Source organism: Pelecanus crispus, chromosome 6 (assembly GCF_030463565.1).
Source record: "Pelecanus crispus isolate bPelCri1 chromosome 6, bPelCri1.pri, whole genome shotgun sequence".
NCBI lineage: Eukaryota > Metazoa > Chordata > Aves > Pelecaniformes > Pelecanidae > Pelecanus > Pelecanus crispus.
The window spans coordinates 73813663-74099414 of NC_134648.1; the positions used below are offsets into that span (position 1 = coordinate 73813663).

The 285752-nt window shown below is 46.7% G+C and overlaps 7 protein-coding genes and 1 non-coding gene across 18 annotated transcripts; 4 read left to right on the forward strand and 4 right to left on the reverse strand.

The window, feature by feature from the left end:
- Positions 1–24815: 24815 nt before the first annotated feature.
- On the forward strand, positions 24816–47910 carry MIS18BP1 (MIS18 binding protein 1). The gene is made up of 16 exons (XM_075713072.1): positions 24816–25335; positions 28368–28493; positions 29619–30127; positions 31877–31953; positions 33927–34057; positions 36537–36627; positions 37013–37176; positions 38375–38541; positions 39499–39607; positions 40550–41417; positions 42341–42534; positions 43802–43944; positions 46001–46149; positions 46819–46903; positions 47504–47561; positions 47745–47910. Exons 1-16 carry the CDS (start codon positions 24816–24818, stop codon positions 47837–47839), a joined length of 3486 nt encoding a protein of 1161 aa, XP_075569187.1. The 3' UTR covers positions 47840–47910.
- Positions 47911–49163: 1253 nt separating this feature from the next.
- FANCM (FA complementation group M) lies at positions 49164–129759 on the reverse strand. The gene is made up of 23 exons (XM_075712276.1): positions 129315–129759; positions 128093–128265; positions 126248–126325; positions 125408–125566; positions 101999–102130; positions 101080–101212; positions 99117–99245; positions 98489–98590; positions 94024–94217; positions 93182–93388; positions 89781–90015; positions 81897–82054; positions 81127–81279; positions 63859–65827; positions 61826–61905; positions 61654–61722; positions 60990–61127; positions 57586–57742; positions 56474–56580; positions 53624–54190; positions 52420–52804; positions 50567–50858; positions 49164–49431 (listed from the first exon to the last, which is right to left on the reverse strand). Exons 1-23 carry the CDS (start codon positions 129757–129759, stop codon positions 49275–49277), a joined length of 6219 nt encoding a protein of 2072 aa, XP_075568391.1. The 3' UTR covers positions 49164–49274.
- Positions 110145–119905, forward strand: LOC104024049 (heme-binding protein 2). The gene is made up of 5 exons (XM_075713185.1): positions 110145–110385; positions 116144–116235; positions 117551–117692; positions 119110–119293; positions 119734–119905. The coding sequence occupies exons 1-5, from the start codon at positions 110145–110147 to the stop codon at positions 119903–119905; spliced, it is 831 nt and encodes a 276-aa protein (XP_075569300.1).
- Positions 129760–130042: 283 nt separating the features above from the next.
- On the forward strand, positions 130043–135047 carry FKBP3 (FKBP prolyl isomerase 3). The gene is made up of 7 exons (XM_075711810.1): positions 130043–130156; positions 130255–130356; positions 130433–130540; positions 130912–131047; positions 132058–132125; positions 133756–133853; positions 134808–135047. Exons 1-7 carry the CDS (start codon positions 130043–130045, stop codon positions 134860–134862), a joined length of 681 nt encoding a protein of 226 aa, XP_075567925.1. The 3' UTR covers positions 134863–135047.
- Positions 135048–136357: 1310 nt separating this feature from the next.
- Positions 136358–151603, reverse strand: PRPF39 (pre-mRNA processing factor 39). Of its 5 annotated transcripts, none has more exons than XM_075711811.1 (14): positions 151567–151603; positions 148106–148469; positions 147708–147833; positions 146949–147067; positions 145996–146163; positions 145036–145201; positions 144274–144381; positions 142118–142282; positions 141674–141800; positions 141312–141580; positions 140520–140704; positions 138982–139056; positions 138264–138384; positions 136358–136410 (listed from the first exon to the last, which is right to left on the reverse strand). In XM_075711811.1, exons 2-14 carry the CDS (start codon positions 148433–148435, stop codon positions 136360–136362), a joined length of 2010 nt encoding a protein of 669 aa, XP_075567926.1. In that variant the 5' UTR covers positions 148436–148469; positions 151567–151603; the 3' UTR covers positions 136358–136359. The 5 variants fall into 5 exon arrangements, with proteins under 5 accessions (XP_075567926.1, XP_075567927.1, XP_075567929.1 ...); XM_075711812.1 differs by lacking the exon at positions 151567–151603 and adding an exon at positions 150411–150484; XM_075711814.1 differs by lacking the exons at positions 148106–148469; positions 151567–151603 and adding an exon at positions 147195–147529 and having other exon boundaries at positions 147708–147747.
- Positions 141141–141226, reverse strand: LOC142593869 (small nucleolar RNA SNORD127). The gene has a single exon (XR_012831167.1). It is a non-coding gene; the product is annotated as a small nucleolar RNA SNORD127 (small nucleolar RNA).
- Positions 151604–151801: 198 nt separating the features above from the next.
- On the reverse strand, positions 151802–200158 carry TOGARAM1 (TOG array regulator of axonemal microtubules 1). Its single transcript, XM_075712277.1, is given in 22 exon segments — positions 151802–152699; positions 154328–154414; positions 155195–155414; positions 156437–156626; positions 158107–158285; positions 158528–158654; positions 159587–159745; positions 163270–163505; positions 163910–164015; positions 164632–164785; positions 165510–165644; positions 165974–166142; positions 167491–167660; positions 168096–168194; positions 169940–170101; positions 174233–174333; positions 176411–176643; positions 179101–179360; positions 181294–181590; positions 183746–183880; positions 185314–185470; positions 198770–200158. Coding segments are annotated over 22 exon segments (5019 nt in total). The 3' UTR covers positions 151802–152445.
- Positions 200159–200611: 453 nt separating this feature from the next.
- Positions 200612–215554, forward strand: KLHL28 (kelch like family member 28). 7 transcript variants are annotated; one of them, XM_075712166.1, is made up of 5 exons: positions 200612–200641; positions 203565–204463; positions 206949–207392; positions 210703–210911; positions 211546–215554. In XM_075712166.1, exons 2-5 carry the CDS (start codon positions 203565–203567, stop codon positions 211707–211709), a joined length of 1716 nt encoding a protein of 571 aa, XP_075568281.1. In that variant the 5' UTR covers positions 200612–200641; the 3' UTR covers positions 211710–215554. The 7 variants fall into 7 exon arrangements, 4 of the variants coding, with proteins under 4 accessions (XP_075568281.1, XP_075568280.1, XP_075568282.1 ...); XR_012831121.1 differs by lacking the exons at positions 200612–200641; positions 211546–215554 and adding exons at positions 201080–201372; positions 209212–209699 and having other exon boundaries at positions 210319–210743; XR_012831123.1 differs by lacking the exons at positions 200612–200641; positions 211546–215554 and adding exons at positions 201080–201372; positions 209212–209513 and having other exon boundaries at positions 210703–210739.
- The last annotated feature ends 70198 nt before the right edge of the window (positions 215555–285752 follow it).

Consider the following 285752-nt stretch of genomic DNA (forward strand, 5'->3'; position numbering starts at 1 on the left):
GAGGTTGGCTGGGTGACATGAGCACACGGGCTAGCCAAGGGCTCGCTTTAGAAGAACAGAATCATCAAAGGGATCTGTGTTACCTAAGATACATGTTACATGTGGAAATCTAACATTATCCCCGAACCCATCCAAAGTTTTATTTTGTTGGTTCTGGAGAGTCCCAACTTCTGCCGGGGCTGTGTAAGGTTCTTGTAAGGATGCTCACTGCCTCAGAGGAAGGTCCCACCGCTTCCTAGGATCAGGCCCAAGCGTTGTAGCAAAGCCCACGGTCAAACCACCTTGTCTGGACTCTGCATTGACACCGTATTTGACACATTTGACACTGTGAAAATGGCACAGAACCAAAACCCACGTATGAGAAAATCACAGAGGTCCTTCTGACTGCGAAAGCAGCTTCAGAGCCCAACTCCTTCCTTCATTTGGGAAAGAAGATTCTCCCGGATAATGGGCCTGGAAACCAGGTTTCCCTCTTTAGAGGCAAATATTAATGTATTATTATTATTATTTAGGTACTATTAAACGTCTTTCCCAAAGAACTTCAACTCTGGGCAGTCCCTGTACAAGACATACTACTGAACGGAAGGTGGGAAGATCAAAGGAGCAAAATAACACGCACACACATCACGCCCGTGGGACTTTTTAAATAAAGCGACGCTGAACCCCTGACTGCAGTTCCCTGAGCAGGTGTGCAAAGGCCTTCCCTTTCTGACCACAGCCGTGCTCTGTCCTCCGAAAGACCGATGACTGATTCCTTCATCTAACTATATTAATCCATCTGTACAGTATTTAGGAGTTCTCTTTTTGACTGATGGCAAAACTGACTCGACCCATGCAACTGGACTGCGCAGAGTTTCTCCTAAGTTGCAAGGGAGTGAAATACAATCGGAAGCGAAAGATATTCCAGATGACTTTAAATTACGTTTTTAGAACAAAAAACAGATCTTGCTAGTAACAGCAGGGCCCAGATAGCACACTCAGTATGCATCTTCACCAAAGAATCACCTCAATAAAAATAGGCAATAATATTTCAGCCTTGGTCTTCATAAAGATAAAAGAGCACGTCAGAGAAAGGCTTCAGACAAGTGAAGAATCACTGGCTCCATTCTAACGAAAAGGTCTGCAAATATGGCTCTTGGTTTCACAAGTTTCTTATTAAAGGAGCAACTGGGGGGTTCGTATGCATCAGTGAGATGAAAGTCTTAAGATGCCAGAACTCTTAATCCAGCAAGCTGAATGTCGTGGTTCAGCCCCGGCAGCAGCTCAGCACCACGCAGCCATCGCTCACTGCCCCTGCCCCGAGGGGATGGGGGAGAGAATCGGAGGAGTGAGAGTGAGAAACACTCCTGGGCTGAGATAAGGACAGAATAATTGAAATAAAGTAAAATAGTAATGATAATAATAACAATATAATAACAATATCCAAAGCCAGTGCTGCCCAATGCAATTGCTCCCCACCTGCCGACCGATGCCCAGCCAGTTCCCAGCAGCGATCGCTGCTCCCCGGCCAACCCCCCCAGTTTCTATACTGCCCATGACGCCGTATGGTATGGAATGGCCCTTGGGGCAGTTGGGATCAACTGTTCTGGCTGTGCCCCCTCCCAGCTCCTTGTGCCCCTGGCAGAGCAGGGGAAGCTGAAAAGCCCTTGCCTGGTGTCAGCACTGCTCAGCACCAACTAAACCATCAGCGTGTGATCAGCATTGTTCCCATCCTAAATCCAAAGCACAGCACTGTGCCTGCTGCTGGGAAGAAAATTAACTCTATCCCAGCCCAAACCAGGACACTGAAAAAACAAGTAAGGCTATTTATATGAACCAGTCTCTTCAAAAAGGGTATTGGGAACACAGCATCTACAATTGCTACTTGGAAAATTGGTGGAAAACATGTGGACCACCTGACATCTTAGAGGGCTCATAGGGAAATACAGGGGAATGTCAGAACTGTCAAAAACGAAGCTGGTTAAGACCTTGCAGATGACAGAAAACCAGCAGCAAACACGAGACAAAACACGACACTAACCTGAGATGGGGAAATTCTCACGGCCAGCCTAACGTGTTGATGCCAGGCTCGATCTTTTAAACCGAACGCTTTAGCAGGATTTATCAGCTCTGAGAGCAGTGCCACCCTGCATCTGTCACCAGGCCAGCAAGAGCCCTGCTGGATGAGAGATTTCTGCACCACGCTCACAGCACGACCCAAGCAGACCCTCAACAAGCTTGGCTTATTTCAGTCAGAAAAAAAAATACCAAAAAAAAAAAAAGGCTATAAGAGGGCATTTTTCCTCAGCATATTCAGGGATACAAACATCAGGGAGGGAGAAGAGTTGTTAAAACTAAAAGGCAAAACATCCTGCACAATAGTAAATGATATAAAAGTCATAAATCCAGGCTGGAAATGCGAAGATTTCTAATCCTGATGGCAATGAAATTCCGAGACAGCCTCTCAGCAGCAGTGGTAAAGAGAAAAACCCCTCCGCCTTGCTTTAAGACGCAGTTTGCTCAGCCCGCAAGGATGATTACATGAGAGGGGCTGTGAAAGTGGTCGGCCAGGACGTGCAAACCAGAGCTATCTTACGTCAGTGCTAGTATCAGAGAGGTCCCCATTGGGATGTCAGGTCAACATGTGGTTACCTGTATGTTTACAGGCAGTCCCAGTGTAGCAAAACTGCTCATACAGTTAAAGTCAAGCGCCTGCTGAAGCCAGACTTATGCCACCGAGCATAACTCAACTGGTAATTCAAGCTTACTGTCAGGAGTTTGAGGCCAGGAGGTTGGCTGCTTTTTGGATCACCAAACAGCTCTCTGCACTTCTACTTCAGTTTTATGGTCTGAACGGAGTTATTGATTGGAAAGGTTTCTCCACTGCCTCCCACTTTCACGCCAAGCAACCCCAAACATTTATCACCAATTTTATTCTGGAAAAGCATGAAAGAAGTAAAATTCAGTAGAAAAGGAGTTACATGGAGAAAAGGGAATGAGGAGAGACACGGTGTAACGCCGGCCCTGCTGTCAGCCTGCCAGCTGACCCCGGGCAGGTCCCGCTGCTGCTGCTCCGTGCCTGCTGTGCCCGCTCAGACGGGCTCCTCGGGGAAGGGGCTGCACCCCAGGGCTCAATCCTGGGGCCAAGGCCGTTTACCATCTTCATGAATGACCTGGATGATGGCACAGAGCACAGCCTCAGCAAGCTTGCAGGCGATGCAGAATTGGGAAGGGTAGCTGACAGACCAGATGGGGCTGCTGCCATTCAGCAGGACCTGGGCAGGCTGGAGAAATGGGCTGAGAATCATAGAATCATCGAATGGTTTAGGTTGGAAAAGCCCTTTAAGATCATCCAGTCCAACCAGTAACCTACACTGCCAAGCCCACACTAAACCAATCAAGGGCAGACCAGACTGAACCATGTCCCCAAGTGCCACCTCTGCCCGTTTTTTGAACACCTCCAGGGATGGGGACTCCCCCACCTCTCTGGGCAGCCTGTTCCAATGCTTGACCACCCTTTCCGTAAAGAAATTCTTCCTAATATCCAATCTAAAGAACCTCATGGAGTTCAACAAAGGGAAAAGCAAAGTCCTGCGACTGGGGAGGAATAACCCCACGCACCAACAGGTGCTGGTGGCCGAGTGGCTGGAAAGCACTTGGCAGAGAAGGACCTGGGGGTCCTGGTGTACAACAACTTGAACGTGAGCCAGCAGCGTGGTAAGGACGGCCACCAGCCTCCTGCGCTGCACCAGGCAGAGGTTGCCAGCAGGTTGAGGGAGGGGGCTGACATGGAGACAGTCCAGCTCAGGGCCACAAACGACGATGAAAGGACTGGAGCACCTCTCATACAGGGAGAGGCTGGGAGAGCTGGGATTGCTCAGCCTGGAGAGGAGAAGGCTCGGGGGGGATCTCATCCACGTACACGAATACCTGGAGGGAGAGCGTAAAGGAGACGGAGCCAGGCTCTTCTCAGTGGCACCCAGGGAAAGGGCAAGAGACAACGGGCACAAATTGAAATACATGAAATGTCATCTAAACATAAGAAAAAGCTTTTTTAGCGCAAGGGATTGTTGTGACAGGACAAGGAATAATGGATTTAAACTAAAGAAGAATAGATTTAGAGTAGACATAAGAATGTTTCACACTGAGGGTGGTGAGGCACTGGCCCAGGTTGCCCAGAGAGGCGGTGGAGGCCCCATCCCTGGGAACATCCCAGGCCAGGCTGGACGGGGCTCTGAGCACCCTGGGCTGGTTAAAGCTGTCCCTGGCACTGCAGGGGCTGGGCTGGGTGGGCTCTGAAGGGCCCTTCCCACCCAAACCATTCTGTGATTCTATGATAAGGGTGATTGAACACTGGAACAGGTTGCCCAGACAGCTTTTGGAACGTCCACCCACAGGCACAGCGAAAACCCACCTGGACACAACCCAGAGCGACGTGCTCTCACTGACCCTGCTTTGAGCAGGCAGCATCTGCAGCACCCCTGCCACCTCAGCCACGCTGCGATTTATCCAGGGCACCACCCTAATGCCCACTAGAAACTGCACCAGGCTGGACTGCCCGAGCGAGGCACCCCAGAAACACATTGCAGTTGCTCAGAAAAGTTCAGCTTCCTGCATGGAGATGCTGTGCAGCTTTTTGCAGGAAACTGAAAAAAAAAAAAGGGAAATTCGGCAACGTGAGCGTGATTTGGACCTAAACTGCACTGCATGAGCTCTGAGACCTGAAAGACATTTTTTTCCCAGGCAGATGCCCGAGCAAGTCAGTGCATTTGGCAAACATCCAAGGGACTTGTAAAAGGATGTACTAAAAAAATGGCAATACCAATTTTAAATTGTTTTAAGTGCCCACCAATGAATAATCTGCAGGTAGACAACATCTACTTTGCTAATGGCTTTATAATTTGTGTTGTGTTAAGAACAAGCATTAGCATGGCTGAAGATTTCTGCATTTTGCTAGATCAGAATGTCTCCTAAGTGATGGAAATAAAAAGCAGCACTGAAGAATTTATTCCTCAGACAAAACAGGCATTGTTTTCCCTTTTCTAATACACAATGCATACGTATTTTAACATTTACAGGTAACATCCATAAATATCAATGTTATTGCAATTTGATATTACTTAAAAGCAGTTGCACATACTTTACAGGCGCTAGACTGCCCGAGCGCTTTGCCTTTATTTTTAAATTTGTTAAAATTGTTTTCAATTGTTTAGCACATGCCTTGGCAGACGTCCCTGGGGGTCAGCCCGGAACGGCGCCTGAGGGAGGGGAACTCCCCCAGCCTTCCTGCAGGGCAGGATCACCGAGACCCAGGGCTCTGGGAGCTCCTGCGAGCAGCAGGCAGCGGCAGAGGAGGGCACAGGAGGCGAATGGGATGAATTTACCCGCTGCAGGCTGTGCTAGGGTCACCGACGCGAAGCTGTTACTACTCCTCAGCTGAGAGGGATTCAGTTGCTGTTTATAGAAGAAGGGGATGCACACTCCAACCTGTCCAGCACTGAGGTGAAGCCTGCCTCGTGGAGTGCAGGAGGTCTGTTCTGCATCTTCTTTCCATGCCAACGTAAAGAAGCTTTCTCCGTGGCTAGCGCTCCCACCCCACGGCCTGAGCCCGCTGGCTCACTGCCCCACCAGCGGCACCACCAAGCCCGTTTATTCCAGCAACCAGCATCACATGCTGTTAATTCCCCAGACCTCATTAGTTTACGCACAATCATGCAGACATGCTCTTGGATTTCTCTTTTTCAGCAGTGCCTGTCAGGGCCACCCTGGGCTCTGGCTCCAAGGGGCGGTGCTGCCCCACACCTCCCAAACCGGGACGCTTCCTCTGCTCGCACCTTGGTCTCACCTACTTCCCTCTGTGTTCACCCTCAGCCCTTTCCCTAAACCTCACTGCCTCCCCTGGACCTACCGCTGCCCACAGAGAGATGCAGGTACAGAGAGATGAGGTGCCTGGTGCAGCTCTGAGGCAGCAGCAGATGCCATGCCACGTCCCACGGGGCTTTCCCAGTTGAAGGAAGAGGCTGATCCATCAGAGAGGGTTCATTAAAGCGCCAGGAGAACCATTAAAGAATTTAGAAGTGTGCCTTAGAGAAAGAGACTTCAGGGGTTGTTCTATTTAGCGTATCAAAGAAGATTAAGGAAAGACCTGATGACAGTCTATACAAATCAGCACTCGAACAAAACCTGCAGAGCAAACTCTGCCACGTAACAGGGTAGGGAAGGACCATCACCTGCGTTGGACGGACAATCAGATCACCTGACAGGAGCTGCCCCTTTTTGCCCTCACAATCCATGTAAAAATACAGCCCATTTTTTTATGCTCCTTAGGATTCCAAGCCTGAAAGCTGAAATTAGACAACTTCAGGACATAAGTAACAAGCAAATTTTACTGAAGGAGGAGTGGGGGGCAAGTAGTTGCGGGAGCAGCAGAACCATGGATGTGATGGAGTCGAGAACACGAGCGCTGTCCCGCAGGTTGGACCTTGGCCGCCCTCGTCCCCAGCTCTGCCCCGACAGCAGCACGGGGAGATGCTCTCCGCGGGGGCAGCGTCCGGGGCCGCTCTTGTTCTGTTGTCCATCCTCCCGCACCCCAGCGCCCACCTCCGCTGCGCCAGGGATGTCAGCAGCTTGGTCCTGGTGACTCCTCTTTGGACCCGTCTCTGTCAGGGGCGATTTTAAGTTGACTGGATGCATTTCTAAATAGATGAAGTTAGAGATAAATCTAAATAGATAACGGAAGAGAGAAATGGAGTTCATTACACAAGAGACTGGACTGTGTGATCACAGCCGCCCCACTCCGCCCTCAGCAGCAGTGAAAAACACAGCCTTGCGGTAAGCGCTCCTCCGTGACACCGCAAAGCCATTCCCCGCAGCTCCCGGGCAGAAGTGAACACGGCAATGTTGTTATACAGCTCACACACAAGATATTTCTCTGAAAGCACCTCACACTTAAAACCTTTTCTGGCTAGATATTTCTCGAGTGAAAAGAACAGATTTAAAACCGCATAAACCCACGCCATAACCATAATTTTCTCTCTGAGATTTCTGTACTCTAACTACTGCCCTGGCCTACACTGCTAATGAAAACAGAAATGCGCTTCAGGACTGGTTCTGGAGAGGCAAATTGGTTTGTGCCCTGAGAGCGTACCCAGGAAGCATCACCGCGTGCTCCCCTCGGCGCGTACACTTTTCCTGAGCATGCACCAGCAGCTACAGCCGGAGCGAGGGCACTGCCCTACGTGGACCCCTGCGCTGACCCACAGTCAGGCCACTGCACCCCTCTTAAAAAAAACTGCCCTAAGCCCTCCAGCTCTGTCACAGTCTCGGACCAGTCACTCAAACTGACCTGTAAGATGGGGTCAGGATGTTTCTTCTCTTCTTCCAAGGCTGGAAACCCTTTGGACCAAGAATTCACTTACTGATCTTCCTTCAGCATTTAGGACAAGTCACCTTTACTACAAAAGAATACAAGAATCAAAGGTTTGTGTAGCTCAGCACCCTGGCTCTGATGCTGGCCTAAGCAGATATCTTGGAAAAAAGACAAAACCAGGAAAAACGCAGAGGCCTCTGCCCAAAGCACTGTCCTAGTTTGCACCCTTTTAGGTCAGGGACTTCTTCAGACACTTAAGTTTTGATATATTTGCTTCTTCTGAGGTACTTTCTCTTCCATGAACGGAATTACTGCAATACAAATAACACTGCTAGGAAATTACTATCACAGCAAAATTCAGTTTCTGTAAGGCAGCCCAAATTATAAGCCACGAGAATTTTTAAACTCCTACGTTACTTCTGCAAAACTTCTTGCAAAATCTTGGGACAGGTTACGACACTGCGAAGCCATCTCACGTCTCAGGGAAATAATGTCAAACTCTGTAATCACAATGTGCTGTTTCCTAATAACAGGCCTCATAAATCTGTCTCTCCTGAATAAAAATCAGACGAGTTTCCTTGCAATCAATGGAGATTACTTGAAGTGATCACATATCTTTCACACACGAAAGATAGGGAGAGTTACAGACACAAGTAAAATAAACTCTTACGAATAAGGCAAAGGACAAGAAGGATGTTTTAAAAGAACAATAACAGGGGAAATTATTGTAATAGCTTACATCCATTACTGGATACAGTAACTATTAGTGTTAGAGAAAGCATTCAACAAATATTTATCTTTTGTCTGTAAAGATACTGAGTGGGGTATTCGCTTTTTACAGGAATAACAAAAACATTTTCTGTTCAACAATGACTGTTTAACTAAGCAGCTTATTAGCCAACCACAAGCAAAGCTCATCACAGGCAACGTTCAAGAAACTTTAAAGCCATTTTTGTGAGCAGTTTTTCAAAGCAGTTCCTTGGCTAATTACGTAAACCTTTACCAAACCTTGGCACCTGCAGGAAAGGACAGAGGAGTGGAGGCCTGGAGAAGCAGAGGGCGGTAATCATGGGAGTGAAAGGGGCAGGCTGGGTGCCCCTGAAAGCTCCAGAATGCAGACAGGACAGGCAGACCGGGCAGGCAAAACGAGGTGGGCTGACAGCGGTGGAGTTTGGATGGTAGCATTAATTACCAGGATGTTGCGAAATCGATTGGATTTTATAAAAACTAGATCCAAATAAGCAAACGCCTTACAGAAACATTTTATGCCAGAATTGCAATTATTAACCAAATTGGAAATTCTCATCTCAAGCATCTGGGAACACACAAAGACGCTCCCAGTAAGGACGTGAAATTCTTGCTGCTCCTGTACAAGCTAAGTGCTGATCTCATTGCAGAAGACTGAGTACAACTCTGATCATCTGCTTCAAAAACACAAACTCAGGCACAAACCGGTGTAGAAGCAGCAGCAAAGTGACATGGGTTAGTGCTTCCAGCTGAGGCAAACTGTGACCGCTCTCGAGAGATACACCAGGGAGAAAATAACACTGCAAGGAGAGAGTCTGGTAAGCTAAAGGGCAGGGCCAGCACAAGAACCAAGAGTTACAAATTAGCTATGAATACATTTACACTGCAAACAAGAAGGCAGCATCTAATCACTGGAGAAGAAATATTGAGGAATATACTCCAGGAGCAACAGTACGGCAACAGGGGGAAAAAGCAACTACTTAAAAAATGAGCTCAGCTCATGACAATAGCGGGACAGGACTGAAAGCAACAATTCAGGAGTCCTTTGTGGTACACGTTCCTAAGGAAAGGTTACGGCTGATCCCCAGGGAAGATGCCCAAGGGTTAGCTCAAGTGTCTAAGAGGTGAAGCTCGAATGTGCAGGCAGAACTGAGACTGGGCGGGGACCGGCAGTGCCAGAGTTTGCACCGCTGGAGACTGTCTTTTACGAAGGGGCTGGAGACTCAGGATTCAGTCTCCAAGCGGCCTCTGTAAAAGCAACAGGAAGATCTGAGCTCTGGAAAACCTGCCTTGCATGGGAAGATGATGGGAGAAGCTTTTCACACATCACTTAACAGAGCGAAAGGATGTCACCTCTTCACCACCTGCACGGGCTGGAAGTTTCTGGCCTCAGACTGCTCTTCATTCCAGCTGACAAAGGAAGCGTCTGGAAACTAAAGCGAAACGATTTCAGGTAGGAGGTAAAGTACACAGTTTCAACACTGAGGTGACAGTCATCGGAACAACTTAGTAAGGATCGTGGTTGGTTTCTTCATCAGGTCAAAAATCATTCCACAGAAGGTGCTGAGCTCTCCTACAAGCCAATGGGTCCAACTGAAACTAGCCACGACAGTAACTTCTACAGCCTGCATGACAGCAAAATTCAGACTGCATAGCCAAAACACTTCTCTCTTGCCTCGGGATCCGTGCGAGCCGGTGTAACCAGCAGCAGAGCAGAGCGTGGTGAGGAGGCACAGCTCTCAACATTCAATACAAGTTGAGCTGTGCACCACACAACACATTTTCCTGAACCCTTGCTCACGCTTGTGGTTCTAAGAATCACGGTGGGGGCATATTTAAATGCTAAACATTGTAAGCGTTATGAATAAGTGTTTTTAGCAGCAGCGTGTTTCGGGCAGAGCTGTGTGCTGCTCCAGAGCCAGCTGAAGCACGGCAGGCAGCTCCTGCCATCTCGTGGATGCGGGCCCTCCGCCGCGCCGGCATCACGCATGGAGCCAGCTTTGCCAAAATGCGGTGCCTTTCCTTCTCGCCTCTGCAAACGCCTGTCAGTCGAGCCTTTCCACCTGCATGCAGAAAAAATGCTCTCTCACATGAGGACCGCCCCCCCCCCCCCCAGTGTACATACCACGTATGGCATCAAGGAGAAATGCACGATCTGTTTACGGATTTTGTGAGACTTTGCACAGCCCAGTGAAGCTTGAAAGGAAATACTTGGCGTTTAGCGGCTGATCCCGAGAGCTTAGCTATTTTTGCCTCTACACCTAAGATAGCGGGACCGTTTACGACAAAATCCAGTCTGAAAGGTTTCATGGAGTAGATAATCTCTAAGCAACGAAATATTTTAAAGAGTTTTCTTATACCTTACTCATGCAAAATGTTACAGAGATCAGAGAAACTGTCTTTTTTTATACATTATCCAAATGTATCTTTGTCAGACAAATTATGAAGTAGCTCCTTTTTAGCGTTTAAAACAAGTATATTGATAACATTTGAATAACAGCACTGATTTGGTTTTAAACTTTTTTAAAATATGCTTAGCCAAGTTAGCACGTCAGCAGCTTAATACTGTAGCTGAAGACACTCAGATCATTAACAGGATCTCAACACACCAAACAAAACTGGATCAGAGTCTACGCTGGATACTTTCCTATCATAGCAATGAACAGGCCTTGGAAATTTTAATTGGCATACTTAACAAAAGCAATTTTAGGCTTTAAGTGATTTTGCTTTTTCTGTAAGAAGCTAGAAATTGCCACACTACCAAGTATCCCCCTCCTGAGTCTGCCACTAAAACCTAGAGCTCTCAGTGTAGCAGGTATTGAAGCACGGCACATACTTCTTCACAGGAAAGGAAACATCTCCTCGTTCCTGCTTTCTTCTCCTTTGTCTTCTCTGTCTGGTTCTCAATGTCACCTGAGCTAAAATCCACTCGTCCTCCAGGACCCCCCTGCTGTCTATGGCAGTCACCTGTTGGCACCCCACCAGTTCTGCCTCTGGTCCTCATTTACCTCTGCGCAACGTCGGTCTCATTCAGAAACCCAAATTCAGCCAACATTTCTGCGCTGATGGCTTGCAGATCAGGCAGTAGATGGGCATCTACCTAATACAAGGACAAATGGATCAGAGGTGGGTCCTTCCCCCCTATCCGATCACTATTTTTTTCCCTCCAAACTTGAGTTTCCTATTCTGCATCAGCCGTGACTGACACGAGCCGATGAAACCAAAAGTCTTGGCCAGGAGTACGGGGTGAGCGAGGGAAGGAACAGCAGCACGGCTGTAGAGACACAGCACACCAGCACATCCAGTTTCTTTATGAAACCAGCCAAAACCCTTTATATCTAGGCCATGGGGAAGCTGGCAGCACTGCTCACCACCCTGACCAACGCTGCCTCATTGCTTTCCTCGGTTCCATCCCGTCCACCTCCTACCTTCTATCTTATACAGGGCTCACATGCCTCTAGAACGCTTCCGTACAGCGCCTGGCATAAGCAGTCCTGACCTACGACTGTATGTGATAGCTGATGTTTAAAGAGAATTATAAAAATAAACCAAGTATGCTCCAGCATTCCTGAGGAGGCATTCTCTCCTAACCCTGGCTGGCTGAGTGCATGCCCTGAAACAAGAGTATTTACAGTTTTTATAGCTCTTTAGCTTATCTGTCACGTAATCGCAGCTACCCCGAGCACTCCTCTAGAGGTCACATTTGTTCCTCTATCAGTATTCCTGTGACGATTCCCCAGGGAAAACTAGTGAGCGATACACACCCCGCAAGTAACACCAAGAACACCAACCTGGTAAAAGCAATTTCAAGGCTAAGGCAGAAACATGTTTCTTACCTCAGTGTGACCCTGCCATCAAATCAAGTCTGTGCTATTGCTTGGCTCCGAGATTCATGAAATGGCATTGCTGTTGGAGCACACCAAGGCCAGTAACATGGCTCCAGCCAGGGCAGGCTCCCTGTTTGGGCACACGTCGAGAGGAATTCACTTCATCTAACTTCAGCCATCTGCAGCACAGACTTTTGCACCTGCATCGATCACCTCTACGTACCCAATGGAAAGAAAAAGGCATTCAGACATCCACTTTCACGTGGCTTCACAGGCTACTTTGATTGCCTCTCCTTAGACTACAGAGGAAACCTAGGGAAACAGGCTCAGTGGGTGTCACTGATAACTTCTACCCACGGGGACAGCCACAGCCTTAGAAAACTCATGTCCTTAGGAGACAAAAAATATGGGTGAACAAGCGAGGGGGAAGGGAAAAGGAAGAGGGAGGAACCCCCTTTAATATGAGCTGTGCAGGCTTGCACTGGCAGTGGGAAAGGGAGCAAAGGTTTGTAAAAGGAAGCGTTGATGGGAAATGGGTGAAAGGGTGAAACACTGAAGCAATCCAAACAGAAATTATCATATCAATCAACGAAGGAACACGCTACGGCCATCGTGCCAAACCCAGAAATATAATCCTGATACCACAGGGAAAACTGCTGTGTTAGAAGTTAGATCCCACTGGTGGGCAAAGCAGGGACGTACAGGCCGCTCCGTGCGCCACGAGTTCCCTCTGACCTCAAAAAATCAAAGCAAGAATTAGGAAGGGAAAAGGGTAACGACCATAGCTGAAAGGTACTGAGGAGAGGAGCGAGGTCTGTGTCGTTAGGGAACAGACAGGCACTGCTCTCTGGCCTCTGCTATGCACCACGGAGGGACCACCCATGGACACGGAGCTCCTCTTCCTCCTTCCCTTCTGCATGCCCCACTCCCACACCCCCCATCACCTTCCTCCTGCTCTCGCAGCTTTTCTCTTTGTCCTGAGACCAGCTGCACTATGCAGCATTAACACGGCAAGAGAGCACAACCAGCTCTGGTCAGCCTGGGATTTCTTGTCCTAGAGAAGCAGCTAACCACAGGAGCTAGGCATGTCCCAAATCAGGGAGATGAGGCAGTCTCAAGCACCGGCCGTCACAGCTGATCTGCAGGCCCGGAGCATTTGGCTCTGTTGCCCTGCTTCCTGACAGTATCATCAGAAAGCTGTAATTTTTTTTATCCTCTCTTTTTATTCCTTCGTGTTTGTTTCACCACAGCCCTGAAAGGCAGTTAGCACTGGGAACTTAGAATTAAACAGAACCAACCCCATCTTCCCTTTTAAGAGTTAGCTTAATAGATGAAATGGTTTCTACAAATATCCTTGTTCAGAGGAATGAGGAATAATTTGGTATATCTGAAGGCTGACTGCATCTCTGTTCCAATCTGTTTGCATGGTACTCCATCTGGTCCAGGCCTTTCTCTTTTCCCTATCTCAGCTGTATCCCAGCTCTTCTCCACTTTTTCAGGTCTTCTCTCTAGTGACAAAGGAGGACAGCATCTCATAATCCTGAGCCTGTGAGTCTGACGCATAACCTGTGCCTGGATGAGACAGTCAAAGCGCTCGGTGTGCCACCTGGCCGCTCCTCGGTGCCTCTGCTTTGCCTCTTTCCTTTCTGCTCAGCACTGTGGGTTTTGTTCCTGGCCAGCCCACTGACCCTGCACCACTCCTTCTGGCTCCTTGTCTTGGCCTTTATCTTAAATTAGAGGTTCTTCAGTCTCCTGGCATCCAACCCAGGGCCCTGATCATGCTCCTGCCTTTGATTCAACATGCCTCTGGCTCCTCCAGCTTCTTGCTCAGACCTAATTTTGTCCTTGGCTGTCTTTGGCCTCTGGTTTCAAACCTCTTCCTGCTCAGCCCCAAATCTTTAATCTCAACTGCCCACAGCTTGGCCAGGATTCCCTGTGAGGCCTCACAGTTCCTCCCCCGGGATGCAGGGCATCTCACTGGCTTTATGGAACCAGTAAGCCAACCTCAGCCTGTCCTCCATGACGTCTTCCAGGAAAGCATGGCTCTGTTCTGTGTCTAGTTTTCTTTTGAGTTTCCTGAAAAATGTAACGAATACACTGCCAAATGACAGGGAAACAGTAGAGGAACTTTAAAAAACAATGAACAGGGGCTATTAAGAAACTCTCATTAAAAAGCAGATCGCTCAGTGAAATATCAATGACAAGGATGTGAATGGTTACTAAGGGAGATGGACCTGGCACTGCAATAGGTGATATCGATAATGCCAAGCAGAAGAATAAACAGGAACAAAAATAAAAGCCCTAGAGAAAAGCACAAGGCATATGGCTCTGAGCACCGTTGCTAAATCAGCAGGAGAAGAATTCACAGAAATCCAATTATCAAGGCCAGAAGCAGGAAGAGCAGGCCAGAATGCCAATCAGCACATGAAACAGCCAGCGTGAAGATGGAATGTAATAAACACGTCCAACCGCAACGTGAAATACAGGCAAGCAAAACGAAAGCATGCGTGGTAGGGACAGAAATGGTCGGCTACTCCTCAAGAGGAAAAAATGCTCTGAAATGCTTAAAGCAAGGAATCAGCAGCAACAGCAACATGGGCATAGGAGTAAGCGAGCTGTACGAGGCACATACCACACCAACCCCCAGCCTAACCCATTCCAATTGCACAGACTTAAACAAAGGTCTTGGGATAACTGTAGCAGCAAACTAATTCCTGCGCAGTCCAAGAGCATTCCTCAGAGCTCCGGACAATTTCCCCTTGCCTGAAGGAACTTGACCCATTCCAGATCCTTCATCAATCCTGGCCTCTCTTCAGGCTCCCCATGGTAGATAATCCTATGCCATCCACACTCTCCTACGGGCTTCTCACATGCGCCAGAAGACCTAGATTTAATTCATGTATTGCTTAGCTAACCAATTGTGTTGCTTCCACACTTCTTTCCTCCAGAAGCCAATTCCAGTAGTCAAAGACAGGGATGCAAAATGACACCCACACCTCCTGGGCCAGATCCTCTCTTACAAGCGTGGTACAATCGTCAAAACAACAAATCTCTCCACAAGACTGAGTAACAGATCTTTGCTAATAGCACAGTGAGACTGATTCCCAGTGGGCGCTAATTAGTACCACCTTCTCAGCTCCTGTTGACATTCTTCCCAGCAGCTCCAGAACTGGACCAGTAGCTTTAAATCTGATTGTTGATTTTGAAAAAAGAGCAAAGAACCACTTCCATCAGCTAGCTCAACAGCTCCATCCATCTTTCCTGAAGGGTTTAGAACAGCAGCACATTTCTGAAAGTCTTATTTTATTTTTTTTTAAGTGTAAATCCAAATGGTCTGATGGTATGGTCAAAAGATCACAAACATTGCCATCTAGAAAGTCTTCTGAGAAGGCAATATAAAACCAGACCCACTTCTTTCTTCTCTTTTTTTCATTTCATCATGTGCACCTACTGCAGAATATTCTAAAGAACAACATGTTAGCACACTGGTTAACGCAGTCCGTGTCATTCAAGCTTTCAGTCTATTATTTGCCTGAATATCTCTTCAGTCACGAATAAAGCTTGAATAATGGGCAAATCTTTCACAGCAAAACAAATTAGTTTCACTAACACATTTGCATTCCAACCAAAATTACTAAATAAGCATGAACAAGATGAATGCAAATGCATTCACTGTTAATAAAATGACAGCAAAATTTATGCACCAAATAATGAATTCCATACATCCACTGCTGAACAGCACTGCCTGCAAAGTCCTCTTATGGTGCCTGCCTAGTGATTTACAGCTGTCAAATCTCACCTCAAGTTTCACTGATGGTAAGGTGACACGTGGCTCTTAAATGACTGCAACTGCTCGATTAAAATGGTGTTCATACCGTAATCTCGCTTGCTATCTTATATGAAACAGAAGAAAGGCTAAAATAGACATACGGCGACATGCTGCAGGAAGACAACGTACTGGTAACAGGCAGAACAGGGTTGGCTTCCAGCGTGGTCTCTACTTGTCAAAAGATTTTGTTTGACAAAAAGCCTGACAGGGATTCCAGCCGCGGAGGGGAGGCCTGAAGGCCCAACGCGAAAAGCGCTGGCGGAGGGTGTTAGAGTCCAATGGGAAACCGAACGGTGCCAACCCCTCGCCGTGTTACCAGCTCGGACGCAAAGCCATTACCCTTACGGCACCGGTCCATCCCAGATTGGACTTTAGAGAACAACATTTAAGCCTTATTTCAAAGCAAACCTGTCAATTAGAATGACATTTTCCAAAGAAATACATGGGCCAAAGAAAGTTTTTTCGAAAGATTCTCTTCCCACTGGCTCCTCTTCTCACTGTTTTAACTTTAGAGTTAGGTACGATTCGACACAGCCACACACGCCGCGTTTAACTGAAATCGTGAGTAGTCGCATTTAGGAGGAACGCTGTCATACAGCCTTGGCTTGGTATTCGTTACAGAGGCTGTGACATTATCGATGCGAGCTCGCAGTTCTAGATTCCTTTGCTTGGAAGCTGTTTTCAGGAGTCAGCATAGCACGGAGTGAAACCGCTGTACATGCAAATCTCATTTGCTATCCATAAAGTCCATCAGAAGAATGAACCACTGTGAAAATATAACAATGAGAAAGAAACAGTAAGAGTTAAGGGGTTACTGGAAACTCTGAATTTTAATGATAGAATATTTTTCAAGAGTGAGAAAAGAACTAGAGAAGCAGTAAACAGCTGAAGACCAGGACCGCAAAGGAAGATACGTAAAGTTTTGTTTAGGACAAAACCACAGGGAGGACTCAGAGCAAATATTAACAAATGGTATAGCTGAATGTTGGTGGCGGGGAGCGGACCAACCAAGAGGGACTGGAAAACTTCCAAATAAGAGAAGGTTCCTGCACAGAACATAAAGCTTAAGCCAAGACCTTTCCCGCGTGCACAGCTTTAACAGAGGCTTACTACGCTGAGTACACAGGTGCACACACGTTACTCCAGGGTAGGCACAACTGAATTTACACGCATGAGCTGCTCCACAGAACCGCCTCTGCATACCCCGACCCCGCTCCCTCGACGCAAAAGGAACTATCATTTTTCCACTGGATATGAACGTGGTTTTGGGAAGCAAAGTGTTCACAGTGATTTGATGAGCCAGTTTTTAAAAAAAAAATTAGCACCTGCTCATAAATCCAGTGCTTTTCCAAACAAACAACATCCAGATCTCTCAAACGTAACAAGCATTGTACTCCTGTCTAAGGAAAATCTCAAAGGATATTGGAAATCACTGTTCAATAAACCTCATTTATGCACAAACTATTTCTGCTTCGTGAAAATCACCCTGCTTATTTTGATAAGGATTATGCATTATGAACTTTGCAAACAAAATCATCCCTCAGTCACATATCAGAAGGAATAAGAGACCAGAGACAAAACTGGATCAAAAGTTTTATCCCGAATACCTAAGAGGCTTCTGAAAAATTCTTTACAAAAACCAGTTAAGGAACCACAGTTATCAAAGGCAGTAATCAGTCCTGCATTAAAAGGTAGGTCCAGATTCAAAACACATCAGTCAGTTTGCATGATGTCAGATGCTTGAAGAGTAACATTTCATTTATTCATTAATTTCATTTAATTAATTTTCTAATATCCCTAAACCACATCCTCCTCCTCCCCTCCCTCTTCCCTCCCCGAGCTGCTGGCTGAGAACATAAGCAATATTACACCACTCAGAAGAGGCAAAAGAATAAAATAAATAAAATCTGATGGCAGCAAGCCATTGTCACCTAGAGAAGAGTGTGGTGGTGTTTTGTCAGTGACGAGTAGTGCTTTCACTCAGAAGTGTTTGTACAGAAGATGCGGATTTGTTTACTGCTCAGGCTGGCAGACATACAGACTCACAAAAGACACTTCAGCTTTTTTTTATTTATAAACCACCTGCTGCTGTGAATAGCTTATTCAGTTACCATTTGTTTCCACGCCACCTTCATCGTGATGGAATATCAGCAAAACTTGCCAGAAAAATCAATACACATTTGAAAACTGGATAATTCCAAACTGTGCTAGATTAAACTTAAAAAAAAAAACAAAAACCTTATTAGACATTTTGCAAGCAGTTGCACTTAGAAGACAAATCAAACTGTTCCGATATCAAAATGTGGAATGGCTTCTTAATTCTGGTTCCTGTTTCTGGTAACAAGAAGCAAGCCCTCGCAGAAGCCCCATTTTAGCCGACCTGTGGAAGGAATGCCACTGGAACCCGCAGCATTACCAGGCGTTCGAAGCAGCAGTGTGCTCTTGTTTTTCTTTCTTATTTTCCTTCAAGGGAACAGCAGCGTTACACATCCCTCCAGATAAATTCACTGTGTTGAAGAGCATTTAGGAGATCACAAACTTGGATGACAGAGTGCCCTCAACAGCAGAGAGCCTACTCACACGTAAGGTTTAATTCTCTCGGTTTTGGAAGGTTCTTCAGAATGTGCCCAAGGACATCCTCTGAGTCTGACAGGTGGACAGCAATGACACGCTGATGAAGAAATGGTAGAGGAAATGCTGTCAGACAGCTATAACCTCACTACTTCGAGACTAGTATACAAAGCAGAAGCACTGGGACAGTGCTTGCACTGAAGAATGGGGAGGGGGAAAAAAAAAAAAAAAGAAACCCAGGTATTTACCAAAAGGCCCCACCTGTCCAACAGCACAAGTTCCACCAGAGTTCTCGGGTGATCGTGTTTACATCAGTATATTGCACTTAGAGCAAGGGCAAGTAAAGAAGCCCCTAGGCAAGTGCACTTCAATTAATCAACATCATTTAAGTGAAAATTCAAACCTGATCTAATTTAGTCAATTTATTGCAAGGCCTTTATCTAGGAAGTCTGACCAATATTCAAACTAAGTGACTGTCAGCACATGAGAGAGAGAGGATACAGGTATATAGCTAGTGGTTCAGGAACCAGAAATGTTCTTAAAATTATCTGTTAAATGAGACCTTTAAATCTGAACCAAGAGATAAATGCTAAAAGCACATCCTCAGAGAGCTCGCTCCAGTTGCAGGCTTTAGACTGGATCCAACCTGAGACACTTCACCGGTGTCCCACTCTCAACAGGAGAGGCTCACATCTTTCTGAAAACTAAAACCTGTAACGGTTCTCACATCCAAGGACAGGAACAACTAAAAATCATCTGATGCTTTTGCAAGTCTTGGACAACAATTACTCTGGTTGTCTAAAACATGTTCTGCAGCAGAGCTTCACGTGACTGTTTTGATGCCAGCGAAGTTTGACTGAGCGAGGCCTCAGCCTGCGAGTCACAGCCAATCTGTGAAAAGTTGCATAAAAGTTGCATTTAGCGTACGCCACAGATTTCCACCCTTCATTCTAATGTTATGAGTGGTTAAACTTATGCTCAACTACCCTGACTAGTCCCATTAATTTATTAATTCTGGCTGGTGTTGAGAAGAGCAGCTGGTCAATGAGTTTTGTGGCAAGTCAGCTCAGAACACAAAGCTCTTTTTATCTGGGAGAGAAGGAAGAGCACATTGCCCATCTTTGGAAAATGGAGTACAAAATACTGCAGAGATTTCCCCTAGCAGAGAGCACACACAGACGTGAGCATGCCTGACCAATACAAAGGCATTCAAGAACCGCAACAGTACATGGGGGGAAACGCAGAACTCCCTCCACTACGCTTCCTTCAGACAGAACATGTGTTTTCAAGTGGTGGTCCTGGAGGTCTGTGAGCATCTGAAATGCTTCAGGCAAACCCTCGGGCTGGAGGGAATCCTCAGTCGCAGTTAGCAGGCTGGGAAAAAACGTCACCATCTGTCTCCACTGATGAAGGCAGACTCCTGCGCTTACAGAAGCGATATCCTTTCTGAGCTTGGCACTGGCGGTGCTCAGCCGCTGCAGGACTCGGTGCTCTTTTGCCACAAAAAGCCATGTATTTTCCAAGACAGAGGGTGGCAAGGCATGAGCTTTTTCTACAGGAGGATGGAACCCAATTATCACCATCAAAACGTCTTCTGGTAACTGCAGCAAGTGATTGGCATAGGCTATTGCTTCTCTAATGTAATTAAAAACATACACATCTCAAAAATTTCCTTTAAGGTCACCAAAAAAAGCTGTAAGAAACCTCACCACCCCCACTTTGAGGAGAGAAGACCAAACTGCTGCGGCCAAGGCCCGAGCGGCGCAGGAGCAGAGGCAGAATGAGCAGCCAGCCTGAATGACAGCTTAGCCACGCTCCCCAGACTCCCTGTCCCCGCAGCTCAGCCATCTCTGTTGACTCCGGCAGGTCTCACAAGGATTTGGGACTTTTAATAATCAGGCTCTCAGAAAACTGAATATTTTCTGTAAAGAGTCTGCCCGTGAAAAATGTTGCTTTAGGACACTTGCTGAGCGCTGTCAGAAGCGGGCAGGAGACAGCACAAAGTTCTCAGAGGGAGAACTTGCCTGCCAAGCCGCAAGATCATTTTTGTCTTGAGGATGCCGTTAATCCACTGAACACCTTCCAACTCTTTGGAAACTGAAGCAAGTTTAGGCAGATTCCACAGCTGACACCTTTACCGCACCCGATTCATTCAACTGCCCCAAGATCATCCTACAAACAAAACAGGAAACTAAAACACAGGCTAGAGATCCGAGATGCAATAAAGTCCACCAGTAATTTGCAGCAGGAAAAAGTTTAATGAGGTTTAATGAAGATTATTCTGTATTTCTGGATTTTAAAGCCAGTAATAAACCATCCTGTATGTACCTATATGTATATATACATACCTATATGTCTATATATATATATGAAATATATGAGTATGTGCTTCTGCCTACCCCCCCCAAACAAAAGATGCAGTAGGGGGGGGTTTCAGCCATACAATTGATTTAAGATCCCAAAAATCTGAATAAAGGATAAACTGAATGATAAAAAAGTATGGAAAATTAAGAAAACAATCCATTTTCTCCCAGAAAAGGGAGTATGCCTTTCATAAAAAAAAAAAAGTGCAGTAAGGGTGGTGCCAGTAAGGTACACAACAGTTAGCCAGGCAGGCACATGGACACGGCCAACAGTTACCAGGTGTTGTGGTTTAAGCCGGCAGGCAGCGAAACACCACACAGCTCTTCCCTCACTCCTCCCCTCCCCACCCACAGTGGGATGGGGGAGAAAATTGGGGGGGGAAAAGTAAAATTCATGGGTTGAGATAAGACAGTTTAATAGGACAGAAGAGGAAGGGAAAATAATAATAATGATGATAGAAGAATATCCAAAGCAAGTGATGCACAATGCAGCTGCTCACCACCTGCTGACCAATGCCCAGCCTGTCCCCAAGCAGCAATCACTGCCCCCCAGCCGACCCCCCCGGTTTCTATACTGCACATGATGCCGTATGGTATGGAATGAAGCATATGGCATGAAGCTGTATGGTATGGAATGGCCCTTGGGGCAGTTTGGGTCAGCTGGCCTGGCTGTGCCCCCTCCCAGCTTCTTGCTGGCAGGGCATGGCAAGCTGAAAAGTCCTTGACTGGTGTACCAACAACTAAAACATCGGTGTGTTATCAACATTATTCTCATCCTAAATCCAAAACACAGCACTGTGCCAACTACTAGGAAGAAAATTAACTCTATCCCAGCCGAAACCAGGACACTAAGCTACCAGAAAATAGCTCCAGAAAGGAAAGGAGCAATAAAAGACTAAGCTTCTTCACAGAGCTGCACAATAACTACAGGAATACAGAATGGAAACCCTGAGGGCAAGAAGACATTTCTTTAATTATCAACAGCAATCTATCTTGGCTGAATAGGATAGAGTGAAAGATATTTAAACAAGCTCCCTCCCTTTGCTCTCTCTCTCTCCCATTGTAACCTTGTTTTGGGAACACAGAGCATTTGGCATTCTCTCAGGGGTGTCGCAGGTGACAAAAGGACTAACAGAATCTGTTTGTCCCCTTGGACTTTCATTCGTTAGGCATCTCTCCAGGACAAAAACATTACACAGAAGAGCGATTGCCACCAAAAAATCAAGCTGTTCCACTCATTCTTTTTACCTTAACAGCTTTCTGTACTTAGTCTGGATTATTCTTTCTTCTCTAGACATCAACCTGTTCTCTCCATTATGGAACAAAGAATCAGCAAACAAGCTTAAAAAGGATTCAAGAAATGCTATTTAGGAAGCTCCGCTGGCATCTGGTAGTATGTACACAAGGGACCCACTTTGCCCTGTTAACAAAGTTTATAATAAGTATGGGCATCTACAACTATCTAAACACCCCCCCTAAGTCTCACAAACCTATCTTTCACTAGAAAGGAGCAACTACCATTCACTCAACTTTCTGTTTTTTTTTTTTTTTCCTCCTGAAAGGAAGAAAAAGTATGATGGCTCTGCAAGTATAACTGAAGCAAACCAAATTTTCCCTGCTTTTGATTACTCAGGCAAAAGCTGATTTGGTAAGTATTTAAGATACTATGGTAGCACTAAGATATCATCAGAGATAAGGAATAAATTGTGGGTTGAACTTTTTTTTTTTTGGCTTTTTAAGAGGAGCTGAACCATTACAGTGCAATACACACCTTTAGAAGCTGCTAATATTACAGCGTATTAAACAGATTGCTCTACTACTTTCAGCTTACCAGCGCTGTGCTAGCCAGGCTGTTTGGACAGTCAGTTATACACAAACCACAATCAGACATGTCACAACTAATGTAAGATGTCAAAATAGCCTTTTCTTGCTGTTCCTGTTTTGACTTTTTCATGCTCTTTTCATTTTCCCCCGTTGCCTTCTCCATTTACCAGCCCCGTTACTTCCCTCAGAGAGCCCGGCTCCACAAACCGCTGCAGGACCGGTGCAGGGAGCCGAGGCCAGCGGCAGACACAAGAGCTACTCCAGCTTGCAGATACCCCTTTCCTGACTGAACGCCTTCTGAAACGCTTCCTCGTGTCCATACACCACTGTGTAACAGGCAGTGCTTGCCCAGCTCACTCACTCACAGATTTTGATCTGTAGCAGCTACTCTTTCTCTTCTTTAACCAGGGAGCAGCTCAGAAGCACGTGAAACCCTCACCAGGAGGCTTCAAGGCCACATAACCTACTCTCCCAAAACATGCTTCTCACTATTTTCTTTATAGCTCATGACCCTGCTCCTGAGGCACACCCACCTTTGATTCTTAACACTGACAACTGTTTTTTCCTCCTCTGCATATGAATTCTTAGAAATTTTGGGTAGCAGCAAGCACAGGATCATTGTCTGCTGTATAATCCGCGCCACTAATTATTGTATGCATTTCCTGTAAGAAGCCCAAAGACTTATAATTACCAAAAAAAAAAAATTATTAAGTTGGAAAATATCAAATAGAACCCCAAAACATCTACTGTATTATTATATATATACACCACATAACTACTTTTTTTTAATTTTAATGTAGCTGTTCTTTATTAATAGGCATTTGGTCAATTACAGTAACACTGGCGTCATTTCTTACCCCAAACGTGAATTTCGAAGCCCACCTACTTGGACTAACCTACACGGCGGGCACAGCTGCTGCACAAGCTGCGTGCTGTGCCTTCCCTTTAGCTGGGAGCGCCAGGCTGCTGGGTAAAGCCGTTCACTGCTGTCACATGTATCGTGCAAGTCACTTCTCTCCCATGTGAGGCATGAGCCCGCCACTGCATCTTTTGGCCGAGACAGACAATACCTTGCGTTTTCAGAGCTCTAATCACAACCTCTATTTAAGCGAGTGGTTACAGACTGGATTCAGTGTTGTCTTTTAGAAAAACCTACACGTAGTTACAGCTCGGGGCACTTTGCAGGCCAGGTCCTAGGAGTAAGCTCTGACACCGCTCGAATGCGCTAGCGAACTCTTCACGCCCATTTTTCTCCGCTTTTACTTCACCTGAACGCAGGAGCAAGGAGCAGGGAGGCCCCCCCGGCCGCGCTCTGCCTTCCGCCCCACCCTGCGGGCTCCGGCCCCGCTCCCCGCGGGGCTGCGGCAACCCCGTCGCGCTGCCAGCGCCCTTTTCCAGGGCGGGCAGAGCCGCGGGCCCGTCACCCCGCCCGGCGAGAGCCGCGGGCCCGTCACCCCGCCCGGCGAGAGCCGCGGGCCCGTCACCCCGCCCGGCGAGAGCCGCGGGCCCGTCACCCCGCCCGGGCGGGCTCGCCCGCCTGACCCTGCGGCTCTCGAACGCCCCCAGGCCGCTGCGGGCAGGCGGCCCGACCGGGCCGGGCCTAGGCCAGAGGCTCCGTGCGGCGCAGGCGCTGCCCGCCCTCCTCTCGCCGGCGGCTCAACCCGGCTGCTGCCTCCTCAACGCTGGGAAACCTCCGCCCGCCCCGCGGGGCCGCTCCCTGTCAGTCTGTCTATCTGTCCGTCCGTCTATCGCCTCAGCCGCCAACGGCCGCCCGCGCCTCAGCAGGCCGCGCCCCCAGGGCGGACCGGACCGCACCACCCCTGCACGGAGAGGGGCGGAGCAGGAGAGCCACGCTGCCACCTCCCTAAATGACGTTCCGCGACTTCCGGTCGGCACCATTTTCCCCCCCCCCTTTCCCCCCCGCTGCCGCCGATGGTTCTTGCTGCCCGGGCGGGCAGTGACGCCAGGTGCCCCCCCTGACCAATCCGGACGCAGCGGCCCGGCTCAAATCCTCTAACAGCTGCGGCGCGCGCGCGCGGGGCCGGGCGCCGCCTGTGCCTGAGGGGCGGGAGAGGGAGAGAGACGGGCACAGAGACAGACAGACAGACGGACGGACGGACAGACAGACCGACAGACAGACAGACCGACCGACCGACCGACCGACCGACCGCTGTGAGGGGCCGGAGGGAGAGAGGCGGCCGTGAGGGCCCGGAGGGAGAGGCCGCCCGGAGGGAGAGGCCGCCGTGAGGGCCCGGAGGGAGAGGCCGCCCTGAGGGCCCGGGGAGGGCCGCGGCGGCCCGATCGCGATGCCCGCCCGAAACCCGGCCGCCGCCCGCCGGCGGGGAGAGCTGCCGTTCCGGTCGGTGTCCCTCAACAGCATCCCCGCGGGCACGCTGACCCCGCTGAAGGAGCTCCTGAGGCGTCAGGGGTCCCCCGGGCTCGCTCCGGCCGCCGCGGAGCCGGCGGGCCGCGGGGAGAGCCGCGCCGGGAGGCCGGCGGCCGGCGAGGAGCTGCGGGATGTCAGAGAGACCCGGGCCGGCCCCGGCCCCGGCCCCGAGCGGCGGCTGAAGCGACGGGCGTGCGAGCCTGCCGCCCTCGAGTCCCCGGCCAAAATCTTCCAGCGGATGAAGGCCAGGGCCGTGCGGCAGAAGCAGGGCTGCGGGCTGCCCGCGGGGAAGGCGCCGCAGAGGAGCGGCGGCAGCGACCTGATCCTGACTCCCACCCCGAATCCCGCGGAGCAGGAGCGAAGGTGTAAGAAGCCTCTGATAGCAGAAGGTCGGCAGGGACCCGCCGAGGCGCCCGCTGGGTGCATCCAGCCGGAGCAAGGTTTGTTCCATTGCTTCTCCGAGAAAACTGTCCCATCTTTAACATTTAGCTCGGTGTGACGTGCGCTGTGTTTCGCTTAGCACTCTTCCAGGGTCTGGAAAAAGCAACCAATGTGTGTTCATAGGTGTAAAAAATATGGTACCAGTGCTGGTTTTCCCAGCTATTAGGGATTTTTTTTTTTTTTTTAATGTTTGCATAGAGGGTTTTTTTAATGCTAAAATGTGTCTGTACCATAGTTGATTTCTCTTACCCTTTTTTTACCTTAGAGGAATCCCTACGACAGTATTTTCTCCTTTTCTTGCTCAGTCTGGCTTTAACTGCTCCCTCTGTTCTGTTTGTGAATGGGACTGATCCTTTGCAACGTCTTGAAAAAGAGAGAATTACACTTTATAAGTTTAAAAAAAAAAATCAAAACAACCAATTACTTTAATTACTCCCTACAGCTCACACAGGAAGGAGAAAGGTTGGTGGAAGAATTGTTTGTGTTTTGAAATCCCAGGGCGCTCCCCTGGGCAGCCTGGCTGATGGCTTTTCCAGTGCATCTTCTGTTTCTGACTAGTTGGCGTAATGTGAACTGGCAAGCACTGTGCCCTCTCCTGTAAAGCTGCTGTAGCCGCTCTGGGCGAGTAGGAATGGCGTTGTGGGTTGTGTCCCAGAGCTGTGTATCTGTACAGGTAACAGATATTTTAAAGAGAGGGCTGTCCTGCAGTGTTATTCTCATGCTATGATCACCTGGAGTGGGAGACCCACTGAAATATTGGCTGGTTTATCAGAAGGGTTGTACTTCATTGCTACATGTGTTCCTGTTTGAAGTACGGTAGTTACAAATCTCCTGTACTAAACTTTTATCCAGTTTTGGGTGGGGGTTAAGACCTACCTGGTTTGTCTGTGTTCATTTTTAGACATAATTGCAGAAAACTAGGCTAACTGCTCAGCACGTCTTGTCTGGCCACTGGCATGGGCAGCTGTATGTTGTTTTCGCTGACGGGGTTATCGAGTTGCTCTCAAAGGAACTTGCAGTTGCGGAGGTGGCAGTGCCCTCATTTTGTGGTTAGATATGAAAAAGTCTTCCTAAATCTTCTTGCTGCAACATGAAACCACGTGTTACTCTTAGTATTTCTGTTGGATACAATAAAAATGAGATTAAAGCATTATTATGGTGACTGGAAAAAGGGAAACATTGCAGCCATTTTTAAAAAGGGTAGAAAGGAGGGCCCTGGGCACTACCGCCCTGTCAGCCTCACCTCTGTGCCTGGGCAGATCATGGAGTAGATTCTCCTAGAAGCTGTGCTAAGGCAAATGGAGGACAGGGAGGTGACTCGAGACAGCCAGCACGGCTTCACCAAGGGCAAGTCCTGCCTGACCAACCCAGTGGCTTTCTATGAAGGAGTGGCTGCATCAGCAGACAAGGGAAAAGCAACAGATGTCATCTATTTGGACTTCTCTAAGGCCTTCGACACAGTCCCCCACAACATCCTTCTCCCTAAATTGGGGAGATATGGGTTTGATGGGTGGACTGTTCGATGGAAAAGGAATTGGCTGGATGGTCGCATCCAGAGGGTCGTGGTCAATGGCTCGATGTCCACATGGAGACCGGTGACAAGTGGGGTCCCTCAGGGGTCTGTACTGGGACCGGTGCTATTTAACATCTTCATCAATGACACAGACAGTGGGATCGAGTGCACCCTCAGCAAGTTTGCAGATGACACCAAGCTGAGTGGTGCGGTTGACACGCCAGAAGGAGCAGATGTCACCCAGAGGGACCTGGGCAAGCTGGGGAGGTGGGGCTGTGTGACCCTCATGAGGTCCAACAAGGCCAAGGGCAAGGTCCTGCACCTGGGACGGGGCAGCCCCCGGTATCAGCACAGGCTGGGGATGGAGGGATGGAGAGCAGCCCTGCGGAGAAGGGCTTGGGGGTGCTGGGGGTGAAAAGCTGGACACGAGCCGGCAATGTGCGCTGGCAGCCCAGAAAGCCAACCCCATCCTGGGCTGCATCCCCACAGCGTGGGCAGCGGGGCGAGGGAGGGGATTCTGCCCCTCTGCCCCGCTCTGGGCAGACCCCCCTGCAGCCCTGCGCCCAGCTCGGGGGCCCTCAGCACAGGACACAGAGCTGCTGGAGCGGGGCCAGGGGAGGCCACAGAAATGCCCCGAGGGCCGGAGCCCCTCTGCTGCGGGGCCAGGCTGGGGGGGCTGGGGGTGCTCAGCCTGGAGAGGAGGGGGCTGCGGGGAGGCCTGAGTGCGGCCTGGCAGTGCTGAGAGGGGCTGCAGGAAGGGGGGGGGGCAAGCTTTAGCAAGGCCTGTTGGGACAGGACAAGGAGTGATGGATTTAAACTAAAGAAAATAGATTTAGACTGGGTATAAGGAAGAAATGTTTCACACTGAGGGCGGTGAGGCGCTGGCACAGGTTGCCCAGAGAGGCGGTGGAGGCCCCGTCCCTGGGAACATCCCAGGCCAGGCTGGACGGGGCTCTGAGCACCCTGGGCTGGTTAAAGCTGTCCCTGGCACTGCAGGGGCTGGGCTGGGTGGGCTCTGAAGGGCCCTGCCCACCCAAACCACTCTGTGATTTTTATAAAAAGTGGAAGCTCCTCAAGTTTTATTTCCTCTTTAACACCGGATTTCTGAAAGGTATATTTTTGGCTTTGCATCATGACATCATAAATTGATAATGATTTTTGATTGAATATCAAAAGGGTTTAGTATTGGTGCTGCTTGTTAGACCTTAATACTATGAGACGCCCCATTTGTACGCACCTCCCGACTCCCCTTGATTCCTGTGGGTTGGGTTACATCCAGACATGCATACACACACCTGAGGGTGTTTCTCACGCGCAGCTGAGGCAACATAACAGCTAACCCCCGATGAAAAGGGAAAGGTCGAATTGCCCATCCATCTTGGGAAAGAAAAGAAAGGTACTGTTGTATAGTGGAGTTTAGTATTGTACGAAGTATGTACTTTGCTTCCCCTGCCCGCCCCCCATGAAAATCTTTTTCTTCCGCAAATTCAAAGATTTTCCTGTATTATTATTTTCCAGAATTACATTGCACTCAGGTTCCTGAGAACCGAACCACAAAAGCACTAGCTGTAGAGCCTCTTGTACTGGAATCCCCTCAGAAGTTCTTCTTGCGTATGAAGCAGAAGTTGCAGAAGCAGCGAAAAGGTACTCGGTAGTGCTCTTAAAAACACTTCAAAAACTTCCTTGACTTGAGGGTTTCTGTTCTCATTTATAATCTCTCACGTGCTTTGGCAGAGTATCATCCTTCTTTCTTTGTAGCCTGCGCACAGTGGAAATTGGAGGAAGAAACCTGCAAATGTGCCTTTTCAGACCTGGAGATGGCGTTGGGCTTGGTTTAGCTATGGTTTAGGGCTGTGGGCTTCTGGCCTTGAAGCTTGACATCCTCAGTCCCTTTGAGTGCGCTGTCTCCTCTGACAACAAAAGCCATCTGCCTCCAGGCTCCTGATGTGGTTAAGAGTTCTTTAGAGAGTAGGTGTAACGCTTTGCCATTTGAATGTGAAACTTAGTGGAAAAATCCTAAGCCTCTTATTTGCTGGCTCTTTGTTTGGTTTGTGTTTTTTTTTTCTATTTCCCCCCCTCCCCCCTTTAGCTTTTAATACATAAAGAGAAAAGGTTTGGTCTGTGAGAACTTCTCGTTTTTTCTTTTTTTCCCATATTGCCATATTGTTACTTGATAGTAACCCTGTATATGCTTCTGTCCTGTAATTCAGTTTTGAAAATGCAGATGAAGAAAATGATGCATGCCAAAGTCTTAGTGGTATTCAACTTCAAGCTGAACTTAATTTATTTGAAAACTCAAACCCCAATGCTTGTAGCTCCCAGCATAGCAGCAGCGTGGCCAGAAGTCCAGATCTTGAAGTCTGGAAAGATGGAAGTATTTGAGATTTTGTTTTTTGTGAAAACAGATTTTTTTTTTTTTTCTGTTACTCTGCAAGGCCGATTCATTAAAGAAAAGATAGGAAGAATGGTAAAGACATACTATTAAAAGATATGGCGTGCAGTAGCTTGTTTTTTGGGGGAAAGTGGGATATCTGTAGGTCTTTAACAGAAGGGGTATTGATCTGGTGGTGAGGAAAAGCTAGTCCAAACAAATTCCAAGAGTGGCTTGCTGTTAACAACTGAAATAGGCAGTGCTTTCACAATTGCTGTAATGCTAATCAGTACAACCTCCTCTTATTAAAAATTGAGCTAACTTTATGAATGTATTTTTATCCGTTCTCAAATATCACTAATTTCTTTGTTATTCCTTTTTGTTTTTTTAATGGGCAGATCCAACACCTTCAAACCCAATCAAGCAGAACGATCCTCCTTCCACAACTACAGAAAAGCCAGTAGTCAAATCTACTTTTGCTGAGCAGCTCAGGAATGGTCCTACAGACTATGCGGCCACCGATAAGGATGATCAGGACAATTTCCTTATGGAATCAATGGATGCTGATGATGAAATGTCTCAAAATACAATGACTAGTTCTGTGAATTTAAACTCCGCTCCTTTTGAAAATGGGGATCAGTTAGAAGAAAGGTGGGGAAATGGAGAAGCAAAATGTACTGAACTTCATCAGGACAGAAGAGAGTTGCAGCCAAGTCATAAGCAAGCTGCTCGTGGAGTAGAAAAGATACTGGAGACTAATTCTGAAAAGCCCTCACAGTGCTTTTGTAGTATTATGCTCTCTTCTCCCAAAATCCACATTCCAAGGAAGCAAAAGCCAAAAGGCGGCTGTGAGGTCCCTTTGGATAAACCTCATACGGATCAAGTTGCTCGCAGAGCAGACAAAGAGGTGAGAGAACTTAATACTTTAGGGCAACTGATACATTCCTGTGGGCTGCTTGTAGCTCATAGTTGCGATTGATTTATTTATTTTCTTGTCAAAAGTAATGAGCATGTGGAAAAGAATAAACTATTATTTTATTAGATTGTACTGGTAAACGCTTTCCCATCAAAATGATTTCTTTTTACCCCGTGCTCCAAGATGACAGTGTTCAGGGTTCTTTGTTGTTGGGTTTTTTTGTATAAAAGGTGGCCTTTTGGTTTGGTATTCACAAGCCACAGTATGGGCTGAAAGAGTTCTCTACGTGAAGGAGCCTCCCACATCATCTCTTTAACACCTCAATTGCCACGTGTTGATACGATGGACGTGAACCAAATCGCTGGCCAATCCAGCTGTTGGCTGCCCACGCAGAGCCAAGGGGGAGGGCTCTTTCCTAGCTGTAGGCTAGGGATGGTTCTAAAGGTAGCTGAATCTGTACGGCTGACAGTGAGGTAAAAGTCTTGGCTTTCCTAAGAATATCCGGGCTTCTGCTGAATTAAGTGGGACAAGAATCTTTTCCTAGGAGACTAGTCTGCAGATCTTGTTTTCAGTTCAATACATGCTTGGCAGTGTTTACAACTTCCTGAATAAACCTTGAGGGAAGTGGTCTATTTTGAAGCGTACCACATCCCTCGGTGATTAGCCTGGGAAATGTAGAAGCATGCCTTCCCAAGGGTCGAGTTTCCTCTGTTCCCTGGAGAAATCTGTGGGATTGCAGTCCTCTTCAAGTTAAGCAAGTTAATGGTTTCGTTCTCCCTCACTGTTGTCGAGCATGTTTTATACGTTTTCCTGTATTTAAAAACAAGAGTTACCTTTATGATGAGCTTTGATTTAGATAAGGAACAGGTATCTGTTAATATTAAAGGTTTGTAGCTGAGCAGAAGATGCTGAAAGAGGTGTTGTTATTGGCCACTACATGTCTGAGCATCCAGTCGGCGCTGGCTGTCCGGGTCGGGTACCTTTCCTCAGCCAGGCTTAGGTCATTGCTGCGATCTCTAGTGAAGTCAAGGCTGATGGGCAAAAGGCAAACAGCATTAAAGAAAAGATCTGGAGTTTATTAACTGAAGTTGTGAGGAGAAATAGTGATAGTTTCAGATGTTAAAAAATCGTTTTCCAAGAAGTTTGTTTCTTTCTTTTTTTAAAACCAAGTAGTATGTTTCACACACAAGTTTTCCAAACTGCAACTCAAGTGCAACTGGCTTGCTGGCTCTTTAATGCAAAATGAAGGTACTGCAGCTGTATGTGTGTCAGTAGTTTGCCGTACCAGATATAGCCATTTTAATGCTGTCTAAATTTTAGCAATAAGGTAGCTAATAAATACAATTTTATTTTCTCACGGGTAACTCTTTTTCTGAATAGTGACAGAGGACAGATAAGGAAGTGTAAGAGGTATGGCATAGCGTTGGTATCTTTTGTGAGGAGCTTTTTGGATTTGCTAGAGGTCTTGGCCAATGGCTTTGTCTTCTGAAAGTCAACATTACATTACTCAAAAGTTTCTGTAATTTAAATTCCTGTCTTCACTTGTGCATTAGACTTCAGCTTGATCATGCTGAAGTGTATACATTTACGTGTATAACGGTTGCTTTCAGTTTTTCTGGTCTGGAGGATGGTGCTTAAATACCTTCTCAAGTCATACAGGAATTAATTTCTATTTTGCTAATGCCTTGGTGATGTTGCATAGCTTAGTCTAACTTAAAAATGCCTTTTTTTTTTTAACAGAAAAATATCTGCCTAACCAGCTGGAGAATTAAGGTGATGGATGGTAACACTGCAATATGTGTTGAAGGAAAACGGAAGTAAGACAAAGTTTTCTGATTTAAATGCAATGTGAAACATGTTGGTGGGCTTTCAGCATCTGAGCTAGAAAGGCTGTACCATCGTTGCCCGGCTGAGTAGCTGTAGCTTTGGGACTTGTATTCTTGGAATATCTTGGTAACTGTTGGAAGCAGTTCCACACACTTCTGCCGTTTTCCTCCACAGCCGCAGGGAACACGGCCCTTTGCTTGCATCCTGACCCTTGTGACAGTGCTTACAACTCTTACCATTTTTTTTAAACATAGTTCTCTGTCTTCTAAGCACGCGGGACCCATTTGCTGCAGAGCCTGCAGAGGGGCAGAGCTGGTGCACGGGGGGACGGGGGGCTGCACGGCTGGAGGCTGAGGAATGCTGGGGGACAAGGAACAGTGGCTGTCCTGGTCAGGTGGCCATGGGAGCTGCGCCTTCACGGAACTTACTCTTAGCCTTTGGTAAACAGACAGTGATGTTACAAACTTCTTTATCAAGGAGGAGGTGAATTCCTTCATCTGTGCAAGAGGTAGAGTGCCTACATACAGGAAGATGCTGGTTAAATAATTATTTCAAAGTCCAGTCCTGAGTTAATGAAGGAGCTTAAGAGGAGTAAAGACAAATGTGTTTGTCTAGTAGATCCCCCAAACTGGTGCTGACCAGGGGGTTATGGGCATCTACTTCATTTCACAAAAAATTCTATTTTGTGGCTGCCCTAAGTCAAACTTGCTGCAGGCTGCTGTCAGCCGTATGTTCCTGCCATATCCTTTGTGATGGCACTATGACCCCTGCAGCTATATGGTGAACCATGGCGGCAGCTGATCCACCTGCAAACTGACTCTGCGGGTTTTCTGGTTATGTTTTTGGTCAGATTTTATTCAAATAGCTGTAAGATCAGGAAACAAGTGTCAGAACAAAGTAGAGATTTAGCTTGCAATAAAGTTGTTTGAAGACATTGTGAGAACATACCCTTGGAGAAGGGTATTCTACTCTTTCTGTAGTTAGTAACTACCTAACGCATAGTTACTTACCTGCTGAAAACTCAGAACCCCACCCGACGGCAGTAGCACTGTGAAAGGAAGTAATTCAGTGTGCTTAGAGGTGTTGGGGGGAGGCTACATCTTCTGTAGTAGGAATTGACATTTGTTTCATGGCTGTATGAAAACAGCTGATCCTCTCACTTTGCACCCTTCACCACTAGCAATTCACTTGTCATTTGTGTTGGTGTGTATCTGATCATGTTGCTTACACATAATAGATTTCATTTGGTTTATGGACCCTCTGAATGGACTTCTGTTAATATTTTGTGACAAGTTATACAGCTGAATGTTTTCACTGTCGTCTTGGGTTTCAGTCCTTAATATTGTTCTGTAGTTCGATCTGTTGTAAGAGTATATTTAGAAAAAAAAAAAAACCAAACCCACAACACACACCCCCAAAATGAAAAAGTGGAGATTTTCTACTTTAATGCTTGGGTTTGTTTTTTATTTCTCATGGAGAAGTCCCTTAATAATTCCTTAACAACTCTAATTTTGGCACATACTAGGGCTCCTTCTTCAGTTGTTCTTGTCTTTCAATAGGAAGGTCAGAAATAAATATAATAATCCTGGGGAAAATACACATTTGACCTGTATAATAGTACTTTTGTAACTTGCGTAACGATATCACTGCAATAATGAACTGAATGGAGTCCTGTAGTCCATTTTGCTTCTGCAGCCTAATGTCAAGCTAATGTTCTGTGACTAACGTTTGCAGTAGCTGACACGTTCATTTTGTCTCCTGTCCAAATATTCGACAAGGCCAGAACTGTTTCTCTTCCAAGCTAAGGAAAGAAAACCTAGCACATCCTGCCGGTGTCTGCATCCCTCATAAAATACGTGACGCTGCCAGTCTCATATGGCATATCAATATTGTCGTTTTAAATTCCGTCTTCTGTGAAAACAATGCTTTATTTCTGTTCTTCATGTTATCTGTCTTTTCTTAGAGACATGAAAGATCTGTGTTGGCACAGTAATGCAATTATGGAACGCATAGCACGCAACCAAGTTAAAACAGCATCTGGCAGTATCTACTTGCTACAGGGAAATATAGATTCAGCTTCGATGAGAAAAGAAGGTGAGGTGATGATTCTTAATGTAACATTATAAGCGGAGGAGGGCTTTAGATTTATGACTGAACATGCTGCTGAAGCAAACATTTTGTCTTATGCTGCTAATTGGGCTTGGTGGGTATTCAGCACGTGCTGGAAAGTGACTCCATCAGATTTCCAGATGCTATCGAATGCTCGCTGTAGCTGGCATTTTGAGGGTGCTGCAGTTACAGAGAGGGCTTTCAGATCATGGGGTTGGCTAATGGTTATGTTCCTTTAAAGAAACTGTTTTTTGCTAAGACTGCCTTTATGCAATTTTGGTCAATGTTTTGGCACTTGAATAGTGCCAAGACATTCAAATGGGGACTGTTTATACACTACTGAAATTACTCCGGTGTTCGCATTCTATCTGTGACTTACTATTCAGTGATTCACCACCAGCTCTGCAACACTGCTTGGCATTTCTGGGGACAGATGAGTTATGGTGTCAGTGCTTTATAATTTAGTGTACTGAACCATCTTTAGCGTCCAAGTGCTACGTTATACCAAATCCAGCAACACTTCCTGCTTCAGATTGTTTTGAAGCATGTGGGATTTTAAAGGAGATTCAATTTTGCACACTAAGTTGAAGTTAGGCTAGGCTTTATTCTATTTTTCTTTCTTCACGTGCATCCTCTGTCATGTTCACTAGTAAATGAGCTGCCATGTTAGTGCTTATGGGCAGCTCTAGGAACCTAAAGATCATCTGTGGCATAGATGGAATAAATGCTTGCCTTAACACAGACGTGCGCGGTGCGCGTGATCACGCTCTTTTTAAAGGAGCATGGATGCACTTTGCTCTCTCAGGCCCAGCACAAGGCATCCAAAGATGTGTCCGTGGCTTTAATTTTTTCTTCTCCTTTGCAGTACTGGGGTGCATTCTGATAAATACCTGACTTGGCTGCTCTCTGACTTGATTTTTTTAATTAGTTCCTCTGCTAAATACTTATACTTGGTTTTATTTTAATATTCTGAGAAGGAAAAGTGACAGCAAGAGACTTATGAGCAGAGTGGCTCAAGTACTATAGGGGTTTCCTAAGCCTAAGAGTTAATGGACTGTGCTGGGTCAATTCCTCTGATCTTTGGATTGAGCACTTAGAGCAAAGCGTCCTTCCTCCTCAGCGTCCCCCTCGCCTCCCAACATCCCCCAACACACAAAAAAACTATCAGAGGGTTGGTGCGGAAAATACCCTGAACAGATTCAATATTGATATGTGAATCAAAAGAGAAGTTAACGACGAGCTAATGTAGGTGGAGGGGAGAAGAAAGGCCAGACCTAAAGTCTAACCTGAGGGCAAGGGAGCTGGGGAGGGGTCTGGAGCACAGGGCTGGTGGGGAGCGGCTGAGGGAGCTGGGGGTGTTCAGCCTGGAGAAGAGGAGGCTGAGGGGAGACCTCATCGCTCTCTACAGCTGCCTGACAGGAGGGGGCAGGGAGGGGGGGGGGGGGGGGTCGGTCTCTTCTCCCACGTAACAAGTGGTAGGATGAGAGGAAATGGGCTCAAGTTGTGCCAGGGGAGGTTTAGATTGGATATTAGGAAGAATTTCTTCATGGGAAGGGTGGTCAAGCGCTGGAACAGGCTGCCCAGGGAAGTGGTTGAGCTCCCATCCCTGGAGGTATTTAAAAGACGTGTAGATGTGGTGCTTAGGGACATGGTTTAGTGGTGGACTTGGCAGTGTGAGGTTTAGGGTTGGACTGGATGATCTTAAAGGTCTTTTCCAACCTAAATGATTCTGTGATTTCCCTAAACCAGTGGCACTGGCAGCCAGGAATGGCTGGGACTGTCAGCAGTGGCACCATCAGTTTGCGAACAACGCTGCACCAGCACAGAGCTACTTGCCTGTGGAAAATATTTGACTGATGTGTACCAATAGTCCAAGTGACAATTTCAGAGACAAAACTAGAGTCATTCTGTTGTATCTGTACTACCCGAAGGGCTTCCCAGGTTTATGATATTGTTGCTAGATACTTGACTGCACCTGATCCTGATGTGGTTGTTCTTTGTCTAAGCCCCATGAACAGTCCGTGTGCTCTTGACTGAACAGCTTCTGTGTCAAGGCAAAATAACGTTTTCTTCCAAGTGGAGTGTCCTCGATATGCTAAGTTCCAAACAGCTTAGACCTACCCGGAGCCTGAAAACCGCAGGCTCTCCGCGGGACTCCTGCACTGCAGAGAAGCCACGTGCCAGTCCGGCTGGATGAACGGGGAAAGCTTATGCTCCCGCTTCCCAGGAGACGAGCACGCTGTCTCTAGACACTGACGTCTGTAACTAACGACCCCTTGGTTGACTTTTCTATGAAGTACGCTGTTCTCTGAAACTGGGGAAACCTGTCTCTCCCTACCAGTGTTTAAAGATGTAGTGAGCTTCTGAGGTACTTACAGAACCGTGATTGTACAGATATTATTTCTACCCGTTCTGGTTAAAAGTATTGCTCAGCTGTTGTTAACTCTACTTTTGTTTCAAACAGGATTTCCCTACCGTTTCATCAAAAGATTTATGTATGGGTTTTCCAAAAAGTGGAAGGAGTACGTCAAGGAGTTTCTTGAGGAAAGGAGGAGGTAATTTCTTTGGAGAATCTGTTTCATTGCAATGTTCTATCAAGTATTTATTGAGATTTTGGTTTTTAAGAATACAATACTAGAGGAGTGTAGAAGATTGTAGGTGCGCGCATGAAGACCGTGTTCCAGGCAAAAGCTGGTCACGGCTTTGGAAGGATACCCCTTCACCTTTCTTCGTTGTACTGCTTTGGTTCTGTTCCGCTTGTTTACGTAGCCTTAAGGACAAGCAGAGGGCTTCGCTGAGGTCGTGGCTCGCACGGCGTCTTACGAGCACAGCTGCACTATGCTGTTGGGCTTTTGCCGAGATGAGGAGACTCCGAGATCACAGAAGTTAATGCCTTGTTAAAGGACAACTTTTTCAGGTGTTTAGTATCTCTTTTCTTAGGAAAGAACAAAAACAAAATACTCGTGAGGACGAAAATGAAGAGAGCGACTCAGCGGTGCGTACGGATGCGTTGAATAATGCAGAAGGCTCAGCAAGAGATGTAAAGAAACCTGCAACCGTAAACACCACCTACGAAGTATTACCGAAGAACGATGAAAACGCTTGTGAGTATTTAATAATCCCTCTCTTTGCAAAAAAGTTAGGGGTGTTTTGAGAGCTGTTTTCCCTGGCAAAAGATAGCTAATGTCTGTATCTTGCTAATTAGGCTGTATGAAGAAGTAACACACTAGGTGGGTGAAGTTTTCTGTTTGTGTTCACTCAGGCCGCAATGGTCAGGAGCCTCGACTTGTTTCTTTATTTCTGGCTGGCTGAGGTGCAGCCGCTACGAGCGCTGAGGTGCTGTCCTGAGGGTCAGCCCTGGGAAGGAAGCGGGGTCTGGTTTGCTCTGTAGCAGCTGAAGGCAGCGTTTATTTGAGCTGTTTATTCTGACAGCAAACTTGACTTGATATTTTTCCAGTTGCTGTTTGGCATAACGTACTCTCCTCTTAGTCTTTCTGGGACGCCCGTGGGCTTTAATACCTCTGTCCAGGCTCCGTCCTCGGGACCCCTCCCCTGCAGCGCCCACCCCCTTTTTTGGCTGGGTTAGTTTTAACTCCCGCCAAGCCCTTGAGCAGGTTTATGGTATGGCACCTTAATGGTTTTGCCACACTTGAGGCACAGAGCGTGATAACGATTGGGGGTGGGTGGAACGGTTGTGGAAACAATTCATTACCTTGGTTTGTTTCTAAAGGAAATGGTTGTAAAGCCGTAACCTATTGATCCACCTGATTTTTCTGTGCCTTGTAATGCAGTCCTAGCTTTGTTACAGACGCTAATACCTTTTGATTTTAACTTTGACTTCTTTTTAATATCTTGTCATAGGTTCCAATAGGGCTTTCGCCAGACTTCATTGTACTATTTAATACTGTAATCAGATTTTCTTGCTAACACTATAAAAGCTGTTTGGTTTTTTTTTTCCCTTCTCATTACAGTGAGGAATTATTCAGTGTGACTTTTCTTTATCATTCTGCTTCCCTATATGACTTTTTACAGTATTCATAACCTACACAAAGTAAAAAGTTCACAACAGTAAATTTTATAATTTGTGAGGATTATTACTTCCATCATGTTAAGGTATGCTTACCTAACCTGAACACTTCTAAAAGAACAATGTGACGTTGTAGTAAGTGTTCTATTTTCCATGTCATCAGTGCAAATGAGCTGGTTTAAATGCAGTATTGCTCCTACGCTTGTGAAGTCTGCAAAGCTGAATTTTCAATACAGTGTTTGGGACAAAACTGTATTTCTTGGCTTTTCTTGTAGATACAACGCCGAAGCACAGTTCCATACTGAATGACTCCAACAGAGTTTACACTCGTAGCGGCCGTCTCGTTAAACCGCCGTTAAACTACTGGTGTGGGCAACGTGAATTTGTTGACCAGAAACTAAATGTTACTATAGAAGAAGGTGGAACAGATTATTTGAGCATGGTAAGATTCTTTTGCACATTGTTACTTAAATGTATCTAAAACGTAATGAACAAACTTTGCTGGGTATCTAACAGAAAGGGTCCAGCTCTTAAAAGTACCTGAAGAGGCAGGAAATCTTGAGGACATGATAAAAACATTTTGAAAGAAACAATCTGTATTACCAGAGAATTGTTGTTGTCTGTCAAATGGGGATAGTGGGGAATTACTTCTAGAAAAATAAGTGGGTTTTTTGAAAGATAAATCTGTCAAACAGGAAGCTGCACCCAGCTACTGGTCTGGGTCACAGAGGTTCCCAAGTAAGGCGTTTTCTGTCACGCTGAGTCCCTGCCGCACCGCAGTGTTTAATCACGCCAGGGTGCCAGTGCTGTGGGTGAGCTTTGTGCTAACCCCTGCTGCTCTCGGCCCTCCCCTTCCGGGCAGGGCTGGGTGTTCATTAGGCCCAGGTGTTTCCTCATCTCTCGTCTCCTGATCCGTCCGGGCCACCCCAGGTTTGACTGAGGTGTGCCGTTCTTATTTACGATGGCACTTCAAGCAACGGATGCTGTTGTGATAACAAGCGAAGGAAAGCGCCGTTCTTTGCGGTAGTTGCGAGCTTTCTTTTCTTTCTCCAAGATTAGTTGGCCTTATGGAACGGGGGCCGCGCTAGCACTTGTCATCAGCTGCGCCACTTGGAGGTGTACGTCCAACGTACCGCCAGCTCAAGCAGTTCTAGGTCTTAGGATTTTAACTTGTGTTTTAGAATATTTAAATTTAAAGGGCGTCTGGCTAAGTTGCTTTGGTTGCATGAATGTGTATAAACGCCTGTGTTCATCAAATAGTATGTTGTAGGTACTGGTCAACGTAGGCGACTTTTAAATCTACCCATCCTGTAAACATTTGGCTTTTTCAGAGCTGGCGTCGGTAGGCTTGATATGTAATCTCTTGCAGAAGCTTAGATTAAATTGTTTTATTTTGAAGATGTTTAGTAATGAAAAATCCCAAAGAAAGACCAGTTCCATCTCTAAGAAGAGTAAAAGAACGGAAGTAATGAAGGCAACAGAAGAAACAGCAAAAAGCCAAAGTAAAGGTAAAAAAAATAATTTTTTTTTTTTTTTTTTTTTTTTAAAGTTATTGACTAGAATCAGTGGGATTGTGGGTTGGGTGCTGGAGCAGCATGGTGATGGCCTATTAATGCAAAGAAATGATCTAAATCTTTTAATGGTGGATTGCTGCTTCTGTGAAGAATTATCAGAGTAGCATTAATGCCCAGCTTCCTAGCTCTACAGCTCCGAATATAAACTACATTTGTAAATCACTTCTTTACGTAATGGGAACGTGCAGATTTCTTTCCGGAAATTGAAATGAAAATATTATGATTTTTTTTAAGTTTCTGCCCCTGTACTTTGGATCTCTCAACTCAGCTATCACATGTGACTTGAGGGAGCCTGAAGAGAAGCGGAGATCACCAGTCCCGTGAACTGGTGGTCTGGCTTTGCTTTTTAGGCTGGATGAATTAAAATAAATGACATGCCTACATAGGCAAAAAAAGCGTATTAACAGTTTTAAAACCTTTTTTTTTTTAAATAAAATTTGGGACATAATAGAACCCTGAAAACAATACAGAGTATAAAGCAGATAACACTAGGTGCTGTTTTTACTCAGTGTGTTTGGTAAAGTTATGGACATCCCTTAACAGAAATGAGTTTATAGTTGTCTGTCAGGTAAATTTTTGGAAATAGCGGATAACCTGTGCTATGGGTCTCTTAAACGGGGAAGGGGCGGGCAGTCCAGAGCGTGACAAAGTGTTTCCTGGCATCACCAATTTCTCTCTTCAACGACATTTTGCTGCGCTTTGGAGGGCAGCAGTTTTTGCTTTTTGTATCCCAGCGTGACCATTCCACAGAGCATCTCCTTGTCCTAAGACCTCCAGTGCTCTCTTTGCGTGGGGAGAGGCTTCTGCAGAGCACGGGGAGCACAGTAATGATTTCCTTTACAATGTGTGATATTATATTGCCATCCTCTCTTTCAGGGGAAAAAAACGAAAAAGGAGCAAGTTCCAAAAGAGAAACCAACCCCCCTGGAAGCAAGGAGGCCAGGCGCTGCATTTCGGATGACGGTGAAAGCACTCATGCAATCAATAGTACAAAAATTAAAACACGGCTTTCTGTTAAGCAGACTGCCTTAAATACTGAAGTACTAAACAAACATAACTACAACAGCACAACCCCAGGAATGACAAAGGAAAAGAGAGGAACAGAAAATGGAGAATTGACAATGTACCAGCAGGCTTACAAGTGCTCTTTAAGGTCAGCCAAACGCCTTCAAGGCAAGCATTTAAGAGAAGAATCGTCAAGCAAAGATGATGAGGAGGAATCCAGTGAAGATATCCCACTGTCTATCAAAAGGAAAAATCAACCTTTATTTAAAAAAGAGACTCAAAACTCTAAATCTGCCTCTAACTGTAAAAGCTCACAGGACGACGCAGACGCGGTGGTGCGTGAACAGCGGATGGCAAAACGCTCTGCCCCCGCCAACGCGCCGCTGAGGCAGAGTGCACCCGCGTCCGGGTCTGATTTACTGGAAGGAAAAACACCTTCTAGTGAGTCCAGTGCTTCCCATCTGCCCGATACGGCAACGAGGACAAGAAGCAGAATCAACCCTCCGCGGTATCTGCTTGAATCTGACACTGAGACAGAAAGCAGTGACGAGGAATTTCAAGTAAAAGAAAAGAATTCAAAAGCACCTGATAAAAACCCGAACTGTAAAGTTTCTAATACTGCCAAGTCTTCAGCAGCAAAAGCGAGAGAACCTGGGAGGGAAAAGGTGCAGAAATCTCTAGAACTTTTTCCGAGGGCAACTGATGGTTGGTCTGAAAAGGAATTACAGAAGCTCTACAGGCAAGTGGTTGCCCGGTCTTCCCAGGGCAAAGATTCCCTCGGACGTCGGGAGGCATAATATACCGAAGGGTTTGCATGGTCCGGATTTGGATTTTTCAGATTCAGTCTCCTTCCACATTATTTTAAAGGTTTCCTTTATGTTTTAATTCCCTCTTACAAAATACATTCTGTTAACAAATTAAATAGTGAAATGAAGGAGACAAATGAGTTAGAGTTATTTTTTTTAAAGTAACTGTAGATGCACGAGCCTACAGCAGCCCCTACCGCTGTCGTCAGCGTAAAGCGAGAGGAACACAGATATTAGCCCAAATTTTGTGAATCTACTCCTCTGTTTTTCAAAAACAGATACTTAATCTTGTTAAAAGTGATAAATGTTCCTATGAGTAAAATTGAAAAACACAAGTAAGTAGATAATATGGTAAAAGCATTCATATTTATGATTTAGACAGTAAATTAGGGGTAGCATATTGTCTCCCCCAATGGAGTAAAATGTTCAACATGACGTGCTTATGTATTTAAGTCTGGTAAAGGGGAGATCAGCTGCAAGAATGTTTAATTAATGCATTCTCCAATTATTTAAGCTACTGGGCAGTATTTAATATATACATTAAGTAATAAAATGACCGTGTTTGGTTTTGTTTCTTTTAGACTAGAAACCTGAACAGGTGTGAGCTCGTGTCTCGGGGGGTGGGGAGGACCTGCTTCAAGTAAGGAAGACATTCATCTTGTAACAGAGCCGTTGGCTGAAATTGTACAAATAAATTTTTGCATGTTTTAAAGCATCTGGACAAGAGACGAGATCCTCTACATCCAACGCGCAGCGTCCTTTCGAGGGAGAGCAGCTGCTCTCTGAGGGTTTTTACTCGGCTGCGTTGCGCGGGTTCTTCCGGGTGACGGAGGTTGTGGCTTTGTTCCCTTGGCAGGGCCATTGCTTCATTTCCGAAGCACAAGAACGGCTTCTGGGTGGAGGTAGCCATGGCGGTGGGGTCTCGCTCTGCTGAAGAATGCCAGCAGAAGTATGTAGAAGAACAACAGGCCAAAGGTTCCAAAACGCATGCCAAGAAGACTGCCACCTCGGGAAAACCAGAGCAGAAAGGTACCGACGTCTTGGTTCTGGGTACACGGCTGTTGTTAAATCATTGTAAATTCAGTATTTACTATGTAATGGGAGATGCAGACATAAACACCCATGGGAGGCCGACAGCGAAAAAGGCCATCTTCTGTAGTTCAAGGGTTTGTTGCAGAGCTTGGAGGATGTCATAAATGACTGAAGTCACGAGAAGAGAAGGGATATTTGTAGAGTTTTCTAGTTTTTGGCACGATGGGAAGACTTAAACTGGCTTTGCCGCCTAAGGGAAAATAGCTATTTCTATTTTAAGAGGCTCTTGAAGCCCAGTAGATAGTGAGCTACTTGCAGAGCTGTCGATCCAAAAAGGGTAACGGGGCGCGCGTAGGCACTAAGGGCCGCGTGGCGCACGAACAGGGAAGGTGCGTTCTCTGGGGTCTGGCACTGAGGTGCCTGTTGCTGTTTTCTGTCCAGCTCCGCAGTCAGTAACTCCTGTGTACGGATAGCAAGTACGCCCTGAAGGGAAAGGCACAAGTTGCTCAGTCCAGGTATTTCACACAGAGGAGGTTACGACGGCTTAGTAAGTGCTGAGGTACGGAAAGCTGTTTGATAGCAACTCCTCTAGCTGGCGGAGACGTGCCGTCGCTCAGCCGTGGAGGCTGAGGCTGTAAGCGTTACGCAGCTGTGGGCACAGATGACTCCGGTGCTGTTTCTCGGTGGTTAAAGCTCTGCGTCAGTCTCCAGTTATTGAAAGCATTAAAATCATTTTTTCGGTCCAAATGAGGCGATGCAGGTTCCTCACCTTTACCGGCCTTCACACGGGAACGCTTGGCTCCGGTTCTGCAGCCTCCGTAACGGAGAGCGGCCCAGATGACCTCAGCAGGTTTCCCTGCCCTTAAAGTCAGTGAACTGCAATGTTGTTCGGACCTGGAAAAGCACCAGACTGAGGGTTCAAGTCTGTGCAGCAGAGCCGAGCACTCTGCGCCTCTTGACACGGTGATAAACCTCAGTGTCTTTTGTCTCTAAAATGCAGACGCATGGATAATTCTGTTAAAATAACGACGAAATAGCTGATGGATGATTGACGCTCGCAATGGCTACGTAGGGCTCTAGAGTAAGCTTCCGATTAAGATGTAGTAGAGAAATTCTTTTTGAAAGCATAAATTGTATAAGAACTCAAAGGATCACAAAGAAGCTATAAGACATTTCCACAAAGGGGAGACTGAAGTGTATCACCAGCATTGATTGCAGTTAGCGAATTTTAAAACCATGCTATGTAACTAATGTCTTGGAACAATTAATATTTTGATTCACATAGATAAGAAAGAGCCGGTTACGATAACTGCCAAAGTGGGAACCTTCAAAAGAAAGCAGCAGATGAGAGATTTCCTAGACCATTTGCCGAAGGACAACCACGACGATATTTTCACCGCGACGCCCTTTCAGAACAGAAGAGTAAAGGTAAATCTGGGAAAACAGTGTACGTGTGCACGTGCTTCCCTGGTTGGTATTTCAGGGGCGCGTGACAAGTCTGCCGGTTCAGTTCCACCAATAAAACCTCGTGGATTTGGGGGGAAAGGCTGGTTTCCTGGGATTTGTTATTGCAACACTTGGATTGCCGGCAGCGAGAACGCGCGGAACGCGGCTCCTGCAGCGGAGGGTTGCCTGAAGGGCTGCGGAGGGCCAGCCTGCGGCAGGGCCGTCCTCTCCGCCTCGCGCGGGAGGCCCCTCCGGCGCCACGAAGTGTCGCTTGCGCCGCGATGCCGCTGGCCTGGGGCCGACCGCCGGATCCTCGTGCTGTGGGGCGGGGTGCTCTCGAAAGTCATGCAGATACTTCACAGGGTTTTTTTTTTTTTCCTTTCTCTCCTCTCGACACATCTCGTGTGTGAAACCCCGCGCCTCTCCGGACTGCCTGGGGGGTTCCCGTTGGGAGTTCTGTCACCCTCTCGCCCTGGCCCTTGCTGTTCACTCGCGCTCTGCCGTTCGTTGCCCTTGGGGCTGATGAGCTGCGCCGTCTCCCTGGCCAGGCTCGCTTTCGGCAACCAGCGCAGGAGGAGTGCCCTCCCTAAGACTCTGTTTTTAAAGAGAAAGCCACTCATTCATCAAAAAAATATTTTTTTTTTTTCCCCCCCGTAGAGAATTTTTGAAGTATATTTCATTATGCGTCTTTCTTTTTGCTGCTATCTGACCAAACTGGCTCTGCCTGGTAAAACTAGCGCCTCGGTTCCCGCGGCGACTCCAAACCGCACCTCTGCGTCTCTTGATAGGTTTGTTCTTTGGTGGGTTTTCATTGTAGCAACAGCGCAGGCCTTATTCTGGCGTGCATCCAGGAGTAGAGTAACGCCACGGCTCACTGGAAAGTCAAAATTTAAGCAGTGGTAACTTCCTGCTTTCTATAAACTGCAGTGTGCTGTGGAGAAATCCCCACGACTAGTACGAGCGCATTGGCTGTGAAAGAATCGGTGCGTCCGTGTCCAAGACACCCTGTTTTTGCAGAGGGGTGCTCCAGGAGACTCCTCTTTTGGTAGGATGCAATTTCAGCCAGTGAGTCAAAAGGGTTCTCCTTTTCTTTTTTTTTTGTCCTTTTTTTTTGTTTTTCTTTCCCCACCCCGCAAAATTCATTTTGCCTAGCCTGGGCTGTGCAACAGAAGCTAGCTCCCTTCTGTCGTGTCTGGCGAGAGGTGCGCCTGCGGAGAGAAACTGTATTTGGGAGTCACGAGTGGATGCCCCTTCCATGAATGAGTCCAGCCCCTCCTTGAACTCGTGCAGAATCTTCACAGCTGCAATTTCTTGTGCTGAGCTCCAGAGCTGGACTGTTTGCTGTGTGAAGAAGCACAATCTTTTATTTGTTCTGAACTTGCATCTGCTGACGAGGTCCTCCTCTTCTCATGGGGAAGAGGCAGTGAACAATCGTCCTGGTCCCCGTTCACCCCTGACGCCAGTTATAGCTCTCCCCCACCCAGGACCTGCTCTGCTTTTGGCCTCTCTGTTGTGTTGCTCCTCCCTGAACCTTGCCAGTTCTCCTCTCCCTCCAGAATGGAAGGACCAGAAGTTCACTGAGCAATCCTGAAATCCTCCTCCTCAGTAGTAACGGTCAGCTTTGAGCTTGTAATTTCAATCAGAAATTATTTTTCGCATGTGTAGTAGCAGCCAAAAAAGGCCAGTAAAACGCTGGGCATCAACAGGAGGAGTGTTAAGAGCAAGACTGAGGCGTCCCTTGGCTGCTGCGTCGAGTCCGTGCATACCGGCGCTCCACGTGCTGTGCGCATCGCTGGCTGCTGCGTCGCAGAGCGACAGCGTGGAGTCAAAAGCACAATGGAAGTGAGCACGGGAATGGAGTGACCGCCTCTTGAGGAGAGACCGGAGGGTCTGGGACGGCTCCCTGCGGGAAAGAGGGGCACAGCCGAGGCTCACGGGGTGGTGAAGAGGCCGTGTGCTGTTGCCACTCGGAGGCAGGCCTGCGAGAAGCCATTTCAGCAGACCTGTGTTCACTGATTCCTCTGATGTGGCTTTGTAGTTGCCAACGTTCTGGGGAAGCCATGATGATGATGACGATGACTTTGCGCTTACGGACAACCCGATCACACCCTCCTCGGCTGTCTTCCCTCTGGTGAAAACCCCTCAGTGTGAGCATATCAGCCCTGGTATGCTGGCACCCATCAACAGGTAGGAACTTGTACCGCTCTCCCTCTGCTAACCCCTTCCTTTCTCCTGTCTCCCGAGACTGGTTTTTGTCTTCTGAGGAAGATCCCTCTTGGAACTGGGAGAGCAGTTCGCTTCCAGGCTTAAGAGCACGCGTAGCGGCCCCTGCAGTCCTTGGGGGATTTGTTTAGGGAAAGCTCTTTCCTTTGAGAGCGCGCCCAGTTGGAGCTGCTCAGCTAAGCGTGGGCAAGGAGAATGCTGCCAGTTGCGTCTCCTCTCGCCCTTGGAGAAGGCAGTGATGGGGGCTTCAGCCTCAGCTGAGGTTTCTCTGCTCATTTTGAGTCTTCAACCCCATAACCCAGTTGCTTCAGGCTTTGCTGAAACTGGCATCATCCTGGAACTGGCAGAGTAACTGGTGCTTCACCTAAGGGACGAGAAGCGAGTGTCATCCGGGGAGACGATGAAGCTCTGTCGATGGGTGCGTTAGGGGTCCCAGCACGTGATCCAGTTAAACACCTCTGTGGTGGTACGCGCCCAGAGCGGCTGTTACGTTTAATTCACCAACAACCGTTTTCAATGGCCACGCCGATTTCCGTTCTGAGTTAGAGCTGTGCGTATCGTGCCATTAGCGGTATCCAGCAGGTTCCGTGGGCGGCACACTGGCGACGCTAACGAGCTTGATTACGTCTACAGGAACGATTACGACAGGCACGTGTTCAGGATGCAGAAGAACACGCAGGGCAGCAGAGGCACCTGGGACAATGTCAAGAAGAAGTCGGTAATGCTGGTTTCCTTGACCGTTGCCTAGTCCCCCCTTAACGATGCGAGGCTGTGCTAAGCAGCAGGCAAAAGAATCCCGGGATCGCAGACTGGCTGTGTGTGTTCAAGAAGGGAAAGGGGAACCCTCCCAAACTTCTGGGTTTTATATCTGCTTCCCTTGGAGAAAAAATCTGTTTGTTAGACAAGAGCTGTTTATTGTCAGGGTTAAATACGCTGCTTTTTTTCAGGAGTTGTAACTGCTTTTGAATGCTGTGACCTTCAGGTACATGAAGTTCCCATTACATTCTTCTGTACAGCGGGAAAGGAAACAGTAATTCTTACCTTGTATCAGAAAGTATCAGAAAGTCCCTGAATTTACCTATTTATTCCTTCAGTATCCTAGGTTTTGTAATTCTTCTGGCTTTCCCATGAAAGGCTGAGATCCCAGGAGCAGAAAAATGGCTTGTGCGTCCCGGTTAGCGAAAGCACTCGTGGCAGTCGAACAGTTTCAATGTTTAGTGAAAACGCAGCGTAGCGGTGGGGCAGCTTCGGGCTTGGGCCGTTCTGTGGTGGTGCTGTCGCAGGGGTCTGAGCGGAGCCTTTTTGTCCTTCCCCTCAGGCTGGAGCTGTGCTTGGTACGCCCGCGTCGCACCGAACCAAGTTCAGTTTTGACAGAAGTAAGTACTCGCCGATTCCGCTGCTTCGCTTCCTCTCACGTCGCTGGTGGGCGTCCGCAATCTTTGTGGATAATAATTTTTCCGCAGTCTGTTTCTCATAAGCGCCTTTGCTTTCGGGACGTTCTGTGCCCGCTTTGCGAGCTCGGGCACACACTGACACCGCCCCCATTTTTCTTGTTGCAGAAGCGGAGCAGACCGCTGTGGTAGGGAAGCTCTTCGTGGCTGAGACACCGGAGTCATCGGATGAAGAACAGGACGCTTGCTATTTTTCTGTGTAATGAACTTTACGGGTTTTATTCGTTCAACACTTGCGTGCCTGTCGTATGAAGCGAAGGAGTTTGGCCGCCCCTGAGGCGGTATTCCTGACGTTAGGAGTGCAGTTTGGAAGCTTCGGCCTGCCGTGTTTTTATATTTTAACACCGTTCTCATCTTGCTGCCTCTCCAGCAACGTTTGTCGTTTTCCATGTGTACCAAGTGGCACTTTCTTACCCCTTTCTGTCACCCTCTTTCTCCTGGGGGAGGGAGAAATGTACTTGGATACCAGTTACTGGCAGGTTTTTATTCATTTTAAGATACAATTTCTTTTTGAAGTATGGCTGTACAATGATTTTATAATGGTACAGTCTGTAAGTAATTAGAATTGCTTTTTAACTGCCTTTACTGAGAGTCTGATTTTTTTTTTTTTACATTTCCTTAATGTAATAAAAAAAAGGACGGGCTTATTTTACTCACGTATGAATCGGACTCTTGGTGGGGGGAAGCAGCAGTGTTCACAAGCTCCCCATCCGTCTTGTTTAATCCGTTATCTGGGCCTGCAGGGTTTTCATCCTCTCTTATTTTGAAAGAGGCAGGAACGGCTGACAGCAGCCTGTGTGTCCGACCCAGCAACTCGGGCGTCAGCTCTGTCCCATACCTGCCAGGAAGGGAGCAGAAGGAATAAAAAAAAAATAAAACCTGTTCCTTTGCCAGGCAGCCACAGCGGGGCAGCAGCGAGCTGCAGCCTGTCCCACTGCAGCCAGGCTCTGCCCAGAAAAGTGTCCCCTGGGGTCACCCCCATCCCCTGCAGCCAGAGCAGGGGGGAAGCGAAGCGGTGGCCGCAGGGCTGGGGCCAGGCGAGGAGAGCAGATGGCGGCCATGGGGCCACCTGAGGATGAGGGAAGGGGCTTGCTGCGCTGGGCCCGTCCCTCACTGCCTCAAACCTAAGGAACCGTCAGTGCTCTGGGCCGGAATAAGGAACCTTTGGCAAGTGCAAACCCCATCTTGCAGGAGGTGGCCAGTAACCGCAGGCGGGCTCCTTCCCCTCGCTCCCCGCCAGAAAGCTTTACTTTTTGGCAAAACACTTCAGCCATTATTCTCATTTTTAAAGGCCTTTTGGAACCATCACACCCAGCAGACAAAAACCCAGCCTTGCCCACAGAGCCACTTGCCTCACCCCAGGCATTGGCCCCGTGCCCACAGCCAACCGCCTGGGCGGCAGCAGCGCAGGCACCGGTCTGCGTGCCGCAGCGGGCAAGCGTGTGCCCCTGCTGGAGGCAACCAGTGGAGAGCCCCTGGGAGAGACGCAGCCTCACGTTCGGTGACAAACAGAAGCGGCGTCAGCAGGCCCAAAGCTCCAGATCTTTCTGCAAGGCTTTATTTACATATTTTACAGTGAATCAAAACTCAGTAAAGTGCAATTAAAAGAAAAGAGCCCAGGGCTCCCGAACCCAAGCTTCACTCCCCGCAGCTCTTGGCAGCTGCGCTGCTTCTCCCCTTAGCGCAGAGGGGCTCGGGCAGCATCCGTGCATCAAAGCCGTAGCGGAGGTAGCAGTAGATCTCCTCCGCCTTCTGCGGGCTGACCTGGGCGCCGGCGGCGATGTCCCGCGGGGAGCTGCGAGAGACAAAGGGGAAACTGCCAGGGTGCGGGAAGCGTCCAGCGTGAGGAGAGCCACCGGCGTGCCCCGGCTGCCAAGGGCTGTGAGCTCGCCAGGCGCTGCACGCCTGAGCGCGCTGCGGAGCAAACAGAACGGCAGGAAAGGGGAAAGGAGCAGGCAGGGCAGGCGAGGGCTGGTGGAAGCAGAGCTTGTGTCCTTGCCCTGGTCCGCTCAGCTCGAAGAGACCAAGAAATGCACCAAGAATCATGGAATTGTTTAGGTTACAAAAGCCCTTTAAGATCATCCAGCCCAACCATTAACCTACACTGCCAAGTCCACACCAAACCAATCAAGGGCAGACCAGACTGAACCATGTCCCCAAGTGCCACCTCTGCCCGTTTTTTGAACACTTCCAGGGATGGGGACTCCCCCACCTCTCTGGGCAGCCTCTTCCAATGCTTGACCACCCTTTCCGTGAAGAAATTTTTCCTAATTTCCAACCTAAACCTCCCCTGGCGCAGCTTGAGCCCATTTCCTCTCGTCCTATCGCTAACTCCATGGGAGAAGAGACCAACACCCCCTCCCTGCCCCCTCCTTTCAGGGAGCTGTAGAGAGCGATGAGGTCTCCCCTCAGCCTCCTCTTCTCCAGGCTGAACACCCCCAGCTCCCTCAGCCGCTCCCCACCAGCCCTGTGCTCCAGACCCTGCCCCAGCTCCGCTGCCCTTCTCTGGACACGCTCCAGCACCCCAATGTCCTTCTTGTGCTGAGGGGCCCAAAACTGGACACAGCATTCCAGGTGCGGCCTCCCCAGCGCCAAGCACAGGGGCACAATCACCTCCCTGCTCCTGCTGGCCACACTGTTCCTGACACAAGCCAGGATGCTGTTGGCCTTCTTGGCCACCTGGGCACACTGCTGGCTCATGTTCAGCCGCTGTCGACCAACACCCCCAGGTCCTTTTCAGCCAGGCAGCTTTCCAGCCACCCTTCCCCAAGCCTAGAGAACAGGAGGGATGCGGAGATGGGGAGCTCTGGCAGTACCAGAAAGGCGCAGAAAGGATCTCCGAGCAACTGCCCCAGCAGCAGGTGCCGGATGAGACGGGACTGAAAGGAGAGCCAGGCCCCAAAGCACTGGCCATGGGCCTTTGCTGTTACCTGTTGGCCATCTTCTTCACGGAGTCAAAGTAATGGCACATATTGAGAGCAGCCAGGTAGCTGAGATTGGGAATGCTCAAGTAGAAGTTGAGCATTTCCCGTTTGCGACCCTCCACCTCCGTTGGCACGCGAATGGCGGCGTTTTTTCTTTGCTCTGCCAAAGCCAGGTCTTTCAGCAAACCGGCAGTTTCCTCTTGGCAAGCGCTGAAAAGAATTCGGACCCCAGCCTGGACCAAGGCTGAGAGCACACCGTCGTAGTACTGCGTCCTCTGGAAGAATCGTGTCGTCTCTCCTGTGGAGTTAAAATACAGAAAATTCAGTGAGATTTACCTTTTTCACAGTAATTTAACGCTTAATATGAAGCACTTGCAAAGCAAAATGGCTCAAAGATCCCCTGCTTTGAGAGCTCACAACCAAGAACAAGATGAGGGAAAACATCTCAAGGAAAGGAGGCAGGAGGGGTCATGGGAGCAGGATTTACTCCATTATTTGAGAGGTAGAGTTTAGGAATTAACACTGAAATTGCAAATTTAATGTCATTAGGAGAGAGGATCGGGAAGAACGCATGATAAAAGTGATGAACAACAGGACAGACCAAATCAGAAGAGGTTTGGTAAAGCTACAAAAGTGAGAATGCACCTGAACGCTGTCAAACAAGAGGCCAGCAGCGCTCTGGAAGCAGTGTAATGAGAAAAACTGGACAGAACCGATGAAAACGAATGACACCAGCAGCGGGGCAAAAAGGCAGCTCAAACACAATCCACTTATCTACAGCCCCCGCTGAGAAGCTGCATCTTCAGTGACCAATTCTATCATTGTGCCCATATCTGAGCCATCAATAAATTAGATTTATGTCACAAAAACAAAGCTGCATCCACAACAATTTGATTTCAGTGGTGGAGTTTTATATCCCAGAACATCTGTAATTTAATTGGAGCTGTGGGCTCTAGTTCCATCTTCTGTGAAGCAGGCGCGAGAAGACCTCGCAATTATTTTCTAGATAGCACTGAGAATAGACAGCATTAGCAAAATCGTTCCATTGCAAAATTTGGATCTTAGGGTTACAACAAATGGCTTGTGCAAACTATATAAATTAAAGAAATAGTCTTGAATTTTCCACAAATGTATAATCAAGCCAGGAGGCGTCTTTGAGACTCCCCTGTTCTGTGCTTTGTGACAGGAGGCAATAGCTCAAAGACAGCCTTCCCAAAGTAACTCTTTGTAGGAGTCCTCTTTTTGGTCTTTTCTAAAATCTGATTTCATTCCACTGGTTCTCTTTGGCTTGTTCAAGCAGCAGCCATTACGTGGTTTGGTCTCTCCAGTTTGGAGGTAGGCTTAGTACGCGGGACGGTGTGCTCGGGCTGGCTGCGAAACCATCGGAATTTCCCTACACAGTTTGACAGATACCACTCCTTAGGTTACTGCTGGAAAAAATATTTTTCTGGAGTCCGCTATTATTTTAGTGCCAAGCCTAGATAAGGGTGTGCTTGTTCCTTTATTCTACTGTTCTCACCTGTGCTGAAATCTGTCTTGAAGTTGGGCTTTTTTTGCACGTATTGATACGGTCAGTTAATGTTTGAGGCAACTTGCTTTTCCCTGCCTCAGTAATTAGCAAGTGATGTATCCCTCTGGATCCAGTTGTGGATCTCTGCCTATATTAAATGGCCCTCAAAAGCAAAACAAATTTTAATGTTCAGCTGGTGACCTTATTAATGGAATACTCCTACAGAGACTAAAGTACAGGTTTCGGATCGACCTCTCGTCCCGTATGGCACACAAAGCCGGCGTGGCCAGTGCAAGCCTTGAGCAGAGCCCAGCGCATCCCCGTGGAGCCCCTGCCCGGGAACACCCACCTGTTTTAATCCTGTCCTTTTCCACAATCACGCATATTCTCTCAAACATGCTCTGCAGGCGCTGGATCCGCTGCGTGACTTTATTCCTGTTCACAGAGTTCAGTAATTCTGACAGAAACTTCCTTTCCACCGCCATGCAGTTGCTGACGATGTAATCGCTGCTGCTCAGCGAGCAAACCTGCACCTTCACCCCGTGAACTGCCTTCAAGGAAGAAATCACCTCTGCTCCGGAGGAGATCTCACGAGTGTCTACCAGAATACAGAGGGAAGGCTTTTTCTGCAGAGGGTCACGTGAAAACAGAGCTGCAGCTGAAGAGGGGTTTGTGGCAGCAGCAGGAGGTGGAACTGAAGTGCTCCTACAGGTGTTCTTCAAGGAACTTCCCACCTGTAAATGCTGAAAGTCACAGAGTATTTCCAAGAGATCACAGAAGCATAAGGCCAAAGAACAACATGCCGATACAAAAAAAAAAAAAAAAAACAACCCCAAAAAACCACACACCAGTTTTCAGATACTGGTGCTTAACAGATACACTTTGTTGCACCTTTTTTTTAAAAATCCAATTAATAAAATCTTAAAAAAATATATATTTTTCGATATTACAAAACATTAACACTTTCAGATGAACACATTAATCCCCTATGAACAATCTCCCAAATCAGTCGATCTAATTATTTATTAATAATTTATTTAGCAGCTTGAATGACAAAAGCGTGCAGCCTTCACCAACGAGTTCAACAAAAACTGAACACTGGAAACGATACAAGTCAGGCAGAAAAGTATGAGAGATCAGGAATCCAACCTCAGACTATGAAGGGTCTTAATTTAGGACAGTGAAAAGTATTTTATAACTACAAAACCCAAAGAATTAGTGGACACTCCCTGCTATTCGAAACAGCTCCACATTCCTCCATGACCGCCAGACTCAGGGTAGCACCTAACCCCCAATTTGTGTTTATTGGCTCCTAAGATACTCTCCAAGTTACCCCGCGAGGCAAAAGCTTCCTATGCAGAGGAAAGGGGGGCGATGCAAAGCAGTACAAGCAGAACGGACCTGCTCCTTTGGCACAGCAGCACACGCGCTCTCGCTGCTGTGTTGCTGCCAGCCCTCAAAACGACAGCGCAACCGGACAGGTTCCCACCGCGTGGGATCCCGAAGCAAAACGCGAGGCGAGAGGAAGGTCCTCGCTTTGAATCGACACCGACCTCAGCGGGAGCCTGGAGACCCTCCTTCCCCGAATGGGAACTAGTGCCGGCTGGTGGAAAGCGTGTGCTCCCGAGTTGATGGTCTGGGTGAAAATCCAGCGTTTCGGATACTGAAGCTTTCAAGCTGAGAAGCATCTCACTCCTACTCGCCACAGACTGATGAACGCTGGTTTCCCCAGCAGTTTTTTTGTGCTGCGCAGAAGAGGCTGAAGGCAATGACTTGGGTAACTTGGCATTTTCCTGCTCTGCCCAGAAACAGTCCGTTTCCCTGGGCTTCTCATTGCTGACACTTGTTTCTTCCCCGCTGGAATCACTGAGAACAATAATTCGGGATGGTTTCTTCTTTTCCATTGGGACAGAGGAGTTCTGTTCCATCCCGGCCTGGTTCAGTTTTTTTCTGCGGCGAGTGAGGTACTGTTTTCTTCCGCTAGTAAAACTCTCATTATTTAGGAGATCAAAATTAACGCACACTTCCTCCTCACTAGATTCACTTTTTTGGCAAGTTTCCTCTTCCTCCTCTCCAACACAGAAGCTGTCTTCTGCATAAGTCTGGTCTTGCTCAGGAATCTGCGGGGGGGGGGAAAAAACAAACCTGGTAAGTTTTGAAACACTGCAATGGCTTTGCTGCTCTCCATAAACACTTCGCCTATCCGTCCGTGCCACGCACGAGTACTGCGGGGCCCAGGGGCTCCCGCACCTCTCCAAACCTCCCCTGCCGAATACGCTGGCAGCGCCTGAGCCGCCCCCTGCAGGGCCCTGCACTTGTAGCCGTGTCTGCAGCGAGCGCACGCTCAGCTTTCCATCAGGCCCGTGATCGTCACCAGAAAGCTCTTAATGGGAATATTAATTGTGGTATCACAAGAGAAGCGGGAGTGGCTCGCTCATACTACTATCAACAGGTTGGAATTACAGACAGGAATATCTCCTCTGCGTGTCGCTGCACAGGGGAAGGGCTCCGCGCCGCCACGCTTGCGCGCTTGGGACGAGTGGTGGTTTTGCGTGAAGGAAGGCAGGTTCCGCGCCTTGCGCCACACGTGTACTGAGCGCCGCAGCACACGCGCAAGGCTTGCTGGCAAAAGCACTTCATGATGCCTTTGCAATGGCTAAAGCGAAACGGAAGTTCAAGCTTTGCATTTTCAGCAACAAAACTGGCGTAGTAAGCCAAGGCTGCTTGGAAATCGAGTCCCATGCATTCTTAATACCTGCCTGCAAATGACCAGTGAGCACAACCTGAATTTTTGTGTTAACAGCAAAAAAAAAAAAAAAAAAAGTGATTTATCCTTTTCATCAGATGTAGTTCTCCATTTTCTTATGCTGAAGGTGATAGAAAAAACAGGAACACAGGATACAGAAAAAAAAAGGGGGGGGTGGGGGCAGAATAAGGAACCATCCTGAGCATCTGTTTTTCCAATTCTGTTTAGCTACTTAATTTTCCAAGGGAAAAAATAAATAAAAATAAAAAATACTGTACAAGTGCTTTATGTCACGTGGTGTTTGAAGAGTTCAGAGTAAAACAGAACCCTGGAGACAGATGACACAGGAAGCGTCTCAGCTGAGCGCCGTGCAGCGTTCACAGGGAGGGGCACACAGCCAGGTGTGACAGAAACCGAACTGAGCCAGGAGCAGCCAGTGGAAGAAGTCAGCATTTCGAAAGAAGCTCCGTTACGACGATCCAGCGACGTTTCACTGGCACTGTTGCGAGCACTCAGAATTAGTGCGTAACAATACCGCAGGGCAAGCGCTTGGCTAAGGCTCTGCTCTGGGGAGTCGCTGGTGCTGCGCAGGCACGCCACGCGGCCGGGGCACAGCCGGCACCCGAGGAGCACGCGACGGGGCAGCGACACGGGCCCGCGAGAGGCACCCTGCCGGGGAGCGCTGAGGAGCAGCAACAACCGCTGTTAAGTGTGCTACTTGATTTTTTGATATGTTTCCATACTTACATTTTGGGAGCTAACCTGGTAATTGCTAGAGAAAATTCAGTCTCTTGGCACTGCTGCTTGTCCAGCACCAAGAGCGCAGGACAATCTGACATACAGCTGGACAGGAACACGCCCAAACCGCTCCACCTCTCTTTGGGGGTTGCTTGTTTCACCAAACTGGGAAGTTGGTTAAGAGACTGGAAACATGACGCGCTGGGCGAGAGGACTCTTCCTCAGAAGGTGTCAGTCAGCACCCTCTGTGACAGCGGAGGACAGCGGGGAGGGGGAGGTAAGCTCCTACATCGATCAACAGCGATCAGTGCTCGTAAGTGAAAAGGCCAGGGATCGGGATGCTTTCGCTTCAGGCTGCCTGACAGCCTCTCTCCGGCTGAAGAACGGGGTGCGTCTGCTTCTATCAAAGTGTACACATCTGCACACTTTAACTTCAAAATCAAAATCACAGACTCACAGAATGCTTTGGGTGGGCAGGGCCCTTCAGAGCCCACCCAGCCCAGCCCCTGCAGTGCCAGGGACAGCTTTAACCAGCCCAGGGTGCTCAGAGCCCCGTCCAGCCTGGCCTGGGATGTTCCCAGGGACGGGGCATCGACCACCTCTCTGGGCAACCTGTGCCAGTGCCTCACCACCCTCACTGTAAAACATTTCTTCCTTATACCCAGTCTAAATCTCCCCTCCTTTAGTTTAAATGCATCACCCCTTGTCCTGTCACAACAGGCCTTGCTAAAAAGATTCTCCCCATCCTTCCTGTAGGCCCCTTTCAGTACTGAAAGGCCGCAATAAGGTCTCCTCGCAGCCTTGTTAGAATTATTTATCAACAACAGGCTGCAAACCACACTTCAAAGTAGGATTAGAACCTAGATACGGTCACACGCAATTGGAATTTGACAAGGACAGCAGTCATTTCGTTTCGTACCTGTGAGAAAATTGCCATGTTGTTGAATTCACGATGAACCATTTTGTATCTACTGCCAAGAGCTGGACTACGCACAGATTTCAGGTAAACTCCTTGCATCTCAGAGTCTGAATTAAAACAAGAAGATAAAATGAGAATACAGTATTATTAAGGATATAATTTTTCATTCATTATTGTTACATCATGTTTTCCATATTAAGTAATTCCTTTATAGTCTCCCAAAAACCTGTATTTCACAAAACAAAAATTTGAAATTCTCCAGACACCTCTGAAGATCCCAAAGCCAAGGATTAGGTCTACCCAGCTCGCTGTTACGAGAGCTGCCACGTAGAAGGTTTTCTCAGCAGGCAGAGCTCTGCATGCCCACAGAAGGGAGAAGGGTGATGTTAACCACAGGAAACCCAAATCGCTCAGTTCTCCGTGTTGCAAGTCTCTCCCAAAACAGACACAAGAACTGATTTCAGAGACTGCATGACAAAGGGATGGGTTTCCTGAAGCCCACACAGGATCTTACAGGGAACAACTCACAATTCCAGTGGAGGAGGAGAATCCTCAGCAACATCTAGGAATCTTAAATGGTAATAAGATGATTCCATCATTCAAATATCCCAGGGAAAGACAAGGTTCATAAGCACAGGGGTAAGCAAACCATCCTGGCCAAAAAACAGCATTACCTTCTCAGCTCTGTCAGTGTCAGCACTGTAATTTTATCTTATTTCATACAATATTTTAGGTCTCCCTGTAACAGAAGACCTGAAAGGTTCAGAAACTTCTAAGTGAAATGGAAAAGTGTGTTTCTGTTCAGCCACAATGGTGTACGAGGGGGTGGCTGACTCAGCGAGAGGCGATCTCCTGCCCCCCGCAATCCTTGGAGAACTGACGTCGGCCTGCCCAAAGCCACTGCACGGTAAAGACTCCAGCCAGGAACTTACTACGTAAGAAACCCATGCCAATACAGACAGAAAAGGTACAAACAGATAATGGAAAGCACCTGATTTACTACAGCTGAGGAGGTTACCGCTTCTTAGCTGACCACATGGCTGTGCCTCTCATGCACCATTTGCTAAGAAACGCCCCTTATCTTAAAACCATAAACAACTCTCCCCACTCACCATTTAACACTTGTGTGACTTCTACATCATCGTTTAGGAATTGAGCAAGTGAAGAGTTCAGCTCGTTCTCTGCATCACCACTCTCATCAGATGAAACATCATCTGCATCTTTCTGGGACAGCTCAGCTTCTTCATCTAAAAACTGTCTTGCTGCATCCTAAAAACAAAACAAAAAAATCCAACCAAAATTTTAGTTAGAAGGTGGCTCCCAATTAACTAATGTTACATATGAGACCTCTGATTAAATCAGTTCTGACTTCAGGACATCAGCTGCTTGGATGGTCAGATATATCAGGCTCCTGGCTTTGAAAAGAGAATCCATCACAGGGAACAGCGATGTAGAGAACGCAACATGGCAGCGCACAAACGACTGTCCCACCAGCACGGAAGGGTGAAGCTGGAGGCCGTTTCAAAGCGCTGGCCAAAGGTAACCACAGCGCGTAGCACTGTTTGCACCTAGACTACTCAATAGGACAGGCAGAGTTTACTAACACATTGTAGCTAAGCTACCAAAAAATATTAGGTTATTTTATAACTTGTAAATCTAGTTTTACTCATTTTATTTGCTTTCAAAAATCTGTTTTGCTTTTGAAGTGCTGGATTACTCTCAACCCAAGTGCCCTAGAAACTTCAGATACAGACTTCACACTGGTTTGCCCTTTCCTGTTTAGGACTTAGGATGAATTGCTCCATGAACTCATCCCGCAATGCGACTCATTATTGAGAAAATGCTCGTCTTTCAGGGAAGATGAGGCACTTCACACGTGAACTGCAGTCCAGGAGACATGATACAAGCCTTGGTACTATGTTCCATCAAAAACAGACAATAAAAAAAAATTAATTCAGTGTTGTGGTTTAGCACCAGCCAGCAGCTCAGCACCACGCAGCCATCGCTCACTGCCCCTGCCCCGAGGGGATGGGGGAGAGAATCGGAGGAGTCAGAGTGAGAAACACTCCTGGGCTGAGATAAGAACAGGTTAATAAGTGAAATAAGGTAAAATAATGATGATGCTGATGATAATAATAATAATGATAATATAATGATAATAATAATAACAATATCCAAAGCAAGTGCTGCCCAATGCAATTGCTCCCCACCCGCCGACCAATGCCCAGCCAGTTCCCAGCAGCGATCGCTGCTCCCCGGCCAACCCCCCCAGTTTCTATACTGCCCATGACGCCGTATGGTATGGAATGGCCCTTGGGGCAGTTGGGATCAACTGTTCTGGCTGTGCCCCCTCCCAGCTCCTTGTGCCCCTGGCAGAGCAGGGGAAGCTGAAAAGCCCTTGCCTGGTGTCAGCACTGCTCAGCACCAACTAAACCATCAGCGTGTGATCAGCATTGTTCCCATCCTAAATCCAAACCACAGCACTGTGTCTGCTGCTGGGAAGAAAATTAACTCTATCCCAGCTGACACCAGGACATTCAGAAAGATGTTTTGTCAGAGATACTTTATATTAAGCTTTTTCTCTTATCATTTCAGCTATAAAGTACTGAAGTAAAACGTAAAAAAAACCTCAAAAAACATTATGTATCCCAATTACTCCAAAAGAATGATTTGTTTGCCTTCAGAATACTTTGAATAAAAAGCAAACAGCTGTAAATTTTAGTTTAGTGCATGGAAGACTAAGGCATCTTGTGCTACAATAAGCGACATCTCTGATTTTCAAATTTTCCTGTCTTTTAATTATTTGCTTACACCAGTTAGTAAGCCTAAATGACAGGCATTATTAATAATTCCTTTTCTAGAACAGTTTTGATTTTCTGAAACACACTGGAGGTCACCTGTTTACAGGAGAGAACTCTCAGTGCTATTGCCAATTAGTCTTAATCCTTCTTACTTGTGAAGGACTACAGAGAGGCCAAACCCTGCAGCGTGAAAAGCGCTGTGACACAGGAAACTAACAGTCAAGAGTCTGGTCACATTTGGGAAACAATAAGTTACCAGGTTCTTAAATTATTTATTGAAACTTGGAATTCAGTGCCAGTGGCTATTTTGGTCACCTTGGACTTCTCACAATCTCCGTTAATCTAATTGCAGATCTCTGCTGCACTTAACAACTGCGTTACCTGTACTTCTGACAGAACACCTTAACTGGTGGTGGGCTGATCAGAATGATTTTGGTGTCTTGGATCCTCTGTGGATCTAGAATTCTGACATGTTCATCACTACGAATCTTTAGGTAAGATGATATGTGAAGGCAGAGCAGAATTTCCTAAATATACAGGTAACACACTCTCTTTCCATGAGCCTTTTGATCTCACATAAAAAAAGGTTTAAATAAAATTGAAAACCAGATTTTTCATCTGCCTAATTCTTTGTATTCCAGAACACAAAATACTGATACTATAGGGAAGCCTCCATAACGAAGATTATTTTTAAAACATTAAAAATAATCCAACATAATGTGCCCCGGTGTCCTGATTACAGTAACTTCTGCTTAATGGAACCACATCCATGCGTATTCAAGAGCTTTTCAACTTACTATGAATATCTGATTCTGGCCCTGCATCCCCTCCTGCATCCATTCCTGATGCAGTGACAGGATAAAGTGTAAAATACTAAATTAAGATTTAAGCTTTGGGGTTGAGGGACCATTCCTGTCTTAAGATGTTCAAAGCTGAAACCACCAGAACAGCTGGTAAATTCATATGATCAAATATCCTAATAGTGTAAGTTCTGGACAAGTACCTGAGCTTCCCGAGTGTGACTAATCTTTGAGTATCTTCTAATGTAAATTGTTATTTTACTTCAGAACATTATTACTCAGGGCGCTGCAGATTCCTCCGAAAGTCAGGCAATGGATGTGAGGGTTAAGTTCATTATCCAGTGTTTCAAGATTTCATCTCAAATGTTTGCAACAAACTTGTGCGAAATAGCTATGAGCCTCAACCCTCCTAAACAATGTCTTAAGAACAAACAATTGCCCAACTGCATCCTACCATAATACAGTTGTATCATGAGATCCTACAAAGGCCATAAAATAGCAGAAGCTCCATGTTTTAGTCCATAAAATGCACGCAAGCTCCAAAATGAGTGACTCAATGACAGTAAGTTTTCTTAAGTATGTGAAACCAGCGCTCAACATCTCTGGCATTTTCTTTTTTTTTTTAGATTTAAATATAGACAAATTAGAAAATATTTGCAGTTCATTCTTGCAGTTTGAACAGAAAGTAGAATCTCACTAAGTCTCCTGTCTCTTTTTTTGTTTTTATTTGGTAACGTGCTGCTTACGGTCAAAGAAGCATTCTTCTGAACTAGGTTTTGCAATGTTGCAAATGTGCACTTACATACATACACACTCCTGTGACAAAGCACAGCCTTTATCTGCATTGCAACTTCAACGCAAACTGCTCCAAATACGACCTTCAACGTATTGAGAGAGGCATGTAATGTCACGTACCTTGTATGTAAAATTGCTCTTGACCTTTTGCCGTTTCGTGCTTCTTGGCTGTTTTTTGTTGCAGGCTGCCGAGCTGCCGTTTGTGGTCCTACTTGAGTTCTTGTGAAAATCCATGCTGTCATCACTGGACACGTCTGACTAAAGGAACATTTCACAAGCACTTCAATAAATAAGACTAAAGCAAGGAATACTTTAATGACACAGCCATCCTTCAACATGTTTTTTTTAAGCAACACCTGATTTTTTGTGATTGATTCGCTATGGCAAAATAATGCCGTAATGCTAATCATCAAATACAAAAGGAACAGAAAAACATGTTATTTGGAAGAAAAATCAGGTCAAATGTGACATAAACACTTTTTTCATTCAAAGCTTTGGGGAAGAATGGTTATTTTACCTCCTTTCACAAAGGGCGAGGCTCAGCTCTCCTGCCTATAACAAGAATTCTCTGCCAAACAGCAACTGCAAAGGCATCTTTGCAGACCTCAGGAAAGAACTGAAGGAAGGAAAGCGACTTCATCTAATATGCCTTAGGTCAGATGGCATAACGTATTTTTAATAAGAACACTTGCCTACTGACTGGAGAAAGAGTAAATGTTTAAATATATACTCCATAAATGAGTTTGCATTATTTTTCTTGTGTCCCACCAAAGCACTTACTAACCATGTTAAGTGGGTGTCGACGTTTTCTGATGGCACGAATCGGTGATTCAAAATCACTATTGTTCGTAACCTATGTAAACAGAAATAAGTATAATGGCAAAGAGTTTTGTTTTGGTGTTTGACTTCCTTGTCATTTTGCTTCTCTTGTCTTCCCCCCCGCCGCCCCAACTCACATCAGGAGACTTCAAAACATTCTTTTTTTTCCTATTTTTTCTCTGGAAAACGATCTCTTCTTCACTCTCACTGCTGGTTCCTACAGAAAAAAAAAACCAGTAAACACAGTAAACACCATTCACAAGAAAATGCACTGTTCACGCTACAATATTGCTATAACTGAGCAATCAAATCTGTCTCTCTGATAGAAGTACCTACAAAGGAGATTACTTATTGATCTATGTGGCAAATATTGTTCTCTTCAGACTTGTTAATCAAAATAAATAATCTCCAGCTGAGACGTACGATAAATCCTACTTCCCTGGAGAGCGTCTACGTGGAAGTGATTAACCCAGGCAGTCCAGGTACAGAAAAAGGGAGGTGAAAAATGAAACCAAGAGAAGCAGCCCTTAAAAGTCAAGTAAGAGTTACACTTCTGGAAACAGTTTGTAACACATATCCTTTAGGGTGCACTGAAACAAAACCAGAACTCACTAAAAGCTCCTCTTTCCAATTCCTTTTCAAACAAGTCCAGCCTTTTTTGGTTTTACAAAGGACTGCCTTTACGCAGCAGATGTTCCTGCAGGTTCTGCATGCAGAGCTCCAGTCCGCACAGACCCGGGCTCGGGGCAGGAGGCGTGCTGCCTGTCCTAGCAGCCTTCCCACCCCAAAGCAGGCGCGACATTAACTGCAGCTACGGCATTCTGGCTTATTTTTAAATCTGTTTACTTTGGGACTATGGCAGCATAGGCTGGGACGGAGAATTGGTTCTGACTAAATCACTCAAAGGTTTGAATTTCTTTAAGGAAAAGCACAAAATTCCCAAACATGCCACTTCTAAACAACATCTTTAAATATCAATAACTATCATTTCAACAACACGCTGTCCGGGGAGGTTTTCAAGACCTGACCGGACCAAGGCCTTAACAAGCTGATCCAGGTTCAGTATTAATCCTGCAACTCTAAACCAGCAATCTGTTTCCTTTTGTGGTTTTGGTTTTGGGGTGGGTTTTGTTTGTTTGTTTTATTAAATAGACTACGATTTTTGAATTCAGCAAACTAACATATCAGTTTGAAGGTGTGATGATTCAGGAAGAAAGGTGGCCTTCCACAATCAATCACCTTCAGAAAATATGACTGCCAGACAAACTCAAAAGAGAAGGAAAAAAAGATGCTTTAACCACCAAAGGGACTGTTTATGCTTCGTTTCAGTGTTTAAGGGCAGTAACAAAACCATTCAGAAAAACTCAACAGGCCCTATGAATCGGACAGAGTACTATTAAGCCTGAATTATTTTGAAAGTAATTCACGGTTATTCAGAGATAAACATGACAAAGGGTGTGAATATGACCTGTAAGTGACCTACGAGTGAAGAATGATGGTCATTTATATATTGGCAATATTCAAATATGAAATATTTTTTTTTATGGTATATTGGTCCTAAACCAGAGGACAGAAGGGGAGAGAGAAGGGAGGAAACAAAAAAATAGAATAGAGCCTACAAACAGGCGATATTTTTAAGTCAATCCAGGCTTGTGCTGAAGTTATAATCAGAAAATTTTAAATACAAGTCAGTCGTCATGCAACTAAACTGAAAGAAATCCATCAGTAGAGTTTCTATTCCTCAGGAACAAAGACAAGAAAATACAAAGGCATGGATTCAGGGATTGAAGTGCAACAGATCCAGATAATTATGAATCAGATACTGAGAGGATTAAGAAAGGGCTTTAAAGGTAGCTATAGCTCACACAGTTACGTCTCCCATGGTTGCACTGTTAGCACTTGTGAAGAGATACAAGAGGTTTAATTCCAAGTACTTCCTCCAATACGCATGTGTGCATTTCAGCCCCAAATGGCGAGCTGATATGCAGGGTTAAGATTCTGGAAAGTCTCCTCATTGAGCCAGCTTCTAGTAGTACAACCATTATTCCCTTTTCCTTTCATCCTTCCCACCTAAGTCATAAAACCAAATTGAGGATCCAAAAGATACTGGATTCTACATTATTTATTTAAACATGAAGGTATTAACTAACTGTACCACTGAAATCCCTACCTTCGGCAGGAAACACACGTGAACCGTGAAGGTTGACATCTTCCAGGTTTTCAGTTCTTCCTAAAGGGGAATCAAGCACATCCATGGCTGAACTCTCAAAGTTCTGCCTATGTGGGCTTGTATTTACTTTATCTGTAAGAGGTGCCTCTGGAATTTCCTCCCTGGCACTAGAGAAGACATTCATAGGAATTATTTTGACAGCTTTAATATTCGTAACTTTTCTACTTGTTGGGGTCGAGAGTGCAGAAGCCAAAGCTTCAGACGATCCGCTTCCCGTTCTTCTGTCTCCTGGCTCCAAGAAAGGCACCGCAGCAGTAGCGTCCTCAGTCCCTTCTCTATCCTTCATACTCCTACTCTGGAACGGCAATGGTGTGGAAATGTCTCTTCTCTCAAGACTTTTGCAATCCCATTTTGGCGATGTTTCAAGTCTGGAGCTATTTGGTGATTTTTTTTTCTCTTCGGTGGATTTACCATCTGCATGCCTGCCTGAGGCACAATTTAATTTTCTGGAATTATTAGTATTTGTAGCTTCTTCAAAGATTTCATTCTCCCACTCTTCAATGGAAAATCCCAGATCAAAGTTAACAGAAAACAGTTCTTGAGAACAGTCATAAAGATCATCGTTACCCAGGAACTGCTCGGTCACGCTAATACCACCAGACATGTCCAGGGTTGTGGTTTTGCCGCTTATTGGCTGCTCCCTGCAGGTCTGGCCAGTGCTCACGCAGCGCATCTCGGAGTCTCGCTCTGCAACCGGCCTGACAACACTCCCACCTGAATCCGACTTGACTAAACACTTGTTCGTAGAAAAACTTCCACTATTTGTGTCATTAATGTGGTCATCTTCAAATAATCGTATAATCTCTTCATCAAGAGTCACGTTTTTCTTGTTCATTTCAAGATCTTCTTCATCTTTTTGAACAAAATACTTATTTGAAGGCTTATTTGTCAGAGTGTGACTTATTGTTGGAGTTTTCTTTTGAATTTCAGTGAATTCTTCATTGTCAAACAGACCATCAAAGCTGTCAATCCAGTGAAGCTCCTCTCCGGCTGTAACAGCAGCAGTCTCAGAAGATGATGCAGGTTTTGAAAAACAGGTACTTTCAGAAGCACACAATTCACTGGTGACTTTCAGTTTGGGATTTTCAAAGAGCAGCAGTGAACAATCAACTTCTGAGGATGGAGGAAAGACTTTGTCCCACATTCTATCTGAATAACTACCAGAAACAGCTTTTTGAAGAGGACTTGTTTTTTCTTCATTTCTTATCATGTTTTCAAAATCATAGATTTTATTTGAAGAGGGAGGAGATTGTGATAAAAGCCTTTTCACACTGGAAAATACTTGTTTTAACCAAGAAGGCTCCTCAGACAGTCTCACATGTGCAAATGAATCCACGTATGATTCAGGAAGATAAAATGAGTCAGCAGACACAGGTGATTTCTCAACTGTGAAGCTACTATAACCTGAATCTGCGTGGTTTGTCCCCAGCGACCTACAAGCTTTATCTACAGTTTTGGATTCCTTTATTGCTGCACTTTCATGCATTACAGTACTTTCACTGTTGTCCCACAGGTCAATAAATTCATTTAAGTCAAACGTCACCTCTAGTTCCTCATCCTTTTGACTGCCCTGGTCAATATTGTCAACCAGAGCAAGCCTTCTCTCTGAGTGAGAAGCCGTAGTCTTACTCTCTGTAGGCAACACAGGCACTTCCAAATTTAGGCTGGAAGTTCTTCTGGGAGTCTTTGTTTTTGTTATTTTAAACATGGAAAAGAATTCACTCCCATTATCATTTGTATCGGGTAAAAATGACTTTACTTTTGATCTGTGTGCCATGTCTTTTCTAGATGAGCAGGCTTTCTGATCAAATGTGGAGCTGGTCATGGAAAGATGACTTTTATTCCTTTGAACATTAACGTCTTCCATACGTAAGTGAGGCTGAATCTCCAGTTCATAGCTGCAATCTCCCTGGTGACAAAGACAGTGTAATATTTACTATAAATGCATACAGGCTTACAAGGGCCTGTCATAAGGATATTTAAAACAAGTGACAAAGGTTTTCATACTCCTAAAGGTTATTAGAAAGGGAAAAAAAAACCAGGAAAGTGCTTTGCATTTAAGGTCAGAACTTTCAAACAAAAAGTTTGCTGGCAGCTTAACTGCAAATCCATGCTTGGGCAGTCAAACCTGAATGTTTTAGAAAGACCAAAAGACGCCATGCATAAATAAAGATGGCATTTAACAGAGCACCAATGCACAGTATTCCGCGCTGAGCATCTGTGTCGTGCAGTTAAGATGCAGTTCTCACAACATTAACAGCAAGCAACTTGACTTTGCTAATAAAAAGTGCAAGGTATTATGTCCTCAGACAGGCTAATGCTTACAGGCTGTAGTTCTGGGAAGACGAGCAAATTGAGGAAGGTGCTGTGAGCAGAAGAGACCCTTATTTGAGCACAAGTGAGCCTGGAGTTCTCTGTTCTCTTTGTACTATCATCTGTAATTTGGCTATTGCCATTGATGACACATTAGGAACTTCTCACTTATATACTCTGAATTTATTTTTTTTCGTGGATGCTTATTAATCTTCTGTTCAAAAAGGCATTGACCCAGGCAACCAGCTCTTTTAAAAATACACTTGAAAAAAGCACAATAGACTTTGACATCACTTCCAGTTAGGTAAACTGACTTTTACAAGAAGAGGTTACCTGCTTCCTATACAAGTAACACTCTCCAAATGTCCTTCCATATATAAGCGGGAAAAAAATAAGATCTTTATATCATAACCTGCTGAACCCTCCTCATTGTCCCAGAAGAATATTATTAGAGCAGTTCTACTTCAGCTTGTGCTAGCCATGCTGATATTCACTATTCGAACCCCAACAACATCTGTATCTTCCCGTAGCATCCCATCCTTCTCTAGCTCTTCACAGACTAGGCCCTTCGCTCCCTATCACAGGTACCCGAGCAACGTGCAGACTCTTCTCCCATGGGCAGAACCCCTGGTCTTCATTCACAGAGAACATGACTTCTCATTACTTCAACACCTGGTCTCTGTGGAATTGAGTTGCTAAGGAAGTTTCCAGAACTGTTCTAACCAATGGCACTGTGGCACCAACATCTTGATAAACCCCCGCGACCGCAGAGGTGTCCCTTCCAAAGAGATTGTGAAGAAATTAAGCAGTTGGAGTTTCACAGATGGTACACCTGGCGCTACTGCTAAACAACCTTTTACTGGTAGACTCCTTACGGGAGCCAGAGGAGATACTCATGGAAAACAAGGTTTGAAAAATACTCTGGAAAGTCATTCAACCCCATTACACAAGGCAGAAATAACCATACCCAAAATTACTGCCGCCTGGCTTCTCTAAATGTATTCCTGAAAACAGGATTCAAAGCCATCTTCCATGCATTTGAAAACTGATCACATCCTAACACAGTTTTGGATCCTCTCTGGTTGCAGTAGATAAAGCATCCTATCTGGTATTAACAGTATTTTTTTCAATAATAATAATAATAAAAAATATTTCGACTTTATCACTAACTTCATACACATGCCACAGAAAGGCTGAAATGCAGAACACATAAGGAAGAGTCTGTGTACAGGCTGGTTTGGAGTCAGGGGCACTGGTGGCTACAAATCCTGTCTCCAGCAATGGCACCCATGCCTCAGGAACAACGTACGCAACTTCTGTAAGGTCAGCACAGCGGAGTGGTAGAGCAGGGGGAGGAAGTTCATCTGCTAGAGATTCATCTCTAAAGGGCTGCGAAACACCTGCTCCATTTGTCAGTACAGAAGGTGTCACTCAGCTGCTACACACTTACTGCCTAGGCTTTGGCTATCCATTTACAAACATATCCAAAGAAATTAAAAGTTAGGATTTTTTAAAAAGAGAACTCCAAGGAGATCCCCAGACTATACAGGCTGACTTATAAGAAGTCTTAATACCAAAATAGTGAAGAAAACAATTACTGTGAAAGGGTTAGAGGATGATTTTGATATGTGAAGGTTCTAAATAATTAGTTTCCCTCAAGCTGAGTCAAAACACAGAATCAAGCTATGGAAGTCTTTGTATGAAATCAAAGAGCAGTGACAAATAACAACCAACACGATCTGGTCCAATTAACTTCACAGACATCATCTGAGGAGATTACACATTTGGTTGACAAGGTAATGGTATTGGTAATGATACGTTTAGATTTACGTAACTAAAGACTGCATGTTGCATAATATTTCAATTAAAGTATCCAAGCATTATAAGAACACAACATATATTAAGTGGATTAAAGATTGATTAGCTGCCAAACGACTAAACCTTACTGAAACAGAAGCAGGTGATGCTCTCGCCCACCCAATACACTTCTAAGAGGCACCAGTGCAGACCATTCTTGGCCTTACATTGTTCTGCACTTTTTAAGTAACCCAAAGTAAAGCAACCCAAAACTAATCAAACCTGCAGGAAAAGATGAGGGTTGTGAGCAGACAGAAGGATCATTCAAATCACAACTGGACCAGAGGCAGAGCAGATAAGGGCAAATGATTTATGTTTTCATATGGCCAAACACAAAGTTGTATGTTTAGGACGGTAAGAAGTAACAGAGCCGTATCATGTCATCCAAAGGACGTAAAGAAACTCAAGAATGAAGTCCCTGAATTGGCAATGGTGGTATGTAATCTCTTGCTCACATACCTCAGGAACTAGGAGGTGGCAAACGTGATGCGATTTTTAACGGTCAAGGAAGAAACTAATAGGTTGCTAACCTTCTAGCCATAATGTATAAATTAGTAGAAGCTGTAACAGGTAATACAATTACCAGATTAGTCTTCTTCCAAAGTGTCAATATTGCTTTTGAAAACAAAACAAAACAAAAAAATCAGACTTACAAACCCATTATATTTCTTTGAAGAGACCAACAAGCGAAAACATTGAGATGCACTCATGCATACCATCTTCCCAGCTTTCTCAAAGTCTTTCAAAAAGTCCCTGCCAAAATCTGTAAAGAAACTTAAACAGAGAGAGCAAAACGGGGAAGTTTCTTGCATGGGTAAGTAATTGGGCACAAGACAGGAGGAGTGAGGAGCTGTGACACTGAAGAACTTCACTAGGCCACTGCATATACCCATGATTATGTTCTAACCTGGAGCGGGGGGAAAGGTCTAGCAGAACTGCTGTGAGCCAGGACAACAGTGCAGAAGACAAAATTAGCATCTGGGACAAACTTCAGTAACCTAATTTCAGGCTTGCGCAGGGTTACATAACTGTTCCAGTTCAACTCAGCCATTCAAAATACTTTCTCTCAAACAAAATACTTTCGCCCAGTGAGTCTAGCTAATACTGGTGGAGTGAAAGGACAGCATTATAATTATCACATTTTAGCCTGAATGTGTACAACTTGTAGGATCTTAAATTACCTGATCAGCTCTTCTATAACCTAGTAAGCCCCAGTGTGTACCAGCTACTCAGTAAATAGGTCATGCAGGAGTAGGAAAACAGGCATCTCTCCTTTGTTATTGTACTAAATCAATGACCTTGCTTAGAATTACTGATTCCGTTTAAAAAGCAATAGGTTTCTTAATATAGAAAATAAAAAGTAAACTTAGATATTAAAATTTTCATTTCAAATATATAAATATATATGTATATACACACACACACTCTCACTCTGTTTTCTAGTATTTGAATTTAAGGCATCTAATACAAACATTAAAATTAACCTCATAAGCTGCTTTGGATGTACATTTTCTAACGAGATTCAGATGTCTGCCAAAACCCTGGTGATTTTGCTGTTTGAAAATGAAAAGATAAGTCTGTAAACAGATACAATGTAGATCTTAACAATTATAACTTCTTTAACCAAAACCTTGGTTTTAAAAGCAGCATGAACAACTGGCATTTAAGGGTTTTTTTGACACAAACCAGAACTGTTTTGTGGTTAGATCTAGGGAAGAAAGGCTTTTGGATTTTTAGCTTTCGTACTGAGTATTAAATCCCGTGAAGTCACGACTGCCAATATAGTTAGCCACATGGGTATATTTTCTGGTTAACTTATGTTTTAGCATGAATATTAACAAAAATTAAACAGTAAGGCTGGTGGTTTTCACACAGTATTTTGCATTAGTAGATAGAGCGGATATCAAAGCAGCACGCTCCGATCTATTGTAATGACAAGTGGTTACAATGTTTTCCTTGTAGGTGATCAGTTGATCCCTTAATGCTCAAGGGAAAGTCGTCGTCTTTGCCCTCACGCGATCTCAACAAGCGGAAGACGCCCTTTCCTGTATTCTGGAAAACAAAATGCTATGCCTCAAATGCTCTCAGCCATGACTGTTCTCGCCCACTCCCCACAAACACTGTTTAAGGTTTACAAATATCTCCTAGGCTATAATTATTGCTTTCAATATATCGGGTATGTTAACACACACTCACTGAGGAAGCTGAACTGCGCTTCAGCTGCAATGGAAGACTTCTGGAGGATAGAGAAATCAAAGCGTGCAATCCTCCGCCACCTCCTCTCATTCCTACTAGGAGAGCTTCTGCCTTTCAGGAATCCTGCTCACCTGCTTGAGAAACTGGGCTGTAGGCAGTAAAATATTATGCTCCTCTCTGAAATGGTTTAACACAGAGGTATGTACTATTCAGTATTTATTAGTGCCCAGTAGCAAGACTGAAGCACAAGAATGCAAGAGGACAAATACCCACAGCTGTCAGACAAAGGCTGCTTTAACCCAGTGTGTTCTATCTAACCAAGAATTGAGAAAAGTATAGAAATAAAGAAATTATAGAATGCTCCTGCCCCAAAACATGTCCATCTGCCTGCCTAAGCTACTTAATGTGAGCTTACACTGGCTAAAAATTACGTCTAAGCCAGTGACCTTAATGGCAGTGGATGAACTTCTGCTGTATACAAGATATGGGCACATGACATATTTTGACTACCACATCATTTTTTCTGATTTTATATTATTTTCCTACTGATTTCTGAAATTCGAATCCCTTTTTTCAGTAACAGTTGATTATTAAGCTAATGTTTACACAGAAGTATCCAAAACAACTCTTTCCTGGCTAAGGCAGCATTCTCCTTCATTCAACTTTGAACTTACTGGTATGGAATTTAATTCACCAACCTTTTAGATCTTGCTCACAGGCTAATTCTTTAGGAAATTTTGTAATCCTTTATGACCGTCTTTTACTTTTACCACCCCAAATAACTTTTTTACTGCTGTAAAAATTACCGCTTTTCCAAACCATTTGCAAATAGGTTAAAGAACTTCGATGCTTATGTGATTTCACTGCTAACCTCCCTGCCACCTGAGCACAGGCCAGGAACTGGATAATGAACAGAACATTCAACCCCTCCTATTCCACGATTGCTTAGTTTCCAGAAGAGACTTGAGGGGAAGAAACACAGTCAAAAACTTTTTTGGGAAGTTCAAGTATATTATATCAGGTGACCCTTAAAAATATATTTAGCTGATCCATGAAAGACACCTAAAGGACACAGAAAGTACAATTTCCCTCTACAAAAGCCGTGATATTTCTCCTCCTAACGATATCACATTATTGATGGATCTACTAATTCTACTGCCTTTTTGCTTTCAGGCAGCTTGCCTGGAATGAATCACAAACTCCCTCACCCGACACCCTTCTTCAAAACCCAAGTCGGCGTCTGACAGCTGCTGCTCCTGCGACACCCAGGCTGATCTAAGCGGCTGGGAATTCTTGGAGTTACCATCTGCTCCTGCTTAGCAGCAGTTGGCTGCCATTCATTTATCTGCTTGTACTTACGTTGCTGATACTCTAATTTGAGAGAGTATCTGGCTATACAGCAAGCACAGCCACACAATAAAAACACTCAAAAGTTCCCTAAAAAGGAAGATTTAAGCAAAATACGGGGTATGTAGCCTAGCAATTATGGGAACAGGCATCATTAAAGAGGCTACAGAGGCAAGAGTGAACGTTCAAGAACGTCTGAAGTGTCAGAAAATAAATTAATCTGTGGTTTAGTAACTGCTCATTTTACAAAACTTTCTGGACGGACGTGATAGCTCGTTAGTGTTAGAGGTGTCTGACCCGGTCACTGCAGACTGTTCGTTATCCGACATCAGAGAGAGGTTAACGCTGACATTTACTATTTGAGTTCCTTAGCCTGGGATGTCCCCGTGCTAAGGATTGTAGAAATACACAGGGGGAGGGGAGAAACCTGCCACATACAGGGAGATACACACCAGCGACCGGGATACCGATACTTAATTTCCATGAAGATGTGGATAGCAAAACACTCCCGAATCCCAGCAGCCATAATAATTAGCTAAGCTTACTTCATTTCCATGCCAATATTAAAAATACAAGCAGCAACAGGTATATCCAAGGAGATAGCACGACTGTTGCATCTAAAAGCAGTTTTTCAGCTGCAGTAGCAGTTCAGCGTTCTAAATAAATGTGATTGTATTGCACTAAACTTTGTCATCAGCGCATTATTATAATATTAAAAACAATGTTAAAATATTATCCCCTCTGAAAACATAAATAGTATCTTCAAAGACGTTTGGTGTGGAGCAGCTTCTGCAGGAGTTCCAGGTCTGTACGAATGGATTGCCAGCTTACACTTGGCACACTTACTGCAAAAGTTTTGCCAAATCAGTCTTCTGTAAGGGCTTAAAGAACAACCAACCAATTACTCAAGTACATAAAGGTTTTGACAATTTGTGACAAACAGCATACCACTGTTTTAAATCCAGAAACCTAAACGCCGAATTACTGCACCCCCCCACCGCCAAACAAATAAACCAATGGAACAAACCAACAAAAGTCACCAGCAGCCAGACTCCATACGCGCTCTACGACTCTACTGAGAGCAGGAGGGAGATCAGGAGCACGGACATTAGTGATAAAAACCCACAAAAGGCAGGCAGCTGTACCCGACGGTGTTATAGACACCACACCACAGAACACACAGGAAGTTTCTCGTCTGCAGATTTAAGTTGGCAACCCTGTATCACGTACGTGGTATTTTATTTGGTTTCCATAAGCTGTAATACTAAGGCCCGTTTTCCAGAAAACTGAGATCATTTCACTTTGGTGGAACGGATATTTTTGGCTGGTATGCCCGGACCTGTGGCACAAGGGCTGCGGGAGGCTTTCATGCAGCGCTGTACAGGAACACGGAGTCACCTGAAACACAGGGGATGCCATCTCAAATTAACAGAGCTCAGCCCTTCCAGGTGCCACACAACCCACCCAATCCCCCTGTCCCTTTCACAGGGCTCACACCCCAAAGTCTTTGCCTAATTGCTCTTACTGACAGGAGGTGTAGTGAGGGGGGTGTTGGTCTCTTCTCCCATGGAGTTAGCGATAGGACGAGAGGAAATGGGCTCAAGCTGCACCAGGGGAGGTTTAGGTTGGATATTAGGAAAAATTTCTTCATGGAAAGGGTGGTCAAGCATTGGAAGAGGCTGCCCAGAGAGGTGGGGGAGTCCCTGTCCCTGGAAGTGTTCAAAAAACGGGCAGAGGTGGCACTGGGGGACATGGTTCAGTCTGGTCTACCCTTGATTGGCTTAGTGTGGACTTGGTAGTGTAGGTTAATGGTTGGGCTGGATGATCTCAAAGGGCTTTTCCAACCTACACGATTCTATGATTCTATTCTATGATTCTATACTTCACCGTTCTCACTGTGAGCACAAAACCCCACAGGATCAGTAGAACAGAAAGCACCTGCAATTAAAAGCCTGAACATCTAAACCAGGTCTCAATTAGCGTTCAGACTCAATCAGTTGGCAACAAGATCAGAAGAATCACTATGGCACAAAGAAACTATTTTAATTGGAGAGCTGAGGTTTTTGGTCTTGCAGGTTCTCCCTGGCAGCCTTACCGTCTAAGAACAAAACAAACATCCTTCCACCTTCACGCGAGGACATGTGTTCCCGTTGGGTTTTTCTGGAATAAGGAACAAGCTGGGCCACCTCTGCACAGCTGGCTTTTGACAATCCCAAGACAGAGTATTTGCTTTGATTATACGTTTTCTTCTGTTTAAGCCAGACTCAGTGACCAGATGATAAATAGCGTCCACAGTTCCACAGATGCGTTGGTTCACCTCTCATAAAGACTGGAACTAAATGTCATTTGCTGTCTTAAATTATTTGTTGCTGCCTGGGGAAGAAGCTTGGCCACATCTCAGACCAGGATTTTAACCTGAGACATACTATTGGCAACGAGGGCCTAAAAAAATTTTCATTGTCCTTATTTGAACAATTTTTCAACTTTGCATTCAGTGTCTCCTGGAAAAAAGTCACAGCTGGCTGGAAACACTGCGTCTTCCCCCCAGAACATGTCTGCTTTAAAATTTCAAAACCATGGAAAGCTTTTCCAGGTTCTTTGGAATTTTAGGGTATCCTGGGAGCATTTTCCCCGCTGTCAGGCATTTCATCCCATGAATCCTTCAAGGCAACCTAAGATAAATACTGATTATTTTAGTAGCAGTTGTTCCGGGTTCATCTCCTAAACCCTGTCTCCCAAGGTGTTTGGTATCAGAGATTATTTGAGTGAAAGAGAGACAGTCCTTCTGATGGGAGTCTTTGGGTTTTCTTTCATCTTTCTAGGGAGAATAATTCCTCTGACTGTAACTTCACATTGCCAGCTTTGAAGTGGGAAACAGACACTCCCACATTTGGCAATTTTACAACTTTTTAAAAGTCATTAGGAATTGCCTACCTCCCAGAAAAAAAAAAATACACTCGCACTTCAATAATTCCTATTACTTATCCTCAGAAACTTGGATAAATATCATTTCAATAAGAATAAACACTTTGCCCTGACCTTGTTTCCAAACAGTGGTTTAATTTTCAAAAATGCTTAAAAGCGACCAAATTATTTTGCATAAGGACAACTTGATTTGTTACCATGTCGCGCAAAAAATCCCTGCTCCTAGCTAGCAGAAAATCCAATCCCATCTGCCCAGTTCTCGTTGCTGTAGTAATAAAGCCACACAGGCATTAAAGGCTTTTCTGCAGTGGATGTACCTGTCACAGGGTTCATATTTGGGATTTCTTTTTCTGTTTTATTTTCTTTCGGTTGTGCCAATTTCTTTAAGTCTTTTAAAGAGCATATAAACACAATATACATTTTTTCTTCCAAAAATTTTCACTTGACCTATTTAAAAATATCTAAGCCTTTTAATTGACTTTTTAAATCTATCATGCAAAACAGAACTGCATAGGAGGTTGCTTGGAATCATTGAAGTAGTACAAGGAAAGGAAAGTTACACATCAGGGAATTCCTGAGCTTTCTTCTGTTAGAGAAAAGAAAACACCCATAAAAAACACACAAATACCTCCTGAGCTGGCTTGTATTACATTATTACTAATCTCTGAATGAGATTCTTCCCAGGAAATAAATAGTTCCATCAGAAACTTCCAGATCATTTGGTTATTCATAGTAAAATAATGATTTTCCTGGTTTTATGTTTTATCCCTCAGTAAGAAAATAATCAACAGAACTATGGTTTGAAGTTCAATATCTCAGTTATTTAAGGAAATAGCTTCACCTTGTATTTGTCTTAAATCCCTCTGCTATTAAGAACTGTAAATTAACCTCAGACAGATTAGCAGTGGTATATTTGGCTATAGAATATTTATAGTAGGAACTTGGATGCACAGTACATAGACGCAAAACCTTTGAATCACTGCCAAAACAATTACTGTTTCCATCCACTCATTTTCATATCAGACTAACGTTTTAGGTGAATTTTTACAGGCTTAATTTCTGCTAAAGGGGAACTTCCCAGAGGCTGGAGTAATATCCCTTTATCCTATCACACTGTTTATTAATAGCGCTTCCTACAATTTCAAAACACAGCTAAACACTATGTGTCCTGGTTTGGGCTGGGATAGAGTTAGTTTTCTTCCCAGTACCAGGCACAGTGCTGTGGTTTGGATTTAGGATGGGAACAATGCTGATCACACGCTGATGGTTTAGTTGGTGCTGAGCAGTGCTGACACCAGGCAAGGGCTTTTCAGCTTCCCCTGCTCTGCCAGGGGCACAAGGAGCTGGGAGGGGGCACAGCCAGAACAGTTGATCCCAACTGCCCCAAGGGCCATTCCATACCATACGGCGTCATGGGCAGTATAGAAACTGGGGGGGTTGGCCGGGGAGCAGCGATCGCTGCTGGGAACTGGCTGGGCATCGGTCGGCGGGTGGGGAGCAATTGCATTGGGCAGCACTTGCTTTGGATATTGTTATTAGTATTATCATTATTATACCGTTACTATTAGCATTACTATTTTACTTTATTTCAATTATTAACCTGTTGTTATCTTAGCCCAGGAGTGTTTCTCACTCTCACTCCTCCGATTCTCTCCCCCATCCCCTCGGGGCAGGGGCAGTGAGCGATGGCTGCGTGGTGCTGAGCTGCTGCCGGGGCTGAACCGCGACACTATGGTAAAGCAAAACTTCTGGAAGTTTAAACTTGCACTAGAAACAATCTTCACCAAGAATGCCCAGGCCGAAGTAGCCTGTAAAACGCCACGCTTGAACCAAGGCTCTGCCAACCTGCGCGCTGTACGTTGAGAACACGCGAAGCCCGGGGGATGCGTTCACCCAGGCACGGCACGAGCGCTCTAAGCCAACGCAGGAGGCAGCAGCAGACGCGTCCCAGAACTGCCTGTGCTGCCCTGAGCAAGCACAACGCGTCTGCGGGGTCTCACCGTGAAGCAGAGCAGGACACTGAACAGGGTTAAATTCAAATTTGGCATAAAAACATGATTTTAAACCTCCACGGTTTTCCCAATTTTATGCTGAAGTGCTCGTGAAAATACAGTGGCAGAAAAAGACACAGGGCTGGTGTTGTACAGCCCCGCACTTGCAAACACAGGCAGTTCTTTCAGGCGGTGGAATTTTGCCCGCACAGCTCCTCATACCCACACAGCATCAGAGTCAGGAACACAGCCGAGACATACCCACCTCGACAAACATGCCTCAGCAGGTGTGCAGAAATTCAAAACATTGCCTACCAATATCTGTTTCTTTAATTTTGCTGTACTTTTGCATTTTTTAATTAATATTTTCTTCTGAGAACAAGCACTCTACAATACAAAAAAACCATCAGTGTAGTAGTTACTGTTAAAAGTAAACCATCTATGCCTCCCCATAGGTCTGGCTATGGGCAACGTGGAATAATCAGTTTTTGGCAAAGCTTGCTTCATTTTGGAAAGATGCTGATGTGAGCATCTTTATACACAATAGTGTTGGGAACACTATATCGTAAGGAAATCTAAATGTGTGAAATTAGAATGCTACATGAATGTTACATTTATTCCAATTTTAAGTTTAAAGTACAAACTTCAAACCAAACTAGTAAGAAAACATTTAAGCTTTCAAGAGAATATCCCAGCAAAGCATACAAAACGCGTAGCGATGAAGAATTCCAGACTGCCTTTTATGAAGATGTAACCACCTTTGTGGGCAAGAGAAGTGCAGTGGACGTTGCTTACCTTGACTTTGCCAAGGCTTCTGACACAATCTCATAGCTAAACTCGTGAGATATGGTTTGAGTAAGTGGAGAATAAGGGTGGGTGGAAAACTGGCTGGACCACCACGATGACAGCGTTTTGAGGACTGGTATGAAGTTCTGCCAGTGGCTAGCTGCTAGGAGAATTTCTCAAGAGGTTTTTAGTCTTTAACATTTTTATTACTGACCTTGTCTACAGCAGAGAGCGCACGTTCAGGAAGTTTGCAGATGATAGCAGGTGAGATGCTTGAGGGCAGGGCTGCTGTCCAGAGGGTCCTCAACAGGACGACAGAAACCTCATGACAGAAAAACGAGACAGCAGTGTGCCCTTGTGGCAACAAAGACGATCGCACCCAGGCTCCGTTACCGAGACAGTAGCCAGCAGGGCAAGGGAAGCAGTTGTTCTCCTCTGTTCATCCTCTGTGAGACCACAGCTGGAGCGCTTAGTCTAGTTTTGGGGCCCCAGTACAAGAAATGCCTCTGACTGGATCAAGTCCAGCAGAGGCGGCCAAAACTGTCACAGGGCTGGAGCACAAGGGTGTCCAAGGGAAGGCCAAGGGAACTCTGTTCAGTCTTAAGAGGGGGATCTTACTACTACCTCGATCTAATGTGAGAGCAGAGGGAAGACAGAGCCAGGCTTCCTGGAGGTACGCTGAGGCCAGAATTAATGGGCACAACATGTAACAAGGGGAATTGCAATTAGATATTAGGAGAAATTTTTTCACCATGAGGGTGATGAAACACTGAACCAGGGGCCCAGAAAAGCTGTGGGATTCCAACCCTGGAGATCCCGAAGGCTTGACTTGTCAAGGCCCTGAGCCACCTGGTCTGCCTGGGCCCTGGACTGGACCAGAGAGCTCCACAGGTCCAAACTGAACTGATCTATGGTAGTGGTGATGGCCCTGAAAGCAGGTGACATTCGCCAACAAATGGTTTAGAACAGACACATTTTTAAAAAAATATTTTATATTGGAAGGTTCTTTGGTCTGATTTACTGCATAAGTACACCCCTTTTTCTCTGTATGCATTTTCTGATTCACCAGAAATGAAGCTGTAGGAAGACTGAACAGGGACAAGATTGGTAGTAACAGGAAACCAGAACCGCTTCCCCCACACTCATACATGCTCTCCTGTTAGCGATATGGAAGATTGCTCTCTTCCCAGTTGCAGGGCAACAAATTTTTGCTGGTGTAATCTACCTGATTACCTGTGCTCCCACAGCACAGTGACTACTCCAAGGTGATTCCACTGCAAAGGTAACATACATCACTCATTTCCCTTCCCTTCGGTGAACGTCAGTGGGAATGTATCCTGTCTTGGGAGGACTATCCGGGCCTTTCAGAGCAGCCAAGGATGACTTAAGAAAATATTAATAAAACTTGCATACAAGAAATCACTGTCAGTGCTGACAAAATAGATTAAGACACATTGCATCTTTGCTTTTTGGGAAACAATTATGGTGAAGCTTTGATGTCCTCGAACCTTGACAATTTGGTTTAGATACAAGAAAGAGGCCAACCATCACCGAAGTTTTAAAACCGGGAGTCAGTGCCGATGGTAGCTTCTGCCTTGTCAGCCTCGTCAGACATGGCCAGCGTTACTGCTAGTGCTTTGTTTTTCCCTAGAAGAATTCAACAGGTGGAGTGATGTGTCATGTTGTAAACTCTCATATTCAGTGGAGTCATTAGAAGGTGTTTTCAGCATGCCAGTGACATCCCATTATAATTTCTCCTCTAACCGATGAGAAAGTTCAGCGTCTCCACCGGTGACTAGTGAAGACAGATCAGAGAAAGCTGGCTGGAAATCAATCCAGATAATGCCTGAAACTTTGAGCTGGGAGGCAGATGAATGGGATAACGGGCAGTCCCAGTCTTTTGAGTGAGAGAGCATTACCTACAATGTATCATGATTAAGCTGACATTTAGCTGTTAAATTAGAAATAGCGAAAGCCAACTGCCTACCACCTGTTATCAATTAATAGCTGCATCCTGGCCTTTCCGATGCAGCCCCTCCAGCGTTTTCCAAGACTCTGCAGACTCTCTGCAGCACAGCAATGTGCTGTACGCAGGCCTGCTCTGAAGTACTTGGGGAGGGAGCTCGTGTGCCACAGATGATTTCTGAGCAGAGCGCAACACAGAGAATGCAGGACACCACACCCTGCCTATGCTGGACGGCCATCATCAGAGCTAAGCAAGATGTACCGCAAGGACCACAAGAAGCCGTAGTTTTGGGTCCCGTCTGTTGAAGGGACACCCTCTCCGTTCACTACGGAGTGGAGAGCAGAGGCAGGTGAGCTGGGCTGTCTCATTCCCGTGAGGGACAGCAGGCAGACCTGTCTCTGCAAAAGCCCTGTAAAAGCTTGCTTTCACAAGCAAGCATTTGATACTCTGCTTTGCTTATCATTTTTGTCATCTACTTTGGCAGAGTTTGGGGGAGAACACTGAAGACTCGCTTGTCGACTCACAAATTTGCTCTGTAAATTATTTTAAGGGTGCCAGATGTTGGTTTAGCATTTACAACTTCCGAAGGCGCTTGGGAACCCAAACAGACTTCTGGTATCAGTACACTTCCACAAAAGGAACTTAAGTCACAAATATTTCAAGCGCCTGATTTGGTGGTGGGGAGGGAAGTCCTCAATTAGAAGAGCAACTCTAAATTTTTTAACCATTTCTTTGCCTCTTGACTTCCTTCAGGTCTCTATACCTGAACTCTCCCCAAAGTTCTCTCTCTCTGGCAGTATGTACTTGACCCTAGCTTGGGAACGCAAACTCTCAAAGAAGTCAAGCATGCCATTGTTCTGTGATGAAGTGGAGAAGCTTATCTTAGCCCTGAAAGTCTATTTACAACTTTCCATTAATACACTTCCCTGGCAAGGAGTACAACTACAATGTCTCTATTCTCTTCCTTGATCAGTCTAGTTATTCAGGAAACTCTGGCAGCTTAGCAACAGATTCTGATGACCTAGAAAACTTCAACACACCAAAAAGCATTATGTGTGGAACACAGAAGAGCTAAACTGGAGGCAAAAATAATGTGGTGAACAACTGAAGCCTTCAGGTACCGTCAACAGAGCTACCCCTACACGCAATTTCCTGTACGTGCCTTTCATCATAAAGGCCTATCTGCTACCCGTAACTGTTAGCAAGCAAAATTCTCATCTCCCAAATGGTTTTCACCCATGTTTGTTTGACTGCCCTCCTCTTGTCCTTTAATTCTTAGGAGGTTTTTAATTAAAGCTTTCACAGAAAACAAACCAAAAAGCCTCAAAACACAACCACCTTAAAACACGCAATACATTCCTGCATAATTTTCATGGGATGCATTTAATGTACATAGATGATAAAAAGTTATTTCCAATTCCTACCACACTCTGGGATAGTTAATATCACTCTTGGTGACTTTGCTCCAAGATATATATAGTTTTTGTATTTAATGTCTTTTTGTAAAAAAATTGATACTCGGATCTATTAAAACAAGAATGATTTATGGGTGGGGGTTTTTTCTGTTTAGGGAAACACTAACTGTTTATAAACAACTTCTGTGGAAAAGATTAAGAATTACAGAATACCAGTGGAAGACATTTTGAAACAAAATTAAATACACATTACCCATTTTGCAATGCCTAGCTTAGCTCCACGCAAACACTTCCCCACTTCTTGTTTCAGCTGACCAGACAGAACTAGGGCAGCACTCATTATTTTTTAAATAGTCAACTGTGCATTAAATACTTGCATATGTTTACAGCCAGCCAAACGTAAACACCTTACCTGTTCGTGTCTCATCAGTTCTATCATTTCCATAACACTGATAAAATGGTAGCAACGATCTGAGTGATCAACCATGAATGTCGGAAAAGCACGGTTCTGCCAAATTCTCCATTCAGACAAGGAAAGTTCATGAGTTGCCTTCTCTTCATGCTTCTGCAGTTTGAAATTAAGATTGGCAAGGAGATTTTAATCAAGAAATTGTTTAGCAAAACTAATGTCTACTTTTCTGTCAGGGACAATAAATACTCTGAATGTAGAAAAGTAACTAAACATTATCACAAAGGTTTAAGTCTGCTCTAAAATAAAAACAATACCACGCTTTGTGTTGCCACGACTTTTCATGGAAGACAGGTTGTTTTAAGTGGTGAAATGACACAAGAGCTGCTAATTTTTTCTCCGAATCAAAAAAGAGCTTGTAAAACTTGAGGTTTTCTTTCAGTTAACACTTTTATAGTTATATAAACAAGGAAATGAAAAAGTGTGGATACAATACCTACATGAATACAGCATCCTGCACAGAATCCTTAGAAACAGGAACAGAACTTATTGGATACTGAAAGACTTTTAAATGTATTTTTAATTTACAGACCTAACCTCAAAGACCCTTTTCAAGCACCTAATTCCTAAATTCTTAACCTCAAAAACCTACATATAATTCTCAAAATTGCATTTTTACTGTAGACCTCCTTCAGATTCGTAGTTGACTTTGTTACTTAGGGTATCCTTTAGGCCTCATGTCAAAGGAAACATTACATCTAGGTTAAACTCACCGATACTTCTTCGAGGTTTTCTAAGGTTTCAAATTGAATTTGAGGCAGTATCGGTTCCTTTACTCCATCATTTTCCTTAATCCTGTAAAGTCTGTCCCATATTTCAAATTCCTCAGGCGACAGAGACCAATTCTCATGACAGTGTATTTGCTTTTGGCCTACGGAGGGAAAAACAATAACAGGAAAATGTTACCGACTTTAAGAAAAAGGATACACAGAATAAAAAGAACTCTGTATGATACCAGTCAAAATAAAAAATACCTTCTCTGTGCCACAAGCAGAATCAGATACAGATAATCTGTTGTCAGAAACAAATATCAAAACAGTGTTGCATGTGTTAGAATTATGGATAAATCTATCTATTAAATGATGGTTTTGGTGGAAGGCATCATATAAACAAAGATAAAGATAGACAGACAGATATAAATAGAGAGATATACGTATATGAAATACCTAGAGGCCCTGAAGACAGTATAGCAAACAGGGAAAGCACATGGCTTGAATTTCTAAACGTGTGTCTGAGACCTTGGGGAACTAACTCCCAATAAGTAAAAGCTTCCCCCTCTGCCTTTTTTTTTGCCTTTTTTTTTTTTTTTTAAAGTTACTTTTTAAGTACTGGAAAGCAACATTAATTTGTCATGACAAAAATATTTGTTAGTCATTTTTTGAATCGATCTCCTCTATTAAGGACATGCAGATGAACAAGAGGACAGAAACAGAAGTACAAAAACCAAAAATTCCCCAGGAACGGGGAAAGAAAAAAGTGGCTTGTGAGTTTTCTTTAGACTCATAACTGCAAGTGGGAAGTACAGGGCGCCCGTGAGCACCACTGCTAGATAAAAACAAAATAAGCGCTTGTAGGGCAGCTTACTGAAGGCAAGGCCCTGGTGCTGCTTGGCTCTGGGCAAGTACACTCCAGTGACGAAGGGGTAATGGGAGTCATTTTTGGCAGTCTGACAGCAAGCTTTGATACAATACGACCGTTATCCAAAAAAATGCCAAATCCCTCAAAACAGCCATCAGTGCAGAAGCAAAGCAGCATCCAAAGAATCAGTGTTAGGAGCGTGTTAAGAATGCGATTGCTTTCAGCCTAGATGTATGAAGCTTGGAGAAAAATAATGACGTTCAATTGACAGTCAGTCTGCAGGCAGGGTTTGAGATGAATCTGCAGCCACCACCCCACTCTGAGTTAGTGCCATGTAAGAGGAGTCAGCCTGTACCTCTCAATCCTCTCAAGTACGGTTGCCAGAGACGGTCTCCGCAGGATGGTGGGACAACGTTTATTAGAGACTCAAAAACAGATCCCTGAGAGTTCAGAGTACTAGGTTCAAGTCCTGTTCAGAAAAAGTCTTTCACAGCTGGAAAAAACTGGCCAACATTGAATTTTTTAAGGCCACTGTTAAAAATATCCAGAACATCAATATTGCTACTAAAGTATTTTTGATTCAAGTCTAGGAGATGTTACACTCCTTTATAGCTAACACACAGTTCAAGGACCCAGTAGAGGAGGAAAAAAGAGAAACCTGAAGGAAAAATTAAGACCACTTACCAGAAAAGCGGACCTCACAGCCTTTCCTGTTGTTTATAAGAACAGTTAAGTGCTAGGTCTGCTCTAGCACCCGCACACCAAGACAGAAGATGTCAGTCTGGGATTAGTGTGCAGTTCTGGACAGTTGCCTGGACAAGGTAGAAAGGAAAGGCCAGAAAGAGTCCTCAGCTGTAACTAAAACCTAACGCCCTTGGCCAGTCCAGAGTGACTTCGACTGCCTCACTTAAGACGCATCTTCATAACCAAGATGCAAAAAGATGGCCTACCAAGGAGCCAAGAACGCACTTTCTAACAGCAAGTTGTTAGACAGCAAAAAGCGGGCACCAGCAAGAAACTTTGTAGACAAACAGATCTAGTTTGGGTTCCCTCTTGCTCGTGAGATGACCGTCCAGACAGCATACCGGAACTTTCCCTAACACCTCAGGTGATGAACCATTGCCATCCAGACACATCCAGAGAAACAGCAAGAACAACCGATGGCTGCAGTTGTCTGTGTTACAGCTCCAGAGGACGACTCCTTTGACAAAGACAGGAGGATCCTGCCATACCACCGGCCGAAGTAATACATGGTCCAACATTACACAGGCATGAAAGCCTCTAGCAGCTGGCAAAATGTGGTAACAGATACTTCCCGCAGCTCTTGGCTCAGTAACAGAGGTATTAAGCCTCTGTTTCTGAGCAGAACAAATATTTTGGGCTGTCAGGACAATGGGCTCTGTACACAAGAAAACACAACAGATCTCCCCGTGAGAGGGGAGTGGAAGGGAATGCCCTTGGCTGCTAAAGCAGAACAGCAATATGGTCCAGCAGGCAGCGAGTTAATGCCTAAATTACAGGGTTTTTAATTGATCTCCTCTATAAGGACATGCAGATGAGTAAGAGGACAGAAACAAAAGCACTGTGAAAATTCCCCAGGAGCAGGGAAAGAAAGAAGAGGCTCATGACTTTTATTTACTCAGAACTGCAAGTGGGAAGTGCGGGGCACCTGTGAGCACCAGTGGAGCGCTCAGCTGCTCCCCTCACCAGGAACAGTAATTCCTTACAACGCGGGGAAAGGTCTGACCCAAATACATGGGTATCTCCGGCTAAGGGAGGAAAGCAGGAACTGAAGTCTGCTTCCAAACTCTTTTTCAGCCATACAACCTAACTGCTGTTACACAGGGAGGGAAACTGAAGCAGATCTCACACCGAAGGAAAATTACCTTAAAGCAAACTATTCGGCAAGTTCTCACTTCTACTTTTTAACATTTTAACCCTCTCCGTCGTTGTTCTACTCATCTTAGATGAGGAAACACGCCATGAGCTCTGACGGGACTGATGTTTCACATCAAGTGAAACCTAACTAAAATGGAAAGAAACAGGGACACACAGAAATATGACTGCTGCCAGCATGTAAGTAAAATACAATTTCGGACTTAAGGGCTGGCAAGAACAAAATACCACCCACCCCACCCTTATATTTTCAGTGTTCACAAACTACAAATTCAAGACTCCATTCTTAACAGAAGGAAAAGGAGATGTCACAGAGTTCTACACAGCAGTCTGAAATAGCAGTTTGCTAAAATACAGGCAAGCTGCCCAGGGAAATAGGCATGCATTTGTACTAATCAGGAACCATTACAGCTGAACAGAATACTGTCGATTCTGCAAATTATGAAGTGCTTCATTTTTACACAAAGCCACAAGTCAGAGATTACTAAAACTCACTGTGTGGATGAAGACGAGTTCTCAAAACTAAAAGCAAACTTAAGAAAATGTTCCAAAGACATTTAAAAAAATACGTTGACTAGAAGGTCCCTTCCAACCCAAAGCATTCTATGATTCTATGATCTATGATTCTATGATGAACAGAAATATATAATGAATAACAACATATACACTAGTATAGTTCAATTTATAGCTTAGACCACTATAGGTAATAGAGCAAAGGTAGGAAGTTTACATTCTGGCAGACAGACTCACTTAGGGAATGTAAAATATCACCAGACACACACATCTCGTTCATATCCTACAGATAAGCTCTAGCTTTTTACAGTATTTTGTAGATACTGAGTAATTGCAAAGTACCAGGAGCTCTTCTTTAGCTCTTAAAGAAGAGAATTCCCATCCTAATTGCGAAGGATTAGGCTGTTTGGATACACAGTTGAGATTTACTAGGCCCTGTAGTGATAGGACAAGGGGTAATGGATTTAAACTAAAGAAGAATAGATTTACACTAGACATAAGGAAGAAATTTTTTATGCTGAGGGTGGTGAGGCACTGGCACAGGTTGCCCAGAGAGGCGGTGGAGGCCCCGTCCCTGGGAACATCCCAGGCCAGGCTGGACGGGGCTCTGAGCACCCTGGGCTGGTTAAAGCTGTCCCTGGCACTGCAGGGCTGGGCTGGGGGGGCTCTGAAGGGCCCTTCCCACCCAAAGCTTCCTGTGATTCTGTGATTACCACATCCTGTTGAATTTAGTAATTGGCAACAGCATCTCCCCTTCATGGGAAGTAGCACCTGCTCATTTTAAGGGTAATTATCTTTAAGAACATTTTATGAGTTATAAATGCAATGTACTACCAAAGACAAACATATCGCTAAAATCATTAATGTTATTTTCCATGTTTTTTTCCAGAACCAAAGTATTTTCCTTTCCCTTGAACTGGGAGGAAAGCAAAAACCAGCCTGGAGGGGAAGGAAGGAGGTGGATTTAGCCTGTAGCTAGCAGGGAATCTGTCAGTTCTCAGAGGAATAACCTCCGTCTAAGGGCAAGAAAGAAGGAACTGGAAGCACCATATCAACCCGGACAGTATAGCCAGCCGTGATACCTCGAATCCATTGTCATAAACTGTCCTTCGCACTACGAAGAAAGCTGCTGGTGCAAAAGAAACTTTCAACCGTCCAAAGGTTCTGCTGGTTTACCTAAGAAATTACGCACTACCGACGCAGAATAATGCTTCCTTTGCTAGAAGTGTGTGAATGTGGGAGAGGGAAACGGGCAGGGAAGAACAACAGGTAAAGCAACAAGCACAATATTGCTGCTGAGATCACTTTTGGCCAGATTAAAATTGATATTCATGCTCCCATACACAGCACAAGGAGCTTGCTTGGGGCAGGCATGACTGCAGAAGATGCAATTGGTATTGTGGAGAAGCCGTGTCACTGGCTGAAAAAAAATAATTCAGAATAGGTGTAGCTGAAATGAGTTTAAAAAGCCCCACCACCTTATCAGGAAGGTTTTGTGTAGCTGTCATCCTGCAAACAATGAAAGGTGTAACCCCAGAAAGGCAAAGGTAAAACACCCTTTAAAAAATAAAATAAAAAATAAATAAACACAAGGAAGCAGGCAGGCAACTCAATTTTCAGAAGCAAAAGGCCAGATGTTGTCTGAATCAGATGAAGACAGTTCTCTACGGAGAAAAACAGGACAAGACAAAGCTGGTACAAGGCAGACGCAGAGTGTTTTCCTCTCAGCGCAGCAACAAAGCACCGTGCCTTCCTACTGCATGGGTATATATATATATAAGTATATCTTAGAAAAAGACAGTAAAAGAAAATTGCATCATTAAGATAAAAACAGCAATTAAGAAATATGTGAAACTCTAGAATCAAACAAAAACACAGTTATAGACAACTCAAAATTGATACAGTCTGAAAAGGGGGGAGTAGAGTAACTGTGAGGAACCAGGAGAAGAATAATTAACAAAAAGAGATTTCATCTAGACAAACGCAAAAAAAAAAAAACCCAAAACAAATTACTGATAGCTTAAAATGACATTCAGCTACTAGGGTATGGGAAGAGCACATTTTACTGTGCGTTAGCTATTTTTTGCCATGCCTGTTGTGCTTTCATACCTCTCACAGAGCGGGGAGATTGGCAGAGATCTTGCAAAGACAATAATGTTAGAGATGATTATCCAGATCATTCAGTACTTTCACCTTTTCAATTATCTTGTGGAACAGTTACTTTCATTTTATAAAACAAAAAAAGATGAGCATAAAAAAAACCGAGCTGTCTCCAAAGATATCTGTTCAGAGATTTTTCCTCCAATGAGTCCAAGCCATTTTAAGCACAAAATATTCTTTCTTAAATGCTTTTTGATTTTACTGCACTTACTAATATGCTACTCAATTTTAGCAAACTCAAAAAAACCCACACACGCACACAAAACAAAACCGAGAGAGAGAAAAGAATCTCAAATTAGAAGAAACAGTATGACAAAGTGCTGAGTAATGGGATTTTTGCTCTTGTAGCTGTACTTTTTGAAGAAAAGCTCATACAACTGAAGAACACACTTGGTTAGTGATGGGGCAGGACAAGAATAATGTGTCCTTCTGATACTGACAAACAGATAAAATTTATGAAAGAGTTTTTGAAGTGGAAGGGTAGTGTAAAATTAATAGAAATTGAATCAAACTAAGAAGAAAAGGAAATGTTTAACTTTGCCTAGAAAAGAAGGAGAATGCTTGAAATTACTACGAGACTTCTGCCCATGATACTTCAATTTCTGTGCACGTGTATTATTCCGTGGACAAACCTGAAGATCAACTGAACCTCAAGACCAAAGGAAAAGCAAGAGGGCACAAATAAGAACATACACAGCTTATTCACTAGTGCTAGCTTTTTCAATTTTCTAGTGTGGAAGGGGGCACAAATATGGACAGGAGAAAATGCAAAAAATAAAGACCTTTCTCTTCTTTTTGAGATTTATCTTGAACATGGTTAAAATCAGAACTTGCTTCATACAGTAATGAAGGGGACTTCAACACAAAGCTGGCGCTCAATAATTTGCACTCATGTAACACTTGTTTGCGAGACGGGCAGTCAATCATGTTCATCTTCGGCAACGGACAGACCTCCGCACACACCCTGTTCTTCACTTGTGGCAGCTGCTAACCTATTTCACACAAAAGGAACCTGGTAATTGCAGCCTTTGAAGAGCTATTCCCTCAGCAGGAAATACGTTCAGCGCATTATCTTCTGTATGCACTTACTGCCTCTCCTTTCTATTTTCTAGGACAGACTTACGAACGTTCTGAAATGATTATTTTAATTCCATGTTTTGCTCTGCTTATTTTCTTGCAAGCTGTGCCTGTTTGTTCCATCCTCGGTTTTCCTCCCTGGCCGCCAGCTGGGCTGCGCACAGGACAGACAAGCGCGCCTCGCAGAAGGCTCCAGAGGCAGAGGGCAAGCATCGCGATCGGGAGCATCACCGCAGCTGCGTCTGCGGCACGCCACACTTACAGAGTCTGGGCTGAGGATGGCATGCTCAGATTGATTTATCCATGCTAATTCTTCTCCATTACATTTCTACCCTGCAAAATGGGAAAGAGCATGAACTGGTTTGGAGGCCAAAGGGGAAGCAGATTTTTTTCTGCATGATTTTGTAGCTTGCTCTCCCTTTCTATGTTCAGCCTTTTGTTTCCTTGGATGGCGTTTGGAAAGAGATCAGATGTAGATTTTGATAATAAGAATTTCTGTGATCAGAAGCATTAAAAAACCACTAACTCTGAAGTCTAACTTTAGTCTAACTAAATTTCAGTCTAACTACTGAAATATGAAGTCTTCCAAGGCTTTTAGGAGTTTCTTCTTTCAAGAAGTTGCTATTGGTCTTTACAGAAAGCACTTCACCAAAGAGATCGAGCATGACAATTTCCAAGTACTTACAAAATTTAGCGCTCTCTTCCTATCTTATAATTTGGTTCAGTTTCCTGAGCATTTCAGTGCCATGTACCTGCACCAGCTAAAGAGCCATTTCTCTTTTGATATTAATTTTCCTGTAAGGGTGTATGAAATTCATAAATATCCAACCCTTGATTTCTCCTTTTCCTCCCCTCGAAATCCTTCGGTTTTCAAGCACTTCTGCTTTATTGTCATTTACAAAGGTAGAAGACATACTTTTATTGTATTAATAACAACATTAAGCCTAACTGTTAAAGCTCAAAACCGGATTGGGTACAGAATTATCACTAAACATTTAAGTGACAATTGTGCCACCTGACACAGGTGTATCAGAGCTCTTCAGAAGACGTCATTAACTTTTGCCTCTTCTGTTTGTAGCTGGAGTTTCTGACCTTCAGTCATTGACTCCATAAGCTCTATGGAGAAGGATGAAACAAATGTCTGAAGTACGAATATTTAAGGACAGAACTGGGATTTGAGGATGTTAAAGGAAAAGGATGAGGAAGCAAAGCAGCAGTCAGCACAGCATCACAGTCGAAAGGCTACAGCTGACAGAAAGTACACTTTAGGTAGACCCGAAACTCAGGTGAGCACGCAGTTTTGATATGCTGTAATATAACAACACGAGATAGCAGCTTACGCAGTGCTTAGAAAAGAACCGTAATCCTCTTACCAGTGACACAGGAAAAGAGAGCAGATTTATGCTGGAGGGAACTAGTTCTTCTCTCTTTGGAAAGCATTCTTGAATTGCTTGGTTCATATTTTTCAGCAGTAATAAACATTTTATGCAGCTTTGGATTTATGCCTTGTGGAATCATACGTGGGCTACGCTGGTAAAAATGAAGCATTTTGTTTCCTGAAATAGCTTTGTGGATGCTCCTTTTGTTAGACTGGCTTTGATTGTAAGTCTGTAAAAGAGAGGATAAATCATATGTTGTTGGATCATTTTTTCACACAACTTGATCAAAAGTAAAACACCACCTGAGTGTCTGTGAGGTTTCTCATTATTTTGTGTTCCGTCATCAAGATGCTTTCTGTTTTTGTTTTTTTTTTTTCCCTTTTCTTCCCCAAACACAACTGAAACAAAATATGATGCACGGCTCTGAGAGCCAACCATATTCCCTCTTCCGTGAATATCGCCTGTTAGGTCAACATAACTGCTTGTGCAAGTTCTTCAACTGCAAGTTCAAAACTTCCAGTACGCCCCAAATTATGGTAACCAAAGCAGAGAGAACAGAGGAACGGAAGGGCATAGATGAAAACAACAAAGCAATAAGGTTGTATTGAAAATCTGATAATGAATACGTTAAAACATAGCTACTAAGGTGGGGTTTTCTTTTCTTTTTTTAAAGAGCTTCCATACTAAAATACCTAAGACAAATTAAATTTGAATTATCATCGTTTTGTGCCTAGGTAAAACATTCAAAGCAAATGTAGCAAAAAGCAAGTAAGTACCGAAGGACAGTGATTGTTCTTTAAGTTGCAACCAATACAAAATATAAAACAATATACAGCTTTTTACGCTCTGTAAATAGATCAGAAGTAGGCACAGCACTTGAGAGAAAAACAAACACAGCCCTTACCTGGGGGAATTTACAATCTGCAATAGATACAGGGATGATGTAAATTAGATTACATCAGAAACAAAGAAAGGAGGTCAAGCAAAAAAAAAGGCATAAGATTATTTGTTCATGTCACACGTGCTCCAAGCCCTTTTAATTACACTCCACTTTTATGGCGCAACAGAGAAACCAAGACAAAAATGGAGAAACTAAGGAAAGAAAGTGGTCCCCACTCTGAACATTTCTTGTCCCAACGCTCTTCTCCGAGTCCCTGTTGCAGGCCACCGATGGAGACAGCGTGCCCAGTCAGGCAGACTAAGTGCTCCGAGTATGACAGTACGGGAGCTATGTTCTTTTGACATGAGCTTTGGAAGCCAGGATTAGAGGAGACGGACACAAAAAGATGTTCTCTGAATAAAACTGGAGGATGTTAACGGCTAGCTCTATTATACCATCCCTCAGGCATTCCAGTAAATACCTTTTAATCCTAGAACAGGCAAAAAAGTCATTTTATGGAAAAAAAAAATTATATTACCAAATGCATTGCTTAACAGAATTGTTACTTTGCTGTTACTAAGTCAGTATGTTTCCTTGTCCTTTGTTTGGCCCGACAGGAGCCTGAGAGGCTGGGAGCTCCCCGTGCCCGTCTCTCTGTATCAGTTTAAATCCGCAGCCAACAGCCCCTTGCAGGCTGGCACATGTGCAGCTGAGCTGCCACAGGACGTTAAAAAACCCAAATCAAAACACAGCGCGTCTCGGCGCACGGCCGAACCAGAAAGGCAGCCGATCCATGAGCCGAACGCTCAGGGAACCCAGGGCGTTAGCAGGGTGCAGCCACGTGACGCGCGCTGCCCCGCCGAGACGCTTCCAGGCGGGACGGCGGCGCCGGGCGGGGAAACACGTGGGGAGGAGAGGACAGAACAGTCATAGACACTTCTGTAGCACAAGTTCCTGCCAAACGTCAAACTTCCAGACCGGCATTTTCCAATTTTTCCCAATAAAATTTCTTCAAAAGCTTTGTAATTGAAGTGGTTTGATTTTTTAAAAAAGAAAAACAAATTCCCACAAATTAATACAAGACCATTAATTACTTAGCTGCAAGTTATGCGACGGGGAAGAATCTCCACATTAACAGATCTGGAAAGAGACTCAATCAAAAAAACCCAAACCAAACCATAACCCAAGCAAAAACAAACAAACAAAGCCAATACTGTTCAGCAATTAAATGTATTTCATGATCTCAAAACAAAAAAAGTTATATAAAATTACTATCCTACCTGGGGGAAGGTTCTGCTTCAAAGATTTCTGAGAAAATCTGAAGAACCCAGTAATCCAACTGCTTAAGAGAAACTCCATGGAATTTAAGGGACCATTTTAATATCCCATTACATAGCAGAGCTTTCAGTAGTAATCAGTCTTCATAAGAAGCATGAGGAAACATCTATTTACAAACACCATTCACTTTTATCACTTTTAACTCTCATCCCTTCAAAGCAGCTTTTTTCCCCTCAGGCAGGATTCGTTGGACCCCCATTTAGAATTAAATCCCTGCCACCTACAAATTTAAACCATGACATCATGACATGTCATGACATGACAAGCATGACATCAACTGGAATAAATGAAAGAATAGCAAGACTCTGAAATTTTGGGTTTACACAGATCTCAGACTTCCCTGTCATGAAACCCGATCCAACTCAGAACCAACCTCCCGAGTAAACAAAACCAGCGAAGAAGAAAATCAATTTTCAGCCAGAACAGTGAGTGCACCCTAAAAACGCCTCGCATCCCAACAGGGGTGGCAGGATGAAACTGAGAAGATGCAGGTTCGTGTTACTCTGCGACCAAGCTCACCAAGGAGCGACGTCGACAGGGGCTGCCCCGCCAGCTTCCTTGGCTCACGCCTAGCAACGGCGCGGCTGCGGGTGAGGCTGGGCGGCGTGCTGGTACAGCCAAGAGCGGTTCTCCCCGCTCCCGGCTTAGTTTTCCACTGGTACATTAGTTTCCCAAGGAGCAGCGTGCACTCAGAGACGATTAATTATACTCCGAGTTGAGCGCTGAGGTTCAGGAATTTAGCAAAAGTAGATTTCCACTTAAGCTGATCTCTTCAGACCTCACACGCAAGTCTGCTACCACTGAGCGCTCGTCTGCAAGCGCAGTGTCGTCAGCAGCTCCGAGCGAGGCACCTCCAGTCCTCCCGCTCTCAGAGCTCCATCCCCGTCTCCTCCACACGCCCTTCTGCACCCTTGGCAAAGACCCTCTATTTTCTGCGTTTCAGTTTATCAGTTACGAAATAAGCGCCATTTAGAACAAAGACTTGAAGCCCTTCACATTGAGAAAGTGCACATATTTTTAGAATATTGCGGGCTATTACACTTTCCTGCAGGGACAGCTAAAACGTTGCTGGGAGCGCTCAGGATTGCTGTGATTTTTAACGCACGCTATATAGGTTCCTGGAACAGCCTGAAGAAGTCACTTTGTTTTCCCAGCGAGAAGAAAGCTGCAGACTCACCCGTTCCTCCCGCCCTTCGGCGAGGATGACGACGATCCTGCCTTGCCGCCTGCGCCCCGTTCGGCCCATCCGCTGCACAAGGCGAATTGGACTTTTCTGAGCGTCGAAGCAGATGATGAGATCAACTTCTCCAATGTCTAAGCCTTCTTCCCCAACGCAGGTGGAGACCAGAGTGTTATACCCACCTTCACGAAAGCGTTTTACCACCTGAATAAATGATTAAAATTAGATTTAACAGGTTAGCCAGAAAGCCCCTTATACACACTCTGCCGGTTTTCTAGGTTCAGACAGAAGTTGAAAAAAAATTAATTTATATTTTAAAACTACAAAACTCAGTCTTTCTGAATTTGTGATCAAACACCACACGCTAATGTTATCAACATCAGCATATCAACTGTTCCATTCTAAAATAAAAGGAAAAAAAGCACACCTTATTCTGACTCCAACCATGGCATTCTTCTAAAATTGATCTTCCCCACTTGGCAATTACTTTTTTTTTTTAACTTTGCTAGATCAAAATTTAAGGATCTATCTTATTTTTTCTACCTACAAGAAAAAAGAATCCCCTAAGCAAGGATTTGAATATTTGCCCAGATTTTCAAATATATAAAAGTTAGCAGTTGTTAATATAACGTAAATACGTAAAGTATTTCTACTTACACATTCTGTTCAGTGAGTATAATTTTGGATACTCTGAAAGCAATTGAACCACATAGGAATTTACTAATGTCACTTTAAAGTTCAGTCACTGCCATACAATCTACATTGATACTCATGTAGTTATTTACACAATTAATGCTCTTTATCACTATTTCCTAATACAAGTCTCATCTTTTCTTTACCTCAAGTTGTTCCTTTTGTGTGAAGCCTTTTGTGCTCTTCCCTGTGGAGTGGCCGACAAACGTCATTACTCTAACAACTGGGCTGTGTCGGGAAAGCATTTCTGCAATTTCTTGCACGCTATCTCGAAACGATGAGAAGATCATCACTCTGGTATCCACAGCGTCCACAGATGTGCTTTCAGCCATGACTTGATCTGTTTAATTTCAAAAAGCCAGAAAAGCATCTTTATGTATGATTTTAAAATAATTACAAAAAAAAAAAAAAGTAAGGACAGGTCATCCCATAAGCTACACATTCACAGCTGTCATCTCACTTAATGGGAAGATTCTGTCCAAGTATACTGAATTTTGATTTTTTCAAAGAAATTTTCTTTAAAATAGATTTTATTTAAAAAAGCCCCAAACCCTAATAAATAATAAAATCCAGTAGAGAAAACTGACAATTAGGAGCCTCTCAGCCTACTTAAGCCAACCTCCCAGAAAATGCTCTGAGATATACCTGCTCAAACAATTCCTCTTTGGAATCAAAGCTTTTCAAAGAAAAGGGAAAAATAATTGCACTGACACACTTTCTTAGCAAGGAGCCTTTGACTAAAACCACGTTTCTTATGTTATACCATCACACATTTTGTCTTCTGGGTCCTCAACTTTTTTTTCTTTTTTGTCTTCTTTTTTTTATAACATATAAAGCTATCTGCCTTCATGAGTGCAAGCAAAAGCTATCTAAGCAACATGCAAGTCTTGAACAGTCAGCTTCTGTTTATCCTGCCCAAATACTAAACCAACATGCCATTACTGCATGCTACGAAGTAAAAACCTAGTATGTTAAAAAAGATAATCTCTAAAAGGATATAATGAAATACTGAAATTGGTACAGCTTGCATGCATTACCTAGACAGCTCTCAGATGAAATCAAATAGATTTCCAGGGATAAAGATCTCCTTTTTTACACAATTCTCCACAAAACATCTTTATATCTCATTAAAAGAAAGGTTAGACAATGAATTAAAATTCTCAAGACTGAATGTGTAAAAAGATGTTTCCCTGAACGTACGAAGAAGAGTCACTTGGCGCCTGACAACAGTTTCATGCTATGCCTGTAATTCGAGTATCAAGCTGTTTCTTGAAGTTAAAGCATTAAGTGTAACAGATAAGCATATGTATCTTTCTGACCAACTATCAGAAACTCTGTTTTAGTTTTTAGGTGTGCAAATCTACATGCAGAAATGCTTTCAGCAGCTTAAGTCAAAAAGGAGAAGCTGAAGCTAACCATTTTCCCCATTTCTTTTTGAGATGAGCCTTGAATTCACGGGTAGATTATGAAGATGGCTGCCTCCGGTCAAAACAGATTTCACTCTTGAGGCTGACAGCCAAGGAGGTTAGACAAGAGGATCTCCAGAGGTCCCTTCCAACTAGTCTAAATTATTCTATGATATGCTACTGCACTGTTTCAGTAAACTGCAGGTGATATGGGACGTCATCTGTCAAGTACAGAAACCAGTCCCCAGTAAAGGCCTAGAAATGAAATGGTGAATGCGATTCAGTATTTTTAGCTAGAAAACAGGCAATTGCAACACTGATATAATGTGTTCTGTATCATTTGCCATCCTGAGCAGACTGACAAGCTATACATTTCAGAGGAAGTGCAGGTTGGATATATCTTACTTACATGAGTTCATATTATTCTCCTCCACTAACTTTATTCTAAACAACATTATTCTATATCTATTTGTAGCATATTCTCATGACTTGAATAGCAATAACGCTCAGTAGCATCTGTCTCTGTACTGTAAAAACTGTTATACTGCTGCCATTACCTCCTTGACCTTATCCAAAACCAGACTTAGAAAATTCAAGACATTAGCAGCCCATAATCAACCTGACAAGTAATCCAGGTATGGAAGATTAGCCGCGAGTAGCTCATTGTGCTGAGCCAACATTTCTTAAAGGCTGGCCAGAATGCCATCTTGCACTTACCTAATTGCTGGTAACTGCATCGTGCAAAGCAGGGGCAATAGCTACGCGGTCAGGAAGCTCAGACTTACCCTGGCTGATCACTAGTGAGAAATGGTTCAGAGACTGCACAGGCAGCTTGGCACTACTGCCGCAGGCTCTCATACGAGAGGTTTCATTGCAAATGGAAGAAAAAGAGCTAGTGTTGTTCCTGATACGGCTAATGACTTAGGTTACCAATACTTTCCTTTTCTGTCTCAAATGTAGGGCTTTTCAAGGAAAATGTTTCGCGGAAGTAGTCATTTGTTTTAAAAATTACGCAGGCATGAACACCGTAAATTATGATTCAGAGTAGTTCAGTAATGCATAATTGGAACAAAGCAGAGTTAAGTGCAGGGGTTTTGTTTGCTTCTCTTTTTTTCCCCTAGAGATGCTACACACTTGCACGAGTTCCCGAAACAAATGCTGAATGTATTTTCCACTGCTCATGGAATGGTTTAGGATTTTATATCAGAGCCTTCTGGTGGAACAAAGATACCTGCGATTACATTTGAAATCTTAATAAGTACTCAGGTTTTTATTGACAGACTCATGACAAATTCTTGTCTGGAGGAGGGAGAAATCAGGACACGGGTGTGTACTCTACTCAGTCCAAAGCCAGAATTAAGGGTGTAGCTACTTGTCTACGTGTGAATTTAAGAGTTTACTTCCAAGAACCAGGGAGTAAGGGTAGAAATACAGGTTTGGGGCTATTGCTCAAAAGGTATCATCAGAGACGCTATGACACTGCCTCGCTATTTCTGTCAACTGCCCGCTGCGTTTGGGTTGGAGATGCATGAGCTTAGGAGGCACAAGCTGGAGCTTACTACATTGCCTAAGTTACTAGAATGCCTCCAACTTTGTGATCAGACTGCGTGTGGTGAAGTGCTTTCTAGCCCTGCGTTATACACAAAGATTTCAGGAGCAGTTGTTCGTACTTGCTTTAAAATTTAACTACCTGTATCTAGAGAACTGTGTTCAGAACACCGCTTCATATTCCCCATGGTCTTGCCTTGCCCCTTAGTTACGAGGATAAAGGAGGTTACAGGGTCAGGAGCAAGGAAGGACAGCCAGAAAACCTTACACACCTAGCTCAAGATATGACTAGATATGCTACCATACCTTGCCAATTATGCTATAAAAGTTTATGTATTTCTTCCTGCACAGTTACTGTAATTTTGTATTTATAACAGTGAAGACTTAAGGTTCATGCCTACTCACTTCTGAGGTTCATGAACACAGACACAAAACCAAAACATTTGTCTATTAATTAATTACCTGTTAGTAATATTAAGAGACGTGTCTGACCAAAATTGCAAGGAAAAACATATCTGAAGGGATTCATGTGACAGCAAAATCCATGCTATCAAAAGATGGGAGAGTATTAAATATGAAACTTAGTTAAAGTAACTCCAGTACAGAATACAGAATTTGAAAACAAAAGGCAATACCTTAGAAAGATACTGTTACAGGAAACAGGGCAGAGGCATGGAGGGAGGCAGGGAGGACAGAGAGAAGTATGGATGGAAAGGGAGGTGGGGGGGGAAGAAGAAAGGAATTTGATTAAATGCATTTGGACATACTATAAACTAAAAAAAAACCAAGAAATGAGGAAACTTAAAGTTGCCTAGACTGCTACTAGAAAGTAGCAGTCATTTAAAGTCTGTTCTGAGAATCAAGTATCTAAGATAGAAAGAAAAAAAAAAAAAAAAACCCAACCAAAATACACCACCAAAACTGAAGGGCAGGTCAGACATTATCAGAACTTCACAGAGCACAGAGATACAGACAGACAAGGAAAAAAAGTGAAAAAATTGCCAAAAAAAAAAAATTGTTACTGATGTCATCATTCCAAAAGCAACAACTGGATCAAGAAGCTGAGACTTCCTAAAACCAGAGATGTCTGAATGATTCAGAATATTTTGCTTTATAATCTCATGCTACTTGTATGATGTATTTTTGTTCTCCCTTTCAGTCAAGATAGAAAAGAATGAGAGAAAGATGAATGTAATTGAAGGTTTTAAACTTCAAATCCGTGCCTCAGAGTTTGTCATCTTAGCAACAGGCTGGATATCACAACTTTTATCCTTAAGCTCTGTAAGTACATTGCATCTAATTTTGCAGGAGGTAATGGCAGCGCTGCACTGAGAGATGGTTTCCAGAACAAATTCTGTGACTATGAAAATCATGAGACATAGTAGCACTAGGTATGAGCTTACTATCTCTGTTTTACTAACCTGGTGGAACAGAACATATCAAATTAATAATGATAGCTTACAGAATGTTTTTTCTTAAAGAAATTTTATGGTAATAGTTCTTCCAGAGAGGACTTTTCCACACAGAAGATATACAAACATAGAAGACAATAAAGAAGCACTTGAACAAATTAGGAAGTAAATCAGTAAGGTATTATTTGTGTTCATCCACAGGTTCAACTGTTCAGATACATTTTCTTTGAATTGTTGGTACTTACCAGAACATCCTTTTTTCCAGGATTTGAAGTGTTCTTTTACAATTTCCTCCAATTTCCTTAATTTTGGATGGCTGTAGATAAATTCCTTTTTCTTTTCAAACACTGAAAAGGAAGTAAAGCAATTAAAGACGTAAGCAGCCTGCACCAAGTATGAAGGTTTAGTGAACTTCATTGCCTCCCATTGTAATTCTCCAACTCAGATATACAATTCCTGACGCTAGGTCTAACTGCATTCACCTATACAAACAAATCAGTAAACTACTTACAGAAGCACATTTGTTAAACCCAGTTTTTGAGAAAGCGTTGTTACTTTTGTTACAGTCGCACTGTAAAAGACATATAGTCAAACAGTACTACTTTACCCTTTCATTTTAAATCAAATTAAAAACTTCAAACATAGAAAACTTGTTTGAAGGTAGCGAAAACCACCAAGAGAAGACAGATAGGTAGATAGATAGATAGGTAGGTAGGGAGATAAATAAAGTCTGGGGAAACCAATCTGGAATAAAGAATACTAGCCGAGTGTATGACAACAAATAGCTTCCTGCATCTACAAGCTATGCAGAGGTATCTACTGTTTCATTTAAACAGAGAGTAGATATTCTGTCCCTAAAAGGGAAATACTGACCTGTTTTACTCTTGCAAACGTTTCCATTCACTGAAGCCAGAGATGTGTCTGAAAACATGTCTCTAAGCTGCTGATATAGCTTCATGAAGTCCTCATTACGACCAAGTTCCGTTTTCGTACGGCTTAACCCTTTATAAAAAGTTGAAATACCTTAGTATTTAATCTCTGGAGTGAATATAATTTTTGCTGTCCAAAAGATAAGCTTTTCTCAGAAGTAACAAGCTCCTCGCAAGAGGTAAAAGATACATGTTAGCTTTAGAAAATGTATTAAAGATTGTTTGGCATCGGTATTTTCTCGGGAAAGATGCCATTATAGGATTTAAACATGAAAAACATATGTATAAACAAAAGCCTTGCCCTGTGGGTAAACTGTAAAGTTTTACATCAACCACTTAGCAGCAGCAAAGTCATCCAATCCAGAAGCGATGAGGCTGGTGAGGCACTGGCACAGGTTGCCCCATCCCTGGAGGTGTTCAAGGCCAGGCTGGAGGGGGCTCCGAGCAACCCAACCCAGCGACAGCCGCCCCTGCCCACGGCAGGGGGTTGGAACGAGAGCATCTGGAAAGGTCCCCTGCAACCCAAACCATTCTGTGATTCTATGAAGTGCTGCCAGATACTCAAAGAGAAGGGAACCTAGACAAAAACGCTAGAATTAACGAGTTTCTTGAATGATTTTATGTCGATGTTGAAAATAATTTCATTCTACTCAAACTAGAAATCAAACTTAGCAGAATCAGTACAGACCTATTTATTAGAACTACTTTCCATCAGTCACCTTTCAGGCAGTTGGACTAGATGATTGTTGTAGGACCCTTCCAACTGAAATATTCTATTCTATTCAAATATTCCATTCTATTTAAATATTCTATTCTACTCAATAGCAGAGAGGGATTTAAGGAATCTGAGAAACTGGGAAACACATGAAATGCTCTCTGGTGCCTAGGTCTAACAGCAGCACTATACCATCAGAAATGTAAAAATCTGCACGTGCAAAAGTATTAAATTGCAAAAAAGTCAAAAGCATAAAATTAATGAGAACTTCTTAGCACATGCATATTATAAAAATACATTCTATAATACGAAGCAAGCTCTGTATGCTTTTGGTTCAGACATAGAACAAAGCAGTGTCATTTTAATCAAGCAGCGCTGTAGGTGAAGTAGGTTTTGTAAGTTACCACAGAGTTACACAGCTAAACGTAAACCAAAATGAAGTCAGAAAACCCCAGAGCCACACCATGGGGTAATCTGAACAGCTGGAACCTTCCCCTCCCACATCCAGTGTTTAGAAGACACTTGCTGTTGGACTGACATTGCCAAGTTGATTTTCCCCCTCAAAAAAAGATGTGAGTACCAAACCAGGTCTTCCAGATAGCAATGACAACCCAGCAGGTTTAAACATGACCGTGGAGAGTTGCAAAAGATTCACAATAGCCAGTGATAGAATTAGGAAAATAAACTGAGGCCAGAAAAGGCCTCTATTCTATTCTAAAAACTTTCTATTTTGCTTAGTGAGAATGGAAGATATTGCACAGCTGAGACAGAAATTCTACTGCGATGTGTCCAAATCTGCAATTTCTGGCAAGGACACTTATAAGTCAAGCATACATGAGTTTTGCTATAGGGTGAGGAAGTGCTTTACAAGACCAAACATTTTCTTAATTTAAATTGTTTAATGGTTATTCTGTATCTCCAAAGATATTACTGCCACTTACTCTGAGTTCTGTTTGTGCTTTATTTTTTTCAGAACTGCTGCCACATAAACACATTTGCTTTCCCAAATAGACTCTATCTTTAACATTGTGCTAACATATTTCCAGTAGGGATGAAGGGGAACAAAATACCAATTACATTTGCAACCCATTCATTATATAAGCTGCTTTGTGCAAAACTAGCCATAGAGATGAGGTAAATTAAATGAGAAGGAGAGGAGACAAAGGAAAGGATGTTCCTGAAGATGTTTCACCTTTTGATCCATCCATAATTCCACAAAGGTAGATAAATAATGACCGTAGTCCCATTTGCAGCAGCAGCTCATAGCCATGATATAAACTGATACAAAGTGCAAAATCTCCTTCAATTACGCCTTGATGTATTCCCTGTGAAACCAAAACAGACGCATCATTAAATTAGAAGTCGATAAGCAGCAGGAATCATACTGCAATTCTTATGACAAACATAAGATTGACATTTGAGAAATGGAGCCCAAGCACAAACTAATGCACAGCGAGTAGCCTGTCTATCAAAACCTTCAGGAAACAGGTTGCACAAGTCTTAATGATCAGTGGAGGCAATCTTTTTCCACCATCAAAACGATCTCCAAATACCTGCATTACCTTCCAAGATTAGCTCGTTACTTTCTGCTGCAGCAACACTCAAAATCTGACAGCTGAACTGTCTGTCAGTATTTGGCAAACCAAGAGATTTCTGGCACATCTACCCAGGCTACAAAATTTAAGTCAGAAAAGTTGTCTTGCCTACTGTGAAGTGTACTTCCCAATGTTCTTTTTAAGGTACACAGTCTTTTTTGGGTTTTAGGTAATATTCTTTTTCAAGTTTGTACAATTTGAACACTCCATGACAATTGACAGAAAAATAGGAGCAGTAGTGTAGTTCCGAGGGGAAAATGTAAACTTGGCAGACAGTAATTACAATCTAAGTTCTCAAACCAATTTCAGTTTGGAAATGAAGTTCTGCCTCTTTTCCTTAATTTTACTATATGAGCATCAAGAAACGTGGAACAAGTAGGCATATTTTATTCCAGGGCAAAATATAAATGTTACAAAGGAAATCTAACTTAAAATTTATCAGGAAACTTTGTACGCTATGGAGCATTACTATTTATTCACTACTTTAATAATGTGAAATAAATAAAAAACATTTACCGCATTTTGTGAAGACGGGTTTTTTCTATGTTGATCCCTTGCTAGAATTATCTGGTACTTTGTAAGGCTGGGAATGTCCCGCCTTGCTAAAACTCCTATTTTAATCAGGCGTCCAGCAAATGTTTCTAGCACCTGCGAACAAAACACAGACATACACAAGAGATGTGAAGGTACGTATATTTTGCCCTTTAAAGTAGTTTTATTGTTACAGGCCTTACACAACAGAACACAAGCATATCGTTTATTTTATTCAAAACATAGAATTTTTTCAAAAAAGACTGTACTGATTTCTGAATAATTTGTTACTGTGCCAGATGACAGCCTGGTGCTCTGCCTCACCGCCAGGTTCTGCGCTATCAGGATGTTTCTAGGCTAGCTTTCAAAATTTTTTCTAAGACGAGCAGAATTTTTATAACTTGGTTCTCCAAGGATTTGTGCCCTCCACCCTATAGACAAACAGCCTCCCGCCACCAAGATAACCCCGTATCCATCAAATAACGGAGAAGTGGAAACACGCACGGTGCTTTTGCAGTCGCACAAGAAGAGGGAAGGAGCCAGGACGGGTCGCCGCTACTCAGCTCATGCTGCAGCTCCCTCTCTTACTGCCAACCCTAACTTCAACGGCGTTTCAGTCTCTCTGAGGAAAACTTGTATCGCTCTTTGAGAAGTCTGAAGCCCCACAAGCGGACGACTAACCCACAGGTTAGAAAGCTGTGTGTGGAAGGGATGGGAGGCAGGAGACGCGAGCGGAGAGGAACAAGTGCCCGGCAGATGGGCCCGGCACAGCAGCGTGCCCCATTTCCTTTGGAAGCCATGCCAAAAGACAATTTGTTTTTATACATCACATGTACCTGCTTTCCACATCAGTGAAACAAGGGAACTGACCTGCACTAATTCATCTTAATCCTGTTTTTCCTCTTTATTTCTCAGCCTTAGGTGGTCAGGATTTTTTTCATAGACTTAGTTTTGCATGAGCGCTAACTCTGTAATAATTGGAGTAATCAGATTTGTTCTACAGAAATTACAATCTGTTGGCCCACTTGGCTAGTAGCACCAAAAACATCTTAGCACACACTAATGAGCTTCTCCAAAGGCAGTCTTGGCTTAGTTTGACAGCAGGTAGTTCCTGATAGCTGCTTACACGCATACAGCGTTTCCCAAGCTTCCCGGGCATTTTCACACCGGTTCAGCTGAACTGCGCCAAGAAGGCTACAGCATAACAAATGCCCAATCCCTTTATTGCTGTTCTTTCAGCCCACTGAAAATCAAGTCCAACTGAAGCAATAAAAACAGGCCTAACTTTCAGGTCCCAAACAATACTGATCTAAGTCTGTCTTCAGCTTGCAAAGACAAAATGCCCAAACAGGAAAAGAAAGTCAGTTGTAAAAGTGCAACGCACGTTTATACACCAAGTAACAGCACTGTACTTGTCTTCCTCACATGTTTAGTGTATGCTGGGTTTTTAGAGCCTGTCAGGATGCACAAGTATTATTAACAACCACACTCAGTGGTTGCACCGTCAATGCAGTGGTGGCTTAGTTTAACTTCTCTCTGCTTTCTTCGATTATTTTTATAGTTTGGTAGTCCTTTAGCTTCTTACTCTGTGTACAGTGCCTATATGGCACTAAGTGGCAAATCCTGAGAAAAGGGGTGGGAATAATTGCCGTTGTCAACTACAGCACCATTAATCCCCCCCCCAAAGAATCAAAAATGCAAAGAGAACTTTGGAAGGGTGAATGAGCACTTGTGAAAGCGCCAGCCAAACTGAGGAAACAATGTGCTGGGGAATTTCCACGCTGCCCACTCCATGCCTGCAGGTCTTTCAAAAACAGCTAGCTGGAGTCAGCAGGCTAAGCAGATTATAACAGATAAAGGCTGCTGAGAAATAATAGAAACAAAGCCTCAATTCTGAACGCTCTGGTGCATCTTAGGTTGCTCCTCTTCCCTACTCCGGGCCCTCAGACTGGGACACCACGTCTCGGGCAGCTTGCTGCTTCTGCTCAGACGAACCCAGCTTGGCTCATCCGCTCCCGGCTGGAGGGGGAACGCGCGGTGCCCACAGGAGCAGCTCAGAAGGCAGGACGGTGCTGAGGAGCACTGCGCACTCCGTGTCTCCTGGGGGAGCCGATGCCAGGCCTGCCGCGCAGACTGAACGCCCAGGCACCTCCAAGCTCCATCTTGGGGGTTCCCTTTACCTGCAGGGAGCTGGGGTCCGAAGAGCACCCAGGCACCTCCAAGCTCCATCTTGGGGGTTCCCTTTACCTGCAGGGAGCTGGGGTCCGAAGAGCACCCAGGCACCTCCGGGCTCCACCTTGGGGGTTCCCTTTAACTGCAGGGAGCTGGGGTCCAAAGAGCACCCAGGCACCTCCGAGCTCCATCTTGGGGGTTCCCTTTACCTGCAGGGAGCTGGGGTCCGAAGAGCACCCAGGCACCTCCAAGCTCCATCTTGGGGGTTCCCTTTACCTGCAGGGAGCTGGGGTCCGAAGAGCACCCAGGCACCTCCGGGCTCCACCTTGGGGGTTCCCTTTAACTGCAGGGAGCTGGGGTCCAAAGAGCACCCAGGCACCTCCGGGCTCCACCTTGGGGGTTCCCTTTAACTGCAGGGAGCTGGGGTCCAAAGAGCACCCAGGCACCTCCGGGCTCCACCTTGGGGGTTCCCTTTACCTGCAGGGAGCTGGGGTCCGAAGAGCACCCAGGCACCTCCGAGCTCCATCTTGGGGGTTCCCTTTACCTGCAGGGAGCTGGGGTCCGAAGAGCACCCAGGCACCTCCGGGCTCCATCTTGGGGGTTCCCTTTAACTGCAGGGAGCTGGGGTCCGAAGAGCACCCAGGCACCTCCGGGCTCCACCTTGGGGGTTCCCTTTAACTGCAGGGAGCTGGGGTCCGAAGAGCACCCAGGCACCTCCGGGCTCCATCTTGGGGGTTCCCTTTAACTGCAGGGAGCTGGGGTCCGAAGAGCACCCAGGCACCTCCGGGCTCCACCTTGGGGGTTCCCTTTACCTGCAGGGAGCTGGGGTCCAAAGAGCACCCAGGCACCTCCGAGCTCCATCTTGGGGGTTCCCTTTAACTGCAGGGAGCTGGGCTCACGGCCGCACACGGCTCCCCAGGCAAAGCAAAGCCCAGCCGAGGGACTCCATCCCCAGGCATTCCTGCTAATTAAGACTAATGGATTAATTAGACCAAATAAACCACTAACACCACCAACAATACGCAAACACCAGTTGGAAACTACAATATTGCTAGGAATTTCTGGAGGAAAGGAGAAAAAAAAAAGAAAAAAAAAGAAAAAGGAAATCAAATGATCTTTTCTTGAAATACAGTCAAAAACATTCACCAAGCCACTTGGAAGTCAAAATGCACAAGAACTTATTATATTTGGTTTAGTTTTAAGAGTTTAAAATTCAAAACTTTGTCTTTTACCAAATAGTTTATCGTTGTTACGTTGTTTTTAAATCTGGCCTGTATCTAACAAGTCACTTTAAAAGGACAGAGACAGAAATGTCTGTGCCAGCCTATAAAAAAAGGTATTAAAAAACAAGAAAAATGTTGGCCATGCAAGGGATAACTCAGTGTTTTGGGGTTTTTTTATGGGATACCACTGAAATAGCACTTTACCCTCCCATCAAACCCTAAACAGTTGGACATGAGGACACTTGAAATGCTGAAGACCAAGCTTAAACTATGTCTCAAGTAGTGGAAATGGAGTGAGTCTCTGAAAACAAATACGTTTCTCTAGAAAAGAAATTAATGTTTTCATTTAAAAGTAATGCCCACGTAAGTATGTTTCAGCACTGGTTTATTATTCCCTATACTTGTTGCACAGCTTTTTTAAAAGAGAAATTTCCATTACATATACTTTTATGTTTCATCCCCAGACCTAGTTTATAACATGTAAGAAAATTATATTGTCACTGTTTGCTCAGCGTACACCCCTGTCTGATTTAATCATCTTCTGCAAAACAAACCAAGGAAGGCTATTATGAAAGACAGCAGGATCCAGTCACCTGGAGCTTCAAAACTAACAAGGAACAGTAAACATAACCTACTTAGAAGAGATACGGAAACAAGAACTACTCAGAGTGATTACATTTATCTTGCCCCTGTACCTTTACTTTTAATTAAAAAGATAATACTTCTGGAAAGTCTCCTCAATCTTTCCAAAGCATTTAGGTGTTACATTATCCATTTAAAAACAGAACTGTAGAATTAATTTCAATTAATTGCTTACTAGGACTCATGGCTTTTTCTACCTCACTAAATTGAATTAAAAAAGCTGACAGATTTACTACCAATATGTAAAAGACAGCTGGTAAAGTTATCCCATACTGCACTAAGCTTGCCAAGAACATAAAGGTTTTTGCTCAACAAGGTACCTTCCCCGGCAAAGCTTGTGCCCGCGACTAGCTTAGGACCTGCCGTGTGGGGCTACGACGTTAGCCGAGGACTACCACGTGTATTACAAACAGAACCTGCAAGGTGAAGGACTGTTACTGTTTCAGCTACACCTCACTAAAAACTGCTATTAATGTGTTTTCTCTTGGCACAATAAAAAACAAAGGCTCTAAACAAATGACCTGGCCTAATTATTTTACTGCAGATTTGCAAGCATTCTTCACCAAAGTAACACAAGAAATCTCCCAGGCATAAGTAGCTGTATTGCACTTCTTTCAGAGTAGAGAAGGAGGTGTTTCAGAGAAACCAGCCGCTAAGTAGACTGTATCTTCACAAAACAACAGCTGAGAACGTCCGCTTCTATCCCCAGGAAAGGCGGAGCGCCAGGAAGCTCTCCACCACGCTCCCAGCCTGGACTGGCAGACCCGACTGGGTTTATCCCGTCACACGGCACTTAGAGCTGCTGTTTCCCTTCAGCTCCTTCCCCTGCTCTCCCAACTCACCTGGCTCCAGCATTTTCAATGCACGGTATGCCACAGACCCCTTCCAAACGTGCTGGGGCAGACGCAGAAGTGGTGTGCGAGAAAATGAGAGCAGGCTGCGTGTCGGTGAGGTACCATCACACCTACAGCTGCACGGGAGCGTTAGCGTGCCCCACTGACACGCTGGTCTGCCTTGACAAGGCACCACTAAATCCAGGAGTAGAGAAGGAACGCAAGCAGCTCCAGAACACAAATCCCGGTTTTTGTTGTGGCCATGCACCACACGGACATCACGTTGCTCCGGCTCTCTGCTCCGGATTTTCAAATTTTCAACAAAGGGAGCGAAGGAAGACAAGAAAGGGCAAGAGGAGTCTCCTTCCAGGCTCTGGCCCCAACCCATAGCTGGAAAGGCAGCGCAGAAGGTGTATCTATCACAAACCTTCACAACAGTTGCGATCACACTGTCCTAGGGGAGAGCAAACAGATTTGCAGGAAGGCATGAAAGCAACCAAGGCTGCCTACAGCTCCAGGGAAGGGCAGCCCCAGTGAAGGTTAGATGAAGATCTACAGCATTCATTGCTTTGGTTTAGAACTGAAACTCAGAAAGGTTTGTGTTTCACAAAGTGTGCTACCTTGAGAAGTGTCAGTGCAATAGCCTCGTATTCCTGAAAGTATCTTCCAGGAGGAAGTCTCAGGGACAAACCATGTTCAGTCTCTGCCAATGGTAACTCCAGGTTGAGCGAGAGTCTTGAGACCCCATCAAAAAAGAAAGCACCTGGTGATCCCAGCAGCGATGAGAGAACTGCCCAGCTCCACAGATGCAGGAGCGGCTCCTGGATGAGCTAGGGCAGCTTACAGATACCCTGTCACTGCCTGTAAAAAACTTTATGTACTCTGTGTGCCTGAAAAGTTTCATGTACGGAGTGAGAACAGTTTATTGTAACATTTGATGAAGCCTCTCAAATCCTAGTATAGTACATCGGAGGGAAGGAGGACAATTATTGACAGAAAAAACTGTGGGTTTGTGACAGAGAAGGCAACGGAGAAAGGCATTTGGAGCTATGACTAGTGCTCAGTTTTAGTTATGCTCCCTGTACAACTTCAGAGTTATGCCAAAGGCAAACTCTAAACATGATGGAGGAAAGTGCTGTTTTGTGTAAGCTTTCTACCGACATTTCCTTACCTTTCAATACTCTGTGGCATATCTCACAAATAGAGAAATTCGGTTGTGATTTTAGACAATTCTTCCGGTTGTTGGGTTGGGTTTTTTTCTCCCATCTCCAGCAACAATGCTTAGCAATCCTCTAAACAGAAATCATTTCATTTAAGCAACTGTTTATTCTCATAATTAAGGCTTGAACAAAAGAGTTGGGATTGTTTTCTGTGAGAAAGTGTCAGAATTATTTATGCAGGATAGGCAGAGGAAGAGCCTCTAACCATTGCTTCAAAAAGCCAGCTCTTCTCAAGAATAATGGTTTCCTGGAAGAAATCTTCAAGAGCCAGGATGCTCTCACTCGGTAGTAATAATCCAACTTCCAAAATTACAGGGATAATTCCTTACCCACAAAACGGCAGTCAGTGTTTGCACTGTACTAAAATGTAATTTAAGACGCTACCTGTGACGTGGATCGATTCACATCCTGCCTTACGTCAAGGTACCTACCCGACAGCAATGTAGCTGCCCCATGAAGAAAGTTCAGCAGCACCTTTGCAAGGAAAATCTGATAACTGCCAAAAAATACAGTCCAATTCAGCTCATTTTCAATGAATCTTGCGATTCTATACACTAGGTAGCTGACCATGAAATCAAATCACCAGACAAACGAACACTTAAGCAAGCATCATCTCCAGTATTTGTCAAGGATTTGCCTCCTCAGTGAATTTCAGATCAGAGAGGAGTCTGCGATGCTGACACGCTGCCCGCAACTAAGAGGCCAAACATCCTCGCAGTGGAACCATCTGCCTGGCTGCAACCAGTGCATTCCACTTTTCTGCAAAAAACCCCACATGCTAAATTCCCTAGGAAAGAACCGTTCTCTCGGCACGTTCCCACTGGCAGTTGTTCCTTCACTTGCAAATTCTCCAAGAATCAACAGTCCTTGGCTGGTCAGCTTTGGCTGACAGAGGAAACACTTCATAGAAACCGCAGCATTTCAGTCTGTGGGGTCAGAAGTAAACGGTCAGGACTTGTACATCTTTGGCTTCTGAGGCAATTAGTACTTCACTGTCACACCAAGATCAGCCCCTGGGGTTAGCTAACCAAAGCTGAGCCTGGGAGAAAGATACTGATCAAAAAAAAAAAAAAAAAGAAAAAGAAAAAGGAGGGCAGGGGGGAGATTAAGCATCACATCACAGAGTCAACAGTTACATCCCTAACCTTTGGTCTCCTCCGCAAGCATTGCAACAGTGTAGGGGAGAGGACTATTTTCCTATTATTCTAAAATTGTAAAAGCCCAGAGGTTCCCCTTTCCTGCCTGCACAAAAAGGATCACAACACTTATTTCACATTAAATTTAAAGCTGGAATGAAAGACAACTACAAATAGAACCACACGCTCCACACAGACCCTGGTTCAAGTTCAGAACCTGCTTTAATTGTCAGAGCCATCCCCGTAACGGCTCTGCTCATCTACCTCTTTCTCGCAAAGGCTTGCCGCAGCAATGCCAAAATTATGCAGCTGCCAACTTCCAAAGCTGGACTTTCAATACCAAAATGTCCCACGGCTTTTGCACTCCTAACTGGAACCCGTTTGGAATGACCTTGCAGACAGCTCCTGAATAAAATGAAAGGCCTGTCTTTCAAGCACAGTTTGAAAATATGAACGGAAAGTCATAATAAAGCAGGACTAACGGGGCATGAGGAGCAGCAGGGGAAAGAGACGATGAAGAGAATAGCTAGAAAAGAGAGCACGAGGTAACAGCGAAAAAGCATACGAAGCACAGACTTCTTTGAGATCTACACTGCTTGGCTCCGACAGCAGCGGGTGAAGCTACAGAGCATCAGGACTGCCAGCAAAGCGGCACCATGCCGGAGCTGAGCTGAGCTCCGTTCCGCCAGCCCTCCCGCCCGCCCGCCCTCCATCCTCCCTTCATCCCTCCCTCCATCCCTCCCTCCCTGCCGGCGCTGCCCCGGCGGCAGGCAGGCAGAGGCGGGGGCCGGCCCGGCGTGTGCCGGCACTGCCCCCCCCGCCCCCAAATCCCCGGGCAGGGCAAGCCCTTCCCCTTCATAAAGCGGCGCGGCAGCGGCAGCAGCGCGCCCAGCCCGCTGCCCGCGATGGAGCCGGGCGGCTGTCGCATGAGCGGCGCGGAGCCGGGCGCCCCGGCCATGATCACGCTGGAGGAGCTGGGCGGCTTGGCGGAGGAGAGCCCCGACTCGGCGTACCACGGCAACGGCAGCGGCCCCGAGGAGGAAGAGGAGGAGGAGGAGGCCGAGCGCTTGGCGGACGAGGAGCAGGAGCGGCTGCTGAGCTACTGGCAGAGCGTGGGCAGGGGGCACCAGGTGGACGTGCCCCGGGGTAAGGGCCAGGCGGCGGGCGGGCAGCGCTTGGCCGGGCTAAGCCGCTTACGCCCGCAGCAGCCTGCGGGGCTTTGGGGGGATTAGGGCGGCCGCGTTCCCGAGCTTACCGGCCGGTTCCGTAGCGTCCCCCGTTATTTCTGACCGCCGTGGCCCTCCTGGCAGCGCCGTGTACTGTGCCCACGCCGGGGACAGGCTCCAGGCGGGAGCCCCGCACGCCTTTGGGGGGAGCGGGGCCGGGAGCGGGGCCCTGGGCCGGGCGCTGAACCCACCGCAGCTCCGCACGCTTCGGGAAGGGCTGAGCTAAAGCTTCGCGCAGGGCTTTTTCTGACTTCAAGAAGCGGCCGTAGTGGTAGTAGGGGATTGACGTGTTCAGACTAAAAAGGACTGATGTGAGTATTCAGTATTAATTAAAAATTAAATTTGACTGCCTGCAAAAGCATTTGTCCTAAGAATGTCTCCTCACGGTAAGCAAGAGGTTGTTCTTTAAAGAAAGGTGGTTGACTTGAAAGGCGGCACAGAGCAAACAAGCACAAGAATCGACTTTGCTTTTTGACGGTAAGCCTCCCAGGCTTATCTTATTAAGAAATAGTTCATTTTCAATTTTAAGAAAGACTAAAGAACCTGAAAGACTGTACCAAGTCAGATACTCTCTGCTGCTTGTTACGAGTTAACTGCAAACTGGGCTCATTCAGAAACTTTAACTCATCCGCACTGTCCTGCCTCCGAAGTAGAGGGAGATCTTTAGCATCTGCACCGTGCAGATAAGTCACCTTCTGATAGGATGGGAAGCAGCAAAACCTTGAACAACAGACTGCACTAGACACCACCAAAATGAAGCGACTGTTCCTTAAAAACTTTTTCTGCATTCCAACACAGCGAAGAGGGTACAACCTCCTTTTCAAGTCATGCCTAGAAGCCTCATCTTACCTTTCTAATGTTTTAGCAGTGAAAATGAATGCCCCGTCAGGTACTAAAAGAAGGGCAAGGCCAGCGTGAACCGGGTTCTCTGGCTTGCCTGGCTCTCGCTCCCCCTTCCGAGGGCTCCCTGGGCGCGGGCAGTGCCATCCCGTAGTTTCAAGATGCACTCCAGCAGCCCTGGGTCTGCGTCTGCCGTCAGCGCATCAAATCTGACGGCTTCCCTTCTACAGGGGCACAGAGGGGGGCTCCCTATTTAAGGCATGCACGAGGGAGGCGGGAGCGCACGGATGCTAAGTCGCTCCTTGAGAGTAGCTCTGTGCAGCAGAAAACAAGATTCCTTCCCACAAAATTATCTGGTACTCTGATACATAGTGAAACAAGGCATTGACATTCCGAAGATTTATTAGGCAGGGTATCAACTCTAGGACGTACATCAAAGGTAGTAAATTAGCACATTTTAGTTACTGTATTATAAAAGGTTCACTTTGTAACACTAAGCAAATGTTACAAAAACCTAGACAGAAGGTATTTTCTTCAGATACTGACCAGGGCTGCATGTCAAGAGCAGGCTGCATCTCAACTTGAACAGCCGAAGAGAGTTTGCCAGATCGGTTTACGCGGCCCAGCCAAAGTTCCAGCTGACCGTCAATATCCACGTTTAGCACCCGGTCAGCTAGAGCGTACTGGAGCCTCAGGGTATATGCAGAGGACGCACAGGATGGCTGCCTAGGAGGGATCCTCCCCTGATGGTGTGCCCCATCCAAGCAGCTGCTATCGCTGAAGCCACCATGTAGGAACGTACCGCAACTTCACTTGGCTGGCTATTGACTGCCAGCCCAGTAGCTGTGCAGACAGAGCATTCCACACCTGAAGAGCAAAACGTGTATTCCTATAGTCTAGTGCAAAATAATAACATTACCATCCCTCTCATCAATAGCTCTGGACTGCCACAAGCTCTGACTCCTGTTTTGTTCTACAGTGACAATACACCTTTCAAAAAGATGACTTGCTTTGTAGCTTTTCTTACCACCTTTTAAGGGTAACAGGAACACTGTAAGCCTTCTAAAAAAAAAAAAAAAAATCTAAGATTTTGCAAGACAAGAACAACAGATATTTATATGGCTGGCATATCAATTTATTGCTGTTAACTAATTCTTAATCCTATAGACTGACTGAGTGGCCTATGCCAAACGTTGCAAGAAAAAGGTGAAAGAAAATTAAAAAGGTGCAGGAAGGTATGATCTAAGTTTCTTGGTTTGAAAACTCCATTTTATCTACTCCCAGTAGAAGCAGAAAACATGCTATGGCAGTTACTTGAAATTTCTTAATCCTAATTTCAACACAAGAACATTCACTAACAAGCAAGCTCAGGGAAGCTGCTACCCATCAAAACCATCTACTTGCTAATGCATGAAGTCGCATCAAGATACTCAGGGTACAAAGCAGCGTGCTCTGAGGCCAAGCGCCCAGGCTCCACATCAGACTTTAGGTCTGGAACCGCAGGTGGCTTCCCATCATCCCAACGCCGTTCCGCTGCTGCGGGTACCGCAGGCGAGCAGCAGCAAGGCTCCGCTGGTTCGGAGGCGGCTGGAGAGCCGCAGCGCCCGCGGGTTGAAGGCAGCGCGCAGGGAAGGGCTGCGGTTGGCATCGCTGGGTCACCATGACGGTGCTGGCAACACCTCCCAGAGCTGTCCCCCCACTCCTCTCCGAGGGGCACGGCGAGGGGTTCGTTTCAGCATGAGGGTTTTGGTTCCCAGCATTACAGAGGCCGTCTCCTCTACTCGAGGATGACACAGTTACGTGCGCATGGACATTACTTAAGGGCAACGCTGACAAGTACATCCCGCTTCAGCGACGCTCCCAGCAGGTCCGATCAGACGCAAGTTAAGACACGTAACAATTTAAATACTGTTCAGTCTTGCTGCTATGCACAAGGCTTGTCAAATGTGCCTTGTGTAAATCCCTTTGTAAAGATTTGCCTCTTTCACAAACCTGCCTATAGTAGCAACTGTAATCACAATTTTGAAATTTAATTAAATCAAGGCTTTACCTAGCTCCACTGCTACAACTCATCTTGCCTTGTTTTGTCACACCAGTATTCAAGTTTGCAAGCTGAGACTGACAGACAGCATGTCAAGCAACTCGCTTTTGGGCGTTATAATCGAAGTATCGTCCAGGTTAAGATATTTATAATCCAAATGTTCTACTGTCGTACCTGACAGGCATGGATTCATGAACTGAAGAATAAAACTCCTGAAAGGACTTTAATTAGTTGTAAACCCTACCCTGTGCATTAATATGGAAGAAAAAAACCCCACAGTTATCAATAAGGGAACTGAAAAATAGAGCTAACACTTCTAGAGTCCTAAAATGTTTCCTAATTCTTAAGTACTTTGTGGAAAATTCGGTGCTGAAGTCTAATCTACTTCTATTTTTCTCTCAGCCTCCAAAGAGATCAATTTTATGTGTCAGTTATTACGTACATTTTAAATGTTTCCCAATGACATTTTAAAAAAAAATGTTTAAAATTAACTAAAGCATAGCTTTCTCCCCGTTATTAAAAGGATCTTTAGTATTCCAAATAGTCTTAAAGCTAAACCCCCTGCACTGGATGCCAGGAGATGTAGGTTTGATTCCCAGCTCAGCTACAGATTTACTACGTGACCTAGGTCAAGTTAATTCTCCTGCATCTTAATTCTCCTCTTCTCTGAAACATGGATAGTATGTTCTTCCCCCATCGGCCTGCCTTTCCCACTTCAGAGACTGATGCACTTAAAACACCCAAGAGAAGGGCTCTTATTTCAGTTGAAACTTTAGTGCTTTTCATGCATGTCTGATATATGCCATGCGGTGGTACGGCAGAAATTCACATCCAGGCTTTCAAACGTTGTACATAAAACTTAAGTTTCTAACCCTCTATCAAAGTACACAAATGCCTATTTGAAGTATTTTGAAATTGAAATTACTTCAACTTTGAAAGGCAAGGGACTAACTCTTTCGGAAGAGAGGCTTTCCATTCCTAAGGCTAACCTTATATCCAGAGTTTCCAAGCCTGTCTGTTAGGGATCAACTTCTAAGAAGAATTTATTTATGAACTGCAGCTAGAATTGATGTCAAGGCAACCATAGTTGCAAATACACCTAATCCAGCCATCTTTAAATGATGAAACTGTAGGAGAACAGACGTACTAGAATATGCTAGTATTATACATGCAAGTATAATATATTGGCTCCTTCTATGAATCTGAGCTTGGCTGGGAAGCGTAACGATTTATACAGACTGGATGATTGCTAGTGTCACTACGTCTAGAAGCAGAGGGTAGGTTCACTATTTAATTTCTTGCAAAATGTGAGCAACATTCAAAAAGTCACAGTGCATTTCAGGTCCACCTCAGTATTGGTAAGCAAGCGCGCAGGTGCTTAAGAGTTCTTCAGCAACAGTCAAGTATCAACACTCTCCTTCACGTAATGACCACCACCAAAACGTGAGAGCTCAGACCAGAGGTGACGGCACGTTAGGCTGTGCTCCGAGCCCTTCGTGTTCCAAAGGGCAAGACAGCAGACAATGGCAAACACAAGCAGCATGCAAAACACACGGTGTCCCTATGAGTCAAACAAAGTCGGCATGTTCCATTTAATCTTTACTAGTGCTTTATGGCAACTATGACTATTTGAGAGCAGTGAACCACTGTATTTCTTTCTGCCAGCTGCAATGGAACCTGACAAACAGAACACAAATTACACAGCTTGCTTTGCTCTACTCCCGCCTTCATATAAGTTATGTTTCAATTTTGCTAGAACGTCAATATTCACTCTAAGTCAACAGTCTTCTGCCCCTTCCAAACCGAAATAAAACCTCTCATCTAACGTACTTGATATCTAATCAGACAGCACATACCTATAAAACTACTACGCAACAAAAAGAAATTGTGTTAAATTGACCCAAATCTGTGTTCCAATTTCTTTGTTAAACAATCATGTCATCTTAAGATATGGTTCTTCAGTGACGTACACACTGAGGAATTTTAAGTTTCCTCGTCTCATATTTCTTTAACTTAACAGGACACTTTTCTCCTCCCTCATCTATTGTTTCAGTACTTTTAAAGAAAGTATAAACATCTATTTTACACAAATTAGGTATAATACGTAGAATGAACTAATGCACAACTATGGAATAATTTAGGGTGTAAGAAGCCCCTGGGGAACCGTAATCTAAGCCCTTGTTAAGAGCAGGGCTAGTTGCAAAGCTCGGTTGCTGGCTCGCGGGGTACCCCCGTGGCGAGGTACCCCCGTGGCGAGGTGGCTGGGCAGCTGTAGCCGCAGAGCAGCCTGGCCCCTGGGCTAACGTCCCAGCCTGCCCGCGCTGCACCGGCGGCACAGGCACCACGGCTTCCGAGGGACAACGCGGGCCTCGCGCCCGACGTGTGCCCTGACTAACGAGTCGCACTGAAATGCGCCTAATATCAAATGCTGAAGTAAAATATTAGACATAAAACACCTTTTGGAAATGACAAAGTTTCCACAGTAGTATTTCCTTGCACATGTGCACAAGAGCAGCCAACTCCATTTACTTGACGCGCATGCACATGTGGATCCAACACCGAAGGAGTTGCTCGAGCCAGAAAACCAGGCACCGCCGAAAGCTTTCCATAGATGCTTGTGTAATTGCAGTATACGAGGAGTGGGAGAGCGAAACCTGTTCCTAGCAGTAGAGACAGAAGTCAGTTCAGCTTTCCTATTCATACCGAAGAGCACAGTGAACCTGTTAGCAAAGCAAGGTCCCCAGGCTTATTTCTCCAGCTTCGCGGCTAACGTTGGACCTGTGTTGTTGTCTTGCAGACATGGCAGAGCCAATTCAGCAGCTGACCAGAGGTAACAATCCCCAGGAGAGACAGACCGTCCCGTTTACTCTGATCCAGCGCAAAGAAAACGTACCGTTTCCCTTCCCCGTTAACGGTGTTTGCAGTATTCATACCTAGCTTCCGAAAATATGTTTCTTTATAAAATCACTGTAACCATTTAGGGCTTTTAACATCACAAGCGCAAAGCATTATAACTAGACAACTGCATTTCATTTTTAACATCTCACCGCTTTTACATGTGTGAATTTTTCTTTTTTGTAAGGTAGAAGCTAGCAGAAATGTCAGAAGATGGCCAGGAATTACAGTCTTTGTGACATTTTATAATTAATTTAACAAAAATTTTGACATTTGCAATAAAAATGCCTATTTTCTTCATTTAAATCAATGCATTTGCTTCTTTACACAATCATGTTAGTAAAACCTTAGCAAAAAATACTTGAAAGAGATTAATATCTGAATTTAAAACCAAACATGTACTTTTGTATCATAGGTCATTATCAAACAAAGCAGCAATCTGCAAATCCATCTTATCAAAATCATCTTACCCTCTAATGAAAAGTAGAAATTGATGTCTGGCAAATTGTTTACAGCTCAGGAAATGTGCAAACAAGTGTCTAAACTTAAATACATGACAAATCAAGAAAACCTTTCCTAACCATGTATGAAGAATTTGTGTCACATTTCTTTTAATTAGATCTATATAATTCAAATCTATAAATGTCACAATTTGATTGACTGTATTTCATCTAAACAGTTTGGGACTCCTGACTATTTATGTTGTAATTAAATGCTTGAAAGCAATTTCTCAGTGCTACTGTAGTAATTGCAGATAAAAAAATAAGGTGATAATTGCGACTAAGTGTTTAATACTGAAAGTCCAAAAGATGACACTTCCTTATTTTAAAGGAGAACTACCTAGAAGTCTGCTGAAATAAATTTTGGTCCAAGATCAGCAGCATATCCCTTCTTGATTTATATGAGCAAGGACTGAAATTCACAGGTTCCTTTCAAGATCATTCCACTAACAGTTGAAAAAAAGATGCAATTATTCTTGTACTCAAGTAAGACGCATACACTGCATCGGTTTTGGATATCTACTTCTTATACACCAGCCTGGACCTTGAAATGAAGCGCGTGTGAACTAAGTATTAAACAGAACGCGCTTAAAGTATAGCTGACACTGAGACTTAAAATCATTCCTCACGCTTGTCGCTCTCCTGGTTGTACACCCAGAGGAGCTGATTTCTTGATGCTATAAGTAAAGCACTGAAATACTGTTTGACTTTTATTTGTTCGCCCGGGGTTGTGGGTTTGTTGGTTTTTTTTTTTTTTTTTTTACATTATTAACTTAAACTACAAAATTATTATCTTACTTTGTTTGCAGCTTGGAGATCTGCTTTATGAAAAACGTCAGTATGGAAAAGCCAAATGGGCTTGTATAAAAATGAAAGAAAAACAGTATGAACAGAGCATATGCCTTGGATTCATGAAGCTTATGAGGTACATTTGTGAGCAGAATTCCTCAGGTAATTGGTAAAACAATTCCACATTAAAGTTAAAACATTATATTTATGCACTAGCTGCTCCTAATCGGGGAGAGACTTTTATTAGCTTTTTCCAGATACCCCACTGTCTATAGGGACATTTTCCTTTCCAGCAGAGTCTAAACCAAGGCGCTGCTCCCGCTGCATACGTGCTAGAAGAGAACATCTGCGGGAAGCCACCACTGTTTCCAGGGGCACCGTGACCATTACAGCTGCCTGGGAATCAACACTGGCTATTTTTGTAGGCCATCAGCGATAAATTAGGCTTTTGCTACAGGATTTTAGAGGTTTAGTTTTCACAGCAGCACTGAAATTGCCTATTCTAAGAACCTATTCAGCGTGTAATGCCAAAAGAGACCATAATGTTTTGCCTCCTTCGTTTTAGTTTATGATTCTTAAATTGGGCATGTCTGAATGGACACCAAAAATTTGTGTGGTTCAAGCATATTTTCCAGAAAAATAATACAGTTTTAACTCAAGTACTTTAAAATAATGACAAGTCCACCATGTCCTTGCTAGCTTGTGCCTGCATGAAAAATGTGCACCTAGTTTCCAATCCAGTTTAATCTGGTTTCAACTTCCAGCCATCAGTTCTCCTTTTTTTTTTTTCATTCTTCAGTTGATTAAAGTTTTGTGATGCCCAGTGTTTTGTTCTGTAGTAGTACATGTGTCGCAATCAAGTCAATCCTTAATTTTCTTTCCAAGAAACTAAAAACATTGATCACGAAAGCTTTTCCTTAATCAGGTATTTTCCCCACTCTCCCCATTCTTCTAACACTTTCACATGGTTTAAAAGTCATTTTGGCTCCAGAACAGCGTAGTGTTGTTTGCAAACTTGTACGGAAGCAAAGATCCTACTCCTAGCCATCACTGCTACCCGCAAAGTCAAGAGTCAACCTTTCCCTATAGCACTGCAAAAATTTAGCAACATTTTTGATAAAAGCAAATCCTAAATGAATTCACAGCGCAGCCCCCTTACCTTGCCTACATTCTTTGTTCCCAAATATTTAAAACATGACACAGGGTCAGTTTACAAGGGAAACACAACCCTCTTAAGAGGGGGAAAAAAGTTAAGTCAAACTCCTTGCCCTACATGAAGATAGGAGAGCTCACCAAATACTACGTTTTAGACACACATGCGCACATATTCGCACATGTAGGTTTTAGAGAGATACATATACACACACACACACACACACAAACTACAAGGCATAATAAAATGCTACTTCCAACTTGGAATACGCAACACCATTTTCTAAAGCATCCTACTGAATTCCTTTTAGTAACGGAACTCTGCTCTGTGGTACTCGCTTTATATTATTCAGTATGAGTTCAGAAGTCAAGCCCAGTATGTAGACCTTCTGTTGTTTCTTCTAAAAAGTCATGCATGTCTCCTCAGGACTGTACTTGGGGATAACAATACCCATTGTGACCATAGTCCATACAAACGAATCTCAATCGGAGATGACGCAGTCAGTGACAGTAGCGTACTACCTGCCTGAAGTGCTGCAGGACGAGCCACCTCATCCTTTCGACTCAGACATAATCATTGAAGAATGGCCTTCTACTATCGTGTATAGTAGGTAAGAAACATTTTAATTTTGTTCTAGTAAAAACCGTAAGAAGATGCAGTTTTCCATTTGGGTGTGTTACATCTTTGAAATCGAGTTGTAAAAGCTAACAAACAGTAAAACTTGATTTTTAGTGATTGTTAAAAGCTGCCTGCTTTATGGGACTGGGATATTCAGGAAATAATGGTTACCAGCTGACTTGGGAAAACGATGCATCTGTAAATGTGAGATACAATAGCATTTCAAAACACAGACTATCCTGTGTAGCTGGGAACAAAGCGTCTGACATATCACTGAAAATGTCAAGAAGAAACTGTTATGTGTTTGAGATGAATCACAGCCAGGTAGTATCATTTGTGAAACTTGACTAAATAATTTGGAAGGAGGCATTTCTAGGCTCTGGAAAAACTGTGGATTTTGAAAAGAACTTGATACGAAGTTGATTGTTACAGGAGCTTCAGAGGAATCACCAATGAAGACTCCATAATGAGAGAAATAAACCTCTTGGCGGAAATTCTGGAGAGTCCCGAGTTATGTTTGCAGGATACATTCATCATTGCAGGATATACAAATCCCGCTGCTGCCAATCGACACAACGAGATATGGTTCCTTCAAAGACCGTAGCCTCCCATTTCTGATGCTTGTCAGTCACAAGAATCAGGTCTGATTTACTGGCAGAATCTTACAGGTGAATCACAGGAGACTAGATGTCAAACCCTCACAGGTTTTAGAAATGCGGCTTTTAGCCAGTTTAGCAAGGCAATCACCCCAACTTAATAATCAGAGGTAACACCTGACACATACACAGTTTCCTGTGTCAACTTTTACAGTTTTTACACAATATTTATGGAGATTTTTAGCACTCTGAAAGTTAGCTCACCTTATCTTTTTTTTTTACAAGACAAGGGAGACTGAGACGTCTCTCCTTGTCCACTTCCTAGCATCTCTAGGCTGCTTGTGGCCTGGGACGGCCCTAGGGGAGATCCTGGAGCCCCTGCCTGGGGCACCTCGCGCTGCACCAGCCACACAAAGACCCCCTTGGGGCTTTCAGTGGGACACACATTCAAACCACCTCACGCATGTGGGCTACGCTTCAGAAAAATAACGTTCAGGTCTTAATTTCTGAAGAGAACTACCAGATTCAGACCACTGGGATTAAACCAAGGAGTAAGACTAGGCCAATGCTGACGGCTTTTAATGTCATCACCTGTGGGACAGATTCTTAATGCTTACCTCAAAAAGCATTCAACCAAAGCACCTTTAACCTTCAGAAAAGACCAAGAAGGCAGAACAGTCCTAATGCTCATTAAAGTCTCGATCGCAGAAGTTACAGATTACCTTTAATCACCCACTCATAGCAATCCCATGACTATCCGTGGCATTCCCAAATAGAAAGTGGTTATTCTTAACTCTCCAGTTTTCTGAACACTTTCATCTTACAACTTTGCTGAATGTTAAAACGCTGCAGCTGAAGGAATTTGTTCAGTACTTTTTATACTCTTCTGGTAGTACCACACTACTAATTTTAGAAGTGACATAAATATTGAATCACAGAAAAAAAATGAAGCTAGAAGTGACCTCTGGCAGTCACCTGGTCCAGCCCTCTGCCGAAAAGCAGGGCCAGTGCTGCTGGCAGAGCGGGCTGCTCCGGGCCTCACACAGTTGGATTTTGAGCATCCCCAGGGATGAGGAGCCCATAACCCCTCTGGGCCCTGCTTCAGTATTTGACCGCCCTCACTGTGAGAATTTTTCTTCCTAATATCTAATTTTCTGTGTCACAGCTTGTTTCTTTTACCCTTCATCCATATGATAATTCTTCAAGTAGGCAACTGCTAGTCTAGCATGCTGGGGCTGAAAGACAAGCTCAGGTAGTTCTACACGCATCAGAAAGTCCAAAAGCAGCACTCGTGCTTTGCTACGTGCTACACTGAAAGAGCCCCTACTGCACTTTAGAATTGGGGTAGCAAGCAGTTTTGCCCTCAAAAATCCCTTCTTAATGTCTCCCCTTACAGATACAATGGTAGAGTTTAATCTTAATAGAAGTAAATGTTGCCTTCTATAACATTTCATGAAGTACATCACCAGCGTTATTTATCAATTATAGGATTTAGGCTTTCAATAGAGCTTTTGTGTTCTTCAGTTACAACATACAAAACATCAACCACAGTCAGCGTCTGCTAGCCTACAGTAGCACTAATTGGCAAGCAAAATGGATTTATGTAGTACTTCTGACTGAATAAACGTACAGGTCTCAAGAAGTTTAAGCCTCCTGGTTCCGCAAGGCGCTCTGCGGCACAAAACTGACTTTGCGCTTAACCTAAAGCCTCCTGCTGAGCAGCAGGATGAGTGGCGGCTGGCGCTGGCTGACCGTGCGTAAGCGTGACCGAGGTGCTCTCTGGTGGTTGCTGCCCGCAGAGATACTGCGGGAGACAGCACGGAGGAGGGGAGAGAGAAAAGCTTTAGTTTAACACAAACTGGGAGTGTTCGTGGGGAGAAAAAAAAAGCCAAAAAGCAATCCTCGCTTTCTGATGTCTGATATCCCTAGCTGTTCAGATATCCTGCACTAGCCCAGCACAGACATTTGCATTGCCACAAATTAATTGGATGTTAAACTGATGGGGGCGGAGGGAGAATCTCAAAAAATACTGGGGGGCTTTGGGGTCTTTCTTATTCCAACCAGAAAGCTCTCAAATCTGGTTCGCCAGGTGACAGCACAAATGCTTGTGCCAGCTGTGGCCACAACTAGGAACCACTTTGTCTGATGTGCCAATTTAAATGCACATCAAAGTGTTATTTAACAGAACAAGACGATGAAGATGCCTGTCATGTCGTTTATTCCTCTCAATTTGTTCAAGATACAGGATCATAGCTGGGGGGGGCAGGGGAGGAGAAAAAAGAAAAAAAAAAAATCAGACTTCCTTTTCTATATGTTGAATTGTTTCCTGTTTGATTTGTATTTCTTTTGCTTTTTATTTATTTTTAACACCTCCTCAGACTGTTGGAAATGCCAGCCAGTATTAAAGTGAAAGCTAACAAATTAATGGAAAAGAATAAAAAGGTTTTAAAACCTGAATGGAGTAGAGGGCCCAGAGAGGCATTAAGTAACAGGTTTTGTTTTGCCCTCATCCCCGCCAAGATTTTTATAAGAGTGAACAAAAACAATTGTCACCTTTGACAAGATTTTATGGCAAATTAAAGAAGTTTCTGCAATTTGATTGCTTTTGCCAGGAATAGAATTTATTGTAATGCTTTGGCACAGCAAACGTCCAATAGCTATTGGAAGTAGCTAAACCCCCTCACCATGAAGTACCAGCCGGTACCTACGTTACGTTTCAAACGCCTATTGCAAAAAGCATTTGCTATGTCTCTTTCCATAGGCAATCTTCACCTCAGTACTTCTGTGGCTCAGCTACTCGTGGGTATGTTATAGAAACATTCTTGTTACTGAAATGTAAAAATAAGGTGTTTATCTGAATGTGCTGATATCCTAACTGCAGCAAAGTGTTCAGTGTTGTTTTATGTAAAACTGTGAATTCCGAGATAGTATTTATTTTGACTTACGTTAGACAGCTTCTGCTGCTGAGAAGAAACCAATTAATCTCGAGTTTGAAGATACACTTTATGGCTATGGAACATCATACCAACTTCTGTAAATGGCTCTCACAAGCACGGGCACGAAGAATGGCGTTTTTTTCACTGACACACAATAAAATTTACTTAATAGTTCCACCAGTGAATGCCAGGGAAATGTCACTATTACTTAAACCTATCATTTTATAAAGTTTGAAAACATCATGTCAAGCGTGATTGCCTAACTCCTGTTATCGGAATAGGTATTTTATTATTCATTTGTGGCTCTACTTTGTAAGCCATTAATGAATGGATTTTCATTTTTAATTTGAAGTTATTAGATTTCCACTATTCAAAGGAGATAATAAAACAGAATTCACCCATATTTTTGGAAGATTAAATGATGCAGCCTTAACAGATAAGTGTCCTGCATACTGTGTATTTTTCAAACAAGCATTAGTGCCTAAAAAGTTTATTCCAGCTATTGTGATACTCAGGGCCTTGCTTATTGTATGCACACAAATATAAACATAATTTTTCCGGCATTGTTGCGTTGTGCTGTTTTACACTGTCCTTCATTTTCACTGAAATATCGTCTTGTTTACTGTTTCTGTTTGTCAAAATTAAAGATAATTATTTTATTGTGCAGAGTACACCTGGCTTTCATTTTTGTAACAGACATACAAGTCCTTTTGCTATCTTTCCTTTGAATGGAAACAGCAGATGTCACAAGTTACTATTCTGATTTTACAAAAGCCATTTAAGCCCCAAATACAGAATGGTCGCTCTAAGACCCCCAAAACATGCATTCTTTGAAATAAAGACATACATCTGGAGCTATGCATCTCCGTGCTGTGGCCAGCTGGTCTGCTAGCAAACTCCTCCTCTCTGCAGAAGCCACCTGCAACCCCATTTTTGTCAAGCGTCCAGCACAGCCTCCCACAACTCTTACTGCAGCACAGACCAGGGTAGGACTGGTTCCAGAACCAAACTGTAGAGAAGCAGTTCTTAAAGAGGGACGTACGTATTGGAGTTTTCTCCTAAATCCTGAAGCCATTCAGAACTTCACGACTGATTCTTTTGGCAGGGGACAAGGATAACGCAACGTGTGCTTGTTGCTCCTGTGGCTGCATTCACATATCTATCCTGATCTCGAACCGCTCAGAAGCCAAAAGGCAGGGGCACGGTAAACAGCGTAACCTAACGTCAGGGCATGGCCGAGGTCCATCGCCACACTGCACAAAACTGCACACCTACAGAAACCCCTCTGCAGGAACTGAGGTACAGGAGCCACTTTTGGAAGTGCTGAGGTCTCCAAGACTACGGCTTGACTTGCCCGCGAATGCCGGAAAAGGCCAAGGCACCATCCTTTCACGCCCTCTGTGTTGTTACCGTGGGTACAAGGAAAGCAGTAGCGACGCAAACGCAAACACCAGATCAAAGAAAGGAAACAGAAACCACTGAAGCCACAGCGACTGTGTAGTCAAGGTTTGTCCGTACTCCTCAATTACACCAGATTAGACAAAGCTACGCGCTTATTTCAGCTTAAATCTCAAGTAGAACACCTCAAATTAAATCCCTGCACTCAACATGTGCATTCAGAGGCACCTGTAGTGATGCAAAACTATCTTTAAAGTTCTTGCTAGCCTATCAGTGGAACTTCCTCATTTGAAAGGTGCTTGAAAACAGCTGATTAATTCAATCTAGAAAATGCACAAAGACGTTTGCCTTCCAATGGTCTTCACATACACTACTCCAAAATCATTAAACTTTAACCAAAACCATACTCTAAGGCCAACAGTCTGATACTAACTTAATCTTAATTTTTTTTTTTATGTCTCTTACCAAAAAAAGAACATAAATTTTGAACTTTTCAAAGTGGTATCTTACATAATACCATTTGTCTACTAGTACCTTACTGAGAAGACCCAGACCGTTAAGTCATCATTGATGGGCTAACACTTCTGGTCCCTGCTAATCTGTCCTATATTTGGACATTACCTACTGGTAAAAAAGGAAAGAAAGACGCTCTCAAGAGAAAAATAAAAAAAAAAAACAAACAATTAAAAAAAAATCAAGGAGAACAAAGTACACTTACAGATGACTTAAAGCTCTAAAGAATATTCTTAATCAGAGAAAATGTTTCAGCCAATATACAGTTTTCATAAGGCTGGCAATAACCTGGACAACACAAGCATGGCCATTCTCAACATCTTAAGACTACCAAATTCAGAAGCCTTCAATTTAGGTCTCATGTCAATTCCGTAAGGACTCCCGAAAGAGAATGAGAAAACTCATTCAATTGTAAGATTTCCACCAGAGCTTTTTAAGTTATTGCAAGGTAACAGGTATCATCGGTGCAAAGTGAAACAGCAGCTGCTGTAGTTGAAACCATGTTTTTTTTCTTTGGCTTACACTCAAAGGCAAAGTTAATCGCACAGGAAAGCGTTACCTTTCTAAGTTATTGCTAGTCTAGATAGGGATGTTAAAATAAGAAGGGAGATTATATATTTAGTGACACTGTCCATTTAACAATAAAGAAATGCAACAACTCACCCGGATGTAAGCATTCTGAATTTCTACCAATTCTTCACCAAGTGGAACAACAATTTTTTCCACCTGTCGCTCATGAGAATAAGGCTGAATTTCTGGAGAATCTTCAGCACATAGTTCTATCTGAGCAATGAGTAAGTTGGAAATAACTTGCTGCACAGCCTGTTGGAGAAGCCACAAAAAAGACAGTATTTGCTTGTTAACACTCCAGCAATGCAAGTAACTATTTCCATACTTTAACAGGCCTTGAATATAATTGTAAGGTAAAGGTATCTACTGCCTACAGGTGAAAAATGAAAGACTCTCCACCTAAAAGATCTGAAGGAGTATACAAAGAGCCAATATGGCAAGTTCATGAATGCAAAAAGCGTGCAATTGCACAAGGGCTGGAGGGACAGAACTCTCCCTTTGGCTCTGGGTGTACCACGAAATACCTGACAAGAACTAACCTGGAGCTAGGAGCTTGAACTGAATTTACATGTCCAGCTGCCATAGACTGAAAACCTAAGCCTTACTTGCATTTACCCAAATACATCATGCTGAATAGAATATGAAAGCCATTCTGCATTCAGAGTATGTTCTTTTTGGTTCAAGTAGGTTTGTACTCTCAAAACCCAAAGGTATTACTCCCTTTTAGAAAGGTCAGGAAATAAATAATACAAAGTCTACAGCATGAAAAAGACAAACCCTCAACAACTAATGGACTGTAAAGAGATTCAGTTTTTATGCGGAATTCTAATAGACTTCAGTATCCTGCACGGTGTTCAAATTGTATCGAACGGTATCAAACATAGCTTCTACTGTGACTTTATTATTCCAACCACACAAGTAGATTTGACTCACCTTTGTATCACTGCCTGGTGTGGCACTTAGGGCCAAGATCCGAAACTGGTTGGTATATTTGCTCAGTTCCCTTACAACCTAAGAACAGGAGAATTTCCATTAGTATCCTTAAAGGAGATTATTTGCTCATACAAACTATATTTGATGGAAATATCCACTAAACAGAAAGAGATTAACAAAATATTCTAAACCAAGTACCTCTAAATTCAAATGGGAGCCAGGAAGTGTTCAGTTTATAACCATTTTATCCAAGAACACTTCATCTTCATTAAGTATATTACCCCAGACCCATTCAGCAGAACAACCTTGATAAATTATGAAATGATTTTTCACTCGATTTAACAAAAAGACTAACAGCACAGTAACTCAAGTGAGCTGCCAAAAAGTAAGTTTGAAGAACCACTCTTAAAAAAAGTAAATCATGGATGATTAGTCCCATGAAATCTGAACAGAAATTAGATAGCCACCACCATGCCAACCAGCATCCAGTTGAGTCTCACTTTAAAATGTTGCATTAGCGGTTGGGAAAATGGCTGAATATTCCTTAAACCTCCCAGGTCTCGTTCTACTACCCCCACAAGACCAAAACCGGGACAAGTACAATAGCTGCTGAACATTCAAGCAACAACCAAATTGCCTCCCTACTTCATTTCCCCACAGAGCCGAACTCTGCCAGTGCCATCAGTGAACACCGTGCCTTCCGACCTACCACCTTGTGCTGCACAGGGAGGGGAAAACCCAACAAAAATTACAAATAACATAACATGACATAAAAGCTACAGAGAATAAGCAAACGGAGACTCAAGAGGAATTCCGTTTGTGCTGATAGTTCTACTGAAAATCACGCAAAGGTATAGCTAAAGGAGAGAGCAAAGCCTGCCAATTTCACAGCCAGGGCCACTGACAAGGGGTGATGGAAGAGATTTTTCTCAGCTGTAGCTTAGATTACTCAAAAGCTAATGAATACAAGTCTCAGCTCTGTGCTACAGAGTGACTCACATAACAGTAAAATACTTTAAGAAAAGAATTTTATACACCATTTTGATATAAAACAGCCTATAAGCTTAAATGCTTTGAAAATAAAGTTACTACAGTTCTGAAAAACGATGGAAGAAGAAAACAGCAACGCTGGCAAACCAACATGTACTGTTTTAGCTTGGCAAGGTGCCATCTCTTTTCCAGCATGCCAAGTCAGAGGAGCACTAAAAAACACCTGCTTTCCTCTAAAGAGGCCTGGTAAGCAACCAGCCACAACTTCATACAGTCAGTTTCTCCAGTATAGAAAACTGCAACTTTCTTTCAGGTCACATACTGCTATGAGGAGATTAAGCCAAGGTAACGCAATAAACTCTTTGCTAATCAAGACAAAACCCAATTTTAAAAAGAAATCTCAAACTCATTTTACTAAGCTAAAGAACTTTACAAAAAAAAAAACCCACATTTTTTCTGAAAAAAATAAATCTCCCCCCATTTAAGAGCTATTCCAACATAGCACAAACACACCAAAGTACGCCTGCAAATACAAATACATGTGAAAGAAAGAGCATAGTGACTTTGTTTAGATTGCCCCAGGCAAAAAAAATATTTTGAAACAAAACCTAAAATTTAATTCAGACATTAAAAAAATTCCCACCTCACCTTACCAAGGTTTAATACAGGTTTTACTTAAAAACAAGGCACTGATGCCATAGAGGAGCGTTTGATCTCTTTCAAACAAAGCTAAGGACCTAAAGGACAACCTCCCTACAGCAGCGATGATGGTCACACTTTATGGAAATGCTGTAAGTGATTTCGGGGGAGGCTTTTTGTAATTGTGAGACACGAGCGGGCTGACTCCAGCATTACCTGACAGTAGGCGTGATTTCCAAGGGCTTTGTGGGCTTCATCAATAACCAAACATTTAATCTCTACAGCGGGACACGTCCCACGAGAAAGATCATTCACCATTATTTGAGGCGTAAGGAAGAAGACTCTCTTGGTAGTCCACAGTTCCCCCCGACTGAGGGCTTGAGTTCCCCCTGAAAATTAAAGGAATAACATTAGCAAACTGTTTGGCTGAGAACACACCACGACCTTATGGGCTTAAGCTGTGCCAGGGGAGGTTTAGGTTGGATATTAGGAAAAATTTCTTCACGGAAAGGGTGGTCAAGCATTGGAACAGGCTGCCCAGAGAGGTGGGGGAGTCCCCATCCCTGGAGGGGTTCAAAAAACGGGCAGAGGTGGCACTTGGGGACATGGTTCAGTCTGGGCTACCCTTGATTGGTTTAGTGTGGACTTGGTAGTGTAGGTTAATGGTTGGACTGGATGATCTTAAAGGGCTTTTCCAACCTAAACCATTCTATGATTCTATGACCCGTGACCTGAGAGCGACAGCAGAAGGCCGAGGGGACCGGCAGACACGTGTCGGCTTTGGGAAACGAGTGCCTTTTAAAATAGCACGCACCTTGACGCTAGTCCCGTTTTCAGGGAAAAAAGGGTGAACACAACAACTGGGAAGATTTGTTGCATTAAAACACTAAATCCAGAAGCACAGAAAAGAAGGCTGGTAAGGTCCAGATGCCCCCTAGCCCCCCGCAGCCCTATACCTGACCGACACCATCTCTGACAAAGGTTTGCACTTAAAAACAGCTTATGAATTCAGTCGTTACGGCTATTACTTCAGCAAGCAATAAACTGCGGTGCACGGGGCTTGCGAAAACTTTAAAAAACAAAGAAAAAAGGCCATTATTCTTCGGCTTAAATTTCACGGGGAGCATACTTTCTGCGCAGACACGCCTCTGTGCAGAAACCCCACGGCTCTGTGAACCACAGGGCTGCACCCCAGAGGAAACACGCTCCAGCGCTTCATCCCCCCCTTATATCGGTGCGCTGGGGGTTTAACGATTGCAAAAGCTAAAACCGACCCCTCCAAAAGCTGCTTGTCCTAAAAGGCGGCTCCCCCCCCCCCCACCCCGCCACCGTGGCTTTTTCACGGTGTTTGCCCTGGCCTTTAAGCTAAGCGGCCTCAGCGTTTGCGGCTCCTCCGAGGCGACCCCCGAGCAGCCCCGGCCCCCCGCCATGGCCCTACCGGTCATCTCGGCCATGTGCCGGGCGGGGATCCCCATAACGCGGGCGCAGGCCTCCATCTGCTGAGCCACCAGCGGCTTGGTCGGGGCGAGGAAGAGCACCTTGCCGGAGGGGAACCAGCGGTAGAAGTTGTACATGACGACGGCGGCCACAAAAGTCTTACCCAGCCCGGTGGGCAGGCAGACCAGCGTGTTAGCCAGCAAGGCGGCCTGAGCCATCCGCACCTGGTAACCGCGCAGCGGGTAGTTCGTGGGGTAGATCCACACCGACCCCGCCGCCGCGCAGAAACCCGCTGCCGCCGGGCTGGGGTCCGCCGCCGCCGCCGCTGCCAACAGCAGGTCATCGTCTGCCTCTTCCTCCTCCTCCTCCTCACCGCCCGCCGCTTTCTTCTTCTCGCCCGCCGCCCGCCATGCCTGAGGTAAAGTGCGCTGCCGCCCGCCGCTCATCCTCCCTCAGGGCTCCGCCGCGCCGCGCCCTTCCCGCCCGCCCTGAGGCGCCGCGCGCCGAGCCGCACCGTCCGCCATTTTGTCTCCCCGCCGTCGCTCGAAAACCCCGCGGGAGCCGCCGCAGGGACGAGGGGGTGGGACGGAGGACGGCGGGGCCGTCCTCCGTCCCACCCCCTCGTCCCTGCGGCGGCTCCCGCGGGGCCGCCGGGAAGGCTGGGGAGGAGGAGGGAGGCGTGGGGAGGAGGAGGCGGTGGCGGAGGAGGAGGCGGTGGCGGGAGGGAAAATGGCGGCCGCGACGGCGGGTCCGGCGCAGCCCTGGAGCGCTGAGGAGCTGCGGAGCGAGGCGTTGCCCAAGAAGGATATCATCAAGTTCCTTCAGGAGCACGCAGCTCAGGCGGTAAGGAAGAGTGCGTTTTTGGTTGTTTGGCTCTTTCGGGGAGGCGGCTGAGGGGGGGGGGGGGGGGTCCCTCCGTTGCTCACCGGCGTGTCTCGCAGTTCCTGGCCGAGCACAAGCTGCTGGGGCAGGTGAAGAACGTGGCCAAGACGGCGAATAAGGAGCAGCTCATCGCGGCCTACACGCAGCTCTTCCACACGCAGGTGCGGGGATGGGGGGCGGCGGGGCCGGGGGATGGGGCCCGGGCGGTGGCTGATGGCTGCCGCTCCTCTTCCTCAGCGGTTTAAGGGCACGGACGGCGCGGAGAAGGCGGCGGAGAAAGCGAAGCCCGCTAAGGCGGAGGAGGCCAAGGGGAAAGCGGCGAAGCCCGAGGAGAGCATGGAGGAGGTCGGTGCAGCATCCCCGCCTCGCCTTGTTTGGGCCATCACGGTGGTCAGCCAGACGAACCAGGTCTTTAAAAACCTGGTTCCGGCAAGCAGTCCGGCGTTCATGCCGCGTCTTAACCTCGCGTGGCTTCTCTACCTTGAGCGATGGGCCCTGTGCATCTCTCCCAGGGCTTTGCTGAACGCTGCGCCTACGCTGCTACATTTTCCCCGAATGCTACGGCACTGCAGTAACGCCTGAACGCTTTAAAATGTGCCGTTCGCTAGCAGCGTGTGTTCATTCACCGCCTTGAACTTAGCGGCTGTTCAGTCTTGAACGTGGTTGGTCTGAGACTAGTTAATGCTGCGGTCAAAACTCTCTTTTTATAAACTTAGGGGCCACCGAAGTATACAAAATCCATTTTAAAGAAGGGCGATAAAACCAACTTTCCGAAGAAGGGAGACACTGTTCATTGCTGGTATACAGGAAAACTACAGGACGGAACAGTCTTTGATACCAACATTCAAACAAGTAAGGTCATGTGTATACTGTCCGGCTTTTGTTGCAAATGCACGTAGAGGAAATTAGCTGGAATCGTTAAGCAGCCTTGGGCGAGCGTTTGCTTCTGGAAGGTGCGCGTGGTGGGAGTCCTGACAACCTGCTTTTGCCATGGTGGTGTTGAGCTGACCGGGGCTGTCTCTGCAGTCTGCTCCTGGAGCCTGATTTTCCATGAGGGAACGCAGGGCAGTATTTTAAGACTGGCTGGTGTCAAGTGACACCGCTGCATCTTGCCAGGCCTCACGTTTGGCATTCTCCAGGCTATAGATAATGTGAAATGCAGGGATTTAATCAGTACTGGAACTACTTTGGAGGAAAGACAGTCCCTGCTCGGGGAGCTTCCCTTATCTACGGAAGTCGAGCCCCAATGGTGGAGGTAGCTTCTCTAAATAGACACGTCGGGGAGTGCTTCTGCAATAAACCCTTCAAGGTGGAGGCGCCGGAATGAGAGTGATTTCAAGTAGTGTGGTGTACCACATCCACTGTGGAGAAGTACGCTGGTGTTTTTGTGACGGTTTCTTGGTCGGAGGGTTTAGGTATATGAAATTCTGAAATACTGGAAACGCTTTTCCAGCGGTGATATCAGTCCAACGCTGAGAGGGACAGCGGGGCTGTCACTGGAATAGTGTCTGTGATTTGTCGTGCACGTTGTATGATGTTGTATGTTCCTTACTGGCTTTTTTTGCTTCGCTACTGTGTTTATGACTTGTACCGTCAACTTTAGTAAATCAGAAATGAGTCTTTGAGGTTCACTGGATCAGTACCTGAAACATGCTCATCAACTTCAGCTCTTGGTGCAACTTGAACATTTAATAACCTTTTTAGTGCACGGCACCACATTTTCCCATAAAAACCTGACAGTGGGCTAAAAATAACCTTGTAAGAACAGATGTTTATATAAAGCATGATGGTGAGAGTAGTTTTAGAAGTATGGTATGTGCTGGTGTGATGTTAAAGCAAATGAATATAAAACTGTCTTTCAGGTTCAAAGAAGAAAAAAGCAGCCAAACCGTTAAGTTTCAAAGTTGGCGTAGGAAAAGTAATCAGAGGCGTAAGTAAACCATTAATGACTCTCTCGGAATCCAAATATTTTTCATTCTGCAGGATTTATGACCGGGGTGCAAATTTTCAACTGTTCTTATTGTTCCTGGTGGAGGTGAAAAGGCAAGCTGAAAGCATTTACATCCGCTGGATGTAGCGTTTGTTCTTTACGGATGCATTCATCCGTCTGCAGTGTCATTCCCCGCATTAAGTAGCCCGTGGAAAACAGCGTAGCAGCTACGTGTTCCTGCGGACGAGCGCAGCCTCCTGCGGATGTCTGTCTGGTGCTTTGCACGACAGACAAGGTTATCAGGTGCCCGGGGCTCCATCGATCGCTGTACGTGTTCGGTGTGCTTTAGTCTGTCAGAAGATTGTTCTCCCTCAGCATCTTTTTGGTATTTGCCTCGGTGCCTCTTCATGCGTAGTTCAGTTCATCCGTGAACCCTGAACTGGAGGCTGAAACTCCAGCTGCTCGTTGCTGTCGTGCGCTGCAGCTGTGCTGCCGTGGCTCCCCTGCTCTGTCGAGCAGCGAGTGCTACAGCAGCGCAGGCGGAGGCTGTGAGGGGGTGTCCGGGCAGGCTGAAGGCACTCGGTGGAAGAATCGAGTGTTCTGTGCACCCCTCCGCGTGCTTACATCTTGGAGTCGCAGACAGCGGCTTGAATTTGGTGTGTCTGGAGATACCAGCTTCTGTGCAGAGCAAATCGTAGAATCACAGAATAGTTATGAGGCGCTTAACTCTCGCTGCTGCTGAGCCAGTGGTGAAATCGGTGGCTGCCTGTACACGGTAAGAATGCAAGAAGGATCCTATGCTTTTCTGGCTTTACAAAACAAACCCAGCCCAGCCCAACCCGGCACAAATCTTCCCTGCTGCTGCTATGCAGGGAGAGGGCCTTTCTGGGTGACGGGATTGGAGCTGGGAAGGGGAAAGTGTCCCTGGGCTGGTGGCCAGCACTGCAGAACAGCAGTCGCCTGGGTTCTTCTTTCATCTCTTGGCGTGGCGCGGCTGTTTGTGCGGGTGCCAGGTATCTTCCTTCAGCAGCCACAGGGCACGAGCTGCAGCTGTTCTGTGTGAAACGCTGATACGGTGCTGAACTGAACGCCAGTGCCGGGCAGCGCGAGCGAGCCTTGAAGAGGGACGAGCGCTGAAATAAAATTAGTCCTTAAGCATCAGCCTTAAACAACGCCAGTCCATCGATTCTGCAGATGGCAGGGAACACGAGGCAGAGACAGGCCCCGGGGTACGGTGCGTGCCCTGGTCTGCTGCGAAACGCACGCTGAAGCTGCGGATCCTTACACTGAAACTGTTCCGCTAGCGTCCTCGCAACGTAAAAGCAGAGATCTGAGCTGCCGCGTACAGCACGCTGTCGCGGGAGCAGGGAACGCCAGCCGAGGGGAGCGTTTCCACAAAGAACGCGAAGCTACGGCACCGCGCGCGCTCTGGGGCGGGGGAGCGTGCTGGAGGGTGGCGTGGTGCCGCACGGGCGGTCACAGGCGCAGGCCGGAAAAGCCCCTGAAATGCTCTTCTTAATCTCTGTAAGGCTGCTGCGTTCTTTTGTTGTCCAAGTTTGGTTTAGTGTTTTATGGTTTGTTTGCTTTTTTGTTTGTGGTGGTTTTTTTGTTTGTTTGTTTGTTTTTTTAGTGGGATGAAGCTCTCTTAACAATGAGTAAAGGAGAGAAGGCTCAGCTGGAAATTGAACCCGAGTGGGCCTATGGCAAGAAGGGGCAGCCCGATGCCAAGTATCCTTCCACCATCAGTTACTCGTTAAGTAACTTGGAAGCGCTCGGTGGCACAAGGTGCTTTATGGGCAGGGATGTAACGGGGCACACGCACTCGGTACGTGTAGCAGGCTTGGAATGTTAATGAATATAAAAAACCTCAGTGAACCTAATGGATGGCTGCAATTGCCCGTTGGGTTTGAAGAAAAACTCCCGCAGGGAGCACTGCGGAGGGGAACTCGCTACGTTCTCTGCCTGCTTTCTCACTCCAGCTGCTCCTGCTTTCTTACCCTAGCTGCTTCCGAAGGCTTACTCCCGCGGCACCGGTGGGGACGCTGACCAGCGGGGAAGGGAGCAGTTTCCCGCTGCGACTGCACAGACAGCAGCTACAGCTTGGCTGGAACGGGGTTTGGGATGCAACCAAAATACGGGATTGAGCCCGCAGTGCCTTAGGCAGTCACGTTTATTTTTACCAGCGCTTCCGGAGGAAGGGAGATGATTGTTCTTCCTTACTTGAGTCCTGTATCATGGTAACTTTAAAGAACCACCTAGAAATTCTTCCCCCCGCAGTACAGTAGGACAGTCTGACCTCCTCCCAGAGGGAGGCTGGTGCCTGTTGTCCCAAAAATGGAGACGACGCTTCGGCAGTTCGGGTAGGGCTGAGCCGCTGGTCCCCGGGGAGCGGCAGTCAGGGCAGGGGTGTCGTGCTGGAGGCGTGTCCGCAGGGCTGGTGCCGACCGTCCGGTGACAAGGCACGTTGGGCAGCAGCTGCGGGCCCGTACGAAACCCAAGCTGAACCACAACGGGTCAGGGCAACACAAAACCGACACATGAGGAACGGGGCGGCAGGTGGGAACGCGCTTAACAGCGCCGGTATGCTGACGGGGGTTTGCGCTGCGCTGTGGTGGTTTGGGTTTTTGTCTGTTTTTTTTTTTTTTTTTTTTTTTAAAAAGCTTCCTTAACTCGTGCAAACAGGATTCCACCAAATGCAAAGCTTTTCTTTGAAGTGGAATTGGTGGATATTGAATGAAACGAAGAGCGTCCTTCGCTGCTGGGAATCCATTTACAGTCAGGAAAGCTTCTGCCAACTGCAGTTTCGCTCTTGTCACTTCAGGATATAGTTACAACTGTGGCCTTGTATCGAAATCAAGTTTGTTTTCCCTGCCCCCAACTGCTGTACAGTAACGTACCACTAAAGAAAACATAGTTTATACATGCAAGTGACTTCACTTTCTTGTGTATGCGATCACCTTAACACTTCTCTTACTATGGGGAAAAACGGCACAGGTCTCCAGCGAAGGGGGCAGGAGAAGCAGCCCCCTCTGGAACCGCCGCGGCTGTTTTTATTACCCCTCGCTGTACGCGTGCTCAGTTACCGAAAAGCCTTTGCTCCGCTGCCTCGCTCCAGCCTTTGGCAGCGCGCTGCCCTCAGCTTTACTTTCCCTGTGGCTGCTGAGGTTTACAGCCATTTTAGTTAACCTAAAATATTAGAAGAGGGAAAGAGGAAAAAATTTCTATTCTACGCACTGAAAAAATTTACATCTCTATTCTACGCACCGAATTTCTCCTGTAAAGGTGTTTTACAGAAGTGTCAGGCAGGACGCCTGCCCCTTTCTAAAGAGCCACACGTGTTCCAGCGCCACGGAAGCCTGTTCGAACAAACCAGGCGCTGCGCTGCGGCTCTGGCGTTCCTGCTCCTGGCTCGAACGAGGCAATCCAAGAAAGCTCAGAGGACTACTGAATTCCTTGCTTTTATTAGAAAAATGGGAATGATCACTTTGATCAAAATGAAAAAAAGTTTGCTCACACTGTGTACATGAAAAACTCTAAATACAAAAATCATCCCAAACACAGTTTGTGCTTCTTAAAAAAGGATGCAACATCATTTTGCGCTGCGTTTTAATTTTTGACCCCCACATAAAATAGAAAATACGTATCGTGGCTCGCAAAGGCTGCCATCGTAATCTGAAGAGTTTCAATCGTGACAACATAAACAAAGTGCTCTGGGGTTTGCTCACTGGGGCACGGACAAGATGTTGCGATAGAGTGGGTCGTGACGGGGTGGTTGGGGCGCAGAGCAGGAGAGGAGAGCCTTGCTCCCGCGCCGGCGGCCGGCCCGGCCCGCTCGTTTCCTGCAGCAGCCGCGGTGGCCGGCGCTGTCAGCAGAACGGCTTTGGAAAAAGAACGAAAAAAAACCCAAAACCCCCCACAGCTTTACTGATTAAGTCTATGGAATCATGAGACTGAAAACAATTCTTCAGATACCTCCATAAATTAGTGCAGGGAATTTTAAAAAAAAAAAAATAATAATGCATTTATGGTAAACTAGAATTGTACAGAGATACCATTTATCAGTTACCAGCACACAAATCTTGCTTCACACATACCCTGTGAACAGCTCATTTCACATGCAAAAGACCAAAAAGCAGGTATTACAACAGTTCTTTCACATCCCTAATTTAGAAAAATATATATTTTTTTTTTCAATTCCGTCTTTGTTGAAACTGCAGCACAGCAGATCTTCGGATCAAGTTGGATGATAATACTGTCCGTAGTTCCACGCGTTCTGGTAATTGTACTAGATAAAAAAAAAAAAAAAAGGAACATAACGTAAGTCAGACCGCCCGTGCTCCACCAAGGACACGCGACAATAAGCTCGCTCTCGTTCCACAAAGGCACCGATAAGGAATTTTTTTGTAATTTTAACAGTTCTGAGGGGAGTGGCCAGCGCGGACACGCCCGCATCACCCCCAGAGCGCTGGGGCCTCGGTGCCTCTCGGCGCAGCCCGTACCCGGGCCGGCACGCGGGCTGCACGGCGTGCACCGGGGCCTTCCCCTGCGGCTCCGCGGGCGGTCAGCCCGGCTACCGAGCTAAAAGCGAAGCGCGGTTCAGCTGCAAGCGCAGGCTTGGGTCTGCGCCGAGCGCGGAGGCCGGCACTGTTGGCTGTAGCGTCTTTAGTCGCGAATAAACATGTGTGCGGGAAGTCTGCCAACACAGGGCAGGGCAGAGGCTCACTCTTGCTCCTCAGATCCCCTCTCTGGTACCTGCTCTGCGGCTCCTCCTCACTTCCCGCCCAACAGAATCACATAAGAGGTAGGAGAAGGGAGCGGAAGGTAACGGGAGCGTGAACTGTCTGCATTCCGGCTCCGTGTCCCCTGCTCCGGCACAGCCCACGGGACGGGCGAGCCCAGGCAGGCGGCTCAAGTGCCGAAGGCCACTGCCTGCCAAGCCGTCAGTGTGCAGCTGGCCGAGCCATCGCCGGGCCGGCTCCCGCGGCTTCCTGCAGCCAGCTGTGGCCCAGCCGAGCCTCCCTACCTACTCAGCAGCATAACGCTCTCGGGGCAGCGTGAACAACTGGCTCCGCTCCCCCAGGAAGCGTTTCTGCCCGCTGCTCTCAAGCGGGCTGTGAAACGCGCAGCAGGCAGGGACGGAAGGACTGTGTCACCCACAGGACCGAGAGCTCCATCGTGTTCGGGAACTCGGGGCACTTTTCCTGGCCCGGTGCTGAGCAGTTTCACCACACTGGGCGAGGCACCTTTCACCGCCTGACTTTGGAAAGAAAGAACGCTCGACCTTGATGCGGGCAATCTTAAACCGCAGGTACAGAGCGGCCGGTTTGCGTCCCGTCTGCAGACACCGTTCTCGCTGGCTCCGTAGGCTCCTTGCAGCCTAAGCAGTTGTCATTAAACTGCTTCAGCAGCAGTTTCAGTCGGACCCGCTATGACTCCCAGCTCGGAAGAACACGCGCGGCTCCCCGCGCAGCTGAGGGGCACCAGCAGCGCCCACCTCTGCCGGTATCAATCCCAGCTCTGACTTCAGGCCTGCCCCTTGGGCAAGCGGGAACCCAGAACGGCCCCTCAGCCCAGAAGCAAGCCGAGCACGCGCTGGAGGCTGCTGCTGCCGCAGGCACGACGAGGGAGCCGAGGTGCGGTAGCCCTGACTGACTCTTTAAGCGCCCGCGGGGGACAAAAGGAAACGCCACGCGAGAACGGCCCCAAAAGGCAAGCTATGGAACAGACCCATTTCGCGTGCGCCATGTGCCAGCACAGCAGAACCCGTACCGAGACGTTACAGGAACGACGAGCAGGAGAAAGCAACTATGCAAACGCCCTGTAAACTGGCACGCCAAGGCGACTCTCCTGGGCAAGACACTTCAGCACGGAACAGACGCATTGCCCTGAGCCAGCAGCGTCCCCAGCTGCTGTCACGCTTCCCTTCGCGTAAAGAGCTACCCACCACACCGCTCACCTCGCTCCGCGCCAGAGAGAAATATTTTACGCTGGCATAATAGCCCAAAGAGGAATCAACAAAAACAACAGCTAAACTTTCACTCCAAACCTTCCCCGCTGACCGACGCTGGGCCACGCGGAAACGTCACTGGGAAAACCAGCACGCGGGCGCTGAAGGAAGGGAGCGAAGCACCCACCTACCTGATACCAGGCGTTGTAGTTGTACGCCGCCTGATTGACTTGCATGTCTCCGTCCATCATCTGCGCTGATGCCAAAGTTGGGTCGTCTGTGAGCATTTTCTTTTCATCCGGCTCCTCTGATCTGTGAAGTTAACGTTTGCTGGTAAATGGTGTATCAGATCAAATTCCGAGCATGTCTTCGTGTAGAAATGACAGATAAGGGCAAGAAACATTTTCAAATGTTGAAACAGGGTAACAGAATTTTGATGTAGAGAAAGACAGCAGTATATTGTGCTTCAGAACAATAGTCTGGTTTTTAAATTGCTCTGGTGCCCAAACTGAGACAGCAAAAGCACGCTTCTGCTTAGAGACTGAGTTATTTTTACCAGTACCCTTTAATTTTCCCTCCGATACATAATTCAAAAAGTTATTTTCCAATTAATCTGTTTCCAAATATTTCAGCCAACAGCATGGCCCTATTTAGTACATGCTTCAAGTGATTAAAAAACCAGCAATTTTGTTCTTGCAAGCAGTAGGTTTAAAGCTGGAAAGCGTATGTGTGTATATATCCATAGATTAAAGAAAAAAATATAGTCTCCAAGCCTGTTCTCTGAACTGTTTTTAAAGCATTTCCAAAGCGCTTTGTACCAGCTACAGTTCAGCGCAGGACGCGCTCCAGCTACCCCGCAGCGCATCATCTACGGCGTCAGTCACACCCTCAGGCGAACAGACTGCCTACCCGTTCTCTGCTCTCCGCTTTAAAGAATCCTGCTCCTTTAGAAGTGCTTGATGCTCGTCATAGGCATCCAAAAGCCTGGAGGAGACAAAAAGAAAGAAAGCTTTGCTCGCCATTTTCACATAAACATTTTAAACACGTGAGCGACCATTTTAAAATGTCTACTTCAAACTGTAAAAATACAAAACCATTCTAAAACAAACTCAAGCATAATCAATTTTTAATCACTGATCAACCATGAAGATGGGAAAGCCAAAAAACTTAATTTGAAGGGGGATTCCACAATGCAGAGTGAAAAATTTTCTGTGAGCTCAGAAACTCCCAACTTGCTCAACTTTTATCACACTCCATGCAGTTCTTCTACACAGTTTCTTTATAAAGTTTTCTAAAACTGATTTGCGATACAGCTGCTTCTTCAGTGATTGCGTTCCCTCAGCTGCGTGCTGATGCCATCCACAGCAGCACTGATATTTAGGAATCAACATTTCTTTAAATATTGGAAATGACTATTATACAAAACTCTAACAATTCCAGAGCAGCACCTTACAGCCTCTTCCCAAACAACGTGGGAAGCACAGGTAAATTTAGTGCAGCACAGAAGAGTCATATTATTTATATACCAAGCATAACCACATATTGATGAGTAGAAGAATAATACTTCTATTTCCTAGCTAAAATTCCCACAAATCTCTAAATATCATTTCATCTGCTGCACACCACAGTTTGCAACGTACCACATGAAAACTGTTTCTTCTGTCAATACCGTTCTTTGTGAAAACAGCTTCTTGTACTTATTTTGTGCTCTAGTAGTATTTGGGAACTGAAAACTTCATTTTGTTTGGTCTATCTAAGATCCCAAGCTTGCAATGCTTGGCTGCCACGCAAGTTAAAGTGGTCAGAGTCAGCAGAAATTAGGAACAGCTATTGTTAAAAAGCATACAAAGCAGAAAAACTAACTCGTGGTTAGCCCTTCCAAGTTATTGAGCTGCAAAATGTAAATAAAAACAAGAGCTCTTTTTTTACAATAGAGAATTAAGAGGAAAAAAGTCTATCTAGTATTTAATTAAACAGTTGTGCTTCTAGCATCTGATCCTCCCACATAAGTGTACAGCGCTGTTCATACTTCTGAACGTAGAAAAACCAAACCGCTGCAGTTCTGGAAACCTCAAGCAGCAAGCTCACAGGGTACGGGGTATCAAGTTATACCTGCGCCACAAAACACTTCACGTTCTCTCTGGGGAATGTCCTCCTTTGTAAGACTTAGCAAGAGAAAACTACAGTGTGAAGTTACGGGCAGCATAATTTTGCTCTATGAGGCGTTAGGTACTTCATAAAAAAAAAAAAAAAAAGGGATGATTTTCTGAAAAGATATTCATATTTAAAACCAGGAGTTTGGTTTAGAAAAGCAGCCATCCCTCAACAAAGAGCTGATGGCACAAAAGAAAATTTAATGGATGTCACTAACCCTACCCCTTCCCTACTACTTCTACAAGCACTCTTCTGGTGACCCTAATTTGGCCGTTGCACAGATTACATCTTACTTGTTTACATCAGAACCAAAATCTTCAAGAAACTCCACTTTTCGCTGCGAAAACGTAATCCTCATTTTTATAGCCAGTGCGCCATTGACAGCTTTATCAAAACAGCTCAAGATGTTTTCTTCATTTTGCTTGAGATCGCCACTGTACTCCATTTCAAGTAAGTTGAGATACAGTTTCGTATTTTCCTGTTCAAAAGATGTATTAGAAGTTGCGCATCTTAGGTCATGTTAGGTTTTTCACGCTGAATGTCTGTCTACCGGATGCATACCAGAACATTTACAACATAAATACATGCTAGAATAAGTCTACAAAAATATTTTCTTTTTACACTGGTCATCTGCGACCCGGTTGGCTTCACAAATAGATTAGAAGCGATCTAACACTACAGAACCAGATGGCATGCTTTGCTAACAGTAAGCAAATAGTATTTGGAGTGCTAAATATTTCTGTGGCTATACAAAACGATCTCCGAGTACTGCCTACACGACCAATTTTGTTCACCTTGAGATGTGAACACGCCTGTAATATTTAAGATTCTAAAAAGGAAAAATGAAGACATGAAGCACATTGTGCTTCTGGTGAAAAAAATTTGCAAACTTCCAGATTTGCAAGCTGCGAACACGGCAACATCAGTTTAGAGGGACTGGTGTCTCCATGTAGTAATGAAACATTACATACAGTTACAATTCCTGTCATCATTGTTGCCATGTTTTTAAAAAAATGGTTCAGAAAGAGAGAGAGAAAAAAAAAAAAAGATCCTGGTATGTAACAGAGCAAAGAGGGAACACATACTTTGTCAATTTCTATGGCTTCTGACAGCACTTTTCTTGCCTTTGGAAGATTTTTCTGCACTTTGAAGAGGTGTCGAGCTAATTTGATGGCATAAAACGACGATTCGCTAATTGATTTGGCATTCCTAACAGCATCTTCAAGCAGGTGCTCAGCTTCCTCCATGTTTCCGTGTCTGCGTTCTAAGCTTACTCTCCGTAAGCGAATCATTGCTAGCCCTAGAATACACTCTTCAAATGTTTTCAAGATTCTTCTTGCTTCATCGATGTTGCCTAAAACACCGGTGAAGATGCTTTAAGATATGAGACATCCAACAGCCTCTTAAAACCAGAATCCCTCCCAGCAAAAACTGTTGTTGCTCTTACCCTGCTGCTCCTCAAAGGCAGCCCACAGCATGTGAACCATCGGTTTCTTAGGGAGATGTATCGTGCAAGCCCTGCTGTAGACATGCCTCACTCCTTCAATACTATGATTCTCCATGTATTTGGCATACTATAGTTGAAAACAGAGCAGAGATTGAAAAATTTAAAGCTTGCATTTGCCTTTAAAAACATGCCAGAACGATAAAATTCTTTTGTTTAAACCCATTCAGCACCTTTATTGAACCACTAGACTAGTTTCTGTAAGGAAGGACGTAGAGAGGCAACGAAGTTGGCATATGCAGCAGTCAAATCTGGTTGCAAGCAGACCATCTCCTAATGCAACAGATATAGTTATATATGAACAACATTCCACAAGAGTACAAAAGGTTAGTCACTAGATCAATGTATGCAATCCGTAGCAGATAGGTGGTAAACCACTTCCCTTACCTTAATCCAGAAGTCCTCATAGAGGGCACATGAAATAACACATCTTTCAAAGAGGACCACAACTCGTTCATGAGTGCCATTTTCTATCTCAAATTCTAAGTACTCTTTCCAGTTTTTCAGCTGAATTTTCTCCAGAGGTTTTACATGAAAGTAAGGCCTCTTTATCTGCAAGAGTCACAGGACGGCAACTTGTGACCAATAAGCATACCACCGAGTTGCTTAAAAAAAAAAATACAAAATGAACAGCCACAGACCACTCAAGTGATGCCACGTAAATAAACAGGACCTCAGAATGATACGTCATTATCTCGTCAAGTCGGTCTGCTGGGCTTACCCAAGAGTCGATCAAGAGATTTTCCTGCCAATTACGTTCTAGGCTAGTAACTTCTTTTTCTAGAAACCTTTTTCAGGGCAAGCGTTTATGGAAGCTGAGAAAGAACTCAATGCAGTTACTCGCTTGCAAACCTGCGCTCACAGCCTAACAATGACATTATAAACAACGAGTATGGTCCACGTACATACATACAACTAAAGTACTTACTGTCGTACTAGCGCACATCCTACAAATTAAATTCAAAGTTTGGTTTAGAATCACGACAAGGAAAAACAAAGCATTGACTTGAACTTCATATTAAATATTTACATTAAGCTGACTATTCCAAGAGCTAGCAAGATTGCATTCTTATTGATGACTCCAAGAGGAGCTGGGTGGGACAGAGTTCAGCGCAGAAAATTTAAACGTTGCTTTGAAGTAAACGTGGCAAAGCATCCTTCCAGAGATCTTTTGCTTTTTCTCTCCTTCATCTTTAATTTTACCCGATTATTTCTCTCCTGTACTGCAATTCCATCTCAGATACAAATACATACAAATGAATAAAGAGCTTAAATGACCTAAGGAGTAACATTCAATTCTTCAAGGCCACCTGAAATTTAAAGCCAATCACCCCCTTCACGCTCCTCACTGAACTCTACTACGGAACCCAATACTCCTTTTCCATTTTGACAAATTCACAGGTACATTGCTCCTGCTAAAATAACAGTGAAGCAGGTCGAAGCTGTCTCCTTCACCTATGTGACATCTGTTGCCTATCTACCTCATTTCTGTCCGTTATAACGACATGTACAACTTTATGTCAAACTCCTCGTAGATCCAGCACGGTAGTACCTACAGAGCACATACACACTCTTGGTAGAAAGAGTACTGATTCTGGCCAGGAGCAAGAGAGGACACACCCTGCTTCTTGCACGTTTTCTGCAGCACGTCCACAGTTTTAGCATTCTCCCAAGTTTCCGTAATTTGTAGCTTAAGGTTTCCTGAGCCAAGCATACCTATACTGGCTACGGACTACGTTTTCGAGTTCCTCTGGCTTATGGTACCTGGCCTAGTCCAGCAAAGCGCAATAAGCACCGTAACAGTTCTGACATCACATAACCCAGTCAGGAGTCTCTGAAAATCTGTCCCAGCTGTTTAATACAATGTACTTTTTAAAAAGAAAGTAAATTTAAAACAAGAACCATGTTACGCAATATGATATTTGCCAGGAAGGAAAAAAAAATTAAAGACTGAGAATTAAAAACTCGGGTTGTTTTTTCAAAAGTACCCAAACTTAATTCTACATAGAAAAAGTTCTATATTTGCAGTGATCAAATGATTAGTTTAATTATTACTTTTAACACATCATGCATAGGAGCTGCATGTTACGATGGCTACTTTTGGAAAACAAAAGCTACGTGATTGCACATTCAAGAGTGTAACATTAAAATACAAAACCATACAAATTTCGTTCTCTCTTTAAGACAGGCTTACCTTTTCAATCAGCATTACCTTCAGTCCGTATTATTTTGCAACGCCCCACATGCAAAGGCAGTACTGACATTGCATTTCATGCACGCGTATTTAAAGACTGCTTAGTAAACAATACACCATCTTGCCTCTCTCTGAATACTGCTTAAAGATTTTTAAGTCGTCAGATGACAGAGCTGACCCCACAAGTTGCCTTTTCACAAGTAAAATGGCAGAAGTGAAGCTTGATCTCTGCTCAAAGCCCCACAACAGTTTAAATTGCAAGGCCTAACTGTTACTCAAAATTCCTAGCTCCCAGTCTTACGCTCAACGCTCTTGCGCATGCTGCCTTACACAGAAAGAACAAACTCACCGCTTCTTCAAACGTCCACCTCTTACTGACTTCGTGTTCATTGTGGTTAAACATTTCTTGATGAATCTCAATGATTCTGTGCCTCATGTTTTCTATCTCGGTGATTAGCTAAAACATAATTTTAAAAAATGTAACACAGGTAGACACCGCATCACCTTAAGTAAACGCATTTTATGATGACAGTCATACGCATAAATTCGAAGTATCACAGACACGTTAAACGTTCCCCTGAACGGCCGGGGGGAGGGATGGGATGCTGCCCTGATGGGGCCTTGGCCCTTAGTGCAACCCAGCCAAATTGGTTTCCTATCTGAAGTTTTGCTCTTATGTTAAAGATGATTGAGGTTAAAGATGAATTTGGATCCAAATCAAACTTGGTTTCAGTACATGCACGTTTTCAGTCAGCAGTTCCTTTGGATGGCTCCAGGTTTTGAACGCTTTGAACCTGCACAGACCATTGCTGATGAAGAGCGTGCTCAGAACACAGTTCCTAACCTGTTCACTGGAATAATTAACATTCATTCCTAAAGTTTCGTACATCACTTCTTTAACTTTTGAACTCCATTTCTTTAATACCTATGAAAACGCCAGAGGCACATCCTGTAGACAAAAGCAGTTATCGCATGAGCCAAAGAGCAACGATGTGCAGGAGAACCATGGGAACACCTCAGCTACAGACATACTAAATGGTCTGCAGACAAACTCCCCTTTCAGCCACAGAGTACGGCAAGAGATGCCAAGGAACGCGCTCTGCGTACGTACCTTGGCAGGGTCAGTTATATCTTCAGTACCAGAGGGCAGGTCGTCTCCAGGTTGCGCATCCTCCCCGCTGTGGCCGTTCACAGACGCTAGCTCTCTGCGCAGCTGAACGAACTGCTCAGTAGTCAGAAAGTCTCGAGGCAAGTTGTTCTGTATATGCTCTTTAAACCTAAGCGCGGTTAGAAACAAGTCAACACAAATGTGATGTTTTATGTTGCAATACTCTGCATAACCAGAGCACAATAACAAATCCTAGCGGGGTTCTGCATTGCTTCATCAATCTAGGGCAACGCTGAGAACGCAACTTCTGACAACATAGAAACAAAATGCAACTTCTGCTGTCTATCAGACTTCAAAAGCTTCGCATTTCAAAGAGAAATGAAAGGGCAATGAACTTCAGTGGCGAAGACAGACCACTTGCCACGCAAAATTGCGGGCAAAGGACAAGACCAGTTTTAGAGGAAGATACTTTATTTCCAAAACCAAAAGATCTGTAGAAATTATGGGGAAAACTGGTCCATAATTTAACTAAGGTTTCTGGTTCCCTCTGGTTCCTCCTCTCTGTATTAATGAAGAATTCTACTACCTAAAACTTAACCAAGTATTTCTCTTTAGTCAATTAAATCAGTGTTTCACCACATGCGAGCACTGCATGAGGAACTGAAGTCCAAACCCGCTCATTCTGATTTTTCAAAGACATCCTCTCTTCTTCCTCACAATTCCAAGGCCTTCCTTTATTCCACAGCAGAATTTGCGAATTTATCTAAAACCAAATGCCTAAAACATGTATCAGTACTTTAAAACAATCAGTCAAACTGTATGAGTACATAAGTAAATAACTATGTAAAACTCAGTAACTATTTCAAGCTCTTGTGCTGAGTGAACATTGTCACGTTTACAGAAGTAGGTTAGCATGTACCTAAGAAACTCATACCGTTAACTAAATCTTTGTTTTCTCCTTACCTCTGGAAATGATGACTGTAGAGTTGCGTTGGAATTCCAAGGATGCGGTCATATATGGACGTAACTTCCCTCAGGTTTCCCTGTTCGTTTTCCCAGTTTATATACATTTCCCATAGTCTGTCAGAACGGAAATCTGTCCCAGCAGCTAAGACTGCATGTTCGTAGGCTCTGAAAAATAAAGTAATTTTACAGTTGTTTCTGGATGTGGTGACGGAACAAAGAAGAAAAGTTCTGGCTCGTACTTATTTAAAGATTAGGAGCGTCCTCATTTACTCGCAACCACACTTGTATTATTTAAATTCCTCCAAGTATTTTCTAGATATCTGTAGCAAGATCTCTAGAATTTCAGAAAGTTGGCACTCACTTTTTTTCCTCCAGTGCTACCACAACAGAACAAATAAAGGCAACAGAAAAAGCCCCTTGCAGGAATGCGAGATATTAAGAAAATGCAAAATCTTTATCACTTGTATCTTGTAAAGATTCTAAAACCATTACTTTAGCAGTCTAACACACAAAAGCTATACATCAATCATGCAGCTAGACGCTGCTTCAGTTTAAGTTCAATTAAGATTTTGGGTCAAACTTTAGTCCGACCTCGTACTCTAACCAGGACCGCTGCCAGCAACAGATGAGGTCAGACACATTCTAGCCATACCTTGAAAACCTCTAAGGAATTAAATTCCAAAAATTCTACGGGGAACCCATTCCCATGCTGCACTAAGTATTTCCTAACGTACAGTCTGAAGCTCTCAAGTCACAACTTTTGACCCTTGTACCACATTGGACTGTCTAACCCTTCTTAGGGAATTTGGCTCCACCACCTCTTAAAAGTCCTTAAAGTAACTGGAGGCTGTTACTAGCTCACCCCTTAGCTAACGCACATTAACCCGATGACGCTGCTGTGTGACTGTACGTATGGGCTTCTCGTACCGCGCAGCCCGCTTTCGACTTACCCCCGAATAGTACTGTTAGTTTCGGGATCGGCAGGGTCCAAGGTCTCCTTTAAGAAGTTTATATAATGTATCCAAAGATCAACACTAAGAGGAATTGCCTGAAGCCCTCTGCGATAAACCTATGAAGAGAACATGAACTGTACTTCAAATACTTAATGGCGTCCTAATAGAGAGGCAACACTGTGTTATCCGGTGAACCTTAGAAATACTAAGTACTGGAATTTTGTTTAAATAATCTACCATTACCATTTGGGTGGAGGTTGGATAGAACATGGCAATGTTCTGATCTCCACGTGCAGAGTCTTGATCTTCAAAGCGCAGCGGTCCCTGCATTCTGACCAGGTTGTGTGGGCAGGCTTTGGGGTACAGACCATAGGGCACAGACCCATTAGAGCATCATTGACAGCGTCTGACCAAAAATGCAATAAGATGTAGCAATTGTGACCAGCAAACCAACTATATTGTTTTGAAAATGAGTAATAAATGTAAGTGACAGAAAAGCCCTGCCCTACTTGTTAAGCTGCAGTGTAATACAGAGGCTTGCACTGCAAAGCTTGACAAACTGTAGAGGTTTAACGCACCTGCCAACAAAGAGAAAAAACATTAGCTACAAATGCCACAGACGTGACAAGTGCAAACAAAATCCCTACAAACCTGGCCACACGTGGCAGGTACTGGCAGCCAAATGACTCGCAGTAGGTTAGTCATTATTTGGCTAACAGGACCAACGGCAATAGCTGCGCCCAGCCACCTACATACCTCATCAGACTGTTTAACGTTGTCGTGTCGCTTTTCAAGGTCTGCGTACTTTTTCCAATATCCATAGCAATATGGATAATGCGTGAAAAACCTGTCAAATGCTTTCCTGGCAGCTGGTAAGTGGTTCTGCAAGAAATAGACAATAAAAGCAATGAATCCTTTCCTTAAAAAAACCTTCACGTTATTTTAAAAACACCTCTTGTTTTAACATTGTCTTAAAAACGACTGGTTTTATTTTGTGGTCTCCGCTGACGACGCTGGCGAGGGCAACTGTCTTAAAACGGTATCTGCGAAAGCCTGATGTACAGTTCTAGATTTGTCACTGGAATATCCATGACTTGTTTCGGTTTTCTTTGTTTGTTTCTGGAAGGCTAAGGAAAAAGGGGGCACGTACTAACCTCCTGCTCTACATACTGTAGTAGATATACCCATCCTGTGAAATCCTGGGGATTGTCCTCTACTACTTTCCAGAACTTGTCAAAATCTGGAGGGAAGCAAGCCTCAATATCTGTTGTCTGTAAACTCTCAATATTTGGAATTTCACTCTCCTGTGTGTTCTCTTCATTCAAGTCAGGGGAACTATCAGGTGATTGTTCCATCTCAGTTACACTCATAATTTCTGTACTGAAGTCCATCTGCTGTTCTTCTGTTGCTGTTTCAGCGCCATTGTCTGTGCTGTCATTGCTTACAGTCGGCTTCTCCTCCTCTGTGTTATCTGCATTCTCCATAGCTGAGGTTACTGCTGTTTCGTAGTACTAGATCCTGCGGAAATAAAAAGATCCCGTATTCGTGCAGTGAAGATTCAAGTAGAACTTGGCCGCGAATTATCAGCCAAGAGCCTCCCAAGTGCTTCAGGCATCCACATGTTTCACCACAAGCCTTCGCCAATTAGATCCGCTTCACTCCTGAGCCCAATTCACAATTAAAAAAACATGTTAATAGTAGTCATACGTTAACAGCTGCATGTACAAATCATAGTGGTTTTTCTAAAAAACTATCACAAGTGGCTATCGAGGTATCGAGGTGAACCAATACAGTTTTCCTCTGTGAGTCTGGCTGAAGTTTATTCCAAATAAAGAATTATGTTCAAATCCGTTCAATTCTCCTACTTAAGACCAATCAGTAACTTCTTTGCAAAATAAGTATGTGTTAAAACGTACCCTGGACACCTAGCTGAACTAGCTTAAGCGGTAACTTTGCAAAGAAAAGAATGACCATCAGCACTAGGCTCAGCCCGTATTAGTGTCTATACAAACTAACGGGTACCAGACGGCCACAAAAAATGTTTCTGCTAGTCCCTTACACACAGCCACCCGCTCCCACACACGACTCGCGTGTCGGGGCTCCTCCTGCCCCGCAGGACAGACTCCATCATCCTCCCACTCTTCATTCCGACCTTCCTGCCCGGCCCTACCCTCTGCCAGGGCCAGCCAGCCCGGCTCAGCCACGTGCTGCTCTGCCAGACGGCGCCCGGCCTCGGCCGATCCCGGCCTTCGCCGCCTGAAGCCTGGGCGCAGGCGCTCAGCTGAACCTGCCCCGCGTTCGAGCAAGATCCTAATGACGACGGGATCCCAGGTGATACGACAGCCACGCAGAACACAACAGCTCTTGGCTGTGAATACATTTTGGATGAAGAACGGTCGAGAACATCATCCTCAAATGCGCTGTAGCAACTGCCGCTCCTGCTTCCCTTCGGTTCTCCTCAGAGGAGAGGACAGCAAATAAGTTTTGCATTTAAAATTAAAAAAAAAACCCTCCCCACCCCACTCTGCATCTCCAGAATTCTTTCCCACTGAAGGCCTGAAAAGAGAACAAACAGACTGCTTGCTTTCACTTCAACAAATACATCGATAAGCCACCAATATTATAGCGGGGAAAAAATTGTTGACAGAAAGGAAAAACATCTATACCCCATCTTCAGCAGCTTCAGCGCGCTTTGAGAACCGTTCCTGTTTTCCTAAGAGTTCACCAACCCACGTACCTTTGGTGTAGTGTTAAAAGGCCCACACAGTCTGCTCTGCAGGTTTTCTAATAACTGTTTTTTAAAAGTAATTATTTCTGTTCTCCATTATATACACCTTCTGGCAATCATATAAAGACACTTTCTTTCCCTTAAGGTAAACAGTTCATAATTTTGCAGCTTTATATGGTAACCGTTCATAAACAGTTCGTGCCATTTAAAAGTCAGACCGATGCGATGTGACCACACGGAACGCTATACTGCTTTCGTTCCACAAAAGAGGAAAAGGGGAGGCTTGTGCAAGATGAGCAGTTTGTTTCATTAGCGACCAGTTATTCCCCACATCCCGGGCCACTCTAGAAAACCTGCGTCAAAAGCTGGGTTCTTTAGCAAGCACTGGGGACGCGTCTTCAATATTGATTTTGAGAATAAACATGATTTATAAAGTTAAGAAATTAAAAATCAAAGCAGTATCACTATGGCTTTACCAGTGCAACACACAGAAGAGATCTGCATTGTTAAAAACAGCTGCTACCATTCCAAGCTCACCTCGGTAAAGATTATAAAACCAAGGCATAATGAGGAGTGCATTAGGGAAACAGCAGCCCAACACTTGAAAAAAATAGTTTAAAGGATGTTTACAGCTCTAAAATTTAAGAAAGCTAATGCAATTGTTTTTAAACATGCAATAATTTATGACTGAAACTCATTCTGATATTTGACAGATGTTTTCCCCCCTCTACCTGATTCAGAAGACATATTCCAGCTTAAGAGAGAACTCCAAATCCAGCTGTCTTCAGATGAGAGGGAGGGAAAAAAAAGGGAAGAGGGAGAAGCGGTACCGCATCACCTCTGCACGCAGGGTTTCAAACAGAATGTGGAGGTCTGTTTAACAGCTCGCTTCCAAGCGAAGGCGTTCTAGAACACCCCCAGGGAACCAAGGCACACCCCAAACCCTGGTGCGGGAGGCCACAGACGACTTTTAAAAACGTGATCGACCCTGCCTGGTACCAGACGACCGCCCGCCAGCGCAGGGAGCTGCGACGGCAGCAGACACGAAGCTGAGGCGCATCCAGCACAGGCAACCACCTAATCCAGGACCTGAATTCCCGGAGTTTTTACATCGCTCAGGCTAAATAAGTGTATCGCATAACTACACGCGCTAGTTTTAAATACTTTATGCCAAGATATATTATTCAGCCTGTTTGAATCAAGCGTTTCTTGCGTACAATACCAGCGTTTATAATACGAACGAACGAATGGAAAACACCTAGGAAAGGACGCAGACGGGCAGCAGCAAGGCCTGCCGAGCCCCCTCTCGCCCCTCCCCGCCCCGGGAGCCGCGCTCGGCCCCGAGGAGCGCCCGGGGGCCAACGGGGGCCCCGGCCCGGCCCGGCCCCTCCGCGGCTGCTGCCCGGGGGCCAAGGCTGTGGTGGCCGAAACGCCGCCGTAGCCTGATAAACCCGACAGCGCCCAAGGACTCTGAGGAGGCCTCGTATTTGTTCAGAGATTTAGCGCCCGTCAGAGCGTGTAAAAGATTAAATTTACCCCAGGCAGCGCAGCCGGCGGGCGGGCCGGGGGAAGGGCGGCAGGAGGCCGCGGGCCGGCTGCGCGGCGAGCACCCAGCCCGGCGCGTCCCTCCCCGGGGCACAACCTCGCCCGCTCCGCCGGCTCCGCTCCCGGCCCGGCCCCGCCGCTGCCTGCGGCAGCCCCGCGCCCGCCTCAGGCTCCCGCCTCAGGCTCCCGCCGGGCCGCGCCGCGCCGGGCCGCACCAGGCCAGGCCGAGGCGGCCTGGGCCGAGCTTGGTCGCTCCCCGGGGCCGACCGCGGGTCCTCGTCCGCCTCCCCCGCGGCCGCCCCGCGTCCCCCAGCGCCGCGCTCCCCGTAGCGGTACCGGTACCTGCCGCTGCCCGCCCGCCGCCTCACGCCGCCGCCGGGCCCCAGGAAGCGCGGGCCGCGCCTGCGCCGCGCGCATGCGCCTCAGCCCCGCCGCGCAGGCGCCTCAGCCCCGCCGCGCATGCGCCTCAGCCCAATCCGCGCCTCCCGCCAAATGGCGGCGACTCCCTCACCACCCCCCCTACCCCAACTCCCCTCAGGCGAAGAGGCGGCGGCCGCGGCCTTACAGAAATAAATGCCTTTATTCGCCTCAGGCTCCCGTGGATAAACGCGTACAGACCGGCAGCGGTAGGGACGGAGGGGGGGCGCGGGTGCCGCGGCCAACGCTGCCAGGGGAAGAGGACGATGAAAGGTTCGGGTTCAGGTTCAGGTTCATCTCCCCCAGAGGCCGTGAGCTGCCGGAGTTGTACATTCCCGTGCAGGTGAGCATGCCCAGCCACCAAGCAAACGTAACATGTACCGCAACAGCAGCCACAGCAAGCTAATACTGCACAAGTGTGTGAAGTGGATTAAAAAAATACATATTTTTCACAAATGCCACACAGAACCCTGTTGTACTGTATAATCATCTCCAGGATTTTCTTCCACTTGTCAATGTAAAAGCTTAGTGCCGAAACAAGTCAAAACGTGACTCTGCGATCAGTGTATTTATTGACTGACCGTCTGACACCCGCCACTGCAAAGAGGGAGCCGTGTTGTGTCTTCTAGAGGAAAGTGCGGATGAGCAGGAGCGACTTTCCCTGCTGCAGGCTCTCCCAACCGCGGCCCTTCCGCACAGGAAACGCCAGCAGCGTGGGGATGGTCCCGCCTGTCTCCGTGTAAACAGCTGTCCGTCTGTCCCAGCCAGTTGGCCGGCTGAGTTTCATGCAGAGAGATCGTTATTTTAGGTCGCTACCTCCAGAAATTCTTCTAAACTCTTCTTGATGTGTGGTGGCTGAGATGCAGCGTGAGTTAACAGGCTTTGACCCATCTGTGCAAAAAGTGCTTTTGATAATTTCGCTGTGGCTGTCCGGATATTTCCTCCGGCTCCCGGCAAAGAGCCACTGCTCGTCATATTTCCCAGGAGGTGCCAAAGGACAGCTAGAACTTTTTGCTCCACAGCGTAAGGCTTCCGTGGGTATAACTCCGTAACGAGATCTGCAAGAAAGACAACAGGTCATCAAGCCGCGCTTGGAGACTGTTTTTAAAATACAATTCAGAAATGATTCCCTGCTTTCAGAGGTGTTTAAAAGCACTTAATGGCAAATCATCTCAAAGCAACCAGGGCCACGCACAAGAGCTCATCTGTTGTTGCAAAAGCATCAGCGCTCCAATAAAAGATACCAGCTTTCCCTACAAACACCCCTTGTCCTCTCTCAGGAGTTTACACAGCAGCACTGGTACTGCTGATAAGTACAATTTTCCATTAAATGAAAACAAGTAAAAGAAACAAAGGGGGGTTTTCAGGGTTTTTTAGTTAGAATTATTATAAGGACCTTTACTTCTCACAGTGCACCGTGTAACATTTGATACTTTACGATTTCCCCTCTGTCTTAGAAATACGCAGTAGGTATTTGAGTTTAAGTAACAAAGTAGCCTTGTACTATAAATACATGTAAGATGAAGCATTTTCCCTACTTAGACAATTACATCATGGATTAAGTATTTCATTTGCAAATGTTTGCCTTTTTGCTAGAATAGACTCTTCTGATGTTTAGTACAAACTACTCCAGAAAATCCCAGCGAGAGATGAACTGTTTAAAGTTGGTGACTAGCACATTCAGAAAGCACAAACTGAGGAATATGGCAAGAACAGACTGCCCATTATGTTAGTTAGTTCAATTTCATAGCTACTACACACAGAACGACTCCGAAAGTAAGCCAAATAACCTCTGTTTGCTTCAAGCCTATTTCCCACAAAGACATCCCTTGTTCACTTAAAACATCAAAGGAAAATTCAGCACTTCTGCTAGTATTAACCCTCAATATTAAAATACGTATGTACGTTCTAATTAAAGTTTGTCTTCCATTTTTAACCAAATTTGTCTCCAAACTTCTGACACCACTTTAGGAAGACAACCATTATGAAGTCTGCCGCCTTTGTGGGGACTGCAGGTCCGCTGGCCAGCTTGTCTCCTCTACGACTGAACACCAATACGTGTTTAAGGCAAGAGCCTTAAAACGAGAACAAGACCAGCTGCAAAAAGTAAACAGGTACAGAAGTAAAATTCAGGAGTTTGTCGGAGCCAGCCTTAGAGAACGGCAGATTTTCTGTGCTGGGAAACCTCAGAAAAGCCATCACTCCTTCCTGTCGTTCCTTCCTGGCGAGAGCATGAGGGAGGGAGCACTGTGAGAGGCGGTGTGACCTGGAGCAAGCGAAGCAGGCAAGCCTCCGCCGCCAGCCAGCCCTGCGCAGGAGCAGGGGCCCGAGCCTCAGTACGGTTCCTCCTGCTCAGTTACTGACAGCCCGAAACTCATTACAAACCGAAACTCATTACAAACCAAAACTCATTACAAACCAAAACTCATTCTCTCTGATTCCGTATTAAAATTATTATAAGCTTAAGGTATTTCTACATCTTCCACTTGACGATGTAATAATAATCTTTTGTTTTGTCAGCAATACGCATTAGAAAGGGGTGAGATTTGACAACTGCCGCATCATTACTGCCCACAATCTACTGTGACAGAAGGGAAGATATATAGCCATCACCATCCTACTGTGAATTTGCCTAATGAGGATGGTACACCAACAAACAAACGTGCAATGTAAATCATGACTTTACCGGCAAGCTTTTCTGTCATGTCTTGTTTTGCTTTTCCATTCAGAAACTGGGCTTTTGTGCAGAACGGCTGGAGGAGCAAATAGTTGTCTAAATGCAAAGAAGAAAGCACATTAAAATTCTTAAACAGAAAATTAAACAGCCTGGAAATAAACACAATAATGGAAAAATCTAAGAAAGAACCTTACTTATGATATATTAACTGCAAAAAAACACAGTGATGTATTGAAGGGCATAAAAGCATAAAAAGATACTCTTAACAAGCCCTACCTCCTACCATCTGGTAGGACACAGCAGATTAATTTACTGAAAATACTAAGATTCTGCTCCGACAGTAAAATAGTTGAGGAAGGAAAACAGTTGTGGCATATGCAAATCAGCAAGAATCTAGTTTTTTGACCTGTTTAAGAGGGTCAGCAGTGTGACAAGCTTCTGGATAATGAAACACAGAATCACAGGGAATGGCTGAGGTGGGAAGGGACCTCTGGAGATCGGATCAGGGCCACTGCAGCCGGTTGCGCAGGACCACGTCCAGACGGCTTCTGAGGATCTCCAAGGACGGAGACTCCACAGCCGCCCCGGGCAACCTGTGCCAGCACTCAGTCACCCTCACAGCAAAACATGCCTGCCATGGAAATGCATGCCATAACAAAACCACCTACGCACTTACGGCGAGTCCAGCTAGCTGCATTTCTTTATTGGACTGGCAAAATATTAAGATGACTTGTGTGGTTTAAAAAGAGTGAGAATAAACCAATGATACGTTACACAATGTAATGACTGGATGGAAACTGTTGGAAAGAGTAACTCTTTAAATTCAGAATTTTATTAATACAATTAAAACTCTTTAAGAGAGAGTAAATTACTTACCTAAATGTTGACATAGAGCCTGAATAACGTTTGTGGCAGCTGCATAAATCCCTGGATTTTTGGAGTTCAGGTTGTTGTCTACCATGGCAGGAATTAACATGTTGATCACAGGTGATAAATTGTCTTTCAGCAGTGGAATCATCTTGTGCATTGTCTCCAAAGCAACCTGATTTACTTTACTGTTTGAGTCATGTAAACGAGACTTGAAAGCATCAAAGATCTGAAAAAGTAGGCAAACAGCGTTCACTGGAATTAACAATTATTGTTTGAGGTGGATAGTACATTTCCTGCTTCATTGTTACACTTTAATTGTCCGTCTTAGCAAAAGATGGCTCTGATACGCAAATACCCGAGATACTTTTTTTAGCAAAAAAAAAAAAAAAAAGACATTTGAGATTTTTATACTGTGTATTATTCAACTGTATCTCACCTCATCTGAATTCGAATCCTTCCTATACAGCGTAGTGGAGGTAAACTAGCCATCTGTAACTTTCAGTATGACTAATATTTTCTGCAAGCAAGTATTTTTAGCAAGACATAGCTCTATTTAGCAAAAAGATTGTTTTAAAGATTTCAGAAACATTCACAGTTAAGATATTGCAAAGTTCCACGGAAGTATTTCATAGTTCCACAGCAAAGACACTGCACTGTTAGAAGACAATCTTGGTTTTCCTTCCATTATATCTATCTTTAGTTTGCAACCATCGGACCTCATCATCGTATTTTTCTCCTGAAGAACCTCCTTTCCTATTAGAAAGGGTACTTGCCTTAAGCTTTACCGTAATAAAGACCCTTCCTCACCTTCTAGACAAATAAAGCAGGCAGAACCTGCAGCTGTGTTTCACAGACAGTTTTTCAGATCTCGATTAATCCTTGCTGCTTTTTGTAACCTGTTCCAGTATTTTGACATTTACTCAGCAGTGGCATGGGAAACTGCACGCAGTATTCCAGACACAGTTCACAGAGTGCTATCTCTAAGTGAAAACTTTCATCTGTGTCCTCTTATTTACTTCCTTTACTACCTTTGTAGCTTACACGTCTCCCCCTTGAGCACACTGCCCCATACCAGCTACTGTGAAGAAAATTAACTCTATCCCAGCCCAAACCAGCACACTCTCCTATTCCTCAATGTTTTCCTGTTAATCAGACATTCTTATTGAAAGAGAGAGACAAGATTTTTATCAGAAAACTTTCTGACGCAACTTTAAAGACCTCAGAAATAAATTTTTTTCATACAGGTACCTTCACAATGTTTGCAACAACAAAGCCTTGATTGTTCTCTGTATCTGATAACAGCTGCTTAATGCCATTTATTCGATCACGGAAGTCTTTTGCATTCAATAAACCTATAATGTCTTTAACATATTCTTCACTTTCCAGTGAATTACGAGGAGCTGCTTTTCTTGTCCCTTCACGGGCTTCTGTACTCTCTCTGTTGGAAAGGAAAAAGTTATTCAGTGAACACATAAGCAAGCTGAAACGGGAGTCTTTAATCTCAGACGTTCTCTTTTCATGGAAGTGCAAATATCAGAAGTAAACAGAAACTCTTGCGATGAAAGACTTTCATTTAAACATGGTGATTTAAAAAAAAAATATAATCACCTAATAGCAATTGTTGTTCCTAAAGTCTCAGTGCACATTGCACTCTAAATGCATATATACCCATCACACGAGATAAGCCTCAGCTCCGCAGGAGCCCTGTGCTGTTTCAAGTTTCTGTACGAGAGCAGCTGGGTTTGTGACCAGTAACAGTTGGGAGCTTCCCTCACATCAACGGGTCCAAAAAAAAAAAAAGTTACTGTAGTTTAATTCTTTATTCTCGAAGTACTTTCAACACTGATCCCAATCTAGGTGGCACCTAAGAAACATGCCATGCCAAGCTGGAAATTCTTCATAGAATATTTTGAAACAAATTTTGTGTAGCATCTAATCTTGCTAGACAGTCACAGAAAGAATTATAAAATCTGTGGAATCGCTTTTCTGTCCAGATAAGTATCCTGCATTTACGGACCAGTCCAGACAGAGTCGCTAGCTCATTCCTAATTCGGGAACAGAAGTCTTTGATGGAGAATGGAGTAAGCATCTTTCTTGCATTTTCAAATTCAAACCTATCAGCTCTGTGAGAACAAAAGGCGGCACCAAAATCTCCTGCCCTGCTAGCGTATCACAGGCCACTAAAAGTGCTTGGAGGAAAGAGAAGAGAGTCTTTGGCATAATGCAGCAAGTAGCACCTCTCCTAAGGAAGCGGACATGTAGTTTTACATGCCAAAGCAAAATTTACCATCAAATGTGGAATTATTATTTTGAACAGTAGAGAGTGTGTTAAGGAAATCTGCTCCTGAACAGACACACTTTCTTCAACCCGGAGGCAGTCACAGCACCTAAGAACGCTGTATTCCTGGATGCAGTTTTGTGGCTTGGTTTAAATTTGGGGGGGGGGTTCTTTTTCCATTCAATATAAGACCTATTAGAAGACAAAACAGAAAACTGAAACTGGACAGAGTATCATCTAAAACCTTCAGCATCCCCAGTTAGGATCTAATTAAATACTTAGCACCCAGGTAACTGCACAAATAGATAATTTGTACTGCAGCTACCATTAGGCATGATTTTTCTACAGAGTCTGAACGGCAGTATCTTGAACTGATGGTGACATGGATCTCCTGTGAATTCCAAGTGTTTTGTGCACTGTGTGTATTTTCATAGGCTGTCAACTGACAAATTAACTTCAAAATGCACAAAGCCATTTTAAGATTGCCAATAAAAGAGTTTATCTGGGACGTGTCAAGTTTTTCCTTCAGGTATGTTTAATTTTCACAACCCTGTTGTGAATGTTTCTAGACTCTTCTTGTGGTGAGGCTATTATCCTAGAGGTCAAGTTACTAACAGGGTGAAACACTGAAGATCATTACCTGTCAGTGATGTTGAGAGCATCTCTGGAAGTAGATGATGATCTCGAATGTCCAACACTACTAGTGTGGGAACGTCGTCCTTTTGCTGAGGGTGTATCTAATGGCATCTCCCCCAAACCCTGCACAAAGGTGCAACTGTTAACGAACGTGGCTGGTACAGTTCTGCACTGCTGGAGACCCTGTAAAAGCAGGTCTGACAGCCACGCAAAGTAGCAACGTACATTTTATCCAGCGTATCTGCACGGAGCGAAGGCATCCGCGGGCAGCTAACAAGCAGTACCTCGCCATGCCGCAGCCACTTGATCACTTGCCTTGCTCTGGATGCACTCCCCCCGTTCCCTGTAGGTTCAGTGCCTACACCTAACGGCCACGAGTACGAATTTACGTTTCTCAGCTGTTAAACAAGAGCTTTTCCACGTACCTTTTCACGTAGATTGCTAACAGTTTCCTTAAGGTAAGGCAAATCCTTGGTCAGCACATACTTTTCAAGCGTTTTATCAAAATCAGGATGAGGCATCATACTGAAGAGCATCTTCCGACCGTAATACCTGCAGGGCAACAGACCATGACATACACATCCATAAACGCGGATTTGCTTTGTAACTCTGTGGGTAATTAAAGGTGCGTAATTCCAAAACATAAAAGTGCAGGAAGATTCCTATCTATATGTGTAACCAGACACCCTTTTCATCCTCCCACAAAGAAACCATGCTCAAGAATCGCTATTTAATCAACAACCGAGCAAATTATCAAGAACAGCCTTCTGTTTCAGCCGTCTTTAAATAGGGTGGTCCAGCCCTGTCAGTCAGACAGCGTGGATCCCAGTGCCAGCATTCCCTCCGTGGCCGGTATCTCCTCTGTGCCCAGCACAGCACGTCCTTTGAGCCCCTCTCCTTCCTGCAGCCAGGGTGGGCACAGTGCAGCAGGCATTCAGGAAATTCCTGTCACATAAGCCATCTTAACAGTCCTGGCAGTGATGGGTTAATGCTTGGACTCGGTGATCTTAAGGGTCTTTTCCAACTTAAATCATAGAATCGTTTAGGTTGGAAAAGCCCTTTAAGATCACCCAGTCCAACCATTAACCTACACTGCCAAGTCCACACTAACCCAATCAAGGGTAGACCAGACTGAACCATGTCCCCAAGTGCCACCTCTGCCCGTTTTTTGAACACTTCCAGGGATGGGGACTCCCCCACCTCTCTGGGCAGCCTGTTCCAATGTTTGACTACCCTTTCTGTGAAGAAATTTTTCCTAATTTCCAACCTAAACCTCCCCTGGCGCAGCTTGAGCCCATTTCCTCTCATCCTATCGCTAACTACATGGGAGAAGAGACCAACCCCCACCTCGCTACAGCCTCCTGTCAGGCAGGTTGTATGATTCTATGATTCTACGCTCTGTCGCTGCAGAGCAACGCACACTGAGCTATGCGGAGGTTTCAGCCACCTGGAATGTGCTCATCTTAACTATTAGCCTTACTAACCTTGTTTGTTGTGAACTATCCTGGGCAAACCTGGCTATTGCAGGGAAAAGCCGATCAGTGGCAACTTTGGTTCCAGACAGAATCCGCTCCGGTCCCATACGTTCTACAATGTCCGACAGGTGCTGGGCCGTGCATCTTCTCACCGCTGAATGCAGGTGGCTAAAGAAAACACAGCTGCTTAGTAAAAACTCATCACAGGAGCTGAACAGCAGTAGTTATGTGCTCTACCAAATACGGAATACAAGTTTTCTTTTTTCATCTTTAGTATAATCTACAACTAGCATACTGCTGATACGCAGGTACTTATTCTGGCTGTACAGAAAAGGCGTTGTGGAGCAAAGACAAGTAACTTTATTTAAAAGGATAATGCATTGGATTAAATTTCATTTTATTCACTTAGACTCCCAAACTACAAGAACACAGAATGAAAAATTATATCCTTTTTGTTTAAAGTCAGTTGCAACCTCTAACTGTGGCTTTTGAATTAATAAAACTAGTAATTTTCTTCTTTTTAGAATTTCTAGTTTTCCTTCAAATAGTTGTAGAATATTTTAGAAAGCACACTACTACATGTTCTTTCTATCAACTTTATGAAAAACTAGTCCCTATGCTCAGAAACACATCTTGTGTATTTTATATCAATTTAAAATTAAATAAAGCAGTATTGTATTGACTTCTAAAAATCTTGCGGAAGTCTATTTTTGACAAAAGGGGGGCCATTAAACACCTGTGCTAATGAAAATGTGAAAAAAGCTGGAATCAATTTTCAAACCCGTGCAGCAAACTAACCTTTTATATACATTCTGCTGTACCTGCTGATCCCACGTTTTCAGAGAACACAATTCTGCAAATTCAAACTTTTCCAATTTTATTTTTATCTTTGGATTAAAAACCCTATTTTGAGGACAGTTTCACTGCACAGCGAGACATTCGTATGGCATCGTTCATAGGGAAGAACAGGTTTAAAGGAGAGAGCTAAGGCAAAGAACTGACTTGGCAAACCACGTCAGTGGCTCCCCAGCTTTGCGGTTTGACACGAACATCCAGTGTTCTTCCTGAATGACTACGCTCCCACTCCACCAAGATTTTAGTTTTCTCTGGTTCCACAGATTACCAGGGCCTCACTGGAAGTAAAGCTACCACTAGACTGCCCTGCACAAAGCAGCTTCAGCTTGCGCCAAGACAACTAACTGGCTCTATTCAAACTGCAAAATGTGGCAACTCGGAATACAGCCCAGGCTGCAAAATCAATCCGGCAGCGTGGCAGCTCCCATGCCGGACTCCCTCCTACCGCAGCCACCCTCCCAGCTGCTGCTGAGCCACCTGCTTTAGCACAGCTTTGGCTCGTGCTCCGGACCCGCCGTTACGCCTGTACAGCAGCCGCACCTCTCGGGAGCTTGGGAGAAGGGAATCGGTAGCAGCCTGACTCCCGCTGCATGTGCCGACGGGAGCAAGAACTGCGAGCCTTAAAGACCTCGCTCTGTGGAAGCGAGTAAGCCCAAATAAGCCCCCGCTCCCCAGGAATGCCCGCTGCTCATGCAAAAAAAGTTGGAAATCTTTTCGCATGCACGTAAGACCTTAGAATTAAACACAATCCATACAGATAAGAAATAGGATTTTCAAATTTCTGAAATACAATCACTTTCAGACCTAGTCCTGGAATCACGCTCTTGGGTCAAGCATCTATTCAGAGAGGTGAGCCCACAGCAAGAGTCCAGTATCTTTAGAGCAGCATCTCACAAAAGCACACAAAAATAGTTTTAATTATTCCTGTCAGTAAGGTCAAAAAGAACTTTGTAGCTGATGAAGAATCAGTCTATATATCTACTCAGGGTTGCAAGTGTTAATACTTATGATCACACTAGGCTTGAAATGTGTTGAGCAGAAAATAGGTAAATTTCAAAAGGTCTTATGAATTGTAGGCAAAACCGTAACTGTTAACTTGAACACCTAAGTTGTAGTGAATATAAGCAACTCAATGCATAAGCCAAACTTAGAAAAAATATCCTTTGTGTAATTACACAGTTGTGTCAAACAGAACCTTTGCACTTCGTACTGCAGACACATGCCATTTTTCTCCCAAATTTCCACTTTGAAAGATAATTCTCATACTCAGTGTTACAGCCTCTACAGAGGATAGCTCCGTATGTGCTGCCTGGGCTTTGTTGCTAACATGGCCAGAGCTTCCTGGAGCCAATGCCAGGAAAGCTGTACCTCACGGCGCCATTTAGGCCAGCCACTGACGTGTCATGCGTGAAAACGTCCTGTACTCCATGATTTAGACACTGCTTTGACTGAAGCCTTCTTAGCTGTGAAGAAATTAATCCCTGCTTCAAATGCTGTATGCAGACTCACAGCTCAGATAATTTTGATGCCTTTGATATCTGAAAATGTACCTGAGTTCACAAATTGGAAGGGTCAAATCTTTATAGGTCCAGAAAACTCTTAAGGATAGGCCAGTGTGTTTGAATCTGCCACTGAAAATGGGAGAGCAGACGTAGCCAATGATGATCACGAGTGTTGCTTGGCCAAGGATTTCTGAAGAAAAGGTGGGGGTACGTAAACGGACCACTCTACGTGGCTTCTGAACTCAAGTGATGTGCAGTTGCTGTCTGCTGCTCTTAAATTCACAAGAACAACTACGTGCGGGCATGATTCATAAATAAATCCCAAGGCTGATATTTGCCTTTCAGTTTAAAGTTCAGTCACGGCATGGTTCTCATTGGCTTTCAGGAGACAGAATCAATATATTCCACAACAACCAGCTTCCCAGGAAACAAAATAGGAAACAAAACGTTTTGAATCAAGACTAACTCGTATGATTTGTAGCTGTGCAGAAAGTCTAAGGATTGGTTTATAATGCAGCATCTGAAATATTTAATGGCAGGGATAGGCTACGAGAAAGGTAGCCTATTAAATGTCAGCTAAGTGATGAGAGATAGATTAAGTACAAGTAGGTGTATATCTAACGTACCAGAATGCCTAATGGCTTGGTTAAGTATTGCTGTCACAGTGGAGGAGCACAGAAAAGAAAAAGAACAGCATTCTTAACAGGGAAAGTGAAAGAAAGGAATGTAACTCCTGCTACAGACTGAGGTGAGCTAGAGTCAGAATCAAACCATGCAACCAGAAATGGAGGCTTGTTGGAGGTATTCGAGAAAATAATGGCCACGGAAAATTAAAATGCAGACAGAAAAGACTATTAATCAGCTAATTCTAGAGAACAGGAAATCAACCAAGTAGTTGCAGCTAGAGAATTGTAAGTTATAAATCATCTTTCTAAATAAAAAGTAGTGCTGAAAAGTGAAAAAGGCGTTTGATTGCAGAGCAAGTGAAAAATGGGAATGCTATGTGAGCTTTATTAGGCAAAGCAAACTAGCGGTTTCCTAAGAATATTATGCTAACAGCGAATGAAATTACTGAAGTGTTGCAAAATCACCAGAAAATATACCAAGCTCCAAAAGCAATAGACAACTTTTTACATAAGGTACAGAAAGAAACAGGGGGCTACCTTTTACTTTTATGCCAACAAACGTTGCCCTGGGTAGAAGTTTTGCAGAGCTGACTTACTACATTTTCAAATTCCTGCCTACTGTATTTTGATTTTTTTTTTTAAAAGACTGTATTTAATAAATTTAATCGATTCACAAGTTATTTCTTTAGAAAGTCTTTATAAGAATTACCTTTGCCCTCCATTTATAAGAGAACAAAGTGCACGTGCTGGAGTCACATTATTAACCATAGCCTTCAGTGCTTTGTCTACCTCTTCCCTTATAAATGTGTTGGATTCACCAGCTTTGTGCAAAAGGACTTTTACTGTATTATCTAGTTCTTGATCCATGCTCTTTTTCAGGTAGGTGAACAAATCCCCTAAACAGACCACAGCAGCTCGAGAAACACCTGAGCGTAAATTCTTGACCTGCACACAGGAAAAACCCAAACAAACAATGAATAATGTTTATAAAATACACTTTAAAATAAGTAAAGCTTAACGTTTCCCTTTGTAGTTTTTAAGTAACATTAAAAGCAACCGAGAAATACATTTCTAACTTGATTCACAACGTGTGAGAATTAAAATACATACACATGAAAAATGTCATCAAGTTACAATCTAGATTTTTTCAGTCTCTTAGCAAATCAGTTCAAGTGTTGTATCTGAAGTATGAGCTGCTTTGCTGAATGACAAACTCATCCTTTTGAGACTGTCCAACAGAGGAAAACTAACCCCAGAGGAACATACCATTTCACTTCAGTGTATCTGAGAGCTATAAAATACATGTACACACTTATAGTCAGTGAAATATTCTGATAGTAAGATTTAACCTCTTGAGCCACAGCCAGACTTGTTTCATGTAGCTTTGCAGTCAGAACAGTCGCATGGTAGGCAGACAAACATCTAACAAAGTTCAGACCTTCAATTTTCTTCTCCCTGTGTAAAAAAAGAAAAAAAAATTAAATTCAAAACATTGGTGAATTTTCATAAAAATATTAAAACACAGAGTTCCAAAAAACCAAACGGCAAACAAATTAGATTGTAAAATAAAGCAGTGACATATAATGTAGGAAATTCTTTCAAAGTGAGTCTTTCTTTTAACGTGGTCGCAAGACTATTTTAGCAAACCAGTCTCTCCATTCTTTCCTACAGTTCTGTCCACAGCCTGCACTAGTGACAACTAAAGCATTACGTTCCTTCCCCGAGTTGAAAAGGCAGCAGCTCCGTAACCCCATTTCGCCAGCGAGAGCACCCTGAAGCCTCATATGCCACACAAAGTGACAGGAAGGTATTGGCGGGGGCCCTCTCCAGAACAGTGCTTAAACTTGGACATCTCTACAAGTCTCTGAAAGCTTGGCTATTAAGCCTCAATTTACAAGAGTTACAGTTTAATCTAGATTTGGACTGACAAATAACTTTTTTCTCATACATCACTTGCAATCCTTCTCGCTATTTTTGATGTTATGTCCATTTTGCTGGTTTTTCCAAGTAAGTGATCAGAATAAACGCCTTCTACATTAGATTCAGGCTGTAGACAGATGTTTACACCTACCAGTCATCATCAGCTAAAAGTGTCAAGGCTTCTGTCAATGCCGATTCTGGTTTTGAAAAGGGCTGCAGTTCTGATGGGTCCATTATTTCTGGGCTATGAGTGACTGATGGGGTCTGGTCTTTATAGCGTCCTCGCGCCCCAAGAGAAATCTCATCTACAAAGTCACGAAGCGTAACAAATGATTAGCATAATCTGAAGAAAACAAGTCATTCGAAGGAAGGAAATATTAAGAGATTGAGGTATATACAGACTGCTGCTACTATGGGACGAGGTTTTCAAGAAGACCGCTTTCCCAGTTACATCCTCGATCATTCAGCATTTCATTCACGTGAATGACTTTTTTATTTGCACACAACTACCACTTTAAAAAGTCACAAACACAAATGTAGTGGGTTTTTTTAATGTAAAAATGGATGCAGAATGTGCTAAAGAACAGTGTGGTAAGACACAATATAGTAAACGTAGAGCCACCTGAAGACCTTTGACCATCATCAGTATGAGCTTCTGTTCTGAAAAGATTTCTACTGCATATTTTAAAGGCATCTCAGTGACAAAATGTACCCAGAAATGTTTTTCTTGGAGACAAAAGGGAGTCAATTTGCCATTAATACGTTACATCATTTAAGTTGCTGAGCAAATAAAAACCCCTCTCATGTTTCAAACATCTTCCTAACAAATCACAGGCAAAGAAACGTTTCAAGGGAGCAACGAGGAATTCTAATCCCCTTCACCACCACCACCAAAGCACTCATCTTCCAGAGCACCTCAGGACTGTCCATTGTACATATTAACCATATTAAACCCAATTGTATTTTGGAACTATCCCACCCCACACATCCAAATATTTTAACAGTCTTTAGTTTACGGTAACAGCTTACCAGAATCTAGCAAGGCTGAACATTTTGATTTCTTCAAACTGGATGTTCTTTTCAATGAAGGATTCAAGGCAACGTTTTCTAATGACAAAGAAACATTTCCTGACGATGTTAATATATCCCCACAGAGATTTAACTCTAGAAAATAGAAGGAAATGTCCAAACGACAACAACAACAAATCAGAAAAAAGGACAAGACTAGTATTTTCAGTCCTAATTTGTCTTTCGAAATTTTTCTTAACTACAGTCTTTCAAATATTTCCCATAAGCACTTTACTCTCCACCATTTGCATTATAAGACTGACAACAAATGACTAAAGAGTAAACTGCAGTGTAAAATTAATTCTAGTAATACCTTATGTCACACTAAACAGTCAAGATTTTTGGTAATTACCACAGAATTTGAATTTCCATTTCAGCAGCATTTAACAGCATGTTATTCATTTAAGACAAACACTAATCCTCACTTTCTGTTGTCATTTTCTCTAGTTCATTCAGTTTAAGTCTTTCCCAAGGGTTTTCTTCCTTCTCTTCAAGGTCTTTGACTTCCTGATGTTCTTCACGACTGCGTTCTTTTTCATCTTTTTTCTTCCGCTTCATCTTATCCTGGGCAGATTTTGACATGACAACTTTTATCTGCAAAAAATTAATGCACCTGTTGTGATATGCAGTACAATATAATGCACAAGTTACCCAATAACTTACAGAATCATAGAATCACAGAATCGTTTAGGTTGGAAAAGACCTTTAAGATCATCCAGTCCAACCATTAACCTACACTACCAAGTCCACTACTAAACCAATCAAGGGTAGAGTAGCAATTTCGTGTTTCCTGGCTTGGTGGCTGGATTATTTTTAATGAAAGTAAAAAGTAGGAATCATTGACGCAGTTCTTGATATCGTCTAAGGTTAAGCATGGAAAATTATTATTTTCACCATTATCCTACAGAGCAAAAGGAAATTATTCACATAAATATGAAATGCAATCCTGAAAGGAGCTGAATGTGTGCTTTCTGCATGGTAATTAGTCCTACCGGCAAAAAGCCGCAACATTCCAGGTTTAAACATTTAAGGGAAATAATCACTTACTCTTAAATACCTTAAGAGTTAGAGAACTAAGGTCAACAAGAAGAGGTCTTCTATTCCTTGGCAGCGTTGTGTAGTTTCCTAGAATTTTAACTAACACATACACAGACTGGGCTCACTCACTCACATTTAAGCACACAGGGGTTTTTTTAAACAGCGGTCTTTAACAGTGTGATCTGAGCCTAGTCTCTTATATGTTTAAGACACAGTTCCTCATGAAAACTTAGTAACATTTAATACATTCCTCCATTTACTCCTTTGAATTTGATCCCTCCAAGTATTCATAACTTCAGTGGAAATCAGAAAATTAAAGACACTGTTTATCATTAACTTAAAGTTTTAGTCATCTTAAAATCTTATTTAAGATGCTTTCAGAAAGACCTGTGATTTTCATTTCAAATTTTTAAAAATTTTTATCACTACTTCATTCGAATAAATCTTGCTCCATGTTACAACAGATGTATATAGTATTTAACAAAGCAGCACCACTCCTCATGAAACAGTATTATGGGACACATATTCAGGCAGTATTTTTTAAAAACCTTATGAATGGAGCTAGATTAATACAAGACATGATCAAATCCAGCCATTTCCTCCTTCCACATTTCCATGAGCTGTGGGAATCAGAGGAGAGGACATTTTCCAGCTCCACTCCCTCCTGCAGCCCTTCTCCCAGAGACTTCCGAGTTAGGTGGGAAGCTTCTGACACAGCAATTTGCCATTATAAAATATCCAGGTGGAACCAAAAAGAAAAAGCAGGGAGAAGCAGTTTGATGGCTATAAGCTATTTTAATCAAACTCTCGTTTACCATAACATAGAGACTGCAAAACTGTACCGAGCTGTATTCATACATATAAAACAGGAAGCGAAACAATAAAAAAGTTCTGAAATTTTTACCTCTCTTTCATTTTCAACGTGGAAGTTAGAAGCACTGTTCTGCTGGATGCTTCTCCCACAGATCCCTGGTGATGGCTCAGTCTCCTCTTTGACAGCCTGGTCATCTCCATTCACTACACACATTATGGGCTGGCTGTACGTTCGTGCAGAAGGAGGACTTCCAAAAACACCTGAAAGGCATATCATTGTTGTGTCCTCACCAAAATAACCATTTCATTCAGCAGAACCTAGCAAAAACTAAAGAAAAGCAAAAGTAATTCAAGAAGATAAAAACATTGCTACTGTACTATTAGCGCCAACTTCCACCCAAAGGTACTCTTACCTTATTCTACCGAGTAGGGTGGATGCACGTACACGTACGTGCACGTACACCAAGACCTAACCTTCATCATTTGCTGCCATTCTTTGGTGTTGGAATGGAATAGCATACCCAGTAACTGCAAAACTTTCAAGCGCAATTCCTTTTATTCTCATTTACACTGGAGATTGTTCACAGTCTAAAACGTTGTACAGAATCTACTTTTTCTTTTCCCACTCTATAAATGTACATTTTCCCTCATTTTAATAACGATGAGATATAGGAGATAATTTTGGTTTTGCAGTACCTTTACCAACAATTGCAACTGCATCTTCAGATGGGACACTTGGTGAAATGAAATCTAGACTGTTCATCTGTGGAAAACTGGAGGTTGACTCCACAAGACCTTAAAGAAAAAAAAAAAGTCACACAATGTAAATCATATACTTTACGCTTTGGTGCATGTTTTATTTGTCTAAAATATCACACACAGACATCTGCATTTATCACTTTTATGAATCAGTCTATTTTCAAGTTACTGAAGTTAACAGGATTTACTAAATATCGATGTCCTCAAAATCACGGAAAGCATATAGCAAACAAAATTTCTGCCAAAAGATCATAAAGAAAACCAATGTTTTTAAGACGATTTTAAAATCAACTGATTCCACTGAAAAAACACAGAAGTTTCTAACTCACTCAGTGGAAGTACAGCACTTTCTTACATAATTCAGCACAACTAAATCAAAACAGAATTTGCTGAAGTATTTTTTCCCCAAGCAGCACTTAATGGTGCTTCCCATATAAATTGACAGTCCCTCAAATTCTTCACCAAAGTGGATGACATATATTATGTACTTCTATATGGCTACCCTAGTTGCAAATAAAAATGATAGTTTGTGACGAAAGAAGGGCACCGTTTGCTTTTGCTATTTAACCTGAATAATCTGAATTTTCTAAGCAGAGAAGATGATTTAGGACAGCCTGATTACCTACTAGAACGTGCAAGATCAAGTGAAAAGGTTTCTTCTGAAAGCGTTACTTTGTCCTCCCACAAACCAAATCATCGGCTTCTGAATGCTCCAAGTTTTAACAGTGGAGAACTGTCAAAATTGGTCTTTTGGGATTTTCTTGAACATAATCTTGAGGCTTCATGAGCAATTCTCTCTTAGACCATAACTGAATGTGCATCAAATACTGGATCCTCTTTGGAACCTACCCCCAGATCTGGGCCTTCTGTCCTAACCTCAGCTTCTAGCCCGAAAAACTTAGAAACTTCCATTTCACGGGCATTACAGGATAAACAGGTATTAACAAAAAAAAAAAAGGATTTACAAATCTGATTATAAACTTTATTTCCATTGCTCAGCTTTAAATGTTTCACAAAAAATAGCACTCCACCTTTTCTATAAAACGTTGACAATAAACAAAACTGTCCATGTTTAATCTTGAAACAAGAGATGGAGAAAACAAAAAATCTTACTAGGACAAAGTTCTTCATTATTCAATGTCTATTAACATGTGGAATATTGCTATTTAATTTTTGTATTTGTCACTAAAACATGGTTACTTGACATCTACTTCAGCCACTATGAGGGAGATCCGAACAAGAGACAGTGAAACCATATGCTCCTTAAACTGACTTCCACATTTTACTTTTGATGTTTCAAAAAGAAAAGTTGCTGCTCTATTCTAACAAGCTTGGAATTGGAAAATAACACCTATATCATACACACAATGATTCTGATGTAGGGAACAGTAGCTCCTAGGATGCATTAAAATGACACAGTTAAAACTGAAATGTAAAGTATAATGGTTTAATTTTACCAGTGAACAACAGAGTAATTTAAAACCAAACTTTTAAAGCTGTTCATTTATTCAGACTGAGACATGTAACAATTGGGTCCTTTTTTCACGCTCTGTACTATCGCTTGACTTTTAATGTTAACTTAATTGGCAGCCTAATTTCAGTTAATGTCAGAAAAAATCCCAACTTGTTAGCATAAGTATAAAGACTAGACAAGAAGAAATCACGCTGAACATCTTGAAATGTATGTTCTCTAAAACCTGTTTTACAAAAGGCTATACATAGCCTCAGGTTTTGCTATAAATGAGAGCTCAGTTGAACAGCAATGCAGCAAACTCACAAACCTTTTCAATGTTTAAAATTTCTTTGGTGTTCCATATTTTGACTTTTAAAAATAATACGTGACACTTCTCCTTGCTTCTTGTCCTCATAATCTCCACATCCGTTGCCACAGTTCAAATGCTGGCCAACTATGCTAACACTAGAAGTCCTCTTATCATCAAATGCTAGCCATGCAAAAGGAAAAAAAATCAAAAAAAAAATAGAACTAGTTTTTCCTGTGTGCTACAGGATTCTCAAATAGTTATTTTCAGAGACCCACAGACTGGTTTTACGCATACAATATGAGCGTTCTTGCCTACAGAAATCCGAGCATTTCAACAAAGATGCTCAGGCTCTGTTCATTTTTCACATGCAAAGGCTTTCATCTACAGATAAAGCCAGGTTGAAAGTTTAACTCAAAGGTTGAAAAATTATTTTTTAGTTCAAAGTCTTTCCAATATGAACAACTGAATACTAAGTGATTCATCATTAAACGCCAAATTGAGTCGTAAGTCAACTAAGTGAAAATAGTACAATACTGGTTAAAACACGAGAAATGTTTGTGGTGAATAAGGATGGAAGAAAGGAGTCCTTTACATTCTTGTACTGATAACAGCCTTGTTACTCATGCGTAAGGCATGCATTACTCCTCTCTACAACTACCTGACAGGAGGCTGTAGTGAGGTGGGGGTTGGTCTCTTCTCCCAAGTAGTTAGCGATAGGACGAGAGGAAATGGGCTCAAGCTGCGCCAGGGGAGGTTTAGATTGGATATTAGGAAAAATTTCTTCATGGAAAGGGTGGTCAAGCACTGGAACAGGCTGCCCAGGGAAGTGGTTGAGTCCCCATCCCTGGAGGTATTTAAAAGATGTGTAGGTGGATATGGTAGGACGCGTAGGGACATGGTTTAGTGGTGGATTTGGCAGTGCTACGTTAACGGTTGGACTCAATGAGCTCAAAGGTCTTTTCCAACCTAAACGATTCTATAGTTCTATGATTCTATAAATCTGTCCATTTACGTACCCTAGAAGGCATAAAACACATTTTATGTTACAATTAGAGACAACAGAAACTGAGCATTTTTATGCCTGCAAAACATTTTCAATACATTTTAGTTTTGGTTAAAAAAAAATAAACAACAAAAGACAACGCTAATTACTTCAGGAATTCTTTAAAGGATCATTTCTGCTTTTCCAAATACCCCTAAAATTAAAATACCTAAAAAGACAGAAGTCTTTTCATATACATACTTTTACTACATATTCAACAAAGTCCATGGAACCAACCCCACATTCAACTGAAGGGACTGATAGGCACAACCAAAGTGGCAGGGTGACATAACTCCGGTAATGCCAGCAACTAGAGCGACCTCAGTGTGCTACGGGGGGTACCAGGCAGCGGTTCTGCCTCCCACCGCCGCAGACGTGACGGCACTCATGCACCTCCCACCACCCGCCTGGGCCCATCTGTCTGGAAGTTCTGCACTGGTGGCCATCGCTGTCAACCCAACCGCGTCCACGTGGGATCACGAGCCGTATGGAAATCCTTAAAAAGGTTCCTTGTGTCCTCTTCTTCAGCTGAGAGCTTGGATCATAGCAGGCTGCTTTGTTTTGCTAGGGGACGGAAACCAAAGGGAATGTTTTGCTGTGGGATTCTTCAGATGGTGAAGCTCTTCCAGCAAGGAAGGCTACGGACGGTGCCCTGATCTGGGCTGGCGTGAGATGCTCTGGAAAACTACTATATGGCCAGATCCCCTGAAGGTCCAGGAACTCCTTAACTGTGAATTTCTGCACTGTCCCAATGAAGCCTAGTTGTCACAGGGTTCCATATACGAACATCAAGACCTCACGTGTCAGGACTGATCCATTCATTGCTGCATTTGGTACAACAGCACCCTCCGGCCTCTGAAACTATCAGAACCCCGAGGAAAGATGAGCTACAGGCTTGACAGCAGGCAGACAGGTTTTCAAGGTGCCAACTACCCTTGATTGTAGTGTCTACCCTTGATTGGCTTAGAGTAGACTTGGTAGTGTAGGTTAATGGTTGGACTGGATGATCTTAAAGGTCTTTTCCAACCTAAACGATTCTATGATTCTATGATTCTATGAACTATTAGAAATTGCACAAACTTATGCTACAGGAAGAATTTGGGAAGTAAGAAACGTCTGAAAGCTGCCGTTCTAGTACAACAAAGCTAAGAAAAGCTGATAAAATTCATCTTGGAGAAACAGCTGAAGCAATCTGAGCTCAATTAGCAAGCTAACGATAGGTAAGGGGCAAATAAATTTCCAGAACAGAAAAGAGCAAAAGTGTTAAACTCTTTAAAGAAAAGGAAAAAAGCTGAAGAAGGAGCCAGAGAACAACTGACCCATACGCTGGGCAATTCCATTCGCGGGACTGCATCAGGGCAAATAACGTATTTGGAAGCACCCACCAGAAAACAGCATGATCAGAGAAATCTGTTCTCCTTTTATGACACGGCGACAGACCTTGTGGGTAGGAAAGAAGTGAGAGATGCCACGTAGCTTCCCAGGCATACGTACACACAGTAGGTACCAAAAGCTTCATTCTCCAAATGGAGGGACGCATCAAGCAGGGTTCTGCTGCAGTCTGTTCAGGACCCGGCACCACCCAATATTTTGCCCAAACAGCGGGACAGTGAGGCAGCATGCTGAATGCAAACAATGACAGCAAATGGGAAGCATACACACATGCTTGAGGACAGGATCTGAATTCAAGGAGCTCAGGATAAAGTAGAAGAATGATCCAAGAAGAACAAGACTCAGGTAGGACAGGACTGATTTTGCACGTTTTGCAACAATGCAACCATAACTATCCTTTCAACTCTAAGGGCACGGCAGGTATTGTACGGGTACCGCAAGAAAGAGGCAGATCTGTTGAAAACAGCCTAGATGACAGCAGGAGTCAGGAGGAGTCAAACTCCATAAAGTTTGACCTATGAAGGAAAGCTGGAAAAAATAGGAATTAGTCTAAAGGACAGAAAACGAAAAAGGGAAAGAAAAATACAAAAAAAAGCCAACTGCTTGGAAGGACAAAATACTCCATCCTTCAGAATGAAATAAAAATGTAATGAGATAAGTTACAGCAAGGGGGATTTACAGTGTTAGAAAAAAACCCTTTCATCTGATGAGACCAGTTAAACACCAAACTGATTTTTACAAGTTCTCCAAGTTCCAGTGTAAAAATTCAAAGCTTTCTGAGATTTGATTTGTGTGATGGGCCAAGTCCAGTCAGCAGCGGGAGCAAAGGACTTCTCTTTACCAGTTAGCTGCACATGTATTACACCGACCTTATCAGAAGCAGGCTGTCAGCTCTTCGCAGGAGGTCCAGTGCTGTGCATTCCAGTTGATTAACTGGCTCAGTAAGCAAAATAAATGTGCTGCTCGTTATTTTACACTGAAGGTCAGCTTGTCACAGAAGGTCTTTTCATATAACGAATGCAAAATCATTAACCACAACATGTATTACTATGTACGTGCAGTATTTGCTTTCTGACTTACGCCGTTCCTTGACAAACCTATTTGCTATTTTTATCCTGAAGGAAAGTGGCCTTAGCTAAAATGAGGAGCAATAGCTTCAATTTCTGAAAAAAGATCATGTGTCTCAGTAGCAACTACTGGTTTTTTTTAATGTGATGGCTTTGCAAATTCAGGCTTGTAAGATGCCCTCCAATCTCAACTGAACTAAGTTTTTTAAACTTTTTGGAAAAAATACATAGCTGCTGAGGCTGCAAAAGGATGTAACAGAGCAGTCTTTGGGAAGAGAGGTTAGAAAACACTGTTGTGGACATGGCTCCCTCAGCTCCTCTCCTCCATCCAGTTGAATCAAAATTGATTAAACATAAAAAATCATAAACAATCGGTTTTTGCCCATCACAGAAATCTGAAGTTACCTGTACTTCCCTGTAAGCGTAAAATAGAACTGCATCACGTAACTTCAATCTCCTACCAGGAAATTAACTGCTGGCAACATTGTGACCCTTCCTACTCTTATCCAGCTGGTGTCCAATGGATTTTCACACAATACTGCGCTGAATTTTGAAGTGCACATACTCACAGGTGGCATGTTCATTAACACATTTTATCCTGACATAGAAAGGCGGAAACCCTTGAGTTCCTTCTCACCTGCAGTACTACAGTATAATCTCAATTCGACCAAACAGCATCTAGCAATTACGGTTTCTTAAGTGCTGAAGGGACATGAGCTCATTGAACAAGTAAGAACAGACACATCAAGTGACCGTTCTGGTGCATCAATGAAGCAAGGTATATATACACTGGTAAGCACAGCAAAATACCTGTGCTGGGGTTATGTTCTGCCATGTTTGGGTCTCTGCTTCTTGCTGAAGATGCTCTTGCAGGCTGTGATTTGCTGCCAAGTAGTGGAAAGGTGTCTGGCCTATTAAAATACAAAAAAATTTTATAAATACAATTCTACACACTAGTCAGAGCCCAATTAAATAACCCTTTGTAGTAAAGACATAAATAAATTGCAGTTTCTTCTCCCCAGGGTACTTGGTGGACAAATATTTCCAGTATACTTCCACAAATGTTCACACTATGAGTAGAAAAAGAAAATTAATTCAATAGAAATTACTTGATGAGTAGGTCCATTATGAAGAACAACATAAAGACAACCCTTAAGGGTGCACTTCACACTAGGACTAAATTTAGCATACATTTGAAAAGCCAGGGAATCGTTTGGTCTAGGGGACTGACGATGCTGCTTGCGATCTGGCAAAGGATGGCAAACGACGGTGACCAAACACGCTAACCTTTCACTTCCAGAAATGAGCTGGTTTCAGCTTAATGTCTAGCACACAGCCATTCACCAGGAAAATGCTGTTATCTACGAGACAATCTTGATACTTCTTTTTTTAAAATGATGCATTGGAACGTTAAAGACGATTCAACCCAGAGCCCTGCACTGCTAAATACGATGCGTACCTGTGTACCCTGTACCTGTACAGGGGAAGAGCAGCTGTTCTTTTTGAAATACACACAACTAGAAGACTTGCTTTTAAGATCTTGGGGAAATCCCATGCTTCAGAAACTTCACTAATACCGCTACCAAGCTCCCATTGCTCACGGTAGTTTGTTGGTGGATACGCTGATCCTTCTAAAAGCCAATAGCCAGAAGCAGCCCACTTTCTTGTTGCCCAACTAGACAGATTTTTTTGAACAGAAAATGCCAATTTCCAGTGCTTGCAAACCAGCACCTGAACTAAACTCTCTGAAATTTTTATGAAAGTTCCAAGGCTTTTAAGGTCTTCTGGGATATCTTTTGTCACTTCTACAAATTCAGTCTTCCTGCCAAACGTCCCCTCTCTTCCTTGCTAGTTCAGAATTCCTGTATCTTTGAATCCTGTAAAAAATTAAGCTTGTGTGTCACTGAATAATGGAAATGGCATGTTGTGTAGAACATGTCCCAGTCAAAACCTTGCCCGGAAGAACATCATACACAGAATTTTATAGTCTTGCCTTTTTAGGTATTCTAGCATTTTTCATTTTAAAGATTATTTTTAAAAATGTGGTTCAGCAGTAATGCATATAGGGAAGATGCACACATACAAATTAGTTGTGAAAACCTTCTGTTTCTGAATCGTTCCAGTCTCCCTCTGCCTCAAAACCCTTTCTTTTGTATATTCCCTCTCTTCCTTCCTATTCTGTTAATACAGTTGTATGCCAGTTATATACTGATGCATTTAGTACACACAAAAATAAAAGATCTCTTTGGATCAGAGCTACAAGCAGCTTTATCATGAGCTCCAAGAGCAGAAAAGGAGATTCTGTACTGCAAAATTTGCAAAATTCCTCAAAAAAACTTTTATTTAATTAAAAAATAAAGTATTTCATATGGCTAATCACCAACTGGGTCATTGCTCTTTACAATCAGAGCAGCCTGTGTCATGACACAGTTTCTTTTCAGAAGAGCTCTGTGAAGGCATTTTAAATTAACAATAGTCTGTCACTAATAAAATGGAAACAGTTTACGATTTGCAATAATAAGAAACATCTACATTGTCTACCTCTTACTGCAAAAAACCAACCCATTCCTTCTTTAGTTCCCAGGCGATAATAAGCAAACCTTATCCCTCCTCTTAACTCATTCTCCTTCTTACTCTTTTGTTTAGGCTATGCTTCACATACCTTCTATGGCAAGCTGAAGTCTTAATCAAATATTTACTACCGCTGGCAGCACTTCACCAACTGCACTGTGTTACTGTGGCTGCGCCAGGGAGCTCTTTCAAATTAAAAGATGGCACAAACTAGAATAATATAATTAAGCAACTGTTGTACAGAGCAACTTATTTTCAGATGGGACAATAATTCACATATAAAAATCAATCTATTAAGCAAAGCAATCTTATATAAAAAATATACCACAGTTTTCACTCCCTTTAATATTTCACTAACACCAGCAGAGACCGTGTGTGAGAATTTCAAAGCGGAGTTAACGCATGAGTTGCACTCACGTTCTTCTCCTCCTCTGGGGGACTGAGGACGCAGGGGAAGTCAGAGGCTCCTGGCTGTACACTCCGCTTTCGCTGTAAGAGCCTGCGCTGGGGGAGGAAGCGTGGGAGGGGGAATCCACGGAGAGGTCAAGTTTAAGAGCAGAATCAGGACTTTCAAGATCTGAAAGGTTGCCGCTTAGCTTTGCCCTCTTCTTAGCTGCACTGTTCCGTAGAGATCTAAGCGAATTCTGCATCTAAACAGAATTGAAAACAAAATGACAGTTTTTATTCACTGCACAGGGTAAAAGCTTTTTTAAGCAAAAGAAAGCATGATCCTGAGGGTTGGATTGACAGGAGTTCAGTGCACGTGCCTCTGCTGGGCAATGTGACGGGACATTCACATAGGTTACGCAGCGTTGTAACGATCCCTTTCACTGCTTTGCTTCACAAGAATAATCATGCTATTACATGCGATTTCCCCCAGACGCGGCATCCTAGCTTCATTTTGCAAAACACAAGAACAGATTCCTGCAAAAATACACCAGCTGCTCTTATGTTTTTAATAGACCAAAGAAAGCGTTTGATGGCTGCTAATACGCACGATTGGGACCTCAGGCTTTTCACATCTGAACTACGCAAAGATGCAAAATACGCCGAAGTGAATCCCCAGAACTGTGCCTAGCTTGCAGAGCTCCTACTCAAATAAGCAGGAAAAGCTACAGGGACTCTGCTGCATATTCCCTCCTCTTTTTACTGAATATATTTGATGTGAAAAAAATTCTTCCCCGATCTGTTTAGCACCTAAATTGCTTTCAGTAGTGACTACAGGATGGAAGATAAAGATAGCAAGGCAAAGCCATCAAGTCCTACTGCAACTGTTCTCAGATCCACAGGGACTAAAGACAGGATTTGAGATCCAAACAATTTCTATGACCTGTGACAGAAATTAGGATGTGGTGCACGGCATCACGGGGGAAGATCACACAAAGTCCAGTCATACGTGATAGCTATGCCTCTCACATAATCAGCGTTGCAGTGGTTTCGATGTGTACTGACGAGGGCAGTGCAGGTACAGTCCCACCTCCCCACCACCTCCCCAAACAATCCGGCGTGCCTCTGCAGCATTTTTCTATGTCCCACACTGGTACAGCTATTCGGTACTCCTCCAACCTCAGACTGGAGCAGCAGAGTGAGGGACAGGATCCTTCGGCGGGCGCTGGGCACAGTGGCGGGGCCGGCATACACCCAGGGGGATCTCACCAGAGAACCCGTGCGACTGAGGAACAGCCACGCGGGACCTACAGCCACGATGGCCGCGAAGTATTTCATGGGCCAGTGAAGGGAAATGCTAGAGTAAGTCTGTTTGACAAGTCTCGTGGGTCACAGAAGGGATAGATTTTGAAAGGTATTTATTATTTCAAATATTTTCTAAGTCACAGGTTGAGTGGCACACTCAAAACACTGGCCGCTGAACACACATAATGGACCCAAATCATTCCCAGTGGATTTCCACTTACAAGAGGGATGCTGACGCGCCAGGCCTAACACCCAGAGCGTCTGTGTCGTATCAAACAGCTGCAGGCGACACCACGCTCACCCAGCTTCACAGCAGTTCTTCGCGTTTTACTCCGTGAAAAAACGACTGACTTCCGAGAGAGCTGGGACACGCTGCGCGGGTATTGGGGACAGCCCGCTTCAGCAAAGCTGGGGGGCTGAGGAAACTCCCAGGCTGACTCAAACTTCATCAAGAAAGTTATTTGTTATTTCAGGCCCTTTGTTATAACTGAAGAAAGGATTATTATGTAAATCCGATGTGAAATTTAAAATTAAGCCAAGATAATGAGAACAGAAGCTGTATAAAGGCCTGCAGTTCTGCCTTGGTACCGTGATAACAAAAAACCAAGGGATATCAGGATGTCTGGATGTCCTGGTTTCAGCTGGGATAGAGTTAATTTTCTTCCCAGTAGCAGGCACAGCGCTGTGCTTTGGATTTAGGATGGGAACAATGCTGATCACACGCTGATGGTTTAGTTGGTGCTGAGCAGTGCTGACACCAGGCAAGGGCTTTTCAGCTTCCCCTGCTCTGCCAGGGGCACAAGGAGCTGGGAGGGGGCACAGCCAGAACAGTTGATCCCAACTGCCCCAAGGGCCATTCCATACCATACGGCGTCATGGGCAGTATGGAAACTGGGGGGGTTGGCCGGGGAGCAGCGATCGCTGCTGGGAACTGGCTGGGCATCGGTCGGCGGGTGGGGAGCAATTGCATTGGGCAGCACTTGCTTTGGATACTGTTATTATTATTATTATTATTATTATTTTATTGTTACTATTATCATTACCATTTTACTTGATTTCAATTCTTAACCTGTTCTTATCTCAGCCCAGGAGTGTTTCTCACTGTCACTCCTCCGATTCTCTCCCCACCCCCTCGGGGCAGGGGCAGTGAGCGATGGCTGCGTGGTGCTGAGCTGCTCCTGGGGCTGAGCCCCGACACTGGAACAAACGGGAAGCGTGCTTCAACATCAGTGTCTATCGCTCTACCTAGCTTCTGTCAGACACCCAACGCTACCTCACTGTACCTCCTGTACTCATGACAGTGTCACAAACTTTAAGTCAGAAACATTTATTATTTTCTGGCTCTTGTTTTAAAAAAAAAAAAAGCTTATAGTATACCAACTATCAAAAGTGCGTTATGTCATATTTAGACCAACCTCTTCTTGGTCCACCTCCTCGCCATCAACATGTAGCTCTGAAAGATCAGCTGCAAGCTTCCTATCCACTTCGTTCAGCCGCGCGTCCTCACACTCTTCGTTTCTCCACTTTGCCAGATTTAATTCGGCCTTAGCGGGCAGCGGGCTGGCGAGGCGGGGTATGGGGGGCACGGGTCTGGCCCCGTTCAGGCCCCTGCGGGAACCTCTCACCAGGGTGGGCTTCAGCTGCAGAGGGGAGGGTTTCTCCTGCAAGTTGGCCCCTGCAGAAGACAAGAAGCGGGTGTCAGTCCTTCGGAGGGGTGGCAGGAACACAGCACTCACCACAACAAACTTCATGCCTCATTTCTGCGTCACACCGGAAACCTCCTTTTGTAACGAGGCGAGTGTTAAAAACCACACTTATGCACGCAATTTTATTTACTATTATAAATACCAGACTCGCCTCCTCGCGTGGTATTTTCTGTTACCTCCTGACTCTACCCTTTCCATCTCCCTGCATTTCAAGCTCAGTTACCAAGCTCTTCTACTCTGTCTCCTTCTTTTAAAAAATATAAATTAGCGTTTCATGCATATGCATGCCAATGTATTCTCAGTACCTTTAAAAAGTACTTAACTTTCTTAATTAAGGAAAAAAGACGACTGGTGCCCTAACAAGCTCTCCTGTAAGCTGCTGTGACAACAATGAAGTTATTCTAAAGAAACAGAAAAAAACTGAAGTGCATATGGATAATACAAAGAAAATCAGCAAGCGATGAACACCCATCTGCAAGATAAAATTACATGCATTCCAGGGACAAGTGACTTCCAAAGAATTAATTTAGAAATCTTCTACATATGTGCAAAAATATATGTCTCAATGAAGAAGAATTTTAAAACAGATTTCTTTAAATCTGTGCAAAATTGTATGTGGAAACCGTCACTTTGCTTACAGAAGGTATGCCTCATGACTGACTAGGAATCAGTTTAAGCTAAACAGATACTAAAGCTATTTTTAACCTAAAATAAGATTGCCTTTAGTAAGTATTTGAAAGAAATCAGCTAAATGTTTAAGCAATTGTAATTAAATAAACTTAAAACTATTCCAGGTTAACCAATGTGTCCGTGAGGACTTCAAAGACAGAGAAAGTGAGACGATAAATAGCAGCCTCTGCCATGAGCTGTCAGTGCAGTATGGGATGAAATCAGCACCGATTCCACTCATTAGGGATGTAGCTGTTTGTAACCAGGCTTTAAAGAGCTACTCTGAGTGGGGGAAATTCAATGCATAAGTTTCCAAAGGCAAGCAGAGAGGCAAAAAGCCAAAATGCAATGAGTAATATTTTCTTGCACGTGTATTAGTGTTGGTCTCTTCTCCCAAATAACAAGCAGTAGGATGAGAAGAAATGGGCTCAAGCAGCATCAGCGGAGGTTTAGATTGGATATTAGGAGAAACTTCCTTACTGAAAGAGTGGTCAAGCATTGGAACAGGCTGCCCAGAGAGGTGGGGGAGTCCCCAGCCCTGGAAGTGTTCAAAAAACGGGCAGAGGTGGCACTTGGGGACATGGTTTAGTGGGCATGGGGGTGTTGGGGTGATGGTTGGGCTGATGGTCTTAGAGATCCTTTCCAACCTTAGCGATTCTTTTCTAGCTTTTACTTTCATTAAAAAATAATCCAGCCACCAAGCCAGGAAACATGAAATTAATTATTACTCTCCCCTTAATTGGTTTAGTGGTGGACTTGGTAGTGTTAGGTTACCGGTTGGACTGGATGATCTTAAAGGGCTTTTCCAACCAAAACAATTCTATGATTCTATTAATTAGAGTATTAAAGGTAACAGTTATTTCTGTATTGGCTTTCTTTAAAAGTGCTAGATTTTGGGGTTTGGTTTGGTTTTAGTTTGAAGGCAAACTTTTCACTGAAACGTTACTGATAAGAAAAGCAGAGCTGGTGCTTTATCTTACATATTTAAAAGACAAAAGGAACAAAATGTGCCAGTACTTAAAACTACCAAAATACAAAGACTTCACTTTTTAAAAGAAGCCTCCAGTGATGCAACTAGACTAGCACAGCTATAAAACCCTCACGTTTCAAACTGCACTTGGGGCACTGCATACCTCCCTGTTTACCCGCCAGTGTAGGTTTTCTGACCACTGCTTGAAGTCACTCAAAATGCAAACCTGAAATCCGTTTTCATTATACCGACCACATTCCTACCTGTATTGTCTCCTGACTTTTGACCGAGAAGCTGCTTCTGTGAACTAGGCTTAGGCAGTCCTTCAAAGCTTTTAAGAGGCCAGGAGTTTGAGAAGTTCATGGTACTATCTTGTGACTTCTTCGGAGAGTCAGCTGCAGAGGAGACGTGCTTTGGGCTGTTCCGGGGTGACGACAGCGGGTAAGACGGCAGAATGAAGGCCCCATGGCTCGCATTAGGACCCTGGAAGGACACCGTATGCTCTGCTTGATTGCAAAAGCTTCTCTGGGTCTTGCTGGAAAAACTTAGGCTGGCACAAACTGAGCAAAGGAAGAGAGAATGGTATTTGTGGTAATTAGCCTCTTTGGCAGCTCTTATAATAACAATTTACAGTGAAATAATACAGCCTCTAGAGAGTCAAAACTGAAGGTCAGCATTTTACCGAAGCAAACAGGCAAATCGGGTAACTTCATTTTGCAAACTGCATTGTCCCTCAAAATATCAATTTCCTTTTTCTGCATTTGATCAAATGAGTTTGAGCCTAAGCTATTTTGCAGTCATTTTGAAGAATGAGATTCAAAAAATGAAGGATGCGAGTAGATTGAACGTGGTTCTGTTGCTTGCTGCTCCGTATTCCAAGCCTGCATAGCATAAAATTTGCAAACACCACTCTCAAAACTCGGTGATACAAAAGTACAAATAAAGCACAAATGTTACAAATTCTACTTCCTTTAAAAAAAAAAAAAAACAAAACACAAATTCCAATTTTTTTTTTTTCCCAGAAACCAGTAGGTCAAAAATGGAAAGACAAGTCTAGGTTTGGAACTAGACTGTTTTAATTTTTTCCCATGAAAAGCAGATGCATGTTCCCCGCATGCACTCAAGCTTTTAACCATGCAAGTGAAAAAGAGGACAAGTTTTAACCCTGGACGGATCCTTGCAAAGTGAGCTACCTCAGCAACCTCACTGAGAGCACAGCCCCACGACCAGTTCCACTGGCACAGCTGGGAGAATGGGAAAGCACAGTGCGGGAGGGAGAACAAGTGACAAAGTGAGTCGGGCTTGGGGAAACCTATCAATTGTCTGTGTCACTCCACAGAAAACCAGTCAATTATGCCTTTAGTTAGAGCATAAAAAGTCCCTTTACAAATCAGATCACTCCAAGGCCTCTGTCTTCTGCTCCTGCTGCTTTCCAAGGCTGCACCATCCGGGCACTCCCTGGGTGTCCCGGGGCAGCAAAACTGAGACAACCCAGTCAGGTGTGGGTTGTACTACCAGAGAAAGGCTCAAGTAACAATAATATCTGGCACAAAAACTGTTTGCAGAGAAATAAATCAGCAAGTGTGGGCAAAGTACCTGGCAGCCTTCTGAAGACCAAGGCCAAGAGAAGGGAACATTGACTGTGTAGTTAGGCAAAAAACAAAGAGGAAATTTCTCCTTTCTTTCCACAGGTATGAGAAAAACCCAGTATCTAGAGCCCGTAAGTGACTAGAAGTACACTGAGTAAATGAAGTTCCTGTATATCTTCCAAGGCGGCTGTCAGCTCTATCCCTTGCCCAACACATCTGGACCACTCAAAGCGGCTCTGTCCACGGATCTGGTATCATCACCATCTGTTCCTCCGGACAGCGAGTTGATTCCTTCACTAGGCGTACATCTGGCATTTTTATTATTATTACGACTGACGAACAGACAAGTTTCTACGTGTTACAGGTCCGGATTTATCTCAGCCTGCACCCCTAGGGTTAAGGTGCACTCAATCACATCATAGAATCACGGAATCGTTTAGGTTGGAAAAGCCCTTTAAGATCATCCAGTCCAACCATTAACCTACACTACCAAGCCCACTCTAAACCAATCAAGGGTAGACCAGACTAGCCTCACTTTTGAAACTAGCAGCAAACGCCGCCGGACACAGCAGCGCCCCGGACACCCGTCTAGTAAAAGCTGTCCAGAGACCACCACAGACTAAAGCAACGATAGCAGAATTAAAAGCTTGCCATGCGCCAGCACGGCGTCTGTGCAGCGCACCGAGGTCGCTTGCACCCCGAAAGGAGCAGCCTCTGCCTCCTCCCGCACGGGCCCCCGCTGAGACGCCTCGGCTGCCCTCCACACCTTCGAGGGGACCAAGCGAGGTGCCTTAACCAGCCCCAGGGGGGCAAGGCTCCGACCCGGCCCTGGCTGTTGTGCAGGCTGGACCGATCTGATCTATAGCACTAACAGAATCGAAAAATCAATTTTTCAAAAAAAGTTCAGATTCTCTAACAGCACCGCTTTTTAGAGAGCACACCGATAGTCAGACACCAAAGGCGTGGGCTGCAAATGAAAAGCATTACACAGGAGCGAGGCGCAAATACGTCTGATGAGGGACTTAACGTTTTAGTGATAGTTTTTGTTTCTTAAGGCAGCACAGAAATAAAAAGACATCTCCAAAGTAACATGCACTGACTTACGATACAGTTAGAATCCATGTACCTTTGTCTTGCTGACAGTTATTTAACCCTAAAAATTGTAAATCAGAGTCCACGCTACCACTCTTCCCACGTGTCTGTGTGTATCCGAGCGTTCCACATTTCCCTGAAATTTGCGGCTGATGAGAGCCCATAGCACCTTTCAAAAGAAAAACACAAATAACTAGATAAATACTTAACATACGGCATTCAATGAAAAATATACAACAATCTGTAACAGTGAATTAAGATGCCGTCTAACTTCCAGTGTAAAATACAACTCCTTTGAAAGTATTTAATCCAAGAGTTTCTAAGCAACCTCACAGTACCGTTCACAGGCACAAACTGGGAAAATGGCTGGCCGTTCTTCCAGGGCACTTTTCCAACTCTGAGAACGGCATGGGGGGTCAAAAGGAAAACCCAAACCAACGACCTCTTCGAATACATGACAATAAAAGGAAGACAACACCTCAACACCCCAAAATGCAGTGAGTTTCTTTAGTGATGTCACTCCCAGCACAGCAGTGAGGAAACCTGGCATGCCACGCATGTCAGGGCTCCCCAGACAAAGCCGAGAACGTAACCTACTGCCAAGTGAAGAGAATAAATCAGGCCTGGTCTTGCCCAGTCTTTTCACATGCCTCTTAGCTATTAAGATACGAATCACTGAGTCTACATTGCTTGCATAAATTAAGTGGAGCGCTATACCTCCAATCTTCTACAGACCTGGTTTTCAAAAACATTTCTCAGTTTTTAAAACAATCTTTAAAGCTCACTCTTCCGACAGCTTTCTACAAAAAAAAAAAAAGCAAAAAAGAGAAAATATGCACATCTAGAACAGATACGCACTGCTCTGCTCTCCTGAACAGCCAAAATAATAAGTAAGTAATAATAAAACACAAATACGACCTTCCCAACGTGTTGTCCAGTTCACAGTATTTCAGACCCTGCCGCCGCTATCAGCTAACTCTTGGCAGCATACCTTTCACGGTAACAGCTGCTATTCTGGCCAGCAACGTACTCCTGCTCAAAAGTCAGTAAAATTCTGTGTCTCCTTTTAATTTACTGCTTTATCTGCAATTCATATTGCATTTTACAGCATGAAAGAATGTTGGCTGAATTACTCTGTTGCTGATCGACGTGGTACTTCTCTTTCTTAATTCCACAAAAGCAGCAGACAGCTCTGTATTTCAGGGATATCCCGCGTCCTTTTGTTCAACACATCTGTTCGCACAACCACGCTATTTCTTTTTGGTCTCGCTGTCTGCAAAAAAAGCTGATTACAAACTCCGTTGGGTCTATCTAAAGTACTGAAAATCTGTGTGTGTGTGCGGCAGGGCTGGAAAACAGCAGGTTAAGTTTTGAGATGGCGCACGCTTCTCCAGGAGCACGGACGGGACTGCTGCCGCTTGCTTCAGCTGGAGGCAGAGCCCTGTGCCTAGCACTCAGCTCCTTGTCGTAAATGAAAATAAGTACAAAACACATGATCAACAAACGATAAACCATACCCATGCAGCTACAAATTTACACTCAGGTTCTTCTAAATCTATTTTGTAAACGGCAGATCAAACACTTTTCTGTGTTAATACTTACCAGCACAAACAGAAGAATGCTCAGAGTTAAAATCTATACTATTCTGAAATAAACTCCTTGAAGGTCTTTTTCTACTAAAAAGTAACTCATCACTGACTGGTACTCCTTGAGAGGGCCATAACTTTGGAGAATGAAGAAAATCATTGGATGTAGAGAACTGCAGGAAAAAGGAAAATAAAGAAACATCCATGAGTGTGAAATGAATGCACAACCCTTTTCTGTACAAACAGCGGAATTACCCGCGTAAATTTGGCTCTTGACAATAAAGCTACACAAACCACTGACAGTATGTCAGGAGAGAATTGCCAGAAAATAAAGGTTTTTCTTCTCTATCACTTAGACAATGAAAAGCAAGAGTGTGCACGTGAGCTGTGCCTTTCACCCGCAGAAACAAATGGGATTCATCATGCGTATGTCCGCAGATAATGCCTACTGAATGAAGAGAGCAAAAAGCAGGAAAGGCTCCTACCAAAAAAAGAAGAAAAAGCAGACACCCAGGCTGGCGACCGCGGGCCAGAGCAGAAGCTCCGGGTGCGGCTGTCCCAGCCCAGGCAGCATGGCCAGCTCATCGGTCCAAAAATTCAGATCCTTCACACAAAAAACATGCGAGAATTTTTTAAAACCTTAAAATGTAGCACAGAGCACGGTGGCTCATCAATACAAACTGCCAAAACTTCCCTGGTTAGTAAAAGGCAGCTGATTTTTAAATGCAAAATATTTTGATGAACGTTTTCTTTTCCCAGCTCTCTGATACTTTAAGTATTTTAAGCATTAGAAAGCACTTTAGTTGGTTTCCAGTTCTCACTCTGACACAGGTTGACACTGTTGCCACTGAAGGGAAAAAAACCCAACACAACAAACTGGTAGAGAGCTGCACTAGGCATCAGCTTTAAAAATTAAACAGTAACGTTCTGAATTACGTGCATTAAGCTATGCAAGCGTTTAAACAGATATCAGCTACTTGAGGTGTGAAAAAAGCATGCTTCAGATTTAGTCTAAAAGCTGTATTTGGTAATATCAGCACCTTAGATTTAGTCTAAAAGCTGTATTTGGTAATATCAGCACCTTGTAATGAGAATCAGTTATAGCTGAAGGAAATATCTGAATAATATACTTAGCAAAGAAAAGATCATGCTTTAAACAAAGGTTTCTTGCTTTCTGATTTAATCAGTAAAATCAGTAATTTGAATTATTTCCAGGCTCTATTAAGTCTGCTGTCTCCTTTCACAGACAAGGCTCCGCTCAGAGGCCTGAGCAGAAATGGAAATATTTATTCAGTATTGGAAAGAACAGCATCACATGAAGCCTAAAAACCTCCTTTACTCAATATACTGGTTGTGTGAATGGAGAATATGTCGTCTAATACATACATAGTACATTCATTTATAAAAACACGTCTTTTTTCATTTCACCGAAGACCTCAGCTCACCGCAAAGACGGATTTTGAAACGGGGAACGCCGCACAACCCCTTGCGCTACGGAACCGCAGCTCCCCATCAGCCCGCCGTTCCGCCTCTGCCCGGCTCCCGCGCCGCGTTCGACGCGCAGGAGCCCACCGGCGGCACGCCCGGCACGCCCGGCACGCCCGCCGGGGCCACGGCACGGCCCGCCGACCCGGAGCCGACGGCCAGCTCCCGGCTCCGCTCGATGTCCCGGGCACCACGACAAATGGCGCGGCAATTCAACAGAGTGCAATGTCGTGATAGTTCAACGGCCGGGTCAAATGAACAGCGGCTAAATGCCGTGATTTGGCAGCTTGATGCTTGGTAGGCTGAATTTAATACCGAATTTAACACTGCGATGGGGTTTCACAAGAGCATCGCAAAAGAAAGCACGGCCAGAACTTAAAGCTTGAAGCGGCACAGTCACAGTCACAGTCACTGTTTAACATCTCCATCAATGACACAGACAGTGGGATCGAGGGCACCCTCGGCGAGTTTGCAGATGACACCAGGCTGAGTGGTGCGGTTGACACGCCAGAAGGAGCAGATGTCACCCGGAGGGACCTGGGCAAGCTGGGGAGGTGGGGCTGTGTGACCCTCATGAGGTCCAACAAGGCCAAGGGCAAGGTCCTGCACCTGGGACGGGGCAGCCCCCGGTATCAGCACAGGCTGGGGATGGAGGGATGGAGAGCAGCCCTGCGGAGAAGGGCTTGGGGGTGCTGGGGGTGAAAAGCTGGACACGAGCCGGCAATGTGCGCTGGCAGCCCAGAAAGCCAACCCCACCCTGGGCTGCATCCCCACAGCGTGGGCAGCGGGGCGAGGGAGGGGATTCTGCCCCTCTGCCCCGCTCTGGGCAGACCCCCCTGCAGCCCCACGCCCAGCTCAGGGCCCTCAGCACAGGACACGGAGCTGCTGGAGCGGGGCCAGGGGAGGCCACAGAAATGCCCCGAGGGCCGGAGCCCCTCTGCTGCGGGGCCGGGCTGGGGGGGCTGGGGGTGCTCAGCCTGGAGAGGAGGGGGCTGCGGGGAGGCCTGAGTGCGGCCTGGCAGCGCTGAGAGGGGCTGCAGGAAGGGGGGGGCAAGCTTTAGCAAGGCCTGTTGGGACAGGACAGGGAGTGATGGATTTAAACTAAAGAAGAATAGATTTAGACTGGACATAAGGAAGAAATGTTTTACAGTGAGGGTGGTGAGGCACTGGCACAGGTTGCCCAGAGAGGCGGTCGATGCCCCATCCCTGGGAACATCCCAGGCCAGGCTGGACGGGGCTCTGAGCACCCTGGGCTGGTTAAAGCTGTCCCTGGCACTGCAGGGGCTGGGCTGGGGGGGCTCTGAAGGGCCCTGCCCACCCAAAGCATTCCATGATTCCATGATACTTCTCACAAGATGAGTAGCGTGGCTATGAGCACACTCTAATTGTTTTTAAATCTTTATATTTACTTTCTCACGCAGTATCTCAAAAATAGAATTTTTTATGGTTACGGAATACAGACAAAAAACGTTAAGAGTGTCAACAAAACCTTCAGGTCCCTTCCAAGTAAAGAGGATGCACAACACGTCAGCGAGATATACATACAAGCCAAGAGAAATTAAATCTCCATACCCTGCCAATGAGAATGCTCTTGAAAAAATAAACTTCACAATTTAAACTTTTAAATTACATATTTCTTTTTCTGCTCCCTCTAAGACTGCCCTCTCCCCTTAAAACCAAAAAAAATAACTCACACACAGTACCTGTTAGCAGTAAATAAATAAGCGAAGCGGCAATTTGCCTGTATTTCCATTTAGTGCTTTAAAAAACCAACCAGTTCCCAAGGTACACAGCTACGTGGACACAGGCTCTTGAATGAAACAGCTTCACTGTTCCTGGGAAGGGTTTTGTGGTTAACAAAAATGGCAAACTTTTTGTCTTTACTTACAGAAACGCACGTTCCAATTTACTGTTCTGCACTGCATTTCTCGTGCTCCACATTCAGCAGATGTGATTGAAGTCATCCACATAACAAGTCAACGTCTCGCGTGTGCAGCATTTTAAGCAAATCCACTGAAATGCTCCAAAGCTTAGAACTTTACATAAAATCTTCCTCCCTGTAAGCCAGTGCTAATGCAGGATTGTACTTTTTAATCAGCCTGCAGGGATTAGGCTCACTTAAAATATTTGTGGGCAATGGCTTAGTTCAAAGCATAGGACAGGGAGAGAAGACTTAGGGAGCCTCGATACAAAATGGATCATCCGAATCCCATTTTTAATGGAAGATGGCAGCAGGAATCCCGCAGGTATGAAATGCTCCAGCAAGACCAGAGCAGGAAATACAAAGTTTTGCAAAGAATAAGAAACACGTTCCGATTGCTGGATATACAGTAAGAGCAATGACTTAAATCACAGCAGTAGCACCAGTAAGACTCAGCGCTATGCTGGCTTTTTGTCAGCCGGGTACCCTGAGGGACGCGAGTTTTACTTTAGAAATGAGGAAAAGAACAGCAGCCAAAGGGGTGAAGTGGTTTGTTCCAGGTTATTACAAGTCGGGTAAGACAAGAGATGAGACCTCGTCATTCCTGCTTCTGCGGTCTGCTTGCTAGAAAACATCATTTTCAATCTACATATCTTTCAGTCCATGAATAAATGTGCTACTGGTACAAAGTACTTACGCCCTATTTTTCCCTACAGACAAAGCAATATATGCAGAAGGAGCAAATTACGCAGTGCTGACACGAGGAGACAACTTTGCTCAGTTGTTCCAATCCCAGCTACAGGAATAAGAACTGTCTGCTTTCTTGTATGCAAATTATAATTACAGCGATTATAAATTTGCTAAACGCAGGCATGCAGGGTGGTGGCAAATAAATGCAAATCTAAAGCTGCCTGATTTTTCACTGAATTAGATGCCAGGTCTTGGCGAAGGGATTTCTCAAAAGGTTTCAGCTTCATTTAAATTCCACTAATACCACCAATGTCAGAAAGTATTTGAATCCACCCCCCAGAAGAAATACTAACTTGGTTGCCCAAGTGCGGCCCTTGGGAGTCACCCATCGCTGACAGATGCTCCGCTCCTACGTTCCCTTCCCGGCTGCGCAGCCGCACCGGCTGAGACGAAAGGTCCTGCACAAACCAGCAGCCATCAACACCACGCTCCCAGGGAAGAGATCAAGCACAGCACAAATGCCCCATGCTATCTCCCCAAAATCATAGAATCATAGAATCGTTTAGGTTGGAAAAGCCCTTTAAGATCATCCAGTCCAACCATTAACCTACACTACAAAGCCCACACTAAACCAATCTAGGGTAGACCAGACTGAACCATGTCCCCAAGTGCCACCTCTGCCCGTTTTTTGAACACTTCCAGGGGTGGGGACTCCCCCACCTCTCTGGACAGCCTGTTCCAATGCTTGACCACCCCTTCCGTAAAGAAATTTTTCCTAATTTCCAACCTAAACCTCCCCTGGCGCAGCTTCAGCCCATTTCCTCTCGTCCCATCACTAACTACGTGGGAGAAGAGCCCAACACCCCCTCCCTGCCCCCTCCTGTCAGGCAGCTGTAGAGAGCGATGAGGTCTCCCCTCAGCCTCCTCTTCTCCAGGCTGAACACCCCCAGCTCCCTCAGCCGCTCCCCACCAGCCCTGTGCTCCAGACCCTGCCCCAGCTCCGCTGCCCTTCTCTGGACACGCTCCAGCACCCCAATGTCCTTCTTGTGCTGAGGGGCCCAAAACTGGACACAGCATTCCAGGTGCGGCCTCACCAGCACCGAGTACAGGGGCACAATCACCTCCCTGCTCCTGCTGGCCACACTGTTCCTGACACAAGCCAGGATGCTGTTGGCCTTCTTGGCCACCTGGGCACACTGCTGGCTCATGTTCAGCCGCTGTCGGCCAACAGCCCCAGGTCCTTTTCGGCCAGGCAGCTTTCCAGCCACTCCTCCCCAAAATACTCTCCCAGCCTCCAGAAAAACCACGGCTCGCGTCCCAGAGACTGCCACCTCCACTCGCAATGAAAGGACAGCTTGTACTACACGGACAGATCAACCTCCGCGTCCCTTTAATCCTCGTTATCGCCTGTGGAAAACAAAGAGTACTTGCTTCATCAAACTAATTTCAGACATCATTTGAACACTCACTAAGGTCTTCATAAAGTCCAGCTATGTTAGGTTAATGGTTGGACTGGATGATCTTAAAGGTCTTTTGCAACCTAAACCATTCTATGATTTTATTAAGTTCTCTGGCTGTCAGAGCAGCACGTAAATGGAGAATTGCACACGCATTGCCCGACAGTGAAGTTATATGAAATTGCGTGTAGTTTGTGTGTACTTTATAACATGGCTTAAAATCACAGAATCACTTAGGCTGGAAAAGACCTTTAAGATCATCGAGTCCAACTGTAAGAAGAAACTTCAGTAAAATGTGCAAATGCTCTTCCTTCCCCCCCAAGGGCACTGCTTCCACCAGCAGGTCCCGGGGCCCACAACATATACGTTTCAGGGGAAAAAACAGAGGTAACTCTTACCCTGCAATAATTCTTAGGCACGCTATGTTTTACATACAGCACGCTAAATTTTCGAGGTACACACGGGAAGGCTTAGCTACCAAAAGATCAACGAGGAACTCCCAGCACACTATTAGCTGATTTTGTAGCAACCAGTTTGTTCTTCATGTTTTCAGCAGGGCAGGGGAGCTAGTAAGGTCTACAGAAGAAGTAGCATTTAGTTTTTTAAAAAGTGCTTCTGTATCCCAAACTGCAGATAGCGTTTTTGCTGTGACAGCTTACTTAGAATCATAGAATAGAATCATAGAATCATAGAATGGTTTAGGTTGGAAAAGCCCTTTAAGATCATCCAGTCCAACCATTAACCTACACTGCCAAGTCCACACTAAACCAATCAAGGGTAGACCAGACTGAACCATGTCCCCAAGTGCCACCTCTGCCCGTTTTTTGAACACTTCCAGGGATGGGGACTCCACCACCTCTAAATAAATTGGAATTACAGAAGATGAGAGTTAAAAAGGGAACAGGAGATTGCTAGTGCAGTGTTCTTAAACTCATTTGTGTGACCTCTCAAGAACGGCACAAGCTGGGAAACCACTGGAAAATGCAACAAGTTTGGTCACAGCAGGCTAATTTCCATTACTTAACGTCAGCACCCAAAAGACCTACTGGTCTTGATCATGTCAAGTCCTAAAGAAAACAACATAAACGCTTATTTCAGAATAGGATCTGGTCTGGTTCAGATTGGAATTGTTTACACTTTCCAAGGCTAATCCCAAGGAAGGGGAGCAGACAGAGCACATCAGTATCTCCAGAAAGAGAACTCTCACTTCAGTGACTTCAGACAACTTTATCCAGTGTATTTATAGGTAACAAACTGAACCTCGTGAGCCTGGCTCTGCCAGCTCAGAATTAGAAATGAACAGGACCTTACTGAAATACAAAGGAAAATATTCACGGGGTTATACACTTTATTACCACCCTGTGTTGATTTCCTATCTCTAGCAAGCAAAGTGTTCCTCTGATGCTGTTATAAGGCTCCTGTAAGTATACGCTTCAGAATGTAAAACTGCAGGTACTTAAAAAAAAGAACAAAACAATTACCCTTTTATTAATTTAGCTAGGAACCAGAGAAGCTTCAGCCTCCTGCTGCAAGCTTGAGTGGTGACAGCAACTGTCCCATGCAAGGAGGAGGTCAGGCTACTCAAATTTGGCTTTAAAAGGCACCAGAGTCATAGGCAGAGTCTGTCCTGTAGCTCTGACAGATGTGCGCAGCTGCCAAGAACGAGAAGCGTAGAAGCACAGATAATTATGCTTTATTTGATGAACTCAGGTTTGGCTTTCAGAAGGAAAGAAAAATGGAACGCTGAGGTGCTGTGAACAACTATTAAGCCGTAACGCTTCAATTTCAGTGTATAAAGCACTGAAGCGTGAAATCGTCCACTTTAACCGAAGGATACTAGTTGTCAGAAGTAAGACCCACAGCTTAAAGACTGGTATAAATGTTTTATTTAATGAGCTTTTTAAGGGGTGTGTGCTGCATACCCCATGAGTGCCACGTTTTGTAAGCACACCTCAAGGCAGAACACGGCTGAGCTTCGTCACTGGTGCCGGCTCCCTTTCCAGCAAAACCCCGTGCCTGCCTGACCGACTCCAAGTCTGCAGCATCGGAGCAAGGCGGCTCCTCGGGTGACCAACCAGTCCTGCTGCACTCACCGCTTCTCTCCGGGCCTTTGGAGGCACTCTCTGGCTCCGAAAGAGACAGCTGGAGGCACCGGTGTCCTGAGAAAGGCCCCGCAGTGTTTACCTATCAGTCACGTTTTCTTCTGCCATTAGGACTAGGGAGAAGACTCCGAGCGCAGAACGAGGGCATCCCCTGGAAGTCGAGGGGGTGGCAGTTCAAGCATCTCTCACTGTAGAGCCTTTCACTATGGGGTTTGTAAGGTTGACGATAACTACGGTCTCATGCAAACTTTCAATCATTGGAACAGGCTGCCCAGAGAGGTGGGGGAGTCCCCATCCCTGGAGGGGTTCTAAAAAATGGGCAGAGGTGGCACTTTGGGACATGGTTTAGTGGGCATGGGGGTGGTGGGTTGATGGTTGGACTGATGATCTTAGAGATCCTTTCCAACCTTAATGATTCCTAGTTTTGCCTTCATTAAAAATAATCCACCCACCAAGCCAGGAAAGATGAAATTAATTACTACTCTCCCCTTAATTGGTTTAGAGGTGGACTTGGTAGTGTAGGTTAATGGTTGGACCTGACGATCTTAAAGGTCTTTTCCAACCTAAACGACTCTATGATTCTAAACCTCACCTTAATTGGTTCAGTGGTGGACTTGGTAGTGCCAGGTTAATGGTTGGACTTGATGATCTTCAAGGTCTTTTCCAACCTAAACGATTCTATGAATCTATAAATTAAGAGCAACCCTGTGCCTGCCTCTCTAGCGTCAAGCTAACCATCATTAGGTGGCGATACCTCCGCTGCCATGCACGTCACCACAGTCACACCCGGACTTTGCGCTGTACAGAACCGCGCTGTGCAGGACGGACACGCTTGGTTATGTCGGCAGTGTGGTCAGATCGCCCTTCTGAATCCTGCAGCATAGCGGGCAACTGTACGTTTACAGATGGGTACGCAACAAAATCACGGGACTTCAGAGGCTACAGGGAAATGTTTCATCAATAACCCAATTTAACATCACTGACAGAAGCTGAGTTTAGACAAACCCTTGAAGGCAACGTGTTTTATCTACATTACATTTTCAGTACACATTAACTTACACATGTTTTACTTCACATCTTATCTGATCAGGAAAGTCTAGACATGGCCTTGGACAATCACTGTGTGACATGACCTAAAAATACTAGTAGAAAAACAACTTTAAACATTGAGCTAATTTCCTGCATCCTTTCAGCCACAGAATGACTCCAAAAGTTAATTTTTAAGCAAATTCATTTCAAAGGAATGTCTGAATTAATAATTAATTTTTTACATTTCCATGAACATGTCGACTGCCCGAATTTTACGCATGATACACCTTACTGAAAACAGTTAAGAAGAGATACAGGGCTAACTTACTTTCCCACCCACATACTTTGATTGCTAAATGCCCCAAGGAAAACAGCTTTATTTATACAGCTTATGGCAATCTCTCTCAGTTAACAAGGAACGTCTTCAAGTCCAGGAAACGCTGTCCAAATTTGCTCATCCCAGTGTGCCTTAAGTGAAAACGCAGTTCACCTACTTGCACCGAAGATACATACACACCATGGGATAAAAGCAGTTTCGTGGCACGGATGTAACAAAACAAGTACCACTGAGAAGCCAGCAAATACTGTACCAAAAATCACAAAGCCAGATAAAAAGATGTCCCCTGCCCTGGAGAGGTTTATAATCTAACCTTACTGTTACATGTGTCTGAAAAGACAAATGGTCAGGATGTGAGGACCGGGTAACAAAGCTGTCAACCTACAGCAATCGGATAAATATTTCAATACTTAAACCACCGTGCTGTTTAAATTTCCATTACAGTAAACGTGGGTCTAGCCAATAGGGCTCAAAGTCTCAAAAACAATTCATCCCATGCTAAATTAGGCCCTCGGTCACAAAGACAGCTCCCTGGACTCTGCTGCCTGCACAGACTCTCCATTGATGATGGGGCTGCTCAAGCAATCACCGTGTAGGTAACTAAAATGAATCCCTGCTCTTTTTCTCCCTTACACACAATGACGAGCAGCCTTACCTCCTAATAAAAAGCCTCCCTGACGTACTTCTTTTTTAAACAAGGCTGTTCCTTTCCCTCACAGAGGGCAAAGATGCAGTCGCTACATTAAATCATGCTCTTGTCTTTCACAGGAGCACCGTTACGGCCAGGCTTTGTCTTTACAGAAATCACAGTAAAAAGGAATCATCAGAATTTGAAAAACTGAGTGCCACCACTAAATCTGAGTGACAAACAAGTGCCACCAGCACCAGTTAAACAACTGCTACTGGAGAGACAGATACACGATGATTGCAGCAGCCTACACGGACTAAATTGGTACAAGACTGTACAGAGAAACAAAGCTACTCCTTGAGCCAGGGTCAACTTACACTTGACTTGATATGTCTTGAAAGAGCTTGGCAGGCGGGCAGCTGTTCATCCACAGCAATTTTTAAAACCACAGCTCCCAAAAGCCACTTGAAGGGTAGTTGTAAAACCTTACGTCTGCCAGTAGCACGCTCTTCTTCACCGCGCGCTGGCAAAGAAACAGTCTGCATTTTCACATGGGCTGAAACACATTTTTCAAACCCACTGAATGCAAAATATTAGCTGCTGTATTCTATCAGCCTTCAGGTGTCTATAACTATGGCAACACCGCTTTTGACATTGTTCTCATCAGGTGAACCACTACCACTAAAGCAAGCTGGCAACGCAGGCGTAATTTGGGTACCACGTTCATCTCCGTCCAAGTCAGAATTGGCAACTTTCAGATTCTATCAAACGTGACATCAAATGTTATTCTTGTCAGTACTCACCTGCACATAAGCAAAAAGCTATGTGGAGAGGAGTTATACGTCAATGTAAAATGAATTCTGGTTAACTGGAGGTTTCTGGTTACTCAGACGTCTTTCAAGGAAAAGTGCACAGGGAGCATTAACATGTTTCCTTTGGTAGAGCGCAACTGATGAAGTCTTCAAATTCTGACACCTCAAAGTCATCGATCTGCTTTCTACCAACTTAAATAAGCAAGATGACAACATGAAATGGAAGTGAGAGGCAAACAGAACAAGTCAGAAAGCAGAGGGAAGAGACAGGAACGAACAGAATCTCTAGGAGGCACAGCATGTCTCAGAAAAACAGTCATTAGATGCAAAGAAAATAGTTCTTATTAAAAAGGAATAAACACAGTATGCGACAAACAGGATTTTCTCCCTGTAGGAGTATTTTCATTACCACCTACTGCATGCTATGTGACAGCAGCAAAAGCAAAGCAAGACTGGTTATCTTCACAGCTTGAGTCCCCACATAGCAGCAAAGGAAGAGCTGGGAAAGTAACGTGCACCGATAGTCGCAACCAGCTCCTGTTCAGAGCAGTGCTTTTACCGAATAAAGGCCGAAACTGATTCTGTCCTAATTCTGCAAAAGCAGATGGCACAAACGTAAGTTCTACATCTGTTCATAAGCAGGAACAAAGTGACATACTTGGCATAACACACGAGGATGTAAGAATAAAGATGATCACAAGAGGAAAAAGTCAATTTAAACTTGAAAGTTTTGCATGATGTTGTGTCATTGGAAAAGTCTTCCAAGGAGAAAAGAAGAAAACCAGTCATCCCACAGCGATTCACTCACACAGACAAACATTGGGAGGATGAAGAGACAAGCCAAGATGTAGGAAGTCAATCTGAAGGTCTTTCCATTTTCTCCTGTTAGGCTTTACACGTGGGAGGTAACTAGCTCTCTTACACGGAGCTTCCTGCAGTCTGCTTATGATTTGCCCACCCCTGAGAGTAACACTATAGGCAAAACCAAAAACCCACACACACGCCCTTAGCGCTCCAGATGCCCGGCAGTTAGGTTGGTTCTCATCCCAATATTATGAGATGGGATTTACGCCCATGAAGTTCATCCTGCACATATAAAAATGCACACAGTCTAAAAAACTTTTATCATATTAGTATCAAGGATGTTGCCGAGTAAACAGAGTACCTCACTGACTCACTTGAAGCCACGAGCACGTAGCTACTTGCCCAGGTCAAACGTAACTTTAAGTTCACACCATTTCTAAATGCGCTTTACATATGCAACAAAACAGAAACCATAAATTAATTGATTTCTCTCCTTCTCTCCGGGTTTGGAAACTTTGGGCATTTCTCCAATTTACAGGGATAAAAACAACCGCATGTACAAAAAGGTTAAAAAAACCCCTGAACCATTTCCACAGCACCTAACTGTGACCTGGAGAGAGGGCTGTCTCAGGCGCAGGGCCTTCCACCATCCCAAGCAAGAGCCAGGCTTTGGTGCATGTGCTGGCTTGCGTTTTGGTCGCAGTCTACAGAAAAACACCAACCCAGCCAGCAGCAAACAGCCGTACAGAACTCTGTACTGAGCTGCCTAGAGAATCTGGCAATTAACTATTATTTCTACAAGTTGTATTAGTTAATACCAAAAAGCTGTTTCAAGAAGAAAAACCTTCTTCCTCTAGAGGTGTTTCCTACATAACTTGTTGTCCAGACCCTATTTGTTTTGCAGATAACCCAAGGGAGCGTAGTTGCCTGATTTATGACCTCAAAAAGATACAGATCTCTTTAGTAGAAGTCTGAATAAAAGTAATACATACACCAAGGAAGGACACGAGCGTGTGTGCATACAAGTATATACATGGATTTCATGGTTTTTACACTACAATAATGTTAACTCGGGTTTCTTTTTATTAAGAGACTTTATAAGAAGCTAGCCTTCCAAAGCAGCACTGGTCATGACCTCATCCAATACAGGAACAAGTTACTAAGCAACTAAGAATTAAATTCTGGCTACGTAAACATGGTAGCGAGGAAGTCTATTCCATACAGCTTTTGATTTTCTAAAAAGATCTACTCGCTTAAACTCACTCATTGGAGATCAAGTTATGATAAATTAAAAAACCCAAACCCAATGGAAAAAAAAAAAAAAAAACAGAAGAAAACAACAGAAAAAGAAAAAAAACACAACAGGAAAAAAACCAACAACAGAAAACCCACCACAGACAGATACACCCCCCAGATCTAAAACGCACGGATGGTATCCAAAACAGATGTCACAGAACAGAACCACTGCCAAAGTAAAAGGGATCTGAAGTATTTTTCAAAGGTTCCTTCCCTTTGCAGCTGCCGCCATGGTCAGAAGTGGTAAGATCAAAACTTGGGTCAGTCAGAACCGCTATTTCAGCCTGACCTATATTTTTCCTAGCCGAATCGGACTGAGGAATAAAAGCCACACAGACGTTTGGCAACCCCCAGGTTTTATTACAGGTCAGTACGCTGCCAACAAAGCACTGGCTCAGCCACGCTCCAGAGCTCTGCCTTCAAAGCCTGAATTGAAGCAACTTGTCAGTTTTCCTCCAGATAGCTTCTGTATTTAGGAAAGCCAACATTTCTGCTTAAGTCTCTGCAGTCCCTCAAGTACTCTCAAACACAAATATACAAGCAGAATCTCTGAAATAGTTTCCCCACTCTTGCCCTCATTCCCTGCATGTTAGCCAGCCGTTGTCAGAGACAGGTCATTAGGGTCAGATGTAAGAAGTGCCTCACGGAGTCCAGCTAACTCCAAAAAAAGATTTTTTTTTTTTTTTTGGTGACACATTGTCTGTTTCCTAGTAGTGTTAAATCTGACATAAGGAGTTCTCAAATTTGCCTTCCCAGATCAACGTACGTATAGAGATCCTTGCACATACAATATTAGCAGCATTAGCCATACCTCGGAAATACCCGTCATTTAATAAACCTTTGACAGCTTTCAAATCTCCCTCTGGGATACGCCTTAGAATAAACGAGCCCAGCGAGCTGCAAGCACATACCTGCTCCACACCCTTTGTGAAAGGCATCTTGACTCCTGAACCACCTTCCCCGTCTCCAGCACGCTCATTTTCCCAAGGCAGTTTGTTTTTCCCTTTACCCGCACTCAGGACTCTCCTTGGACTCACTCCTTGATCGGCATACGCACCAGGCAAGCTGGAGTTTTGCAGAGCATCATCCCTGGCGTGATACCCGCAGTAACTGTGTGCGCTCTGAGTCCTGTTGCCCATCAGCAACCAGTCCGTATCTGCTCCGGGAGGTAGACAGGCCCCCCTGCTCTGACCAGATGAAGGCAAGGGCACGGCGTACTCTACAAACCCTTGGTCTACCAGCTTCGGCAAGGTCTTCCTGGCCAGCCTGGCCTGCACCGCGTGCATCACCCCGTCCCCGTTGTCCTCAAGTTCCACGGCATCCACCGCCTTGAAGAGAAGGCTGGTTTTGCCTGGGCCCATGGAAGACGCCAGCACAGCAAAGGCTTCCATGGCAGCATGCCGGACCCTGCGCTTGCTGTCCACCAGTGCCGGGGCCAGCCCAAACGCCAGCTTGGCCAAGTCCAGCTCCTCACTCGGGTAAGTGAGGAGGGCCACGATGCAGATGTTGACCACCTCCTCGCGGACTTTGGAGTTCTTGTGCTGCAGATGCCCCTGCTGCAGCAGCAGGCCCAGCACCTGCTGAGGACCCGCCGCCTTCATCAGTCGCAGGAACAGGCGGCTGTACTCCTGCCGGATGACCAGCTTGTTGTCCCCCAGCACTTTAGCAGCAGCGGAGACCAGAGGCGCCAGGAAGGCCTGGACCTGGGCGCCCAGGCGCAGGGCCAGCACATGGACCGCCTCCAGCGCCCCGAGCACCACCTTGAAGTTGGAGTCATCCAGGAGGGTGTAGAGGAAGCTGATGAGCCCCAGGAGGCTGGTGGCAGGCGCGGAGGTCACCGCAGCCTGGCTGGCACTTCCCACCACCCTCTTCAGCTCCTCCACGGCTTGCGTGCGGCTCCGGTAGTCCTCCTGGTCCAGCAGACGAGCGTGCAGCTCCGGCGGCACCAGCCCGAACTTCAGGCCGCCGCTGCCGGGCCGGGCGGCTGGGAAGGGCTGGGCGCCGGGCTCCTCCTCCCGCTGCCCGGCGGGCCCGGGACCGCCCAGCTGCCAGGCCAGGCTGCGGGAGAGCTCACCGAGGCCGCGGCGGGCGGCGGGCGGCGGCGTGAGGGCGCGCAAGGAGGCGGCAGGAGGCCGCGGAGCGGGGGGGCGGCCGGGCCCGCGGCGCCGCCCGCGCAGGGCCGGCCACGGCAGCTCCGCAGCGGCGGCATCGCCTTCATCGGCATCGCCCGCCGCCCGCCCGGGGCCCTCCGGCTCCTCCATGGCGCGGGCGGGCGGCGGCAGCGCGATGGCCGCGGCCATGGGCGGCGCGGAGCGGGACGGAGCCGCCCCCGCCCCGGCAACGCCGAGCGCCGCGACGCCGCCGTCGCCAGGGGCCGGCCCGCAGCGCGCCTGCGCGGAGCCGCCCACAGCGCGGCGGGGGGGGCAGCAGCGGCGGCGGCACACGGCTCGCCACCGGCACACGGCTCGCCGCCCCCCCGCCTCCCTCCCCACGCCGGCGCTGTGGAGCGCGGCTGCAGCAGCCGAGAGCCGCGGGGCGGGAGCGGGCGGTGGCGGGGCTGCGGCGCCGGTGAAGCGGAACCCCCCCCCCCGCGGCGTGGAGAGTGGCACCGCCCGCGCGCGGGGGGTTGTGGGTGCGCGGCCCTTCCCCGCCGCTGATTGGTAGCGGGCGCGGGGCGGCGGCGCCCGGAAGTGACGCTGCTCCGTGCCGAGCGGAGCGGAGGGGAGCGAGGCGGCGGCTACCGCGGGCCGGGCGTCGCCGCGGCCTGCGCCCCCCGCCCGCAGGTGAGCCCGGCGCCTCTTGCCCGGCCCGGCCGGGGCCGCCCGGTGCCGGCAGCCTTTCCGCCAGCGCGGCGGGGACCGCCGTATCCCCGGCTGGGCGTGCGGAGCGGGAGGGAGCGGCCCCAAGCGCCCGGGGCGGGGCAGGGCAGGGGAGAGCGCTCGTCGGAGCGCAGCGGTGGCGGCGGGCAGCCAGCTCCGTCCCGGGGCTGTCGGCGGCGGGGGGCGGGTGCGCAGCCGCTCGGGCCCCGCGTCCCACGGGCCTCCCGTCCCACGGGCCTCCCGCAGGCCGTTCCCCGCAGCCCCGCGCAGCCGGGCGGGCCTGCGGCCTGAGCACAGGGGTTAGCTGCAGCGCCGTGGGGAGCACGGCACCCCGCCAGCGGGGCGCGCCGTGCTTGCGGCCCGTTTCTTGCGCTGGTCCTGGCAGGCAGGAGGCCTGGCTTTGCGAGGCGTCGGGTGCTTAGAGCCAGCGTTAGCTCGGCGCGTAGGGCGGGCGCTTTTGAGGTTTTATGCTCTCTAGTGAGTAAGAGAAGTAGGCGAGTCGTGTGCTGGCTCTGGCCGCTTCGTCGCCTAAATAAGGAACCGGCGAGCGCTTAAATACTACCTCGAACCAGGGAACTGCCCTGAGCTCTTCCTGCTCTTTTCACGTAAGGAAAACGCTGTGTTCCGCATCGCTTGCTGGGCATCGTCGCATACCACAGTCTTTAGAAGAGCAGTTCTTCACTAAGCGAGCTTAGGTATTTACGTTCTGGTTTAGCCTTTCTATTTCCAACAACTCTGTCCCTGCTGTTCACAATAAGTTTTACCTACAGACTGTGAAAACAATCTGCTGGTCCAGAGCCCAGGGGCAACCATTTGATTTGCGTTGTGAGCGCAAATTGCTGGACTAGCGTACATTCTTCAGGGCTGGTTAAGCGTTCCAGCTTCTGATTTCTTGCTCAACAATAAAATACATACCTGCAAATATGTGGCAGAGGCGAGCGTTGCCGTGCAGGAGGTATGTGAGATACAACAGCAGGCATCTCTACCAACTTGGTACAAAAAGCTTTATTTCTGCAGAATAACTTCACTGTAGTTAGTTATGACTGTTTTTACAGGTTTTGCATCTGAATTGTAACCATTCCTCTTTCCTTCCATGTGGTGTTACCTTGTGTTTTATGGTTTCTGCGTACATGTACGATCAAGTTATAAATTGAGTGCAAACACAAAAAGAAAAGAAAGTGTTTCAGCTGCTGAGCAGCTCCCCTACCCCCCCATATAACTGGGGCTGCAAAAACGTCGCTATATGGAAAACGTTGTATGGAATCTTGCCTTTTGCAGATATGCTTAAAATACTTTCTTTTAGATTTTTTTTTTCCAGTATAGGGTTGTAATAGGAGAGGGATGAGCTTACTTATCTTTTAGTGGGTAAGAGATTTTTCCATCCCTAGCTCTAAGCCTTCACTTCTCTGTCACTGCTATTATGTTCTGTATTTAAATGTTGACAACTAATTTCATTCTTTCAGATTAAGCACTCTGTAAGTAGGCTTACTGCAAATTAGGTGTCAGTTAAGGAGCTATAAAAATTATGAACTTCTTAATAATAAGATAAAAGAAGCGAGATCTTGAAGTTTGCATAGTCATTTAGCAAATCAGAATTTAATCAGCTTTTTAGTTCAGAAATTGGATGGTTGCAGTGTTCTCTGCAGAGCAATAGGTATAGTTCCTCGCGGTCCAGGATCCCGACACATTGGCACCCTCCACCCTCTCCCCAGTATAATAATTCAGTCTGAATAAAGAACTGCAGAACTGCTTCTCCAGCAGGTAGTGGTGGGCAGCACCGTTTGAATTTTAATGATACTGAAATTAGAGCAGGTATCATAGTGCCTTCGAGCGTCACGATGCAAACGAGAACTTTTTGGAACAAGTGTTTGGGGGTTTTGTGGAGCTGTAGGTGGGAGCGAGGATCCTTCTCCTGCCCTTACTGGTGATGTTGGGGAGTGTGGGTAGCTGCCGGTGCGGTGAGGACGTGGAAATGGTGATGGATACCAGGACGCTGAGCCTGTCCGCCTGGGACCCGCTCCCTTGCTCACCCCGGGAAGTGCCTCACCAGCTCCCGCCCCTCGCCTGTTGATGGCGGAGGCCGGCCCAGCTCCCAGCCTTACCTGGGTCTGACCTCTCCAGAGGGCGAGAGAGGTTTTCTGGGGATCTCTGGGGACCTGTGGGGATTTCCTCTCCAGGTGGAAGGCACTCAGTGAGGTGAGGCAAGGATCTCCCCCTTCTCCTGCGCTCCTCTGCCTGTTCAGAGTGCGGTAACCTCTGCTCCAGCAGCCCAGGGCCCCGCTGGCTCTGTGGGTCCTTTTTTGCCCCTTTGTGCAGAGGGAGGGACTCCTGTTCCGGGCATGGAGAGGGAAGAGAGAGCTGGGCCCGGCTGGGGAAGCGCAGCAGGGCTTGGCTGCACCGCAGCAGCGCTAAGTAGGCCGTGAGGCAAGTAGCAGAAAGGCACTTAAGAACTTTGAAAACTTTGTCTCAAATAAGCCGGTTCTTTTCTTTATTTATCTCTACTTATTTTTATTTCGGTCGCTGTTCAGTTCTCTCAAATATCTGATGTAGAATCCTATCATGTATTCAGTGCTTCAGACAATATGCATTTTACTCCAGAACAAAAAAGAAAAAAAAAAGGGTGGTGGTTTGAGGTTTTTTAAGGCAAAGATTAATATAGCATACATTATTAATAAACATTTGATTGTCCTGGATTTAACTTGTGTGAAAAAGCATAATGCATAAGTGTTGAAGAAGTAAATTGGAAAGTAATAGACCTAATTAAGATAAAAGCAAAAATGGAAAAAATATTTTTTAAATGTTACGTACGGCATGTCTAAGTAACACGAGTAATGAAGCTGTTGAAATGAAGCCCTGAGTAACGCGTTAAAAATTCTGTTTGTCACAGATGGACCAGTCGTCTCCAACCTACATGCTTGCCAACTTAACCCACTTGCATTCGGAACAGCTTCTGCAAGGCTTGAACCTCCTTCGCCAGCATCACGAGCTCTGTGACATTATCCTTAGAGTTGGCGATGTCAAGATCCATGCCCACAAAGTGGTGCTTGCCAGCATCAGCCCATACTTCAAAGCCATGTTCACTGGGAACCTTTCCGAGAAGGAAAACTCAGAGGTGGAGTTCCAGTGCATTGATGAGGCAGCCCTGCAGGCCATCGTGGAGTACGCCTACACGGGAACCGTGTTTATCTCGCAAGACACCGTGGAGTCGCTTCTCCCAGCTGCCAATCTTCTCCAGATCAAACTGGTAGTGAAGGAGTGTTGTGCGTTTCTTGAAAGCCAGCTTGATCCTGGCAACTGCATCGGGATTTCTCGTTTTGCAGAGACCTATGGCTGCCATGACCTCTACTTGGCTGCTAACAAGTACATTTGTCAAAACTTTGAAGATGTTTGTCAGATGGAAGAATTTTTTGAGCTTACGCATTCCGAATTGGACGAAATTGTTTCCAATGACTGCTTGAATGTTGTGACAGAAGAAACCGTTTTTTACGCGCTAGAGTCCTGGATCAAATACGACGTGCAGGAGCGACAGAAGTACTTGGCGCAGCTGCTGCATTGCGTTCGGTTGCCGCTGCTGAGCGTTAAGTTTCTTACGAGGCTGTACGAAGCAAACCATCTCATTCGCGATGACCATACTTGTAAACATCTGCTAAACGAGGCCCTAAAATACCACTTTATGCCTGAACACAGACTTTCCCACCAGACCATGCTGATGACACGACCTCGCTGCGCTCCTAAAGTGCTTTGTGCTGTAGGAGGAAAAGCCGGACTGTTTGCGTGCCTGGAAAGGTAAGTGGTGGTAAAGTTGTTGCAGCACTTGGCTGGTGTGATGTTCGTTCCCGTTTGTTGTTGCTGTGGGTCAGGATTAAGACAACCATTGGAGAGCTGTGGTTTGCAAGACTCTAGTTACTGCTTTCCTTCATAAGAACTCTTCAGTAGATTTTTTTTTTTTTTTGAACAAAGATGAGCACTGAATTCAAAATGCTTTTTGATTTCATGAGTAGTCTTCAGCGTTAGGGGGTTTTGTTTGTGCCAACACAAATAGCTATAAAATCTTATCGTTTCAATTCTGTTGATTGAGAATTTGGTTAATAAAAGTGGTTAACAAAAGCTTGTACGCTACTTCTTTATCCTTTCGGGTCTTTTCATTTTACATAATTTTTCCCTGATCTATTATTATTCCAGACAATCAAATCATAACATTTAAGCTAAAATGTGACAAATACACTTCCTGATAACTCAAAAGTCCTTGGAATTAAAATAGACTTAATCAGAGAAGAGCAAAGAGGTAATTCTTAGCAATGTCATGTTCTTGATCATAATGTAATCAGACTGTAATCTCTGCTGCTGAGTAGGTATCTGCATCTGCGCTGGCACAAACAGGTAAGTGCCCGTCTGTCTTTACCCACTTTTCAAAATGAACCTCCTCTTCGGTTACTGGAGTACATCACCAAGGCTAACCGGGTGAGCAAAAGGAATGTAACAGAGAGAAAAATAGCTTTCTTCCCTGTACTGGTATGGCTGGGTTTACTTCCAACATTGTATTAACATTTCCAGAAATGGTAGTTAAACTACGCGTGGGTCCGCACACATATGCGTGCTTACACGTACGCGTCCGGTGCTCTGGTGCGTACCCTCATCGGCTCAGCACGTGTTTTCTGTGTCAAGGCAGACCACCCAAACTGTTTCTACAGCTGAATTCTGGGATTATATTTTACTCTGAGATACTCTTTTATGTGACAGTTCCATGCTTGCATATATAGGCATACACGTAAAAACCTGGGAAGATCTGTATGTTCTTTTTCCCTGTGTTTAGAGATGTTGTCAAAGTTATTTAAAGTTAACTTTCCTGATAATAGGGTTCAATAGTAAACTAGACGTTGGGTTTACAGATTTAAAAAATAAAGGGGGTTTTGTGCTTAATAAAAAACCTGTTTGTTTGAGTGAATAAAGTCATCCTCTGATATTCTTCAGCTCTCGTTTCTTTGACAGCTTCTTCAACGATTGTAATGATATTATATACCAAGGTAGTTAGGATTATTTTCATTTTTTTTAAACAGAAATTATCTTTACTACTATTAACCGTGTTTTAATGCATACAAAAATTTGTTCTTCCTTAATTTATTATTGATATTAGTCTGTCCTAAACTGTTGTTTCAATTAATACTTAAGTTTCAACAATTGCTCTTGACATACAAAAAAAAAAGTCACAGATCGATTAAACAAATAATTCCTAATGTGATTCAAATTGTGAAGTAGGAAACCTTAACTCCGCTATTCTCGTTCTACTTTTTCACTTGCAGAAAGGCTGTTTTTTTCATTAACAGCTAGCTGCTGCTTCGTAAGAACAAAATGACTTGGGATGTGTTTCCTGCTGCTCTTTTCTAACTCGGCTGCTGCTGTCGAGAGCCGGGCCGGTGTTTCAGCAGTCCCTGCTGCAGGGTCCTTAGTGGCTATCAGCTCTCCAGTGGCTTCATGTTCTTGTATGTTTTTTGCACAGATCATATTTCCTGTGTGCTAGGCATTCTTTTAAATCATTTAAGTATTTTATTAACTATTTAGGTAAATTGACTAGGCTTTATACTTGATATGCTAGGCCCACCATATTTTAACGCTGAATGTAATTAAAAGGAAATGCAAATAAGCAGTTTTTTGAAAGCAGATTTTTCAACTTAGTTTGTTCTACTTCGACATTTTGTTGAAATTATACAGTGTGTGTAAAATACGTATTTATAAAACTACCAATTGTACTTTCTAAATGTATGTTTGTACGTGTATATATAGACGTGTGCTTCCCCCTCTCTAATTCTCCTTTTCTCTCTCTCCTATCTCTGTGGCTGTTCTGACTTTTTTCCAGCTTACCCTTCTTATCCCTTTGATTTGTCTTTTTAGCTTACCCCCATCGCAGCCTGCCTCCAAAAGCTGCCCTGGCATCAGCCCTGTATTGTCTTCCGTCGCATCATCCACGATGCTGTCCCACCTTCTCCGTAGTCTGCCTGGTTTGTACTTTCAAAATTCAGCATTTCAGGCCTCCGACTTGGTGCTGTGGCTACTTCTGCATCGCACTGTACACTGTGATGCCCGGGGTTTTTAACTCTTTAGAACAGTAAACAGCATTTGATTTTAGGTTACGTTGGGGCTGTTGGAAGAAACAGCAAGCATCGGATGGGATATAGGAAATAATCTTAAGACTCTGTTCCTCGATGCTCGTTTCACTTCACAGAGTTTCAGAAAGTTAGGTTTGCTCACATAATCTTTGTTTTTTCTATTCCAGTGTTGAAATGTATTTTCCCCAGAATGACTCCTGGATAGGCCTGGCACCTCTTAGCATTCCCCGCTATGAGTTTGGAATATGCGTCCTAGACCAGAAAATATATGTTGTAGGAGGGATTGCAACCCACGTGTGTCAAGGCATCAGTTACCGAAAGCACGAGAATTCGGTGGAGTGCTGGGACCCCGACACGAACACTTGGACATCTCTTGAAAGGATGTTTGAGAGCCGGAGTACTCTGGGTGTGGTAGTTCTGGCAGGAGAGCTCTACGCCTTAGGTGGCTACGATGGGCAATCTTATTTACGAACTGTAGAGAAATACATTCCGAAAGTGAAGGAATGGCAGCTGGTGGCCCCAATGAACAAAACAAGAAGTTGTTTCGCTGCAGCTGTCTTGGATGGAATGATATATGCCATCGGGGGCTATGGTCCTGCCCATATGAACAGGTACGTGCTTTTGATGCGTGTAGCTCCATGTCATAAGCTGAGGTCAGCAAAACTCACTCTTCAGCTTGTGTTTGGCGGCCAATTAAAAATTATTCAAAGGTAGATTGGTAATCCACCATGGACCTCATTAATCTTTGTTCTGCAGTATCGCTCTGATAATTCAACTGGGAAATCTTTATTTTAACTTATTTGTACATGTTCCAGCTCAGAGCTGGTTTACTTTCTTTCTTTCTTTGTTGTTTGGGGTTTCTTTTGAAAAATTCTTAAGAAGGGAAAATGGTAAAGACAAAGACATTCGGGGAGACCTTACCGCTCTCTACAGCTACCTGAAAGGAGGTTGTAGTGAGGTGGGGGTTGGTCTCTTCTGCCAAGTAACTACCGATAGGACGAGAGGAAATGGGCTCAAGCTGCACCAGGGGAAGTTTAGATTGGATATTAGGAAAAATTTCTTCATGGAAAGGGTAGTCAAGCGTTGGAACAGGCTGCCCAGAGAGGTGGTGGAGTCCCCATCCCTGGAGGGGTTCAAAAAACGGGCAGAGGTGGCACTTGGGGACATGGTTTAGTGGGCATGGGGGTGTTGGGTTGATGGTTGGACTGATGATCTTAGAGCTCCTTTCCAACCTTAGTGATTCCTAGTTTTTACTTTCATTAAAAAATAATCCAGCCCCCAAGCTAGGGAACATTAAATTATTCCTCTCCCCTTGATTAGTTTAGTGTGGACTTGGTAGCGTAGGTTAGTGGTTGGACTGGATGATCTTAAAGGTCTTTTCCAACCTAAATGATTTGATGATTCTATATATGCATATTACTAAGCAAGGTGGTGCAAGACACCTGACCTTGTAGACACCCCCCCGTAGAATGCTTAGAATTAACACCCAAGCTGGTTAACTCAGCAGATCGCTGTTGGGTGGGCCTTTTGGGGAGGCCCCCAGGCAGTGTGCTCGTACCTGTGTCACAGTGCTGCACCTCAGCTGCTGGGCTCTCAGGAGAGGCTGCTTAGCCCTGTGCCAGTGCTACGTAAATCCTTGCACCGCAAGCCTGCAAAATAGTAGGATGCGTGGTTAACTTGAACGTTTAAAACGCGGACTTGAACTGAATAGGATTTTTCACACACTTAGTATACACAAAATAAATATATACCTCGGGCGGAATCTTGAAGTAGTCTTAATGATGATAATAAAGTTCAGGATGGTGGTTACTGGTCCAGCTCCTGGGTAGAAGTGGGCTTGCTTTGGACCTTTACGTTCACAGGGAGGTTTCCTGGTCCAAGCACGCTCTTTAATTGTTCTGTTCCACATCGCGCTCTAAGGATGGACAGGGGCATTTAGTTATGCAACAAAATTGTACTCTCTTTCTTTGTTAAAATGGGAACAAATGGGCTGTATGTCCCTTCAGGAAGCAAATTAATAAACCACAAGTCTAAATAGCTGAGTAAAGAATGAAAATGAAAATCTTGCTTATAGGAAGGGATGCATTGGTTGTTTAACAGTGTAGTATAACAACATTGCAGTAATCATTAATTGTACTTACTTTTTACTCTTGATATTTTTTTATATAAAAGTTTGTGAAGCAAAGGACTGGTTTCCAAATAGGAAAGTATAGCTAATCAGTTTTCATTTGGAAAATGCAAACAATTCTTAAAATTCCTGAAATACAAAACAGCAATGAGTTAAACTGTTTGGTATGGTTGTGACAGGATTTTATGACGCTTAATGTGACATTGTTCTAATGTCTTACATTTTAAGTTACGAACTATAATAGCAGTTGAAATACTTAATAGACAAGCAAGTTATCTCTAAAAGTTTTCTGTTGACTCTAGGATTTCTTCACATGGGAATTTGACCAGGAATAAATAAGTTGTGCTGCTGTCCTGTGGTCACTCTTAGCTCTGTGCCATCTTTGTACCATGCAGAACGTCGGCTCGCGTAGTGGGTGAAAGGAAGCAAAGTCGGTCGCGGAGCCGATCGGGCGTACCAGGGATTGCAGTGCAGCCAGCACCCGCAGGTCCCACAGTAACCTTGGTGCACAGACCATAAAAAAAGGAAGACAATGGAGCCCTTGCTCTTGCCAGAAGCGGCTCCCAAAAGTTGAACGCTCAGTGTGCACGCAGGCCTTTGAAAGGTGAACTTGGTAACCTCCTTTAGGAAATACAAGACTCGTCGCTGGAGTAGTAGGAAATGCCTTTGTCAAGCTGGTAGCTTTAAAGGGAACATCAGAATTCTGCCGTAGCCTCGCTCCTTGCGCCACATCTCTCTTCCTCAGTCAGAGGGGAATTGCCAGCAGCTCCTGTAGAGTTCTTAGAATCTGGTATTTCATTATTTGCCTTTTTAAATTTGATTTACTTTTTACTGAATAATTTTGGGTTTATTGATTATTCAAGGGTGCGGGTAATATGCCATGCCGTACGGTCGCTAGACTCATACGAGCTCTAGCATTAGGAGCAAGCTGGCTGCTGTGTCATTGAGCACCTTTTCTCCACTCTGTAGTGCTGGTTTTCTGTTCCCCTGTTCTCTGCCCCCTCCTGCTACTGAAGCTACACTTTGGATAGGGAATGGCTACGTGCCATGAGTGTGTTAATGACTGGGACCATCTGTACAGCTCTGGTGATTTAAAAAAAAATAATAACGATGATAATTCATTTCCCTTTTATCCTGGAGGCCTCCTCTATCCTTAGTGTTTTGATCAGCAACCTCTTTACTGCTTTTCCTGGGGGATATGCTCTCCACATGGCTTTTTCCTCTCCGTCTGTTATTTTCAGGCAAGCCTCAGAGAAGTTTTTGATTCGATGTGTTACCCAAATAGGTGCACTTCAGATCTGCATTGTATTCAGTTTTTCATGAGTTGCCTTTTTTACAAATAGCAGCAGTCATTCTTGAAAGAGCTTTCAGTTCTGAGGCCAGCTTTGAAAAATCTTGCTGTGTTTCAGTATGTAACCTGAAGATCCAGGGTAGTGGCACAAGGACATCGGAGAAGCAGCTGAACTGCAATCGCTGTGTCAGGATGAAATATGTTAAAACTGCCTTTTTGGCAACACTCTGTTGAGAACCTCCAGCTGCTTCGTGTTGTCGGAGGACCCTAGGATGCGATTGATGCTTCTGAGGGGATAAGACTGTACCCTTGGGTAGTACAAAGCAACCACGCCGCAGGATTTTCCATCAGCTCAAGCACTCTTTTTGTCACGTTGTTCCTGTGTGTGGTAATACTGGTTGGCAGAACTAGATGTACCTCTGACAAATGCAGATTTCTTGTGGAGTGAAATTCAATTGTCACTCAAATCCAAGCCTCACCAGTTGTTTGTTTGTATTCGCAGCATGGAGCGTTACGATCCAAGTAAAAACTCATGGGAGACAGTCGCCTCGATGGCTGATAAACGAATAAACTTCGGTGTCGGTGTCATGCTGGGCTTCATTTTTGTAGTAGGTGGACACAATGGCGTGTCTCACTTATCGAGCATTGAGAGATACGATCCTCATCAAAATCAGTGGACTGTGTGTCGACCCATGAAGGAACCCAGAACAGGTAGGGACATACAAAACTCTCAGCAGTCAACTCAGATGTCCTTTCAGAAATAAACTGCCGTTTGACCCGATAGAAGCTGCAGTGAAGTTGCAGTGACTTGTCTGCAGAGCACTGCACTTTATCTGTGAATGAAGATCGCTTCATCAGCTCCGTGAAAGAATGAGTATATATTTCTCTTTTTAATTAGTCCAGTTTATTAATACCGAGCTGTAACAAAAATAATATGAAGTAATATTTCTACTTTACCTTCTATTTTTTCTTTTTTTTTTTATTTTCTTGGTGTTTTTTAGCTTCGGCAATTCTCTGGTTACTGTTCTGTTGCACTTTATTTTACGTTGAGACTCAGTCGTGCATCCTCTCTTCTGTCCCCTGACAAGGAGTACTGGGACAGAAGAGCATCGCTTTGCCATAGGAAAGGGCACTAGAACTGTCAAAAAGGAGTGCAAGCCTGCACAGAGAGGGACTCTTCATTTACACCTCTTTTCTCTAAAGACAGCCCAAAGGAGAGGCTGTGAGAACTTGCCTGTTCAGCCTTCAGGTGTGGGGGGGTGGTGGTTCCAATTAGGAACAAAAATACTACTTATTTCCACGCTTGGTGACCGCGCAATCTTTTCTTCGTTGCTGTTTCCAACAGGAGTTGGTGCCGCTGTAATCGATAACTACCTTTATGTAGTTGGAGGTCATTCAGGGTCGTCCTACCTGAACACTGTCCAGAAATACGATCCCATCTCGGATACCTGGCTGGACTCTGCCGGGATGATGTACTGTCGATGCAATTTTGGTTTGACTGCGCTTTGACGAAAAGCACGACTTTACGGACCTGGTGCAAAGAAGGAGCTCGGTCTGCTTGAAAATAAACCCTGCTGGTGGAGACCGTAAGCTGCGTTTTCTGAAGGTGGAAAATTGGAGGAATGTGGTGAAACGGGGATTGAAATGAGGAAGGATTTGTTTTCTCCCGGTAACTGGCCTTTGTTACTTTAGCGGCACGGGCAGAAGGAACGGGAAGCTTATTGCCGGCTGGGTTTAGAGAGCTCCCTGTTGATGGCAGCGAGTTGTAGAGAGTACTGTACATGCCTGGGATATGATTAGAAAACTTACTGTATATCTAACCCTTTCACTTTCTAGATCTTTTCTCTCTTCCTCCTGCCTACTATGAAATACGAAGTTTACTGTGCTTGGGGTGAGAGACGTGCGGATGTGCTGTACGACTGGACAGTGTGCTGGTAGTTGTCTGGTTGTGTCTTCATATTAAGAAAACGCCAGTGCTTCATAAATTTTTTTTTTTATGAACAGTAACTAAAGGGCTGCCTTGTTTCTGTATCTCAAGGTTTGTAAATAATAAATGCCATAGTATGTTGCCTGTACACTCTCCTTCGTTACCCGCTTACTGGTAGGAGGGCTGGGACGGTAATTAGTAACTACTTAAAGAAATTTACAAGGCAAATTTATTGCCTCTTAATGAAATTTTTAGAGCTGCTGAAGAGAAATCACATTTTTAACTTCCCTTATGTTTTCTCTTTGTGGATAAATGAGTGCTAGAGTAAATGACTTAATCTTGCTAGTCTGCTGTGTGTTTTCACTTGTAATGCAAGGGAAAATTACAACGGTTGTGCATCGGAAGATGCCACAGCAGTATTCATAGCATGATATAAAATAAATACTCAAAAAATTAATCCGTCCCGTCCTTCTCCCGAGCGCACGTGTGTCCGTAGTCCGTACAACTTCCTTTTTTAAAAGAATGTACGATTGCTTTCTCAGAGTGTTCAGATACAAAAATGGTGCTAAATGTAGGACTTAACGATAAGGCTGTTACTGATTTTAGTGCAGTATGCATAAAGCATGATTGTTTTGATTGTTCTAGTGTTTTTGTTTCTTACTTGCTTGATACATTCGTGCCTAATGAAAACTGTCAAGAATAACTCAATGAATGAGCGCTATGTTTGTTACTTTTTTTTTTCTCCCCCCAGAAGATCTACCTTTATTGTTCCTATTCTCACAAATACATAAATAGGGGGATCCCGTAAATAGCGGGATCCCATCTGGGGTTCTCCAGACAGCCTTGCCTTTAACACCGGTCGCAACGAATGCGCAGCGCGAGGCAGGGTTGCTGCTCCCCAGCGAGTGTCCCGCGTCACGGAGTGCGGAGGCTCGGTTCCTGTGGCTGACCGGGACCTCAAGAGATACAGCTTTGTGATAGCCCTGCACTTAGCGGAAAATTTGGGCGGATAAACAGAAAGCGATGCTGTGGGTTATAACCGTTATTTAAAATAGATGACTGACTAAGTGTGAATTTTAGCTCATTTAGAATGTATCGGTTTGTCTTCTGATTTTAACTAGGAATCACAGTTACCTTGAATTTCTGTTTTGATGTCTGTCTGTATGTGTATCGCCAGGCCTGGTACTGAAGAATTTTTCTGCCTCCAAAGTTGTTTTCCCCTTGTTTTAACATGTTAAATTAATGTTTGTTTCCTCTTGTGTTTCAAGCCCGTATAGTATTATTCTTGAAGGTGCAATAATATTTGAAATAGTTGCTTTAAAAGCCATTTCTTTATAAGTATGCGAAGTGGAGAGTTTTGAGTGTACTTGATTTATTCTAAGTTCCTGCAAAGCTAATTGCAGCCAGGCAAACAGCGGTGTTCCTTGTTCTTCCGTAGGCTAGCGTTCAGATTTTCAACAGTCGAGGAGACGAGGGTGTTTTCACCAACAAACGTTATTCAGAGATGACGGGTGTTTGCACAGATTGTAAAATCCTGCACGTATTCTTCAGATTTGGTAGAATTGTGCAGGACTTTAAAAGCAAATGAAATTAACAAGTTCAGCGTTTTCAATGCAGTTTATTTGACCCACTAAGGATTCTAGTTATATAGCAATAATAGTGTAACTTAATAATTCCAGTGCATCTGTTGACAGGACCCAAGTAGCTACGTGGTTGTGTTGCGTGTTTGTGCGTGGGGAGAAGGGAGGGGAGCAGGTTTGGGGCTGGTTACGGGAGGTGTTTCAGCCTGCTGCGTTGATGGCCTTCCCCTCCCGTCCGGGTACATGCACGAGCTGGATGTTGCCATGGCTGTTTTGCTTCTCAGTCCGTTCCACAGAGATGCCGTTGATTATCGTATTTTCCAATATACACCCAAGAGAGAGACGCTTAACAAACCAATATTAAAATAAGAAAAATTCCTTACCTAGAAGAGAAGCTTATGCCTTTTATTGATAGGAGGCTTTCCACGCAGTTCGGTACATACCGTACCTTTCGAAGTTCAACTACAGGAGGATTCCATGAATGAAGATGCTCGTGTACGTGTTCTGACGGGAACTATTAGCAAACACCGTTTTCAGCTAGTAGAAAGCAGTGCGAGGCATAGAAATCGTTTTGCCTTTGTCAGAACAAAAAAAATCCGTAGGTCAGGGTGGTGTTGATGGTTATTCAATGTTTATTTAAACATCTTTCATTTGTGGAAGTCAAAGCACTTGAAATTGCAAAATGTTTTGTTCTCTTTACCTAGGCAGTGGCAATGTTAAATTAGGCCATAGAGATTGACCCCATAAGCCGTCGTGTGGTATTGCCGCGTTTAAGATAGCGGCATAAACAATTTTTTAGTACGCAGGCTTGATGTGAAGAATGGGGAAAATGCCCAGTGTACTGCTGTTATTAGACGAACTGTCTAGCTAGAAATGGATCGAACAGTGCATCAACCTAGGGATCGTGTCACCTAAAATCATGCCAACTTCATTTTCTGTTCCGGGTGCTTGTTGTCCTGTTCACTGAAGTGCTTGGTTATAGGAAGATCAGACACAACAATCAGTTTAAATCTGCATTTAAAGAACAGTACTCTCGTCGTAATGTCTGTCTTGCAGTTTAAAAAATTAAGGACCTTCAAATAAGATGTCATACAACTATAAATTATCATCCAGTTCTATTTCTTAATCACGCAAAATTATCTGTAAAGCACTTTAAAATGGGTATGAGTTTATATGTGTACATACAGTTCCTGAATTCCTGCTTTTTTTTTTTATTATTAGATATTCATCTGTAAGCTTCTTGACAGTCTCTCCTACTAGGAATGCTTTTCTTTCAGAAAATCTAGTTGGAATTTCTAGAGAAGAGAAGATGTCCAGTGCGCATTGCAAACAGTTAACTGTTTCTGGGAGGTAGCGTGTTACTTTTGTGAATTTGCCATCTGTAAGTTCCCATTCACTGTATGAAACAATGCAAAATGTCCAAACTTGCCTTAAATTCTTGATATTTAACTGAAACACAAAGAACTGGATGATAATTCCTATTTTTTTGCCTTATGCGCTGTGCTGTATTTTAAACCCAAGGGTAACTATAATTTTTAGCAGGATTTAATAATTGTACAGAGAATACCAAATTGTACTCGGGCTTGACCAGAGTGCGTTGGTTGGGAGTATAAAATGATATACGTAGTTTTGTGTACGTAGAGTGTTTTTATGTGTACATCTTTTTTAGCAGCAATGTTCTGGTTTTGTTATTGTTTACAGAAGCGGCATTTGAGTTCAACAGGAAAAATAACTGTAACCTGCATTCTCGGTCTTTACTAGTGTTCTCAATGTGTTTTGCTCTTGTGATAATGCCCTGTAAGTATTGTTGTAACTATTTCATTGAATGTGAAACAATTTAGTAAATAAACCTGGGGAAAAAAACTCATTTTTACGCTTCCGTTGGGTGGTGAATCTAAATACACGTTACGGGGTCTTTGCCTCCTTGGGATCAGGGGCTCCTGTGGAAGAGGATTTCGGCACGTGGCTTGCTGTTTCCATCTGTCCCTGTCACTGTCGCCTCCCTGATGAGTCGGTAGCCATCCAAGGAACAGAAATCCGCTTGTTCCCGCTGTCCTTGGCAGAAGAGCGGGCTCTAAAAAGCTCCCGTACAAACTGTTCTCTCCTGGTGACGACCCAGCGTTGCTGAGTGACTGCAGAAACGGGATCTGTTCGGGGCCAGAGCACTTTGCAGCTAAATAATTTCAGTTTACTGTTAGGCAGCTCTTCACGGCTACGGTTTAGGTGCTGGTTTCGCTTTTGGGTGATGGTTTACGTCAAGTAAGGGCAGGCACCCCTCTCTTCAGTAGCGAAGTGGAAATTTAGGACTTGGCGATTGGTGAAGTGATTCTTTTGCTGGCTTCGTCGAAATACAGGCAGAAATGGTTAATTTTTTTACGTAGTTGAGAGCAGGGGGTAGCATGCTGACCTCGCTTTCTTGCCCAATTCAAGGTCTGGTCGCTGCTGGAGATGCCATTCCCCGCTGGTACTCGGGGGTACTTGACAATACTCTCCATAAAACCGGCGTACCAGTGTCATCTGTGAGCTCCAGCTGAAAAACGCCGCCTTTTATAGTCTCGGTCATGCTGATGCTGGCACAAAAGGAAAATACTGAAGTGATTTTCTTGGGAGGAGCGGGGGAAGATTTACTGCATTGACAAAAGGCTCAGGTAAACCCCTCAAGGACACAGTTTTGGCTTTCCCCAAGTTTAAGGGTTGCTGCTGCACCTTGCTGTAGCAGGGACTTCAAACCCCATTTTACAGACAGACAGGGCAGGGGAGGATTTTTGCTGGTTTATTTTAGCATAAAGTTACCCATTTTTAAAAAATAATAAGATTATGCCAGAAATATACAAACACCTTGCGTGGCATTTGACCTAAACCAGCACTAGGCAGCAGACGCACAGCTCCTGGAGTCCTCCTCTTTCTTTGGGTCCCAAGTCTGTGTAATACACAGACCTTAATTTTAGGAATGGCCAGGAACGTAAAGGTGAAAGGAACGTAACTTAGGGCTTTTTAGCTGTCTAATGTTAACTAGAGAAAACAAAAACCTGATGCTTTATTTTAGAAATGGCAATTTTTATAAGTCCATCATAGGTGCATCCAGTGAGCATCAATCTGGGAAGCTGCAGTATAGTGCTTTTCTTTAGAATCACAGAATCACGGAATGGTTTAGGTTGGAAAAGACCTTTAAGATCATCCACTCCAACCATTATTCTAACATTACCAAGCCCACACTAAACCAATCAAGGGTAGACCAGACTGAACCATGTCCCCAAGTGCCACCTCTGCCCGTTTTTTGAACACTTCCAGGGATGGGGACTCCCCCACCTCTCTGGGCAGCCTGTTCCAGTGCTTGATCACCCTTTATGTGAAGAAATTTTTCCTAATATCCAACCTAAACCTTTATTGAAGAGCATGACACCTTCCAATAAGTACCTGAAAATAAAAAGTTGTACGGATAGCACACACATCCCATGCAGGTGTCTGCTGATGGAAAAAGCATCTGGCAGGCACCTGCCCTTGCCCAGACGGGTCTTCCCTGCACCCAGCTCTCGCAGAGGCCTGTCCTCTTCCCTGAGGTGACCAACTGGCAAAGCAAGCGCAAGGGAAGAAGTTTCAGGGGAGGTTTAGGTTGGATATTCGGAAAAATTTCTTCACGGAAAGGGTGGTCAAGCATTGGAACAGGCTGCCCAGAGAGGTGGGGGAGTCCCCATCCCTGGAAGTGTTCAAAAAACGGGCAGAGGTGGCACTTGGGGACATGGTTCAGTCTGGTCTACCCTTGATTGGTTTAGTGTGGGCTTGGTAGTGTAGGTTAATGGTTGGACTGGGTGATCTTAAAGGGCTTTTCCAACCTAAACCATTCTATGATTCTAAGGATTATGCTAGACCGTGTTAAGCATGTAGCATAACTTCTGTTATTCTTCCTCCCAAAGAAAAACACTTTTCCTTAGCCTGAGGAGCCGTAGAGGTGCCTGTTCCCGTGGCGGTGTCCCTGGGAAGGCTGACGACGGCCGAGCAGGAGCCCGGTGCGGTCCCTGCTCCCCAGGTCCTTCGCCCTGGCTCTTCCAGCACCTGTGGGCAAGGTACCCAGATGCCATTTTCATTTGCGGAGCTTGTTCTGATAAGGTGCTTTCTCACCGTAGGGTTCTTGGTATTGTCTTATTTTATTGCAAATTACCCTTTCGACTAACTCGCCGTGTTTGCACCGTAGTTCCCTAGCTCATGCCGACGACCTGCACAGACGCTGACAGTGGAACCCTGGCAGTTCAACTCCTTGCTCTGGCGTGATGTCACCCTGCCGGCTATCGCGACAGCTTTGCGGGAAGAGGCCGGCGCTCTCGCTGCCTCCTCTCCGGAGCCGATACGTGCTGGGGTTGTCGGGGCTCAGCCCCAGCAGCAGCTCAGCACCACGCAGCCATCGCTCACTGCCCCTGCCCCACGGGGATGGGGGAGAGAATCGGAGGAGTGAGAGTGAGAAACACTCCTGGGCTGAGATAAGAACAGTTCAACAATTGAAATAAAGTAAAATAGTAATGATAATAGTAACAGTATAATAATGATAATAATAATACTAATAACAATATCCAAAGCAAGTGCTGCCCAATGCAATTGCTCCCCACCCGCCGACCGATGCCCAGCCAGTTCCCAGCAGCGATCGCTGCTCCCCGGCCAACCCCCCCAGTTTCTATACTGCCCATGATGCCGTATGGTATGGAATGGCCCTTGGGGCAGTTGGGATCAACTGTTCTGGCCGTGCCCCCTCCCAGCTCCTTGTGCCCCTGGCAGAGCAGGGGAAGCTGAAAAGCCCTTGCCTGGTGTCAGCACTGCTCAGCACCAACTAAACCATCAGCGTGTGATCAGCATTGTTCCCATCCTAAATCCAAACCACAGCACTGTGCCTGCTGCTGGGAAGAAAATTAACTCTATCCCAGCCCAAACCAGGACAGGTGAAGATGCGTTACAGCTGGTGACCGAAAGGACAGCAGGGGCTGGGGAAGGTGGAGGGGAAAAGGAAAGTGCTTCAGTTTCAAAACCAAGTTTTTCAGAATAGGTAGAATAGCGTTTAACTAGAAGGGAAATAGCCTTTGCTCTTCGGATCTCTGGAGAAGGAAAAAAAAACTTCTTTTTTCCCCCTCTCACAGGGGCATACAGCTGGTTGTGTTCCTGCGTGCTGCTACTAGAAATTCAAGTCCTGTGCATTTTGAAGCAGAAAAGTGATATTGCTTTCGGTGGTGCTACTTGAGAGTTAGAGTTGAGTGCATGCTTGAGCGCTTTATTTAATTGGAGACGAAATTCAAATACCAATAGCTTTGAGCTGCAAATTTGGGTGCATATTTTAGCCCTAAAACCTGCAGGCTGCAGATCAGTTGTTTGTCCCATTATAAATATTAGGATGCAGCAGGTATTTCATTCTGATGTGGACCTGGATTTGCCTTGCAGAATCTCTCCGTGCTCGTTGAACAGCGCAGAGCAGAGAGATCACATTCGGCATTATTAATAGAAATATTTTAAGGTTCCTGTGTATGCTAAACTAAATGCAATAGTCTGTACCTATCAACTGCACTACTTCTGCAGGCAGCAAGGGGACCGTGATGAAAGAATTGGAAGTCCTATTAAACCCCTCTGCCCATCTCCAAAGGGCTGCACCGCGCTCTCCTTGCCGTCAGCAGAAGGTGCCGAGGAACATGCCAGCGGTGGGCAAGAAGCTGCCCGTGAGCGGGTATCCCAGAGGGACTCCATGGAACACGTTGATTCCCAGGGCTATCGAGGGTGTGAGTAGAGCAGGGATGAGCAGAAACATCTCATCTAAGGCTGAGGGAGCTGGGGTTCTTCAGCCTGGAGAAGAGAAGGCTGCGGGGAGACCTTATTGCAGCCTTCCAGTAATGAAAGGGGGCCGATAGGAAAGATGGGGACAGATTTTTAGTAGGGTCTGTTGCAACAGGACAAGGCGTAATGGTTTTAAACTAAGAGGGCAGATTCAGACTCAATACAAGGAAGAAATGTTTCACACTGAGGGTGGTGAGGCGCTGGCACAGGTTGCCCAGAGAGGCGGTGGAGGCCCCGTCCCTGGGAACATCCCAGGCCAGGTTGGACGGGGCTCTGAGCACCCTGGGCTGGTTAAAGCTGTCCCTGGCACTGCAGGGGCTGGGCTGGGGGGGCTCTGAAGGGCCCTTCCCACCCAAACCATTCCATGGTTCCATGATCCTACAACTGCCGCCAATGCACGAGCTGAGGGAAGGGTCTTCCACCAGCCAGGGAGAAGGAGATGCAGCCTTACAGCCTGGAAATAGAGGGGCTGCTGTCTGCGGGGAAGCATAACAGTCAAACTCAGAAGAAAACCCCTGCTGAAGCCAAAATCAATTCACAGTTTGGGAAAAACCTGGGTATCAGCCTCATCTGCTCCTCTGCCCGCGGGAGCGGTTGCAGCTCTTTAGGGTGGGTGAGCAGAGGGGGGGGGCGGACACGAGTGTCAATGAACAGCCCCTTCCAGCAGCACCTGGGAAAAGGGAAAAAAGAAAAAAAAAAAAAAAAGCAGAAAAGAAAACTCTCTGCCTGGGTCGCTGCTGTTAGAATCATAGAATGATAGAATGGTTTAGGTTGGCAAAGCCCTTTAAGATCATCCAGTCCAACCATTAACCTACACTACCAAGCCCACACTAAACCAATCAAGGGTAGACCAGACTCAACCATGTCCCCAAGTGCCACCTCTGCCCGTTTTTTGAACACTTCCAGGGATGGGGACTCCCCCACCTCTCTGGGCAGCCTCTTCCAATGCTTGACCACCCTTTCCGTGAAGAAATTTTTCCTAATTTCCAACCTAAACCTCCCCTGGTGCAGCTTGAGCCCATTTCCTCTCATCCTATCGCTAACTACATGGGAGAAGAATGGTGGACCGAAGAAGGCCACTGGTGCCCGGAGCATCCCCAGGGAAGTGGGTAAGGGGTGGTGGGACCCCTCCTGCCTGATCTGGGAGAGCACCAGCACCATTGGGGGGGTTTGGCCTCAAGCAAAACACAACTGGACCATTGAGCTTCCTTGGGGAACATCAGCTTGGCTGCCCTTCGAAGAAAGCTGTATTTTTGTGCCCTTTCCTGCGACGGCCCCGCTCCATCCCCGCTGCGGGTCACCGGAGTCGGGGGGACGGGGGGCTGCAGGACGCTGCTGGGATCGCCGGCACCATGGGACAGGCAGGACTGCCGGAGAGGGGGACAGGGACCGGCCCAGCCTACTCCCCTCGCATGATCATGATAAACCACATTTTTTCAGCTTCCAGTAGCAAATCTTTCAGTAACACGGAGGCACGTTTGGCTTCCCTGTTGGGTTTGGATATGCCTGCGGGGTTTTGTTGTGGAGAAGGGAACGAGGAGGCATAGCTCAGCCCCCAAAAACCCACCCTGTGCCTGGGCTGCACGGGGAAACGTCGTCTCTCCGCACGTGCTTCCAACATCAAGGAGCTCGGCTGTACCTGCTCCCCTCGCGCCGGGTGCTGGCACCCCAAGGCACAGTCAGCGCCATGGAGGATGCTCAGGGCCTTGAGGCTCCAAACTTTGGGGGTGCTTGTGGACCCCACGGACCCATCCTGTCCCCTCTGCTGGCACCAGCACCCTCAAGGCACAACGTGTTTTGTCTTCTTAAGGACAAGTATTTGAAGATGCTGTCGGGGTTCAGCCCCAGCAGCAGCTCAGCACCACGCAGCCATCGCTCACTGCCCCTGCCCCGAGGGGATGGGGGAGAGAATCGGAGGAGTGGGAGTGAGAAACACTCCTGGGCTGAGATAAGAACAGTTCAACAATTGAAATAAAGTAAAATAGTAATGATAATAGTAACAGTATAATAATGATAATAATAATACTAATAACAGTATCCAAAGCAAGTGCTGCCCAATGCAGTTGCTCCCCACCCGCCGACCGATGCCCAGCCAGTTCCCAGCAGCGATCGCTGCTCCCCGGCCAACCCCCCCAGTTTCTATACTGCCCATGACGCCGTATGGTATGGAATGGCCCTTGGGGCAGTTGGGATCAACTGTTCTGGCTGTGCCCCCTCCCAGCTCCTTGTGCCCCTGGCAGAGCAGGGGAAGCTGAAAAGCCCTTGCCTGGTGTCAGCACTGCTCAGCACCAACTAAACCATCAGCGTGTGATCAGCATTGTTCCCATCCTAAATCCAAACCACAGCACTGTGCCTGCTGCTGGGAAGAAAATTAACTCTATCCCAGCCCAAACCAGGAGAGATGCGAATAAAAGGGGTTGAAAACCTTTCTCCAAGTGCCCCAGCCTTTGTGTGCAGCAGCGAATAAACCACTGCAGGGACTGCTTTTGTTTCCCTACGGGGGTACCGCGCTGTGTGTGTCTGACCTCCTGCTCCGAGGGTCACCTCCTCGGCGCATAGGTTATAAAACACAAAACCCCCCCCAGAGCCTTTATCTGAACGGCATTTTAAAGCAGGGAAGCTGTACGCAGCACAGTCCCCTTGCACGCCTGTGCAGGCAGCATCCTTTTAGATCATTTTGTGATGCAGCAGCTCTCCAAGCGATTTTTGAGCTGAAGCTTGCTGCTGTCTCTTCACAGCTGCAGACGCCAGGCCTGAGCCAAAGCAGGGGAATCGCCCGGCTAATGCGCAAACCATGCTGCTGGAAAATGAACGCTAAAAGAAACAGCGTGGAAATGACGCAGCGTCGGGCACGAAGCCTCCTGCAAGCAGAGGAGGCCGAGTGGAGGCGAACTCAAGTGTGGATCTGCTGCCGTGTCCGGGCAGCCGCTGCCCGTTTTCCAGCCGCAGCAATGAGCCGGGGCCACGGGAGCCATTTGAAGGTAAGAGCTGGGCTGCGGGTGGGAGCGCAGCCTCGGAGCAGGTAAGAGTGCGCAAATCGCCTGCAACTATCCGTGCGTGGTTCTGCCCACAAAACAGACGCTGCGGCTCAAGGGAGAGGTAATAAAATGCTCCTGGCAGCAGCCGCTTCCACCTGGGTCGTGGCTGTGAAGGACGTGGCTGCCCCTCGCTGCCTGCCTGGCCCGCGGGAATAACGCACGCACGCACGTACTGCGCGCCCTGGGGAGCTGCGCGGAGGCGTCTTAGCGCATTTGAAGGCCAAAGCAAGATGTACCCGTTGCTGCTTCTGACAGTAGGGAGCGTTACATCTCATTATGCCTTGGTTGGTGCCTGCACCAATGCAAACGGGCAGGTGTGGCACTTGGGGACATGGTTTAGTGGGCACGGTGGTGTTGGGTTGGTGGTTGGACTGATGATCTTAGAGGTCCTTTCCAACCTTAGTGATTCCTGGTTTTTACTTTCATTAAAAAATAATCCAGCCATCAAGCCAGAAAACATGAAATTATGACTCTGCCCTTAACTGGTTTAGTGGTGGACTTGGTAGTGTTAGGTTACTGGTTGGACTGGATGATCTTCAAGGTCTTTTCCAACCTAAATGATTCCATGATTCAATGATTCTATGATTCTATTCTAATCTAGTTTTACTTTCATTAAAAATAATCCAGCCACCAAGCTGGGAAACATCAAATTAATTATTACTCTCCCCTTAATTGGTTTAGTGGTGGACTCGGCAGTGTTAGGTTGATGGTTGGACTGGATGATCTTAAAGGTCTTTTCCAACCTAAACGATTCTATGATTCTATGATTCCTCCTGCAGGCAAGGCCCCGGGAGCATGCGGGCAGCAGGTCCCTGCCCTCCCGGCTGTCAGGGTTGCTCTATTTGTTGGGGTTCAGCCCCGGCAGCAGCTCAGCACCACGCAGCCATCGCTCACTGCCCCTGCCCCGAGGGGATGGGGGAGAGAATCGGAGGAGTGGGAGTGAGAAACACTCCTGGGATGAGATAAGAACAGGTTAATAATTGAAATAAAGTAAAATAGTAATGATAATAGTAACAGTATAATAACAATAATAATAACAACAATATGCAAAGCAAGTGCTGCCCAATGCAATTGCTCCCCACCTGCCGACCGATGCCCAGCCAGTTCCCAGCAGCGATCGCTGCTCCCCGGCCAACCCCCCCAGTTTCCATACTGCCCATGACGCCGTATGGTATGGAATGGCCCTTGGGGCAGTTGGGATCAACTGTTCTGGCTGTGCCCCCTCCCAGCTCCTTGTGCCCCTGGCAGAGCAGGGGAAGCTGAAAAGCCCTTGCCTGGTGTCAGCACTGCTCAGCACCAACTAAACCATCAGCGTGTGATCAGCATTGTTCCCATCCTAAATCCAAACCACAGCACTGTGCCTGCTGCTACTGGGAAGAAAATTAACTCTATCCCAGCCAAAACCAGGACAGTCTTACAGCAGGATCCCGGGAGGAGAGAAATCCCTGCGGCTGTCCCGGCTGGAGCCAAGCGCTCCCGCTCCGCGCAGCCTTCGTGAAGCGGGAGAGGAGACCCTGGTCCGAGCGGGGGGACAGCTCGGTGCGGGGCTGCAGGGACCCCGCAGGCGTCCCCAGAGGGAAGGGGTGCGTGGCTGGGGCTGCAAACCCCCCACCGCCTCGCCACGCTCCTTGTGCCAGCCACGGGCTGCACAGAGCAGCCTTCAAGCATGGAAGCAGCTGAGCTGCAGCTTGGGTTTTTTCCCCAATTTGTGTTTAAAGGTTGGAGAAGGCTGCACCTCCTCCATTAGGTTGCTTTTTCTCCAGGCAGCATTACCCACCAGCACGGTGAAACCAGCTGGGTACGGCTGGGAGCCCGGGTTTCTCCATCCCGCTTGTCCCCGCTCCCCAGCCTCGGTCTTCCTCTCCCGCCTTGCCGCTCTCAGCCTTTCCTCCTGCGTGATTCTTAATATTGATGCTGCCTAAAAGTAGGTGAGCGGTGGAAAGCACACTTGGTGTTACGCAATTCACATTTTACACCTTGCCGAGTGTTACCATCTGCTGAATTTCAAGGTCGGGCTCCCTGCGGTCGGTCTGTGCCTCCTGGCAGAAAGCCGCCGTATCGCCGATGAGATTATCCGCCCTGCAGCCGGCTGCCCCGTGCCCGCGGGATGGCAGCCTGTGCCACACGCGGTGCCGGTGCCGGTGCCGGTGCCGGTGCCGGTGCCGGGCTGCCAGGCCCTCCTCCTGCATCTGGCAGCCTTCGTGCAGAGGAAGGCTTTCACAGCAAGGGTCAGGGTTCCCCAGAAGACAAGCGAGCATGGTTTTTAAAGCAGAGAAGGATCAAAACGAGGAGGTAAAGCAAACCAGGAATAAGAGCTGGTTGCAGACAGCTCTGCCTGCCCATCCGTGAGCTGCCCACGCCGTGCAGGACCGCAGCTCCCTGGGAGAGATGCTGGGGGCAGAGGGTGCCCGGGCAGAGCCAGGCTCTTTGGGGAGACCCCGTTCCCCCTTCCCGGGAGGCTGAAGAGCTGCAAACCTGCTGCCGCTTCGTGCCACAACGGCAGCAGCTACAGGGACTGCATTATTTCACGCTCACCCACAACAAACTTAAAAAAAAAGCAATACTACTTGTTACAACTACAACATGAAGCACCAAAACAGCCAGCAGCGCGTGCTGAATGCTGGCCTTTGGGCCAGTTTAAGTCTTTTTTACAAATCAAAACGCCTTTGCGTGCCAGCCCAGGCGGGGTGCACGGGCGGCGTGGGAGCCGTGCCGCGCTGCAGAGCGAAGCCCAGCAGCGCCAGGGAGGAGCGGGGAGAGGGGCGGCAGGAATCTGTGCTGGGGGCTCCCCCGCCGGCGACGGCTGCCCGCTCCCCGCTCGCACCTCCCAGCACCTCCATTCCTCCTCCTTTACCCAGCTGCCTTCCCGGCTGCCGCTAACAAACTGCCGTGCAATTTCCTTCTGGAAATTATTTTGGCACAAGAGAAACGTTCCGTACCTGTCAAGAACAGACATAGCCTGTTATTTGGGAAGTTTTCTGACTTTAAAAAGGGTGAACTTGAAAATGCCAAGAGCAAGAAGTGTGGGTTTGAAGCCTGACCATCGCTCCCTGGGTAATTCGGGTTCAGGACAGCGGCGGTTCCCCGCTGGACCTCGCCGTGAAGCAGCAGTCGCTCATTCACTGAATCACATTTCCTAACAGGGGTTACCAGCACTGGAAATGCTCCTTCCTCAGAAGCCAAGGGGATTTCTGAACAATTTGCGCTTTCCGGGACCTGGATGGACTGGATTTATTTTTTTACTCTGATTAAAATCAGCGCTGGGCGCTGCCTTGTGAGGTTTGACACGGCCGGAGCCGGTGGCAGCGCCGGGGCAGGGTGGCCTCGGGGGGCCGTTCGTTTCGGCTGAGCTGAGCACGGTCAGGCTGGGTTAACCGGTGAGGGTCTGGGGGGTGCTGAGCCCAGTTTTATGGTTAAAAAATTGCACCTGAAGCTCCAGGCATCCCTTCCTGTCTCTGTCAGGGGTGAACAGATGGATGTATTTCCCTAAATACCCTAAATAAAAAGTTAATGTCTTCACATTACTAATATGTATATTGCCAGGAAAAATATAATGAGATAAAGTGTTTGCATTCCTCCGCTCCCAGCACAGATAAATGTTTGGGTCACCAGGGGATGCTGCAAGCCCTGATCCATCAGCTCTGCACTGCGCGTCGTACGAAAGCAGGGACACGGGGAGGGGAGCACCCTGTGTGTCTGCCCGGGGAGGGTGGCTCTGGCGTGCAGGGCTGCCTGCCCACAGCGCAGTGACAGCAGAGGCGGGGGGAGGGTATTTTATGCTCATGTTTACACTTTTTACACTCTCATATTCTCAGACAGGCACCTGAACTACCCCTGAGCTTCTGTCTGGGCTCTGCTGCACGAAGGGTGCTGCGCGGGATGCAGCTTTGCTGCAGGAAGGGTGCTGCACGGGTGCAGCTTTGCTGCACGAAGGGTGCTGCGCGGGATGCAGCTTTGCTGCGCGAAGGGTGCTGCACGGGTGCAGCTTTGCTGAACGAAGGATGCTGCACGGGATGCAGCTTTGCAGCATGAAGGGTGCTGCACGGAATGCAGCTTTGCTGCACGAGGGGAGCTGCACGGGATACAGCTTTGCTGCGCGAAGGATGCTGCACGGGATGCAGCTTTGCTGCGCGAAGGATGCTGCGTGGGATGCAGCTTTGCTGCGTGAAGGATGCTGCGCGGGATGCAGCTTTGCTGCACGAAGGATGCTGCACGGGTGCAGCTTTGCTGCGGGAAGGATGCTGCGTGGGATGCAGCTTTGCTGCGCGAAGGGTGCTGCGCGGGAGCTTTGCTGTGGGAAGCGTGCTGCGCAGGATGCAGCTCTGCTGCACGAAGGGTGCTGCACGGGTGCAGCTTTGCCGCACGAAGGGTGCTGCGCAGGATGCAGCTTTGCTGCAGGAAGGGTGCTGCACGGGTGCAGCTTTGCTGCATGAAGGGTGCTGCGCGGGTGCAGCTTTGCCACACGAAGGGTGCTGCGCGGGATGCAGCTTTGCTGCACGAAGGGTGCTGCGCGGGTGCAGCTTTGCTGCATGAAGTGTGCTGCGCGGGATGCAGCTTTGCTGCATGAAGGGTGCTGCACGGGTCCCAGGGCTGCAGCTGCGTTAGAGGCGCCGCAAAAGGGAAGGGCCCAAGTGCCATCGGGGCTCAGGGCGGCAGCCCAGCAGGCTCAGGGATGCGTTTTTGGGGAAGGAGGGGAGTTCAGCTCCGCCATCCCCAGGAGAAGGAAATCGGGCAGGCCTTGTGCTGCCTCAGCCGCTGCCTTATGGTGCTCGAGGACTACTCTGGCTTTGGGGACAGGAGAGCTCCCGTGTCCCTGCCCGGGCTGGTACCTGAACCCAGGAATGGGAGACTGCGTTGAGTGCGGGGGGATGTAGGTGGTGCCGAGCCCCCCTTGGTGCTGAGACGCGGTGTCAGAGGCTGCTGGGGCAGCGTCTGCGTGCAGCTCCTCCAGCCATGCCCATCCCTTCCTTGTCGGCTCTAATTCATCGTGCTTAGAAAGACCGGAGAAAACGCGAGTGTTTCCCCGAGGAACAGCTTTCAAAGGCTGTTTTCAGGAAAATGAAAAGCCTCTTTTTTTTTTTTTTTTTTTTTTTTTGTTTTTAATTGCGAGCTCTTTCGCTGGGCGATGGTGGGGATGGAAACCTGCAGTGGAGCTGGGCGCTCGCTGGATGTCAGTGTTGATTCACGCAGGGACAGGCACGGGTGGGGGTCTCGGCCCCGTCCCCCCGCTGCACCAGCCGAGACCCCCCCGGCAATAAAATTCCAATAAAACCCATCAACGCCGCCCTCGCCGCGCAGCTCTCTCCTGCGGCCGTAGGCAGAGATGCCGGGGTGCCCCGGTCACCGCTGTCTCAGGTGCGACGCTGCCAGGGCTTGCCGGGGGGCTTCCCCAGGGGTTCTGGGGTGAACCCTGCACCCGTTCCATCCCCAGTTAGCTGCCGCGCTGCAAGGTCCCCCCCGGCCACCTCCGCCCCTGGCCAGCGCTTGCCGCGGCAGCTAAGCCTCGTGCGAGGACGCCGGTCACCCTGGGACCCCCAGCCAGAGCTGCTGGTCCCCCTCTTCTTCCCCGCCGCCGCTGTCCCCAGGCGGGAGCGGCCGTCCCTGCTGCTGCGAGGCCACGCGTGCCCGGGGGAGGTGGGCGAGGGGGTCCTCAGCAGCTGTGGTCCTCCATGGCGGGACCACCGGCAGCAATTTGGGGAGGGGGCTGTGGGATGCAGCGCATGCTCCTGGGTCTCAGCGGGGTGATACGAGCCGTGGAAACGCGGATGCGGGAGCTGGCCACTGCCGGGACCCCTCGCCCTGGGATGCTGCGGGGGCTGCAAATGAGCCCTGGCAGGGTGGCACGGCAGCGCTCAGGCTGATCTCTGCAGATCTCAGCTGCTGGGGTTGTGCTGCGAGGCTTAAAAAGAGCCCAAAATAACACAGCCGGGGCAGAGCAGGACCCCATCCCCGTGAGCCGCCAGCCCAGCGCCCACCGTGGGGATGGAGATGCGGAAAGCGCCTGGTCCTGGCCCGTAGGTGAAGGAGGAGGAGGAAGAGCAGGGTGCAGGGACGGCCGCTGGCTCTGCTCTCCCCGGCTGCAGGAGGTACCGACACCCCCGAGCATCCCCGTATCGCTGCTGGGAGAAGCGCTGGGATCGGCGGGGCGCGCCCGCCCCGGGGGGCTGCCCCTCTCTCCCGCAGAGCCCACGGCTCCTGCTGTGTTGCTGCGCTGGGAGACGCATCTGCTGCCTGGGAAATGTCAAGCTTTGCAGCCGGGCTGTTGCAATAATGGGTTTTAGCTGCAATTAAGGCACCACCGACCTCTTGCTGCAGCCTTCCGCCGTGGCAGGGGGACTACAAGGAGGTTTTTCTCCCCCTTCTCTTAGTCACCTGCAGAACCTACTTTAATGAACTGATCCTTTCCCAGCCAGAGCCACAGCTCCCTCCCCACGGCCCCGGCAAGCTCCTGGGCCACACCAGCGGGCACCGGGGACTCCGTCCCACAGATCCATGTGTTGATCACCGGCTCCGTTGACCCTCACAGCTCGCTCGTGTCCTCCTCCTCCTCCCCACCGGGTTATGGCTGCCCTTAGGGATGATGGGGACGTGTCAATGAAGGAGGTTCTGGTGTCCAAGAGACTCTTTCCTTGGGCAGGCAGAGGCTTTCCGTGCCACTGGGCACTGCTGGCATAGCCTCCTCCGGGATCTGCCCTGGACATCTGTCGTGGTTCAGCCCCAGCAGCAGCTCAGCACCACGCAGCCATCACTCATTGCCCCTGCCCCGAGGGGATGGGGGAGAGAATCGGAGGAGTGGGAGTGAGAAACACTCCTGGGCTGAGGTAAGGACAGGTTAATAAGTGAAATAAAGTAAAATAGTCATGATAATAGTAACAATATAATAATGATGATGATGATGATGATGATGATGATGATGATGATGATGATGATGATGATGATGATGATAATAATAATAATAATAATAATATAATGATAATAATATGCAAAGCAAGTGCTGCCCAATGCAATTGCTCCCCACCCGCTGACCGATGCCCAGCCAGTTCCCAGCAGCGATCGCTGCTCCCCGGCCAACCCCCCCAGTTTCTATACTGCCCATGACGCCGTATGGTATGGAATGGCCCTTGGGGCAGTTGGGATCAACTGTTCTGGCTGTGCCCCCTCCCAGCTCCTTGTGCCCCTGGCAGAGCAGGGGAAGCTGAAAAGCCCTTGCCTGGTGTCAGCACTGCTCAGCACCAACTAAACCATCAGTGTGCGATCAGCATTGTTCCCATCCTAAATCCAAACCACAGCACTGTGCCTGCTGCTGGGAAGAAAATTAACTCTATCGCAGCCGACACCAGGATGACATCTCCATAGGGAATGACAACTCCTACCTCCTAGCTGCTTCTCACCTGCAGTCCTGCCTGCTGAACCTCCTTGGGGTCCCCTTTCCTCTGCTGATCCCCCCAGCTTTGCACGCCCCAGCGAGCATCTCTTCCTTGGCAGAGCTCCCCCCTCTACTGCACACTTGCTCTCCTCACCCAAGATCCTGCGCTGGGACCCCCGCTCCTGCTCTGCAGCCCCCCGGCCCCTCTCCAGACCTACCCACACATCACATGGGAAAACGTCACAGTGCGTGCCGGCTGCAGGGGCTGCCCGCCCGGCCAAAGCTGCCGTTTGACCCCAGCCATGCTCACACAGCCATCGGTGCCAGCGCTGCCGCATCCAGCCTCCTTCCATCTCCCGCGGGGCCAAAAGCCGGAGGCTATGAGTAAGTGTCTCCTAAATACGGCATTCTAGCTCCTGCTTCATTCCCATGCGGTCCTGGAAATCAAAGTTAATATTTGGAGGTATGCCGGCGCATACACAAAGTACGTGTTGAGTTTTCTCTGCCTTACTGTTGATTTTCAATCCTGAAATGTCCTAAATGAAAAAGTACTTTACTTACTTGTGCAGATTAATTTGGAGAGCTAGAGATAATAATATTTTATAAATTTAGCATGAATTTCCCAAAGGGTTTGCAGTTATTCAGATTAAACTAATTCCGTTCAGGCTGGTACCCAAGTAGGAAACGCACACAGTCATTCTTTTTTTGCTTCAAAGTCCTCACCAAGCTCAGCGAGAAAGCTGTGAAAACAAGAAATGAAATGAAGGGGCGGTGAAATCCCAGGAGAGGGGAGGCTCTGCGGGCTGAACGAGCCCAGAGCCAGGGGACCAGGTTTGGGTCCTCGTTGGCAGGGTGGGGCGGCAGGGAGCGGGATGCTCGCTGCGGTGCCTTGGTCCCCACAGTGCCTCACCTCAGCTGCCAGGCAGAGGGGACAAGGTGTCCCCTTGCCCCAGATACCTCCCCATGGCCGTCCTGGTGCCTGAGGCTGCAGGAAAGGGCAAACACAGCAGGGACAGGAGGGAAGGGGGATGTTTGGAGGTGCAGCTTCGGGGGGGTGCAGGCACCCCCTTGCCAGCTCGGCTGCGATGGGAAGGGCATGTCCATAGAATCACGGAATGGTTTGGGTGGGAAGGGCCCTTCAGAGCCCCCCCAGCCCAGCCCCTGCAGTGCCAGGGACAGCTTTAACCAGCCCAGGGTGCTCAGAGCCCCGTCCAGCCTGGCCTGGGATGTTCCCAGGGATGGAGCCTCCACCGCCTCTCTGGGCAACCTGTGCCAGTGCCCCACCACCCTCACTGTAAAACATTTCTTCCTTATGTCTAGTCTAAATCTATTCTTCTTTAGTTTAAATTCATTATTCCTTGTCCTGTCACAACAGACCTTGCTAAAAAGCTTGTCCCCATCCTTCCTATAGCCCCCTTTAAGCACTGAAATGCTGCACTAAGGTCTCCCTGGAGCTTTCTCTTCTCCAGGCTGAACACCCCCAGCTCTCTCAGCCTGTCCATGTCGCAGAGGGGCTCCGGCCCTCGGGGCATTTTTGTGGGCTCCTCTGGCCCCGCTCCAACAGCTCCACGGCACGGCACGTGCCCTGCCAGCAGGTAGGCTGCAACGAGGACACGGGGAGCCCGTCAGTTTAAAGCACGCCGGACAAGGAGCTCGGCAGCGTGCTTTGGAGCGGGGAATCACCAAAGCCACGTTAGCAACTCGGCGTTGAGGAGAGCTGCTTTGGCTGGACCTGATTCCTGGCACGAAGCTGCAGCCGTCCTCCACATCTGGGCAGCGATGACCGGCCGGGGGCTCTGCAGAGGATGCTGCTCCAGCGGGATGAGCCATCCTTCATCGCGTCCGTGTCACTGCAGATCTCCGGGCAGTGCCAGCTTGCGACAGAGCGAGGGATGGACTGAAGCTGGTGCCAGCACCATGGGGACGGGGTGCTGGGACGGCGCACCGGCAGTCCCGGTGCAGTGCAGGCAAGGAGCCAATGCCAGCTTCAGGCAGAAACTGCTGTCCCCGGTGTGGGGACTGAGAGGGCACCGGTTTGCTTGTGCCAGCGCAGGGGTGACCCAAAGTCCCTCCATGTGCCAGGGGAGGAGTGCGGAGGCTCTGCAGGGTGCTCTGCCACGAGACCTTGGAGGGTCCCTGCCATAAATCCCCCCCATCCTCCCCAGTGCCTCCCTGCAGCCCCCGCTGCTCCCCCGACACCTCCAGCCCCCGGCAGCACTGCCAGCGGCGCCCAGCCCTGTGCCCGGCTCAGCTGTACACGTGGCAGATGTGAAGATTCGGGTTTTGCCTCATTTGTATGCATCGGAGCAAACTTTGGCAGCTCCCCAGTCTCTGCGGGGGCAGCGGCATCTGCGCCGGCTCGGGGGCCAGGAGGGGCCCGGCACGTGGTGCTCGGCGCCGTCTCACCTTGCGCCGGGGCAGGGAAGCAAGCTGTGCTTTTAGGGGGAGTGTCGTGCTCACGAAATATTTGAAGGCACATCTGTGGGGGTGCCAGCTTGCTGGAGAAAGAGGAGAAGAGAACGAATACTTGCAAGAGTTTCTTTAATTACCATGAATCACTGCAGCATTTAAAATACTCGTCCTGCCTTTGATAGGATGAATAATATGCTGTGGTCAGATATTAGCATTCGAGCCGCATAGCGGGACGGAAGGGCTTCGGCAGTGGGAATAAAGCAGCAGACAGCGTGTGCTGACAGCTGCGAGGAACGCAGAAAATATTAACAGTGGCAGCTGGAGAGGCCGGGAGAATGGCAATTCCCAGGCGCGCCCTCCCCAGCGCCGTCTCCCCTCCTTTGCATTCACCGCAAAGCTTCCGCGCCTTCGCAGTCTGCACAGGCAGCAGAAACAGGGTGCAGTGGGGGGACTGGGGACAGCCCCCCAGGAGGACACCGGGGGCACCAGGGTGTCCCTCCTGCTCCCAAAATGCGGCCGGCCAGCCTGGGAATCGCCGCGGGATGGCACGCGGCACCTTCGTCCTGCAGATCCGCCACATCGCACCCGGGGAGCGGCCGTCCGGGTCTGCGGCTGTCAGCGGGACTGTGCCTCCAGCTACAGCAGTGCCTGGACTGGGGACGACTGTACCCCGGCAGGCTGGGGGGTGAGGGCGGTCAGATCCTCACCCAAAATCTCCAGCAGCATTTTTTTTTTTTAATTTTTTAAATTTTTTTTTTTTAAATTTGGAGACTTGAAAATGTGAGCAGCCCTGGTAGCACAGCATGCTCCTGGCAAAGCCGGTGCCTTCTGACCGGCATCGGGTGGCACGTGCAGCTCCAGCCATTCCCACAAAACAATCCTCCAGTCCGGCGCTGCTTGGAAAAGTCCCCTGTTCCCAAGGGCAGTGCCTGTGGTGGGAAAAACCCCTGCCACGTCCTTCTCCTCCCTCCCACCCCTCTGCCAGGGCTGGGGCTGCTGTGCTCACCCACCCAAGGGGGAGATCAGCATCCCTCGTTGAGCCCTCTGGAGATAATCTGAGCGTGTCTCGTTAAACAACTTCTCCACTCCCCTGTGTTCTCTTCCCTGGCCCAGCGCAGGGACTAATTGTTATGAGACGATGTAAGCCAACAGGCAAGTGCAGGTCAACCAGGGGATCAGGCCCAGCCAGCACGCGTTCATGAAAGGCAGGTCCCGCTTGACCAACATGATCTCCTTCTATGACCTGGTGACCCGCCTGGTGGATGAAGGAAAGGCTGTGGACATCATCTACCTAGACTTCAGCAAAGCCTTTGACACCGTCTCCCGTAGCATTCTCCTTGGGAAGCTGGCAGCTCATGGCTTGGACAGGCGTATTCTTCGCCGGGTAAAAAACTGGTTGGGTGGCCGAGCCCAGAGAGTTGTGGTAATTGGAGTTAAATCCAGTTGGCAGCCGGTCATGAGCGGTGTTCCCCAGGGCTCTGTTTTGGGGACAGCCGTGTTTAATATCTTTATCGATCATCTGGATGAGGGGATCGAGTGCACCCTCAGTAAGTTTGCAGATGACACCAAGCTGGGTGGGAGTGTCGATCTGCTGGAGGGTGGGATGGCCCTGCAGAGGGACCTGGACAGGCTGGACCGATGGGCCGTGGCCAACTGTGTGAGGTTCAACAAGGCCAAGTGCCGGGTCCTGCACTTGGGTCACAACAACCCCATGCAGCGCTGCAGGCTGGGGGAAGAGTGGCTGGGAAGCTGCCCGGCCGAAAAGGACCTGGGGGTGTTGGTCGACAGCGGCTGAACATGAGCCAGCAGTGTGCCCAGGTGGCCAAGAAGGCCAACAGCATCCTGGCCTGTGTCAGGAACAGTGTGGCCAGCAGGAGCAGGGAGGTGATTGTGCCCCTGTGCTCGGCGCTGGTGAGGCCGCACCTGGAATGCTGTGTCCAGTTTTGGGCCCCTCAGCACAAGAAGGACATTGGGGTGCTGGAGCGTGTCCAGAGAAGGGCAGCGGAGCTGGGGCAGGGTCTGGAGCACAGGGCTGGTGGGGAGCGGCTGAGGGAGCTGGGGGTGTTCAGCCTGGAGAAGAGGAGGCTGAGGGGAGACCTCATCGCTCTCTGCAGCTCCTGACAGGAGGGGGCAGGGAGGGGGGTGTTGGGCTCTTCTCCCATGGAGTTAGCGATAGGACGAGAGGAAATGGGCTGAAGCTGCGCCAGGGGAGGTTTAGGTTGGAAATTAGGAAAAATTTCTTCACGGAAAGGGTGGTCAAGCATTGGAAGAGGCTGCCCAGAGAGGTGGGGGAGTCCCCACCCCTGGAAGTGTTCAAAAAATGGGCAGAGGTGGCACTTGGGGACATGGTTCAGTCTGGTCTACCCTTGATTGGTTTAGTGTGGACTTGGCAGTGTAGGTTAATGGTTGGACTGGATGATCTTAAAGGGCTTTTCCAACCTAAACGATTCCATGATTCTAAGTCCTGAAGTCTCCATCGTCGCTGGCGCTTGTCTTTGCTCCTGGGTATGACATCTCCAAGGTCCATGAAGCCAGCTCTCTCCCCGGGTCACGGCTGTGAGAGCCGCAGCCGTTGCCAGGGCCGGTAATTCCTGCTTTGCACCCAGAAGCATCGTGCGGACGGCCCCAGCACGGAGCTCACGCATTCCTCCTGGCAAGAGGAAGTCTCTGACAGCAGAAGAAAAAATAAAGCCAGAAATGATGGGCTAATCAAAAAGTTTTCCATGCAGGTTTAAACAGACGTGATGCAGGAAGGCAGGGCATTTTCCAGGCGCTGCGGGATCGCTGCGTGGGCTAGCTGTGCGTGTGAGGGCATCCTATTTCGGAACCGACAGCCCCACCACATGCAACCAAATCATTTCCCGTGCGCACAGGCTGCACCCGCTGGCGTGCGTACGAGAGCCGAAGAACCCATTAACCCGCTGTTCGGTGCATTTTAGGTGCTGTGTATCTGTAAGCGTGTTCCATATACCCTGTATTCAAGCCTCCCAGTTGAAAATATATTTATGCACGTGCCCCTCATCTGGACAGGCGTCCTCCCTCCCTTGCTGCCCAGGGAAGCGTGCGGGCACGGCCGGGCTCACGGAGAAGCTTGGCCAACACGTCTGCATGGGAGCTCGGTGCCGGGGGGGCCCGCAGGATCCCCCCGCTCTCCCGGGGTCCCAGGCAGGCGCCTGCCTCTCGGGGCCCACAAACCACTTGGCCAGGCTTTTTTTTTTTTTTTTTTTTTTTCTCCCCCCAACGAAATGTGTACGAGAAGGGACTGAAAAGGGGGTTGTGGGGGGCAAAAATCTCATTTTCTGAGGGCGTAGGGGCGAGTTTGGAAAGAATAATGCTCTGCACCAGTGAGATCTCAGAGAAAAAGCAGGTTCGTACAAGGCGTGCTTGGACCACGCTGTGATGGCCAGAAGCCAAATGACGAGTTGTACCCCGAGCCCCTGATGTGAGCCTGGACGGGCTGTGTGGGCTGTGAAGTTATCCAGCGACACCAGCAGGACTGCCCCGACGGGGGGGAGAAGGAGCACAGGATACGCAAGGAGCAGCAGGCGCTGCTCCTGGAAATGCATCCTGTCAGGTCTTAGACACGTTTTGGTTGTTTGCAGCCCTGTCCCGCCTGGCTCCGTGTCAGCCGTGGTGCTGCACGGAGCCACAGCCGCTCCTGGGGACGGGGCGGCCAGCCTGGGTCAGAGAGGCCGGAGCGGTCACAGAGGTAAATCTGGAGGCAGAGACTGGGATTAATGGGAAATAATTCCAGGAACAAGCTGGAACAGGCTGGTGACATTTCATCCCTGTGAGCCTCTTGCCTTCGGGGCAGCGCCTGTGGGAGGTTGCATCTGCGGGCTGCGCTTCTCCCTGCTGAAGGACCCTCAGCTCCAGTAACGTGATTTTCACAGCAGATAGATGAGGGATCTCTACTCTGCCTGACGTGATCTCCAGTGCCTGCGCTTCCGGAGAGACGCTCGTCTTCACCGATGGTGTTGACTCATGACAGCTTTTCCCCAAGTTCCTTACACCCCTCCTCGGTCAGGCACAATGCCGAAGCGGGTAACGTCAACACGGCGCAGGTTTAGGTTTTTGCTCTGAATTGCCACTACTGCCTTCATTTATGACTCAAAGCTGGGTTTTCCAAAACCATCCCAAACTTTTGGATGAGCAGCTGATTAGGGGAGTGGGAAAGGTTTAGGTGCTCCGCTCCTACCAACGCGATCATGCGCCCGTCCCAAGTCCTTACGAAGGCGGGCAATGGCTCTCTGAGGAGCAAAACGTGCCGACGGTGATGGAAGAGTGTTTGTCGCCGGCTCTGGCTCCGGCAGGCGGGCTCCGGGCTGGCAGGACCTCTGCACCCGCTGCCCGACAGCCCCCGCCCCACCGCTCCCGCCGGCACCTCTTTTGCACAGGGACCCCCAAACACAGACCCCGCGGAGGCTGTGCTGTGAGTATTTGAAGACAACAAAGTCTGGCTGTGTTATGTTACTAAAAAGTTGTTGGGAGCTATAGAGTCGAAGAGCCTACGGTTAATCCCAGGAGGTATCCGGGTACCTGGCTTTTGGTCCCTTTCTTCCTTCCGATGGCTTCTTTCTTCCCAGGGATATCACATTTTATCTGCATTCAGATTATTGCAGGATAAAAAACAGTCTAGCTGGTTTAATTTAAACTGACAGACCTTATCAGACAGTGTCATCCTGTATTTCCAAGAGGAAAAAGAGAAATAGAGTGAGAAAATGGGAAAATATGATTTTAATACTCCCTGGAAATGCTGTAAGATGAGCTGTGACATGGGGGCAATGTGGGAGACGTGGAGCCAGCACCGGGCTCTGCTGGGCGTCAGCACGGCTCCGAGCAGCCCCTTCCCGGGCCAGGGGGGCACTGCTTTGTGGGAATTCAAGCTTGGAAAGCCCAGGAGGGATCCCGTAGGACCGGGGCAGGGGGAGTGAGACTTCCTATGGCTGTGCTGGTCCCAGGGCAGTGCCAGGAGTTTTAGGGTGTAGGGGGACACCCGGAAAAAACAGCGTGGGGAGAGATGGGGGGGACGAGGCTGGTGTCCCCCGCGCTTTGGGGAGCTCCCGATCTGGGAGCGAGTGGCCCAGGGGTCTGCACGGTGCCGGAGCAGCTTTGGGATGGGGTCACTGCCCCGGGGGCGTGGGCATGTTGTGGGATGCAGGGTATTTGGGGAATGCACGGGATTTATTCTGGGATGTTCAGGAAGGAACAAAAGGTGGGAAAAGGGATGGATACAGATGATTTCAGGAGGACAAGCATGGGGAAATAGCAGGGTAAGGGGACAGAAAGGGCTGGTCTGGGCAAATGGTGGCCGGTGGGTGCGCTTGCCTGGCCGTGCCTGTGCTGGCTGCTGGTGGCACGGCCTGGCCCCTGGCTGAGGGGCTCCCAGTGCCGGGGGGCACATGGGGGTCCCTGGGGCAGCCCCTGGAGTGGGGCCATGGGGGTCCCTGGGGCAGCCCCTGGAGCGGGGCCATGGGGGAGGGTGGGCATGGGTGCAAGTGAAGTTTACTTCTCCCACGTAGTCAGCAATAGGACGAGAGGAAATGGGCTCAAGCTGCGCCAGGGGAGGTTTAGGTTGGAAATTAGGAAAAATTTCTTCACGGAAAGGGTGGTCAAGCATTGGAAGAGGCTGCCCAGAGAGGTGGTGGAGTCCCCATCCCTGGAGGTGTTTAAGAAAAGGGTAGATGTGGCACTTGGGGACATGGTTCAGTCTGGTCTACCCTTGATTGGTTTAGTGTGGACTTGGTAGTGTAGGTTACTGGTTGGACTGGGTGATCTTAAAGGGCTTTGCCAACCTAAACAATTCTGTGATTCTATGATTCTATGAAGACCCAGCTGGAGCAGCCAGAGAGGAGGTGCAGAGACCTGGGTGTGAGTGTGTCTGTCTGTCTGTGTCTGTGTCTGTCCGCCTGTACATGCATTTTTAAAGTGCTTTTGCAGAGGTAAGAGTGTTCAATGACTTTTGCAAAGTCATCTCAGCGAGAGAGTTTGGGATTTGAGCGTCGCTTTGCGCTCAGAGGATGCACACAACGCATTGCAGTGTCCTTCAGCAGCCCTGCCCGTTCCTGCGGCGGGTGCCGAGGGACATCAGCTGTAAAGAACCGAGGTGTCAGAAAGCAGCGTTATTGATAACCCCCGTTCTGGCATTATGGCGGAGCGTTTCCTCCAGTGAATTGCACCTGCGCTTACCTTCAGTGTGGACCTGATGGTAGAAAACTTATTTTATTCTGCAGAAATAAAAGAAAAAAAAATCTTGTTTGGGGAATATCCTTTTCTGATTACTAAAAAAGAAAGAGCTTCGCTCAGCAGAGAACTTGATTAAAGGTGAAAATTTTTGAGAGAGAAGATTGTGCTTAGCAAACAGGAGATTTTTCCTCTTGCTACAAAAGTAAAAAAGCTCAGAAGAAAACTTTCAGCATGGGCAAGCTCCTCCATCCCCAGAAGGAAAGGAAGTTGTAGCACTGCCTGCTCCTGCCTGCTCCTGCCCTAACTCCCTTCCCTGTACCTCAGGAGTCACCTGCAGTCACCTGGGCGTAACCGCAGGGGTTTGGTGCATTGATCCCAGACCAGTGCCAGAAGGGCAGGGGCTGGGCTGGGCAGGGAGGCTCCTTGGTGGGGCGACAAGCCCCCGTGACACAGTGCCGGGCATGGCACGGGGCGCAAATCCCCATGGCAGGGTGCTGGGCACACCGTGGGGTGCAAACACCCATGGCAGGGTGCTGGGCACACCGTGGGGTGCAAACCCCCATGGCTGGGTGCTGGGCACACCGTGGGGTGCAAACCCCCATGGCAGGGTGCTGGGCACACCGTGGGGTGCAAAACCCCATGGCTGGGTGCTGGGCACACCGTGGGGTGCAAACCCCCATGGCTGGGTGCTGGGCACACCGTGGGGTGCAAACCCCCATGGCAGGGTGCTGGGCACACCGTGGGGTGCAAACACCCATGGCAGGGTGCTGGGCACTCCGTGGGGTGCAAACCCCCATGGCTGGGTGCTGGGCACACCGTGGGGTGCAAACCCCCATGGCTGGGTGCTGGGCACACCGTGGGGTGCAAACACCCATGGCTGGGTGCTGGGCACACCGTGGGGTGCAGACCCCCATGGCAGGGTGCTGGGCTTGGCACAGGGTGCAAACCCCCATGGCAGGGTGCTGGGCACACCGTGGGGTGCAGACCCCCATGGCAGGGTGCCGGGCACGGCAGCGTGGGGCTCACCCTCCTCTGCAGGCTGCTGCTGGCCCCCAACCAGCGCAGCTCGGGCGCCGGTCTGCGAGCCGGCAGCGTGGCTGAGCTGAAATGTAAATGCTGGCGGGAGCAGAGGTTACCCCAGCTGCGCGAGGAGCAACAGCAGAGTCCTCAAGGGATTTGGTGTGTTTTCTAACAACCCCCGGGACAATACACAGCATTAAACTTGAAAAATGTCTTGTGCTGGAATCAAATGGGGATATTCCTTATAGGTAAGGAGGACTTTGTACACAATGTTTTCATGCGAGAGACAGATAAAATAAATCCCTCGATATCTTCTGGCATTATGTTTCTGCTGTTTTTCAAACGATGCATCAGTGTTGAAGTGGAGGAGGCCGGTGCACCCGACTCATCCCGTGGCAGCGGTGCTGGAGCTGGAGTTGGGATGGTGGGACGAGAGGAGGGCGTGAGGGTGACAAGCCCCCGGCCCCAGAGCCGGTGATTTTTGCAGCGGGCTGGGGGCCAGCCGGGAGGGGTCCATGGAGAGCCCTGCCTGCCTCCCTGGCCGGGCTGTTTGCTTACTGATGAGACTGTCACGGTTTTAAAGCAATTCGGACAAAAGGATTTTAAGCTCCGAAGGGATCTTACATGTATCCCTGTGACATTTGACATGCTAATCTTATGGAAATAGATTAATTACAAATGCTATTTCTGTAGGCTTAACTTACTATCATAAGGTCATTGCTAAAGGATAAAAGCTGATGAGATTGTACTGAATAATAATGCGAGCCACAGGATTTCGCCGAACGATCAAGCAGCGAATTACAAGTTTCACCGGAGGAGGACAGGGCAGGAATTAGTGGGGAGCTGCCGCTCTTCCAGTCTCGGGTGCTTCAGGCTCTTTGGAGCAGCTCCGGGAAGCCGGTGCGCAGGGCCAGCTCCCCACCCGTGATGCTGCAACGTGCGGGGAGGATCAGGCTCCCGGGGGGCACCCAAAAATGCCCTGGGGAGGGAGCGGGAGGGCGGCTGGCTCGGGGTGCTCGCCCCGGTGCCGTGCGCTCGCAGTGTGGGGCAGGGGTGCTGAGGGCAGGCTGAGCCCCGCTGCTGGGGACGGGGTCCAGCCCGGCCTCGCCGGCCTCAGCGGTGACCAGGGTGGGCTGCCGGGGGGACAGGAGGTGGGAGAAGGCAGGAGCGATGCTCGGTGGAAGCCAAGGACAGCTGCGTTCACCCAGTGTAAGCTGGCTTTGTCGGTTTTTTTCCCTCCCTCTCTGTTTCTCTCTCTGATTCCAGGGGAATAATGCCGGCAGATGGGCGCTAACATTGGCTCTGTCACCGGAGCAGACGACGGAATTTGCTTTTAGTCATTTTCATTTCAGTTTATTCGGCGTGCGCGCCGCGGCGGCGTGTTGCCATGGGAATGGCCGTGTGCGGGCAGTGGGCACGTGAGGGGTGCTGCTGGGGACCCCCGGGACCCAGGGCAGCCCGGGACCCTCCGCTGGCTGGTTGCTGTGTGGTGCCGTGCTCCGGCTCTGCCGGGAAAACTCCCTCTTGCAAGCACTGGCCCGGGGTGTTTGCCATCCACCCTTGGCGTCACCCCCTACCCCAAAACCCCCGACTGATCTGGAGATGGATGGGGCTGGGGGGGCTGCCAGCGTGGCACCGCCCCGCTGCCCGGTGCATCACAGCGCCGGTGCGGGGTTGGGTGACTCCGCGTAAAGAGAAGGATGAAGCCTGCCCTGCGGGCGCGAGGGATCAGCTTTTGGCAGGGAAGCTCCTGGGAAAGGCTGCCCATGGCTCCCAGAAACCTCCCAACCCCGGGACGGCCGCTGCAGGCGGGCTGCGCCTCTGCCCTCGCTCCTGCCCGGCTGTCAGCCGCTCAGAGACGTGAAGCAAAATGCAGGTGGCCGGGACAGTCTGCCTCGTAGAGGGGTGTCAGTGGAGCGGTGACAGTGACATCCCGGCTGAGAAATGCTGATGCTTTCGCAGGAAAACACATTGTGCAGAAAGCGCAGGTGCCGAGGCGGCGCTGAGAGCCCAAGGAGCAGGAAAACAGGGCAGGGGTGATGGGGGGGGTGCATTCCCACCTCGCTGTCAGAAACCCGCCTGCATCAGATGTGTCCGGTCCTCACAGCAGCGGGAGCAAGGTGCTCGCCTGGCTCTGCCGAGGAAAGAGAGAGCTGGGGTGCGCGGGGAAGCGTGCTGGGTGGGCTTGCTGGGACCCCCAGCCTCGCCCGAGCATCCTCTCCTGGGCTTCACTCCAGCCCCGCAGCCAGTGCTCTCCGTCTTTTCTAAACAAAATATGGAAACACGGACGTGACATCCTTCACCTCCTGGGAGGTGGCCCCTGGCCCTGCGCCGGGGGCTGGACGCCAGCGCCAGGACCGCGGGGTGCAGCCATCCTGGAGCTGGAGCGTCCTGGAGCTGGAGGCTGCGGCTTGCAAGGGGCAGAGCTGAAGTATTTATTGCACATCGTGTATCGGCGTCGGCGTTCGCTTTGCGGGGCATCAGTAACACAGTTCCTTTGATCCCCGGTGCTCGTGTCTTTCTAAAACCAGGTCAAAGGGGGTGTGGGAAGCTGCCCGTGACGCTGGCGGGCCGTGCGTGTGACCCGCCACGGGGATGGCGACTGATGTGAGGCTTGGGTTTGTGTTTGGGAATTAAGCTAAGGGACAGGTGAAGCTTCCCTTCGTCTGCCCGTAGGCTTCCAGGCCTTAAAGATGCTGAGCAGACGGGAGGGCGCCCGGCAGATGGTAGCAGAGCTCCACTGCAGCCCATCGCTGGGCAGGCAGCTGCCTGCAGAGCAGCGCTCTGTGCCCTGGATTAAAATGCTCCGAAACGCGCTTCTTGCACATCTTGCTAGAAAGGGAAGAGGTGCCTTTGCTCGGTCTCGCCCAGAAGCATGTTCCCAGTGTCGCTGCAAGCCCGAGCGGGGCCAAGGAAGGAGGCCCATGGCGTGGAGCCCGGAGTGACGGCACCGGCTGCTGACGGGCAGCCGGGATTTACCTGGAGGGGTCACTCAGGGGGTGTAAATGGCACCTCCTGATCTCCCCTAAAGCTTGCCGAAGCAGATTTACAACTTAACAGCTGAGCACTGGCAAGTATTTCCCACAGCAAGCAGCGCTGTGAGATGAAAAGGCATTTTCAGTAGCACGTGGCTCTCCCTGTCTCTTTTAAATAGCATTGGGTAAGAGGTTATTTGTGATTTGATATCATGGTACTTAGAACCATAGAATCATAGAATCATAGAATCACAGAATCACAGAATGGTTCAGGTTGGAAAAGCCCTTTCAGATCATCCAGTCCAACCATTAACCTACACTGCCAAGTCCGCACTAAACCAATCAAGGGTAGACCAGACTGAACCATGTCCCCAAGTGCCACCTCTGCCCGTTTTTTGAACACTTCCAGGAGGCTACAAAGAACAGGGCTACCTGCAGCGGGGATTAGGATTCGCAACAATACGTACAGGCAAAAATCAGGGGCGAACTCAGCTAGACGTATTTTGATGGGTGACGCTCCCACGTGGAGCGTTGCTGCTGGGTCTACGGTCATGCAGGCGCCCAGGCAGAAACCTGCTGCCCCGGGGGAAAACCAAGAGCCAGGCTGGGAGCTCGGGCACGCCGGTGAAGCGTCCGGGTGATGGGAGATGGGGCAGGGGTCCCGTCAGCTCTGTCCCTCCTTCATCCTCGCTGGGGAGCCTGGCTGAGCCAGAGCTGGGGGGGCTCAGCTCGGTGCTGCAGGGGCATGAGCATGCGTTGGGAATGAGGGTACCAGTTTCAGTTGGAATCGCAAAGATGTGATTTTCCTGACAGCAAAAAAATTAAGGTAACGGAAGAGGATCTCATTTGGTAGGAAGGATGCTATTAGCTTCAAAGAAGGTTGTAACAAGAGTAGGAAAAATAAGTGCTTCCAGTGGTAATAATTACAAATACTTGATTTTTCTCCATTTGAACATTTTAATGACTTTTAAAGCAGAATTAGTTTGGGTTTGGTTGGGTTTTTTTTCCTTTCCAGAATATCTGAAACCTGAAAAGGTCTTTTTCTCCAGCCTTTTGAGAAAAAAAAACCTAGAAAACACAAACTGAAATGTAGAAATAACATTTCTGGAAAAGCGCTAGTGAGAAGCGACAGCAGAATTCCGTGATTTGAGGGTTGCGCTGCCTCCCCCTGACACCTGGGCAGGGGACCAGCGCCGGCTGAGCCCATGGCCCCGTCCCCATCCCATTGCGGGGACACAACCGCGTGTGCCCAGGATGGGGCAGGTGCGTTTTCCCGGAGCAGAGAGCCATGGGGTCAGGGCAGGGACCCCTCCAGTGCCACCCCTGGGAGCTGCTGATGTTTCCTGCGGTTGCCGGGGGTTTGGTGACAATCAGTTGTTCATGTTCCGGACCCACGGTCAGGGCTTACCGTTCCCACCCCAGCAGAGAGGGTGTTTCTGGGGCTTCCTTGGCTCTCCATGGGATGCACGGCCATGGGACGGACCATGTCTCTGCTGTCCCATCTCTCCTGCCCCATCTAGGGGAGGTGGTGATGGGGGACGGGGCTCCCCGCTGTCTCTGGACCGGGCTGGATTTGGCCACGGCTGACCTGCCCTCCAGTAAGGCAACTGAGATTTAGTCCCATCTTGAGACCATGAGTGGCTGCGTGAGGTGTGTCTGGAGGAGAGACGGGGATCTGAAGCCCAGGAGAAGACCTCCTGTGACCTGAACTTGGGCAGAGCCCAGCCTGGGGAAGGCTCCAGACCCCATCCCTGTGCTGGGCTGTTCCCCTGCCCCATCCCTGGTGCCTTTTTACCCCCTTGGAAATACCAATTTATTTTTTGTTTGGGGAAAAAAGCGTGCGGTATGGGATGAGATAAATATTTCCAATTACCTGATAATAAAGGATTGATTGATAGGAGAAACCATAAGACACAGGATTCGCTATTAGTGTGACATTTCAACCCTATTAGTCAGATTAAAAATTAGATGCACGGTGCTGCTGAACAAGTCTGTGCCAGAGACTCAGCGCATAAATTTCCCTAGAAGGGTGTAAACAACATTGCGTGGAGGAAATGGGCAAACAGATGCCAAATTTAAGGACTGATGAGGGGTGAAAAGGGGCACCTGCGGGTCCCCAGGTCCTGGGCACGGCACCGGAGATGTGTGTCTTTGTACCACAGAGGTAATGGGTGTCTAATGTAGTCACGTTTCAGGATCTGGCCTTTAAAATGGGAGAGAGCCAATATTTTGGATAGAGCCACTAAAGCTCACATTGCTCCCAGCAGGCTCGTGCCATGCGCAGAGGTTCATGGTCCCTGCATCCTCCCTGTGCCCTGCTTTTGGGTGGACACCCAGAGATGCTCCCGGTGTCCGGCCGCGTCCCGTGCTGTGACCGAGCGCTGACGGACCCTCAGGGGTGTGCAGATCGGCCACCTGCAGACCAGCACCCCGGGGTGCAGGGTCCCCAGGGGGTGAAGGGGTGAGGGAAGCCTGACCAGGCTGTCTGGGATGCGTACATCTGCACGGCCAGTGTCCACAGACGGTCCCACCCCACTTATGCTCAGGATGGGCTTTTTAAAAATGGGCTTGTCCTGGTTTTGGCTGGGATAGAGTTAATTTTCTTCCCAGTAGCAGCAGGCACAGTGCTGTGGTTTGGATTTAGGATGGGAACAATGCTGATCACACGCTGATGGTTTAGTTGGTGCTGAGCAGTGCTGACACCAGGCAAGGGCTTTTCAGCTTCCCCTGCTCTGCCAGGGGCACAAGGAGCTGGGAGGGGGCACAGCCAGAACAGTTGATCCCAACTGCCCCAAGGGCCATTCCATACCATACGGCGTCATGGGCAGTATGGAAACTGGGGGGGTTGGCCGGGGAGCAGCGATCGCTGCTGGGAACTGGCTGGGCATCGGTCGGCGGGTGGGAAGCAATTGCATTGGGCAGCACTTGCTTTGTATGTTATTATATTGTTATTACTATCATTACTATTTTACTTTATTTCACTTATTAACCTGTTCTTATCTGAGCCCAGGAGTGTTTCTCACTCTCACTCCTCCGATTCTCTCCCCCATCCCCTCGGGGCAGGGGCAGTGAGCGATGGCTGCGTGGTGCTGAGCTGCTGCTGGGGCTGAACCACAACAGTCTATGATTCTTAATCAGGCTCTTCCAGTAACACTATTTAATTACTTTCTGTGGCTGGTTTCCCCAGCAGGCAAATAGCCAACGTGTTGCCCATCACCCGTTTCCCAACTCAGCCCCATGGACCTCATCCACTGCTGTTTTCAGCTTCCGCGGTCGCCGGAGCCCTTCGCGATGGCAGGGCGGCGAGCCCCACGGAGGGCTGGGGGCTGCGGGGTGCTTGCCATCACTGTCGACAGTAAATACTAGGAAAAAAATACCTGCTCGTGTGTTTCAGGGTTGGTCAGTCCCTGTGCAGGGACCAGCGGGGACTTTTTAGCCCCCTGAGGCAGGAAAACACAGAACCTCAGCCTAAATTCTTATTATTTCTAGCTAAAACTCTTATTATCTCTTTCTTGAGGGCAACATTCAGGAACCCACTTGGTGGGGGCCAAAATGTCAACCAAGGTCCCATGGTGGGGAGGAATCCCCATCGGCAAGCTTGGGACACGCTCGGGTCAAACCCGAATCTCCCAGGTCCCACACAGCCTCCTGTTCACCCGAATGCCCTGCCTATTTTAAAGCATTTATTTAAAGTTAAGTTTCATGTGCAAGTTTATTAAAAAAGTGTGGTTTATGGATTTAATTAAAGTACTGCATATGAGACCTTGCTAATCCTGTTTGTGCTGCAACTGTATTAAAGTGCTAAAAATCAATATATTTAAGTTTAAATATTTTATTATGGCAAGCTGTTAAATATTAATGATGTAACAAGTAATCAGTGTCACCGCTTCTGTCTGTTCTGTAGGAAATCTGCAGGAAATTAGGGAAAAAAAAAAAAAAAATCTCTGCTCAATTTGATGGCTAGGCAATGATTTGTTTCTCAGTTCAGGACACTCAGAAATAAAGGAGCCAGGCAGGTGGCTGCAGCCTCGCTGGCTTATTGACACACAAATATAACCGTGAACCTTATTGGGGCAGATAAAAGGCTATTTTTAGCACTCTAAATTTGGCAGTGGCAGCAATCCGTGGCCTGATGGAAAAGCAGCGCTCTGCTACTCCTAAGGTCACAGCCAGCTGCCAAAGGACTTTGGAAGTTTTTCACCCAAACCTTGCCCCTGCAATACTTAACGATGCTTCTGCTCAGAGAATATCAAATTATACTGCACGAAATGAATCGCAAAAACAGGTTTTGTAATCACATTTTAGAGAGATCTGAGTTTATTAATATACATGATCTTGTAAACCTGGCTCCTGCAAAAAGGCAATGAAGGAGCCAATTTGTTTGTCATCAAATCCTAATTCTAGAGCAAGTCAATCTTCTTTTCTGTCCTGCCACCTCGTATACAGCACATGATGGGATGATTCCGCCCAGGACGGCCTCTCAGCCGCGCCTTGCTCCCGGAGGAGGGCAGCGGGAGCAGATGTTCCCAGGGAAGGATGCAAAGTGCCGGGAGGAGGAACACCCCAGCTCACGGGCTGTGTGGACCGGCCAGTGCTGGGGCACGTCCCGTGGCTGGTCATTGTTAATGCCTGTCGGGGCTCAGCCCCAGCAGCAGCTCAGCACCACGCAGCCATCGCTCACTGCCCCTGCCCCGAGGGGATGGGGGAGAGAATCGGAGGAGTGAGAGTGAGAAACACTCCTGGGCTGAGATAAGGACAGGTTAAGAATTGAAATAAAATAAAGTAAAATAATAATAACAATATAATGATAATAATAATAATAACAATATCCAAAGCCAGTGCTGCCCAATGCAATTGCTCCCCACCCGCCGACCGATGCCCAGCCAGTTCCCAGCAGCGATCGCTGCTCCCCGGCCAACCCCCCCAGTTTCCATACTGCCCATGACGCCGTATGGTATGGAATGGCCCTTGGGGCAGTTGGGATCAACTGTTCTGGCTGTGCCCCCTCCCAGCTCCTTGTGCCCCTGGCAGAGCAGGGGAAGCTGAAAAGCCCTTGCCTGGTGTCAGCACTGCTCAGCACCAACTAAACCATCAGCGTGTGATCAGCATTGTTCCCATCCTAAATCCAAACCACAGCGCTGTGCCTGCTGCTGGGAAGAAAATTAACTCTATCCCAGCCCAAACCAGGACATAGACTCATAGAATCATTTAGGTTGGAAAGGACCTTTAAGATCACCAGGTCCAACCATTAGTCCAACCATTACTCTCCAAGAGAGAGTAACCATTGTGGTATTTGACAAAAAGGCTCAATACAGACTCTTTTGTTTCAGCTTGTTGAAAGCAGAATTAATTGCTACTCTCCCCTTAATTGGTTTAGTGGTGGACTTGGCAGTGTAGGTTAATGGTTGGACTGGATGATCTTAAAGGTCTTTTCCAACCTAAATGATTCGATGATTCTAAATGGTTAAAATGAAAACCCAGCAGCTGGTCCCTGGCTTGGCCTGTGCCCCCCGACAACGTACGTTGGTTGTGGGTGCCCCATGCATGTGTACAAGAGAGGGGGGGCTCTGCCCAGCCGTGCCCCTGCAAGTGCCGGGGCCCGAGGGGATGCTCTGCCCTGGACAGGTCTCAGCCCCCCGGGACTGAGATTTAACAATCAGTCAGTAATTTGGGGAAGTGTTTGGTGTGTTTCTTTTTTTTTTTTTCAAAATATTAGTAACAGAAGATAAAAATATTATTTGTATATGATCAATACATATATATTTATATGCACATCTATTTTATAGCTACGTTATGACTGCAGAAGATGCCAGCCATCCCCTTTTTCCCATCTCTCTTGCATGGCACCGTGACCGTATTTCACTCGGCTGGTATCTCCTGGTGGGAAGGGCAGTGCCACCGGCACCTTATCTCGGATAAGGCTTGTGCACGTTGGCGTTGGGTGTTGGGTGGGGACATTGCTTGGAGAGCACCCACCAGCATCACCTCCTGGCACTCCGCGGCTACTGGTGTGTCGCAGTAAATCTCCTAGGCTGGCTGGTTGCATGTGGGAACTGGCCTAAGGAAAAGGTAAAAAAGGTTGTGGGTACGTGGGGTAACCGCACCGGAGAGCTGGGGGATACGGAGGGGTGCCCTGCGTAGGGATGGTGGAAGGGAGAGGGCATCCTCTGCCCCCGCGGGAAGGGGGAGAGGACCGGCAGGGAAGAGGGGGCTGAGGCTTTTCCTCTCCCTGAGGCTCTGCGTGGCCAAGCAGTGAGTTGTGACTAGGAGAGCGCTTCGGCTTTCAGGGCAGAGTGCTTACATCGGCCAGGATGCCTCCAGGACGCACGTGCTCGGCCGCAGGAGCGTTTTCCTTATTTATACGTTTCATACACCAAATAGTTTGGCTTCGTACTTCCCTGTGCACTGAGCTTCAGTCCTGTTCATTTAAAGCGTTGTGATTTAGGCACCGTTTTCCCTCGTGCATCTTGGTGCCCTGCCAAGCAGCCCCGCGAGCGGAGGCTCCCTGCAGGCTGTCAACGGGGAGATGAAATACATCTCAAGTGCAACGGGCAGAGCTCGTTACAGGTTTACAGGCAGTCTGGAGGGGGGCCTCTCGAGCTGCTCCCGCTCGTGGGCTCATGGCACAGCGTGGGATTTGCCAGACGCTGAGCTGAAGCTGGTCACAGCTCTCTCTTTTCCCCCAAGGATGGATCCGACAGCCCCGGGATGAAATGCCCAGGTGCTGTGCCACTGATCCCTGCCACCCAGGAGAAGATCATAGAGTCATAGAATCATGGAATCGTTTAGGTTGGAAAAGCCCTTTAAGATCATCCAGTCCAACCATTAACCTACACTGCCAAGTCCACACTAAACCAATCAAGGGTAGACCAGACTGAACCATGTCCCCAAGTGCCACCTCTGCCCGTTTTTTGAACGCTTCCAGGGATGGGGACTCCACCACCTCTCTGGGCAGCCTGTTCCAATGCTTGACCACCCTTTCCGGAAAGAAATTTTTCCTAATTTCCAACCTAAACCTCCCCTGGCGCAGCTTGAGCCCATTTCCTCTCATCCTATCGCTAACTCCATGGGAGAAGAGCCCAACACCCCCCTCCCTGCCCCCTCCTGTCAGGAGCTGCAGAGAGCGATCAGGTCTCCCCTCAGCCTCCTCTTCTCCAGGCTGAACACCCCCAGCTCTCTCAGCCGCTCCCCACCAGCCCTGTGCTCCAGACCCCTCCCCAGCTCCGTTGCCCTTCTCTGGACACGCTCCAGCACCCAAGTATTCAGTATTCATACCCAAGTATTTCCCTGGAAGTCCTAGCTGTCCATGATGATGCAGCAGGAGCATCATCTGCTTGGCGTCCTCCCCAGGAGCACTCAGAGAGGAGGCACCAAGACCCATCCAAACAAGTAGTTTTATGCCCAAACGTGGGTCAGTCCTGAAACGGGGGTGGCCAAAGGGCAGGTGGAGCTGGCTGTAGGTGCCCACGGGCATGGGTGGTCTTGGTGTTTGAGACCTGGTGCAGTGCTGGCTCCGGCTGACCCGGCTGGAAGCTGTGGACTGGGGACCACCAGCGCTGAGGTCCTGCTCCAGCTCCTCTCCTCCCTCCCCACAGCCTCAAGCAAACAGGGCTCAGCAGGGGTATCTGTGGTGGCCACTGCTGCTGGGTTGTTTTTTTTTTTGCCTTTGCACTTCTGCAACTTAAAAATCCTGAAACTAATTTAGCCTCCCGCATTTATTTTTACGAAGTTCCCGAGCGCCCAGGCTGCTTTACCAATTACCTTCAGCTCAGGGAGATATTTTCCCACTTAATTAAGGGAAATAACATCAAAGCAGCCTGAAGCAGCCTGGGATGGAGCAGCGTGAGCTGCGCTGGGGCAGTCCGGGCTCGCTGCCTTTCCCCGCCTGCCTGGGGGCTGCAGGGGCTGGACTGGTGGCCACTGGGGTCCGCAGACCCGCTCCTGGGCGCAGGCACCAAGGTGATCCTGCCTGGAGGATGCTCATGGGGAGGGGTGCAGACTTTGCTCAGATGCCTGATCAAAGGAGTGTCCCTCCTTGAGTGTGGCTTAAAGACTGGCTTGTACCCATGGCTTAAGCTTCCAAAGCCCTTCCCGGATGCTTGGATTTTCTTTTAGCATTTTCTATCCCAACTCTGGGTGTCTGGGAGGACATTACTAGCCAAACCTTTGAATCCCACTAATGTCTTCCCATATTGCATCTTCATATAATTAGAAAAATGATCTTCTAGCATAACTAAGTGGATTGGCACCTACACGGTTTCCCTGGCAGAGTCCCCTGGTTGTTTGTGACAATTTACACATTTGGTTTCCTCTTTGCTTCGCAGGGCTTAGCTTCGTGCAACAGCCAGCTTGGGCGGGAGGAGGAAAATAGAAGCAGGAAGCAAAACTTTATTGTCAATGTTCCTCGAGCTGCTGTGACTTATTTTTACTCTAAGCATTAAGTTTCTGTCGGAAATGAAGCGATACAGTGGTTGCTAGCAGGAACAGAGCCTGTTCATGGCCTGTTTGTGGCTGAGCAGAAAACAAAACAGTTTGCACCCCTGCGGTGTGACCACCTCCATGGTGCTGCAAGGGCAGGAAGGTTGGACTCTTCGGAGAAGGGATGTCCCAGGTGCAAGGCACAAGGCAGGGAGCAGTGACCCAGTACCAAAATGGAATCACAGAATGCTTTGGGTGGGCAGGGCCCTTCAGAGCCCCCCCAGCCCAGCCCCTGCAGTGCCAGGGACAGCTTTAGCCAGGGTGCTCAGAGCCCCGTCCAGCCTGGCCTGGGATGTTCCCAGGGATGGGGCCTCCACCGCCTCTCTGGGCAACCTGTGCCAGTGCCTCACCACCCTCACTGTAAAACATTTCTTCCTTATATCCAGTCTAAATCTATTCTTCTTTAGTTTAAAACCTTTACGCCTTGTCCCATCACTAGAGACCCTACTAAAAATCTGTCCCCATCTTTCTTATAAGCCCCCTTTAGGTACTGAAAGGCCACAATAAGGTCTCCCTGGAGCCTTCTCTTCTTCAGGCTGAACAACCCCAACTCAGTCTGGCCTCAGAGCAGAGGTGTCCTGGCCCTCTGATGGCTGGACCCACTCCAACAGGTCCATGTCTTTCCTGTGTTGACCCCAGAGGTGGACACAGTGGTCCAGGTGGGTTCTCACCAGAATACAGCATGTGCCCAGCTGGCAATCTGTATTTAGAGAAATCTGCAAATGACTTGATATGGGAATATACAAAGTTGCCTGTTCATAAAAAAGAAAAAAAAAAGAACCCTAACTGTACAAAATCACATTTTTTTAGACTCGCCGTGGCCAAGAGCATCTTCTGGTTTAATGTGATCATTTATAATCTGAAGGCAGAAGTCTCATGCAATTTGATTTACATGAAACAAGTCAGAAATAAATTTTATGAAGCTGGAGAACTCTGAAATGTCAAACGTAAATGAATTGCCTGGAAGGAAAGGTGGTCTGCGACTTATGACTGGTACCTGCATGTCCCCGTGGCCGGTCCATAAGGCCATTCTAGGCAGAATTAATAAGTGGTGTTGAGCAGTATAAGTGCACAGATGGTCCTATAGGCATACAGTATTTCCTTTATTATTATCTTATATTATTATATTAAGTTTGCAGATGACACCAAGCTGGGTGGGAGTGTCGATCTGCTGGAGGGTGGGATGGCCCTGCAGAGGGACCTGGACAGGCTGGACCGATGGGCCCAGGCCAACTGTGTGAGGTTCAACAAGGCCAAGTGCCGGGTCCTGCACTTGGGTCACAACAACCCCATGCAGCGCTGCAGGCTGGGGGAAGAGTGGCTGGAAAGCTGCCTGGCCAAAAAGGAGCTGGGGGTGTTGGTCGACAGCGGCTGAACATGAGCCAGCAGTGTGCCCAGGTGGCCAAGAAGGCCAACAGCATCCTGGCTTGTGTCAGGAACAGTGTGGCCAGCAGGAGCAGGGAGGTGATTGTGCCCCTGTGCTCGGCGCTGGTGAGGCCGCACCTGGAATGCTGTGTCCAGTTTTGGGCCCCTCAGCACAAGGAGGACATTGGGGTGCTGGAGCGTGTCCAGAGAAGGGCAACGGAGCTGGGGCAGGGTCTGGAGCACAGGGCTGGTGGGGAGCGGCTGAGGGAGCTGGGGGTGTTCAGCCTGGAGAAGAGGAGGCTGAGGGGAGACCTCATCGCTCTCTGCAGCTCCTGGCAGGAGGGGGCAGGGAGGGGGTGTTGGGCTCTTCTCCCATGGAGTTAGCGATAGGACGAGAGGAAATGGGCTCAAGCTGCGCCAGGGGAGGTTTAGGTTGGAAATTAGGAAAAATTTATTCACGGAAAGGGTGGTGAAGCATTGGAACAGGCTGCCCAGAGAGGTGGTGGGGTCCCCATCCCTGGAAGTGTTCAAAAAACGGGCAGAGGTGGCACTTGGGAACTTGGTTTAGTGGGCATGGGGGTGTTGGGTTGATGGTTGGACTGATGATCTTAGAGGTCCTTTCCAATCTTACTGATTCCTAGTTTTTACTTTCATTAAAAAATAATCCAGCTACCAAGCCAGGAAACATGAAACTAATTGTTACTCTCGCCTTAATTGGTTTAGTGGTGGACTTGGTAGTGTAGGTTAATGGTTGGACTGGATGATCTTAAAGGTCTTTTCCAACCAAAACAATTCTGTGATTCTATGATTCCATGATTCCATGTTTCTATCTGCGAAATCCGGGTAAGGGAAGCCGAGATGTATGAACCTGGAGGCAGTTTCACATCTGGTATCAGTGGAATCAGTTTAAAGATAAGTAAGTGTTTCACATGAAGTGCAGATTTTGAGATTTGCTTCCCCTTTCCCTACACAACCAGAAAAGCAGACTCTGACCTTTTTACCACAAGCAAGCTTTAAATTAAGTGCAGGGAAGAGCACAAGAACAGTGCAATGAACATTTCCCTTTTACATTCTAAGCTTTTATTTCTGCAGGTCTTTTCAGTATCAAATTTTGATGAAGTGCCGGACTATCTTTTGCATGTGACTTTAAGCAAGTTATGTTTGCCACAGCCATGCTCCATGGAGTGACCGAGGAAATATGCAAAATAAATTTTGTGGAAGCAACATGATTAAATTTTCTGACAGTGGTTGCCACCATGTTCAGAAATGCATGAAATGAATGAGAATTTTTCATTGTTTTGTTATCTATGCCAGGTTGCCAGGGAGAAAAAAAAAAAATCCTGAAAATTAAAATAATTTTTCAATAAGTTAGATAAATATCAGTACTCTTGAAGAGGTGTTTGAGCAGGCATGAGAAATATTTCAATTAAAAAAAAAAGGAAAGCTTAATCAAATGGGTGTGCGCAGGGGCTGGCGGTTTGCAGGCAGGGGAGGCTGCCTCGCCACGCGCGGCTGCTCAGAACCCCCCGTTCGGTGCTGGCAGCGGTGCTGCCGGCAGGCACGGGCTTCCAGCCCTGGCGCGTTCCGTCGGCCGCAGCGATGCCCAAGGGTGTCCCACCATGCAGGGAGGGCACAGCTCATCTCGCCCATGAAGAAACATCCCAAACTGGTCTGGGCTCCTATAACCTGATTTTAAAGCTAAAAATGTACTTTTTACTACATCTCCATCCAAGAGTGGGGTGCTCGTACCCCCGCTGTCCATAGGGGGTCCTACATGGGGACCACGGGGGAGCAGGGGACACCTCGCACCAAAGCTCTTTGCCCTTCAGGCTGCAGTTTTGTGCTGAGCCCATCTAACCGTGCCGCCAGTCTGCATTATTTCTTTCCCCATGAATAGCCAGCTAAACCTCAAACACATTAAAATTGAAAGTGAATTTTGAATGCGGCCCAATATTTTACATGCAATGCTGTATCATCTGTAATTTGCTTGGCCCGAAGCAGAGGAATAGCTCTTGTCGGCTGCACTGAAAATAAGGAAAAGATAATGCCAGGTTTTTTTCTTTATTCTGGATGATGGATGCTAAGCTAGCTAAAAACCTGTGCTTTAACTGTCCTAAGGAGCCGAGCCAGAGGTCCGAAAAGCCCCGAGCGCTGCGCCTGTGCGCAGCCCGGGAGCGGGAAGGATGCGGCCATGCATACGTGGGAGTAGCATGAAGCCCCCAGGGCTGATGGGGCATCGCCTGTGCCAGCTCTGGGCACCGTCCTGACAGGAGACCGGCCACGACTCACAGGAGAGAGACGCTGCAGAATTCTTAAAACATTGATCTGTAACGAGGGAGGAGGGAACAACTGCCCAGGGAAGAAAGTCAATAAGACATCCATCTCTGACTGCCGTGTATCTGGTGGCCGCCTCATTTTTCTTCATTAAACAGCACCCAGCACTTGACAGTATATTCTTTTTCCACATGCAAGTTTTAGTCATTAATGAAGATTTGCTTGGTAGGATATGAATAAACCACAGCAGCGCTTCCCTCGACTCCGTCAGGGTAGCGCACATCAAACAGCACAAGGCACAAAGCCCCTGGTTAGTTTGCACAGAGCAAACACGGTTTGTACCAACCTGTCGTGGCTCACAAACTGTTCCTGAAACTCTTCATGGAAGTATCCCACGCTCCAAGTGCAGCCTGCGGTCTGGAGAGCCCTGTGCAGGAGGAGCATCGGCAGCGATCAGGTCTCTCCCAGGAGCAGTCTGTAGGGTTGTATGATGTCCATAGCATGAGGAGTGGCTTCTTGCACGCCTTCCTCTCTCCTGTGCTTGCCTCGCGCTGGCCAGTTTGCTGTAATTCATTTTTCAATGCAATAATTGGGAGTGGAATGGCTGATGGGGCTGAGCCGTGGGAGCTGGGGCCGTGGGGTAGCGTGGAGCCCGTGGGGAAGAAGGTTGTTCCTTTTGGAGAGACGGGGTTGCATGCCTTGCCTGGTACAGGCCGTGGAAGAAGCCCTGCTACCACAGAGAGGTGGGGGAGTCCCCATCCCTGGAGGTGCTCAAAAAACGGGCAGAGGTGGCACTTGGGGACATGGTTCAGTCTGGTCTGCCCTTGATTGGTTTAGTGTGGACTTGGTAGTGTAGGTTAATGGTTGGACTGGATGATCTTAAAGGGCTTTGCCAACCTAAACCATTCCATGATTCTATGATTCTATGACTCTATGACTCTATGATTCTATTACTGGAAGCAGATTTGTTTCGCATGGGGGTACTGATATATCTGTCTGATTTCCTGCTGTGCTCCAGGCAGTTGTTGATGGGCATAAGTTTGTTTGTTATGGCTGTGGCAATGTGCAACATTTTTTAGTGACTCTTATAAAAGATTTAAGGGGAATGGAGTCGAGAAAGGGAAAGCATATTGGACTCGGATGCAAATCTCAGGCCTTGCAGTTTTCTAATATTGTTTTCCCTTCAGAAGCGAAATCATGATTAAATGTCCTCTGCAGCTTGTTGTGGATTGCAATGAGTTTGAATCTGCTCCTTTTTTTCTATTTCTTCGTGCATAGTTGCACTTTACAAATGCAGTAAAATATCATTTGTCTTTTCCTCTCTTCTGCCCTCTCCTCCGAAGCGGGAGGGACCGGGGCTGCGCTGCGATGGACCAGGGCGTGGGGCAGCTCCGAGCCCATGGGTTCACCCCTAATAACTCAGTGGCTGCATTTAATTCCTGCTTCCCCCTGAGCCAGGGATCTGCTTTTTTCTGCCTTCCCTCGCATACTCACCCGGCTATGCAGATTGGTAACGAGCTCCTCTTCTCCTTTATAGCTTGCCAACCACAAGGGAATTCATGTAAATAGGTCAAATATCACACGCAGATCTGGAAGTCGGGGCCTTTATACTGTGTTGGGAAGCAAAATCTTTTAAGGTTACGGAAAGTTTTGCTGACACCTCACCATGTAATCGTGAGCTGCTTTGCTCTGGGCTTGCTGCTGTGGGGATCCCGCTCTGCTTGGTGCCCCCCGCCGTCGGCAGATGCTTGATCCCCCCTGTCAGGGGATGCTTCCCTCACATTTTGAGAGATAAATGGTGTATTTTTGCTAGAGCAATTTTTTTTTTTTTTAAGTAGAGTGTCCAGGTAACAAATTATAAAAAACTTGAGCTAGCTTCTTCCTTCCAGTGAGGTACTTGAGCATTTAGAAAAAAAGCTTAACTTGCAAAGTTACCCTGACATTGTAATTTTTGCATACCTAATAAACCATGGCCTCTTCAACTGAAAAGTGGGGATTTTCATGGAATGCTACCCTTTTCATTACTGCATACATCTTTGATTTAATTTGGCATGGGACGCATCAACCTTGGCTTTTGGAGACAAGGTTAGAGCCTGCAGAGCATGAAAATGAGTTCTTCTAAACACTTTTTTTTGGTCATTTGCTACTCTACCGGGTGCAGGTTTTGAAAGAGCACAGAGGCAGGAGTTACATTTTATATGGTTTGGCATTAAATTATTAAAGGAGATGTAGTTCCTGCCCTCCAATGTAAACCGTCTCCTTTTTTTTCCCCAAGAGGACAGAGCAATTTGAGTCGCAGCGTAAAGCTGTAGCTAGTAGGCACGTGCTTTAGTGAATATGTTTTGAAGTATTTGCTTGTCCTGGAGCGCCTACAACGGCCTTCCGTTCCTCTTCGGGAAATATAATTCTCTCATTATTGCCAGATTATTGTTAAAAAGAGATGACTGACAAAGAACGCCAAGGCTTTCAGGCTAGCCTAGCTCTTTGGTGAAGTCTCCTGTGGGCATTCTGCCACCTTCTCTCCCATGGGGGCTGCGGGGAGCGCGGGGTCCTCTGCCAGCCCCCGCCGCCTTGCAGTGATGTGGGCAGAGATGGCAAAGAAAGAAAGATGGTTTATGAAACAAAAGGCTTTGGTCTGCGGAAGGAAAACAAAGCGGCGCTGCTGGCATGCCAGGCACACCACTGGAGCAGGTGCCGGAGCAGAGCCGGAGCCGCCGAGCTGGGCGATGCAAGTGCCGAGCTGGTGCCGGGTGGGACCGCGCTCTGCCACGGGCACCAACCGCGCTGGAGGGAGCCAGGGGGGCTGTGCAGGGCCACGGTCCTGGGCTAACACCCAAACTTCAGCCCCCGCCTCCCAAAATTTAAAGCCACCCTTGTGAGCTGGGAGGAGGAGGAGGCCAGGGAGGAACAGCTTCTGGAGGAGGGCAGGTTGGATGGCTGCGGCAAATTAGTTGCTTTGTTACTTTGTCGATTTTATTCCACTTGCTTTTAATGAAGTGAGACTGTTTCATGCCCATTTCATTGAGTTCGACTTCCCTGAAAGCGCTGGCATCACCATCTCCCAGAGCAGGACCACGCTGCGAGTGAAAGCAGGGAAAAGAAGGGCTCTGCTCCGGGGACTGCGCTCCGTCCCGAGCCCCTGGCCGATGGCGATTCGACTCTGCCCTTCCCTGGCTGAAATTTCCTGCAGGGAAACTCAGCAGCTGGAGTCTAGGAAGCAAGATGCTGCAGCCGCTGCTGCCCGGCGCCGACTGAGTGGGCTGCAAATCGCTCTGGCTCTGTGCACCGTGCGTCCTCTGCAGCCCTGCCCGGGGGTGCTGGGGAAAGGAGGGTGCTGTGACCCCTCCCCTGCAGCCCTGCCCGGGGGTGCTGGGGTAGACAAGGGTGCTGTGACCCCTCCCCTGCAGCCCTGCCCGGGGGTGCTGGGGAAAGGAGGGTGCTGTGACCCCTCCCCTGCAGCCTTGCCCGGGGGTGCTGGGGTAGAGAAGGGTGCTGTGATCCCTCATCTGCAGCCCTGCCCGGGGGTGCTGGGGTAGACAAGGGTGCTGTGATCCCTCCCCTGCAGCCCTGCCGGGGGGTGTCGGGGTAGGCAAGGGTGCTGGGGTAGAGAAGGGTGCTGTGATCCCTCCTCTGCAGCCCTGCCCGGGGTGCTGGGGTAGAGAAGGGTGCTGTGATCCCTCCTCTGCAGCCCTGCCCGGGGTGCTGGGGTAGAGAAGGGTGCTGTGATCCCTCCTCTGCAGCCCTGCCCGGAGTGCTGGGGTAGAGAAGGGTGCTGTGATCCCTCCTCTGCAGCCCTGCCCGGAGTGTTGGGGTAGAGAAGGGTGCTGTGATCCCTCCTCTGCGGCCCTGCCCGGGGTGTTGGGGTAGAGAAGGGTGCTGTGATCCCTCCCCTGCAGCCCTGCCCGGGGGTGCTGGGGTAGGCAAGGGTGCTGTGATCTCTCCCCTGCAGCCCTGCCCAGGGGTGCTGGGGGAAAGGAGGGTGCTGCGGGGGCTGCTGCCCCAGGCATGCATCAGCCATGAAGAGCCCCAGCTGTTTTGCATTGGGCCATGGTGGGAGGAGAAGCCCCGCAGCACGTGTCCATGTGCCTCCCGCTGATGCCGGAGAGATGCACGTGCCCACAGGGAGCAGCAGCCGCTCTGGCTCTTGGCTAACTGGGTTTATACCTGAGCCTCCATTTTTAGATCCCAGAAACTCAGGGTGGAGGAACTCGCATCCGATACGAAGCTCTGACCGGGTGGATTTCTTCTGAAGATCAGCAGTGGTTGTGGTCCTTCTCCCTGGGCATCTCGGGGCAGCTGAACCTGCTTTTGTACCGCTGGAATCCTTGTGGATCAGCCTCTGTAAAGATGGATCATAGCTCAGTTTTCCAAATGGCAAACCTTAAAACAGGGATATAGCTTGGCCCTAGTCATGGAAAAACATGGAGCTACGCTTTTCCAAATAACCCAAGGACAGTTCCTGAATCCCAGAAAAACACTACGTCCTCTGCTGTGGAAGTGGCAGTTCCTGTATCGTGGTCCTCAAGCAGGACCCAGCGCAGGAAACCACATCACATCAAGGGGACAAGCTGCCTGGAGCACAAAGCCAGAAGGACTTCCCTTTCCCCCATCCCTGTTCCTGTCCCTGTCCCCATGAGGCTGGGGGCATCCAGCAGCTCCCAGTTGATGCTCCGGTGCTGCATGCCCCTCAGGTGTGCTCATGGGCACCGACATGTAGCTGCGTTTGCATTAAAGAGCAGGGATGCTGTACCTGTTAATTAACAGATTGAGCAGACCCTGAACAAATGAGAGCCGTGTCCAGAGAAGGGCAGCGGAGCTGGGGCAGGGTCTGGAGCACAGGGCTGGTGGGGAGCGGCTGAGGGAGCTGGGGGTGTTCAGCCTGGAGAAGAGGAGGCTGAGGGGAGACCTCATCGCTCTCTACAACTACCTGAAGGGAGGGGGCAGGGAGGTGGGGGTCGGTCTCTTCTCCCACGTAGTTAGCGATAGGACGAGGGGAAATGGGCTCAAGCTGCACCAGGGGAGGTTTAGGTTGGAAATTAGAAAGGAAATTTCTTTATGGAAAGAGTGGTCAAGCATTGGAACAGGCTGCCCAGAGAGGTGGTGGAGTCCCCACCCCTGGAAGTGTTCAAAAAACGGGCAGAGGTGGCACTTGGGGACATGGTTTAGTGGGCATGGGGGTGTTGGGTTGATGGTTGGACTGATGATCTTAGAGCTCCTTTCCAATCTTACTGATTCCTAGTTTTTACTTTCATTAAAAATAATCCAGCCACCAAGCCAGAAAACATGAAATTATTGCTCTCCCCTTGATTGGTTTAGTGTTGGACTTGGCAGTGTAGGTTAATGGTTGGACTGGATGATCTTAAAGGTCTTTTCCAACCTAAACGATTCTATGATTCTATGATTCTCCTGCGCTGTCAAGCCAACTCTTTGAAGTGGTAAATCAGCCAGACCTCGAGGTACGAATCTTGCCTGCCCTGGGTGAGCGGAGGCAGCGCTGCTGGCATCGCCTGCCTGCGGCGCGGCCGTGGGACCCCCGCGGGGACCCGGTGGGCAGCGTGGGCAGGCAGCGGAGGGGAAACAAGGCAGTGCACGCACAGCATTATGAAATACAGCCTCTTCCCTCCAAAAATCCATTTCTTAGGGGCACCCCTTGCATTTCCAGGATGAGATCCTGAGCTGCTTCACAGGTTTGGTAATAAAGCGTGTCACCAGGTTAAGCACGGATTACTGGTGATTACGGATAGCAGACTCACACTGTGCTACTTTACTAGGGCTAATGAACTAAAGTGTTTATTTCATGCTTCATTTCTACAACTAAATGGCTCTAATATATAATGTGATTATTCCAGCCTTTCTTCGGCTGCATGCTTATGGCCATAAGAAACGTGAAAAGTATCATTATTGGGAGAAAAGTGTTGCTCATGTATTTCTGTGAGCCGATTGTTAAGTGCTAAATCAGAACATTCACATGCTGTGGAAACAAGTAAACTAAGAAAATAATATCTAAGGAATTACTAATATTTTACACTGTCACCGTAATAACTCACAGCAATCTTTTGGGCCTATAATTAATATGTTCTGCGCACTCTTGAAAGTCTTAATACACTTTTGTCCTGGTTTCGCTATGACACACTCTCCAAGTTTTGTTATTTTCCTGTATGATTTATGGCCACATGGCTCATGTTGCAAACTCTAAATACTGATGCGGTCAACATGTACCTGTTGAATCACTTCTGTTCACTTGAATAGATTTACTGCGAGACCACTCAAAAAGCCTACAGCTCCTGCACTAGTGACGGCTGCTATTTTTCTCCACGGTCGCTCAGTTTTGGGGCTCAGAGCGGGTGGTCAAACACTGGGACAGGCTTCCTGGAGAGGTGGTCGATGCCCCAAGCCTGTCAGTGTTGAAGAGGCATTTGGACAATGTCCTTAACAACATGCCGCAACTTTTGGACAGCCCTCAAGTGGTCAGGGAGTTGGACTAGATGATCATCGTAGGTCCCTTCCAGATGAAATATTCTATTAAAATATATATATTTGGGATAGTTTTCTGTTATTTTCAATCTAGTATACGTAAAAGTATGCATCCAATAATACAGGCGTATGCTTATCTTACCTACACAAAATGAGCCTGTGTACAACTTAGGCGATGAGAAACCATATTCAACATTGCTCATTTTAATTTAAAGAGAAGTTGTGGGGTCGAGGGGAATAGACTGCCCTCGCCACCCAATGAATTAGGCAGATGTATGAAATTTTCGCAGCTACCTGAGAGGGAAAGGGGCGTTATTCGCTTAGACTGACTTTTGGAAGTGTTCACGTTTTATTTTCAGTCTCTTGGCTGAACCCTTTTGAATCAATCCTCTCTGCAGGTCTGTGCGTAACCATCTAGAAACACAACGAGAAAATATTTTTTTTCTGCTTTGTGATTTTTGGGATGCCCGACGCACTCTGTTTTTGCAGAGAGGAAAGCTCTCCGCTCGTTCTTGTGAGTGGGGAGGGTAAGTCGCTGCCGGACGCGGGGGGTGCCCAGCCTCGGATGCCGAGGGTGCACCGAGGGGCATCACTGCTCGCCCCCCAGCCCCAAAGCCATGCAGAGCTGCATGAGCCGTGGGTCCGGTGCCTGGTGCTGGGCTGCCGGAGCCCCTTGCCTACCCTAGAGCTGTCTTCTGGCATCTCCCCAGGCAGGCGCAGGCATCTGCAGGCATGCTGGCGCTGGCAATTACCGGTGGCCTGTGGCTAATTGGTCTCCTGGTGCAATACCTCTGCTCAGGCCAGGCAGCTGAATTTGCAGCCTCAATCTCTGCAGAGCCATTAAAATGGCATAATCGATGTTTTACCAGCGGTGTTACCCATGGATGCTGTTGTGTCCATGCTCTCCCTGTGTTACCAGCGTCCCTAGAGGGCACAGACATGAGGAATTAACGTGGATAATCCTGCCTCCCTTGCATCCGCCCTGACACACCTCAGTCAAAGACGGGAAAAGGAAAATTTGTGTGTGTTTGTCTGAAAACTTCCCTTCTGTAAGTGATAAAACCCACAGATCAATGGCAACAAGCCCACACTTCAGTGATTGCTTCCTCTTCCACAAGAGGTGACCTGGTGTGATGCCGACCCGAGGACCTGCATTTCGGAGGGAAGGATTTTTCAGATGATCTCAGACCAAGTTCCCCATTTGGGGGCAGGACGGGGCCAGGGTGAGCAGAGCCCAGCACTAACTCTGAGAGCAACGCGGTCCCATTGGTACATCGGGGCGGCCGTACCTACGCAATAGGTAGCTCAGAAAAAGATTGCTGATGGACTAAGGCACAGTTCTTAGTGCCAGGAAGAGACATAAAGCGAATCAAGTGAGAAGAGCGGAGATCCCGGTACATCACGGTTTGCTTCCCAAGAGATGGAGTGAGAAGGAGATTCCTGTTGCGCCTGTGCGTGAGAAACTGCAAAGCTCAGCCCCTACAGCTGCATCTGGCACATCAGCTACGACGGGCTGGATTAGCTCCTTTCACACTGCAGATTATTCGCGATCTTTTGCACTGAGGGTAGCCCAGACATTTCGTAGAATCATGGAATGGTTTAGGTTGGAAAAGCCCTTGAAGATCATCCAGTCCAACCATTAACCTACACTACCAAGCCCACACTAAACCAATCAAGGGCAGACCAGACTGAACCATGTCCCCCAGTGCCACCTCTGCCCGTTTTTTGAAGGCATGGATGCTTAGTGGACAAAAATATACAGATATATTGATGGTTTTGCTTGAGAACCTGCTACAGTCTATACACATTTACACAGTAACATACAGAATGTACATGGATGACTTAAATAAACTCATATTCAAACACATGCACGTGTTTGTAAATGTACATTTATATGAAGTCTATACGGCGTTGTGTCAGCAGAGGACGCGCCACCTGATCACCCACTCGCAATGCTGCTGTTGGCAGCTAAAATGCGCTTTTCTGCAGTTTCCTAACTGTGAAATAAACCTTTTTTTTTTTTTTTATTTCCAAACTTGTGGTTTGGGCTTTTGTGTTTGTAGGTCTGTATGTCGGTGATTTTGTCCCTCTGCTTTGCGGGCAGGTGAGTGGGTGGGGGGTGCGGTGCCCACGAGAGGCAGCCGGGGCCGCCCCGGGGGGCTCCCTGCCTGCTCGGCTGCTGGTTATTTTGTGTGATGCTACCAGCCCTATAAACCTTTTTTCCTGTCACTCGATGAAAGAAATCACAACATTTTTAACCCCGTGCCACCTGCAAAATGCTCAGCTTATTTTATAATTCTGTTTAATGAACTTGGCTGAGGATTAATGAATGTGGATCAGAGATGTTTGTGAGCATATTTTCCAAAACAAACCACTTCAGCTAATACGGAGAAAAATGAGCAAGGGAAAGCGTGCAGTGCCTTAAATAAAATATATATGCTCTCACTAATGACAAGGAGGAAGGTGAGGGAAGGGAGGACTTGCATGCACAGGGTCAGTGATTTATGCACCTGCTAACTGCAGGTGCTAGGGCAAATCTGAGTGACAAAATGAAAGCTGTGGAAAGAAATACGCATTTCTGTAGAGGCTAATAATTATCAGGGTAAGGCATCACAGCATTTTCTCAGCTACTTACTGGTGCTTAATTAGGGAAGCTCACTGCAGGGGGGTTGGGCTAGATGATCTCTAAAGGTCCCTTCTAACCCAAAGCATTCTGTGATTCTAAGAGGGAGTTGGTATGATGCAAGCTGATGTTCCTGGTACACATAAGGTAGAGAAACATTCTAAGGATGATACAATCGACAGATGAACATCACTTTAGATAAAAAAAAACCTGCAAAAACCCCTCCATCATCAGTGTTGTAGTGCATGAAAGAAAAAGCATTTGTGTCTACCACCACCGAGCTTGACTTAAAGAGAGATAGGTTAGCGGGTGATAAGGGAGAATTGGATCTGCTGTCTTGATTTCCATCTGCTCTGGCCATGAATGAAGAACAGATGTCCATGCTGATACCATTAGGTGTGCCAGCCTCCTCTGGCAGCGAGGACTGTGAGGTGCTCATGACATTTTTCTTCACCTCTTCCACACTAAAAGCCCTGAGAGTCTGACACGAGAAAATCGCTTTTATTCTGGGCTTTACATGGTGTGCTCTGGGTTTGCCACCCTTCCTACTTTGTTCCTGCATCAGGCTTCAGGTTGACAAGATGAGCAGAACTTTTCAGGTGCTTCTCAAGTTTTTTTATAGTTGAAAAAATGAGGACAGTGTTCCACACTACGGTCTGATGAAAGTTTTCACCCCAGTTTTCATGATCTACCAACATGCTGGGCTATATCTTTGTTGAGACTTGGGGAGTTATATCTCAGTCTTATCCAGTCTGCTCTGAAAGCGCTCGTTGCTTTGGAGGACATTAGCTTGTCTGTGACTTAGTCCAGTGAAAACCAAAGTGATTATTTACCTAAATCTTTCAAAATCATAATTTGCTTTTCAGATAGGTGCTGGCAGTCCCAGGGTCCTAGTCATAGTATTTATGAAATTAAAACACCAGGTCTTTTCAGTCTGAATTGAATTTTTCTTTCAACATTTCTTGCAGTTATATTTTAATCATTCTTTCCTACCACAAAATGATTAGATTTTGCCTAAATAAGGCATCAGATTAATCTGAAATAAAGTTCAATGGTTTGACTTGTAAAACACTGGCAGCGCTCATTTTCCTCCTAGAGCAGAGAGCAGACTTTTCCATCACACAGCTGGCGGAGAGCTGGAAAGGTGGTTTGGGGAAGCCTCCGAGTTCCCTGCAGGGTGGGCTTGTCCAGCCACTGCAGGATTCACGTGAGCATGGTTAACACTGACGGATGAAATTAGGTCAGGCTAAAAAGTCCCCTTAAAAGGCATCTTGCTTCAAGAGTGCGAAGCACAGTATATCCCATATACCACGGCGGTGTATGGGGCTTTGTTTATGGTGTGGTCAAGCCCAGGTGGCTCCTCAGGGTAGGGCTTGAGGAGATGCAATGAAATGAGCTTTCAGCTCCCAGCTGATTTTCACTGCAATAGTATTTTAATACAGTAATCTGGAAAAAAGCGTTCATTTTAAACAGAAATGGCTCAGAATGGGTAAAGCTTTTTAAATTTTGGAGCCAAGAGGCTGGCGAGGGGGGCCATGGCGTGTCCACCGGTGGCTGTTTGAAAGAACAGGTTAGAAAACATCTGGCGGGGGGTTCTTTCCTCAGTGCCATGGGTTGGCTTAACTAACCTCTTGATCATTTTTCAAGATCTATATTTCTAGATTCTAAATTGCACAAAATGTCTGCAAGTGAGCAAAATTTCATAGAAAATGGTTTTCCACTTTCACCTATCACTAATCACTAGACTCAGAGGAATGTTGTCAAATAGCAGATGGCATATTATTCTAGAAATAACTGATCAGCATATGTTTACTTTATACATAAAGACTATGCTTGAAATATTCAAGAATTATTTCATGTATGTATAAAGAAATACTGTTTTCAAAAGGCTCAGCTCCCAGAGGGCACAATTAGCAGATTCAAATATATAGGTGCAAATCAAAGTTTTGCATCTCTACGTGATTTCCACTCCTTTGAGCTGTGACTGTCTTGTCAAAGAATTTCCTTTTGTTCTCAACAATCATTTTGGGTTAGAAAAATTCCTTATTCGTAATGTTATTTGTGTTCCATCTGCTCCTAACAATTCAGGTAGTGTACTGGTGTAGGAGGACTTGAAATCCAGATAGAGAGGATGGTCAGATGGAGGTAGACCTGGACTGTCCAAAAAGACATTGGTGTCCCTGGGGTTGGACACACAAGGGTTATATAGGTCAACACAGCGAAAAGGCATAAGCATCTCCCTTTTCTGCCTAAATCTGAATGCAGCTGCGAATTGCTCCTGGCCCTTGTTTTTCACTTGCTGAAATAGAGAGTACTGAATGTATTTTAAAGAAAACGTATGAGACGTATTTTCAGAGACATATATAAACAAAGAGATCTGAATATAAGTCCCTCTCAGAGCATGTCTGAGGTCCCAGTTGGGGGTGAAGCACGACTCCCCTCACTGCCCTGTGTGTCCCCCAGCAGCCGAGCAGCCGAGGCCGTGGGAACATCTCGGTGACCTCACGCTCAGGACTGAGTGATGCTTAGAATCATGGAATCGTTTAGGTTGGAAAAGAGCTTTAAGATCATCCAGTCCAACCATCAACCTAACACTGCCAAGTCTACCACTAAACCAATTAAGGGGAGAGTAGCAATTTCCTGTTTCCTGGCTTGGTGGCTGGATTATTTATAATGAAAGCAAAACCAGGAATCACTAAGGTTGGAAAGGATCTCTAAGATCATCGGTCCAACCATCAACCCAACACTACCAAGTCCACCACTAAAACAGTTAAGGGGAGAGTCATAATTAATTCCATGTTTCCTGGCTTGGTGGCTGGATTAGTTTTTAATGAAAGTAAAACTAGGAATCACTAAGGTTGGAAAGGATCTCTAAGATCATCAGTCCAACCGTCAACCCAACACCCCCATGCCCACTAAACCATGTCCCCAAGTGCCACCTCTGCCCGTTTGTTGAACCCGTCCAGGGATGGGGACTCCCCCACCTCTCTGGGCAGCCTGGTCCAGTGCTTGTTTCTGCTGCTTCTGCTTTTCAGCGATAAATATCAGGAGGCTCACAAGTGTGGCCAGATCCCTCACTGTAACAAATTTATCCTCTGTGCCAGAGATGTATACCTAAAAGTTATGCTCTTCTGCTGCCTGGCAGCTTGCTATGCAGGTTTGCAAGCACCACGTGCTGCCTCTGCCTTCTTTACGCTTCGGTATTTTAAGGATTACCTTCTATCACTTGAAACATGGATCAGGCAAGAGCCATTTGTTAACAAAAGAAATGGAAACCAGAATAAATAACCCAAACCTCAGCACACCTGCAGAAACACCGTCTGTGTGCAAACTCCACGGGCAGCAGCAGACCTCTGTGCTTGCGTTCCATTCAAGGTAAGGCTGGTGGCATGTCTGCACACCTTTGCTAATGAATGTCCAGATCATTAAAATGGCCCCTTGACACCAGGTCTTCTGTGCCAGACAGTTCTGTCAGATGGCTCCAGAACAGATCCTCCTCTTGATGTCTTTGGTTTGGTGGGACCAAACGTACATCCCCAGCATGACCACAGCAAAGTCCTTCTCCCCTTTAGCCGTCACCTGGAGGTCTGCAGCTGATCCAGCTACCTCAGCTACCTCCACACAAAAGTATTCCTTCGAGGGGAAGAAGTGAAGTGTCCATCATCTACTGATGGATATCTCTAAGAACTCGTTGCAATTTTCCTTCGGTTCCACATAATTCCGTACTCCTATTAGAAATATGAAATGCCTGGAAAAGGCATTTTCTTTAAGTTATACAACCGAGTGTTTCTTTCTAGTACATTGTGGAATATATAAACCATTTACTCTAACTACATCAACTAACATAAAAACCTCTGCCTTTAGTTTTCTTTCTGAAGTCTGTTTCTACCAGACATTGAAAGGATAACTCCCTTCCACCCGAACGTCTTTGTGAGTAGGGACACTCCCCCTGTGCAGCTCTGATTTTGGGAGCAGTCTGGCTGTGGGCCCGTTACAGCCATGTCAGCAAAAGCGGCGGCATTTCCAGCAGACCGTCTCCTTCTGCTGCATTTCTCCAGTAGATCACCTCAAGCTAGTGACATAGGGCAAATAATCCAGACTTGAAGACAACGTGGGAACCCTGTCCTGCTGTAGCCCTTTTGCTCACCTCCTCCTCCTCAGGTTGTTTTAATTAAGAGGAGTTTTCCTTGTGTGTCAGCCATGGTATTGTCAGATGTGGAAACACCTGGTTTCTGGGAAGAAGGCTAGAAGTCTAAGCAGAGCTCCATCAGAATCATGTTGACACGCTGGAACAATTAATTGAACCTTATATTATTTGCATGCGACATTTTTTCACTCAAAAACTTGGCAATTGCTAATGTTAGAAAAATTAAAATTCACTACAGACTAGAAAGAAAAGGTATGGAATACACTAAGTCATCAATGCATAGGAAAATACTTTATTTTCATTTTTTAAATGGGTAACTGCAGTTTACGCAGCCTGAATTTTAAAGATAGAAGGATAGGTCTGTATGAGCAGTAGCAATCTTTTCTGTAGGAAACACCAAGCCATTGCTCTGATTTGTGTGGTGATCCTGCAGCAGCCCTCCGGAGAAGCTCCTCCACAGTCAGCGCCGAGCGCGGCTGCACGAAGCACGGACACACACCCGTATGCGCGGTCGGAACGATGCACAGCTGGGATCAGTGGGGACTGATCATGGGAACAGCTCTACATGAGAAAATATCCTTTGTGGGATATTTCTAGCAAATATACCACAAAAGATATATTCCCAGACAGAGAGCAGTAAAAAAGTTTAGGAAAAGGCTATGAGAACAAAAAAAAGATTAGGAGATTTTTTCATCTAGCATTTCTTCACAGTTGCTTGGAATTCAAAGGCAGTTGTATCACACTTAATATCCATCAGTGGATCTATTTTTCCCGAGTTTGTCTAGGCCTTTTGAAACTACTCTTAATTTGGTTTCTGCAATAGTCTGTGGGGGAGTGAATTCCACAACTTAATTATGTACTATGTTATTAACTCCCCCTTAAGCTTTATTTTCGGCTTAATGCCTAATAATTTCACAAGATAACCTATAACCTGTGTCATGAAAAATTGTTCTCGCTCTCCGTGTCTCCCGAGCCCCAGAGCTTGTCTCCCTGCTCTGCCACATCCCATCCCCAGAACATTTCATTTCCAGGTTGAACAAAGCTGATCATAGAATCATAGAATCATGGAATCGTAGAATCATGGAATCATTTAGGTTGGAAAAGCCCTTTAAGATCATCCACTCCAACCATCAACCTACACTACCAAGTCTACTCTAAGCCAATCAAGGGTAGACCAGACTAAACCATGTCCCCAAGTGCCACCTCTGCCCGTTTTTTGAACACTTCCAGGGATGGGGACTCCCCCACCTCTCTGGGCAGCCTGTTCAGATCTGTTCGGGCACCCAGCAAGAAACCGCGTGCTGTGGCCGAGCACCTCCGACGTACCTCCCCGTACCCCGTTGCCTCCCCTGCCTCCTCTCTGGGGCACCAGACCCGTGCCCGTGGTTGGGGGCCACGTTTTTCCCATGTGCATTACTTAGGTTGATCAACGCTGAGTGCCATCAGCCTTCCTCTTGCCAAGAGGTTCGTCCTGTGAGATGGTTTGTTCATGAACTTCAGTTTTGACAGTGAATAATTTTGATAATCCTCTCACGCGAGCAAATTTTGCTCCCTTGCACCTCTCCTTGCCCGCAGCGTTAATGACGGTCCTGACGAGCTTGCTTCCCTGCACGCGAGCCCCTGGTGTGATGCTCCCCGTCGTTTGCCTACTACTTGTCTTCTTCTCCCTAAGTGGTGACCCAGGAGACTTTCCTCTTGTCCTGCAATAGGCCACTTTCTCCAAAGCTCTTGATGAAAAATGTTTTTAATGCCCAATATGCTATGCCAACCGACCCACCTTTATGCACAGAGATGCTGGCTTCATCAAGGGACTGCAACAGACTTTTGAGGCACGACTTTTCTCCACCATAGCAACAGGAACCTACCCATTTTATTATTTTTTTAACCATTTATTTCATTTTGCGTGGTTCATTTTTCCCACCCTCCTTATTTGCCAGCAGTTTACCCACTGTCCCCCAATATTTTTTGGCTTACATCACCTATTGCAGCAGTGAAGTCTTGTAACTCAGATGAATTATTTCCAGTTATATATGTCTTTTGAGCATTGGGCTGGTTCCTTTACAATGCGAGATCTGCAATTCCTTTAACAGAGAACTTGCTCTTATTTAAAGCCTAGCTCGATACATTTTGGGGATTTCTAATTGAAGCGCCTCAGGCTTTGATTTTGTTGACTTCAGTGAGGTTATAATTAGGTCAGGAGGTATTTTCTCAAGCTGTTTCAAGGTAGAAGCAGTTAGCTCATTTCTGCCCACTTTTTTCATATACAAGTTGCACAGTTTCACAAACACAATACAGAGTGTGGCCTTCTACTCTACAGTTGTAATTGGATTCACAGATCCAATTATGGCAGTTTATGGGGAGCACAACTTGAGCGCAGATTTCTCTTTTTCATCATTTTTCCATTTTCCATCTTCCACATCCCAGAGCCTGAGACTGCTGGATGAGGGACATAAGTAGAAAGAGTGGGCAGATGACAACCTGCTGTGCTGAGACGTTAACTCTTGGAGGAACGTGGCGATTTCTACACGTAGGCTTCCTCACGCAACCCAGACCTTGCAACTGGAGCAAGCTGGAAGTATGGCGCAAGGCGTTTATCAAGCTTTTTCCTGTGAAGGCAGGTTACGTATAGGGGCCAGATGACAGTTTAGGAGCACACATCTGCCCTTGTAAGCAGACATCTGAGGAGCTCTACATATATGCAACCACTGCTGCAAATGCATCGCAGCACAAAGCCTACGGGGAGCGGTGCCCATGAGCAGACCGATACCCATCCTCAGGGGCAGCTTGCATCCCGGGCTGCCCACAGAAGCAGCGGCTGCAAATTTTGCTAACTCAGAGGTTATGGCCACATCAGCTCCACTGGAAATGATCTCGGTGGCCAAATTTCCAGAAACGTGTAGGAATTAGAAAGATGGTCCCGAGAGGAACGGGTGCACCCGCCCTTGGATGTCGTCCAGCTTGGGATGAGCCCATTTCGTCGCAGCAAAGCTGAAATGCTTGGGTGTTATTTTTTAGAGACACAACTGCTAGAAACAGCGTGCCTGTGGATGAGGCAAAGGTGGGATTTCCTGGTGAAAACTCAGAGGGCTTTTTGTCTTCTGAGCAATGGGTGAGTGGGAACAGATCAAATCCGGGTGCCTAAATCCCACGTGATAAGGGCCTGAAGTAGTAAACAGAGGTTTGGCTGTACTCTTCAACTCAAATATTGGCGTCTTCCTTCACCTCGCAGAGAACGTCAGGCGGCGGCTCCCGTGGCCCTTTGATGGTTCTGCTGAGCCTGTGCCTCTGGCTCAGCCCCTCTTTGTGCATCGTTCTCCGGCAGCGTCGCACCGGGAAAACCAAGCTCGTGTCGCACTGAGGAATCTTTTCTCTTTTGCTCACATGGTTGGTACAGCTTCTTGTGAAGGCTTGAGTGATCGATTTAAATTTTTTCTTACAGGTTTTCATGTTGAAGTTGAAATTCAAAGTAACGATAAAACCCCTAGTACTTTATAAGATATAATGAAGATATTCCATCTGCGAACCTAAGACTATTTTCAAATTCTTTTATAAAATATGTAGGGTAAAAATCCCGAACCCAACCATCCAAACAACCTCAAAAAGGGCCTGTCTAATCCTTGGAGGTGTGCGTTCTCCCGTGCTTATCAAAGTGAGGACCCAAGTGGCTACTTCAAATGTTAAATTTGATTTTCCTGGCATAACTTGAAAGCAGGAAATTATTGTAATTTTGAGAACTTTTACCTTGGAGTTATTTCATAAATAGATAGGAAAAAATTATATTGTTGTTGACCTACTTTTAAAGAACAACATTTCAAAGTGATTGATAGGTATTTTTTATATATATCTATACATCTATCTGTATATACACAGATATCTAGCTTTAACCTGAAACAGCCAATAGCAATAACTCAAAGAAGAAGAGAAAGAGAGAAGATGGAAGAAATCCCCTGCTTTGATTCTTTTTCTATAGGGAGAAAATGCAACCTCCTGGCTGTAGTCCCCAGCAAAAGCCCTTTTCTGAATTCCCTAGCCGAGGAATGGAGATTTAGTACCCAGCAAACGCAAACTAATTTCCACAAAATGTCAAACAAGGAGATGATCTCTCTCCCCAAAGGACTACTTCTGAAATATAAAACAAGAGACAGAGGATAAATACGTAAGTAGACAGCGGAAAAGGTGCAGGTCAGCACAGCAAGCTGCCGGGCAGTCTCACCTGTGCCTTCGCTTCGCCACCCGCACACATGTGCAGTCTTTAATTGCATCACCACACAAGCTTTTTGTCTCACCCTGATCGTTTCAATGGATAGCTTGAATAACTACTTAGCATTCTCTTTCTCCCAGCCTTCCTCACCAGAACTAGCTTGCTGCGGTCTCTTCCAAAACAGGAATTTGGGGCTTGGCTACGGCTGCTGCTGCGGCGCGCCAGGGCTGCGCGGGCAGCAGCGGAGCCGCCTTCAGAGCATGTTGTGAGATGGAGGAATACTGTTCTGCTGCTCCGTGCAGGAGCACCTGCAGCTCCTCCACCCTGCCGCTCTTTTGCTTTCGGAGGAGCAATTCCTTCTTCGTGGCTGAGGACACCGGGGTTGAGTGTTCTTGGGCACTGGGGAGGCTGCTGCAGTAACAGGGTAAGTGGCTGATCTTCCGTCCCGGGCAGGAGCACGCTTGGCATGGACAGAGCATTTGGGAATTTTACTTGGGAAGGCTTCACAAGCCCATAGGGAATACGTGCAGACTGTGACTTAGGCTTTTCCGAGAGCAGTAAAAAGATTGCCCATGCACTTTACCCAGTGGTCAGCCCTCCATAAAAGCTCGAGTCCCCCAGGGAATACTAGAGTCTTGCAAAGGAAGGAGAAAACTGCACATTCTTCTCCAGCAGCATTTCTGGAAACATTTTATCTTCTATATGCTCCCATTCAGGCTGTAAAACCCCACACCATTGGCATTGCAATGGCCTCGGACCTTCAAGCAGTTTGATGCTGTTGCGCTGAGTGGATTTACCGTCAGGGGTGAAATACCACTGGGGTGTTGCTCGGATGATCCCCTGCACAACCAAACGTAACTGCATCTTTACTCTAAAACATTTGAAATAAATAGGGCTTGTTGCAAGAAAATTCAAAAAGCCGAAGAAACTTGTGAGATTTGGAAGAAAAATACTGATTACAAATCCTACCCATGTACTGACATGAATTTATTCCTGTGTAAGGCTGCTCCGCAGCCTGTGTGGAGGTCTATGGTATAGGGTGGCCTACGGTAAATTGTCTTTGGGAAACAAGTAAACTACGGAAAAAGGGGCTGTTATCTGTTAGTATTTTGTGAATAGGGGCTGTTATCTGTTAGTATTTTGCGGATAGATAATTAGGTTGCTTTCAGTCTGAATCTCATATGTCGTCTGACCACTCTGAAGCAAGATAATCGTAGCAGAGTCAAAATAAAGAGAGAGGAAGAACAAAAAGCATTTGGTCCCCGTCCCCGGGGACAGATACACACCCTTGGGTGCGTGTCCCGGGCGGTGCCGGCGGGGCGATGGGCACAGCAGCCTGGCTCCCGCTCCGGCTCCGGCTCCGGCTCCGGCTCCGGCTCCGCACGCCTCTGTGGTTAACGCATCTGGAGGCCGTCGTGCCTCTGGCTGCAAGGGGAAGGTGTCGGGGAGGAAATCCTCCCTCCAGCACCCCGTCGTGCAAACCGTCTATTTGCACATGATCTATTTGCTGCGGCCGGCGACCTGCTCGCTCGGCGGCACGTTCTGACGCTCCGGCTGGTGCGGAAAGCAGCGTTGCTTTCCTCGGCTGGGACTAAATCGCTTCTCCTTCTGCCTTTGCTTTCCGTGTGGTGCTCCGGGCTTTTTACAGATCCATCGGGAAGCAAGAAGGTAGGGCATAGTATCGTGCATAAGCGTGCTGTGTCTGCCACGGCTTAGCAAGCGCTATCGATTCCGCTTTATTTTAACCAGGCCAGGTCCTGTCACTCCTGGCAGGGCTTATGGATATTTTCAAGTTCATGTTGGGCACATATCACAGCTGCTGTAGCCTCGAGTTTTTACCTCTACAGCTTAAGTTTTCATTTGCTTCCTTGGGCATTTTTCTTTTCAGTAATTTAGTGTTCCTATGTTGTTAATTCACTAAAAAATGGGTTTTTTAACCAGTGGTTGCATTACACCTCTACATACATGTGCTGATTTAGAATTCATAAAACCTTGATTATGCACCATGAACTAGGAGTGGGGTTTTGTTTGCACTGAGATTTGGGTAGAAATTTGTTTCTGTACTCCTTTATCCAAATTATTTTGTCTTACTGCCATACAAGATGTTATATGCTGTATGAGCAGTAATATTTAACTGTGACAGAGCAAATTAAAAAGGGATTTTCAGCTGTACCTACAGCACAAATGAGGCACAGAGTTCATCCACATCTTTGTAGGCAGCCACGGGGTTCTTAATTTTTTTTTTTTAAATTATGCATGTAAGAGTGCACGATTGTTAAGGAGCAGTATTGGCTCATGAATTACAGTTTCCCTGTCAGCTGCAGATTGTGAGAAGCCATCTCTGCCGAAACAGTCTAAAGCGGAGGTTTCTCCAGAATAAGCTGAGCAAAACAAACAAGCCAGGAGAGGAGCTAAAGGTTTTTAAAACCTGAATTAATTTTGCAATTAAACATAAATGAGAAAAAACTGTCAGGGTATTAATGCAGGTGTTGGGAAGGAAGCGCGGCTGGGAGCAGGGAACAGCTTGCAGGGAGGGAGGGCTGCTGGGGAAGGGGAGGACTGGTGGGAAGGTTGGGGGCAATGGCGGGGGACGATCTGGGGGTGCACGGGCAGGGGGTGCAGGAGATGGAGAGCAGCGTGGGCACCCAGCGAGGGGCAGGCTGTGGGGCAGGGATGGCAGGCTGTGGGATGGGGATGGCAGGCTGCGGGATGGAGATGCCAGGCTGTGGGGCAGGGATGGCAGGCTGCAGGGATGGGGATGGCAGGCTGCGGGATGGGGATGCCAGGCTGTGGGGCAGGCTGTGGGGCAGGGATGGCAGACTGCAGGGATGGCAGGCTGCGGGATGGGGATGCCAGGCTGTGGGGCAGGCTGTGGGGCAGGGATGGCAGGCTGCAGGGATGGCAGGCTGCGGGATGGGGATGCCAGGCTGTGGGGCAGGGATGGCAGGCTGTGGGGCAGGGATGGCAGGCTGTGGGATGGGGATGCCAGGCTGTGGGGCAGGCTGTGGGGCAGGGATGGCAGACTGCAGGGATGGCAGGCTGTGGGATGGAGATGGCAGGCTGTGGGGCAGGGATGGCAGGCTGTGGGATGGGGATGGCAGGCTGCGGGATGGAGATGCCAGGCTGTGGGGCAGGGATGGCAGGCTGCAGGGATGGGGATGGCAGGCTGCGGGATGGAGATGCCAGGCTGTGGGGCAGGCTGTGGGGCAGGGATGGCAGACTGCAGGGATGGCAGGCTGCGGGATGGGGATGCCAGGCTGTGGGGCAGGGATGGCAGGCTGTGGGGCAGGGATGGCAGGCTGTGGGATGGGGATGCCAGGCTGTGGGGCAGGCTGTGGGGCAGGGATGGCAGGCTGCAGGGATGGCAGGCTGTGGGATGGAGATGGCAGGCTGTGGGGCAGGGATGGCAGGCTGCAGGATGGGGATGGCAGGCTGCGGGATGGGGATGCCAGGTTGTGGGGCAGGGATAGCAGGCTGTGGGGCAGGCTGTGGGGCAGCAGCAGGGTGGTGTGGGGGGATAGACTGGGGGCAGCCGTGGGGCAGCAAGGGGGGGATGAGGCTAGAGGCAGTTGCGTGGCCGTGGTGGGGACCAGCTGGGGCAGATGCAGGGCACATGGAGGGGGCAGCTGTGGGGTTATGGGGGCACAGTCTGGGGGGTAGCAGCGGGGCTGGGGGGCACGGAGCCAGGCAGCGGTGGGGCTGGGGCCGCTTGGTGACCTCACAGTGGTGGGGGCTTCTGGAGGGCAGGGGCGGGCAGGGGAACCCTCCCGCCCCACACCACCACCCGCCTGCCCCGCGCCATTGCAGCTGCCCCGCGAGCCCCTGCCATGGGGAGATGCTGGCTGTCACACCCCAGGGGGATCTGCTGGGGAGCGAGGGGGTGAGCAGCCAGCGCTCCCGGACCCAGGGACCCTCAGTGGACACGAGGGAGCCCGTCCCGGCACCATGTGCGGGTGTGGAGGGTCTTGCCAGCACCAGCCCTCAGGCCAGCAAGGAGGTGGCCACCAGGAGCCACCAGACGAATCAGGTTTGGAGCAAGACGGCTGTGGAAGAAACCCTGAGGTCCCCTGTTCAAAAATCTGAAGGCAGCATCGATACAGAGACTAAACTGGTAAATAGGGCGGAGGAGGAAATTTCGGATGCGCGTCCTGAAATGGCTGCAGCAGAGGGGCAGGCGCCACAGAGCAGCGGCCAGCAGGCGTGGGGACAGGAGCACGGGCACGGCAGCCAGCTCCCGACGGGACCAGAACCAGCAGCCGATGCCCAAGAACTGGCGGCACAAGGATCCCAGGAGAGTGCAGGTTCGCGCAGTGCGGCGGCTGGCATGGTTCAGCAGGCTGGCGGTGCCGCGAGTGTTTCTCAAAGGCAGGAACTGAGGGGCCAGGTTTCCGAGCCGGAGCAAACCCGCAGACCTGCCCTGGAGCAGGACTCTCCACAGGAAGCATCCCAGCGGTCCCTCGGGCAGGACTCCGAGGGGGGAAGCTGGCAGTCCCTGGGGCCGGAATCCTGCCTGGGGGACGAGCCGTGGCAGAGCGGCTCGCTGACCCTGCGGTGGGAGTCACCGCTCAGCACAGACGCCAGGGAAAGAGCGGAGCAAGCGCAGAGGGTGAGCTACAGTCCCGAGGAGGGGGTGATCTGGATCAGCCAAAGAACAACCAGAGAAGTAGCCAACAGGAGCCAGCAGACGACTCAGGTTTGGAGCAAGAAGGGTCTGGCAGAAATCCTGAAGTGCCCCGCTCAAAAATCCGAGAGCAGCATCGATACAGAGGATGGATCGGTAAGTGGGGTGGAAGAGGAAATTTCAGATACATGTCTTGAAACAACGAGGCAGGCATCACGGCATGGCAGCAAGAAGGTATCGGGGCAGGAGTCGCGGCGTGGCAGCGAGAAGGTATCGGGGCAGCAATCACGGTGTGGCAGTGAGACGGTACTGGGGCAGGGCTCATGGTGCAGCATCCAGCAGGCAACAGAACAGGAGTCACGGCAAGGCAGCGAGAAGGTACCGGGTCAGGGCTCATGGTGCAGCAGCCAGCAGGCAACAGAGCAGGAGTCACGGCACGGCAGCGAGAAGGTACCAGGGCAGCAGTCGCGGCACAGCAGTGAGAAGCTACCGGGGCAGGACTCATGGTGCAGCATCCAGCAGGCATCGGGACATCAATCATGGCACGGCAGCGAGAAGGTACCAGGGCAGGACTCAAGGTGCAGCATCCAGCAGGCATCAGAGCAGGAGTCATGGCGTGGCAGCGAGAAGGTATCGGAGTGGGAGTCATGGTGCAGCAGCCAGCAGCCATCGGGGCAGCAGTCGCGGCGCGGCAGCGAGAAGGTATTGGGGCAGCAATCACGGCGCGGCAGCGAGGAGGTACCAGGGCAGCAATCACGGCGCAGCAGCGAGAAGGTATTGGGGCAGCAATCACGGCGCGGCAGCGAGAAGGTACCAGGGCAGGACTCATGGTGCAGCATCCAGCAGGCATCAGAGCAGGAGTCACGGCGCGGCAGCGAGGAGGTACCAGGGCAGCAATCACGGCGCGGCAGTGAGAAGGTACCGGGGCAGCAGTCGCAGCGCGGCAGCGAGCAGGCATCGGGGCAGCAGTCGCGGCCCCACCAGCCTGGAGAAGAGGAATCAGAGCAACCGGACAAGCACAGCAAGGGTCGTGCGTTTCCCTCCGACAGCAGCCTGCTGCTGGTGCTCCAGCTGGAGTGTGGCAGTCTCCAGGGAATAGAGCTTGTGGTGGAGGCGCAAACTGCTGAACCCCGGAGGAAAAAAATTCAGGCAAGAGCAGAAGAGCTGTCCCAGCGCCCCACAGCTGGGCTGGGGGAGGTGGAGTGGACCTACGACCTCCTGTCTCTAGAGGGAGGGACCTGGCTGGGCAGAACAGGGAAAATCCTGATCAGCTGTGATGAAGAAACCGGTGACACTGTAATCCAGAGAATCCACGAAACAGCGCAGCGCCCTGCCAAGCAGCAGGCCCAAAGGGAAGGGGCGACTGGCGTCCCCGAGGAGTGTTGCAGAGCAGATGCAGAAATGCTGCAAGCGGTGGAACGCGAGTCCTGGCACGGCGGTGGGGCAGAGAGAAGGGGAGAAGCTGCCCGTGGGCTCCCGGCTGCCTCCCACCGCCCCAGGGGTTTGCTGGACACGGCCGTATCCATAGATATGGTCCACGAGGCTCAGCAGACACACAGTGTTATTTCTCTGGAGGAAGGGCTCTGGATGAGGAGAAGAACAGGCAAATTACTGAGGAATAAAAGCCAACAGACAAGCGTGGCTGCTCCGCAGAGAAGCAGCGGGGCGGTGCAGGAGCGGGGGGAAGCGGGGTGCTGCCGCGGCGGGGAGGCAGCTGCAGGCTGCGCGTCGGGGGAGCGAGACGGGGCTGAGCCCCGGACTCAGCCGTCGGGCACGGATGTGCCAGAGCTTGACGGGCAAACGTCCCAGCACGGCAGCCAGCCGCCTCGCCACGACTGACAGGGAGTGGCTGAAGAGATCCCAGCGTTAGCCCCGGCTGCGAAGGGTGGCCGGGCTCGGGATTGCAGAGGCTTGAAGAGGAAAAGGGAAAAAAAACCCTGTAGCTTGAGGAGTAACATGAATAATTCCCTGTGGTACGTGGAAAGCCTTTTTTTCTGCCAGCGCAGGCAGTAGGAGAGGACTGTGAGCAGGCTGGCAGGGTCTGCTCTCAGCTCTCACCTCAGCTGCTCTGCTCGCTGGGGCAACCCCACGCACACCCCTGCCCTGGTTTTGTAGCCTCTGTCACGTTCATAGCAATAGAACAGCTTAGCTCGGGCCGCGACGCTGCAGGAAGATCACCGGTATGTCGGAATAGCTTATCCTGTTTAACTGCTTCCTCTCGATGTACTTTAGGAAGGGAGGAGACGTGCACCTTAGGCTGTACAACACTCGCCGGAGGGTTGAACGATGCCTGTGCACGCTGCTCCCAGGGGCCGTGCTCTCCCATACCCTCAGTCTCAGCTGCATCCCCGCCAGTACCGCGATGCACGGGCACCGGCTGCACGGGCGCTGGCGTTAAATGCTCCAGGGCGCTGGGCTCCTCGGCCTCGCGTGGTCTTTGGACACGGCAGCGCCCTTGCCTGGCTGAGCCCCCGCGTTTCCCAGGCTTGTTTTGGTTTCTGCCAAGCTCAGCAGCAAGGCGCGAAGCCAGGAGCTGCTTCACGGGCCCCTCCGCGAGGAACGGCAGCAGGGAAGAGGGGCTTGCAGGGGATGGGGGAGAGGAGCTGGCGGAGCTGGCGTGGGGCCAGGGGAGACTGCAGCCGGACGCGAAAGGAAAAGGAAGAAAAGTGAAGACCAAAACTAACAGCGAAGGAAAGGTTGAGCTGCAAGGTGTCAAAAGGAATAAACCCACATAAACCAGAAAAAATAATAAAAAAAAATGAAAACCAGCTCTATGTAGTCGCTCAGGTTATCCTCATTACTTTTTCTGCAGGTCAAAGTCCTCTGTCACACCCCGTTTTCCCCCAGGACACAGCCGGGCACGGGCGTTTGCTCTGTGGTGGTAGCGGGGTCTGCGCTTCAGCAACCCCCTGCCGTGGGTTGCAGCTGGGGAAAAGGCTCCATCAATATCCAAAATCTGGAGCTGCTGGCTTCTTGTCTCCTGAAATGGCCCCACTTGTCCTTCAGCCTCTCCTTTTTCATTTTTCCACCCATAAATGGGCACAAGAATGCTTTCCCTTCTCTTGTGCTTTGCTCAGATGATGAAAACTTCAGGACAGCAGCTGCCTCTCCCTCTGTGCATGCACAGCGCTGAAAGCAAAGGTCTTCTCACCCGGCAGAGGCCTTGGGCTAAATCGAAAGATGCCTTGAACTCTTATTCTCCTGGGAAATATTTTTCTCTCCAGACCGGACTCCAGCATCCTCTCCTGCCCCGGCAGCTGGGATGAATTTGCAGTGCATGGTGCAGAGGGAAGGGGATGGGGGGAAGCTCAGCACAGCTGGAAATTGATGATGCAGCTCCAAAGCGAAGCCTGGCTTGCCACATCTCCCATCAAAACCAGAACAGAAAAGCTGGACTTACACTAGGCATGAGCAACGTGAGCAGGCAATATAAAATATTCTGTTCTGTTCTGTTCTATTCTATCAATAAAAAAGTCCCTTTCCCCCGCTGCCCGTCAGCCCCGCACTGCCCGTCCTGGCTGCGCTGGGCTCTCTGCTCCGCACCGGAGCGCGGCCAGGAGGAGACGCAGGGCTCCCTGCCGCCTGCTCCCGTTTCCCCCGGCAGCAGCACCTGCAGTCTTGCAGGATTTGCTTCTTTCCTAAAGCACTAGCTCCCCAACTCTTAAGATGCCGTGAGCTTTTCACCCTGCAACGCCTCTTTTCCGAGGTTGTTCTAAATCCAAAGCAAGCCCTCTGCTTGCAGCATCGAGCTTTAAGACACAAATCTTAACCAGCTTAGATCCCAGAAAGAAAACAGAAAGTCCCAAGAGTTACTATTGTTTTTTTAGATCTCATGACTTCAAGCCAGTTTCATGAACATTGGCAGCCTTTTGACTTAATTTCATGCACTTAGATGTGCCTTTATTTCCGGCTTTATTTCTGAAGGGCTACATAGTGCTTTCGGTTTCCTTCCCTGAACCTGCATTTTTATGTTCTTGTGGATTTTAAAGGAAAATTACAGCAGCACTAAGCTATTGCTTTCTGAAGTGGGGGATTCAGGGAGAAGTGAGCATAAAAGTATAGTTTGTGTTGGAAATCTGCATCCTATTTTAAAATGCGAGTCCATTTGGTGTTTTGAAGTTCTATAAAAGACAAAATGTTAGCAACCTGTGGCACAACATGAAAGTTACTAGAAATATTTACAAATCTAGAATAGAAATTACAAGCATACAAGACAAAAATATTTCTTAACGAGGGCTCCCAGGCTCCCTGGGTTACTGCCAGTCTTCCAGATATGCCAGAAGCTGTCACTGCTGCACCCTTATCCTCCAGCTTCACGCCGAGAGCTCTGTTTACAAGGCAGTTTTCACCAGCTATTGACCAATTATCGAGGTTTTGTGGGACCCATTTGTGTCTGGGAGCCAGAGCCTCGATCCATCTCCCATAAAATCATCTTGCCTTCGAACAATGGCGGTGCCTAAGCAGCGTGCTGCACGCTCATTCTCCAAAATATTGGTGCAGAATGATATTCTTGTGGGGTTTGCAATAAATCTGAAACTACAGAGGGTTAACGCTTTTTTCAGGAGATGGGAAGCATCACACGCAGTTGGCCACTCATCACAGCGGGAGGAGCTCAGCCGTCAGGTCCCTCAGCTGAGCAGACATTTGCTGCTTAAACTTTTGGCGTTTTCCAGCCTTTCCTGCGCTCCCGACCCTTTGTCTGGGCTGGAAACCACCAACCCACCCACGCAGATGCTGGAGGGGCAGGTGCTTAAAGGACTCTGCATCGCGTTGGACAAAGCTCTTCCAGCCCAGCCGCAAAGATGCAAAACGGTGACGTTCCCGAACACCGGAGCTTCTTTCGGCTGCCGGCTGCTCCTTGAGGCTGCACTGAGCTGGCAGGGGCAGTGGCCAGTGCTGATGGCCAAGTGCGATCAGGGAAGAAATTTGGCACTGTCTTGTCACACCTGTTGTGCGCTATTAAGCTGATGTGACCATAACGGGAGGGTAAATGAGCTCGAGTCCGGGCTGTTCATCGGCTGAGGCTCTCCAAGTTCATTATCTCCAGAATTAGGATCTCCAGACGGCTCCTTGCCGACAGATTTCTTTAGGAAGGAAGCATCATCTGCTAGTTTGCATTGCGGCCACTGGAAAACATGTTTTAAAAAGGCTATTTAATTGTTATCACCTTACTGCTCTGTGCCTTATCTTGTGTGTCAAATGACTTTGATAAGTCTTTAAAAAGACTTTGGTCTAGTCAAGACTTCAGAACTGTAAGTTAGTGTTGTACGCCGTTTCAGGTAGAGTGAGGAAAATGCATGCTAACACTAATTTTGTGTCAAAGCAGTCCAGGGATCTTATCAATGAAGTGTTTGTAAAGGTTACTGTGTATCAGTATCCTTGGGATTTCTCATATGTTTTGCACTGTGAAAAAGGGATTTTTGGGAATCGCTTGCTGCTGACGTGGGGAGCTGAAACAGCTGACCCAGGAGGAGCTTCTGTATCAGCTGTCACAGGTGGGAAGAGCCACAGGGAGAGATGGGGGTGGTTCACTTCTTTTGAGTTTTTTTTTGGAGGTCATGAAGCAGTTCATGTGAATGTCATTAAAACCTGCTGTGAAATGCTCACATGGGTGATGCTGGGCAAAAGCTTGACTCCTCGCTAACTGGTGAGCCAAAGTAGTAGAGAAGCCGAGACCCGTTTTCACTGGAATTTATCCCAGGCGCCCTGATTACATATTTCCATTTTTATTTTTCTCTGTGGCTCACAAAATGGACCGGGGAAGGTTTTCAGAGGCACAGGGATGAGACAGCATCTGCCTCTGCTACCCCAGCTCTTCACGATGGCAGCGTTATCTCAGTGTTTCTGTCTTCTCTTTGCCCCTTGCCCCTACTTAATGTCACCTTCGGGCAGGGATGTTTCACTGGGTGCGAGCACATCAGCGCAGCAGGTCCAGCCGTGTGTCTGCACTCCCCCAGGTAAGGAAAGGAGAGAGAGACACACAACATATCAGAAAGGTTGCGGTTTCAGGTAAAAACGGCATTAAGTGCTGCCTGGGTACTAATGGATCTCTTATTTTATAAATAACTGGGAAATTTTAAAGCTAAACTTCCTCCTTGAAAACAAGTTTTTCATGTAAGCTCTCAGAATTCCGCAGATACTAGCAGACACGTTGCTGTGAGCTAAGGACGCCGGTTGCCTTCACCTGCCGGTGCGAGGGGACAGCCAAGGTGACACCACCCCCTCACGCTTTCCCCTCGCCCCCTTGCACGGTTGAGCAGGGAAGCCTCAACTCTTCATAGAAAATCCCGGTCAGTCGGCCACATACTGAAAATATACAACGGTAGCTCCTAAGCAGCAAAGGGAACCACGAGCTATCTCTGCCTTTGGAAAAATCTCCTACATTTTTTATGGGATGAGGAGAACAAGCCCGTGCTGTGGAGGAGAGCCAGCCCGCTGCCAGGAATGGTGCACCCTTCTCCTTGGAGGTGGTTGGGATGTTTCCTGGTGATCGACATTCAAAGCAAGGAATTCAGGCTCAACCCAGTAAAGGGGGATGGATGAAAGTATCCATGCAAGTATTCCTTTGCAGCGGGCAGTTGAAACACATTAATTGGCAATGCATCAGATTTTGATTTAGAGGAACCTCTCGCAGCTGAAATCTAGTGCAGGTTCTCCAGCCGAAGTTGAAATGGGAGGGAACGTAGCAGACTTATTTGCTGAGATTTCTACAAAAGAAAGGAGGATGCATCATGTCAGCTGGCTGTCACAGGGACAAAACATACAGGATGGCAAACTCTCTTCCTGCCTGTTCCTATAAATGCCACCTGAAAACACCCTGCCTTTTCTGAGCATCTCTCCCAATCCCTCCGCACACCCGAGCCGCGCTTCTGAAACAGGTGAGAAGAGCTGCTGGCTGTAGCACGCTCCAAACTCACGAGCATCAGGCTATTTCTGATGCAGGAGGAACTGCTTCTGCTGGGGAGAGTGTGAGCTGTTTATTTGATGCTGGCCAGAAGCTGATTATTAATGCTGGCATGGATAAAAAGAAATATGTATTCAGACTTCAGAATTTTGCATTAACAATTCTGTTTGTAAGCTCTCAGGTTAGTAAGGAGCATAGAATTTAAATGATTTTATGTGGTTGGAATAGTATGATATTACCCCTTTGGAACAGCTTTTTAAAAAAATTATTTTTTTCTGAAAATGCAATGGGTACATGTTTCTGGGGGTTGCTCCTTTTATTAAATATGTTTGCCATAATAGTCAATGGTCTTGCACTAAACAAGCGAAACAAAAAAAAGCAAACTACCTGTTAGTAATTAGAGGAGAAGCTCTGTGTTCCTACTTTTGCTTGCTTGAGCTCAGCAAAATGTTTCTTGATGAGACCTAATGAGCACGGTGCGACAGGAGGCATGGCGAGGTGTTTGGGAAGCGTGCTTTACCAGAAGACGTCTTGGAGCTCTGCCCTATTGAAAAGGGGCTTAAGACGCAGCTTGATGGTGGCCTGTAAGTAAATCAGTGTGGAGAGCACTTCTGTTTTAGGAGGAGAGTTTAACCCTGCAGGCATGGGCAAAGCATGCTGCAGAGGATGCAGCATGGAGGAAGCAGCAGGAGAAACTGGGATGAGAAAGAGTGGAGGAGTGAAATCTCCCTTCCTTCAGATCTCCAGCTACGGAGCTGCCCTGTCTTTTGGAGAGGGGATAGAGTAGGACTGGGGTGTGGGAAATGGGGGGAATGCCTGCGGGTAGGCAGAGCGCTGTGGCGCGGGGATGAGGAGAAATGTAGGTGACCTCGGAGAGGGCCAAAGGGAGGGTTGTTTGAGTCTGTGGGTCCTGTGTTTGTAGCTGTAAATCATTTTGTGGCTCTAATTCCTAGCGTGCCAGGAAGGTAAAATAGATAGCTCACTATCTGCTGCATTTATTTAAATTAAAAAATAGGAATTTAACTGTATTTTGGTGGGAAAAGTGCATTTTTCTCTGTTACCTTCACAGGATATTCAAAAGAGTGGGAACCATCTCTCCACGTTTCCTTGGGAAACATGGCTCATTCAACTGCAAGTCAAATCTTCCCAGATTTGGAGCAAAATAACAAACAATTTGCTTCACAGAGCAAGGTTTGTTTGTTGTAATTGGCACACAAAGATGTAACAGAAAGGCGCCCAGCTTTTGCCAATTTATCTGGATCCTGCAATTTTCTTCTGCGAGCTGATTGCTAGTGAAATGCAGTGGTACCTTCATTAGCTACCTTTGAACTTTCCCAGATGGAAGTGAGAAAGCAATCATTGTGTGTGTTGGGAGTAGGGGAAGGCAGGAGTTTTGTTTTCTTTTCATAATATTTCAGACAGTAGCCCAGAAGTGAGGGTGGGAATTACTTTTTTCCCCCCTTCTGTTTCTGAACACCGACCAAATGCAAGATCCTGAACGCACCTGCAAATCCAAAATTACCATGTCCCACTGCCACTGGAACAACGTGTAGGGAAAGGCCTCGGCTCATCATTTTAGCTTAGAGAAGAGGAGGCTGAGGGGAGACCTCATCGCTCTCTACAACTGCCTGACAGGAGGGGGCAGGGAGGGGGTGTTGGTCTCTTCTCCTAAGGAGTTAGTGATAGGATGAGGGGAAATGGGCTCAAGCTGCATCAGGGGAGGTTTAGGCTGGAAATTAGGAAAAATTTCTTTACGGAAAGGGTGGTCAAGCATTGGAACAGGCTGCCCAGAGAGGTGGTGGAGTCCCCATCCCTGGAAGTGTTCAAAAAAATGGGTAGATGTGGCACTTGGGGACATGGTTTAGTGGGCATGGGGGTGTTGGGTTGATGGTTGGACTGATGATCTTAGAGGTCCTTTCCAACCTTAGTGATTCCTAGTTTTTGCTTTCATTATAAATAATCCAGCCACCAAGCCAGGAAACATGGAATTATTACTCTCCCCTTAATTGGTTTAGTGGTGGACTTGGTAGTGTAGGTTAATGGTTGGACTGGATGATCTTCAAGGTCTTTTCCAACCTAAACCATTCTATCATTCTATCTGCGATGGCTGTGCAATGCTCTGCAGCAGAAGGAAGATGGAAACGTGCCTCTTG

Bases quoted from the DNA above. Each gene is read 5' to 3' on its own strand.
- MIS18BP1 (XM_075713072.1), top strand. From the start codon at position 24,816: ATGCCCGCCCGAAACCCGGCCGCCGCCCGCCGGCGGGGAGAGCTGCCG. The intron at 30,128-31,876 runs GTGAGAGAACTT...TTTTTTTAACAG, and splicing joins CTCGCAGAGCAGACAAAGAG to AAAAATATCTGCCTAACCAG. The intron at 34,058-36,536 runs GTGAGGTGATGA...TGTTTCAAACAG, and splicing joins AGCTTCGATGAGAAAAGAAG to GATTTCCCTACCGTTTCATC.
- LOC104024049 (XM_075713185.1), top strand. From the start codon at position 110,145: ATGGAGCCGGGCGGCTGTCGCATGAGCGGCGCGGAGCCGGGCGCCCCG. The intron at 117,693-119,109 runs GTAATTGGTAAA...ATGTCTCCTCAG, and splicing joins TTGTGAGCAGAATTCCTCAG to GACTGTACTTGGGGATAACA. The intron at 119,294-119,733 runs GTAAGAAACATT...TGATTGTTACAG, and splicing joins TCTACTATCGTGTATAGTAG to GAGCTTCAGAGGAATCACCA.
- FANCM (XM_075712276.1), bottom strand. From the start codon at position 129,759: ATGAGCGGCGGGCGGCAGCGCACTTTACCTCAGGCATGGCGGGCGGCG. The intron at 101,213-101,998 runs GTAAATGTTTTT...TTGGTTTCACAG, and splicing joins ACCCGTCTTCACAAAATGCG to GGAATACATCAAGGCGTAAT. The intron at 99,246-101,079 runs GTGAAACATCTT...CTTTTTATAAAG, and splicing joins AATTATGGATGGATCAAAAG to GGTTAAGCCGTACGAAAACG.
- FKBP3 (XM_075711810.1), top strand. From the start codon at position 130,043: ATGGCGGCCGCGACGGCGGGTCCGGCGCAGCCCTGGAGCGCTGAGGAG. The intron at 130,357-130,432 runs GTGCGGGGATGG...CCTCTTCCTCAG, and splicing joins CGCAGCTCTTCCACACGCAG to CGGTTTAAGGGCACGGACGG. The intron at 131,048-132,057 runs GTAAGGTCATGT...ACTGTCTTTCAG, and splicing joins TGATACCAACATTCAAACAA to GTTCAAAGAAGAAAAAAGCA.
- PRPF39 (XM_075711811.1), bottom strand. From the start codon at position 148,435: ATGGAGAATGCAGATAACACAGAGGAGGAGAAGCCGACTGTAAGCAAT. The intron at 145,202-145,995 runs GTAAGGAGAAAA...AACCGCGCTTAG, and splicing joins TACAGTCATCATTTCCAGAG to GTTTAAAGAGCATATACAGA. The intron at 139,057-140,519 runs GTAAGATGTAAT...TGTCTCCTCCAG, and splicing joins TTTGGTTCTGATGTAAACAA to GCTTTTGGATGCCTATGACG.
- KLHL28 (XM_075712166.1), top strand. From the start codon at position 203,565: ATGGACCAGTCGTCTCCAACCTACATGCTTGCCAACTTAACCCACTTG. The intron at 204,464-206,948 runs GTAAGTGGTGGT...TTTCTATTCCAG, and splicing joins CTGTTTGCGTGCCTGGAAAG to TGTTGAAATGTATTTTCCCC. The intron at 207,393-210,702 runs GTACGTGCTTTT...TTGTATTCGCAG, and splicing joins GGTCCTGCCCATATGAACAG to CATGGAGCGTTACGATCCAA.